We start from the raw sequence: 206,215 nt of genomic DNA on the forward strand, positions 1-206,215 counted from the left end.
GAAAACATTTGGGAAAAAAAAAAAAAAACAGCAAAATAAGCCACGAAGCAGGGCTGGACAATTAACATCCCGTAGCCTCTAGTAATATTGATTGTTGTTCTGCCCTCGAGTCCTGCTGTGCTTACATGGAAGTATTAACCCTTTGGTAAAATACAAAGGGAGAAAATGAGTGACACAGATGAAGTGTTTGCATTAGTCCATGAAAAGAGACAACAAAAACATTAACAGAAAGTATGGGTTAGAGACCGAGACACTCACAATGTCTAGAGTAATGTTATTCTGGATCAGCAGTCTCCCAGACCAGTAGCCGTCACCTGTGCTCCACAGTCTGTTTCACTTGCACTCAAGAACTAGTGACGAATTATGATAATTTACTCTGCATAACTTGACCAACCTGTAGAAGAGGGATGTAGCACATCTTACCATTTTGTTTGGCAATTAGTGTTGAGCGATGGCACTTAGGTGGTTGGATCTGGAAAAAACATGACTGCAAGCTGAGCAGAAAGCAATTATTTAGAAATTTGGGTGCCAATAGTCCCACTCTGCCCAATGTCCCCTCATACATGAGCCCCAAAGCATTCTGCAGAAGAACATATGCAGAGTGAGCCCCAAGACTGTCCAAAAACTGGGATGGATGTGTAGCTAAAACCTGGCACTGTTCTTGATCATTGTGCAAGAATATGCTGACCTTCACAAGTCCTTGGTTACCTCATTTGGGAAAGCAGGAATGATACTGGGCTGTTCAGCCTGGGAAGAGTCTGTGGTCTCTCTGGCTATAACGAGAGACATCGATAGCACAGAATTGTTAAAAGCAGTAAGTAATTGATGCCATCCTCGTGCATGCTCTTTCAAGCTAAAAGCTATTTCGATGGAGGAAGCATAAACAATCAAGTGGGCTAGTTGGTGAAAGCTATCAGCTATAGTCTGAGCAGAGAGCGAAATGAAGAGCCAAGCAGAACAAGCCCTGCTGCTCACGTGCCTTTTTGGATGATTTTTACAAGAGGACTGAACGCACTTTTCTAACCTTGAGGGTATTCCAAGTCGCCACTCAGAATCCAGTAAATGAAGAACATGGGGGATGCAGGCATTAAAGAAAGGAGCTCAGCAGAATGTAGAGCAGCAACACAACTAATAAATCATTTTGGCAGTATATAGCATACAACAGGATGCAATTCAATAAAAGAAATCCAAACACTCCACATTTGTCTGGAGTAATCAGCTGTGGAAATACATGATTGGAAAAGGCAAATTTGACAGCACTTCTACCAACAAGGACCAAGGGGATCTGGATCACAGACTGAACGTGAGTTAGAAACACACTGTGGTGAAAAAAATCTACATCACATTGGGATGTATAAAGAGAAATGTAATTTATATGAGCCACGAGGTAACTTTACTGTGCTAGATTCTGTTGGTAAGGCCTCTGTTAAGGAATGTTAGACTCCAGGTGAGACTGGACCAATGTGGCAGAAAATGGAGAAACGCATCTGGAACGATATCTAAAACATATGTCCTTTCTTTAATAACCTACAGGGAAAAACTAACAGAACTAGAAATAAGTAGTTTAAAAAATGCAGAAGTGTCGATAAAGATGAGGGAAATACTGTGCTCTCGATCTCATGGGGTGAGCACAGGGAATAATGAGTTTAAACTGAAGCAAAGGAGATTTTGATTATACATGATGAACAATTTTCCAACAGCAATGATAGAGAAATGACAAAATACGCTGCCTAGGGAGGCTGTAGAATCCACATTTTCAGAGCTTTTCTCAGGAAGGAAAAGGCAAGTATTTGTTTTTTCTTTATTTATCTACAGGGAGAGTTTATCCAGCCCAGCAGCAGGGAGATGAACCAGGAGCCTTTCAGGCTACTCCTATCCTCACAAGCTCCGCAGGGCCAGGAGCAGGCTTGAGTGCTGGTACCCAGCCACTCCCCAGGCTGCCAGTGGTGTCCTCAACAGCTCAGCCACATCCTGGGCACTGTCCCAGGGACCAAAGCTCCAAAGTTTGTCCCCAGCAGCCCCTATGGACAAGGCCATCATGTTCAGGGGAAAAACTATTCAACTGCACCGTCACACTGGCCCTCAGGGCCAAAGCACAGGCCGAGGCCCTGTTGCTTGTATAGACATAGCCTAAAAGTGCCCACCGGTCCTAATTTCTGTGGGTATTTCTGTACCAAGCTATTTTTAACAAGGAGAATCCACAAGCTCTCTCAAAACATGTGCAATTTAAATGAATAAGCTTTTGTGTGTACAACAACCATCCAGCTCTGGGCCATTCATGCAATTTTGCTGCACTTAGCAGCTCTGTATAAATAACATATGAAAAGAAATATTCCACATGTAAGCAGAAGATGTTCATAACTACAAAATAGTTATAATAATTCATTGCAGTATTACCAAGATGAAAGTCCCATTATCCTAAGTATTTTTTACAAATCAGCAGCAAGAGGCAGTCCCTGTCCCAAACATTGCACAGTGAGATCTGAGACAACTGAGCGGAGGGTGGAAAGACACGATCATGTAAGCCATTTGGTTCCAAAAAAGATTTTTCTTAAATAGTAAAAATGAGATTGTCTGTAGCCATTTTCAATATGAGGCACAATTTAGCATTTCCTCCCCCACGTACTTTTAAGTCAATTTTCAGGAGGTTTGGCTCAGTAAGGTTTAAAAAATGGCATGACTGCTTCAGAATTGGATCTTCTTGTACAAATACACATATTGGTTAATCTCTTAAATGCTTGTCTAGGTTGTTTCCATTCATGAAGCCTCAAAGAACTGGGTAATATGGAGATGATTTAGGAGCTTTTACCTACAGATAATGACTATATTTTCATTTCTCATTGTAATGGGAGGAGAGTGAAACACTGTCTGGTTCAACAAACACAAATTATCCTTTGTCAAGCTGTAGTCAAGTTCAAGTTCTGGCCTTCTGGCCTTGCACTTTTCTAAGCACCACTGCGACTTTGCGTATCAGCACTTCATAAAACTGTTTCCTAAAGCGAGAAGTGTTCAATTCAGAGAAGCGTTGCAAAATGGTCCCACATTTCCTGCAATAGTGACAATACCATCTACACCAGTGTTAGTTTCTTTTACCTTCCAATCATCATAAGAAGAGCACCACAGGCATGAGCTAGTTAGTAACCTCTTAGTGCACTGACCTGTTTGCTGTTCACAGGAGGGGTAATCAATATATTAGCTTTAGATAGGGTACCATTAGTAAGCTATACATGAATTTTGTTGCATAGCTAATCTCCATCTGTCCCACAAACTGCAAATGCCCCTCCATCACACACTACTACATAAAAAGGTGAGTTATGGAAAAATAAAGACAACAATTCTATTTATATATCCCATGCAGTGTGAAAGGCGTGGTATTGAGGTATGTTTATAATATTGTACAATTAAAAACTAGCGGTACTGTGTTACTAGTTTCAAATATGGCATTCTAGCTAATGTCAAATTAACTGTTCTGTTTGTTTTTTTAGGGCATTTCTAATGATTCCTACCATATGATCCTAAACCCCTCTGTACAGAGTCTCAAAACTCAGTAAATTGACTTCAGAAAGAAGTCTTGGCATTTGAAGAAATCAAATCTAGATATATGCTAGCTTCTGTGTGTAAGTACTTTAGTAATTCATCTTTAAAGAACAGACAATGAAATGTCCCTGCTATGTTGTAAATGAGAAAAGATTGCAATCTGCCATGGATCATCCTGAGAACAGGAGAAGGAGCTTAATGAATCAACGAAAAACTGCAGAAATTGAATTTGATACGGTTTTCCTGCTAAATTATGTGCTTTCTGATGATGAGGCCGAATCTAAACCAGCTGGTCTAGAAAATGTAAGGTGACTGAAAACAATAGAGAGAGGTGCCATGGAAAAGATTGAACCAAAGCTCGGTGCTACGTGAAATGGTCCTTCAAATCAGGCATACTACCTGTCTATCCCTATTTTTTGTTATATAAATGCACTTTGCACTCTCATTTTTCCTAGCAACAGTATGTTTATATTCATCCTCTTATATTGTTATTCCTGAAATGATACATAATGCAGCTGTATAGCACTAGGAAATGAGGCAATTATAGGTAGAGTTAATAAATCTCATTTGACTGCCTTCTCCTTTCAGAGCCGCATCCCAAGCCCATAGTTAGGAAGCTGCATTTTCTACAAAGTGCTGTAGGCACCTCAGAAGAGCAATCCAAAAAAACTCAGTTGCAGAAAGTGGCGGAAATGAGTGGGACGTGGTGAGCCTTTGCAGCATAACCCACTGCTCGAGCAGTGGTTTGGGTGGACCAGATGGCCTCCAGAGGTGCATCCCTACCTCAACCATTCTGCAATTCTGTGATAATGCAGTGCCGCATTGTTGCCTGGGCTGAGCCTGAGCAAGTGCTAGAAGCAGCGTAGCAGCATTATTGCAGCACTCAGTTTGGGTTTATTTATTCTGCTTCTCACAGCAGGACTTCAGCAGGGGCTGTGGAGGCTGGATTAGCAAACACTCTCCTGGGAGGAGCCATTTTTTAGGGTGATTCTGAAATGATCCTAGAACCAACCTCTCCTGTTTTCTAAGTGAATCTTCCAACTATGAGGTGCTATTTACATGGCATAAACAAAAATTGTCTCATTATATCTCTTCAGCAGTTAGTCTCTCAGGAATCTGCCAACAATTGTCTTGAAAAATGTTAACATACAGCCTTCCTACAGACTTTTAAGTGAATAAAAGTATAGCATTCTTTTGTGGTTGGAGATAGTGTCTCCAACCATATGGTCTGGTGGTGAAACAAATAACACTTCCTTGAAAAGATGCATGCGTGACTTCATCCCCAGTCTGATGCACCTGGTAGCAAAAGCACATCCCTGCATCATTCAAAAGAAGGCAGGAAAGTCCCTTCAAAAAAGGGCACCAAAAAAAAAAATCTTGAAAGGAGGTAGAGAAATTCATTCTGAATTTATTCTGAACTGATAGTACTCTATATTGCACCACATCTGCATTAATAGAATGCAGATATTAGATGCAGATAATAGAATGCAAATATTAGAATGTACAATATTATTATTATAACAGGATATTAATGGCAATAACTGTTTTACCTTAAAGTAACTCAGCAATAACCAACTGTTTAATAGTGCTTTTACCCAGCTGATCTCCATCTTTCCTGTATTACTATGGAATTTGTGAAACCTCTAGATTCACAGATAAACATGATATGAGATAATGATAGTTTCTTCTTATGTGAAAGCATTTATAGTATTTTGATCAAAATTAACAGAAGGTATTAAATAAGCCCCTCTGCTCACAGCATGGTGAGATTGTTTGTTTCTAATTTTCCTAGGAGTACTGTCATTAAATCCTGTTCCTCGTAACTGGGGTCCACTATATTATCAGTAAAGTCAACTGAAGTGCTTTCTCCATTAGCCTTCCTATTAGCCGTGACAAATCTTTCTCTTGCTGCCCGTGCATGCTCTGACGGCCATTTCATCACTGACTCATGACTGAGAAGAGATTAAGACTTTGACTTGACAGGTTATAATCCTCTGCCTGCAATGGCAATGCCTGCTGCCTACAGAGCGAAGCAGCACTCCGATATCTCACAACTGCCAGTCCGTGCCTAAGGAGGCATGATGGCCCCATCTGATGTAATTCAGCTTGTCCTGATTAGATATGGGAAAATATACACATATCTAACTGAAGCATGGGAATTACTTTATTGGATTACTAATGCACTTAGAAAATCCATGGCAGTATTTATTAAATAAGTGTTTGGTCACATGTGTAACTGGGCTCACTTCATTACACAGGATGAAGGTTGGAAACTGAATCCCATGAAGTGGCTGGAGCTTTTCTTGGTTGCTGAACTTGCAGCATTTTCCATGCTCTTTCCAGATCATCCTTATGATTCACAACTATCTTCGCTCTCTTTCTGAAGCTGGCTTTCTGTCATTACACAAATGCTGAGAATGACACCTGTTCTACTAAGCTTTGCCAGCACTTTAGTATGTGTTACAGTATATTGTATTCATTTAAAAAAAAAAAAAACTTACCTTAAATAAAATGTAGCAATAGTTACACCAAACATGCCTCTTTTGTATTTTTTTGTGCTTAGCTTCCTACCATCTGCTTTGCACGCAGTACTCATGCTTGTGGGGTAGCTTCCAGGATTTTGGCATTTCTATTGCAGATGCTATGCTTCTTCTCTGATGCAATGCCAGTCTTTTCTTTAATTTGAAAAACAAGATGCACAGGTTACACGCTGGCTGACAAAGTTGACATGGTATAAATGAAAAATAATGATTTCTACAGGAATCTGCCTAAAATATCTGCTAGATCTACATCATATCAAGTTGGCAGGTATTAATTCTCAATTTATACTTGACTGTCATTAATTGCCACACTGAGGTGATGTACCCATCCAATACAGAAAAATGCCAGATGAAGTTCACCTGGTGTCTAGAGCCACACAGTGGGACTCCTCTTTCTGAAAGCAGTGTCCCAGCCCTAACGCCTGTGCAAAAAAGACTACGCAAATACACAGCATTTTGAGCAGTCAACCAGAAGGTGAATGAGAAAAACATCTTTCTTTTTGATGTGATTTATCATAGGGGGAACCAGACCTGGATGGTGATATCTTGGCAGTACCTAAGGTCCACTTTCACAATGGGTCGAAGCTAATCCAAGTCTGTGCTGTCCAAAAAGGGCAATCACCCCCTACACCTCCCAGCCCTTGGCTGCATATTCCTGATGATGAAGATGGCAATGTGAGCACTCCTGCAGCTGCACAGCCATCCAAACCAGGGAGCTGACCCACCATAAAACATCCCTTCTTTGGGTCAGGTAGGGAGGGAGAGAAGGATGTGACCCCAGTACTGGCTGCATGAATATCCAGCAGGCGGCAAAGTAAAAATATTTGGGGAGGAGGCAGGAGAAGGTGGGATAGCCCATTTTGGAAGAATCCAGTACTTAAGTCAGCTTAAATCAATGGTTAAGTCATATACTCAGATAGCTAAGTGTCCGTTTTCAGAGCATAGTGCTGAACCTCACCAAAATGCGGTTACAGATCAGACTGTGATGTATCATTAGCCAGCACAGTATCAGTTCCAGCATTACATACAAGATGCACTACGTAATTCATAAGGGTGATGAGGCACTCAAAGAGATTGCCCCAAGGAAGTGGGACATCTCCCTTTAAGGCTACATAAGACTGGGACAAACATGGACCGGGTGCCTCCTCCCTGCAGCCTTCCCTTATCCCCTTTTCTGTGATTCCACAACAGGAAAAACACTGTCAAGGTAGTCAATTCCAAAAACAAAAGCATCTAAATATATCAACATGTGTCTCAGCCAAAGAAAGCATCAAAACCATCCACATGCTCAGTCAGCCACTCGCACCACAATCTCTAACAACCAATGGAAACAGAAGTTTGGATTTTCATAACACTTTTCCACTTCTCAGGTCCACCTCATCTGATCTCTTTAATAAAAAAAAACAAAAACAAAAACAAAAAAAAAGATTAAATTAGGAGCAAATTTGGCCTTTATAGCCAGCTAGGTCCTCCCCTTCTGCCAGTAGGATGTATCGGGTCTTTATCTATTGTCCATTTCAGATTTTTTTCCCATTTATTCAGTTGGGAACCACGCACATGTGAGGGCTTTTCTTACATTTACAGGGCACCAGAAAACGATCAGAGCACGGGAAACAAAAATCTTGATGGTTCATCAATATTTCAGGCCTCACAAACAATGCATTCAAGTTTTTTCAGAAAGGGAGTGGAAACTTTGCTCCTTTTGTGGGTTTGGAGTGGAACCAGTCCTGCCCTAAGACTTACCTTCTCTGCAAATTTTAATTTCCCAAAATTAAGCTCTCCAGTTTCACTCTGAATTTGCTGTGACTGTTTCCTTTGAGACTCAACAGTCTTCTGCCAGTGCAAAGTGCGCCGGATTGACTCACGGAATCAGCATCGTGACTCTGGGGCAGTATTTCCAAAGCGTGTATGTGCTTGCTCGGCTCGGCGCACAGCGCTCCTTGCAGAGGGAGAGTTACCATGCTTAGACAAACATGGTATGTACCAGCTAGGCAGGTACCCTGGTGATTACATGTAGCTTTTTAAAGGAACACCATGCCTTTTTGTGCAGTTTTGACTTGCTTGTATGTACTTTTTTGGCAGCTTTCCCCTTCTACTTTTTTTTTTTTTTCCAAACTGTGCTGTTGTTTTCCAGAGTCTTAGAAAATTAGATATGGATGTTTTGATTTTGTTCTTCCTGTTCAATAATTATGCACTTCCCTCCCTATTTTCGCTTTCCTCCCATTCCTCTGTGATTCATGTTCGGCATCACAAAAACAAATCTTGCAATTACTGAAAACGCAGTTCAGGGCTACAGTTTCCTGAGATTTAAAACAAACAAACAAACAAACAAAAAAAAACAGGAGTAACCCGCAGAGACATAGAGGTCTGATATTCACATTCTGGCAGGCAAGGCAACATGCAGAGTCAAACATATAGTTAGGAGACCGCGAAGATGGTAAGCCACAGCCTTCAGTGGGCTCAGACTGCCCAGCACAGCCCAGGCAGGGATGGTTCCTGAGATGGCCGCAGGGATGCTGCTGTGCTGCCGAGGGGAGGACACGCCACGTCCTTCCCCACTGGATCTGCTTTACAGGGGTGGCCTCTGTCCTCCCATTTTCTGCATACCTGTTGTGGTTTCCTCCCTCTGCAGCTATCTGGGGACCCCTCTGCCAGTTGCAGGAGGTGCCCACCATCCCCTCGCTCAGGCACAGCCTGGCCTCTGATGCCTGGGCAGCCGCGGATGTTAGAAAAGCCTTCTGCGCTTCTCTGCCCTCCTTGGGATAAACAGGGATCCTGAGCTGCGGGCAGGCTGCCCAGAAAGGGAGGCAGGCTTGGAAAGGCAGGCTAAAGCTTTGTTTTTAACACTTCCCAAGGAAAAAAAAAAAAGATGTTTTCTTTTCTTTGGAGCAAATAATAGACGTGATAAATTTGCAGGAAAGATTGGGCTAGGCAGTTTTACTGCAAGAAAAACTCAGTGAGGTAAAGCACTAAACTCTGCCTCTTCCTCTTCTCTCCAAACATCCTTTCAGGCTAAACTCATTTATTTTATCCTGAAGCCCACGTATTGTGGTTTTTTTCATTTGTTTGTTTGTTTACATCAGGAGACTTTATTGCTGGGAAGTAACTCGGGGTGTAAAAGACAGCAGTTTTAAGCAAAAAAAGACAAGTCCCGTGTTGGACTGGATGTTATTCATTCTGAACTCTTTTATCACAGATTACTCTTGTTTTCTATGAGCCCAGACTGCCAAAAAGCAATCCTTTGGAGTAAGTGGTATACAGCTGCTGTGGATATAAGTCAGGATAGGGGAAGAGAGAGCATTTAGCCAGGAACATCCCAGGACAAGAGTAGCAGGAAGATGCTGAAGGAGAGCTGGGGATCCCTGCTGGTCACAGCTTCTCAATGCCAGGGAAAAGCCTGGGGATGTGGGGAGAGCCTAAACTTCTCCATTTGCGATAGCATGGGGGAGAGCACTAGTGAATCAAGGCAATTAAAGGAGTGGACAAAGATAAAGCCTTACCAGGGAATGCTGCATGTATTTTTACATGGCATATGCTACGTGACATATGCTGCTACTTACACAGACTTTTGAGGGTTAACTCCACACCCTGAAATTCCCTAATAATAACATTAAGTATCATACGCAGATAAAATCTGTTATGCTACATCATTCTTTCCATCTGCCTGGGAGGAGAGCAGGGAAGCTGTCAGGGCTGGCATCCACGCAGTCCGAAGGCTGACTCCCCCTTCTGCATCCCCAGGCTCACCATGCACACACCTTCCTAATGGACTACAATTGGCTTAATTTGATTTTTACAGAAGAAAATTAAGTAAGCGCAAAAACCACTGAAGGTATTGTAGAGAACATCTCTCTGAATCACATTTAGCTTCGTGTCATGCCAGGAGATAATGTGTAGTTAAATCCAGCTTCAGCTGGAAGGAAAAATGGAGCTAATCAGCTCAGTATATTTTAGATATCTGTGGCACAATTGCTACAACTACCAGTTGACTCAATACTTTTTAGGCTCCTCCTTTTCCAGGCCATTTTAGGAAGCTACTCTGGATGATGACCCTCAAAACTTCACCTTCCATGTGCAGTTGACTCATTAAATTAAAAAAAAAAAAAAAGTTTTTTCAGAGGTCTCTCACCTACCACAGGTTTAGACTGTCTAAACATGGTTATCTTGGGTCCAGTTTTATGATTGTTGCACAACAGCTGTATATAGGGACATTCAACTGACAGCAGTTGTGATTACATTGTGATTAAAATAAATTCACATAGTTGTGATTAAGCTGAGATTAAAATAAATTCATACTCAGATGTCAGATCAAATCCTGTGTAAGTGTAAAATCATTTTAACCTTGTTGAATTCATTGAATTCCTGCCCATTTTCATCAGCTGAGGCTCTGACTGGAGCTGGACTCTCCTGAGTAATCTTCTATAACTAACAAGTGAGCTTGCCCAAGCACCTTGCAGTGTTTCTGTCCATTCATTTACGTAGAGGTCCTCTTCGATGTTTTTCATGGCTTGAACATGAAGCAGGGATCCTGCAACAATTCTTGCTGAATCAGGGCTCACTGCATATACTACCAATCACTTTTCTCACAAGGGTGCTTAAAATAGCAGCTTCAGCTCATCCTAGCGCACTGGGGAATCTGTCAGCGAATTTCATGTTTCTATTATTACAAGACCAATTTTAGAACCAGAAAAAAAAATAATCCTAGTAGCAATAAAGCTCCAGAGCGTCTTAAAAGAATCCAGGTGGAGATGGGTCAGCACTGCAAATACTTTCACAACACAGTGCCAGAGTTTCAGGATGACTTCGCTCTAACATGTTCATATCATCTTGAATTGGCTTTCCACAAACATTTGAGCAATTAAAATGTTGATTGACAGCAGTGTTTACACTTCATTTCTTATGCAGCTGCATATGGAGGTAATTCGTGGTAAATGAGTTTTCCATTAGCAATAGCAGTCACTCTTGTCAGAAATACTTGCACATTTCTGAGTTTAGGAGAGCAGGAAGGTGTCCAACAAGACGCATCCCTATTCTGGACAGTGTTGTAATGTGTGCTTATCTCCCAAAGGCTTCCTTCAGGCCTGGTTCTAAATTCATCTATTGACATGAGGGCGCCAGAACTGAAGCTGCAAGGAGACTGGGGGAGGTGGGGACTGGGTACCGTATGACTTACCAACTAGTAACCTTAAATAGCTGACACCCTGCTGGTTACCCAGAAGCTTTAAAATAAGCACGAGTGGTTGAAAATTTTCTAATAATACATCTTGATAGAAATCACAAATGCTTGTAGTTGTCCTGTAATTAAGGAGCATCAATTAGTCATTTCTGATGAACATCACCTTAAAATCAGACCAGTCTAGCACTTCTGTTTTTGTGTCGTTCTTTTTTCATGTGATCAAGCCCTTATACACCAGACTGCAGGAACCCTGGTTAATACCAGAAGATAAAGGAGTTCCAACATGTTCCTGAAAGAGAAAAGTGGAGAAAATTCCTCAACATCCGTGAGCCCTATGTAATAGTATAAAGCTGGGTAATTCCTAATGCCTTGGTTAGTTACTGAAAGGAAAATCTGATTTAAATGCATATCCTTGCCTCCTGGAATACGCTTCTGGGCTCTACAGTCCTATTTCAGCCATGTTCTGGAGGGTGTCTGAGTCCCTCCCAGCGCAGCACAATGCTGAGCAGGGCACAGTGCTGTTGCTGAGCAGGAAACCAGCCAGAGTCTGAAGAAATGTAAAATAATGTGGAGAAGTGGCTGATTTCACTTGGGAACTGAAGCAAAAATAGAATTAAACTCCAATAACTTGTCATCTCTGTGAACTTTGAAGGCTGAGCCGTGCCTCTCAGATATGCCGTATGAAATATGATTCATGGTTCTTCGTGGATGTGTCCCTCGGGGTGCAAACACAGCTCTACATGGATTGTTTTACATTTGGTTGACTTTGAGCAAACCTATAAAATCTATCACTGATGCCATAGTCAGTGTAAGCAACACAGATCATGAAGGATGTATAAAAATCCTTATTATCACCCTCTTTTTTGGGAGGCTATCAAGGAGGAAGATGATAAAGAGCAGGGTGATTTACATTTACAGGCACATGTTTGGTGCAATTTTGAGTTCCTATCCTAAAGACAGGCATCAGGACACAGATTTATACATCTTAATTTTGGAGCACTGCTAATAAAGTATGCATAAATTATTTTTAAAACGCAACAGTAATTAGAAACCTGAACACTGCATGATTTTAGAAAACAAACAGCCTGTCCTCGGCCATAAAAAAGTTCTCTTACCCATATGCTTGTTCAAAAAAAATGGAATTTATAGTCCCTGGGCATTGCTTTGAAAAATTGATGTCAGTAGAGGAGTAAGACCTGAAGATAGGAAGGATTCAGAAGAACAGAAAAAAACCAGAACAACAAACAACCTAAGGATTTTGGCTGGAATCTGAATGTTCTGCGAGTAATCAAAAGCACTGCGAGCTGGTGCTGCTGACTTGTGCTGTTCCTGCTGCATCTGCCACCATATTATTACGATTTTGCCTCAAGCATTGCTGTGGAGCTCACTTTAGCTAATGATCATGCAACTAACAGTCTGTCAGCCTTAGTATCTGTGGGAAACAAAATGGAATTTGTCCTTACACTATTAGCCATGCTTTCTAAACACACCTCCTTTGGCCATACGTATCGAACATTACATTTAATGGCTGCTGTGCTACATGCCTACTGGATATGCGCAGTAAAGAATAATATTATAGGGCAGTAAATAGAAGCCTACACACTTTCCTTTGGCATAAACTTAAAACACAATATCACTTAGATCACTGTTCAGTTTGGGGAGTGCGTGCAAGAGATTAGAAGCGGCGAGTCAGTAGCCCAGTGGCCAGTAACTGTGCCAATTCAGGGAAAGACTCCACTTGTGCCTGAGGCCATCTATTTACACGTGTGGTAACCACAATGAGATATAACACGAGGACAATTAACGCTTCCAGCCTGAGGAGGTGAAAAGGTCTAGTCACTCAAATGTGACTCAAAGGGGAGTACAGCCGGGTTGGGGAGGGGGAAATCAGACAGGATTCTTGATCTGTGAGACATTTAAACACAGGGAGGGATTAATCTCTTCAGCAACAGCCACCCTAACCGTCTCCATCCCCAAAGCAATGGGTACCAAGCCGTGTCAGATGAAAAGCCAGATGCTTGTTGGATGCAGCCGGAGAGGGCTGTGGAGACTCATATGCCCGAGTCCTCTCTGATCTGGTATATATGCTACTGTGCTGCTGGGCTGACCCACTTCTCATGGCAGTGAGCTGATCTGTGAACTGTCAGGAAAGTGTGAGTGATGGGCATGGGTGAAAGCAAGCAGTAGATTCCTTTCAGTCAAGCTATTGCTGCGGCAGAGTTGATCCCTGTAGACTGTGCTTCCCAGTCCCACAGATAGGTTTGCTTTAAGGAAATCAGGGAAAGCAAAATGAGTACATCTTGCTTTTAACGCTATTTTTCCCTCTGAGTGCACTCATCACTCTCCTTCTCTGGTCATTTTTTTCATTCTTCAAATTTTACTTCCTTGACTAAGAAAAGTGCTTGTGATTTACTAGTTCCTTCCAAGTGTTCAGGGACAGAAACGGGAATCTGCCCTCCTGACTTGGACTCAGGAAACCTTGAGTTTTCAACCTCTCAGCATACATCCAAATGAAGTGCAAGGAAGCATTTCATCCTCTTTTTCTAAATCAAGGAGGCAAGGAGTACATACTTGCTGCAAGGCAATGTAAGACTTATTCTCTACACTTGAACTTGGTTATTTTCCGGAAACCAAGGTGGTGGTCCTGTGTCTTTATTCCTGCTTTTGAGAAGGGACTGAAAACACAATCAATGCACTAACATCTGCTTTAGTTTTGTTTAGAATTAGAGTAAAGGATTTATTTCTTCATGCTATAGAGTGTAATCACCAGAAGTGCTCTGAAAGGGTACAGCACTAAATAGGTAGGTATACTAATTCTCCAAGTCCTTTAATTATTTTCCTTTCAGCTTCTACATCAAATTCTAGTTCCTAAATGCTTTTTAACTTTCCCACGCACTGCCACATTTTGCTCAGAATCAGCTCTCTATCAAAGCCAGTTTGTAGCTCTCACCTTTTCTGTACATCTCATCCGTTCCCATACAACTCCTCAGTTCCTGACATTTTTGTTTAGTTGAGAGATCTCAGTTGTGTATCTACACTCTCTTAAAAAAATCACCTAAAAAAAAAAAAAAGGTTACTTTGCTGTCTGCATATTTTTATTTTATATTCTATATTATGCCATGTAGTTATGTATTTTAATGATGATTTAGCTTCAGAGCTGAGCATCTCAGGAATAAAGACAGTCTTAAAGAGGCAGGGGTAGTGTATATAAGCACTCAAGCTGAGTACTGTATACAGCTGTGGATATCACACACTTTAGGAAAGATGGAGTGAGTCTAGGGGAAGAGGTGGAGTTATGAGAAAAATGAGAAAACGGAGTCGGGTAGACTAGAAAGGAGGATGTGAGAAGCCTTTCAATATGTAAAAAAGTTATTGCAAAATTATCTGAATGAATTCATTTCCATGTGACTGAGGATGGGGAGCAGGAGTGGGAATAATAGGTTTGTGCCGCAGCAGGACAGATTTAAGATGCCCTTTAGGAAAACCTTTCTAATGGTTAATGGTAGTTAAACACTGCAGTATCCACTGGGGAAGGAGTGCAGTACTTAACTGAAGTAATAGGGGATAGATCCATTGCTTTTGCAGTGGTCCTGACATCAGATTATTGCAGGTTTAAATGTGTTTCTCCAAAACATCCATCTCTTGCCACTCAAAAAGGCAACTGTTTGCAGATAGCAACTTCCAAGGGAGAAGCAGGAGAATATCTTCAGCACGGCAAAATGTTGCTGCTGCAGCCTGCTTTGCTGCAACACACGGGGCTTTCTTGTCATTTACTGGTTGCTGATAAATTCTGTGCAACAAAACCACGGACCCCTTGCACTTTCCCTTAAGTGGAAAAACAGTCATTGCAGTATTGAGGTGGCAAGTAACTTGTTCAGCTGGTTAGTAAACACTGCTAATTATGGTGTGGTTTTGAAGTCTTGAAACCATAAAATTGCACTGCTATGCTTGAGACACCACAACAGAGACTTGAGGAAATTAAAACAAAAATGAAAAGCAAGATTTTGCTTTATAAATCACACACAAAAATCATCAGAGCCTTCAGAAGTTCTTTAGGCTTTTCATAGAAGTTATCTCAAGCTAGATCTTCATCTTCAAGTGTTTCATAAAAATTGACATGAGAAAAAAGTTTAATGTAATGAGGGATCTGGCAGAGCACCATGATGTACCTACTGAAGAGCTACGCTACCTGTACTCTCTCCTTGGTCCCAAACCACCTGCATCAACTTGACAGGTGCATGAAGTCTGATACACCATGGCCTTGTATTCTTTGAGAAGGCCCTTTAGTTTAAGCAACACCTTAGGTTACAAGCGTTGCCTGGAGGTAAAAACATCCAGCTTCTCCATGTGAGAAATCTCAGAATAGCAAATGGCATAGGCCCCAGCCCTGCCACAGTGGGAACCAGGGGGAACATTTTGAGTCAAGGTCCTGGAGAAAGCCTAATTGTGTACAAGCTTTATGTAGCATGGAAGATACTCATTTTAAAGAGTAAATGGCAAACTACAACCAAAATTAAATATAAGACCTCATAAATAACTACATTTGCAACATTTTATTTAAAACACGGTATAAACAACATTATCGCTAAATTATGTCCATTTTTGTTACTCTGCAGATTTCAGTGAGGAATTTAATATCCTCATGGGTGGTTTGGCTCCTACACACACACCTTAATTCTAGCAAGAATTGTTGGTTTTGTTCGCAGCAATTGATAGGATTATAAATGTCCACGCTTATTGCATTCTTTTCTCCACAAAATTAGCTGGAAGTGGCAGACATACTCATTCTGACACTGAATAAAATCTGCTTAAGCTTAGCAAGGCATCTCCATTGTACAGGAAACAATAATTATTTATGTAGGACTAATGTGAAAAATTCTATTTGCATTTTATAACAACTGCGTGTTTTGTTTAGGAAAAAGGGGAATTCTGAGTCTGCCCAATATTTTTGTTTTTATGGTAACTGCGCTGTATGATTAGTTCTTCCAAACACAAAACAAATTGTGTTGGAACAGGGCCCTTAGATCATGGAAGAGCATTAGAATCTTGTCCTCTATTTCAGATTTTAAAAATGAGGTATAAAGCAAAGAGTTCCTAGATGAAGTTTCAAATTTAAGGCAAAATGCACTTAAGAGTTAACTGTGGGTTACCTCTTAACCCTTGTGTTTGTATAAGAACATGGACTAATATTGCAAATGAAAGAGTTAAATCTTTTCCTGCTCAGACATAAGTAGGTGTATTCTCTCTGACATCCTCTAGCCATCTCACTGGTCTCTGCTATGCTCTGACTTATAATCAGTGTAGTTTATGAAGCAATCAATATTGCCATTTTTATGACAAAATGACATCTCGTGTCCAAATGAGAGATCTTGAAGCATCTGCATTAGCATGGCAGTAATCAAATTGCTTGGTTGCTCTGTATCACACAGCAGAGGACACACTGCAGAATAAAAGAGGGACGGTAGCTCACACAGGCATAGTCTACTAGCCAGGGAACAGCCATAGTAACAAGCCTGTACGAAATACACACTGTTCAATTTTCAGCTTCCAGGGACCCAGCTAGTTTAGTATACTTAGATACTCGGCATCTCCACTTGTCAGTCAAGCTACCATCTGCTCTCACTCCCTGTAACCCCTTCCAGGTTGCCTATGTACTACAACGTACCTTCAAATCCCTTCTACTTCAAAGAATTTGAGACAACCTCTGATCCTTTCCCTCCCGCTTTCAGCATGCCCCAGCTCCATGTCACGCAGGCTGAGAAGTGCTGGCCTATTACATGGCTAAGCCTACATAATATTTGGAAGGCAGATGCAAGTTTGCTTCACGCTGGTAGGAAGCGAGCCAGTTGGGATGCAGGAGACACGTGACTGCATTATCAGCACAACGCTGAGCTTGATGCAATAAGCCTGACAGAGAAACAGAATACATTAACTGAGCTTCACTCAGCGCAGAGCATGGGCAAAGCGGGCTTACATCTGTCTGCAATCTGTCAGGCAGCTCCATATTGTGCCTGAATAGCACAATTCCCCCTTGAGTCTTATTAGCCCACACACAGACTGAAACAGGGACAGAAAGCGATTCTGTTTGCTTCCTACACACAAATTTGCTATACTGGACTTCCGTCAGGGGCAGCACACCTGTGTGGATGCAGTTTAGCTCTGCTCTGCTGTACTGCCATTTCTAGCAAAGGTACCAGGTCTACATTTCCTAGAAACCCTTTATATTCCATTTCCATATTTACATTTGTTCAGTTTACCAAGAAGAGAGCATTTTCTGCACTGCTACCTGCTTCTACCCACTGAGAACCAGCTTGCATATCCCTGACACTTTTATTAAAAAAAAAAAAAATCATGCAATTCTCTTTTCATTTTTGGTCCATCCAAAAGAACAAGAGTGCTGATAATGCAAGACTTGCAAAAGAGCTCCTTGCTTTCTCTGGCATTCATGGTCTAGCATCACTTAGGATGAAACCCACGGTTAGTCATTTTGAAGCATGTAAACATTATTAGGCAATAAACAGGCTTGATTAATTCTTGGGACCATACACCCCTGGGAGTTTTTACATGCAAACTTTCTTTCCAAGGCCCATTTTCAATGCTACATCTACTGAACATAAGGGTAGCATATCCCATATATACTACTTTTATGAGGCCAGTTGCCAGATGCCCTAGCCATTAAGGGCCTTTCTTTCATAAAACTTTGAGGACCCTTGGCTTGGAGTTCTCTGTCCACAGGAATTCTCCCCCTCCCAGTGATCCCTGACACACAAACGTGTTTTTCTCAAGGAGACACAGACTAAAGCACTGCGGATCAGCTCCCTGAAGCAGCCGCCTAATGCTTAGGCTGCAACACTGAGCACAACACAGCCTAGACCTGTTTTTGCATGCGGTTCTCCAACAAAATTCGTCTCTCAAATCCCACAGTTCATGCTAGAGAGATACCACCCATGCTGCTTTCTTCTCCAGGAAGAGAAGGTGTTATTCAAGGCGCCCTAGCAGCTGCTTCACAAAACCCTGCCCAGCCCCATAGGACTGCCCGTGGGTCCATCAGGGCAGGGCCCAGCAGCTCATCCTGTCCCACCGTCCCCCCAGGGGCACTGGGGCAGCCCCAGCACCCTAATCCCTGAGGACGGGCTGAGGCCAGGGACACGGGCCCACAGTGGGTCAGGGCTGTGGGCATCTGGAGCTTGGCCCTGCTGCGGCCTCGCTGGGGCTGGGGCTGGTGGCCCTGGGCTGACGTGGGGTTCTGGGGGCAGGCAGCGACAGGCAGGGCTGGCGGTGACCCCAGGGGCCCTGATGACAATTTTCTCTTTTCAAATTGCTCTCCTCAGATATGTTTGTCTTGTCTGAGTGTGTTGTTGGTCTTTTGCTGCATCTCCGTCAGGCAGGCACCGATCACACTGGTCTCTGTGGATCACGCTTGATCGCTGGTATTACTAAAGCAGACACCTCTCAGAGATTTGCATGTTTTGTTCCCTTATTTCCAAGTTACCCAGTCCTGTCTCGGGAGGTGCCAGTGTAGCAGTGAGAGGGTGCGCTGAGTCACGCCTACCTTCAGTTAGTCACAGGGATTCCCTGCCCCTCCCCACCTGGATTTCCAGGCTTCCTCTGACTAAATCCCCCGTCACCACAGCCTCCCTGAACCGAAAATCCCCTTTCCCTGGGCTCAGCAGGAGTCGTGTCTCTGTCTCCTCAAGCTGAATCCACGGGGACATTTCCGCGTTCACCTCCACAATCTCAGCTCTGGTTGCTCCCGTGCTGGCCCCAGCACTGGCAGTGTCCCCGCTCGAGGCTGCACCCTCCAGCAGCCCAGCTTTACGCACAGCTTTCTCCTAGAGGTGGCAAGGGCTCTTTGCCAGATGCCCACCATTAGCAAGCAATGGGTTAGTCTCCCCTGCCATGCTCACTGTTAACCCTCACTGATTCACACCCCAGGTCAGAGAGTTCAGTCCTGTTGTGCTCCAGTGACATTTCATTTTAATCATGTCGATATTTTGAGCAACCCTGGAACGAGTGGCCTACCTTAAGACAGGTGAAAGAGGGGTGGAACTGAGGTTCTTGGCTGCAAAAAGGCAAGCTTTAGCAAACCAAGGTAATGGGGAGGTGAAGTCAGTGGAACCGGGCACCTCAAATGACTGAATGCTCACAACACTGTACAGCTTTTCAAATAGAAGATGAAAACTTATCTAGAAGTGTTTTGTTTTTTGATTTTTTTTTCAAGAAAAGGAAAAAAAGCAGCAGGAAAGGGATAGAAACTTTACCAAATGAACAGCTGTATCCAAAAGGATATAGTGAACAGGCAGGGAGACACCGGGGTCAGAAAGGAGCGATCACTAGAGAAAGCCATTTCGCAACATCAGTAGCAGAGTTGTAAAGACACTTTACAGTGTCCACACTGCCTCTGAGCTCTGATGAAACCGTAGTTCCAGCAATCACTTCTAGCAATGAGTCCTGGGTGACAGTTACACGTTTACCCTTTGGTTTCGCAATTCAGTATTTTAAAATATCTTTTGTTGATATTAGTTTGACCGCCCCAACATTAAATCACTGCTTCTCTGACGTTCAGTGCAGCGCTGCCTTGTGCTTTGTCTCACTCAGTAATTGCCTCCACTGCCCTTCCTTCCCAGGGCAGCTGTTAGTGTTTTTCTCTCAGGTTCGCAAAGCTGCCAGTGGCACGCACAGTTGTCTCCCAGCCTCACATTGAGGTGACCTCCCCTCTACAGGCCACAGTCTTTCTCACTCAACATCAACTCAGATCAATAAATCCAGTCCCCAAAGCACAGCTAATTACACTCCTCCGCTGTCAGGTAGCTCCAGCATGTCCCAGTGACTCCCAAATTAAATGTGGAGTAAACCTAGCTCTTTGCAAACAGTTGCACTTTTCACTGCTGTAGGTGTCTGTGTGCATCTTCAGCTTGAGAATGGACATCCCTGGGGCACGCTTGCACAACGGCAGCTTGTCTCAGGCATCCCGTCATGTTCACTGGGAGAGAAAGCATTTTTTGAATTATAACAAAAGGGATTTAGTTTCTTCGCAAAGTCATGCCCAGGACTACATCTCAAACACAGCAGACGGACTACTAGTGCTTTTTTTTTCAGCAACGATCTCTGTTGGGTCCTATCTCCGTAGCGTTCTGCTCAGTTGCTTGCATATACAGACAGTGACCAAGCCCCTCACAAAGTCCTCAAGCTGTATTTTCAGTGGGCTGAAGCCAAACTGATGCTAAAGAAGCCAAGCTGCAATGGCATAAAAAGAAGATACTCTCATGGAGAAATAAAAGGTTTAAAGATAGGACACAAAGGATAAAAGTCCATTTGCTCACCGGAGGAAGATCACCAATGGAGTCCCACAGGAATACACACTGATTGATCTTGTCCTAAGTGACCTGGAAAGTAGGACAAGATGAAGTAACAAAGTTTGCTGACAATATTGTTATTCAAAGAAGTACACTTGAAGCCAACTGCTAAGAGCTGCAGAAGGATGTCATAATACAGAATGACTTGCAAATAAAAAGGCAGCTGAATTCAATATTGATAAATGTAAAGTCATGCACAAGGGAGAAAAAAAAGCCCAATGCACAGCGGAGAAAAAAGCCCAACTATGCTTATGCGGTGATAGCCTCCAAATATCTGCTACCTCTGTGGAAAGCAATCTTGAGGTTATTATAGATAGGTCTATGAAAACGTCAGCATAGTGCTCAGTAGCATTTAAAAAAGCAAACATTAGGAAAGAAATGGAGACCAAAACAGAAAATATCATGATGCCACTGTAAAGATTCATAGCATGACTGCATCTGAATACTGTGTGCTATTCTGTCCCCATGCTCCCAGCTCAAAAATGTGGGCAAAAAAAAAGATGCTGAAAAGTCTGAAACTGTTTCTATGTGAGATATGATTAACCAGAGCAGGAGCCTTTGTCTGTGAGAACAGAATACCAGAGAGAGGACGCAATAAAAGTCTGAACGGTCTTAGGTGGCTAGAAAGATGCAAACAGTGAATAACTACTCACCACCTTCCGATACAGGAATTTAAGATGAAATCAATAGTGAGAGGTTCAAAGAAAGCAAAATGAGGTAATTCTTCAATCAACTACAGTTCAGCTGTGTAACTCATTGCCACAGGAGGCTGAGGGCACAAAAGAAGTCTCTGTGGGCTTAGAAGGTTGATGGAAGTGAACCCATTTGAGGGTTACTGGATAGAAAGACTCAGAGTTTCCCAAAAATGCAGATCTCAGACCTGTGGGAGATGCCCTTGCTCCATTCCTGCATCCTATTCATCCCATTTCCCACTGGGCATCCACTATTGCCCACTGCTGATGAGCTGCAGTGGGACCCACTACAACAATTTTGGTGAAGATCAGAGCCAACCCCAAAGCTTACCCTTTCCTCTCAGAAGTGAGGCAAACTTAGCTCTGATGTCTATTTTATGCTGGAATAAAATATAGTTTGGTCTAAGTCAGAAGGGAGGTGTAAGCTGTGTGACTTGGCTTAATTTGGCATTCAGTGGGTGTGCGAAAGATGACATACCCATCAATGGAACAGATGGTCTGGGCAGCAGAAAAAATAACTAGATAGCTACAAAAGCAAGAAAGCTCTCCCCAGGCAAGTTCTGTTCTTCGCTTCACCGGGATAAACCTGAAGCAATTTCATTGAAGGGACTGAGCTGTTTACCTATTTCACCTGAGGTGTAACGTAGGTCTTTGCCTAATTCGGCTTCTTGCTGGAATGTACTTGCTGGAAATTCATCTCCTTCCTCCAGACTGAATTTGGCTCCTTATGATATTAACTCTGTCTTGTTGAATCTTTCATGCAGTGTCTATGGAGCAACATTTAGACTGATCTACAGGAAGGTGAAATCAATCCCACACACAGCTCTCCTCGGCCCTGCACATCCCTGGGAGGCAGCTGGGGTGAAGAGGTCCTGAGGCTGACAGGTAGCAGAGCAGCACAGCAGGAGTTATACACTCATCCTTGCAGGCTGCTCTCCATTGCTCAGCACCATGGGCACACAAAAACACCCTGAAATCTCCTTCACTTGGGCTAAAAGACAGCTTTGAAAGCTGTATCAATCCTTAAATAAAATCACAACCCCAGACTGCAGTAGACATACATCCCTATCAGACGCATTAACCATCTCTCCTTTTCTTCTCTTGCCCTTTCCACCCATCCCAGGTGGTTTTTTGTGCTGTGGCCACCTTGGTGTCAGGGACCTGACCCTCCTGCAGGACAGTGACACGGATCACACAGGTATCTCCCAGTGCTGCACAAGAAAAGTATCAGACAGGCCCCTAAGCAAAAAGCCTTCTACACGCCCTAAAGTGACATCAGGACAACTGATGACAATGTGCTAAATGAAAGTACTCAGATTTTAAACATAATATTAAATGGAGAGCTCAACGACTGAGCTTTATCCTAGCATAATGTTTTCTACATTGCAGAATGCAGTTTTCTCTATTTTTGTGTAATCTGTTAAACACAGTTTCTGTTATCCTAAGCATGAATGTTTGTCAATACCAACTTCAAATAATAAGAGGCTGATTTGCTTGCAGGAAAAAAAAAAGAATGACTCATCTGGCCGCACATAAAACACTGAATTCTTGTAAATGTATCCTGTGTATTTTGTGTACTTAAACAAGTCTATGATATGAGGATGCAATATTGTTTCCACGTAGAAACAGCATCCAGATCTCTGTGTGGGTGGATAGGCAGTGGGTGGATATAATAAAAACCTCTATGATGTATTGTACATATCCCTCTGTTGTTTTCAAATATAGTTCTGAATTATTAATACCTAAAAATGGAATTGTCCAGTTCTGCTCCTATGCATCATTGTTTACTTCAATAAACCTAAATTTAGCAGGAAATACTGAATATTTAATTGTGCAGCATAAGTAAAGAAGACTCCCAACCATTTTGTAAAAACTCTGTTTCAGAGATGGCTTGAAGTGCTTAATTTTTATTTTTTGTTGCTATATAATCTGCTGCTGAAGTCTGATGATATATGACTCAGTCACTTGACATTCTGTGATAAATTCCTCACTTTCACAAACCAGGGGGAGAAAACTGAGGGGTCTGTGACTTCATCCTGCGCATCCAGGGCATCGCTTACCAAGCAGATGTGAGCTAATACCCATCTACTTCAGGCATCTTAATTTAACTTTGGCTTAACTCTTCCTTTGGGACCCACTAGTGGAAGATGCCGACTCTTCCACTGTTTCCTCTGGTGGTTTTTGCAAACCCCCATCCCAAGTATCCCTCCCCTTTACCCATGTGTAGGCTCTCTCCCAGCTGGGGGGCAGGTGGGGGCTCTCCCCACAGCACTTGGTGCCTCTTGTCACCCTGAGAGCCAGCCACAAAATGCCTGAGGTGGTTTGCACAGCACAATCTGCCCACTTCGTGGTGGCAGATGCAACACAAGGTACGCTGACAGAGATGGGGTTGATCTACTTCAGTTTTTGTCTGGAATTCCTATGCAGGGTTTTTATCAGCTTAGTTTTGGTGCTGCCACATGTAGCAGCACTGCCACCCCCTAACGGCAGGCTTTCTCCTTCTCTTCTGAGCGTGTTGGAGGCTTGAAGCCCATAAGCTCCTTGTGCTCCCCCCACATCCACAGCACACCCCAAGGCAGCCCCTCTTGCTGCAGGTGCAGAGATGGCTGCACAGCCCCTGCCTGTCCCCGCGAGCACCCTCAGAACCATCAGGATCCCTCGCCACCTGCACACAGCCAAACACCCCTCTGCACACGCAGGACCTCTCCCCTTCACAGACACATGGGCGGAGTGACAGTGACACCCAGTCCCACAGTCACACATTTAAATACAACGCAAGAGTTCCCTCTGAGCATCAGGAAGCGCTCCTGTGCAACCACTGATGGAGCACTGGCACAGGCTGCCCAGAGAGGCTGTGGGGCCTCACACCCTGGGGATTTCAGAAGCTGCCTGGACGTGGTGCTGGGCAGCCTCTGGGTGTCCCTGCTTGAGCAGGGGGTTGGACCCTCCAGAGGTCCCTGCCAACCTCAGCCAGCCTGTTGTTCTGTGACACAAGAGGAAGCTGAAATCATCCCAGGACCCCAGCCTATAATATTAAACAAAGTCTGAATGTTGGGGGCCTAAAGAGATTCATCCGTCTGTGTCGAAGCGCTTCAGAGCTCATCTACTCCCTATTCTGTACAAAACCTCACCTGGCTCCTTGGCTTTAGCCCTTCTTTATTCACTACCATACAGCAATGGATAGGTAGAGCCAAAGAAAACTGCACACTGAACGTTTTTCTACAAAATGACTGCGGTGTCATTTTAAGAGTTAGCTGGCAGGCTCTGGCTGCAACCTCCCCTGCCTAGAACTCACCAGAAAGGGATGAGCACACGTTTTGGCAAAACATTCGTGTGGAGCTTGTGAGTACAGCTTGGGGGTTCAGAGAGGTAGTTTCGAGAAAAGGCTTCTACAGAAGGATAAATAATGAGGCAAAGGCACACTGTGTGCTTCTTACACACCAGATTGTATCTTAATTCCTACCAAGGCTGAGTATCTAGGCAATGGTAAAACTTCACCAAGTTAGCAGAGCTTTCTGCATATCATTTCTCTCCAGTACTTCAGAGATGTAGACACTACCATTTAATATTCATTTACTTGTCCAAAACATGATATACACAACAGATTACCTAAAAATATATTTCTAAAATATAATTCTTAAGTATAAAGGAAAACCCCCTACTGGTCATTACTCATTATTCTTGCACCCACTTTATATGTTCCTCCAGCATAATACAAATTAGGAATACTGTAATTTCATGTTTCCATTTGCAGATAATGAGTGAGGTCAGAGGTTGGACTAGATGATCTTGGAGGTCTCTTCCAACCTGGATGATTCTGTGATTCTGTGATAAACAATTTCATTTTTGTGCACGCAATCTGGGTCAGATCTTCAGCCCCATCTCCAGTGAAGACGAAGTGCCAGATGTACATATCTGTATCACAGAATCATATGCACACAGTGTAATTCCCAGAGGGAGTGGATGGAAAGCCGTGCCCACACCAGAAGTTGTGAAAAGGTCTCTGGGTGTGATTGTAAAGCTAGAGCCTGACAGAGAGAAAAATTGGGAATGAATAGGGCACATAAATAATGCTGCAGAAATGGGGCCTACTGTACATTTTGGAAGGTGCTTTCTAGGACCTGTGCAGTCTTCTCATACAAGACAGGAGCAGGGAGCACTTGTTAACCTGGTAACAAGGCAGATTACTGCCGTGAAGAAGTGTGAAGCAACAGTAAATGAAACTGGTCCGAATTATTCTTTTTGAGCCCACTGAGGAATGAGCAGTCACAAAGGCAATAGAGGGCATGGCAAAGACAGTTTAAGGCAGCGCATTACAATTACTGACCTCGCAACCATTGTTTAAAAGGAAGGGCTTTAAAGTCTGTACTTGGAAATGCTGCACCAGGTGCTGCACGGCTGCTTGCAAAATAGATAGGGCCACAAATAGGTTGGATGCTTTCCACTCATAGACACAGTTCTGGCTTCATACAGGTCAATTACAATGTCTGTGGGCAGACAAGAAACGACTCTTTTAACACACTGCAGCAACCTTTTCTTGCTATCAGGTAGCTTACATCTCATATACAAACCTGCTCTATTTTTTTTTTAGGAACTCAACCAATACTGAAGTCAAAAGTCAGACTAGCAATGGAGCTAGCTGATAACATTTTGACCACTGCCAGCACCCAGATGATGATGGTTATCAAGGGCCCAGACTTTTTAACACAAACTTCAATTATTTTGTTGTTCTTCAACAGCAGTGGGGAGGGTTACCATAGTTTCTCATGCATTTGTACATGACACAAAGACTGTGGTTAACAGCACTATTCCTGAGACAAGGTGGCAACTTCCACTGCAAGGGTAAAGCCCGCCAGCTTACATAATTTTCAGGGCAGAGCCTGAGGCTAAAGGATGATGAACTCTCACAGCCACCAAGAATCACCTTTAATAGTATCATCCTCCAAGACATTCATTTTGAGCCTTGCCTTCTCTGAAAAAAATGTAAGTGTATGTTTGTTTTATATAAACATAAAACAAAACCAATACCCTATTAAAGGAAAAACAAAACCTTATTAAAACAAAGCATTACTCCAAACACGTAATATCCCCCAAGAGGGTGACGGGGATGAGCTGCTAATGGCAAACAGCAGATCCATTGCTTCCTATACTTGGCTTGCGTTTGGATATTACTGCAAAGAAAGTAAAATGAAAAGCCACATTGAGCATAATGGAGCATGCTCCGTGTGCCAGAACTGCTGGCTGTGGAAAAGGACACCCTTATACGAAGGAAAAGGTTGGCAAAGCTGTCAGTGAGACTTCCAGGCTGCCTACAGGCAAGAGGCAACCATGCTTTGGAGTAAGTTACGAGGCGCTTAACCCTCTCACAAAACACCGTTCCCCCATCCACCCTCTTCCACCTCCTCCCCCTGAGCAGCACAAAGGAACAGGGAATGTGGGCTGCGGTCAGTCCCTGATGATCTGCTCCATGTGGGACCCATGGGCTGCAGGGGGACAGCCTGCTCCACCAGGGGCCTCTCCACAGGCTGCAGGGGAACTGTTGCTGCGTGCCTGGAGCACCCCCTGCCCTCCTGCTGCACTGACCTTGGGGTCTGCAGGGCTGCTTCTCACTCCTCGCTCTCCCAATGGCTGTTGAGCAGCAGGTTTTTTCCCCTTTCTTAAATCTGCTCTCACAGAGGCACAAACAACATCGCTTATTGGCTTGGCTCTGGTCAACAGCGGGTCTCTTTGGAGCCAGCAGAAACTGGCCCTTATCTAACATGGGGCAGCTGCTGCACTTTTCTCACAGAGGCCACCCCTGCAGCCCCCCCCTACCAAAACCCTGCCACATAAACCCAGTACAGGGTGAACGTCAGGCACTTTTGTAGGGGTTTGTTCAGGCTAAGGGGCAGAGCTGGAGTTGCCTGTGTAGCATAAATGGGTTGGTGCAAAAAAAGTAAATGTGGAGCACAAGGGGGAGATTCAAGACCTGTATGGATGCTTCAGCTTCTTATCCCATTATTTTAATGTAATTAAAGTCCAGAAAGACACAGGAACTTGTCTTAGCTAACAAGAAGTAGTATAAATCTCCTGGAACCTTGGAGGGAAACGAAGCTAAGAACATCCTTTTCATGACTGTGGTGAGTATGAAAAGGCACTCACCTACCTAGCACTGTACTGTGTATAATAAAGGCTTTACATTCAGAAAGTCTCTCTCCTCTCTGCATAACCAGAAGAAATCAGTGAAGTTTTTGTTTTTCTTTTAAATTGGAATAAAACCCAGATGGCGTTTACCTGGGAGAAAGGTATGGGCTTGAAAGCGTGTGCAGAGGCATTCAAGCATGATGGTCTGTTTGGGAGAGATGATGCAAATGTACAGGGGAAGGCAGAGAAAAAGGGAGGCAAGGGCTCTGTCCTGTGTGGGAGAGGTGGGTCGTGCTGTGGGGGAGAGCAGAAAGAAGGGCAGGATGAAAAGGGAATAAAATGGTTGTGTCCTGTTTGGGAGAGGTGAGGTGTGATATTGCCTGGGGCAGGGCAGGAGAGAAGATGCAGAAGGGCTGTGTTCTGTTTAAGAGAGAAAGGGTGTGCAGCTAGGGAGGGGTAGAAGAGCACAAGGATTGTGCAACATGTGGATTTGGGGCATGAGGATTGCAAATTTATTTCTACCACGAATTAAAAGCCACGTTTCAAAGTGCAGGGCCAGATTCGTCCAACTGACCAGGCTCCACAGTGTCCTGATCTGGGACTGGGATGTCCTAGGGGAATATTGCAACAACTGTACCGAGGATTTGCCTCAAGATCTGTGAGGCAGCCAGGAACTCACTTAGAGAAAAAGTCATACCAATGCACTGTTGAACGTGGAACTCAGTTAAGCAGATGTTTCCTTTATGTTTGCTGCCTAATACATGCAAAATCCTGTAACTGCAGAGAAAAATAAATCAGATAGATAAACAACAACAAAAAATACGCTATTTCTCAAATTCTAAATTGAAGGGGTTGTGCAGTTGTGTTCATGGTGTCTTGTGGTTTGGATTAGTGTGGCTGCATGGATGTTGAAAGGCCATGAGCTAGCTGGGGCCCTACAGGGTGATAGTTGGGCAATCGATTGCAAGGATTTGGTGGCTTTGTTACAGGAGAGAATTATACTGGATTTATCATGCAGGCTATTGCTAAGCTGTTCAGAGCAATACACAGATTAATAAATAATTGGAATTAGCTTAAAGGAAAAGTGAAAATAAATTCACTGAAACCAAGAAACAAATGATGCAAAGTATGGCAGGATCCCAAACTCCATTAAGAATAGGTGTGTAACTAAGTGGTAACTTGACCAAATGCAATGCCAGCCTGTGAATAGGTGTGCTATTTTCACTGAGCAGCCTATAGATGCTTAAGCAATACTTAAACTTTTAATACATCTGCCATTCCTTACGTGATGGACCATGGGAGAGACAAAGGGCAAATATCTAGAAGCTCATAGAAGACTGTGGAAGACCCAGACACCATGGAAACAAATACAGGACTTTAAAATCTTTACCTTGAGACAATATTCCATCTCAGGTTGTACTTAATATCAAATAATACCAGTCAAATGATCCTCAGACTTAAAAGTTCAGCAACAGCTCATGAAGAATGAATAAGCAAAGCTGAAATGCCCTATTAATACCACAGCTAACAAAACAACAGCAAAGTCCTTCCCTCTTTGTCATTTCTAAGGTGTAGTCGGGGCGTATGCATGCTGTAACTAACACATGAAATGGTTAGTAGCATGGTTCTTTAAAAAACATGAATATAGATTTTCTTCAGGATGATATCCACTCATTAAGATGGCATTTCCACTAAGGGGAGGATACTTTTGCTACAGGAGCTGAGATAATTTTTTGCAAAGTGTGGAAACTACCTTGAAGCATTATACATATTTTCTTCCTGAAAATCAGAGCTGAGCAACAGTTGTATAAATAAAATCTTGTTATAATATATATATAAAATACTAATTCACATCAGCGTTAAATTACGTGATTCTCCTGCCCCTTTTCCTGGAAAAAGAGAGGAAAAACACATTCTTTCCTCCTCTGGATTAAAAAAGTTGCTGGCAGAAACAAAAAATCTGAGGAATGAGAGGACAGGCTTTCTTAATGTTAAACAAAGCACATCAGCTTTACTGAGAGTTACTCAAAGACACCAGAAAACTCAACAGTACATAGCATTATCACTTTAATCTACCCCTCCACTGCCAATCCCACACACTACCCAAACTTTCCATACCATCTGGCAGGAAGTTTACACAGAAACTGAGAAAATTCCTCTGATTCCAGCCTGGATGGACGTAACAGTACAACTCGTGAGGTTAATCTAACCACGCAATACATTTAGACATTTGTCCTAAGCATAGCTAAATCTCTTGACCCTCAAAGAAGACATTCAGTTTTTATTGAGAGAATGAAGGTGGAAAGAAAAAGAAAAAAAAAGCAAAAAAAAAGCATGCATCCAAGTACTTACTTAAGTATAGAGAACCTAAACTTGTAGACTGCATATCGACAGAGAGCAAGAGGTCGAAGTCTGGCCCTGCTCAAAAAGATCCAGCAAGACCTCTTCTACATGACCTAATTAGATTAGAAGAACAAATTCAGTAGTTTCATCAAAATGAGCTATGAAGTGATCAGCCATACACATTTTACTCAGATTATTGCACCAGTGTTATGGTTTTGGGATTAGTGCTTTGGCTTCTGTGTAGCTGCTGGAGATAACTTTTAGCTCCAGAGTTTCCAAGTGTGTGGGTACTACACTCTACCCTGATCAGGCAGGGAAAGTCTTTTAAAATGGTTTAATGATGCAAATAGAATACACACTCACTGTGAATTGCACTTCTTCTAGTCACAGTTTCCAAATTTCACATATAAATAACTTCTCTGCAATAGTAACAACAAGAAAACCTCCTGAATTGAAAGTATATTGCATAATGCATATAAACTGCATTCATTCACAATCCATATACTGACTGAAGCACAGTCTGGCTAAGTAGGAATATAGTATCTTGATCAAACATACGAAAGGTCAATGTTGCTCAAATCCAAGTATTTCCTTTTTCTCTCTCTCAAGAAACGCAAGAAGGGACAAACTGTTCTACCGAAATACGAACCTGCTGTAATCTTCACCTCTTTTGAGGACCAAGCTTCAGTTTACTCTGAGGATCTGAAATAATGTATTTTTCACTGCTGGATTCCAGATAAGCCCAGGTAAGAAGTGCAGAAACACCAGGAAAATGGTCATTATCACAGTATTTCCAGGCCACATTTGAAGCAAAAAAGCACTAATTCTCTTTTAAAAAGAATTCTTCAAAAATATTACCAGTCATTTCTGAAAATTCAGAATAGGCAAATAGCACAGATATGTATTCAAGCTCTGGGTGCTTACTAAACGGTAACGCAACCCAGAGTGTTGGGAAAAGTTGGAAAATTACACTCTGTGTCTATATCATATTTAGGACCTCTTTTTGGTTAATGCAACCAGTGCGTCTTCATTGCGCAGTTACCCTGGGTAATCTGTATCGGGGTCTAACCAAAATTCAGGTATCTCCCACAGTGTATACACTGTGACAGTATTTAAGTTATAGGTGACTGAGACACAATGGCTGTTTTTATTTTTTCATGCTGATACCCTCCATGGTATTTTTTTTTAGCCAAGTTAGTCACTTGTAATGAAACATATGCATTCCCCCAGGACGCATATGGGAGAACGTTGGGAAGAACACTGGAGGATTATCTGCATTCAAGTCATTTTGCCTCTAGCTTCACTACAAAATGTGTGATTTGCAGCCCAATTTAAAGAAAATCCCACTCTCTCATCCATCGAAGTTAATTTAACAGCCCTCCTGCTTTGAAGTCCAGGAAGACTCTTAATGAGGACAGAAGTGAAATTCTTGGGATAAAACTCATATAAAAGCTGCAATTAAGAGGCCAGTTACAACACAACTAAAATCCATTTCTCCACCATTACGAAAGCAGGAACATTACTCAGTTATGCCACTGACTTCACCTGGAGAGATTCGTGTGTGTGACCTACAACACGAAGTGAATAGTGACAGCACTTCTAACATGACAGTGGTCAGAAATACAGGGGAACTGCTAGAATCATAGTCACAATGCTTGGGGGAAAAAAAAGCCAAACGCAGATACAGTAACAGAGGGTAAACACAGTCAGTTCAATATTCAGAAGAGGAATCGGATTCTACTGAGTAAAAAAAAAACACAAAAGAATATTTTTAATTGTATCCTTTAGTTATTCAATTGCAATGACCTCAAAGCATGTTATTAACATGAATTAGTTTTTCGACTGCAGCTCTCCTTTTGTAGATACTTATTAATATTTCCAGTTTGTAAATAAGAGATGCAGACTATGAATCTGGCCTGGAGCCTACTGAAGTCAGCAGAAGTCTGCTCAGAGCCAGGAGGGCAAGCTATGTGATCTGCCTTGCAACAGAGAGAGAGGATCTCCTGACTTCAGACTAAGAAAAACATGTTGTCCTTCCAGCTTCCCTGAGCTCACTTTTTTTGCCTGTAAAGGAAAAATACAGGCCCTACTTCTTTAACAAAATAATGGCCAGGCAAACAGATGTGGCAAGGCCACAAGCTATCACTTTTATTGTTAAAAATCAGAAGACCTAAAAATAGTCTTTGGCTATTTTTGAACATTAAGGTTCAAAATTAAAACAATCCTTTACCTGAATCTGATTGTCTTACCATCTCATCATGGCTGCACTCCCTTAAGACAGTAGGATAACATGAAAGCAGCAACTCAGGCTGTGGAACCGAACTGTTTACATTTTTACCATGCTAGATAACTTATTAAATCCTAGCTGATGCATTCTCAGCACTGAAGAGAATAAGCTTTTCCAAGAAATTGCTTGAGAAAAATTACTGGGAAAGCTATCAGCTGTAACACAGTGGGTTAAAATTATAAATAATGGTTGCTACACTCATTTCTGTTGTTTAACATCCACAGGGGAAAAAAAAAAAAAAAGCAGAAGTGCTTGAGAAGAAAACTGAAGTAGATTTGAATTTAAAAATAGGGATTGTATTTTGTGATGGGGGTTAAAAGGAAGCCTTAATGGAGCAAAGAACACTGCCCTATTCCACAGCAGATCAAGCTGTCCAGTCAGCTTAGTACTTCCGCTGCTGCTAGTAAGTTAAATACTACTGTAATTATATTTCTGTTTTTCTGTAGTATCAGTAAAGATGTGAAGGGTCTACTGACCTTACAAACAGCTCTGAAGCCCTTTATTTTCTGAAGAGCTTGGAAACGGCCAAAAAGAAGCAAGAAGGGCTAAGAAGTTTAAAACTGTTCATTGCTCTACGCAACATTGCAGAAGCTGCACTCAGAGTACCGTGACCAGTTCTGGGCTTCCCAGTACAAGAGAGACACGGCCATGCTGGGGAGAGTCCAACGGAGGGCTACTAAGATGATTAGGGGACTGGGGCACCTCTCCGAGCACCGGCACAGGTTGCCCAGAGTGAAGATCTCCCTCCTCGGAGATCTTCAAAAGCCACCTGGACATGAAGGTGGGCAACCTGCTCAGGGTGTCCCTGCTTAGACCAGGTGACCGCAAGAGGTCCCTTCCAACCTCAACCACTCTGTGGTTCTATGATTCTCTGAAGACAGCATGCTAAATTCAGAGTATAAATGAAAAACTCTTTATAAATCTGTCAACAAAGACCAACTAATTGGCTTCTTTTTGCCCTTTGTATGAAAAATCACAGGCGGTAACAAACAGAAAAAGGGGTGTTGGTGGTCATGTCCAGTTTATTTGCTATTTCAGCAACATCTGCAGAGCCTGCTATTGTTTTGTAAATGGTTAGAAAATCTTGTCATTATTGATCAACGTCAGAGCTGCCACCAGCTTCCATTGACTCACTATTCATGAGCTTATTACCCAATTGATTTTTATCAACATACCATACTGCACAGGAACGCATGGCTGAAATAGCAATGAGTCAATTTTTCAGCTAGGTATTTTCCTTCTGGGAAGTGATCTTTGTAGTTTCGTGCACAATATCAAAGCTTCATATATTTCAAAAAAATCCGTGCATAAAGGATGTAGGCTGTCAGTTCTGTATGTTCAGCCAGTATATGAAATAGTTTTCCATGTTTTCAGTGTGCAGTGGGAAATTTTGCATTGACTGTTGGACACAGATTATACAAATCTTTGCTTAGCTAACAGCTTGGAGCACGAGTTGTTTTGCTTCAGCACAAATATAGGCAGTCTGTGTCTTCAAAGGTTAAAATACGCTGACTGTAAAAATGCATAGTATTGACCCATCTTCATTCTCTCAGCCATTCCCATATTGATGGTGCTGTTTACAAGCAAAATGACTTCTTCCACTTACAGCTTAACCTGGTCTCTGGATGTTAAATTAGGTTTTTACTGTTTGTAAATCAGTGGTAACTCATCTCTCCAGAAGTGGCTGAAATTCCAGGTACAGACCTACTGCTCACATCTCAGCTTTACCACAGAAATATTTTAAACATTTTTTTTAATAGAATCACAACTGTCCTTCACCTCTCAGACTGCAATTTTAAAGCCTTCTTGCCCAAAGAAACAGTTGTCAGTACCATTGCACTGACCATAAGGTTTCTAAAGGAATATTTGGCAGATTCCAAGTTGGAAAGAAATACTGCACTTTTCCAAGATGCAACCAAGAAATGTGGTAAACGCAGTTCCCAGTTGACTAGAAGCTTGCAAATGTTGTCCCAGTTTCCGAGAAGGGCAAGAAAGAAGACCCTGGTAATTACAGACCTGTCAGTCTCACTTCAGTGCCCGGTGATATTATGGAGAAGATTATTCTGGGAGTTACTGAAAAATACCTGAAAGACAATGCAGTCATAGGTCGCAGCCAACACAGGTTCACAAGGGGAAAGTCCTGTTTAATGAACTTAATTCCCTTTTACGATAAGGTCACCCCCCTAGTTGACCAAGGGAAGCCAGCTAATGTAATCTTTTTGGATTTCAGCAAAGCTTTTGATACTGTTTCTCACAGTATCCTTCTGAACAAAATGTCCAGCATACAGCTAGATAAATACTTAATACTATATGTGAACAATTGGCTGAAGGTTTGGGCACAAAGGATTATAGTAAATGGGTTATATCGGGCTGGTGGGCAGATACTAGTGGGGTCTCCAAAGGCTCCACTTTAGGGCCAGTTCTCTTTAATGTTTTCATAAATGACTTGGATGCAGGACTAGAAGGTACGCTATTAAAGTTTGCAGGTGATACTAAATTAGGAGGAGCTGTCAACTCCCTCAAGGGTAGAGAGGCATTGCCAAATCTTGACAAATTAAAGGGCTGGGCAATGACCAGCAATATGAAGCTTAACAAGAGCAAGTGCTGGATTCTGCACCTGGGACAAGGCAACCCTGGATGTATGTACAGAGTGGGGGACAAGAGATCCCCTGTGGAAAGGGATCTGAGGGTTCTTGTTGATGGCAAGTTGAACATGAGCCAGCAGTGTGCCCTAGCAGCCAAAAGGGTCAACCATGTCCTGGGGTACATCAGACATGGCATTGCTAGCTGGCTGAGGGAAGTGACTGCCCTGCCCTGCTCTGTGCTGGCGTGGCCTCACCTCTGAGCATTGTATGCAGTTTTGGGCACCACAGTACAAGAAGGCCGTGAAACTATTAGAGAGCGTCCAAAGGAGGGCTACAAAGACGGTGAAGGGTCTGGAGGCAAGACCTATAAGGAGCAGCCAAGGTCACTTTGTTCAACCCAGAGAAGAGGAGACTGAGAGGAGGCCTCATGGCGGCCTGCAGCTCCCTCACGAGGGGAGCGGAGGGGCAGGCGCTGAGCTCTGCTCTCTGGGGACAGCGACAGGACCCGAGGGAACGGCATGGAGCTGGGACAGGGGAGGGTCAGGCTGGGGGTTAGGAAAAAGTGCTTCACCCAGAGGGTGGTCGGGCACTGGGACAGGCTCCCCAGTGGTCACTGCACTGAGCCTGACAGAGTTCAAGAAGCGTTTGGACAATGCTCTCAGATATAGTGTCCCATTTTGGGGTGGTCCTGTGTGGAGCCAGGAGTTGGATTTGATGATCCTTGTGTGTCCCTTCCAGCTCAGGATATCCTATGATTCTATGGTGCTATTCTGTCAGCAATATCAGGACTTGCTTGCTGGGCTTTACTCTGCCCCTTTTTTTACTCCTCACCTCCATGCTTGATTTTGTTGAAATAGTCCTTTCACTACAGTAGTGCCCATACCTCAGCAGTGATGAGAACGATCTTTATGTGACCTCTCCTCCCACAGTGAATTTCACCTTAAAACAGGTAATAAATACAGTTAATAAATTCACTTTACAGAAATGGCTTCTCCTTTCTCTAACCCCCCCCTTCTTTACAAGGAAGTGCGTTTTGTTGTTTTTTTTAAAAAAAAAAAAGATCGATTTCAGTACCAGAGCCTTGGTGCTTTTTCGTCAGAGTATGTGTTCCTATACCACGTGGTGCCTGGCTAATGCCGTGCAGTCAATTATGCAGTATCTGGGCAGAGAAGCAAGCACAGCACATAAGAATGTAATGTTAAACAAATCACCTGAAGTCTCTCTCTTAGCCTAATCCTTACCACTGCTGCTACCGGGAAAGGTTCTCTAAAATAAGTCTCAAGCCTTTTTTCTTTCTGTCTCCTTCCCTGTTTTAGCAAAATAGTTGCTTTATGTTAGGCACTATTATAGTCAGGCATAGAGAAAGGAGAGGTTTTTGCTAGTGCTACTCCACTTTATCAACTAGCAGAGCTCTCACTTTTTGTATGTTGATATTTAACATAGCAGTAAAAGGACAAGCAAAATTATACACACTCACACACATGGCCAGGATTGGGGTGGGTACTTTTCGGTTCTTAAAGAAGGTAAGGAAGATTATTTACCATACCCAGACTAAAATCGGCTTAGCTGTATCTGGACTTACCTTTTTAGCTTGCATCACCATGGGATATACATATAGTCAATATGGTATGAAACATTTTCAAGATTACATTAATTTTTCAATTTAGGAGTTTGAAAAATGATTCCTCCTACTGTTTTCATAACACCAATACTCAGCATTACATGATTTTGCTTGTGAGGAATAGGAAAGATTAAAAATGACAAAACACAGAAGATGAGTTATATACCTGTAATTCCACTGCTCCCACTGCTAACATTTACCACCCTACCCTCTGTAATTTCTGCTGAACGCCTCAGCTCTCACTCACACAGTCAGAAACCTGAACCTCCACGCTGCAAAGAAAAGGTTATCACGTCAATTCACTCGTGGGCAAATTGTTCAAATTCAGCTGTCAATCAGCAGTCCACTCCAGCATCCAAGCAGATTTGTATCTATCATGGATGTTTACCTGACAGATTCTCACAAGCAAGCTGAAATAGAGAAAATGTGTTTAATGGCAGCATCATGCCGATGACACATTTTCTGCAGATAACATTTGCATTAAGTGTTTTTTGTTTATGGCGCATCTGGAAGACATCACATAGAAATGAATACATATCTCATATTTTTGAGCACATATTCCAACAAAAGGGAAACCACCAGTCCATACAAAAGCAATTTAAATGGGGAAGCCTGGATGTAATTTTGCCTTTTCTTTTTGCACCCTCTCTACTTTCTCCATTTCTTTCTATCCTACTCCATTACCTTTCTGTCCCTTGACTTTTCTTCCTCCCTGTTCTTCTCTTACTTTGGAAAAAAGTACATCTAAAGGAAGAAAAAAAGAGATGCACTCGTATCTTACTCACATAGTTCCAGTGATTTATGAATTCTGAATATGAATAGAGATTAAAACTAATCAACAGATGGTTGGAAACATGAATATTTATGAATTATGAAATCCTGTATTACTCTATCAGGTATTGTTCAGATGTAAATAATATACGTGCTTATATCACCACTTTTGGAAAAGAAAGCTAGCATTCACTTTAATTATCCCGTGTTCTTATTATGTGCATGGACAATAAACTGTGGTTCAGGTGTGTACCCTTTGAAAAGGGAAAAAGAAATAAAACCTAACAAATATCCTCATAAATCTCTAATGCCCTCTGCTTGAAAACCAAATCACCCCAAAATTTCACTCCTGTGGTAGGCAGGAATAAAATACCTTAAGTACTACTAAATAAACTAAAAATTAATTTAGATTTGCAACCCCACAGCCTAATGAAAATTTAAGGCACTCACAACAATGAACCAGTATAGAAATATGAAATTAAATGTAAGTATTTATTTACACTTAGGCAGACATTAAGGTCTAGAAGCAATCTGGTTTATATAAGTAATAAGCTGCTGCCACCTTCTGAAAAAAGCACAGAGTAACTATGAATGTCATCTTTCTCACACGGCAAAAGTAATATCAGCCACACATTCTGACCCAAGAAAACTAGGCAACAAAATAAGTTCTGTTCTGGCATACCTACAGAAAACCTGATGCAACCTGATTGTTCAAGGTTCTACTCTGAGGTTGGCCTCAACACTTCTAAGTACAAATTTGAACGTGCTATCCTTAGCCCAGCTAGACTCTGTGACTCTAGAAGAGTCATAGAATCACAGAATCATAGAATATCCAGAGTTGGAAGGGACCCACAAGGATCATCGAGTCCAACTCCTGGCTCCACACAGGTCTACCCAAAAATTCAGGCCACGTGACTAAGTGCACAGTCCAAACACTTCTTGAATTCAGACAGGCTTGGTGCCGTGACTGTGTCCCTGGGGAGCCTGTTCCAGTGCGCGACAGCCCTCTCCGTGAAGAACCTCTTCCTGATGTCCAGCCTGAACCTCCCCTGTCGCAGCTTGACTCCATTCCCTCGGGTCCTATCGCTGGTCACTAAAGAGAACAGGTCGGCGCCTGCCCTTCCACTCCCCCTCGTGAGGAAGCTGTAGAGCACGATGAGGTCTCCCCTCAGCCTCCTCTTTTCCAGGCTGAACAGGCCAAGAGTCCACTTGCTCCTTAGGGACACCTTCCAACCATGGCTTCCTCGTTATGAAGTGACAGAAAGCCAACATTTCCCTCAGTGTCTTCTGCAAGAACGGTTGGCACATAAGAGCTCTGACCCCTCTGTAGAAGACAACCTGCCACTCCACAAGTGCTGCCACCATTGCTGACAGCTGGAAAGTACCTTTTTGGTACAACTGGACATGCTAAAGATGGTGGTATGAGCCACCCCCTATGCCCTGTAAACAGGTCCCTGCTAATCAACACAGTTGTGTGCCAACTGAGAACCAGGAGCTTCTGTTCCAACAGAGGAGCCCTTTGGTGACTACGAGAATGGGACAAGCAATGGCAACCTTGCGCATTTGGTTCTTTCTGCCAACTACAGATGTCATTTTGGTTGTACAAGTTTTAATTATGCTTTACATTCTGGCAGCACAAGCAGTATCAGAGAGTATAAGGACAGAGCAGTAGGAAAACAGTGCCACAGCTGGCAAACCAGTGTGTCACAGTCAGTATCTCTGTCATGAACAGATTAATCACCTCTCCAGAATTTTCCCATGCAAAAAATCATGATATTTTAGACTCATTTTCAGATGAAATTATGTTATCATTATGTTATCAGATGCTATGGATTATGTTATCTTGTTGTCTAGCTGCTCCATCCTCCTTCCCCTGTAACCTTTGAATGCATTGACCAGTTTCAACTAAATCTGATAGGAAATTGAAGGTCTCAAAAATGTAATTTTTAGAAACTTGGAGAACCACAGAGCTTATAGCTACAGGAAAGCAATAGTGAAAAGCTGTGGTGTTGTCTGGCCAGCCTACTCCAGATAATCGCTGTTAAAATCTTGTGAATTGGGGGAAGGTGGGGGAAAATCATAATCAAAACCATACACTGCATATGAATTTCCCGGGCAACACCTAAGGGCCCATAATGGAAGAATATTAAAGAAGATTTGTTTTGGAGGTAATTCTGAATGATGCTGGGAACATGGCCTAGAACAACCTAAAAGTATGAAGGAGTAAAAAGATGTCTTAAAGTCATTCCTAATACACCTTTTTTTCCTCACCTCTCTCTCATACACTGCAAAAACGATCATTTGTAGCTGCAGCTATGAAGACTTTCCAAGACTTTTTCAAGAAATGCGTGAATCTATGCTTAAAGACGCTAGCAAGAATGAAAGAAATGAATATGGAAACGCAGAGCTACCACTTGACCTGTTGTTACTACGGACAAACTACATTTGCCACCCCCTTCTATGCGGTGCAAAGCCCATCACCACTGTGCATATGCCGGTGTTTGTACTTTACATGCCAGCAGTGCTCACAAAGTGCCACCTCGCTGCTCTGCGACCCCACCCGCCTGACGAAGGCACGGCGAGGCAGCTGTTTTGGGAGGCCGCCGATTGTCAGGGCGCTCTTACCCGTTACTCGCTTTGGTCACAGACTCGGAGAAGCCGTCATTTGACGATTAAAAAAAAAAAAAAAAAAAAAAAAAAACTCGTTTTTAACTCGAAGCACCTTCTTCCCCACCCAACCCCTTGGCTCGGTTTCAGCCACCCCCCGCCGCACGGGGCTGGGGGCGGGCCGTGCTCCGTGCCGCGCCGTGCCGAGCCGTCCTGCGGGCGGCCCCTCCCGGCGGAGCTGTTCGGGCCGGCGGGTGCTGAGCGCCGCCGCTCCGCGCCTGGCAGCCGGGCGGGGCCGGCGGGGGGAGCCGGGCCCTCCGCCGCTGCCGCCGCCGCCGCCGCCGCCTGGGGCCATGTCGGCGCTGGTGCTGGTGCTGCTGGCGGCGCTGGGCGGGCGGGCCGTGCTGCCGGGCGGGCGGTGCGCGGCGCCGCTGGCCGACCTGCGCTCGCAGATCTCGGGCGTGGAGTCGCTGCTGGAGGAGTTCCGCCGGCAGCTGCAGCAGGAGGAGCCGGGCCCGCCGGCGGCGGCGGCGGCGGCAGGAGGCGGCGGCGAGCGGTGCGGCGGCAGCGGCGGCTTCTCCGCCAGGCCCGACTCCATCATCCGCACCAAGGACTCCATCGCGGCCGGCGCCACCTTCCTGCGGGCCCCCGGCGGGGCGGCGGGCTGGCGGCAGTGCCTGGACGCCTGCTGCGCCGAGCCGCGCTGCACGCTGGCCGTGGTGCAGGCGCCCGGGCGGCCGCGGGCTGCGGCGGCGGCGGATCTGGGCTGCTACCTCTTCAACTGCACCCACCGCGGCCGGCCCGTCTGCCGCTTCGCCCCGCACCGCGGCTACAGCACCTACAGCCGCCGGCCCGCCGCGCCGACGGGTAAGGGGCGGCGGGGAGCCCGCCGGGGAGCCCGTGCCGCCCGGCCAAGATGGCTCCGCGCGGGGGGGAGCGGCCGCCATTTGCTGCCCCGCCGGGGGGGCGCCATTTGCTGCCCCGCCGCTGCGGCCGGGGGAAGCCCCGGAGAGGCCTGGGGGGAGAGGGGCGGCGGGGGGGGTGAGGCGGCCCGGCAGGGACCGGGGGTATGGCGGAGCTGTCCGGCACGGAGCCGCACAGCAGCACAGGAGGCTCACGTCCTTCTGGAGTCGGGCCCGTGAAGAGAAGGGTGGCTCGCAGGTGGTCCTGAGGGTGCGTGGAGGCTCTGTAACCGCATCAAACGCTGCGGTTTGGTCAGCCCCCAGGCGTGTTTAAGTACAGTGTTATCGAGAGCAAACAGCCATAAAGGTCTGTGCTTCAAAATATAGAGTCTGTTTCCTATAGATCCTGTCAGATGTGATCCAACGAGCTTACCTCTCCCACCTCCCGCAGATGCCTTCGGTTGTTAAACAGTTGCATCCTAATTCGGGTCTCAGTTTCATTACTTCTGTTGACCGTATATCCTAGACGCCCGTTTTCTTAAATGGCTTTGTCTTCAGCACTTCATGTTCTCCCCCAGTAAATTAATCTCTCGGCAACACAAGGAAAACCTGGTGGCGGTGAGAATGAGAACAGGGTGTCCAGGCAGTCTTTGCTATTACTTGTTGCCTTGGCAGGGGAGAGAGACCTCAACGCTGATTCCCCTTCCAGTTCTGCCTAGGTTATGACAATGCCTGTGTGAGCTCCTGGACATGAAAGAGAACAGGGGATCACTTTGTAGAAGAGTTTAGGTGCGTAACTATATTTTGCAAAGCGCCTGGATAGATGAACTAGAAAGTTAGAGGGAGGAATCTGTGGAAGTGAAGGTGAGGAAAGCTTAAGATGCCACAGAGACCCAAGGTATGACCTCAGCATTTGCAGCTGGGCGACTATTAGATCTGTGGTATTGTTAATGTAGCAACTTCTGGGTAATTCTGTTTTATAACCCTTAATGTATGCACTTGCAAGATAGAAGACATAAGACCAGCTTTTAAATCAAAGTCACAGAGAATTAGGCAACTTTGAAAACCTTTGAAAATATCTTTGGATGTCGTTCATCATTTTGAACTGCCTCAGCTCCATTAAAATCTGATCCTAGCATAGGGTGCAGTTAGAGACACAATAAAGATCACACTATCATTGAAGTGATAATCCACCTATTGGAAATCTTGAATTCCAAAGCTTTGCCTTTTTGGCAGCTTTCATGACTATCAGCACTGGGTTAGCAAGGCAATTTATGTTTCTGATCTGCAAATTGCTCTGTGTCCTGATGGGTTTATTTAAAAGTCTGCCTCGTGGGTGAGGGTGGTATCAGGAAGAGGAGATTATGACTTCTTAATGCAATTAAACTGGAGATGAAGCAGAGCCACAAAGGAGAATGAACTTTTATTCAAACATCTGTCAGCTGTGACATAAACCAGGAAGGATAAATCAGATTAAATTATTTTGCTGTCTGATGTCATGTTACCTCTGCATTCTTGAATTACATTGAAAAATGAATCTGGACAACAATGGGAAGTGAGGATAGATCCTTTGTCCCTTATGTCACCACATGATCAAATTTGGGAGGTTTAGGAAATAGCTTTGCATTTCAAGATTTTATGTTACGAGGGCATCACATTTTACCTGTTCTTTTTTTTTCCAGAGGACTGTGGTGTTGTGTCTTGTGTTTACTCTTTGATAATCCCAAACCAACATCCATCCATAAAGATGGTGTCCTTATAATTCCAAAATATTTCTGAGCATTAGTATACAGTGATCTCTAGGGCATTTTGTTTGTGTTTATGTTAAGGATCTTCAGCAAGCCAAAACCAATTACATACCTAGTTCTAGAAGCAGGTAATGAGAGAGACGTATTCTTTAGATCATGTTCATCTCTGTGTACTGGAAAAGTCAGTGGTGTGGTGAATTTTTGAAGCTCACCTTTTCATGGTAAATCAGAGCCCTGATTTTTCCTTCTTTTTACACTCCATTTGTGTTTTCTCAACTGTTGATTCACTTAGCACGTTCAGGCAGTTCGTGCAGCTTTAACAGTGGAAACCCACGTGCCAGTACTGAAAGAAGAGGTAAATCCTTTTTGCCTTTGTTCAGCAAATCTAAAATTCCTGACATGGAAAGGCTTTGAATGCCTCACGAGAGATGTGTAACGTCCCATCTGTGATACGCACTACTGGTGAGCAGTGACGATTCAATGTTAAGGTAAACTGATACCAAAGAAGATTAGGCATTGGTAGTGAAATAACCTTTTATAACAAAGCCCTCATTCAGACAACCAGCTGGCAGCTTCATTGCTGGCGGGCCAAGGCTGTAGGAAGGAGGAAGTAGAACAAATGAAGCCTGTCGTGTTCCCCCCACTTAAGAAAACGGGGTTGCTTATAAAGTTGTAGCCCCTTTTGTAGCAAGAAGCCAGCTCCAGCATCTCAGTGCTGCCCTGGTGTATCAGTTTCATATTACTTACATTCAATCTAAATAAAAGCTAGAAACAGAAGTTAAAAGATGCTTTACGAGCTTGATTTTTCTACTAACCTGTGGCTGACCATCCTTTGTTCCTGTGAACTGTGGTTGTAGATTGCTCCCAAGTATGCTTCCTTTCTTTTTTACACTGACTTCTTAGAAGCATGCATTGTCCAGACTTGGGGCTATTTCACCCCGTAAAGATAATACATTCCCTTGCTCAAAACTTTGCTGTGGAAAAAGTCTTCAGCTCGTTAGGCTGACTCTTCCCATGCCAGATGTCTCTCTCAGGCCAGTTTTTTTCTTTACAAGAGTAAAAGACAAGTTGATTTGCCATCAATTTACCTTTCTGAAAACGTTCTGGTAGGTTACAAAGACATCGTGCCTTCATCCCGCATTTTGACAGGAAGGAATCTGTGTGTTGCCCCAGCGCGAACTGGCCCAGCACAGCTCCTGCCAGGATAGCTCAGGCTGCTGCAGCGTAACGTTAGTCCAGGCAGAGAAAGCAGCTTTATCGCTTATGGTCCAGGGGAACTGGGGCTTGCCTCTGCCTTGGAGTTTCTGCAGGGAAGTGATCAAGTCGTTTAAAGCAGATGGGTGACGTGCAACCACTTTGCAAGTTGGGAGGGGAAGAACGGGCTGTGCTGTTTCAGAGCCAGGTCAGTGGAGTTCGTTAGCCTCTTTTTGACAGTGATGGGTAAAGTAAATGATCGCGTAAAGACTGCAGATAATTCATACCTACCCCGTAAGAGTTGTCCTGGCACCACAATGACGGTGTTTATTAACAGTATTTTTTTGCACCTAAATGGTGCTTTTTAAACATCCTGGGTTTTGAGAACTCTGTGTGTACACAGTAGGCCAAGCTTCCTGTGCCAGCTGGATCAGTGGGAACTGTTTCATACTTTCTATTATTAGATGCTGTTTTCAGTTATTTGTACATTTTCCTGCGTTCAGGCATTTGCGTTGGAATTTTCAGTGTTTGGTTTCATCTGTCTTTCTCTGACGGTTTCATAGGAGTGTCTTAGAGAAAAGGAACAAAGAGGAGGTCTGTCCTTCAGTCAGGGGTGAAAATGTGTGCCACTGCTCTGTTGAGTTCTGTGCCTTCAAGCAGGCTCTGGAAATGGGATGGGAGTGCATGAAAGGAAGACTCCCTACGCTGGTAGGAAGCACCTTGTCTTTCCTCATGCAGCTCTACCCAAACCAAGGGAAGTTACAGGCTGGGGCTGAGGAGATGCTTTTCAGAGCTGACAACCAATGCTCTGTGCATCTACCATCTTCATTCAGCCCGCTGCACGCCCCGACCGCTGTGTGTGCTTCCTCCTGGAATAAGGAAGGAAGATGTCTCCTGCAAATACTTAAGCACAAAACCTGTATTTTCAGTACATCTCAGTACAGTCTGGAGAAGAAGTAAGCTGTGCGGCATGTTTGCAGGGGGGCAGAAGGAGAGCAGAGATCAAGGAGCAGAAAGCACACTGCCACTTCAGAGTGCTAGAGATGTACCATGCCCAGAGAGTGAATGATACCTGGGCGGGGAACTACAAAAAGATATGTTCTTGTGGATAAAACTGTCAGATGCTGACTTGCAGAACTGGATTTTATGCACTTCCCGAGTGATGCAGGGCAGATCACTTCTCACAGGTCATTTCACTTCAGCTACCATGCATTTCGTTAGCCTAACCTGAAAAACTTGTGCTCTGATTGGCAACAGTACTTAATACTCACAACGTTATTCAATAGGAATTGTGTTTTGAATAAAAGAAAATGCCACAAATCTTAAACAGTCTGAAAACAAAGTTTTGGATGTCTTAAATTAGGTACTTAAAATGGTACTTAAAAACTTGGTGCTCATTTCTAATCATTTATATCATGACGTTGTTGAGCACCACTTCACCGGGACGTCAGCTTACGTTTAATAATGTTTTCACTCCCGTAAGGATGTATCATAACAAGAGGCTAAGAGTATGAACTTAGGCAGAGTGCTGCAAAAGGTGTGCAGGAACTGCCATGTGAATATATATGTAATTTGTATTTAAATCAGTTTTCCTTAATTCATATTAAAAAAAGAACACAACACTGATGCTAGCAGTCATGTTGCATTAGCGAAACATCCGTGTACATAGAGAGGTTTCCTATGCAATAGGCTTGCAATGTAGGAGTTATTTCCTGGAGACAGCTCTGAATATTGAACAGTTAACTGAGTTAAAACATAGGTAGATATTACTTCATTTAAAACATGCACTATTGAACATGGTGTTTCTGGCATTTTTAAGCCTTCAGACAAACAGAAACATTATATTCTTGTCTCCATTCATGTTGTAGTTAGTAACACAAGTTCTTTTGCCTAGTGGAAGCTTAGCTTTTGAAGAGCTTTTGTTTTTCAGCATGTGGTATGAGTTTGGACAGCAGCAGCAGCATCCCAGCAGCATCTGACAGCACGTTCAGTTAACAGCTACAGACATGCTAAAGTGGTTTAACTGAACGGTCCCTAACTGAGACTTAAGACTATAGCTACTGAGTGCTGAGTAGTGTTTGTTCTCTTTTTCAGGAAGTTGCACAGCTGTGAATCAATAACTTAACCAAGAAAAATGTGTTTTATATAAATAACCACCCAGTTCCCTCTGATAAATAACTGAGCCTCTCTTTTTTTTATTGAAGAAGAAGAATATGATGAGCCTCCCCTGTGCAAGGCAGGACAAGATGTTGTGCTGCAGTCACCTGTCGACTGGGTGCTTTTGGATGGCAGAGAAAGTTCAGATGACCATGGAATTGTGCAGTATGAATGGATGTTGCTCCAAGGTGACTCAGCTGTTGAAATGAAGGTACACATGGAACCCCACATGTAGCCAGTTATTTGCAGATTGTTGTATTCATTGTAGCACGGGTTTAAATGTAGAGCTAATAATATTAAATGTATTCAAGTGGCTAGGCTAGCAAGACCAAAATGAGGATGACTGTACAACCTGAGCTTTTATTTCTTGTGGTTTTTACAGTTCATATTTGTCCAGGATGGCATGTAGCAGCCAGTAGCAAATACATAGATCCTAATATTCTACTGTATTTCAGCTCTGCTCTCTTTCCCCGTTGTTTGTGCTTACTGAACTCCGTTTTCAGCTTCTGTGATCCAGGCTAGAGACGCCTTAGTAATTCAATTTCGGGAAGTAATAATGTATTTTTACCAACAGCCTTCTGTCAATGCTTACAGAGAAACTCCAAAGAAATGCGTGATGTAGACCTTGTAAAACATCTTGAGATACTATTTTATTATACCTGTACAATTTGTGCAGTAGTTGGGTTTCAACTTAACCATCAAGAGATTCTCCATCATACCTTTCTTTGTGGCTGCTATAAGAGCAGCAGAAATGGAAAGGAAAAATGTCTCAAACCCATAGAGTCTACTGACAGTCTGTTCGTAGCCCTGTATTCAGGGCACACTGGGGACTCTAACTGGAGCAGGAGGGACATGTTAAAGGGGGGAGAGTGTATACCATAGATCTTACTGTTGCTCAGGGGCTGCCGATGGTTGGAAAGAGTTTAAACAGGACAGGATAAGCAATAGGAACAGTTCCAAATCCAAAAGCCATGGCATGCCATTGTCACCATGAACAGTGCCAGCGAGTTGCTGCTTATGCCCACTCAGCTCAGTAACATCAAACACAAATTGGACAAACGGCCAATATCAGCAAAGTTATTCAAAATTTGTAATGACGGAACAAACTAGAGTGCTGTGTAACACAGAGAGGTGTGGCTGAACGTGTTGCAACCTGAAATTGTTATCCAGGAGATGGAAGAAACTAGCTGAGCAACTGATTATTCTTTAGCCACCTGCAGGGTATTGTAAGCGATGTTTTCTTACTGAAGATCACCATGTCATAGTTAGGAAACATGCTGCTGGATGAACTCTAAGAAGACAGTTTGGTTTCTCTGGTGTATAGCTACTGAAATATAGGCTCAAGTAGTTTTTTATTAGCATACTCCTTGCAGAAAATACAACTGGGGTATTCAAAAGTAGTATTTTAGCCAAATGCTGCATACTGTTCGTCTTCTCCTGGAAGGTTCATGTCTTTGGAAGGCTTACTGCAGTCAGCCAACTCTGAAGTACTTGAGATTGCATTGCAATTTGACGCTGTTATATCAAAGACCACTGTGAGTTTATTCATTTAGTATTTTATCAACTTGAAAATTAGAAGGCCAAAAGGCTTTCATAAGGAGTGCAAACAGCATAATACATAGAAAAGTCTTGTGTGGTGCTTTAAGAATGGTTGCTAGATATTGTTAAAGTTCATATGTTTACTTTTACTCAGATTCACTCAAAAAGTTTGAGACCAGTTCTTAATTTAAACCTGCAAAATTCACATTCGTGTTGGTGATATCTTTATATTTGATAAATGAAAACAATTTTGACACAGGCTCGTGCTTAAATAGATACTTTTTCATTGTGTTCAAGTGAGCAGGGATTTCTCCCACAAATATGTACACTGATGGTTTTCCATGGTAGTTTAATTTTTAGTAGAGTTAATAATTATGATTATTTGTACAGTCTTCATTTGCTATCCTTAGTGCTTTTGTTGCTATCCTGAAGTTAGTGGATTTCTTGTAATCTATTCTTAATAAACTGTACATGAATCCATAGCTGCAAGGGAAAATGAGATTGTGTTTATTTAAGATAAAAGGCAGCTGTTGCATTGCACGTACGTATCAAAAATAAACAGAAAGCACAGGAGGGGAGAGACTGCTATAAAGATGTCTTATCGTATTGTAGGGGGAAGCCAGTGGAAATTTTTTTTTCTGTTGTGACTGATTAGCTTAAGGATAATTTGCTTCTCGGATTTCTATTCACATGCTGTAGCTGCACAGCTCTGGCAGTTGTAGGCAATTGTTGGTCTGGCTTGTTTATTTATTTTTTAATGCTGATCATATGGAAAGTTACTATCTAGTCTGAGCCAAAGTTTGGAACAAAGGAGGTACACTAAGGGATCCTTAAGGGCAGAAGAGAGATAAAGAGGAAAGCACAGAGGTTGTCAGGAAGAATGCTGTGTTCTGAAGTCAGCGGTGCTTCTCTGGATGTGCACTGAGAAGAGAGTTGGACCCTGTGGTTCATGAGTTTTAAATTACATATTTGCTCTCCCAGTAGCCATGGTGAAGAGCAGCAGTTGTTTCTTAGATCATATTTAGTTCTGTAATACAACAAAGAATAAAATTCTGAAGTGTCATATTCATTATCAGGAGGTAATCAACAGAGTGATTAGATAACACTGCATTTGGATAAATACAAAAGGAAAGAAATTTCAGGTTAGGAAATTAACTTCCTTCCCAGAAGGGAAAAATGAATGTGAATACATAGTGAATACTAAGTGAATACACTTAGTAATAAAGCTAGGTCTAGGACTCTACTAACATATTTATTGAAAATTCCAGTTCTCTTAAGAGAAGTATTTAATCTGTACAAAAAGCATTGTGCAGAAATGATCTACCTAGTCCTAGAAATTAGACAGATCCTTAATACCAGTCTGACTTTTTTCTCTGTTTTTCTTTTATCAGGTACCACAGCCAGGAACGCTGAAGCTGTCTCACCTTCAGGAAGGCACATACATTTTCCAGCTAACCGTGACAGACACTGCTGGTCAGCGGAGCTCGGATAACGTCTCTGTGACCGTTCTTCCTATGGCTCATTCTGCAGTAGGTGAGAAGCTGAGTGCAGGCGTTGGCCATGTCATGCCCAGGGTATGCTGCTCAGAGCAAGAGGCTTGATGGAGACAGAAGTCTTACTCCCATTTCTATCATATTACCTCACTCATCTTCGTTGTATAACAAAATCTCGTTCAGTTTTGATTTGCTGTTTCAAACTGAGGAAGCAAATATCATGTTTGTTAGAGCAATAATACCTAAAGTTTTTAAATGTTCATCCCTATGTCGCTAATAAGCAGGCAAGGTTGGAGAAATTAACTATTGCCGTACGCATCAGACACGTCGTAATTGTTCGTTGTATAGTCAGATGGCTCATGGAACAGGGCAGGGATTATGCTATAGGGAAGACCGAAGTAAAAGCAGTTAATAGTATGATTCACAGACTAATAAAATTATTGCCTGCATCTGTAGTCTGCAAGGTGGGATGGTTTCTTGTTTTCATGCATTTAAGCCTTTCTGTGTAATGTTTGTTAAACAGGGAAGCCTTACGTTACTGTGGCAACCAAAACTGGAACTGACCCATCATTTTTAAACTCTGAGCTTAAGAAACACAGAAAAAGCCCAAAAGGTAGAAAGGAAGGTAGATGTCTGTGGCTGTCGGTTTTGGGCTCTTTAATGCAATAACTTTTAATTACGCTGTAATTAGCAAGCTGCTAATATAGGTCTGCTGTTTTGGCACAAAGTAAAGGGTAAACTGGCATCATTACTGTGTTCAGCAGACCCAGTGAAAACTTGCTCTGCAGCAGTGCAGTATAACTATGTGAAAGGTTTGTCCCAGTGGCAATAAATGGACATTACATAAATCCACTTATGAGTCTGTTACTAATATCTGTATTCTAGTAATAGATGGTAGAATTGTATTCATTAATGTTTAATTCAGCTAAAGCAGCCGGAGAGGTTTGTTTATTTGTTGCTGTGGGCATCTGTGGTATTTCTTCGGTGGACCATGTAGAGGGTTTGCTGCCTTTTTTCTTCTTCTCATTCCCCAAGTACGTTTGCAATTCAAGTGCTACTGCCATAGTTAAATGAGAGCACAGTGCCTTAATTCTTACAGGACCTGTGCTATTATTAGGACTGAAGTTAATGAGATATATTTTCAAACTACAGTTTTGGGGGCTTAAGCATACGCTTGTGTTCCTGCCATACTTTCATTAGCGTTGTTCAGCTTTAAAAATTGTTGTTCTGGTGCTTAGCAGTGTGACAACCAAAGGCTGTGATTTGCTTATGCAAATCGATTTGCTTTTACAACTTTACCCAAACAATGAATTTGATAGCGCTTTACAAGCAATGAAATACACTGCTGGTGGAAGGAGAAAAGCATGTATGTAAACACTTGGTAATTACATGGTCAGAATGGGTTTCAGGAAAGCTTTTAGAATATAACTGCAGTTGTGAAACATCCAGGGATATCCTCCATTTCCAGAGGAATCTCAATACTAAAGCAGGCAGCAGTCAATTCTCTCTGGCGAAGGTCAGTTGTAGGACCTTGTGCTCAGTCCTGCCCTGACAGGTGCTGTATCGGAGTCAATGGATTGTTCATGCAGATAAATGACAAGTACTCTTTTAGTATTTTAATTAGGTTACAGAAGACATGCCATAAGAGATTCCGTATAGTCCATAGGTGTGTGTGTAAGATAACTTACTGTCAGAAACACAGAATGAGTATGTAGAAGGAATTACATGCTGGAGAAAGGCAGTTCCAACTACAGAGATCTCATTGAAACATTTTTCAGGACTGTCCTAGGTCTTCTAACCCTGCAAAGATCTCTTTTCAGCATAGGCTGGTGGAGATTGAAGCACTGCAGGGGTGCTGCATGGACTGTATGGTGCTACAGCCTCCAGGTTGAGTGGTTTTGTAGTAAAGAGATTTCCAGAAGAGTGATAAGGGTGCAAGGAACGACGACTAGCTGTATTAGCTTCTCTGTCAATATAGCGTCATGTAGCTGGGCCTGGCCTTCCTTCAGCTTTGTCCATGGTCCTTCTTGTCATAGCGTGGTTTGGCATTTTCCTGGCTGCTGCAGATTTTAATCATTGACTCAGTATTTACTGCTCCTATTTCTTTTTTGGTAATTTGGGAATTGTTTCTCAATAGCCTGTGTCGGGGTTTGCTCTCGCTACCAGTTTATCTGTGATGATGGCTGCTGCATCGACATCACATTTGCTTGCGATGGAGTGAAACAGTGCCCTGATGGCTCCGACGAAACTTTCTGCCAGAACCGTAAGTGGCCCGTGGGACAACATAGATTGTGACAGTAACTGCAGACTGTACAACCAGGGGGAAATGATGCCCCTTTTGTGGCTTCTCCTCCTGTCAACAAGCAGCTTGCTCCCAGCATAGAACCATTCGTTGGTATGTGGGAATGTTTCATGTCAGCATTGAGGAGATGCTCAGAAATCAATTCCATTTTTTTCAAAGCGTATCAAAACTATCAAAAGTCCCTGAGTAACAGATTTTGAGTTACAGATCTCAACATTTACGAGATCAGTTCTTTACCTGCGTAGTGATTCTGGAGACAAGGACTCCTGTCTTGATCTGAAAGGGCGTCTCAGAGGTACACTTCAAAGTGCAGCTATGCACATTACCAGAATCTGAAACACTGGAAATCTGGGTGTGTAGGGCAACCAGCTGATTCACCATTGCACTCTTAGTTTTCATTATTCACTCTCACCATGTGCCCATGCTCAGCAAAGTGAACAAAAATGATCAGAGGGTGAATTGGCATGGTGGCTAACCACTCTGCCGTTAGCATTTCAGTTGCTGGATTTCATTTTAGGTATACTCTTGCTCAGTAGCTGAACAGTGTGTGATTGGTAACTTGCTATGTATGTGGAACTCACATTTCATCATATGTCTGAACCGGGTAAACTTGGTTAGTCTACTTGAAGGCCCATGTTGCAGGGTTTTCTATCAGAATATTCTCATTCCTTTCAATCCTATATAAAAATTGATTTTTGTTTCTGTTAACATAGTCAGCCAAGGCCGGAAGACAGTGACTCACGCAGCCTTTGGCACTACTCAGCAAAGGACTGTAGGACTGACTGAACATACAGATGAAAACTCTGCAGAAAACACCCTGAAGGCCACTGTCAGAAATCAGCCGCTCCTTCCACTGGATGCAGACATGTCTAACCAATCGCTTTCTCAGGGACCAAAGAAACAAAACAGCGGATTTGTGCCAGGTAAGAGCTGAAAAGCATCAGTTTGAATAAGTCATCCTGTCTTAAGGAAGAAAAGGTCTTTCACCTTAAACTGTCTTTTGGTGTCTGGCTAAGAGTAAACTTTTGTAAATGTAAAAAAAATGCAAAAGAAGCTTGCAATAGGTAAGTTACAATTAGGTAACGCTTTATAATTGTCAAGTCTGGTTCTTAGCAGCTGCAAAGAGAAAGTTAAAATGTAAAAGCACTAGGAAAAAAATGCAGTCTAAGGAACAGAGCATGCAGTGAGCTAAATAGAAACAGGTTCATCTGTGTAAGCTGATACATGGGAATCTTTATGCTTACAGGGTTTTACCTTCAGTAGAACATAATGTACTGTTCAACTTGAGTGAAAGCAATTGCATCTCTTCTGGTGCTAACTGATGACTTTTTTTCTTCCTTGAAGTAGTATCTTGATTGTTACGGGCACTTTTTTCTGAATTGTATGTTCAGAGCAGGAGAAGTCTTTTATTGCTATAGCGTAGGCTCAGTCTTTGGTAACAAACAATCCCAAGTCCCTAAGTCATATTCTCTGTACTGGCTGCAAGCCTGTTGTGAGTCAGTGTGTAGGGATGTTACAGGCAGCAGTCACCAAACATTGCCTTGGTAGAACTCCAGAAGCTGCAGTGAAATTGGTGTGCCTTTTAAGGCAGCCAAAGGTGGTTCCTGCTGGTGAGTTAAAATGACCTGAAATGGCAATTGAATGGCAGCTGAATGAAAGCAAAACTGTGTTCACAGAGCTTAAAATGAGTGCAAGACCTCCCACTTCTATTTCTTCGGAGTTCAGACTGATTCTTGCTCCCCAGGATGCAGCTAATTATAAACACAGTTTTGTTTTCTTCTTACAACAAAGCAGTGCTCAGTGCCCTCGTGCTATTGACTCTCATAAAGAATACTTCCCTAGTTCACACTTCGATGGTTCTTCAGATTCTTGTATGTCATCTGTGGAGACCGCAAAGGGAGTGAAACAATGATCTTCAAGAATTTCACTGCCTCGGTGAATAAGTGGAAACTTATGGTAAAATCTTGTCTCAAATGTTTCCCCCTTTTCTGTCAGTGTAAAAGAACTCAGTGCTCCTTATCGGAATGAGTTAAAACTCTGCAGTCTGCCCCAAATCCACTTGGCTGTCATAGTTCTGAGCAACACCTGATACAGGGCTACCCAAACTAAAGATCAGGTTGCCAAAGGCCATTGCAAACTCCAGTGGTAAGTCAGCTGCTGTGTCTTAAAAGCCATTGGGCAATCCAGAAGTAAAACCAGAATTGAGGTCACCAAGCTTGGCCACCTGTAATCAAAGATTATAATTGGAAGTGTGTGTAAGAGCGGCTCTTCTGTGTAGTGGATTTCAGTGTTTACCCTTTTGCACAGTGACTTGCTTGCACAGTTTTTGCTCTTAAAGTAGGCTTTTACCCAGCAGGTAAACAATGAAAGAAAAAAATATTATGAAACTTTAAAAAAATGATGGGGCTTCAGTGATTAGTGCAGTACCAGAAGCAAAATACCAAAAACTTTAATTTTAAACAAGCAGGATTTCCAGCTGACCATGCCTGTCTTCAATGAGTTTGACAAGGCTCAGCCAGAATTTAATTTCACTTGAATGATACGTAAGGATTTACTTGTAGAATAGAAGAAGCCAGTAGCCCAATAGTTTTAACCAAAAAAGCAGCAAACAGTTCAGCAAGTTTTTAAGTAGTCTACGGATCAGTTCCAAAGAGGTGCATGTGGTGGGACATGAAGAGACACTAGGTACCTGGGCCTGAAGGGCAACTGCCAAAATCTCCATGAGGTTCTGTCTTCTCATGGAGATACTTAAAATCCATGGAGGTCACACGCTGTACATTAACGATTCACAGAGATGCAAAGAAGTTCAAGTCCTGCCCCACTGGCAAGCATCACAGTTGTTAGGGACCTGAGCTGACAGACATCTAACCCATTCCTAAAAATGCACCCAGATGCAGTGGATTAAGTTTCTGTCCATCAGTGTCATCTCAAGGAGATCACAGACCAAATTTAGTAATTAGGCGTTACAAAAATGCAATGACTTTTACTCTGTAAAACCATGTGCACATGGTTTATCTTGGATAACTGGTCCAGACAAAGGGAGAAGTAGATGGGACTTGCCAGCTCCCTGCTAGGATGTTTGACTTGGTTTAGAATAATGAGAGGGGAAAGCAGAGGACAAAACCCTTTCTTAGTGGTGAGAACACTCCCCTGGGCGTCCTGATTGCTGGTCCTTCCTCCAGGCATGTATGTGTGGTTTAGCCAGTGGTTACTGAAAGTAAGACAGGCACTGTGCTCACACACAGTGTTAGGTTACCCTGCCTCACTTGGTAGCCTCGCCAGACCCATTGCTGGAAAGAGGATGACTTTGTTAGGAGAGACAGAAACAAGCAGCTCCGAGCAGCACGCCCGGAAAAGTGTTCAGGAGAGCAGTAACAGCTGCACAAATTCCGAGGGCAGGTAAGCAGCACTGAACAGAAATCATAGCAGCAGCCTCAAAAGTTCAGCCATTCCAGTGGCTGAAATCCTGTCCTGGGATGTATTCTTTCCTGTGACAGTACGCCAGACTTTGCACTGGTGCCAAGGCAGACTCTGTGCCTCCAAGTCACATTGTAAACGTCTTTAGAGCTGACTTTCCAAGCACCTGGGCTCCTGGTATACTGTTGTAACTCAGACTCATGAATGAGCTTTAATGATTTTAATGTCAAAGGTGAAAAGCTGTCCATTTAAGATAACACGTTATGGGAGATGGCTTTACAGGGGCAGCACAGGTTCCAGCACTCCCTCCACTGGGGGGAGCTCATTTCAGGCCTACATCTGTCTTATTCCCTTGGCATTTGCTTCTTTTTTTACATCTGTTTTAATTACAGTGCAGGTTACAATATCAGTAAAGACCCTTCTACCTTTTGTCTCTAAGAACGAAGATATCCAGTAAATGGATCTCTGTGTCAAGGAATACCATATTTATCTTTTCTCATTTTTAAAACGAGCTGGGATAGGCTGTGGCATTTTGGGCTGTTGAATTGCTCTTTGCAGCAGGAGTACGATATGTCTGTGAGGGTAATACCAAGGGAAATCTATCCCAGAACCCCGTATTCTCCTAATAATTATAATCATTATCTGTTCCCAGTTTCCCTTAGCCTGTTTCTTTACTCCAGTAGCGTCTCAAATTCGGCTTTGGTTTGATACAGGCTTTTTAAGGATTTATGCTTAAATATAAAAATGTGAAAATGTGCAAATTCAAGGTGCAGGCTGTTTGAAACTTCTACCTGGCCTAACAGGGAACCTATTAACAGTAAAACAAAACAAAAAGTAACCGTTTGTGGACAATGGGTGAGCCTTGCTCTGCATGCACACCTTGCCAGTGGGGTTTCTCTACAGCAGCGTGACTCCAGGGGGACACCAGGTCCAACTTACAGACTACCTTGGGGGCTCAGTGCACGGAGTCTTTCGTTACAGCCTCATGATTTGCTTTTGTCCAAGCTAGAAGACCAAACGTTTTCTTCCGTGGCTGGGAGTGGATGCAGGAAGAGGAATTCAATGTCAGCAAAGGAGTCCTTTCCCCGTGCAGACATAACGGCAGAGTGAGGTAACCCAGACTGCATCTCCTGCAAAGGCCAGCGCAGCAGTTCTGCGTGGCTGCCTCCAGTGTGCCCTGGCATCATTTCCAGGGGCGTTTGCCAGCCAAAATGCATACTCGGGCACTGCTGCCCTTGTAAATGAATACAACAAAAATACAGTGGCAGCAAAGCACACTGGAGTGAGCGATAGGCTAGTTCCTAAGCATCAGAAGCCATTTTAGCAACCACAGTGCTGTAGACAGGTGGCATTCATAAGCAGTCTGAAGATTTTCACTTCCCAGCGCAGCAAACTCGAATGTATAAATCACCGTAACAGCTTTGCATTCCCCTGGCACAGGGTCTGTGCCTCTTTCCGCACCAGCTGTTCTGCAGCACTGTTCCGGGATGGGATTACAACATTTGACTGAGTGCCCAAGCCTTAGTCATGTTCTCACTGTAGAGCCATCAACAGCAGTAGCTACTACTTAGAGCTGAACTCTAGGGTAACCGGAAAGGGCTATAAATTGCGATTTCCTAGGCACAGAATAGAAAATGAAGAGAGAGTCAAAATAAAACCAAGCCCATATAACATGCTTTAGTCTAATATTGTTAAAATTATTACTAGGCAGGCAAGAAGCCCAAATTTATCAAAGTTACATCTCCTCAGGGAAAAAGACCTCCTTTCTCCAACTTTCTAGAGTTACCTGACAAAATCTCACAGGTGAGCTTAGTACTCCGAGTCAAAGCAGCACCAGTGGGGTGAACTGATTGTTGTGAAGGCATTGGATTAAGCTGTCAGTCTTGCACTGAGTGGCCCCATAGCTATCAGTGCAGGACTCCGGTGTGAGGGTAGGAGGAAGGAGTCCCAGCTGCATTACTCTTTGCTTTTGTGAAGCAAAAGTGCAGTCGTCTGTGCTCACAGGGTGAACACTTCTGGGCAGCAAAGTGTGTGCGCTCTCCTCTTGTGTCATTACGAACAGTGCTCTGTTGCACCTTCTCTACCACATGCAGCTGAAGTGCCTAAGTTACCATTTTTCAGATGTTTTCCCCACATACTTTCATGTCTTCCGAGTACTTAAGTTCTGCTCTTATACCTGTCAGATAACGGGCAAAATTAAGGTAGCTTGGGCAGCCAACCTATGCATCTCCTGCTTTACAAACTATAAGGGTGTGGACAACATAACTTGACATGGCCTCATTTTCAGCTATATATAACCACTTTAGTAATGTTTTAGCTCACACTGGTCTATACCCTGTCATGAAAGCTTTTAAGAGAGAAATTTTATCAATTTTTTTTCAGTGGAAAGTGACCCCACGTGGGTTTGGTTGAGATGCACTGTGGTTTGTGATGCAAAAAATGAATTTACATTTTAGTATTAGTTTCATATTATTTAAAAAAAATAAATTACACAATAAGAGTCAGCAGTTCTTAAACTGTTTTTTTTTTCTAAATTCAAGCGCTTTCATGTTATTTGATTTTAGTGTCCTGTGGATAAGACTTCCTGAGTTGCTGAACTGCAATATTCATTTGTCTTGCTTCATTTTATGCAGATAACAGTTCCTCAGGGAAAAAAACAGATGATAAAAATGGAAGTGGCATAACTGTGCCAAAGAGAGATCAGCTTGGAGGTGGTCACCCAGTCCCAGAAACAGGTAAGACTGACTGCGTGAATTCATTTTGAATTATGTTGGAGTTTTTCAGTCAGGTAATACAGACCCAGATGCTGTCGTCAGGGATTGAACAGTGTGCTTCCATATTCTGACCCGTTCGCAGCACGTAATCACACAGTTTCATTTCTCAGCGTGAGTTTCTCCAAATATTAGCACCTAGCTGATAGACCAGCTGTGTTTTTAAAGAAAATGTTGAGGTTTTCTCTACTGTTTTCCCACTGTATTAAATAAAGCATAACCTGTCTTAACCTCTCTGCAGGTGCTGTACTGCCTTTGGCCTTAGGCTTGGCCATCACTGCTTTACTGCTGCTTATGGTTGCTTGCAGACTGCGTTTAGTGAGACAGAAGCTTAAAAAAGCTCGACCCATTACATCTGAAGAGTCTGATTACCTCATCAACGGGATGTATCTCTGAAAATCAGATTTAGGTCTGTCGTTTTCTCCCCTGTCTCCTGTGTCCATGTACCTCTGCCTCTTAAAAAGGACCAAAGTCTTTAGTTAAGTTTCAAATGTAGAAGCCTCCAAGGTGAGGAACGCGTTCTCCCCCTTTGATGAAGAAGTGAAGATGTGGGTGGGTGCCCACCTTCAGAAACTCAGAAGCCTTCAGGCTCCGGCGGGCGGCTCCGGCTGACCTTGCAGAAGACGCCGTCGGGTGGAGAACCCCCCGGGGACGTGGGGGTGCCCTCGCCCTCCCCGCAGCAGCCGGGCCCCAGGGCCCTGTGCCGGGGCAGCCAAGGCAGCAGGTCCCCGTGGCGCTGGCCGGGGCGTAGAGGGCAGCTCGTCACTGCCCTGCTGCCACCAGCGCGCTCCACGCTGGGTACGGGGACGCGCCAGACCAGTGTGACTGTGCTGTCTGGCAGAGACCGATCTCTGCGCTTCCCACCCGACACACAGGGAGCATTTTCATGAAATAATTTTGTCTTGCTTTGTTAATTAAAAGCAATCGCCATCTAAGCACCAGCTTTTGTAACGAAATTTGGGATTTAAGGAACAGACCGTATTTTTCATTCCTAGTTTAAACCTCTGTGCAGCTAACAGAGCCATGCTTACGGAAGTGAAAACACAAGTAGAGGATGAGTTTGGACTTAGCAGTGTCCAACGGCTGTTGTGTGAGATCCCAGAGCTGCATCTCTCCCCGGAGCTCATGGCTTGTTGAGCCTTTTCCACCCCCAGCTCCACGCACTCCACCTTGCGAAACAGCAGCGGGCTGCAGCTTTTCTCTGACACCAGCCCCAGCTTTGCTAGCGGTGGCCAGATCTGTGGTGTTGGGAGTTCTGTCGGGGTGAAAACCAAAGTTAGTCGTAGCCAAACAGGCACGGTCAGCGTGACTGCTGCCTCTAGCGAGCGGTTGAACCCTGCCCCTGCTTCCCCGGAGCCTGGGAGCCGTGCTGGTTAAAACTCTTAGCTCCCTGCAAAGCTTGAAAGCTTCAGCGACGTGTCCCCACCCCAGCAAAATTCTCCTAGAATTAGAGCAAGTAATTGATATGTGTGAGTGAACTTCAGATGTGTTAACAGTAAACTGCGTACAGTACATGTTATATATACATATATATAGACACCGTGCTGTCTATCTTGTTTGACTGTCCGAGGATGTCGCATTCATCATGGGTCCCAATGAAAGCAGAGGCAGGTGAGGCATGCATCTTTTTGTATGTCGTCTTTTGTACTTCAGTAACTCCAAGTCAACAAGAATCTTGCCATGGTACACAGATAGCTCTTTGAGTTGCTTGGTCTTGTTTAATTTATGTAAAATAGCTCTAATAAACCTATTTTGTTCTTACATCTCCTGCATTGCGTTTATTTTCAGCTACCAGCTAAATGCTGTGTAACATTCCTCTCAACAGGTAGGAAAGCCCGTGGCAGCGTATAAAATAGGCACCACAAAAGGGCCTTAGAAAAAGGTGGGATGTGTACGGTGGGGGGGGGAGTTGTAGAGACATTTTGTTGCAGGAAGACTGAGAAGAAGAGGGCCAGAGCTCCCGTCTTCACCCATCACCTGTCTCAAGAGCAGGACTCGAGCTGAGCACCAAGCAGGAGCGGAGGTGGCTGTGGCCCGGCTCCAGGTTGGCCGTGCTGCTTGCCAGGGCCCTCCTGCCGCGTTAGGCAAAGCCTGGCTGGTTGTCCTGCAGCGTTTCCTGGGGCCCAGGAGCCTTTCTGCAGGTACTCTCCGTTCCCAACTTGAGAGCACAGCCCCTCGTCCGTCACAGCCTGCAGCAGGCATGGCGCATAGCACAAGCCCCGAAAGACTACTTCATAAAGCTGCAGCTTCTACAGCCTTCTAGGGAGGGTGCGCTGCCCATCTGCTAGGGATATATCCCCCATTAGTGAAAAATCATTGCTTTTGCTTTATTTGGGGTTTAAACAGCTACTCCTTCACCATCTCCCCGTAGCAGCAAGACAAGTAGTTTTTTCTCGCCGTGCATGTACTGCTCCCATTACCAAAATCCCTGACAGCAAGCATAGCGCAGGACAAAGCTATCAGTATGCTGCAGGTGTCAGTCTTCCCAGAGACTTTTCTTTCCACACGGTGACATTTGCTGCCATGCAGACCACCACACTAAAGTAACTGGAAACTCCACAGCTAGACTGAAATTTAAAAAAGGGTTGCACCTCGCCAGGGAGCGTGGGCATCCTCAGCTAGATTAAGAGCAAGACGAAGTTGGCAAAGTATGAGATCGCCTCAGCAGCTGCTGGAATTCATACGCACCTCAATAGCGATCACTTTCTACAAGCTGTGAGACTTCAAATGAGTGATGCTGAACGCCTGGGCTGGAGCATGCCCGAGCACCAGCAGACAAAGCCCTGCCAAGGCACCGCTGCCAAAGCACTGCAGGTGCTGCCCCTCTCCTGGGGCTCTTCCCAGCCCTCGTCTGCTGCCAGCACTGCTCCCGTAGCCCTTCCCCAGCAGCTCCCAGGGCTGAGTCTGTCTGGTAACGTGCTCCGTCCAGCTGTTTTAAATTACCAATGTCCTTTAGCCAGAGGAGAAGATTGCTTTGATAGCATACACCTGTGGGCATTACTCTGTGTATTAGGAGAGGCCATTACAAGCTGTTTTGTCAGCGTGTTTTCACGTTGCTCAAGGTAGGTACTTCAGTTAGAATGCTTTCTTATACTTTAAATAGTTTCGCCTTTCAGACCAGCTTATATGCACTTAAGTGTACGAATTACTTCCAAGTCACAAGCAATACTTACCCGAGCTTTATTCATAATTAGGAACCCACTTTTTTTCACGCTGCTAGTTGCACGCTGCCCGGTTTTGCAGGGGTCTTAGCGTGAACACCCCCGAAGCTTTTCCATAGCCCCGCAGGATCATGGCAGTTCCAGAAGCACATTTGCAGAACAAAAAAGGCTGCAATAGGTCAGCATGATGCTCCATTTGCTGTTTTAAATCCTAAATAAAGCATAAAAGCTTCAGTCCCAAGCTGCAGAGCGAGTCAGAGGCGGTGACCAGCAGCAGCACAAACACGCTGCCCGAACAAAGCGGAGCCTTTCCAGTAGCCTCAGCGGGCTGACAGCCACGCAGCACAAAGGTCCACAGTGGTTGCTGCTGTCACGAGCATCAGGAACCCCATTTTTCAGTCTCTGTTGGCAAAAGCTAAAAGAGTAAAAGTGCAGGGGAAAAAAAAAAAAAGATTCAAAGAGCTGATGGATGTATGGGCCAAACGCAGGCAATAAATGCGTAGTGATTACTATGGGGAAAAAAAAGCTCACAAAGCAATTAGCTTGACCAGGGTGGGGAAATGTGTAGAAGTACCTTTGCTAAATATTTTTCAACTAGTAGTTACTTAAATCAGGAAGCAAGAATGCAAGGCTATGAGTGTGCGTGCAGTACAACAGAACCACTTGCAGAGCACTGACTGCTACACCGGACCTCTGAAACGCAAACCCTGGGAGCACTGAACTGAATCAGCACAAAAAGCCAGCGCAGAAAGGAGCTTTTTTATGTTTTAAAACACACAATCCTATCTTAAAGATACAGAACAAGAACTTTTATCATAGTTCTTCACAACTACTATCCCCTAACGCACAAGAGATACATTTACAGTATTTAAATTCAAAACAAATGACTGAACGATACAGATATAGGGGGAGCAGGAGACCTGACTCTGCGTAGGACCGGAAAGAACGGGGAAGTAGGCAGTACAGTGGGAAAAAGGGACCATGCGGAAAACATCCCCCAAATGCCAACTTCATGCCCAAGAAACTGCTGTCCTTGGGGTGATGAGCTTCTCCTGAGCTCTATCAGAGTATTGCAGTCATGAAGCAGATGCTCTGAAGCACCCATTTCACTAAACAGAGGCCTGTGAGACCGCCCTTGTGGTCCATGAGGCACCTGAAACAAAAGTTACCAATTAACCTCAAGTGCCCTTTCTTCACTATAGAGAAAAAAAAGGATTTGGCAGAACACGCTAAACAAGCTACCTAATCTGTTCATAATAAAGAAGTAAGATGCAAATATATGCCTAAACATGGCTGAAAATGGGACTTCTGCTTCTCGGAAACTTCAGGGAATGCTTTCAAGAATACGGAGCAGGTCAGTTCCTCAGAAACGCGGGGTGAAAGTGGTTGGACTACAAAGACACATTAAAAGATGAAAGTGAGATCTCAGAGAAACAGTCAACGATCTTTATGAAACTAACCTGTTGTTGCTAACACAGAGGGCTGTTTAAAAGGCAGGGGATTAAGTCATTCACGTTTCCACGCTTGGTGCAATGAGACAAGCGAGCTCCCTCCATTGCCCCCAGCAGAAGCTTCCAGGCAATTTTCAATGGGCACCTGGAGCTCCTCCACACACGTTTCAGCAGTAACCATGTCCTTTAATTTCGTAACTGAAAGAAATGGGGTTTGTAACTCCTGAGCACATTCTGAGGGGTGTCTCAGTAGCACCCTGCCAAGAGTGCGGGAGCACAACAAGAGCACTGCACAGGAAGACTCGGAGCGCAGGAGCTGCAGCGTTGGGCAGCGGTGCTGCACCGACAGCTTCCACCTGGCAGGGGCGAAATGCTGGAGGCAAACAAGACAGGGAGGAAAGTTTATAGTGTTTCTACCTATGTAGGGCCAAGTTTTAGCCCAAGCTGATTTCCTCACAGCTGGCTGAGGCATGGAAACCCAGAACCTGCTGGAGGCACTCAAGGCACAGAAGTGCGTGTCGGTAACAGAAAAGGCAGAGGGCTGTGACAGGGCCTTACACCTGTCTGTGCACTTCTCACAGCTGTAAGGAAATGGGTGAAGACTCAAACAGAGGTCACAAGGCAAATCATTGGAACCCACAAAACCACCTTAAATCCCACATTTGAATCCATCCATTGCACATCATAGTGTTTAAACTGGAATTGACGTTTTCTGTTGTGTAAAGCCTGCGTGCTCTGAGGTCAGAACAGGTTAGCACCCCTCTTTCTGGAGTGAGGGTATTAGTCCAGAAATTTCCTCTGGGCATTTTCATTTACCTCTTTGTGCTGATGTTTAATTCCACACTCGAAATCCCTGGAGCTTGTCACCCTGTCACAGGAACTGCTGCCAGCTTGCTCCGGAGCCTACCACACAGAGCCCGCTGCTGTCAGCCATCACGTCATTGTCTGCTTGAAACTCGCTGACCACAAAACATTTCAGGAACCATCCAGGTGGCCTCAGTCAGCAGGGCCGGCTTGCACCCTATGTGCATTAGCTTCCCTCCAAAAAATCACATGTAGTGGTTTCTGTTCCCTAGTTAGCCAGCTGGTTTGAATGGAAATCATACAGGCAGGTAATTCCCCATACTTAAATAGAAAACATCCCTAAGCCATACTGCTCTTCTCCACCGAGCTCCCACAGCTGTTTGTGGGTTTTCAAGACAGGTGCGTGTGCTCTTGGTTCCCCTGCTTGGCCTCTGGAGGCTTTCTGCGGGTAAGTCCTGGATCTGGGACTGCCACCACCTCAGCCAAACTGTTCTCTCCCCAGTCCTTACACTCACCTGTAACCAAAAACAATCTAGTGAGGCATCCCTGCATCTCTGGAAGGGGAAAAAAGGAAAAAACAAAAAGGCCTTTAACCCTACAACAGGCAGGCCCAGCTAGCTGTCCTCAGCCCCCCATGGCAGGCAGAATTAACACCACACACACGCACAGAACTCACTCAGGCTGCTCCCCAAAACACGCCGACATCCACCAGAGGAAACTCCAAAGAGCACAGTGAAACTCCACTTACATCCCAAACGGTATTACCAGGCTTGGTAATGGCTGTGATATGCTGATGTACGTTAATTAACAGAAAATGGACACACATTTCTGATCATTCAGAATTTTTTTATACATGCTTGCTTGTTAATACCTGTAAAGGCAAAAAATAATAATAAATATCCAGACACCTAAATACAGCTTCCTCTCAATTCATTTTATTTGGCAAGGTAGCAATTCAGACAGTTCACACAGCATTTATTCAAGCTCTTCAAATCTTCCGCATGTCAACTTGTCCTCTTCTCCAAGAAGCTTTTACTTCAGAACCATTGCTCCATAACAGAGGGGTCTTCGTTTCCCGATTCCTAAATGCTACTCCTGGATACTCCTCTCTGCCCGAGTACCTCGACCACCTCAACCCCTTCCGTGGAACGGGCGCCCCACTCCTGGCCACCTTGGTCCCTGAAGCCTTGCACCTCCTGAAGTGGTTCTCCCCCAAAAAGTTGTTGCCAGGTCTCAGCTTTGTCACCTCTTCCAAGCTAGGCTAGCTTGTCACACTGTGCCCAGAGACGAGAATTTGGATACAGTTGAGCTCTTAATCTCTCGTTTGACTGATCAAATTAGTGAGAAGATGTAAATAAAGCTGAACTCAAATTGAATGAAACAGTGACCAAAAGGCTGAACATTAGCATGCATCATTTAAGATATTTCACTTCAACACCAAGAACTAGATTCACAGTTGATTGTGGATTAGTACAAATTTGTCAGACGCAAGTGGGTTTTTTTCTGAATTGTATTTCCTAGAATACACGCTATATTAATTCCTTTGTAAGATCAATCCTTGTGTGTGTGTGCTTCCAGGCTGCAGTCAGACCAGGAGGTGGTACGGTAACTTCCAAACATCTAAATGAATCGATACGTAGCGTTCCCAGAGGAATGGGATTGAGCTGACCTTCGAAAGGAACTTATTTAAGATGTTTTATTTAAGATGTTACCTCTTTCATATTCAGAGGCCTTTGAATTTTAACCTTTCAGTGATTAAACCCGTCACAAAAATATTGCTGTTCCACCATAAACAGCCAAATGCGTTTTGCAGTGATCACTATAGGTTGCTTTTATACAGTTACTTTATTTTCTAATCCTTTTTGTCACTAAAAAAAATATATCAACATGCTGTTTACCTTATTTTCTGGTTGTGCAGATCTGAGCAAGGCGGCTCAGACAGGCTTCCCCACTTTCCCAAAGCAGCTCAATTTACTGTACTGCTTTGCATTTGCCTGCTGTCATTTTACCATACCCAAACAGAAAACTTGGGGCAAAAAAAAAAATTGTATAGCCTTCCGACTATTCTTCTATATGAAAAAGGAACAATTGCATCTCTAGCTGTACTTTATAGTCCAGGATTCATTACTCCTCCTGCATGTATCACATTTGCATTGTATAACAGTAAAGAGTTCACTTTCTAAGAACCCAGATTTCTTCCTGGGTGCCCACAGAAAAAGGAGAACGTAAATACAGCAGGTGGCTTTGTCAAAAGCAACTTTCACTTAGGACCAACTAAACATTCATTTTTTTTTATTTCCTATCTTTAAAGAACCTAAAGATCTGTATGTCTACCACATGCTGACCCTAATCCTCCACACAAGCACAACCTCCTTTCTGCTTTTACGTTAATTACCCCAGTGATTGGGATGGAGCTTGCATCATATTTATGGACTTGAATTTAGGTGTATTGTATCAGCAGCCAGCTACAAACCAAACCAGAGTTTCAAGACTCCATTAGTTAATGGAGAAGGGAAGGGAAAACAATGTCTTACGCCCAACAGCAATATTTAGTAAGAGTGGCCACCTCTGATGTCTTGAAGTTTAATATTTACAAATGCCTGGTTTTAAGGTAGTAAAGCAGCTGATTGTATCTACTACATGCTAGTCTATGACACCATGTCAAAAGCTTAAAAAGGAAGTTCATCTCCTTTTAGTAGCATCTAGCAGACATTGGAACACAGAAAACCTGATATTACCTATGTAGTGTCGTAAGGTGCACAGAAGCAGTTTTACCAAGGGACACAGGAGCCAAGAGAAGTGAGTGTTCAAGTACCCCCATCAAAATTAGAGTTCACAAGCTATAGGTCTTCATCTGCAGCTCTGCAGAAATCCGCTTTCGACAGATGAAAGTAAAATAAAGGCATGTTAAATAAAACAGTGCCCACATAAAACTTTCCACCATGTCTTTATCAGATTTGCCTTGAGCATCTAAGAAAATAAAACAAACACCACGCTTTTCCATGCTGATAACAACAGTATAACGAAGTCCAAAACAAGCTGCAATGCTGTTGGTTTTCAAAAAGCTTTTAGAACTGGAGATGAGCAGTCCACTGTAACACTATGTTTGGGTCAAGATGATGTAGCTTTTACAATTCATCCCTGCAGAAAGAAAACACATGCAGTTATGATTCTTCTCCCTCTGGAAAGCATATTTGATAAGTTTTGATACTGTATCAGAATACATTTAAGTGTTCAAACACATCAGCAAAACTTCAGAAATCTCGTCAAGCGTTTAATTAAAAAGGAAAAGCAACAGCAATCCCATATTGTCTCATACTATTATGTGATGCGTTGTGAAATATGGGTCCCTCCTCTTTCACATTTAATGGGTCATTTACCTAAATGAACATCCCCAACACCACCAAAACCAGTAACTTTGTAAAGTTACACAGCTATTTGTCATCCAGACTCTGCTGGCAAGAAGCTGAGCCAGCTCACTAGACAGAGTATTGGCAAAAACACATGCCCAGTAGCTGTCAAAAAAGCAAGCTTAACCTCAGCTGCCGTCTCTCAAGAAAGCTAGGAACGCCTCACACCAACGCCATGAAGTCTGCACCAACTATCTCATTTATTTTGCAGAGGAACTCTATTAGCTCCTGAAGGACCTGTATGCTAAATCAGGGCTATGTTTTGGAAAGGGGGAGTGAGGGGCTGTTAGAGCCAAAGGAGGAGAAAGGACGCATCAACAAGTCTCTCTAAATCACTGTGAGGACTCTAGAAAATGTAGGCTTTTTTTCCCCTACACATCATCTAAAACATGTTGAAACAGGAAATCTACAGAACCCATATTCCAACAGTGAAATCATCTTGTATTAGAGATTTGTTTAAATATTTCTAAAGCATTAACTTTAACACCAAATGTCCATCAAATCTGAAAGCTGTGACACTATGAATGTTGGAAAACTCAAACAGAAGTGTTTGCTTTTTTTTTTTCCCCCTTCCCCTCCTCCCACAAGGCACAAGTGACCTATAAACCGACAAAGAGTTTGCTCCAATTTTTCTTTCGGTAGGTGCATCACCCTCATTAGCCAAAGCAAACACTGTCTGAATTAAGAAAAACTTCCTTAATGTGATTGCTGGCTGAATCCCCGCTAGTATTTCCAGCTGGTATATCATGCAAACTAACCACAAAGATACAGTGCCACATGCACACAAGCAAAAGCTTTAACTTTCCGAAGGCGTTATCCTTCCGGTTTCACGCAGCATGGAATGGCAGCATGCGCAGGGTTTTAAAAGCAACCAAAACGGTTGTTGCAAGTAGTGCTTGAATGACTAACTCTAGCTGCTACAGCTGGAACACAAACCTTAGGATTTGTTAGCCACAAATATTTGCATTCTTTGCACTTTGCACTGCCTTTTAGTAGAGAGGTACTAATAATAGAAATTCACTGTTGCAGAAGTTAGAGAAAAAAGCAAAAGGGAAAAAAAATCTTGGCGAGGGTAAAGAAAAATCTGTTTGTAGCCAAACGTTTGGAAGTTCTCCTTATTTGCCTGGTTCAGGGAAGAGGTATTTGTTTACTTTAAACTGATGAAAATAAATGAACATCTGATACTCAGTTTAAAATGTAGTGCAGGTGAATTTGGCTACTTACTTCATTCTTCCTTAATGCTTCCAGGAGCTGCGTCACCCGTTAGTGTACGTAAATAACGACTACTGTTATTGCTGGATTAGCCTCATATGCCTAATTGCTGATGTGGTTTGCATCCTGAATCCTACACCATATACTCTCTCAGCTTTGTAAAAGCCTGGTCTTTTACTGTGACAAACAATTCTTAATCCTTTACACCCACGCTAGACCCTTAATAAATTAAAAGCATAAGAAAAAAAATCTATATTTACTCTGAAACTATTAAACATGGCAACTCTACCCATCAACAAATTTTGGCAACGTTTTTACACGTTGCTAGCTCACTTAATGCATTTGAAGTTTTTTTTCTTTTACAAAATGGTATTTGTACTTAGAACCCAAGTGAGCATACTAACACACCAGTGTTTTAACTGTTTGTATTTTGCACTGCTTAAGCTATTGCTGACAAAATAGTTAAGTATATCTCAGTTGTCACTTTCAAAATAGAGATTTTTTTCACGTTGTTTATTCAAACATCACTGCATTAGAGGGATCAGCTTCCCTAAAGAGACTTTTCACTCAGTCTTCACTGCTTCTGAATCTAACAGCATGTCAGCCCGAAACAATCCACTATGTTCGTGTTAAAATTATGTAGTGTTTATTTTCTACTGCTGTGAGAAACTGCTCATATGTGTACTACTGGATTATATACATATATTTTTAAAAATCTAAAGTTTTAGATCTTCAGGCAGGTAACACTTCTCAGCTTTCCACCTAATGTGAACAGCTAGCAGACTTGAATACACATTGTATCGATTGATCTTAACATCACCTGTATGAATCAGAAGCTACCAAGGTACGAAATGTATCAGGCTTCAAGAGCATTCTCACTGCTACAAGTCAAAATACTTCCTAGCCGACCCTCCCAGTGGCAAAAGACCTATGCTGCTATAAAACTTAGAGACTTAAAAGATAACTGCTATTTCCTTGGTGGAAATAACCTGTTGTCTTCTAGAGCCATAGGAAAGATCTAATGATTAGTTTGTGGTTTTTCCTCCCCTCCCAATAGGCCAGGACTATTGGCTATGATTCTTACACCGCTCATGTAATTTCCCTCCACCTTCATTTATGCGCTCCCTCCAATCTGCTTACCAGCTCTTGCTTCGTAAGCTGTATGTATATTTAGGTTTTAAGTCATCACAGTAGTCCTTCTTAGCCCCCTGGAATTCTAGCAAGAGAATCTCTCGCTTAGTACTGTAAATTCAGGCAAAGCTGTTTTCTAAACTCGATGCAAAATTTCAGAAGTCACCAGCTCAAAAATACTATTCTAAAAATAAATTTTAAAAAGCTTTAAAAAGTGACCTGCAGGTAGGGGGAAAATATACACAAGAGTATTTCAGATTTCCCATTGGGAGTATCCAGTAGGAATCTAAGAAAGAGGCTCAGAAAAATCTAATATGTAGATATCAGGTAAATGCCAGAGTTCATTATGGAAAAAAAAAGATCAAAAATATCAACAATAAGTAGTAACAGAAGTTTGGGAAACCTGTAAATAATTACATTTTGTGATACATCTCCAACCTCTGTGTTAGAAGGCATTCAAGTGTAGTATTTGAACAAATACATAAATTTACCTGAAGTCTGTAACTCATTCTCTTTGATCCACTTCATTTTTTCAATTGAACACCACCTGTTTTTTTCCCTTTTTGACATATTTTTCATCTATTAAATATATGCTGTCATTAATGATACTATATTTCTAGTATCTAGTTTCTAGTATCTGTATTTGGCTACACTCTGAACCTCAGTGGAGCACCAATGTTTCAGCAGCCAATTATTTTTCCATATTTAAATAGACCAGTATTTACACCTGTAGCATTTTCATCTGGAAATATGCTGTTACAAAGTATTTATTATATGCTATGATCAATCTCAAACAGAGGAGGTTGAAATGACAACTAAAAGTAATTTTCTCTGCAGCCTTTTATACCAGTGTCAACATACACTTTCTTTTTTTTTTGCATAATGAATCAATTTTAAATTTATCCTGTATTTATTTCAGGTTTCTCTTACAGAGATAAAATAAAAACTTTAGCCATAACCATTAGTCTACATAGTCTAAGGAACTATAGTCAATCAACTGCTTCTAATTTCAATTGAATTTAGACAACTAGTTCATCAGGTTGAAACACTTAATAAGGGTTTCTAAGCAAAAACCTTTAAAAATATTTCCTATCAAATAACTTTTTCCAAAAAGGTGCTTAACGACGTATGTGAAGAATGCGGCATTCAGTACCAGTCCCAGTTTAGTCACTGTAGTTTTTGCTCAGAAAAGTTATCCTGTTATTTTGTATGTGATTAAATATGAATTTAGCTTGACATTTCTAAATCATTTCTATTAATGAATATTTTAAGTTTAAAAAAAGTGAATAAAATTGCAATAGGTACTTCTTACTAAGCCTTTCCTACACTGTTATTCTCTATAAAGTGTCTTTACATATAGGCAATAAGTTAACTCTCACAGAGAAGTAACACCAGAGAGATCCTAATTTAGGCAAGAACTGCCAATAAGGTAGCCAATAAGCTGTGTTCTGAACTGTGAAGCCTGAGAGGTCTTCTCCATTTTATTTTTTTTTTTTAACTGATAACTAAGAATTGGGAAGTTCTACGTGAAAAGATAAACATCCTTACCTGCATAATCACATAAGCAGGCCCCTACTACCGTACCAGCAGTACAAGAATGCATTTTCTGTTGTACCACACTCTAGAGATTGGGCTCCTGTGTACAGTCCACTTCCACACGTCCTGTGGAGTCACATTTGAAAAGACTCCCACTTATATTTGGAGCTTAAAAATACTACTACAGCTGAATCAAAACCGGAGAACTATGGACTAAATCTAAAGAAACCCAACAATATTCACATAAAATTATATATTAACACATGATTTATTCAAAATCCAATGAGTCTTTTCCTTCCATCTAGTCCACATTTTCTTTTGCTATTAGCTCCATCTTTACATAATGAAGAACGATGCAAAGCATCTGAAGGTAGGTTTGACTTCAAATACCACTTAGAGATAAACACAGTATTATGGATATAGCAGGACTGAACAATTTGTTTATAGCTTCCTCAGAGTTAGAATTCTGTATTTTATTCCACTTACTAAACCAGATTCTGTTTCCGTATCATCTATGTATAATTAACTTGAGTATAGTCCATTTGACCCAATTAATTGTTTTCAAAGGCTTTCAGAGAAAAAAAATGTAGAGTCTGAGAAATCATATTTAAGTTACCCTAAGCAGGAGAAAAAACAAGAGTAATGATTTCTTATATCCCTGGTACTGGCTGGCAACAGTCTCAGATGCTGCCGTGCTGCTCTGTAAACAGCACCTGCAGACGTCTCTCCAAATTACTCCAATATGTGCACGGCCAGAGTTGCTTGCTTTCTTTAAGTGTTTTTTTTCTTGCCAAATGGAAGGTCTTCTAGCCTAGGAAAATGCTGGCCATTTTAGTGGCCAATTTTAGGCTATTTTGTGAAGGAACACCAAACACGATGTTCTGAACACGATGAAAGAGCTCCCCGTGTTAGGAGTGAACTCGCTTAATGTGATGTTAACTAAGAGAACGAAGGTAAGCACAGTGACCATTCAAATCCAATTAATTTTGTATTTACAGCCACTGAGCCTCTTGTATACTAACAACTCTTTATTACAAAGAAACCTAAATAGGCTCTTTCAGACGAGTCTCTCACTGAATTCCACTCACAGGTCTCCAACAGTTTAGGAAAGATAAAGTTAAATCTAAGAAGCCCAGAAAAGAATACCTGTACTACCTTTGATGGCAGCACAGATAGCAAATGCTGAATGATAAATAGTTTCCTTAGCAGCAGTTGGCTGGCCGTACACTTTGGACACACCAATACGGAAAAATAACAAAAAAGAGACAGAGGTAACCACCTCCTGTAACGACCACAATACAGTGGCAGTTACCCTTAGGAAAGGAATGAGAGTTTTCTTCAGACAAAAGGACAATTTAACAACAAAATGACATTACAAGAAGTGGACTTCAGAGATGGCCTTTAACAGAGATTTCCAAGTCTGAAGCAAATTAAACGTACGTAGGAAGAAATGGTCTCTATGCCACCATAGTGATCAAGGTCATACTTCAGGCTAAGCTTATCCTTTCTGATAACACCAATATATATTCTTAATACTTAAATAAAGAAAATAAAACTATGAAGTATTTCAGAACAGATCAGAAACTTGTAAGAAAATCTGTGGGGAAGGAAAATGAAAGCCAACAACAAAAACAACACTCATGACTGAAGAAAGCCCGAAGAATATATTACCTCTTCCTCCACTGGTAGAGAAGAGAGTACAAAACTGCACAGGTGAAATGCAAAGACCTTAGAATTCTGCTCCTAAATACACTACACCACCATCACTAGCAGTATGGGATAATCACTCATTCCACTTCAATCAACACTATTTGTAAAAACACATATTGCTGCTATCGAAAACAACTGCTACTATAATTAGGTCAGACAGAAAGGCAGAAAAATGTTTTACAACTCTAGAAAAAGAGAAGGCTCAAAAAAAAATACTATTTTTTAAAGCATGGATTCTAGATCTGAATAAAGTCTACCACATTTGCCAGAGAACAAAAATGACCACAAAGCAAGACATTCAGAGCCTTACGCTGTGGCAGGAAGTCCCCGAGTACCACGCTGAGAGAATACTGACAATATTCAAGGACAAAGTATTAATTTACATAACCTACAAAACATCTGAATAGCAAGCATGCTTCACAAGCTCTGAACTAAGCAGTAACTCGGTAAAGGTGTTCTAGAAGGAAATTGTACATGGTCACTATGCAGGAAGCCAACAACACTGAAGTGAGGTTTCAACAGGCAGCAGTAACATCAACTGCTTTATTTGTTCTTTTTACGGACTTTTTGATAACTTTAAACGTTCACAGAACCAAATCACAAGCTACCCTCCAGAATATCCAGAAGAAGACAAGAAAAAAATTTAAGGGATATAAAGCTCAAAAGCTGTTTTCAGAGCTCACCGCAGATCTATGCACGCCATTAAAACAGCCAGCATGTTCACAAGCATTTTCTGGCAGGAAGCAAAACAGGACTGCTGCTTTGTTCATTTCCATACCAATGCCTAGTATGGTTTAAGCTGACAGCTGTGCTACCTCTGTGTTAGTGGCCATTCAAGTCAGCAAATTGGAACGTTTACTACCTCTAGAAAGGCCTTCAGCGTGTGCTGTGTTGTAGAACACAAATATGTCCCCAAAGGCAGGCGACAGACTTATTAACATGTTTGAGGAAATTTTCTAAACACTACTCAACCGCATTTGTACTTTACGGAAGAAGGGATTAACTTCTCCACTTTCTGCTACTTCGAAGCTGAAGGAAAAGTGCTAGGAAGATTATCTATATTGCCCCTTCAGGATTTTACACACATTTTTCTTCATTTGTGACATCTCAGAAAAATAAGAAACGAACAGAAAATTAACACTAACTTACAGGACATGACAATACTTACTCTGAAGTAGTATTTTACACTTTAACCTAATTATTTGGCAAGCTACTTATACAAAGCTCACTAAAAGGGAAGTTTAAATTTAGAAAATACTGTGTTTAAAAAGAAAAAAACACTTCAACACGCCAAGACTAAAGAAAACACGAGTCCAAAAGAGACAAAGTGCAACCCATGCAATATTTTTCTTCTGCTTTTAATTTAACTCAAACTTAGCATAACCTCCTCTTGGTGATGTAGTAATGCAGACTGAGTCACTTGTCATGGCATGGAGGAGCAGAAAGCAATGACAGCAGCAAAGGCAGGCCTTGCAGTCTATCTGCTTAAAATTCACACCCTTTCACCTTGCGTGTGTGTGGAAGAAGTAAGTGGAACAGAAAATCACTTCCACCTGGACCACTGCTTCTCTTTATCTGTTAAAGGCACATATATCACTCCCATCAGAGGCTTCATTTTGACACTGCCATCTTCTAGTTTGTCATACTGCTCAAGCATCTGGTTTCCCCCTGCAGGACCAACCGGTAATATCAATCTTCCGCCAGGTTTTAACTGATCTATAAGCTAGAACACAACACAGAAGTTAGAGTGTAACCATCCGCTTCAGAGAGACTGGATCCAAAGTTTGTTACATTACATGAACAGCTTCGCGGTGCTTTATCTATGTATTACTATGCACTAGGTAATTACTTCAATTAAGAAAAATAAAATACACGCTGAAAATGAGAGTACCACAACAAGATAGTATAACAATTAGTATTACAGAAAAATTCACAATAATTTCATGTACTTCCAAAAGAAGGTAAAATAGCAGTTGGATTAACTGGGTGGGTTGCACCTTTAATTTCTACACCTCGAACCTCTAGTCCTTCACTATCCTCATTAAAATTAAGATTTTTTAAAAATAGCTGGTACTTAGCATGCCAAGATCATGCCATATCAGATAGCATTTAAATATATTTCTTTTCCCGTTCACTCGGTGAAAAAAAGAGAAAAAAGCTTATCTGCAAGAATGGTAATTTACTTCACGCGTACATACTCCAGAGTTCCTAGTTTCTCTTCAGTCTCTCTAGCAACAACTGCATTGCATTCACTCTGAAAGCTACAAAAATACAGCATTCTCTGCTTTTCCAGATGAGCACTTTTTTTTTGTAATTCAATGTTCAGTAAAAGCAAATGGATTTACTCAGGAAAATACTCCAGCTCACAGTGGTAATACAAGTTGTACACAAGTCATTTTAAAGTACGTTTTCAGAAAAGTCATTAGAACATGCAACTTTTGCAAGCCAACAGGAAGTCCAATACAGCAGAAACAAAAAGCCACACCCTACACTAACACCACCCTGCCCACTGACACTCCTAGCAGTGCAAGTCTGCAAAGTACCTTACATGTACATGTATATAAAATTTCTTTACAGCTAACAGATTACTGAATCACACACACAAAACATAAATGGCTTACTGCTTGGGGCACAACTGGTGCTGCAGCTCCTACATGAATCGCATCATAGGGAGCTTCTTCTGCATATCCCATTCTTCCATCTCCCACTGGGAAAAAAACAAAAAACTTTTTAAACCTTTTCTAAGTGGAGAAAAAAAGATAACCTATCATAAATGAAAGGCTATGCTCAGATTTCAACTAAAATGTTGCTGAGCCTTAGTAACATGATAAAGTCAGTTCAAAAATATGAATGCAATTATAAAATAGATGCAACAGAAATATTTATACACACACACTTATAAAATACATAAAATAAATCAGAAATACTACCAAAGCACCTGAAATCAGAAAGCATGGATTTATAATGAAAGTTGAGACACGTCGTCCACCCAGAAGAGATAACTAAGCATTTATGTGCCCTATCATTCCAATGCAGGTGAATTCCACCCACTCACCCTCCTAAGAAACTATGCTCTGCCTTGCGTTCACTCACACCCTTCCCAAATATAATGCAGATCATAGGTCTATGGCATTAAATCTCAAAAGTACGTATCAGAACACTCCAAAGGAGTGAGGAGGAGAGGACACAGCAAGCATTCACACAGACTATACACTTAAAACTGCACTACAAGCTGGAATGAAGCCCACACTTCATTACCCTGATTTAGTATCAGTTGGTGTTTGAAGATGACAGAAGCTTGCAGCAACAAGAAGCAGAGAAAGGTGCACAGCTGCACTCTGCCTTAATATTAAAACCCCATTCTCTACCCAGAAGTCTCATGTAAATGGAAGAGGTAAAGTTATTGTGAGAGCTACTCATCATCTATGTTTTGAAATAGAACAAGGTAAGACTGGGGTGAGTCTGAAAGATGGCAGAGACCTTGGACTTCTCACTGGATGGTTTTAAAGGTAAAGCCATTGAGATTATGCTATCAAGGATTTATGTGGGTCAAGACACCAGGGTCAGTAGAAAGGCAACAACACTGGCCGTTCTGACAAATGGAATTAAAAACAGAACAAAACAACTACAAAAACATAACCTTTTGATTGATGGCAAAAAGTGAGCAAGACAAAAATAATTTATTTCAGCAGGTACTGAGCGCCACAAAACCACTTCCAAAAAAGCAACCCAAGTTTTCTAGTCACAATCTGGGAAGGGCAAGACAACAACGTAGCCATCAACACGGAGGGTGAATGGGACACGCACCACAGATTAAGTTGTTTTCAGTGCTAAAACCTTAAATATGTAGGACTACTTTCAACAAGGGCCAAAGGAGTCAATCTCTTTATTAGTCTGTAAACCAAAAATGGAAGCAGGGAAGGTTTTTCACCCTATTTCAACTGCTTCAGCTTCCAACCTGATCAATCAAATGCAAAGATCTTCTGTATATGAAAACGGCAATTCTGAAAGTTGAGACATACAAACTTTTAGATTGTCTAGGTTAGAGTTGCACCTGAACTCAAACTGAAAAACTAAATGTTCAAAGTCCAGCATCCTCTTTTGGTCACATAAGTACCTGCCATAAAAATATAAAGCAGAAAACCATACAAATCTGCTCATGTGCTGCATGTCCTAATTCTCTCAGTGAGCCTATTGCTTTTATTAGCATGTCCTCAGAAAAGGCTGACACGAGGAAAGAGATTGAGAGGCCTATTATGGGGTAGATGAAAAATTAAACTCAATGGAACAAAACTAATCGTGCCATTCAAAACTCAAATTAAGTATCAGTACTGAGAGTTACTCATGCATGAGAAAAATATTAGGACCTACATAAAGTAGCCAGTCTCACGCTCAGAATTCCCAAAAAAGCAGAATGGAGATTACACAAGGGAAAAAAATCCAGAACCCTGAGGTGTCCAAAACAATTGCAACCTCTGGGTACTCTTATGGAAATCTACTTGTCAAATTCAAGCCTTGGATAGATAGAATCAGGCAAAAGAAGTCACCTTGATTCTGCATCTGCAAACTTTTGACTGCAGAAACGGTAGGTTCCTTTGAAAGACAGACAATAAAATTTCCAAAGGTCTTAGTTTTGGTAGCTTGGAATAAAACTGTGTACGGGGTTTATGTGGCAAGGTTTTGGTAGCAGATGTTGGGAGGGGAAAGGTGTTATAGTTTTTGTTTTTCACTGTCCTACCTTATTTTTAATTAGCAATAAATTAATTTTCCCCAAATAGTTTGCCTTGCCTGTGACAGTAACTGATAAGTGATCTCCGTCTTTGTCTTACCCCATGAGCTTTCATCTTTTCTTTCCCCGTCCCGTTGAGGATGGGGAACAAAAGAGAGGCTGGGTGGGCATCTGCCAGACAGCAGCTGTGAACCCACCACAATCTGACACCCCAAGCTATCAAACTATCACGGAATGCAAAGGAAAATAAAGTTTAATATTAAAGTCCTCAACCACTGAAGTATGTTACAAGAGAGACTAGACCCTGAGTTAAGTTTTGAAAGATGGTGATTGTGAATATGATATCCACAGGATTTATACCAAACCAACAGGAAGCTCAGGACAACTTAGGTTTTACACAAAGCTCTACCTAGAGTTCTTTAGGAACAAGAGATGTGCATGATATTAAGACATCTATAAATTCATATTCAGTGAGTGCAGAAATCCCAATTGCCAGCCAGGAAGAAAGAGCAAAGAGGGTAATCTGCTCAACACACACAGTTGTTTGGGGTTTCCTGTCTTTGGACTGAGCTTTGACTTCTAAAGGGCAGCTGCTATTATTACAGATTAACTAAAAGGCTGAACAAGTCAAAAGAAATTCCGCACTCCTGCCAGAAGCGGAAACTTTATCAACTTTTTGCTTTGTGAGTTGATAGAAAGCAGAGAAAATACATGGTGTCCATGGCAGATTTAACTTTGACCTCAATGACAGGGAGGGCCACATTGACAGTAACAAGATACTTAAGTATCCGAGAGCGTACAGAAAGATCTGGACAGATTTTTGAAATGCTTTAAATCAGGGAGTTTGTTATCTTTCACAATAGGCCCTGAAACAAGACTCCGCAAGGACCTTCTTACAGTCCTTAAGCTGGATGTGGAAGAGAACACACTTCCCCAGTAGGTGAGGAACCCCTTAAAGCACCTTCTTTCCTCACATTGCAAATTCTGACCAGCACAAGCTCCTCTTCCACAGCTTGGAGGCTGCCAAGCAAAAACCATCAATGATTCAAAAGAACCCATGGCTATGGGTCACCAACTCCACTAAGTCAATTTTTATTACTGTTGCCAGTAATGAAGATGGAGGTTCCAGTAATTCCGGGACCTAATCTCTCTGCCCCTGCCAAAGTGGGTTCCACTGGAACATCCACCTCAGTGCAGTCAAGTGTATCATTTATAGTCACTTACGTCCTAGTTGTGCTGTATGCCTCCTCTTTAGAGTGAGTAGTGAGCGATGTGTTACCTTATTCCCTCTGGCTATGTCAGCATCAGAAAAGTGCAGCACAATAGGAGCAGATCTGTACAACGGATGCACTGTTGTACAGACAAGTACAACATACATCTGTGCAACATATGCATTTTAGAATGATTTATGATCTAGCCCTAGTCTTACTGGCTTAATACCCATCAACATTTCAAACTTATTCGGTGGCTTCTCAGAGCACGTAACCCAGTCTAGTTTCATCCAGAAGGAATCAAAGTCTGTACTCTCTAGAAATACTCTTATGGGAACCCAAGTGTGGCAAGTGGAAACATTTGAGACATTTACCTCACAACCCTCTCAATCCAAAACAAAAACCAACCCACACTCCACAAACTAACATGGCCTAAGGATACCTATTGCCCAGTTCTGGGTGCAGCTGTGTTGCTTAGAAATTGGAAAAAAAAACAACAAAATAAAAGCTGATGTTTCTGAAATGCAGTTATGGCATATCCAAAGTCTAACAAAACAAAGAAGAATGCTTCAAGCATACTTGTCAAAAGCCAGCAACTAACTGACTTAGTCTTAATTTATACATTTCCCACCACCAAACCACCCTGGGTTTTCAAGGGTTTTGTTTGTTTGTTTGAAACAGCTGTCTGAATTCTAATTCCAATCCAAAGAGCTCCCAGGAATCCAGCACAGTTGAAATATTATTCTACTCCATCTAGTTCACAGAACTGCTACTCCTCCCTCCATATTTTTTTCAAATGTACCTCACAACAAAACTATTCAGAAGTCTTAGTCATCCTGCTACGCAGTCAAACATAATATAGATGATGACATCTGCTTAGAATACTAGACTACCAAGAGCAACAGAGTTTGTTTCAGGTGTAACCAGAAGTCCAAACTGCTCTTGTACAGTACCAACAGAATTCATTCCCTTATTTCTTCTCTCAATCCCCAACGGTCTCAGTTACGGACTTCTTTTCCTAGAAATTTAAGGCACAAGTGTTCTTGATGACGGTCACTATACTTTATACATTTCTATAAGTACACGTGTTGATCTGCTTATTTCAAAAGATTTAGAAAGTCCCTCCTTTAGGGGAAAAAAAAGACCAAGAACCAAAAAGGGAGTAACTGAAGTAAGAGCTGACTATCACAAACCATAATAGTATTTCCAAGTACATTTGTAAGAACAGCCCCAAAATAACCCAGACCTTAAACTTCTTTTTAAACTTAACCAAAAGAATGATAATGAAAGGAATGCTTTCCTCCTGCCAGCTCTGCATCTTCTGAAAAAAAGCCATCTTTTTTCCTTTAGTCATAGAAGTAATATTTACAATTCACTGTCCTTGTATAATTTTAGCATTATTTCCTCCCAGTAATGCTGATTTAAACTAGTTTGATATCAATTAATCAATTGCCTAAAATACAAAGCGTTAATTTTAAAAACAATTGAGAAACTTCAGAAATGCATATTGCCAATTAGTATTTTTTCCCACTTGACTCTTTGAGTGATGCTTTCTCAGTTACTATATCAGAAGTATGAAGGCATTGTTAAAGTGTTCAAATTTAGATGACAATACATTTACTCAAGAAACATTGTGCACTGAAGCCTAATTTTAAAAAGCAAACTTAACACGACAGAGCTTCAGCATGAGAAGTATTTTCACTAGAAAACACTTCCATGTTGAGCTTCCATAATAGGAATGAGCACATATTCTTTAAGATTATCAGAAGCCATATTCTCAAAAGCGTGCAACAATAAAATTTTTCAAATGTTGAAGGAAGATTTGAATTTTTAGATTTTCAATTGGCTCTTCCTTCCTCAGTTAATTTACTCTTCTTTCTTTGGTTTAACTTCTTATATCAGAATTTTTACTCACATCCAAATTCCAGTCATTTTCAAACAGCTGCTAGAAAGAATATCAGTGTAATGAATAAGTATATCAGAGTCTGATGCTCACCAATCAGTTTCACTCTTCCTGAAGACAGCAATGTGGGATCATCTTTTTTGACATTATTTATTGAGTCATCTACTAGTTCTTTGATATGATCAATTCCTACAACTTGTCCTTTGGGACCAACCTGGAATAAAAATATACAGTTGAATAATTTCTGCTAGCTTTGCTTTATTTATAGAATCAGTATTTCCATCTCCTGAGCCCGTTTCTCTAAAATAAAACAAAAGCAGAGAACTGGTAGTGTATCTTCCCAATGTAAATAAAACTAGTGCTTAGAATTACACATTCTGACTGCTAGAAGCAACCAGCAATTAAAGTTTGGCAGTACAGATTTATAAATGTTTGTTATATTCATCTTTTTTAAAAAGTGATTCAGTTAAGTTATACTATTAGTAGAGACTTCTTGCTCTGAATTTTTAAAAATTAAATTCTATCATGAGTATTTGTATTACCTCCAACAGGAAGCAAAATCTTCAAGGACAAACACTAGAACTAATCACTTTTCATTCTGAATAAACTTAAAGATTAAACTTTTGTTTTTCTTTTTAAGAGAAGACCTTACTTCAAAGAAAATAGTTAAGTCATGCATTTTGTTCTAAGATATGTCAAGATATTCTTTCAGAAGCATGTACAATAGTTAACAGTCAGCAACAAAATACCTTCCACCTCTCTCTCATATCAACGAATCTTTCAAATTCACAGCTCTCTTCCACAGGAAGAAGAGAACTTTTGAAAAACCCATAACTCAAAAAAGGTCACAAAAGATTTGTGTATCTTGAGGGGAAAAAGGCCTGCAAAACTGAATATACTTTTACAGACTATCACACTAACAGAAACTTCTCAGTAATACATATTTCTTCTGGATTTGTCTCTTTTTTCCAGAAAAAAATAAAATCCGGTTTTTGAATGAGAAGAAAAAAGAACCTAGATGTTAAAATCTGACCATCTTTAGCAGGATTCACTTCAAAGAAGAAAACAGTAAATAATATCCTCCTGGCAGTCCATGCTATCATATAACTCTGTCCTTTAATGGCCACATTTGAACGCATCAGTTATATTTCTGTATCTTACATTTTAATCTTGCTAAGACATGAAAAGTTAATAACTGGTTATTGGTATGATGGGGATTTTGTTCCGTTTGATTATGGACAAGTCCTATGTTAAAAACATAGGAAAACCAGTACTACACCCTCCCCCTCTCTCCCCAGTGGAACAAGACTGGCCTAGCTTTTGAAACAGAGCAAGACATGGGGCAAATCTTCACTACAACCACAGATTTGCAGGAATGTCTGCCAGTCAGCTGTACCAAAAGCTGGCAAAAGATCCAGTGCACTCCCTTCAGCAAAGGACAATATCACAGAAATCAAAATTTAGCAAAATGATCAACAGCTTGAAGTAGCTTGATTTAAAATAACAGCACGTCCAGCAGCATGTCACAGTTTGTTATGCTCTTTCTGAATCCTCATCGATCTAGATTACCCCTGTATATTGCCCTAGAACTTCAAAGTGTATGTCATCAAGGCAATAGCAAAGTAGCACAACTGTCGGGGTCTCCATGGTGTGCTTGGAATAGAAATATACCCCAATCTCCTTACAGTTCCAGTACTTAATTTGTTTAGTTTGCCATCAACCTTTTAAAGCTAATAAAGTTATCTACGAAGCATATAAACTTAAGTTTGTGACAGCAGCTTACCACAAAGAACAACCATGCTAGTGTAAGCAAATAAGGCCTTCCCAGAAGTACCACAAATGAGATTATCATCAGAGGAGTAAAGCTGCCACGACATCAGTGTGCAATCAAATACTTGTGCCACAAATGCCTGATGATCATTCTAGATCTCAAGTAGACTGAGAAGCATGTCCAGTAAGCACAGCCCCAACTGGATTTTGGTAGCAAAGGACTAACAAAAGCTTGAGAAAGGACATTATCTGGAATGATGGTACTGTTAGAAAGATCTTTACAGAGGAAGACAGTGTATATACTGCGCTGACTCAGCTGTCTTATCCTCATTCAAGTGGATGCAGCAAGATCTGCATTATACAGTAATCATACTACCAAAGAGAACAAAAGCATTTATCCACCATGTTCCAGTAAACATGTGTCTGTAAGGCGTTTGGTGGCATACCACTAAGGAGAAAAATTAGGCAGGATTCAGAAGAGAAACTGGACATTCATACGGTGATAAAAGGATAGCGTGGTTAACCCTAGCAACAATAGAAAGAGGTTTCCTTTTTGTGATAATTCTGACTTCTCTGCACATTTCTTTCAACTTTTCTTATAGAATTTTAAAAGAAAAAAGCACACAACCACATCACACACCTTATCTAACATAGAAATTCTTCTACGCATTCGTAACTTCAATGACATAACATGCAACTTTGACAAACATCTTATCACTTGTTTATCACTCCATAGATGGAGTTCCTGCGCATGCCACTAGCACTTGATCACTGACTACAAAGTTAGATCAAAAATATCAGGTGGAAAGTTCAAAAAATAACTTTTCAGATTTACTCTGGACTGCAGTTTGGCGTACTTACTTCAACATTTTTTTTTTAATATGGCAGTATTTTAAAATCCTTACAAGTGCATTGTCCTGTCAAAAACATTCTTATTTAAGTCTTAATACAGGAAATGCAGTCTCAATAGATCAATGCTTGAAAACAGTAAAATTTGAATAGCAAAAGAGAACATATGATAATTTATCATATGCACCACCATATTCCAAATTAACTTCTCAGAAAGAAAAAAAACAATATCAAGTTGGCAGTTTAATGAAGGCCTCTGCTAGTTATAAAGCAATGGTAAACACCTGGAACAGAGAAGGAAGAACTGATTATATTCCACTACAAAAAAAGGAAGGAGAACACTGTAGTTACAGCCATCACAGAACAATTTTAACCATCTTTATTTCCTTGATGTAAGATGGGGTAGAACCACAGAGAATTCCTTATGCACAAGCTGAACAACCCAAGGTGAAGTTACTTGGAAAAGATGTAAAAGGAATATAAATTAATACTAACTTAGAAAAGATTAAACGGGTACTTGCATTGATACTGCCACAACATAGTAACAGGAAAAAACACAATTTCAAAGACTATATACATACAACTAACCATAACTAACCTATGGAAATGGGATTCTTTTAGGTTTCATTAAGCACTCATCATAGAAGAAAAACAAGACAATTATCACAATGCGAACACACACAGCCACATAAGATAAGGTAAAAATTGTGCTGGGAAGACAAACACATCCTTCCTTCAGGTTATACAGCAACCATTAAAATGTAATCAAGAAAGTACTTCCATCAAGTTTCATCCCTACCAGTTGATTTACTGGACCCAAGCATCTAGTATCAACTATAATTAAAAATAGGTACTGGTCACACTCAGTAGAGTAGTTTATATTCTGTGTAATCTACTTCATCCCACTGTAAGAAGCCTGCATTCCTCTCCCCCCTCCTTAAAGCATTTATGTTCTAATTTAAGCAGTTCTGATGGTTAAGTGATTAAACTAAATTTCTCACCATTCGTGAAAAGCATGCTGTAAGGATTCCACTTCCAGAACCTACATCAAGTGCTTTGGCTCCTTCACGTAACTGATCAGACAGAAGTTCAAGAGCATATGCATGCTAAGGAAAGGAAAGAAATTGTCAAAATATTTTAAATGTAACTTTACCCTACACATGTTCATTTCTTCAGTGGTTTTGGACAATGCACAGAAAAACGTAGAGTCTAAGAAACCTCAGAATTACTTTTTATTACCAAAAAAAGGCAGGGGAGAGTTAGCTATATAATTGCTGTTATTCCATTTACTTCAAGAAAGCATCTTTTTGTTTGTTATATATAGATACATGATCATCCGACCATTCAGGCTTCTAGCTCACACTCAGTTTAGATACAATTACTGGGAGAGACACCATATACCAATTCAATTCTCTTCAAGTCTGGGGGTTCTCACTGTTTTGGTGGATATGGGCCATAGAGAATTCAGCTTATCATTGTGCCATATACATTGGAATATGGTAGCTAGAAAGAAGACAGGAAGGAAAAAGGCTGTTGTAGTTAAACTACCTCTTGTACCACCTGCACACTTGTTGGATCAAAGAGTAAGAAAAAAGTTGTATCAGAAAGGCAGAAAGACAAAAAGATTTGTATATGAAAATGTAGTAGCCTACAGAGACATCCTGAGCTGTTTTGTTTTCTTACGTGGCAGACCAGTATACAAACTAAGCTTACTTCGCATGCTAAAAAAACAATTTGTTATTGAGACTTGCCAGTTTAACCTCAGTCCCTGGAGAAGTTATGGAGAAGATTACCCTGAGGGATATTCAATGGCAGTTAAAGAACAAAGCACTTATCAGGCACAGTCAACATGGGTTTGGGAAGGGAAGATCCTGCCGCAGTAATTTAATTTCCTCCTATGATAAGGTCACCCTCACGTGTTGGATGAAGGCGAGACAGAGGACAATCTTTCTGGATTTCAGTAAGGCCTTTGATACCGTCCCTCACAGCATCCTTCTGGACGAATCATCCAACTGTGAGATAAACAGGATCACACTGTGCTGGGTGCTGAACTGGCTCAATGGTGGAGCTCAAAGGGTCATAGTAAATGGGGCTACAACTGGCAGGCCAGTCACCAGCGGTGTTCCCCAGGGCTCAGTTCTAGGGCCAGTCCTGTTCAACATTTCTATCAGTGATCTGGATGCAGGAGTGGAGTGCATCCTCAGCAAGTCTGCTAAACAAGGAAGTGCTGTTGACCCCCTGGAGGGGTGAGAGGCCTTGCAACTTGTTTTCCTCACTTTGCCACAGTATTTCTCTCTTTATAGCCTTGAACACAATTGTTAACATTTCTACAAGAAACACTGAGTTTTTAATATTGATGAGTAGGAACACTCTAGTCGACCTTGGTAGTTTTTAGTCAAGAGGAGCAAGCTTTTACTAACACTTTAAACCATTCTTTACTCCATATGTTTTGATACTCGCCAAACATTGCATGAACAAAATATACGCTTCTATTCATTCTTCTCAAACTGAAAAATTACATCTGTGCTGTATTTATGTACTGAAGTCCCCTCTTAATATTCAGCCATGATTGCTCTGGTCTCCAATTACTTGGCCAAAAAAATGACATCTCAGTCAATTGTATATTTTCTCCTGTCCAAAGGATTAAAGGCATTACAGCAACACTGCACCATAGAAATCACTGTTATCCACTCCTGAACTCTTATTGTTCTTTAAGTTACGGAGTCAGAGTAATTTAGGTTGCAAAAGATCTCTGGCAATCCTGTGGTCCAACACTCAACTCAATGTTGAGTTAAATTAGGCTGCCCTGGGCCCTGTCCAATCATCTTGTTTGTATATCAAAGAACAATTTCCACAATCTGGGAAACCTGTTCCAACACTTGATTACCCACAATGTGATTTTTCCCCCTAAAATCTAATCAGAACTTCCCATGTCGCATTTTTCATCCACTACCCCTCATATCACAGTGCACCTCCAAGGAAAGAGAAGTCCGGCTCTATCTTCTCTACACCCTCCCATCAGGTGGTTCACAACCACATCATTGCAATCAACTGCTGGTTAAATTTGTTAGGATAAATATTTTACTTCAGGAGCATTTGGATCTTTATAAAATCATCTAACACCACTCACGTAAGTTTAAGACTTACCATATGTGGAGCACTGATTGTTGCTTGGAAACCTGTAAAACAAGAAAATGGAAGAATTGATAATTGTTCAGACAGCAATCTCACTATCTTTATTGATCTTGACTGTGAAATGGCTGCGTAAGTACTTAACTCACTTCTGAAGTAGAGAACATCATCCATAAGCTATGCCTTGTTAATTCTGGACAGGAAAATAAAAAAGGTTCTATGCTTGATCTCAGTTACAATCTCCACTTTGCCACTATAACTCTGATTTCATCAAGTAAGTTGAATTCAGAAGAGTTATGTTTCCCAGAACGAATTTTTTTTCTCCCACTCTCTCTCGGACCCTACATAAAACCCAGGATTTGTTAGTGTGCGTTTGATGTGGTGGGGACCATAAAACCCCTGGAGACAATATTTCATCTGTTTTTCAAACAGCATATATACACCTAAGAAAAAACATGGAGGAACACTCACCTGTATTTATTTCTGTGCAGATATATAAGTTTTGAGTGTGTATCTTAAAAGATTTTTTAAAAGTTTCCTACAAAAATAATAAAATCCCATTACAATTCATAATGCTCACTGCCCACTACTAAAGGGGAATTGGGGAAAAAAGGAAATCGGTATATTCATTTCTTTCATTCTTCTGCCTTGGAATGATAAAACCATGAACTGAATGGAAAATAAGTGTCCTAAACAACTGTCCTTTCAGATCTTCCCATTTAATGCCTATTTTTCATATAAGAATATCTCATGTAGAAGTCTGAGAAACCCTGCAATAATCTCAGCTGAGCCATTTCTGTAAAGACAGACTGTTTCTGAAGTACATTGGATATGTGGTTTGTTTTTGTTTTTGTTTTTTTTCAATATTTAAACATCGGCTGCACCTTCACAAATTGCTGTGGTTTAAAAAATACATTCATACCTACACATTACTATTGAAGAGCAATCTACTTGATGTATCCAAGTATGCCAATTGCATTCCGGAACAAGATGAAAACTTTGCAGTTAAAAGCTATTGAATGAACTGATAAAGAACTAAATTGCTTCCAAATATAAAAAAATCCACATATATATCTGACAAAGGCAGTCACCGTTATACAAATTAAAACGATCATTTTTACAAAATGCTCTTACCTATAGACTGAGGAGAATCCATATACGGGTTGTATTTTGCATAATGGCAACGGTCTGTAGCCAGCATTACTTCAAATACCTTGTCTGATTTAATTATTCCATTTTCTATAAACAAAACAAATAAAATTCAAGGCATTGTTTCTCTTCTGCAGTCAAGACAATGTGAAATACACGAACATATTCCTAACACTGCGAAAGATCACGCTACCTCTAATAGGTCTCATCATACTAGAAGTTAAACCATGATCAAATGCTGCTTAAGACAGTGAACGTGAAGCAAGACTCTCCCAGCAGTTGGATGCTTTTCTGAAGCAACAGAGATCCTCTGCGAAGATCTATCCCCTAGAAAAGCTCAACTTCATGCATACCTTTGATAACCCTGAAAACATACTTAGTAAGAAAACGATAGTACACTCTATAAAACAAACACGATATACTTCACATTTTTAGTTTAAGTAATTATGGAAAAATCTACCAAAGCAGGTTAGAAGCATGAAGCCGCAGCTTCCTTGCTTGATATTTTCAAGCTCCATTTCTCTTTTGTGACAGCAAAAGGAAAAAAGTCCCTTTGTGAAGGAACTCCTACAGAATCAGAATTCTTATGCAGGGGCAGACCAAAGCCGAGGAGTTTTCACACCAAAACACTCTGAATCTTTGTTCATTCTTCAAAATAAAAGGGAAACGCAAAATGTCAGAAGCACTGTGCAGTATTTTTTCTTTTAATTTTAGATTCTTTTTTAAGATTTCTAGTTTTTGAAGCTCTGAAGAGGCATTTCTGAGTAAAAGAAACTGTTAGAAAACAAATGGAAGAAACTAATCACTTGCATTGAAAAACTCAGTATAAACTCAAAATAATAGAAAATGCAAAAATGTAATGCTTTACTAACTAGCTAGTAACTTTAACCAAGGGGGATTTATTTGGAAAGTTAAAAGAAAAAAAGATAACTTTAACACTTTCTAAAATCTAACCCCAAATGGAGTAGTATAAAAATCAGATTAGGGAGTTCTGAAATTGTCCTAACTGAAGTTGCATCAGTTTTTTAAAGCCCCACCACCTGGAAAACCCCTGTGACCAGGCCTCAGCTAACTTCTGCAGTGGCGTCCTGACTGATTACAGTGTGCTCCCACAAACTACTCTTAGCAATCACAGTTGTGTTGGATTTTTTCAATGTTCTCTCCCCCCCCCCAGCCCAATCCACTGCCTGTATCCAGGGTTTTGTGACCCTGTATAATAGAGGTTTTGATTCAGAGAGCAAATTACCACCGCCACCCAAAAAATAATAATTTTGCTTTTTGTTCTGAATGCAAAGTACCAACTAGAACTGCAATAGCAATATACGACCAAATTATTAAGGAAAACAGCGATGCTTTATATATATTTTTTTTTAAAAAAGAATGATTTCTATATCTGGTAAGCCTCAGAAAAAGCACATGCTCCCCCTCACAGATTACATACGTTACACATATCTCATGCTTTGACTTCATTCATAACTGTATAGTACAGTTTCAGTTAGAGAGAACTCCTTATTTCAGTTCATATTTTTCATGTGAGACACAGCAAGCATTTGCAGCAGTTCCTAAGTTAGTATACTGAGCAAAACAGTACCCCAAAACAAAATAAAAATCAAAAAAAATCAACCCATTAACACAATGGCATTGATAATGTAAAATAGTATAATAAAGAAAATAAATAATTCAAAGAGGTTAGGGGAAAATAAGTTATGGATCACTTCAGGGAACTAAGCATAAGAAAAAAAATCCCCATTTTACTGTTAGCATCTCATTAGGTATCACCAAAATTAATTTCTCTAAAATAATTGTACCTAAAAAAGAAAAAAGAGGGACAGGAGAATGTGCTAAGCTGATTATGGGAAGAGCGATGAGAAAAAGTTTCTGGGAGTTGAGAGGGATAAAAACAAGCAGCTGAGAAGCAGTCAGGAAAAATCCAAACTCTCTGTTCATTTCTTTAGGCTCTATTGTTACCTATGCATCTATCTACACCATCTGCTCCTTCCTTTTGTGCCTTGGGGAAACAAACATGCAGAGAATAAACAGATCAAGCTTCCAGCTTGAAAGAGCAACCACTGAATGGCCAGAGCAAGGCTCTATGGTCAGGCAGACTCCTCTAGTTTTCAGGGGACCGTCTCTATACTGCTGTGCCTGCAGGCTTTTTCCACTCTACCCAATGGTCTGTACCTTTAAAAAAACAACAACCACCACCAACACACACACAGCCTCCATGTCTGCCACTTCTCTCATCTACTCCTGTCATCTTTCTACTTGGAGTATCACTAAGTAAATTCTCAGCATTTACAAGTCGTCTTCTGACTCCATTACATTACTTTATTTACATATTTTACCCATTTTTCCCCTCTAATTTAATTTGATTACAAGAGCTCTACAGCAGAGCTCTGTGGATGCCTGTGCAAGACAAAACTTAAAATTTTGTTGAATTTTATTTCAGCCAAAGCAAGCATAATTTCACCAACTGTGATGCTTACACCAACAGGAAAATGACCCAAAAAATTGGAAGTGGTAGTTACTTAAATTCTACAAATCCCCAGCGTTCAGGATGCTGTCATTCAGCAAATATTCCTGAGATTTGCTGACTGTAAAACTGTCTTTGATTAGTGCCATCTTTTTCATCAGTGAAGCAAATTAACCAAACTTAGAGTCCCCAGCAGAACTGGGGAAGAACCTAGATCTCATGGCTCAGCCACTTACTTCGATTGTTAAATAATGCCCCTCTTCATAAAAAATAAACCCTCTTAGGCACGAATGTGGAATTACACAGCATATTATCCCCCATAGATAAATTCTGCTTTTCGGTTTTGTTTGGAGAACACCAGAATGCAAACAAACAAAACACAACCACCCTCTTAGAACACAAGTGCTATTTGGTCCTAGGCAGACAAAAAAAACAAAACAGTAAAATTTAGAAGGGAATTAAGAAAAGCAATCGAGACCTAAACAGTTTTTGTCCATGCTGACGACAAATAGACTTTTTCTTAGTCTCACGATTAAATATAGAGCAACACAGCAACTGGAAGGTACTGAACTCCAACGAATGTCTTCTTGCTGCAGAAGTCAATCCCTAGACAACCAACTGTGAGTATCTTACTTCCATCTGGAATGAACCTCTTCCAGATTCTGAATTGCCAAGAAAACACATATACCCCCTAGAAAAGCCAATAATAGAAGTTTATATTGCAAAGGCAACATTTTAATTTCGTGCTCTCTCTAAATGCCAAGAAAGACAATCAGCAGTAAATTATTTATTAATAAAATGTCAATGCAAAATGTTTTCTATATCTTAAAAGGAAGTTATATCTCAGAGGAAAATCATTCCCAATTGAGCATATATAGGCTGGTTTTGTTTCCAGCGATAACACGCACAGGAGACCTCTTCCTGCAAGTCGAGCAGACTGCTGGGTTCCAAGATTCTCATAACCAGTACTGCAAACAAATCAGCTATTAAATTATACAGTGTTTATAAGCAAAAGCTAATATGCAAACAAACTAGGTTAGAGCCTGAAATCAAATGTAAGCTCTGTTAGTTACATCGGCACAACCCCTAAGAGCGAAAGGGCTGGAGCCAAAAAGTAACCACTTAGTAGTGAAGCACGGCCTGCAGAGTTCAAGAGTTATTCTGTGCGGAGGCTGCAGCACTGACAGCTTGACATAATTGGAGCATGTTTTGAGAACTCTGGTCTGCTGCTTTTCCACGAATAACACCGGGAAAACAGGAAAAGAGCTCACAGAAGAGCTCCCTGTGTTTGAAGGTGGAAATATACCACAGCTGAATGTAACCTGGGAAACCGGGCGGCTGACTGTCAGAGAGCAAGGAAAGAGCTAAGCCTGACAAGACAGGATGGACTTGCACCAAGGAAACCACTTATCTCTTTATTGAGCAACAGATAAGTTGCAGAAGCGCCTATCTTTCAAAGAAACGCCTACTTCGCTGATGAGTCCTGACTGTTGATCAAGCAAGCTTCCAACCTACCCAGAAAATACCAGCAGTCAACACTTACGCTGATACTAGCTCCCAGATGACAAGAAGGATGTATACTGCTGCACAAGCTCACTACACGAGGCAGAGATGGTGCTGCTGCAATGGCCTGTCACAGCAGAGGAACACCTCAAACACCTCCTGTTGCTGGCTGTACATTAACAACATGCTCACGTAGATCCCCAAACCCTCTGCCACCGGGCTATTTCAGCACGCACCTAGTTCAGTTTCTCCCCAGAGGACTTTCTCCATAACCACTGCAAAGTACTGCACTTACAGAGACAACCTGTCAATGAAGCAGCGACACTTCCCAAACGTTCAGAGGTCTTAAAGCGTGACGCAAAGCACATACAGTGCAGTGTGGCAACAGATGAAATGAAGTAGATTACAATTACTTCAGTGACAGCTAACAGTTTTCAGAGGGCTCCGTCTGAACCATCCAAACCAGCCAGCAGCTTTCAAACAGAAAACAGGCTGGGCTAGAACCACAGCTTGATTCTCAAGCAAGGTAAAGCTTGTTGGTTCTAAGCAGCTGTTCAACTGAGAGCTGCTTTTTAGGTTGAGGTCTTTTTGCTGGGGAGAAGAAAGAAAAAGATGAGAAAGAAACCACTTCAATTAACAGTTTTATTTAAGTATCAAGCATCATAAGGTTTCACTGTAAACCACGAACACAAAGAAAGCACTTTGAACAAGAAGTGATGGATCAGCACCCTGAGATCCAATAAAGGACACTGGTCCAAAAACATGCAAAGATCTTTGTGCTGAAGAAACAAAGTAGGTGTTTGCAAAAGAGCGTTTTTTAAACTACTCATACATACAAGTCTCTTGTGCTTTGCTTACACCTTACAGAGTAACTGCCTCAAAGGTTCAGCTGCAGGTCTGTTATCACCAGGACAAGGCTCAGAAATCACACAATATTCAAACAGAACGCTGCTTAGGGCTAATGGGACGGGATCGGTTGAGACCGCGTAGCTCAGAAACAGAACGATGACAGAAAGGCTGAGGAAAGAAAGTAAGGGACCATCACAGCTCACCTTGGAGTCCAGAGATTAAACTCAAAGATGGAATCTCAAGAAAATCCCAAAAAGGAAGTAATTAAATAAATAAAGCTAAGCGAAACAGAGGTAAAACCACATGGGAACCAACAGCTACAACATGCTAGTATAGATCCTCAAGATCTAGTTAAAACTATACAAACTTACCCTCAAAAATTTCCCTTCTATTTTATGTGGATATTCGTTTTCTATTTAATATTGATCATCTTTGAAACCAACCTACCCATTTTGTTATCACAGACAACAGGTCTCTACCCAGGGATCTGAAACTCCGCAAATGACTAACTTAGGCACATTTAACTACAGCTCTATCTTCCCCTCATACTTGAGGAAAATGTTGCAAAGTAGGTATTAAAAAGTTTCTCCTGTGTGGATGGGGTGGAGGAAGGCAGGCTAGTTCTTGGCAGGCTAGTTCTTGGCTTACACCTCTACAGTGTATACCTCTACCACAAACAGCATCCATAATGCCATCGTGTTTATTGAAGTGCTATGTCAGTCAATCTATATTGTCATCTGAGCGAAGAAGCTTTTGAGAGCACATGAAAGAATGAAGTGCCTTTAAGTTTGGGTTCAGCCTGCAAGAACAGAACTGCATTTTCCAATAAACTGTAACAGACTGGGTGCAGATGAGGGAAACTTGACTTCTAGGCACATCTTGATCCCTCTGCATTTAAGAGGGCTGCTCTCCACTTACAAGTCACACGGGTTGTCAAAACTAAGTTCAACACAAAGTGGCAACAGCCATCAGTAGTAAAAAAAAAAAAATGTAAAAAACTGTTGCAGCAGTTAAGATAAACGTAGCTGGGTAGGACAAGCAGATAAGGAGCTCTCCTCACAGTAAGGCTGGAGGCAAGACTACTTCAGGAGCTTTAGTAGGTCTTTAAAGAGCAGAGATGCTGCGCATCTCACACCTTCTGGAGCAGATTCCATGCAACAGATTTGCCTGCCTGTTTTCAGAAAAGGCAATGCTGTCAAAACCAGCAGCCAGACCACATCGGCTGTTGGTTACTTTGAAGGCGGTTTCATTAAAAACAGCACTAGTGCTATGCAATAGCTGAGGGAAGATCAAAAAAAGTAAAAACCATCAGCAAAACACGACCTGAACTCTCAAGGCATCCAAGCATGATTCCCTATGCTGAACCAACTAGCTTCCCAGCAATGAAATCTGTCATAAATTTCTTGTGAAGGAACAGCAAAATGCAGTTCTGACTGCAGCCTGTTGCTCCACAGCCACTCCATTAAAAAGGAGGACCACCAAGCTGAAGCGCCTAAAAACCACGAGAAAGACATGTCCCATAAATGTCCCACGCTAAATACAAAACTACATATACCAATATAACATTTACAAACTATAAAGGAAAGTACTACGATACTAAATGACACAGAGCTGTCATACTAGCAGAAACGAGGGAGAACTTCTGCAGTCCCATTTGTACACTCCTCTCTTCTAGTATTTGACAGTGCAAGCATTTAAACCTATTCAGTGCCCAAGTCCAACGTTGGAGTATTCAGGCTCTGAAGTCTCTAAACATAAGTCAACCAGTGCAGGAAAGATGTCATTAAAAAACAACACTGGTCTCAGTCTCTGAAAGTTTCCTCTGCTTTTGACAAAATTTGGTCCTTCAAATCAAAAGCATAAGATGAGCCTCAGAAAAAAAAATTCACCTGAAGTGTTATTGTAACAAACATGACTTTGAGGTATTTTATTGACAGAAACAATCAGTCAGAAGAATAGCAACATTATACAGTTTCTTCCCAAGCTTACTAAGAACTCTTGGTGAGCTCTCTATACTACCTGGAGGTGAAATAAACAGTAGCGTTGAAAGAAAAGCTTGGAGTTATATTGAAATTAAAACATACCAGATTCCCACTTTTAACATGCCCACAAGCAACAGTAATCACCTGTAAAGGACAGATTTGCAAGACTGATTTCCATTCTACTATGGGTTATTTGGAAGCTTCAGGCTACCAGAAAAATAGTATTATGCCATTAAACCCAACCAGAGGCAAAAATATACCTTCAATCAAGTAAAAGAACTAAATATTTTTAAATTAAAATGACTGATTCTAAAACGTTATGATATAAAAAAAGTAGCCAGAAACATACTTTTTTTTTTCCTTTTATGACTGAGGATTCAGACTTTGTTGCACTGAATTTTGGGGTTGTTGTGGAAAAGAATGAGGCATGTTTATAACTTTATATCAACACTTCATCTAACGTTCAGGGAGAAAAAAAAAGGTATGCCAACACAGAACCAGTTAGGGACACAGTCCTATTTCACACTAATAAAACATAATGAATGTTTTGTCAGTTATTTTCCCTTTCTGTTACCATTTCCTATCTTCTGTTTTTGTTTTGTTTTTCACTTGAAGGCCTCTCTCTCAGAGCCACAGATTTCACACCTGAAACCTTACCCCATTTGAAGATTTTTTTTGCATCTTTGAAGTAGCATATCAATGGATGCACTGAATTTTAATAAAAAAAATAATTTCCAACTGTTTCACTATCTTGCCATGAGTTACAATGCTTAGTCACTCAAGCCTCAACACTGCACGCATGTTGCAAGGAAGCCTGTTCACTGAATGCATACAACAGGCAACATAATTGCCCGTACAGGATAGGTGTTAAATCTGGGGTACGTGCTTTTTACTGGTTTTTATCTTCAATTGCTATTTCTCTTCTCCATGTTCACCCAAGTTACTTTACTCTTCCACGACCAAAATTAGTCTGTTGTGGAAGAGCTTTGGCTGAACCAAGAGGAATGACACAGCAGGAAAGTAAAACCTTAAGAAGAACCATGGTCAGTTCTTGCAGAACCGAGCTTAGGCTTGGCAAGGCCACACGCAACGCCTTCGTGTTCATGGCAGTTCACCCCCCTCCGCAAAGGAGGCTTGTTCTGAGCGGGCAGAAACCAAAATTCTGCAGCAAAGGCGTGGATTCTCTGTTGATAAGCCTTTACCATGATAAAACTTGCTTTGAAAGATATGACTTTTAATTATTTAACATATAAGAAAACACTCAGAAATATCTTCCACATGTCTAAGAATAGAAGTTTCAAAGCCCAACAATATCTGAATAACTGCTGCTTTGAAACATCATTCACGCTGCAAAATTAGGAATCTGTGCCTGAAGCAAGCCATCAAACTCTATGGAATCTGCAGTAGCTCATAAATTACAGTTGCTAACTTTTGTGATCCAAGGCTATTAGACGAGAAAGAGAACAGAGCATAGCAGGGAAGAAGCACAAAGACGATTAACAACATCACACAGCACTTCAGTCACATTCAAGTTAATTCACCTTCACTTTCAAACCTGAAAATACGGATTCAAAAGTACGTTTAACTGGTTGTAACACCAGTGGCACAACACGATCAGAGAAGCAAGAAAACAGATTGTCATATTGCAGCACACCGTGTTCATTGGAGGAGAGAAAGAAAGGTGTGATGAAGGAACCTAATTAACTCTGATGGACTGCGAGTTGGACAGGAACCAAATTTTTGGTTCTGCAGGTGGAAAAGACAAGCTGATTTCTAAGACAGTGCTGTGTAGAGCAACAGGACTTGGCAAGAGCCCAAATATGAGAAACAGAAGGAGATTAAAATGACCCAACAGTGACATGAGAGAGAACAGTGGCTATCTGAAGATAAAGGGGGTGGGGGAAGGGGGAGATACAGATTTAGGATCCAAAGATTCTCAGCCAGACCATGTAATAGCAAGTAAGTCACCTGTTACTGAGTCTTTTCCTATTTTCTCAGCATCCACATATGCTAGGTTCACAACAGAAAGGAACCCCAGTCACAGCTACGTATTTAACCACAGCCAACTATTTCTGCGTTTAGTACGATCTGTAACTCTCCAGCAATCTTCATTTACATAGCTTCCTAGAAGTGCTGCTTCTTAAACGATTTTTGTTTCAATCTTTTTAGGAGTAAAGTCTGATCAATTTTGAAGATGTAGTCTTCAAAATGTAGCTATTCCCAGTTGGGAAAAAGCAAAGGCTTAAATAATTATCCCATAAAGGTGAAAAATATTTTTAACAATAACTCTCATGCTTGAAGCATCAAAACGTTAGGAATTATTTTTTTTCCCCATGAGAAGTAGTTTGCAAACCACTTGAAAACAAAGTAGCTGAACACCTCGATGAAACAGCATACACAGGGACAGCACTCTGGTTGTGAAGAGCGCGTTTTAAGCAAGCTCATTTTGTATGTTGCGCAAATTGTTCACCATGATGCCTCAAACTAATGGTGCAAGAAGACGCAATAAGCAGCTAAAAAAATCAAACAAAACCAAAAGCCACACAAGATTCTTCAGTCACTTGTCTCCAAGTATGCACTGAAAAACATGCAGAGTTCCAGGGCCTTCTTCACTAGCTTACCCCTTTTTAAGGCACGAAAAGGAAGACGAGGCTCGTAAAGAACGGTTACCTAAATTTGCATGCAATATACACAGGCACTTAGCACTGCTCTCACACAACCCTTGTTACCATCAGAGAACAATCCAATGCTATAATTAAGGCAACAGTGAAAGGAGGGTATGTTAATATAACTTCATGAAACTAGAGCTCTATTGCCACAAAATAGACACACGAGGAGCTGTCAATAGCCCCCTGTAATAAAGCATAGTCTATATGGCTGCTTTAAAGGAGAAGAATGTGTAGCCTCCGGGAGTCTTCCATTGATGCCTTTGTATAGAAGCAGAACCAGTTTAAGAAGTTCCCATTCTCCCCAGCCCACTTACACCCACGGCCAAGTTCACTGCCTCTCCAAACCTAACGGCACAGCAGCTTATGAATACCGAGGGGCTTAAACCTCTGCTTTTTGCCAAGGGGACTGATAAGAAAGTGCCCCAGTCTCGCAACATAGTCTCCCTCACGAGCACTTCTATAAGCACACTGAAGAGAAAACAGGGCATAAAAGCAGGAGCAAGCACGACTCAACCAGCCTTTGCTGCAGAAGAAAACACACTATGTCACTACAATGGGAGACACTGCCTTTATTTGAATTTATGCAAATTACACGCTCAGTTACTAAGTTACACACACACAAGATACCTCACGCTCGGAGAACATCAAACTAACCCCATCTGACTTGCATTATTTCTAGTATAAAGATCCTAGAGATGCTATGCTGCTTAGCTGCTTTTAGAAGAAAAAGTTAAACACGTTGAGGGATCTACTGTTCCGACGGAATCCTCCAGAACATTTCAGTCTTTCTGTAGCCAATGATTTTTTAAGTTTGTTGAAAAACACGTCTAACAGAATTATACGCCACATGAAACAGCATTTTCTGCTAAGCTCTTTCCAGCTTCAGCAACAAGTTATCACCTTACCTGGAGAACTCCTATTTAAAATTTCTGGTCTTCACCCCGCAACTGCTCTGCCCTGGCAAAGCCCTGCCCCGTCACTGCAGTCCCACTCAAGTCAACAAAACAGCAGTCAGCAACACAACCTTGCTGCAAGATCAAAAGCATTTGTGCCTCTGCAATGTTTTACTCCCAATCCAATTTGGCATCGCTCAAAATATTTTGGGATATGTATGCAAAACAAGAGGGGGAAAAGTTACAGAATACGATTTTCCATGTAATTACATTCAATTAACGTTTTGAGATTATAATGTGAGAATTCCAGCTTACTTTCCTATTCCTTTAGGAATTGCTGTTGTGTTCTGACTATAGTGGGTCTCAACTTTTTTTTTTTAATTATTATTATTTGCAAAGCCCTAAACAGCTTCCATGTGTTGAAAGACACTGTCATTGTTTTCTCCAGCAGCCAAATCAGTTTAGCCTTCAGGTTGTCGGAGCTGTAAACAATCCTGGCAACAGCGCCTTCGGGATGCATTTTGGAGCCTGCCACCCCTTTTTACATGGGGAAGCTTTCCCCTGCTGCGCGAGGGCACCCCTGCCAGAATTTCACCAAAGCAGCGTTTCCAGCCCTTGGAGCTGGGGCAGAAAGCAGGGAATTCACTATTTATTTTTAAGCAGACGCTCTTTACTACGAAAGCGAAAGTCGCTCCAGCTTTACGTTGCCGTGTGGAACAGTTCTCAGCGGTGGCGAAAGAAAATGCTGGAAGAGCCCTGAGGACCGGAGGCAGCCTGGAGAGGACAGCGAGGCAGCTCCCCCTTTGTCTCCCCAGTGCCGAGGCGGGCAGCCAGGTGAAGCCGGCACCCTTTTATGACAGGGACTTCGGGGTGTGAGGAGAGGGGCAGGCCGCGAGCAGGGACAAGGGGCCCCCTCACGCCCCCCGGGGCCGGCTCCGCTCCCCCGGCGGCCTCCCCGGGGCTGGGCAGCGGCTGGGGCACGGACAACCACCGCCGCCGCCGCCGCCGCCGCCGCCTCCTCCCGCCCTCCCGCCCCCCCGCCGCCAGCCGTTAACGGCCGCCAACGGCCGCCCGCCGACTCACTGCGGAGGTTGTGGATGAGCTCGGCGTGGCTGGCGCCGCCCGACTTCCAGGCCATGGCGAGGCACACCCTGCGGAGCAGGTAGAGGGCCGCCTTCAGCGCCGCGACTGCGCACAGCAGCTTGCCCAGGAAGGACACAACCTCCAGCGCCGACACTGGCGCCGCCTCCTCGCCTCCCCCTCCCCCGCCCCCTCCCGCCGCCGCCGCGCGCCCGCCGGGGGAGGGGCCACGCGCCCGCCGCCCCGCGCGCCCGCCATGCTCCGCACGCCGCCGCCGCCGCGCGCGGGGGGGAACCGCGCATGCGCCGCCGGGGGTGCTTCGGGGGCGTACGGGGAGCGGGGGGAGGGGGGAGGAGGGAGGGGGGGGAGGACGTGCTCCGGGACGCGGCCCCCGATCGCTACCGGCGGCGGCCCGCGCGCCCCGCCGCCCGTGCGGCGCAGCCAATCGGGGAGGCGGAGCGGCGCCGCGCTGTGCACGGGGAGCGCCTATTGGTCGCGGGGAGAGCGGGAGGGACAGGCCTACGTGTTGGCGGCTGCCATTGGTCGGGTGGGGAGGGCGGGCGGCGCGGTCCCTGAGGGCGTCTGCTGACGGGGCAGAGCCGCGCACGTTAAACCCCTCGAAAAGACGCCGGGATCGCGACGCCCCGAGCTCAGAGCTTAATAAATTAATTCCACACCGGTTGCTTGTACGTGATATTATGGCTCTTCAGGGAGTGCAAATGGCCCTGCCGCAGGCTGGCCCCGAGCACCCCGCCCGTGACAGGACTTTGCCTTCCCGCCCCTCCGGTCCCTGCGAGCGGGTGCGGTGCCGCCGGGGCTGCGGCTGGGCAGCGCTGTCTCCCCTAAACGGGTGCGCCGCCACGGCTGGGTCATCTGCCTGAGGCCAGGCGCCCTGCTTCCCCGTTATCTGCCTTTGGAACGCGAGAATAGCGGCGAGTAACTGTGAAGAGATAGGCCCTGTCGGTAGTGTGTAGTATAGAGAAAATACAGCGTCATCCACAGACATAAATTCAAATATCATACTGTTCTTTAAAAGCATTCCCGGTAGAAGGATGCACACAGCCTGTCATACACCGTGCGAGACGCAGATAACGTTGTCTTCTGTGTGAGAACCCATCCTGGGAGGGACGAGACTGTTCCATCTCCGCACCACGCACACTGTCCATCCCACAATTGTTAATTCAGGTAATGAGGAGAATGTGGGAATTTGCTTTTCTGCCTAGCACTCCATACAGAGCAAAGCTGGCAGTTGCCCAGTGTGAATACCAAGTCTCCAGACCCTTCCCATCTGGTTCTTTCAATCCTGGAGAGGGATTTGCTGCTTCATTCTGTATTCAGCATCTGTCTTCTCCCAGGCATGATCTGGGAGCTGCCCTACTGTCTCTCCCAGAATATAAAGGGTCTCCTTGTTATACCCAGTGGGCCACAAGAGAAGGAAAGAAGCCTTGGAGTTAGAAGAATTCCCAAAGGGCAGCAAGTACAGAGAACAAACAGACATTATAAAAATACACACACAAAAATACTTCATTGTTTTAAATGCAAAAGACATTTTCTGTTGTGGGACATAAGCAAACTGCATTGCTCTCACACAGAGAGGCTGTTGGCAAGCAATTAGCTGGCCCATGCTTAAAAGCATTCCAGGGATATTTACCCCCTCGGGAGACTAGAAATACAAGAGAAACCATTTACACACAGTCTGACTGTTCCTACCAGGACCAGCTCGATTTAGGCTTAAGCTTGTCACAGAGCACAGAGAAAGAGACCACCTTTATCTCCTAGGAGCACACAGACCTGCCCAGAAGCTTTCAGGCTGAAGGTACCTACTGGCCACTTGCTGGCGATGTTCTTGGCGTGACTCTTCAGACAGCAGCAGAACAAAGTAATATCTGGGGTGTCTTGGGTGGTTACCAGGCATGTGCGAAGGAAACCGAGTTAGGCTCTGCAGGTTTCCAGGAATTTTAAGACAAGCCAATTTGCCTCAAACATCCCTGAGAAACTAAAATGCACCAATGGCAGCAGGATGCACCCATTTGTGCAGTAAACATGAGGGTCATTGGCTCTTTCTGCTCTCTAACTCCAGGCCATGAGTCTGTTTTTTAAACTTCTTAAGTGCATGCCCATCAAGATAAGACTGTAAAAAAACCACAGAGATTCTATGCTAGAATAAAAGACAAGTCTTTTTTTTAAAAAAAAAAAAAAGAAAAAAAAAGTGTGTTTTCTGGCCATCAGTACTCCTGTGAAACATCTCCATCTGCTCTGCCACTCAGTGTTCCTTCATCCTCTTCCCCCTCGCTTGTCCAAGCCAGCACAAGCACCTTGGGCCCCAGATGCCCACAGTCAGTCCCAGGCTCCTCGGTCTTCCAGAGGGGCAGCCACCTCCCCAGCTCCTCCTGGGAGCTGCTGCGTGGACGGCCCTGCCAGGGAAGAGGCAGGGGAATGCCAGCAGCCAGAGGAGTCCATCATGTGAGTGCTCTGAAATGGAGATCCCACTAATTTTAAGCACACAGCCCATCTTGGATCTCTCTCCTTTTCCACACATTCACCCACATCTCAGTCCCTTATACATTTATATATAAACCCCTCCGTGCTACTATTTCTGTTTCATCCCTTCCCTCCCACCTCATGAACCCGTTAGAATTTTGAAATTCTTTGAATTTAAAAAGCATATAAAAAGTTGGTCATCACTGTCTGATCCCATCTGCTTCTGCATATACATACCAGAAGCAGAAGTTTCCTTATGAAATGTTCCTGCTGAACATTTCCGCAGCTATGTCCCACACCACACAGTAATTGGCTCCTACACCTACACTTGCTCCTCTCCCTGCCTCTGTTCTCTTTTTAACTTAATCACTCTCCTTCATCTCATGTCTCTTCCTGTAGTCTCAAGCCAGCCTCGGCATGTGCCTTCATTTTGTATTTCCATTTCCAAAGTTTATATCTAGAGTTATTTTGCACTTTGCATCCCTTGGTTAGGGCAAGCAAGGGCTGGGGATGTGCTCAGGGCCCTGGCGCTCTGCTCTTAATTTGCTCTGCAGTGCCCTGCGTCGTCAACTGCACTTGTTCAGGAGACTGAGCTGGGCACAGCTCCAGGAGCTATGACCAGCAGTACAGACAGCATCTCCAAATAACTCTCTTAAAATATTGCTGCATGATAATTGGAGGAAAGCAGACTATTGGCAAGTAGAAGTCAGCATTGGCTTCCCCCTGCCCCTTGCACGCCCACTGGCCGGGGGGTGCTTGCCTTCCCAGGCTCCAGCACCTCTGGCAGAGGGAGGCACACCTTTGGCTGTCATCGCCCTCGCTCACACCCCTAACTTTAGCCACAGCTGAGGACAACCCATACAACCCCCATTCTGTCTCCACTAGTGTGTCTGGACCTGATGCCCAGAGCCAGCTTTGTCCGGTCTTAAAGTCCTCGTTGGCAACCTCAGAAACACTCGATGAGGCATTTTTTTCTTGTGGTCTTGTGTTCAGCTATGTACTGTGTTCTGCTTTGGGCCCCTCAGTACAAGAAGGACATCGAGGCCCTGGAACATGTCCAGAGCAGGGCTATGAAGCTGGTGAAGGGCCTGGAGCACAAGTCCTGTGAGGAGCAGCTGAGGGGTTGTTTGGACTGGAGAAGAGGAAGCTCAGGGGAGACCTTATTGCTCTCTACAGCTACCTGAAAGGAAGATGTTGGGAGCGGGGGGTCGGCCTCTTCTCGCAGATAACCAGTGATAGGACCAGAGGGAATGGCCTCAAGTTGTGCCAGGGGAGGTTCAGGTTGGAAATGAGGAGACATTTCTTCTCAGAAAGAGCAGTCAGGCATTGGGACGGGTTGCCCAGGGAAGTGGTGGAGTCACCGTCCCTGGGGGTGTTCAAGGAAAGGTTGGACGTGGTGCTTGGGGACGTGGTTTAGTGGGTGGCATTGGTGGTAGGGGGATGGTTGGACCAGATGATCTTGGAGGTCTCTTCCAACCTTAATGATTCTATGATTCTATGATTCATTTTATTTAAATGTGCTATTACAGCGAAAACGTGTACTAATACAGTACACACAATGATCAAACGCAGACGACATAAGATACGCAAAGGTTCACAGAGCAGCCCTCAACCCATCACAGGACCACACCCTCCGGCTACGGCACAACGCCGCGGCGGCCATTTTGGGATCACGGAGGCGGGCTCCACCTCAGTGCCCGCCCCCCCCCCCCAACCGCCCCCCTCCCAACCGCCCCCGCTCCGCCCTCCCGGTCCTCCCGCGTGTCCCTCCGCGCTCGCCGTCCCCGGCAGCCAATCGGGGGCGGCGCGGCCGGCGGCGGGAGCGGGCGTGCGGCGGGGCGGCCATGGAGGAGGTGAGCGCCCGCTTCGTGGCGCAGAAGATCAGCAAGGCCCGATGGCGGCCCCTGCCCGCCGCCGCGCTGCAGCCGCCCGACGTCTTCGCCACCGGCTCCTGGGACAACGAGGTGAGCGGCCCCGGGCCCCCGGTGTCCCCCCCCCGGCGGTGTCCCCCGGGCGCGGGGGGCGCCTCGGGGCTGCCGCTGTGAGCGGGGCGGGCTCGTGGCTCGGCGGCTTTCGGGAGAGTGAGCCCGTGTGGTCTCCGTGCAGGATAACCGGCTGTCCGTGTGGGCCGTGGGGGAGCTCGGCAGCGGGGAATATCTAGGAGAGCCTCAGCTGCTGTGCGACATCGGGCACGATGGGGACGTGATGGACATGCAGGTAACTCGGCTGTTTGTTGCCTCTTGTCACTGAACTGGTAATTATCATAACACCAAGATTCCCCCAAAAAACCCCAAACCCCAACTTATCCTTATGAAGAAGGGCAAAGCTGACCAGTATCAGTCTTTTTTTTTTTTTTTTTTTTTTTTACCAATAAGTTAAGATACTTTGAAATCAAAGTGATCATCCTTTTATTGACATCAGCTCCTCAGATGTTCTTATTTCTCTTCAGTTTTTGGATCAAGAGAGAATTGTTGTTGCCTCTTCAACAGGAAGTGTAACTGTATTCTGTCATCATCAGAATAACCAGGTGGGTAACTCGCGCTGGCTCAGTGCTGCCGTTCTGCATAATACAGGTCACTTTGATCTTGCTATAAGATTTCTCAAATCAGCCACAGCAAGAAACGTCTGGCAACAAAAATGATTTTTTTTGAAGGCTGTCAGATAAAAAGCTTTAGTCTTATGCATACAAGGAAAGAAGAACATTTAGCACTCGTAACACCTAAATTAGGTTCCAGTGCCAGACAGACTGGGTTATACGCTAACGTATCGGTAGCCACATAGTCTGTTCACTGAAAGCATACTTGAAGATTGTTATCAATGGTTATATTCGAGAATGAATAATTTCAGGCAGTGGGAATTAATGAATTTGAGTTTTTGCATTATTTTTAAACTATTTGACTCAATAAAGATAATGTCTAAAATGTAGTCACAGAATCAGTCTTTTGCTTTGATTATAAGTCACTGAGAATAAATTATTTATTTGCGGTGACACAACAGAGACTAATATTTGTTAGTAGTTTGACACAGTACCTAAAATAAACTAAATTCCTTGGAATCAGGATGTAAATCTGACCTTACATTTTGTAAAGGCCTCAGCAATTTTTCCTTGGCCTAGGGAGAGATTGGAGGGATAAGTCTAGTGAGAGACATTTCACATTCATAAATAGATTCTGTTAATTCTGATTTCTAGCTCTTGTTAAAAAGGTGGTTCAGAGAAGACAGTCTCATTGACAAGTTATGCGCTCAAGAGTTGAGGGAAATTCAGATCTCTGATTCTTACTTATGTAGAAGATTCTCATTCCTATGAGGTGGAATGGCTTTCCTGGAGCTTCTTTCTGGTTTTGTGAGTATGTGTGAGTATTCTGAAAACTTTGCTCTATCAGGATCATTACTTATCAGCAGAATTTTGTGTCTGGTTGCTACTTAGACTTTATCGGTCAACCAGCGGTGGGAAAAAGCCCATTACCATGTGGATCAAGACACGTCTTGTGGTGGAGCAGCGTGTACTGGAGTCATCTGCAACAACCCAGAAATTGTCACTGTTGGAGAAGATGGTAGAATAAATCTCTTCAGAGCTGACCAAAAGGATGCAGTAAGGACTATAGGTATACCAAGTAAATACTCAGGTTGTTTTGGCTTGGAACAGCTTGGCTGGTGTATATAATAGAATAGTTTAGTTGGAAAGGATCTTCAAAGATATCTGGTCCAGCTGCAAAATATTTTTAGCCAAAACACTGGTGTGTTTTTAGCACTGTTCTAGTCACAAATCCAAAACACATGTAGTTCATCAAATGATAACAATAAAAAGGAAGGCAGTTGAAAATTTAATTATGACAAGGTGAATGTGCTTCCTCCAGATTATCTCTGTATTCCCCTAGACTTCATATATTTGAAGTGTATTTCAGATATATTTCTATATTCATTCAGATCTCAGATATTTGTGAGTCAATGATTAAACTGATGGAGACATTTTAAGCTTAACATTCATTCCCTGTAGGCTCCTGTTTCATCAGAATTGCTAAATACTCTAATTGAATGCATGAAATATGGTTAAATTTCAAGAACCAAATCATTCATAACTGAGTTACATAACTGAGTATATAAAGTGCATACATAACTGTTACATTACATAACTGAGTAAACGACTATGGTCGTTTCAAATCATTATTTGTAGTAAGATTAACCTTCCTGTACAAGAACGTTTACTTCTGTGTGTCTAAAGGAACCCCAAGAGCCAGAAACCACAATTTGTACCCTGTTCTTTTATCAGATAACATGGCTTACAGTGATCATCTCCCACCTAGTGGAAAAGGTTCATATTTCTTGGAGTAAGAGATGATGTGATAGAGTAACAGATGTTTTTTGTAGGGTGTCAAAACTGAATCTCAATTCTTCTATTGTGCTAGTCTCATGGAAATAGTACATAGCGACTGTTAGAAATCAGACAAAGCAAAAATGATTTAAAGCACGCTAGCACTGTGCTTGATAACGTAACTTTCTCCCTGAAACCTCAGTTTGACACATCACCCGTGTTTCTTCTAAAGTGAAATCTTGCCTCAGATTGAGCAGATGAAGGAATTTACACAGTGGTAAGCCAATTAAGGAATGAAGCGCTCTAGGATTTCTAGAGAGGGGTACTTGTGTGTGCATGGCTGTATGCATGCACACAGAAGGTAAATCCTATTAATTGCATACGGTCCTTTACTGAAGCTCCCTGAGTACTCCTGTAGGAAATCTTTTTTTTCAAGTATAGGAAGAAATGTAGTGGGGCAGAAGGCAGAGTTTTAGCACTAACCCACAAAACAGAATATTTCCTTCTCCTTTGAAGGGGAAAAATAATTAGTTTAAAAGAATTATTTTATTTCTTACATTATAATTTATAAGTAAACTTGTATTTATAAACATATTTTTATTTATGGTAGAGAGTGTCCTGATACAAGTTTAATAGAGTAGAATGTTTTGCTGACTCACAGGAAAGAGACGATCACCAAAAAAATACTGGTTTTTCTCCTGGCAATTGCTCAGATGGATGTAAGTCGTTAGTTTTCTTGGTGCTCACTTGATAGCACCATGTAAAAATGTTTGCTTTGTAACGCTAGATCTAGAGCCAATTAAAACAGATTTGTTTCAGTAATGTTTGTTACAGGAAGCAAGGGCTTCTTTTTTATCGGGTATCCTTGCAACACTTAAAATTTTACGCGACACTGGACCGTCTCTGCCCCTGAAGAGGTGGTCTGCTTTTAGAAGAGTTGTTTTGTTGCAGTTAAATAGAGATGAGCATTCGGTAGGTTTACCTGAATTTCTAGTTCAATGCTTTCTTGATCTCTCTTGCAGACAATGCAGACAGCAGTACGCTCCATGCAGTGACTTTCCTTCGCACAACCGAGATCTTGACAGTAAATTCAATTGGACAGTTGAAAATATGGGACTTCAGACAGCAAAGAAATGAGCCATCTCAAATATTTTCTTTGTAAGATCTTAATTTTTGACATATTTACTGAGAAGTATATGCTACTTTATATCTGATTTAAGTCTTTCCTGATACCACACCGTTCTTGACAATGGGATGATAAATGACTTTTTTTTTCCAAAGGTTTTTAACTGCGTTGGAATCTTAAATACCAAAAGCAGGCTCTGCTTAATGGCTGAATTACTCTTGAGACTGAGCATTGTAATTAGATGGTCTGTTTTGTGATTTAACTCTTGAAGGACTATTGCATTTCTACATTTGTTCTTTAAGAAAAAAGCAAAGCACCTCCTTTCTCTTTCCCTGATTAAAAATATTTTTTCCCCACAGGCCTAGTACAAAGTTCTTGGCATTTGAAATGTTTGTGTGTGATAACATTGTGCCTTATAAGGTCCTGTGTGAAAACAGAGCTAGATTCAAATCCTATTTTTTGTCTGTGGAATAATTCCCATTGCTGTTAATAGACTGTGGGTTAGGAACCTGCTTTTGTTAGTGCTCAGTCTTCCTTTTTAACTATTACTATATGTTGTAACTGTAATTATAATGTGAATTTCAGAGTAACCCTCTTTTTGTAGGTATACTTAAAGTACGCAAGGCTTTCTCTTGTAAAGCTGTCAGATACGCTTCAGGTGCCAGCATACTGCAGGGCACAGAACCTGCTGCTTGTCCAATTGTAGCTGCGTGTTACTGCTGTGCCTGTGAATTGCAGTAGGTGTCATGTGGCTTCAGCCTCTTGTGACTAGCTGCTGCAGGAACTGAAGCTGCAGTCGATACAGTTACTGTGTTGGTCAACACTGCTAAGGAGAAGAAAAACGTAAATTGAATGAAGAATTCATATATATTTTTTTCTCCTTCTCCTTTGCAGGACAGGTGAAAGAGTTCCACTGCACTGTGTGGACAGGCACCCCAATCAGCAGCACATTGTGGCCACAGGGGGCCAGGATGGGATGCTGAGTATATGGGACATCAGGCAGGGTACTATGCCAGTGTCCCTCCTAAGTGCTCATGAAGCAGAAAGTAAGTATCTGGATTGGAGCAGGGAGAAGAAGGCGTGTTTGGAAAAGCTTCTCTAAATCCTGGATAAAAACTTGGATGCATTGTAGCTGCGACAGAAAACAATCGTGTGCTATTTAATGTGTCTTTATCCAGTTCAGGTTGTTCCTTTTCTGTATGTGAGACTGTTCTCATCTAAAAGCCAACTCTATTTATATTAAAACTGGAACTCATCATAAGTTCTTTATTAGTCATTAGAGATACATAATCAGAGAGTCTGTTTCCATAAAGTATATATTAATAGTTTCTGCTCGCAGAAACCGATGCCGTGGTATGCAGCTGTAGTAAAGTGGGAATGCAGTATCTAACAATCTTGAAGATGTGAAGGAGGAGGAGATGATAGTACAGAGCTAACTCTTCTGTTCATTTATGTGACTAAGATACCAATTCATTTTGAGCCGAACATTTCTTGACTCAATGCCACAATTATGTTTAAGGAGTAAAAAAAAAAACAAAAAACATTTGAGATAAGTTTTACCCACAAATATTTTTTCCCAGTTGTGGTATTTAGACACAAAATAATAACACATGTGCTGGGAAGGAATGCATGTTGTGTGCAAATTTTAACTTAATAGTAGGGAAGATGGCATGAGAAAGTATTCGGAATACGTGAATTCAGATAAGATTGTAACCTCTAAGAACATTCTCAGTATTGAAAATGCAACAAAATAGTCTTTTCTCCCCCCATCCTCTCTCTGGGGAGGGAATGCTGCAGTAGAGAGCTAAGGGTGGGGCTTGGGGCCTTTCTCCCCACCTGCCCCACTTAAGAATGGAAGGTTTTGGTGGGGACCTGAGTTCCTGTAAGTGCACGTCCATATACTAACCAGATTGCACTGAGCTATGCGCTCGATATTTGTTCTAGTTTTGTTCCTCTTCAGGCCCTGAAGGTCTAGTGAAGGGCAATCTAACCTTCGCTAGTCCAAAAAGTAAAGAGAAAAGATGTTAACTTCTCAGAAAGCAGTAGTACTCTTCTGTTTCATCGAAGCTCTGTTTCTTTCTCCGAAGCTGGTCGGTCTTTCTCCCCACCCATCTCCCAAGCGAAACAGTAGGAGGTGCTGTCTGGGTGATTCCATTCTGCATATGGCCGAGCTATATACATCAGTGGTGGCAGCGTTATTTTACTGCTACGTACACTCCTTTTGATTTGTGCATGAGTTGTAGTTACAGATTATGTACCCTCCACTTCTTTGGCAACACCAAGACCACGCTGCCAACACTAACCACACTGCCACTGAGGCACATACTGTACTTGCAGTCTGGATAGATGTGTGAAATACTTATATCTGAAATACCTGGAGGTGGCGGTGGCTTTGTTATCCATAATGCTGTCCACACTGAAAGAAGCCATCCTGGTTTATGGTTGCAAAATTATCTTCCTATTGTCATAAATAACACTACAATTATTTTAAGGCAGAAGTGAGCTCTTAGAGTTTTATACACGTTATTTGGATATATGAAATGGAAGAACCAAACTGCTTTTAACATCATTGCAATGTAGAAATCTTCACGAGCATGTTTTACGCTCTTTAAGTATGCTTTCTTCTTTGTTTGTTTGTTTTGATACTTACAGTGTGGGAAGTTCACTTCCATCCCTCCAACCCAGATCACTTATTTACATGTTCTGAAGATGGATCTCTTTGGCATTGGGATACTTCCACAGACGTATCTGAAAAACCATCTTTTCTTCATCAAGGTAAGGATGATTAAAGTTGATTTGCATTGAATTTGTCAGTTGGCAACATAATTAAAGCCCATGTGTTCACATGATCAAATTATGAATACAGTCATAACATAGAACGTTTAAAGCTGATTTCTTTTCTTAGAAAGAAGGCACTGATAGGCACTTCAGGAAACCTACTTACAAGGCAAACAGTTGTGTGTGGGTTTTTTGTGTTTTGATCTGTCCTTTCTGTACTTTATCTGGTGTGTGAAATCTGGTATTTCAGAGATAGAGTTCAATTAAAAATCATCTGTGTATAGAAGAGACACGAAGGCAGCCTAAATGACCGTACTACCTGAGTCTCTGAGGGAGATGGACAAAATTTTGTAATAAAATAAGTAATAATTATAAATTTATTCCTTATGCAGTTTTTTTTTGTGGTCATAATTGGAAGACTGTCAATTAATGAAACTGGATCCCTTTGTAATGTGCAGGATTTTAATTAAAAATATGATAATGGTTTAATATAAACATTTCACATGATAGTCATAAAGACTACTTAATTGTTTGCAATTTCAGATTGTAAACAGAGGGGAAACTTTCAGATGTCATCTGCTGCCTTTGATTTCAAAGTTGCTGTTCAAAATCCAGTTCTGTATAGGGAAATAATAGGATAACTGATGATCAAGTTGTACTCTACATGTTTTGGGGGTATATTAAATATAAACCCTTCATAAACCATGTGTTAATTTTATGCTGAATGCCAAAACTGCAAGACTTCAGTTTGAATTTAAAATTTAATGTGGAAAAATTCCAAGTCAAATCCAGCTATATTGTTTGCTGCAGAATTAGTAGGAAGAAGATACAGTAGGGAAAAAGTGTTGTTAAAGCAAAGCTGATGTAGCAAGACAGTGCGTAAGCAGACTTTTTTTTTTTTCTTAAATCTTTCCTTGCTTTAGTCTCTGGCTAGAAAAGCTTGTAGATACTTAAAGAGTTTGCTCAGCAAGATGAGGTCTTAACTGTACTGACCTGTTAGTCTTGACTGAGGACAGAGCTGGTAGCAGGCTTCTGTAATAGCTTCAAGAACTTAATTTTTTAAGCTATTTTTCCTCAGTTTACCACAGACAACTTCTGTTAACTAATCTGAAAACTGACTTGTCAGTTTAAAGTGGCGTTCTAATTATGCCTGTCCCACACAGTATGTTTCTCTAAATTCTGACAATACTAAATGGAAACTTATTTCCCCATTTTCCCTCTTTTCTTCCCTTTCTTTTAGGAGGAAGAAGTACTACCTACCTTTCCCACAATACCATTAACCAGTCTGTTGTATGTGCCTGGCTAAACAATGATCCTACCAAAGACCGCATGGAAATTACCAACTTAATTCCAAATCAGACTTTGTCTGTGAATAGTTTAGATGTTTTGGGACCGTGTCTGGTATATGGTACTGACGCAGAGGCTATTTACGTGAACAGACAACTTTTTGCATGAGACTACTCCAGTATTCCTTTGAAGTGCTGATGACCTTGAACTACTGGGCAATGTTGGTTTCATTTAGGGTAACTGTGCTCAGTCTGTTATCAGCACCTGGGGGAGAGGCCTGCAGCTTGGTCCTGGTATTGGAGCAGGAATGTGAGTTACCCCAGATTCTGAAAGCTCTCACTTGTTACCAGTGCTCCAGCATGGGTAACTAGGCAAGTTTACATGTATGCTTGCTCTCATTTCTTCCCTAATGCCTATTTGATTTTGATAAGCAGACAGGTAGTTGGTAGGGCGAGATATATGTTGTAAGGTTATTTCTGTAATACGCACAAGGCGAAGAAAAGATAACCTTTTTTTTTAATGTAAATACTTTTTTCCAAGTATTAATTCAAGGGCAAACTATGGGGTTCTTTGACATTCTTTTTATGTCACATGAAAGAGATTGGGGTTTTTAATATGAGATTTTGGTATATATTTTGGGAAGATAACTTTATCCAAGCACATGAGAATTGGAGAGGTAAACTGTTAAAGATGTGAAACGTGAAAGGTCCTATAAGAATTTTAACATTTTAGTGGTATTGTTTTGGATTATTTACAGCTTCATCACAGATGTCCCATGTTAAATGTTGACCATGATAACGTACCGGTTACTCTCTTGGCAGACGACTGTTTTTATAGTTAAGTGGTCATAAATGAGAGACTTGTTGGCTGTTTTCAAGTATGAGATTGAGACTTCCTAAATTCGAGACAGTCTTTGTCAATCAAAGTTTCACATCTAGTCTGCAGTCCTTGAAAGGTTGATTTTATGATTAAAGTTGTGCTTACCTTTTGTTGCAGAGAACCCTGTCTCTTTTTAATAAATATTTTGCACAAGAATAGTGGTCTGATTTATTAAATTAGTTTGAATAGGTGTGCTTGTAGTTCTCTGTGCAGGAAGGTAAATAACTAGAGCTTATTTGGACTGTGTGGGAGTGAGATCAGAGGGATGGAGGGAGATGTCAGGATTTTGGGCAGCAGCAGAGAAAGATACAGGGCTTTAAAAGGAATTTTCCAGCAAATGAGCTTTAGAATGCATTTTACTTTAAAGCTGGTGAGAAAAGCGTTCTTGATCTGCTGCCATGAAGATAAACTGAGGTGGATTTCTTACGTATCCGGCTGAAGAGCATGGCTTGTGTGGTGGTTACAGGGCTGTCCTCTCATGAAAGGATGCACTGAGTTGCCAGGAGGCTTGTTAAAGACTTGAATTTCGCTTCCCCAGTTAGTTGGAAGTGCAACGTTTTGCCAGAAAAGAGAATTGGCCGAGCTGCATCTCCTGGGGGTTCCCTCAGTGATTCCTTCCTTCATCCCCGAGGACCGACCAAACCCACCACTTCTCGCCTTCCTCCCGCCCCCGAAGCTCGGCAGCTAACCCTATGCTACTCCCCGCCCTTTTAACCTCGGCAGCCCCTCGGCAGGGCTCGGTTTCCCCGGCACCGAGGCAGAAGCCCTGCCCGACGCCCCCGCTGCCCCCGGCCCCGCGAGGCGAGGCGAGGCGAGGCGGCGCCGTGCGCGGGGAGCGGCCGTGGCGCAGGGGCGGCCGGGAGGTGCCCATATCCGGGAAGCCCGCCGCGGCGGAGCCACCGACAAAATGGCGGCGCCGAACTGAGAGGCCCCTGGCGGCGGCGGGCGGAGGGAGGGCAGGAGGGCGGCAGAGCGGAGCCGCTGCCGGCAGCGCCGACGGCTCGGGGCCGAGCTCCGGGCCCCGGGGCGCTGCCGCCGCCGCCGCCTTCTGGCCGCAGGTAGGTGCGGGGGCGGCGGGAGGCCGAGGCCCGGCTCCGTCCGGCCGCGGGGGCTGCGGCTGCGGGGAGAGGGCCCGGGGGTGCGGGCTGGGCGCGGGGGCAGCGCCGCGAGGCAGCCGGCGCCGTGCTCGGGCAGCCTCGGGCCGCCTCAGCGTGTGCCCGGCTTCCTGACGCCCCCTGGAAGCTTTCAGCGCTGGGAAGGCAGCCCCTGGGCAGCGGCTTCACGGCCCGGCGGCTGCGGGTGAGCCAAAGGATCGCCTCCTGGGGGTGGCTTGAGCCGAGCCCCTACGGACTTAACGTGTCCCGAGTCCTTGTCTGCTCTTTTGCTCTCTTGTTTCCTTTTTTTTTTTTTCCCTTAGCAGTAAAGGCTTCGTTGAGATTACGTATAAAATAAGTTATTAGAATAGGGACGGGAGAGAGGGAACCAAACGTGGATTACAGTGTGATGCTCATAACTCGGCTGGACATAGGAATATTTAAATGGGTTCAAAATTCTCGTAGATATGAAATGTTCCAAATCTGCCAGAAAGCTGTGTAGTTTTCATTTTTTCCCGAGAAGAGATTGAAAGGCATTGACAGTTGCATGCAACCAGTCTGTGTTTTCATTCAAGTCTAGTCTTCTGTGATTATAGTGTAAAAAGGCGTCTTTTTTTTTCCCCTAATAGTTTGACCTATAGAAGAAAATACCCTCGATTCTTGAAAGGAAAACCGATTCTTTAATTAGTTTAGTGAAGTAGAGAACTTCATTAGTGGAAATAGCAGCATTAACAAACACGTATCATTTACATTTAGTGGCACACAACTACAGGGAGAATACCTCGGCTGGAGTTAGTGCTTGCTAGTTAGAGGTACGCAACTGAGAAAGGTTTCTTAGTGATCATTTAGGATTTTCTCATTTTAAAATGAATGCAAATGTCTGTAAGAGTAGATGACCCGAATTTTGAGGTTCATATGTAAAGCAAGGTAAACTAGTCGGTGGTAGTAAATACCTGCTTTCTCTTTCTTCGTTAAACTGGAGGCCAGATTAATTGGTTTTCTGAGCCATTAAGGCTGTAGTTTCACGTACACGTCTAACTGTTGTTACCCAATACTGCTGCCAAAGAAACAACCCATCGGAAAAAAAAGTTACCGTTTATCTGGGTGAGTTCCCCAGCCTGGCTGACACTGCGTGGCCTTACAGACAATTATGCTGGCTCAGGTAAGTGGTGGCAGATAAGCAGACTGGCCGCTTTACACTGGTGAACCTTTGCTTCTGCTACGTGAAAGTGCAGCTTTATTTTCCAGGGCTGCTTAGCGCATATCCTGTTATGCTGCAGTTGCCAGCAAAATAATAGTTGTCAAACACAGAATCTCTTGTCTTAAAGTTCTCAAAGCGCTGTAAAAAAGAAATTCACTTATCTCATTTTTGTACATAAAGTCATCAAAGCACAAGATGATCTACACACTCTACCTTGGTGGTAGAGTCTTGGTCTTTGGATTTATGGGTTAAGTGCCCTCTTAATTTAACCTTGAGATTTTTTATGGGTGTTGCATTCGTTTATCTCAGCTACCGTTGGGGTAACCATAAAGTACGTGATGAAATACCAAATGAAATTATGGTAAAATACATGGGTGCTAAACAAGTGTTTCCTCTGGAATTCCAGGCCTTTGGAGCTTGTTAAAAAGAATAACTTGTGCATGGACATTTCTTTCTTCTCTCATTTGGAATTTGTTTGCCACAAGGTGGATACCAACTGTTTTATCTAGATAACCCTGCCAATGCTGAACTAATGATTATTCTTAATTTTGACTGAATTTGAACAAGGAATCTAAATGACTAAGCCTCTGAGCTGTTTTAGCTCTGTTGTATGTTGTGGGATGAGCTTATTCTAGAGGCTTCACTTTTCTGGAGGTGGTGATTCTTTTAAGCAATAGTAGCGTGTATCCCCACACTTGTGTATCCAACACGTTTCTTTTTGAAGCAGGCCTATTGAAAAGAAAAGAGCATCCCAAGCAAAAAAATGTTTTTAGCCAAGTACTTTTCAATGTGGTCTTAAATATTGCATGTTTTGAAAACAGTCTTGAAAGTGGCCAAAATTAAATTATGTTTCAGTTGCTCTCATGACATGCTTTCATCTGAATCTAGGTTTCTTAGAGCTTTGAGCAAAAGTTTGCTGTTTATTACTAAAACTCACTTAGATGTCTGATAATTTCTTCCTTATTCAGTGAGCGCTGAAGAATTGCATGCTAGCAGACTGCAGGAAAAAGCTTTAGTATCAATACCAAATTCCATTTAAAGTTTTAAACCTACCACAGGACAAACAAAGTTTGTGGATGCAGCTGGCTCCTCGAAAAGAATCATCAGAAAACCGGGAAAACAAAATTTTAACACATTAAGAAGTGGAAACAAGAAAATTAGAACACTTTTGTATTGCTTCTCTTGGACATTACGTTATAGTAACGGAGCAGTGTGAGTTAAGCTTTACCGTTCTTCTAGTGGCCTGTGGAAAAAAGACAGTGCTAGACGATGTAATTTTTGTATCTTGTGCTGTCTTTAGTACATGATCTGCCTCTCCGGAGCGGTAGAGGCTGTGAAAGGTTTATTCCATGATACCCTAAAGAAGCAAAGGCGCTGTAATTTCTTCAGAGTTTCACCTTGGTTGCCATACCCAGTTACAGTACAGGCGAAAGCACGGCACAAATGCAGAGATTGTAGTTCACTACAGAGCACAGGGTTCTTTCCCTGATGAGTCAGTTCCTTCAAAATGCAAAAGTTATTTGGTTTTGGCAGAATTTTCTGTTTCCCTTACCAAATGTCACAGTTATGCTCTCAGTGAATTTAATGCTTGAGTTGTTAAACAATTACAGTAAGAAAGTTTGATGAACGTTTTTTAGTTTGCTTTTATCCGCCTGCTGCCATCTCCCTCCACATAAAAAAAACATTACATAACTACTAACAAAGTGAGTAAGACTGGATCGAGATGGCTCAAGCTAAGAGTCTGTGGCTGCCTTAAAAAACGGAGACCTTAAGCGGAGTACAATGGAAGAGGGTACAAGAAATCATAATGTTGCCTGCAGGGAAACTGGCAACTTTTTACATTTGTGACTGACTGGTGAAGAATGGATACAATCACGGCCATTATACTCTCACTGGTACTTTGTGCTTCTCGCTTCCATCTATTTGTGGAGCTCGGTGTCAGGATGGTCGAGCAGCTAGCGTGCTTGCTCCACTCTTGATGTTCCAGGCTCCTTCAGCTCCCAAGAGTGCTGATGGAGAGAACGTGGGTGATGATGGCCGCGCTGCGTGTGAACGTTTCACTGCCACCGGTGTTACACCGTGAACTTTCACCAGTGGGTGTGTAACACGAATTTGTTTTGTTTCCTTGACAGGATAGCTGTTCTGGGTTGTGACACACTTCAGCACTAGGAGGATCCCGGTTTCAACAGTGAACGGTCGCTGCCTTCGCAAGTTCTGAGACTGCCATCCGGCCGTTCTGGAAGCTGTGTGCGCGCGAGTCCTTGGTGAAGGTTGCATATATACATGTTTTCATGAAGAGAAGTGAGAAACCAGAAGGTTATAGACAAATGAGGCCTAAGACTTTTCCTGCCAGTAACTATACTGGCAGCAGCCAGCAGATGCTACAGGAAATACGAGAGAGCCTCAGGAATTTACCTAAACCCTCAGATGCTGCTAAAGCTGATCACAGCATGGGGAAAATGTCATCCGAAGATCCTAGACAAGGCCGAAATCCCCCCAAATTTGTAACGTATCATAAAGTTTTGCAGGAGATAAGAAACTCTCTTCTGCCTTTTGCAAACGAAACAACCTCAGCTGTCAAAGGAACATCAGAAGTTAATCGTCAAATGCTGCAAGACTTACAAGCTGCTGGCTTTGACGAGGTGAAATATTTTATTTTCAAGATGTAGTGTTCTGCTAACTATAAACTACCAGTGCATATTGGGGGGTTGTTGATCATGGAATGTTTAAACAGCATAGGAGGAGCAAAATAGCTTTTAGAAAATCAGGTAGGTTTCTAATTAGGATTTGGTAAAACTGTTAATGTGAAGTGAATTAGGAGTAGGTGAATTGGTAATCAGGACTTAATGAAAAGGGGATGAAGAAGAGGAACAGAAGGATTTAGAGAAGTTTGGCTTTTTTTAACACCTTGTGCAATGTGTTCTTACGTGGTAGGGATAGATTGTTTTAGTTATTCATATCATTTTAAGCAGAGAGAGCTGGACACCTTAGAACATGGATTTTGCCTCTGATACTCCACAGAGTTTTTAAATTGTGTGCAGTAAAAACTGATTAAATATGAACAAATATTTCAGAAATTAATTTTAATGAGCCTTTCACATCTGTAGTTAACTGAAGCTCCAATTTTATAAAGAAAAAATGGCTATTGTCACTATATGCTTTGTCAGATACAGCTAAAATAACAAAATAGGTAACAAATACAGTTGCAGGGTGTCTTCTCTGCAGTATATTCTTGAAAATTCTGCTTTTACTGTTATAAAAATTCTGCTATTACTGTTATAAAAAAACAGGGAAGAAGGTAATTATTTAGTTTTTATTGACTAAATATTAGTAATATTTGTAATGTTAGTAATTATTGACTAAACTTATTTCCATTCATTCTAATAAGTGAAAGGAGTCTGCAGTGTGGTTTCCAGTAATATAAAATGAATGTACTTATTGCTCCTGTGTTTTTACTGAGATTTACACATCAACATAAATTATGCCCGTTTTCATTCCTTCTCTCTAGACCTGAGTACAAAAGTGGGTGGTTTGCCTTTTTTTTTTTTTTTTTTTAAACCTGTGTTCCAAAAGAAAAAAGCCCAATACCACAACAGGGATTGCCTCTTCAGGAGTGCAGTGACTGCAGTAGGTTAGTTCTCGAACCCGTTTTTACAGAGTGATCCTGTAGTCACTGGCAAACTGCAGAATGGTATGTGGCTGGATGAAAAGCACCTCAAGTTGGTATTTCTGTTGGATCCTTTGCTCCTGCTGAAACCTTTTGCTCCTACTCTTTGTTCTTGGATATAACTGAGAATTCACAGGACACTTGCAATTGTACGGACCTTTTTTCAGACACTGTGAGCAGTTCCTGCCATGACTTGACCCACAGTTATGTTGCCCCAGTAGTCCATGTGGCCTTTGGACACCACCAGGGAACAGATAGAGCTGAAAGCATTTTTTGGGGGTGTGGTGGGGGTGAGACAGAAAGTAGGAATGGAATGAGGGTGTATTTTGAGCTGGGATAGTTTGCTGGAATGGATTGTAGCTGGGGTGTGTTAGCTGCTTACAGTTGGCTGATCTGGGCTGTTTCCGACTTAAATTAGGTATGTTTGTGATTTAGCTGATTACATGTACACCTCTTACTTTAAGGATCTCTGGTGGGTTACCAGAGGCTTTCTGTAGAGACTAATCTATCTACTATGTTTATAGCAGAGGCTAACTATAACTAGTAGGTACCAAGTTCATTTTCTGTTTTAATTTTCTCTGATCTATGCCTATCTATATAAACTGTGTTTTCTCATCACAGTTTTTAATGGGATTTTATTAGGATGTTGAAAATGGATTTGAGGTAACAATGCAAACTTGTTTCAAATGAGTGGAAGGTCTTTGTTGTATTGTAGGCTCAGTCACCACTTGAGGTTTGGAAACATAATGATTTTGTTCCCTCCCCCCTTTTTTCTTCATATATTGAATATCGTAGAAGTTTTGGTCATTCTCCCCCAGCCCTTCTATCTAATAGTAAGTAGCATTCGGGATTAAAGCTGAAATGATATATATAGTAATAAAGTTATGGGAAAATACAACTCATTGTGCATGTTTTTAACAAAACAGGACAAACCTTAAATTGCTTACGGGAAATCTTTCTGACATAGTGAGATTCAAGTTCAGTCCTCATGTTTTACGCGCTCTTCAAGACATGAAATACTCCATGTCGCATAGGTGACCAGGGTTGGGTTTGTTCTTCGGCCAGAGCAGGGAGAGATCCCTTGGCTGGCTCTTCCTCTGGTTCTCTGGTTAGTGGAGGAGGGAACTTAAATTTCATCTTCTAAAATATTGCTGGTTGTGTACTTTTATTCAACAACATCAGCTGGTCTGTAAACATTGAGGCAACCTTATTCTCTCTATGTATTTGTTTTAAAATCCTTTTATGGGTTTTTATTTGTTTCTGAAGGCTGTGTGTATGTTTGCATTGTCAAAAATGTGCACAGGTGTGGTGAAAGTATAAACGTGGGTTTGGATTTGAAATCGATACTGACCACTTCCCTTCTGAGCCCTCCTGGATTTCCCATTGATGTTGTTAGTAAGCAAATCCTGTTGGGTGCTGGTGACCTGTTCAAATATAACATGAACTGATGGCTTTCATATGACAAAGTAAGACCATAGCAAGTCACTAACAGCAGTGTGTCTAAGTCTAGGGCATTATGCTGTAGATTTGTTTCAAATTCTGAGTCAGCTGCACAAATGGTGTTCCACGAAGTGGGATTCAAGTGTCTCACTCTTAACCACCTCTGAAGATCTGTATCTTTAGCTTGACCTTGATGTCAGTCAAGTCAGTGGAAAAACTGCTGGTCCGTGATAGGTTTTCCATTGGCAAAGCTGGGATTGGCTGGCTGTCCAAAACTTCTGTTTGGATCTCTAAGAACACAGAGCCTAAATCCACCGCAACAATAACAGAATTTCTGCCAGTATTGTTGTCTTCACTAGTAAGAATTCTTGAGGAGATATGGATATTTGCTGACAAAATTAATTCGAAGTTGAAGGAAAATGAGCAAAAACTGAAGTTCTGAATTTCTCAGTAGGGTATCTCTCATAATATAACTCAAGTCAGAAGGGACCTCTGGTCATCATGTAAACTAGATCTTACCTAGATAGAGCCTATCAGTAAAAATAGTGACAAACTGTTTGCAAGAATAGCAAGGTGACACAATTTACATCAGAATACGGTACTTCAACAAGGTAACTTTTTCTTCCTGAAGATCCAGGCTATTGATTTTTTTGGAGGATCTGTTGTGAAGAAAGCATTTTTAGTTTATTTTTAAATTGAGAGAAATCAGTAATGTACCTTGTTAAAATTACTGGAGGATATATGGTTAAATCCTCGTGATTTTTGGTCTTCTTGCCATTTTTAGTAACTTATTTTTTATATTTAATTCTCCTTTTAGGATATGGTTATACAAGCTCTTAGACAAACTAACAACCGTAGTATAGAAGCAGCCATCGAGTTTATTAGTAAAATGAGCTATCAGGATCCTCGTCGGGAACAGATGGTTGCAGCAGCAGCAAGACCTGTAAACGCAGGTATGAAACCACCAGGTAGGTATATCCATTCGGTAATTCACTATGTGTATTATTACAGGTGAAAAAAGTACAAAATAGCAAATGCCTCCATGTGCCCTCAGTGGAAGAGAAGAGGTGCTGAGATACAGGTTTTCACTTATTATCGAATTTACATACTATTTTTAAATTTCTGGAATATAGGTGTCTTTAGTGTGAATGTGTTAGCCTTTCTTTTTGTAACTGCATGCTTTCAGTGTTTTATCTAAGTATTTTATCCAAGGAATGACATTCAGATATCATTTTAGTCATTTTTGCCGCTAGTTTGTATGATGCTCGCATTTTTTTCTCAGTCATATCCCTTTTAGAAATCCGCGGTAAGCACTGAACTCTTACCTTAATGCGCTTTCTCACGCAGCAGCACTATATGTATGTATATATAATTGTGTATTTATATATCACGTGGTCCAATATTTGTATTTTACTATGTCCCATTTCAAGATCCCCTTCTCTGCTTAATTTTCTGTGTGGTTCCAGATTTTGCCTGTATGCTTTTTTTAAGGCAGACTTTATGTTTGAATAGATGCTAGGGAACAGACTGGAGCTTTAGTAGCAACAGAGTCAGAATCTTGCCACTTGCTATTACCGCTTTCTTAATGTGCGAACACATTTTAATACACCTTGATGCCTTCCTTTTTTTTTACAAGATTTTGGAAGAGTAAACCTAAACAAGCTGTGCTTTCCAGATGCAGTAGAAACACTGAACTTGTATTTGACTTAAAAGTTGAATGATGAACAGCTGGCTCTGTAAAGTTACTCTTTAAATCGACGGTATAGGTGTGAGGAAAAATTGGTCGTCAAGAGTAGCAAAGTACAGCATTTACTTTCATTTAGCCTGTGAAGTAGGTTGGTGCTTGTATGAAGCAGCTAGCTAAATGCTATCATTTCTCTAGAATTTTCATTATTATTCACAAAGTTATCGTAATTAACATGTTCTTTTACTGAAAATCCAGAGACTTTCAATGATTATATTGTTTACAAATGTCTAGATAATCACATGCTAAAAAGCACAGTACGACTGCATGAGCTATCAGTTTCATATGTAGTATTTTGCATGACAAGTAAAATAACACCTGCAAAGTAAATATTTTGTAGCGCTTTATAAGTTTTGCTCTCAGTTTAAATTCTTGCCTCCACACAAAACTTTTACCAATATAGACATTAACTTTAAAATTCAATTACCTGAATATATTCCTTGCATGCAAAATTTGGTTAAGTTTGGATGAGCTGTATTGCAGACAAGGGTTTAAGTGGGCTGTTTGCTTCTTCAGAATTCAGTTAATTTTTAGTTGAGGAACACTTAATCTGTTATAGGCGTCACTCTGGAATGACTAGCAACATGACTAGAAGTGTTTTTCCATGCTGTTGTTGTTTCACGTTTGTACTGAAGAGCTCTTCTGGGTGTTGTTTGTGTTTGTGATTAAAAATACATCATGTGCCTAATAGTATTACATATTGCCATTTTTTCCTCAACGAGAAATTATGAATGCATCAGCATTTGCAGCAAAATGCATCTTCAGAAAAGTGATTCCTAATGTCTACAAAAATTTCACTGAATTTGTTTGCTCTTATACTCTATATTGGTCGTATTACCATAGCATGCTATGTATTATTAGATAGAAGTACATTTTTCATCAAATATGTTGGGTTATGCAATGTCTGAGAATTCCAATCACGTTTCTGTAGCAATTAGTGCGGAAGAATAAAATATTCAAACAGTAAATAGAAATAATTTCTAATAATACAAACGCTGTGTTCTCTTTTTGTGGAAGCAGGGACCGTGCAGCAATCGGTTAACCGCAAGCAGAGCTGGAAGGGTTCTAAGGAGTCCCTGGTCCCTCAGAGGCACGGCCCGTCCCTGGGAGACGGTGTGGTTTATCGCTCAGAAAGTCCCAGCTCTCAGCCTGATGTAGGAAGGCCGTTGTCTGGATCTGGCATCGCGGCATTTGCTCAGGCTCATCCTGGCAATGGACAGAGAGTGAACCCCCCGCCTCTACCCCAGATAAGGAGTGTCACTCCTCCTCCTCCGCCTCCCCGAGGTCAGACGCCCCCTCCAAGGGGGACTACTCCTCCGCCTCCCTCCTGGGAACCCAACTCTCAAACCAAGCGTTACTCTGGAAACATGGAGTATGTGATCACCCGCATCTCTCCGGTGCCACCCGGAGCGTGGCAGGATAGTTACCCACCTCCACCAATGAATCCTCCAGCCATGAATTCTTCCGGGCAGGGTCAGAGAGGCATGAGTGCTGTCCCCATTGGCAGGCAACCGATAATCATGCAGAGTTCAGCCAACAGCAAATTTAGCTTCCCCTCGGGAAGGGCTGGACTGCAAAACGGTAATTGTCAGGCAGAATTCATGGTTCACCAGAACGTTGTGTCTGGGAACTCAGTGAGTCGCCAGCCACCCCCCTACCCTATAAACCCAACTAACAGGCAAAGTCCTACAGCACTACAGATGCAGGCAGGAGGATCTGCTCCTCCTTCAGCATACACTAACGGAAATATTCCTCAGACGATGATGGTGCCAAATAGAAACAGTCACAACATGGAACTTTATAACACAAATGTAGCTGGAATACCTGCGTCCTGGCCGCAGCCTCCTCCCGTGCAACCCCAGTCGTCACCTGGCAATGGGCACGAAATCCCCACGTGGCAGCCCAATGTTCCCGTGCGCTCAAATTCTTTCAACAACCATCACGGAAATAGGCAGAGCCACTCCAGCAGCTCTCAGCCTTCGGCTACAACGGTAACAGCTATAACACCAGCTCCCATTCAGCAGCCAGTGAAGAGCATGCGTGTGTTAAAGCCGGAGCTGCAGACTGCCTTAGCGCCGACTCACCCTTCCTGGATGCCGCAACCCGTGCAGACCGTTCAGACCATCCCGTTCTCCGAGAGTCCCTCTGCAAACATGGCAGTTATGGCGCCTGTTGCAGAGGCTCCAAATTACCAGGGTCCCCCACCACCTTACCCAAAACACTTGCTACACCAGAGTCCATCTGTCCATCCGTACGAGGCAGGACCCAAGCTCAACAAGGAGGAGGCACCTATTTTGTCTAAGGAGGAAGAGAATGAAAAGAGTTACGAATGTGTCGATTCAACAGACAAAGAAAAGAAACAAATTACAACATCACCTGTTCCCGTTAGGAAAAACAAGAAAGATGAAGAACGACGAGAGTCTCGCATTCAAAGTTATTCCCCTCAGGCCTTTAAATTCTTCATGGAGCAGCACGTGGAGAATATACTCAAGTCACACCAGCAGCGTTTACATCGGAAAAAACAACTAGAGAATGAAATGATGCGGGTAAACTCTTTCTCCTAAGTCTTTTCACTAGAATTGCTCCCGTATCAATTTTAAGAAATGTCTTAATGGTAGGATATTTAAATAGTACAGATAAGTAGAACATTCTGGCATAAGCATGGTGTTGAAGTCTCTTTTTAGTTTCTGTGTTTCAGATGTGGCAAATTCTTCATTGCTTTATTTACATGCTTCATTGTCTTCTTATAAATTAATTTTTTAAAGTAGAATTTTTTTGTGTCTAAACATAGCTCGTATGGCTCGTGTATAGTAAGGCAGAAGAAGCAAAATCATTTTTATATGAATGAGATAACTATATGACTCACAGCTTTTTGTTATGGATTCTGTGTGATCCTAATTTTTGAGCGAGCAGTGTTTTAGTGATACGTATTTAAATAAACACTGCAAGTACAAGTAGCACAGCAGGGACGAGTGGTGGGGGAGGTTAACGCCTTTATGCAGTCACCCAAACAATCATACCTCCTGCAGTTCTGCAGTTTGTTCCCTCCAGTGAGAAGCTCTTTTAACTTCACATCCAACAAAACAGTAATCAGAAGTTACATTTTTAGAATGAGAGAGTTGTGGTACATTTTGCCTGAGTGTTTTGTAATCCAGGCTGTAAGGGTGTCTGTTTGAACAAGGTGTAATTGAACGGGGTAATAAAAACCAGGCATCAACATGTAAAATCAATTTCTTTGTGCCCACATGAAGTCAGTGGTCCATTTCCTGAGATTTCATGTTCTATGAAAACAAATCAAAAAGGTAAAAACTGGAGCTGATATATACCTGTGTAATTTCAGAAGTGAAAACAGTGAGAAGTAGTGCAATTAAGACCTGCAGAAATGGAGATTTGAGATGTATTATTTTATATATTCATGACAATTGTAGCTGAAAATTTGACATAACTATGATGTACCTTTGAATTTATTTTATGAAAGAATGTATTTGCCTTATGCCACTTTCTTGAAATCCTGCTTTTTATCTGTTTTCTTACTCTGAAAATTCGTACTGTAAGCTGTAGTGTTTTGTAAGTGTTTGGTTAATAATGAGATATGTAAATGTTAGCAAGATTTCTTCCTGGAACTCTTTTTCTAGATCTTTACTCTTAGTTTTTTCTCTTTCCTTTTCACTTCCACTAACAGCTGATTTAAACTGGTAAGGTGTGGGAAGCTTTCCTGAACTCTGTAGCCTCCATCCCTGTGTAGGCAAGTAAGATTTTGGAGCAACAGTATTTATTGTTAAGAATAGCATGATCCCTTTTTAGAGGTCTTTGCATGCAATCCTGCATCAAAATTAAGCATGAATTTTATTTTGACTATTTTTGAGTACTTAAAAGTAAGATCATAATTAATGTTGACTTGCAGACTTCACTTTCCCTTCTTACTGTGTTGTTCCATAATATCGGAAGCATAAGTCTTACTTAAATGAAGGCACTGGTTATAGATTTTCTTGTACATTTAAAGCACCATAATGAATGTTTTTCATATAAGAAAAGACATTTTATAATATTTACACTAGATTTAGAGCTGGGATGTTTAATTGCAGAGGAGAGGAAATGAGGTATTATGCTGCAGCAGGCCCCTCCTATTCAGGATATAGGTGAAAATTCCTAAAATAATGAAGTATATTTCAGGTCTTCATGAGAAGGAGAAAGGGAAACTAGCCCATTACATATTTTCAAGAAGTTTAAGAGGATTAAACAAGTATCAAATTCTTTCTTCCTACCAAAAGGGGAGAAAATTTTGAAAGGGAAAAACAAATCAAAACCAAACAGAGTGCATCCCAACAGAGGCACCTACTTTCACAGGATGCTGTATTTCTAGAATAAGTGATATATTTCTATGCTGTCAGGTTTCCTGGGGAATAGAGTGGATGTCTTTCAAAAATACTTGATTTAAATGTGTGAATTGATTTCCCTTACGCTCGTGCCCAAATATTATGCTAGATACCTCTGTTGCAAAGTGAAACTAAGTCAGTTATGATCCAAGGCATGGCAAGACGAGAAGGAAGTAAAATAATTGTGTGGCGTTATATAGCAATTCAGGAAGCTCTTGTGTCTGGCATCGATTAGAAATGTATGTGTATGTGCATAAGCACTTACTCAGCTGACAAAACCGGTTAATTTTTGGTAAATGCTGTAGATGTGAAGAGTTCTAGGAAAATACTGCAGTGCAGGGAGTGATCAGCTTGAGATGAACATTTGTTTTAATGAATGGCATAGGAAAATGTGAAGACCGGGGTTAGGGGAACAGATGACAAATTGGAGTACTTAGGCTGGTTTTCACAACAAAATTGGTTGGATGGAACAGCTAGAGAGCAGATATTAGACTGTAAATCTGCAGGGTTTTTGGAGACTGTATTCGTATGTCTTGCAGTGACTAATTCCTGTGTTGGATCTCCCTCCTTCTAGCGTTTTGTTGCCTCCTAGATCATGTTCTTTGCTAGTTTTCTAGCTGCTCAGTGGCATTCAGTCCGTGTGTGAGTAGGGCTGCCCTGAAGCAGACTTAATGGTTTACGTGGGACTTGAGAAGCTGACCCACCGTTGTCTGAACTTTAACAAGTCTCCAAATGTCATCTTGACATTTTGAACTGTTCAGGAATCCATTCTTCTGCATTGAAGTGTGCTTTAAGCGTGTTTATCCGCAGAAAACTTGAGTTGTCTTTGACTGCATCTCTGCCCTGGGTATTCCTGCCGTAGTGGGTTGCAGAGGACAGTTTCACAGACCTGCTGTACTTGATTGGGAGTAGGGAGCTGAACCTATTTCTCATGTCTGGTCTGAAACTACTGCTACCCTATCCCAACTACTGCTTGTCTGATTTTGATGACAAGTCTTGTCTCAGGTTTGAGACAACCTTCCCCATTTAAATCTTTTTTTAGGAGATGAGCATTTCATCTGCATTTTCGTAATTGCACCTCTTTGGGATCTGTTTTTTTTTTTTTTTTTTGATGTCTGTTAGAAATTTTCTGTGATCTAACAGTATGTTTGTGTTCTGAATGAACATTATATGGTATCCTGGAAGGATTTGTAAGATAAAAGACTAATTAGATATCATTCATTATCACTCCTTTTTTTCCTCAGTCATATAGAATCATTAAGGTTGGAAAAGACCTCCCAGATCATCTGGTCCAGCCATCCCCCTACTACCAATGTCACCCACTAAACCATGTCCCTAAGCACCCCGTCCAACCTTTCCTTAAACACCCTATATATAATATTTATAATATAAAATATATTTTGTCTCAAGTTAGGCTTTAAGTTAGGTAAAGTAGGAATCATCTGTTAACATACAGTTTATACAGGTCTAGGCAAGTAGTTACCTAACTTAGTGCTTAGTGATTACCTGCTTACTGCTCCTATGGACGTCTTGGCTTCCTTTTGCTCTGCATGAAGGATCGGGGAGGCAGTTATAACATTGCAGTTATTGCACTGTTATTCAGACTAAAAAACAAAAACAAAAAACACTGCAAGTAATACTACTTGCAGTATTTTGCTACTAAAAACTTGCAGTAGTTTGTAAGACACCTCACAAAGGAAATATTCTACTTTTATAGGAAGAGGAACTGAGGCCCAACGAGATGAGTAAGGTAAAAAAGGATCTTCTTAGTCTCAGGTGTTATCTTGTCCTCTCAGCTACATGTTCATAGTGATTATGAGATTAGTAAAGTTCGTAAAAAGCTGAAATGTTTAGCCAAGTATGATCAAAGGGATTTATTTAAAGGCTGTATCATCATTCTACAAAGACAGGCTTGGAAAGCTAGTTGTTACTTTTTTTATGGGTACTATGAAAAGCCTAGTTTCTTGAGACTTCTGGATGGCTTGTAAAGTTTGATCGTATATCTAAGAGAAGAGTTTATCTTCTTAAATCAGAAATATTTGTGACTTTTCTGTTGAACAAGCGTTGAACAGTTACAAGAATACAAATTGTTCAACTTGTACTACCTGAGGGTTTTTAATGTCCCTTTACTAGAGATGCAGGTTCAGTGTTGTCTTCCAAGATGGCTAAGATCTGAATTTTGACATAAAAGTAGTCAGAAAACTCTTTAGACTTTCTTTTACCCAAGAGGAAATAAAAGGCAGAAATCCTGGCAGGTCTTCTTCGGTGAAGAAAACCAGTGGAAATAATTTCTTAAAAAAAAAAAAAATAAAAAAAATTGCAGGGGAGCAGTTCTCAAATATGGCTGTAAAATCTTTAGACTAATACATTGAAACAATTATGTAAAGAATTAGCTCAGTAATGACACAGTTAATCCAAAGAATCCATGAAAAATGGAGCGTGCAGAGCACTTTACGGACTGATGTAGTGATTCCCAAACCAGTACTTGTAGACCATTGGCTATCTGAGGCCATGGCAACTAGTGCTCCATGGTGTGGAAATGAAAAATTTACGAACTCCTAAGCTGTGTAGTTGTGCTGGTGATCTGCCAGATGATCTGATGGGTGGCTTTGTTCAGAAGTTTGAAACCTTTTGGTTTATAAGTTTAGAGTTTAATACGAAAATGTACGGAGAAGGAAGGGAATACTATCAGTCTTCTTCCTGTACCATGGTCTTGTTGGCTAAAGTGAGGGCAGTTTTATATTTTCTTATCCTTTCTCTCCTCAAGAACGTATTCCCTTCTCAAGAACCTGCTGGTGCATGGCACCTCATGCATTTTGCTGTCGAAAGTGTCCCATAGATCACGTTTTGTTTTTATCACTCCTTTGTGTTTTGATAGAATTCTAATCTGTAAACTTAAACAAAAAAAACCTTGTAGTATTACTTCCCATGCTGTATGTAAGTATTTCGTTTGCTTTGCTTAAGCCTTGTAATTATATGAAGATCACCAAGAACTAAGAGTACTGTTCATCTTCAGATTTAATTCTGTTTGCTGTACAGGTTGGATTGTCGCCGGAAGCCCGGGATCAAATGAGGAAAATGTTGTGCCAGAAAGAGTCTAATTACATTCGGCTAAGAAGAGCTAAAATGGACAAGTCAATGTTTGTAAAAATTAAAACCCTGGGAGTTGGTGCGTTTGGAGAAGTTTGCCTAGCAAGAAAAGTGGATACTAAAGCTTTATATGCAACAAAAACTCTGAGAAAAAAAGATGTGCTGCTTAGAAATCAAGTTGCTCATGTTAAAGCTGAGCGGGATATCCTTGCAGAAGCTGATAATGAGTGGGTGGTTCGCCTGTACTATTCATTCCAAGATAAGGACAATTTGTACTTTGTAATGGACTACATTCCTGGAGGTGATATGATGAGTCTCTTAATAAGAATGGGTGTCTTCCCAGAAAATCTGGCACGGTTCTACACAGCAGAACTGACCTGCGCAGTTGAGAGCGTTCATAAAATGGGCTTCATCCACAGAGATATTAAACCTGATAACATTTTGATAGACCGTGATGGTCATATTAAATTGACTGACTTCGGGCTCTGTACAGGCTTTCGATGGACCCATGACTCAAAATACTACCAGAGTGGTAAGAGAAATACAAAAGTGTTTTGTTTGTTTGTTTTTAATGTTGTTGACGTTGTTCTCTGCAAGGAATTAAATAACTAGTAGAAAAATTACTGTGATATTTCCTTTGTGGATAGTAAAGCATTAGCAATGCTTCTACATGCCATTCAAATTACAAAAAGCAACCTTTAGTTAGGGAGAGTTTGTGAGCATAGGTAGGCACTGATTCCTCCACGGAGAAGGAATAAGCTATGCTGCTCTAAGTTTGCCCCATGAGTAGTTTCTGAAATTTGGAGAGAGAAGATCACAGGTGTAGCAACATAGTTAGGGTTGTTACCTAAGTAATTCTGTTTTGAAGGTAGGACTGATGTTCTAAATTCATTGTTCGTGAAAATCTCGCCCCAAGTTCCAAGTGTCTAATGTACTTCTTTTAATGTAAACTATAGATTTCTGAGAACGGTTTAAGTAGACTTTAAAAAAAACCCTGCTTGATGACTTAAAACAATGGTTTACAAAGAAGAGCAAAAAAAAAAGTCTCAGTCCTGTGAGTTTATCGATTGTCATAACCTAAATTTAACTTTTCAATTTCTGAAGGTATGTTTTTATTTTTAAAAACAATTCTTAAATTGCTTTTAACTTTTATTAAATCATCATGCCTCTTAGGCCAGACTATTGCAGTCTTTGGAGAGGAAGCAAAAGTGATTATATTATTCAAGATATGGGATTGAAACGGAATAATAGGAAAATGTTGAAGATTTAAAATACAATTGGTTTTATCTTTTGGTAATTAGCCTCAGTTGATGTTTTAAGTGTTGCATTTTCTCTTCATATAAGAGCAAGAATATTAGATGCCTTGTACAGTCAGAGTAGTTCTGTAAAGAAGAAAACTTAGAACAGATCAAATATGATACTTTCTCATCGTTATGCTAAAATTAACTTAAAAAAAGTGTCCTGAGAAATTGTGAGTGTGCGTATCATAAGCAAAAAACCAAAATCCTGATGTTCTAAGACCTTTTCAAATCTTTTTCTCGAGTGTTGAAATTGAAGTAGATTCTGGTTTTATAATAAGAATGTTAATACAAGTATGAAATTTTCTTCATTTAAGTACTAAAATAATCTTCCTCAATTTTGTCATCTTTCTCATACGATTATAGGTGATCACGCGCGTCAGGACAGCATGGATTTCAGCAATGAGTGGGGTGACCCAGCAAACTGCAGATGTGGAGATCGGCTGAAGCCACTAGAACGCAGGGCTGCGCGTCAGCATCAGCGCTGTCTGGCCCATTCCCTTGTTGGCACACCTAATTATATTGCACCAGAAGTATTGCTACGAACCGGTAATGCATTTATTGGTATTTTTTTTTTACTGTAATCTCGCTGCAGAGTAACTGGTGTGCAAGTAGTAGCTTTACCTTTCTTACAAGACCACTTCCCCCAAGTACATATTTTGACAATAAATAGTTATTAATATGGAAATCTTAAGTATTGAATAGAATTTTCCTGCAAACCTTTTCTAAGTACAAGATTAAATTTAGACTAAGGCTCTGACTACCATTCTTTAAATGTATCTTTATTTTTTAACTTCATTTCAGGTTACACACAGTTGTGTGACTGGTGGAGTGTTGGAGTAATTCTCTTTGAAATGTTAGTGGGGCAGCCTCCTTTTCTGGCACAAACACCTCTGGAAACACAAATGAAGGTAATTTTTAAAATCTCATGTTAACAGGCTGAAAAACAGGGTTGAAATTTAAATGATTTTTCTAATTTATAATGGAATCAAAGGTGAACTTTTTGAGTACTGCTCTATCCAAGCATGTTGTAAACTAAGTGGACTGTAAATGTTACGTTACTGTGGTGGTGCACTTACTTCACCAGGGGACTACAAGAATCACGTTCATATCTTTTGTCTGGGCATGCAGTAAATGTGCCAACTAAAAATCCCATTTCAGATCTCAGGTGTCCCCTTTTGCTTCCTGCACCTGCTTCCAGTTATTACTTTCATTTCTCATTTTCCAGCCTTTTCTCATTTTTCCACGTGGCCTCCATGCCCTCTTACCTACAGCAGATTTCTTTTGGTGAAGCATCTGTAGGTGCTCAGCCTGCAAAGGTGGAGGAACAGCAGGTGACCGTGGCTGCTTAGGGTTCTGGCAGCTTGGAGCTATTGATCCCTCCCTTCCTGAGCCTCAGCTGTTACAGAGAAACCACCTGCAGTCTTCCGCAGTGCCATTTATACAGAACGGTGTTCAGCTTGCAAGATATTAGCTGGTCCAAACATAGTTTGGCCAACTGATTTTTTTCTTCAGATTTTTGAAGTAACTTTAAAATGTTTAACTTTAAATGTGTTGATCTTTCCAATACATCAAATAATTAAAAATTATTTTCCCGCACCTTCTTTTAAGACTGTAAGCCGTGTGCCTAATTTTAGGTTCCAGGCACTGTTTTTTGTGATATCCTTGTTGGCTTATGGCAGGCGTATTCCATGCCAGACTCTATTTAGATCTGGAACGTGAGTAAGTTTTGCCTGGATTTTGCCAAATTTCCACACAAAATATTGTTTGTGTTTCTGAAAAAGCAGCTTTACATTTGCCCTCTCTTATTTGAAAATACTTCCTCGTGCTGAATGATTCTATTCTTTTAATTTTCACTGTGGTTTTTCTTTTTAATGAGATTGTAAATAGAAAATCACATCTTTGCTTTAAAGGTTATCAACTGGCAAACTTCGCTTCATATTCCACCTCAAGCTAAGTTGACTCCAGAGGCCTCCGACCTTATTATTAAACTCTGCCGAGGGCCAGAAGATCGTTTAGGCAAAAATGGTGCAGATGAAATAAAAGCTCATCCATTTTTTAAGACTATTGATTTTTCAAGTGATCTACGGCGGCAGTCTGCTTTCTACATTCCCAAAATTGCTCATCCTACGGACACATCAAACTTTGATCCAGTTGATCCAGATAAATTGTGGAGCGATGATGATAAGGAAGGGAATGTAAATGATACCCTGAACGGATGGTACAAAAATGGAAAACATCCTGAGCATGCTTTTTATGAGTTCACGTTCCGAAGGTTTTTTGATGACAATGGCTACCCGTACAACAATCCAAAGCCCATTGAGTATGAGTACGGTAGTTCCCAAAACTCAGAACAGCAGTCTGACGATGATGATGATGATGAAGAACAAGCAGGTAGAGGGGTTCAAAATCGTGACCTGGTTTATGTTTAGTAGAGGAATAAACACTAAACAGTTTATTTTGCAGCTGGATTTTTTGAGAAGTCTCCTCTCTTAACAGGATTGAGAGAAGATTGCTAGGGTGAATATATGCACGCTCTTTATTTTGTTTTGAAACACTAAGAAAGTTATGTCTTCTCTTTCCCTCTCTGTACATTTTGTTTCCCCAAAATACAGGGAAATCTTTTTCAAATATTAATTTATTCCATCATTGTTAATTGTTTAATTTAGAAGAGATTCAATGTTAGGTGAAAAAATTATCACTTGAATTTTATTACCAGTTCTCTGTACTCTAAGTACTTAAAATAGGAAATAGTGATTTATTTTTTTCCACCCGAAGATGATGCCTGGTATCTATTTGTACATATACTAAATAATTTTAAAAAACAAATCTTTGTTCCAGAATTCTTTTTATGACAGTTCTTCCTTTGCATTGACCAAATATAAAATTTACTTTACACTAATAAAGCTTTCTGATACATTTGGGGGGGGAAGGAGTGGAACAAGGGTGGGGAAGAGGCTGCTGTACCCTCACTTCTCGCTGTATTTAGCCTAATTATTCACAGTGTGGGGAAAAACTGAGCCATCTATCTGGTGACATGTTTCCAGCTGCTGCGGTAATGGTGTAGTTCTCAGCTTTGGGACGAGAAGGTGTCTTGGCTGTAGTATGATCATAAAGTGATTAACACATTAGAACTGGTCTTTCATTAAATACATAATCAAATTTGACGTTAGTAATGCTGTAGTGTGTGAGTGGTACTCTCAAAGCAGGAGGACTGCTCACTCAGAAAGAACGTGATTGTTTCCTGTCATCAGTTCTCTTACAGTTATAAGAGAAAACAAGCTTTAGGAAACATACTTTCTGCAATTGAGTTTAATTTTCTGAATACAACCAAACTAGAAAGTCTGAAGAAAAAAATACTGCTTTAGTTAGAATTTTTAGTTTGAAAACTAAACTTTAGAATAGTTTATTGTATGATTGAGAAAGTAATGAGAAAGAAGTATAAATTACAGCTTTTGAGACTGTTGTTGCGGAGACCGGTTTCCCTTAGTTTTAACAGGTTTCCTCCTAGTGACGCAGGCAGCAAGGAGAAATGTCGTGCACCCGTCTACCTGAGCTGCTTGTTTTCCTCAGCACAGTTTCAGTGGTCCGTCTTTCACAGCCCAGTTCAGAACAGAAGTAGGAGCTTAGGGCTGCCCGCTGCGTTCTGCATTACTCTGTCGGTAACTTTCCACGGCAGGTGAGCAGCCTTCCCCTTGGTCTCATTTTGGGAGGGTAATGAGCCTGCTGAGGTTACTGGGTGCAGGGAGCGGGGCAGCCTTGTCAATGAATTCCCTGAGACAAAACGGGGAGTTGCAGGTGAGAGGCAGAAAGAATTACACTTTTATTTCTCTTCGTCTCTCTCTCCCTCCCCTGAAGCTAACACATTAATAAATAAAATGCACTACCTTTTTAAACACTTCATCCTTGGAATTGAATTCCAGTGGATAGATGTAATAATGTACATGTAAAGCGTTAGTGCTTTCTTAAATCATTACTTTGTGCTATTGCATTGTCCTGATGACCATCATAGCTATTCTGGCAGCAGACACTAGCTTGCTAATTCAGGTTCCTTACCGAGCTGGTCTAAAGCATTCTTGTGCGCTTCCAGCCATTCATCCGCTTTCTGTGCTCCAGTTCAGTGTCTCTCTCTGTGCCAGTGCAGCCGGCTATGGTACTACACTGTTACTGGATCAGTGAAAAAACTGCTTGGTGTTCAGCATCTGGACGTTGTTTGTTGTTGCTGTGGGGCGTGCTCATTGAAATGATCCAGTTTCCAGTGTTGTCCAAAAAATGGTTTATGTTGACATAACCGAGGGAGGAGTGAATTGCAGTTAAGACATCTCCATGCTGCCAGCCCTCTTTATCAGACTTCATCGCAGGACAAAGCATTTTTTTTTTTTTTTTTTTAAGTTCACCCCTCTACTGTGAAGTGCTTAGGATTATGAGATGGTTACAAAACAAAACAAAATTTTAGCAGGTAGTTGCTTGCTACAGTGAAAATTGGCTTAATAAAACAATGTATGTTCTGTCTAGCTGTTCTACAGCTGTTGAAACAGAATAGCTTTTCAGATTAATTTCATTTAGCTTAAATATTATAAAATGGCTGCAGTGTATAGCTACTCCATTTTATATATTATGTAAAAAAGATTGTTTTCAATGTAAATAAACGTTTAAAGATTATCCTCCTTCATAGTAAGTATCCCAGTAAAACTGGTCTACTTTGCTTGGAGTAAAGTGTAATATATTACTGGTTAAAGGTAATTTAATGAAACCTACCTTGCCATTTGTGAAGTTTGCAGAGAAAATAATGTCAGTTCTTCATTAAATTGACTGTTAAAATTGCATTTTTATCTGAGTATACTTCTCCTTTGCCTGCTTTATATAATGTTGTATTCCAATTTAACATTATGACTGATCTCTAGCTAGCTTTAAAAAAAACAAAACACAAAAGCAACCACTACCACAAAAAAAAAACAACAACACAGAAGGGTCCTGCAAAGGCACCACAGTTCTGTTTAAGCAAAGCCAATTGCTTTTATTGAAAAGGAATTATCGAGTGTTTCATGGACATGTGCAAGTACTGAAATATTAAATAGTATTTTACCATTGTGAAACAAAGGAAGAGCTCCTTCCCATTTTTAGACTTGGGCTGATGCTTCTAGCATTTCCTGTTACCTTGTGTTAGAAGTTGTAATATTGCGGGTCTGAATTTTGCCATCTATATGCTAAAGCATTATATATTTCTTTGCAAAAATGCAGCGTGTTACGGTCCAAGTTCTTCTCTGAGAAGAGGAAGTTACTTATATAAATGTTGGCACAACTCGCCAACACACTATGCCTTACCCATGTTTTGAAACTTCATGTTTCACACTCTCGAGTCTGTTGAGATTCTTCAGAGCTGCTGCTTAAAACATGGGTATTTCTCTTGTGATTCATCATGGGGATTGCTTTGTACTGGCAGTTGAGAAGAGAGGCTCCTAACCAGTAGCTGTGGAATTCTGCAGTAAGTTTTAGTTCGGATTACTTTGTAAAGCATGAAAATGAATCTCTCCTATGTGCCCTTGTATACATATAAATTGTATTTATAAAATGTTCTATAATCATGTTACTGTACTGTAAATACTATTTGATATTCAGTGGCATTCTATCCTAGGGCAGGCCCTCTTGCTGTATCTTTTCTATCCTCGATTTGTAATAGAATCTATAGAATATATGGCTAGAAAGTCACTTTGAGACTGACATCTTCTGCTGTTGCAAAGCTCCAAGCTGTGAGTGGGAGTGATTTATTTAGACTCCTTTTAATATTATTTAGCTAATAGTGCGGTGGGTGGGTTCTTAGATGCTGCTGCTGTCACCCGAGATACCTTTAGGCATTGGTCTTTGGCGTTTCAGATCAGACCTTTTAATCAGTTTGCTTTAACTCAGCCAAAGCAAAAAATACTGAGTTGGATCAATGTCACAGTAAGATGTTTGAATGCCTTAAGATGCTCTTGATAAAGACACTATTCAAGTTTACTGATTTATCTATATAAGCATATAGATATATTCTGTGTGTGTATATGTATATATAACGCCTTTTTTGTATCATAAACTTTCTTTTTGGATCCTCCAATTAAATACATAGACCACTGCACAATTCTGCTTAAGGAAATTGTTCATTTATTACGTGCCTTGTTAGTAAACTTAAAAGTCGTGCATTATCTCCTGGCCATAGCAAGTTACTCACTGGCCTTTGAGTTTTCTCTACTTGTCTCTGTCATAACATGGGCATCCCCTTTTGCCAGGTCTGTGGTACGTGATGTCCAAACGCTTTCTGGTGTGTTTGGGTTTTATAGGAGTGTGTGATGGTGGCTTGGACCATAATCCCTGAGTCCTTTGATGTTCACATGGAATGAAAGTGCATCTTTTACGCTGTCTTTTCCAGTTGGTCCTTCCAGGACTGTCCTTCCCCTTTGTGCAAGATGCCAGCTTTACTGTTCCTTCGTCTATACCAGCTAGCTGAGAAACTGAGACTTGCTTGCCCCCGCTGACTCCACTGTTAGTGCAGCAAGCATATTTCACCTGGGGGCTGTGAGTGGATGGTTGCACTGACAGAACACTACACTTACAAAAAAGTTACTTCAGAATAAGAGAGAATTCTAGAACTTGTGAACAGGATAACTGAATCATCTTTACATATTTTTGAGTTATCAGCTACTGGTAATCAGTGACGCTTCTTCAGAGTTTTAGAAACTATTTCTGTTCTCAGCAGTTTCTGTAGTGTAACACCTGTTGGGGTAATGAAAAATACAAGAATCTTTACAGTAAGTGAAAATCAAATTCTTGTTTTGGCTAATGAAATGTGAAATTTAAACAGTAGTTGCTTAGATTTATTTTTTTGTTTTGTTTTCCTTCACACCCCTCTCTCCAGAGTTTCCTTTATACTGCAACAGCTCTACTGGTTAACAAAATAGTTGTGTATGCTTAAAAGCAGAAATGTTATTGTAGTTAGCTATTGTCTCACGTTTGTAATGTATTCTCAAAAGTATACGTTTTGATATTCAAGATTTGAATTTATTGGTGCTCTTTCCCTGTCTGCTGCCTTTTTCATCAAAATAATTAAAACTTTGCTTATTTATTATGCATACATTATGTAGCATAAAGCTATTCCTTCTCTTAAAAGAGATGCAACATATCCCAGCTTTCATGTTTATTAGGAGGAGGGAAAATTGTCTTTAAGAAAGTCCACTTCTTTAAATGCACATCTAAAACTACCCATACAGAAAACGCAGTGTCTTAATGCGGAGACTATATATTATTATTTTTCTTCCTTTGGTTTGTGGGGAGAAATATATATATAAAAATATATGTATGTAAGCTATTTTTCATTCATCATCAGCTTATGATCTGGAAAATTTTTCCCTTCTTCAGTTTATATCAATCAAGTGGTATAATACAGTAACAATTTTAAAAACTCATCAACAGCTTTATCTTGCAAGTAAACTAATATAGAAAGGGCTATTTTAAGATCAGACATTTGTTAAACACAAACTAAATCAGTGACAGCTTAACAGTGTCAAACAGGTAAATATCCCAAGAGTAAAAGGGAAAGAATGGATGAGATAAACATAATAAGACTACGTAGTACTGCAGGTCTTTCGAGTTCACCCTAGTGGCCTATCATAAACCCGCTCTATTGTGCCCAACCTTTAGATCCTGTTTGTTCCTGAGCAACTGAGTCTATTTAGACAGGTGATAAGTTCCTGCTCCATCTGGGACACGGTACCCAAGGACATTGTTCTGTGGCCCCTGCCACGCTGACCTTGGTATCTGGATTTCTTTGCCCTGTCGTACATGATGCTTTTTTTTTTTTTCCCCAGAACTTCACCCTTTATGGCAGTTTCAAGAGATTGTCACAAAGCAATAAATACGCGTGCTCTGTGGAAGGAATGCATACATACTCTTCACTAGGCAAAACCCGTCTTAAATTACAGGAAGTAAATAGGTAAATAAAGCACCTCTTTGCAGGTTGCTCTTGCCTCTGAAACTGAATTGCAGCAGGCCCTGCTCGTGTTGGTGGCACTGGGTTCCTCGCTGTGTGAAATCCTTTCTCCTCAAGAGAACAAACTTGTTTTATGGCCATGGGGCCTTTCTCCTTCCTTCTCGTTACCTGTAGCCAGGGGAAGTTCACGTGCTTTAACACCTTGTCTTGGGAAGAGAAAGGTATTAAAGAGTAAGGAGTGAAAAATTACCTGGGAGGCTGTTGGTGAGGGTCCCCTGCCCTCAGAGCCGTGCTAACTGGAGCTCGTAAGATGGCTGAGGTATCTTTGTGTTACTGTAATTTGTTTAATGCCACCATATCTCTGGGGAGGAATTCACTCAGCTTTAAGAGTAAATAAGTAGAAAATAACTGAAACGAGGAAGCTGCGCAGCATTATGTGAGCTCAGTCCCTACCAACTACTGGGATCTGTTTGACTTCTGAGTGAATTTATAACAGGAAAGTCAAACAAATAAGAAAAAGGGGATTTGTCCACCCTTAGCTAAAACACTGTGTGTGCATACAATAGGTCCATACGCTGTTAAACGAAGTGTACAAGAAAAAAAAAAAAAAAAAACACGTTGATAAAAACCACGTCCCCAGCCGTTGCCCTCAACGGCCGCCGCCAGGTTTCAAACGGCCGCGGTGGGGCGGGCCCGCCCCATTTGAAAGCTGGCGGCGGCGCAGGCAGAGCCCGGCCGCGCGGCGTTTAACTGAGGTATCCCGAGACGTGCTTCTGTAGCAGCATTGGTGGTTCAGTGGTAGAATTCTCGCCTGCCACGCGGGAGGCCCGGGTTCGATTCCCGGCCAATGCAGTTACACTTTTCAACCCTTCTTTTTTTTTTTTTAAAGTAATAATTATTGTTAAAGAAAACAGCCACAACATCAATACCTGCGCCGAAACAGGAGCCTTAATCGGGCGGCGACGTGACACCAGCGCGCACGGCCGCCGGGCTGGAAGTGACGCAGCCGGATTTGCCTTCAAACCGGCGGCGGCAGGAGGCGGGCGAGGCGGGGCCATCCCTCTCCCGTCCCGTCCCGTCCCATCCCGCCGCCGAGGCAGGAGCGGCGGCCCCGGGGCTCCCGGCAGCCGCCACCGCGGTACCGAGCGCTCCCCGTGCCCCCGTACCCCGGTCGCGGCACGGCAGCGGCGCTGCCGCCCTGAGGTGAGGGGAGGTGGCGGTGGGGACCCCCCGGGGCTCCTCAGGGGGCGCGGGGTGCCGGGGTGCCGGTGCTCGGGGCGGGGAGCGGGGTCGGCGCTGCCGAGGGGGGGCTCACCGGGGCTGGGGGCGCGGCCCCGGCCTCCCCGCCGCGGCCGGGGGATGCGGCGCCTCATGGGGCCCGCCGCCGGGCAGGCGCTGGCTCCGGCTTTGCGCTCCTCCCTGCTCTCCGCTTCTCTCTGTTCTCCGTCTTTTCCGACTCTTCTTAGTTCTTCCTCACACGTTTGCGTTAGGTTTTTGCTGCAGGCCCTGCTAAACCCACCGAGCAGCTCGGTGGCTGAACCGTGGCTGTCTCAGGGGGGACCAGCCCCTGTGGAACAGGGTGTGAGCTCTGTGCTGTGGTGGTCTGTTGTTTGTCCGTGTATTTTAAGGTTTTTGACAAGCTCAGTCTCAAAACCATAAAACTGGCTGCCAACAGCTCCACTATATACAACAGTGTGATGATTCTCTGCATAAACAGCAGGCTAAGTGTGCTTATACTCGTGGGTGCTGGTGTTTCACCACCGTTGCTGTTAAATGCACTGAGCAGATGAGAAACAGGTGGTTTAGTACCCCATAAGCCCAGCAACTGTAAGATTTCTTGGGTAATTGGCACAATCACACTCCTGGCAACATTTGGCATCAACAAGTATATTTCAGAGTAGGATGCTAAAGCTGGAAGGGAACTCAGAGGTGATGTGGTCCCGCCACACAATGTTGTGAGCAAAAATTGACTCCTGAAAGCTCTTACTTTGGGTTTTTCTCTCCTCTGGTTTGCTGAGAGAGCTTTCTGAATTTCACGTGCTTGCTTTTATGTCGAAGCCTGCATAGCAGACTGAAATAATGGGAACTTGAACACCTTGCCAAGGCTCAGCTCTGGCGTAGTCCAAGCACTGAGGTCTGACTGAGGGACTCTGCAGAAATATTTTCCTTGTAGGGCTTGTTCTGCTCTCTGAGTCACACGAGGAGCTGATGGGTCCTACATAAAAACTGATAGACCCTGACTTTATTCTTCCCTCCCAACATCTCAACAGTATTATTTTTTTTCTTTATGTGTGTTTGGGGGATTTCTTAGTGTTCAGCGTCCCAAATTTAATGTGATCAACTTCAGATATTTCTTGATAATTCCTTAAAGTCGTTGTTGAAAACTCGACTCATCCCCAGTGTTTTCATGATGATGGTCAGGCTGTTATCTTTAAAGTGAAGAAAAAAAAAAAAAAAAAAAGTTCCCAAACCTCATTCTCCAAAGCTGCAGGTACCTTGAACCTTGGTTAGTTCCAACCCATGCTGCTCCTGGCTGTTTCAAACTCTGGAAATATTATGAGTGCTTGGGGCAAATGGTAAAATGTATTCTGTTACTGGAGATGGGTTAATTTGATGGGTTTCTTTTGTGTTGCTCTGTGGGAACCCGAAATACTGACAGCTAGTGTAAAGAGAGAGTATTGTGAAGTGTGTGTGTACACGTAGAATTAAACCACAAGACAAAGTACTGAGGTTATTTGTCTTCTGTCCTGCTTGTTGTCAACTTTACAAGCTTGTTGCTGTTGGGACGTAGATAATTTCACTGGGTATGATTCACGGGAAGGTCATAGCTGATAAGTGCAGCCTTGCTGCTTGGACATCCTGTTACGTGACAGTATGAGGTATTTGAAAATACTTTAAAAATTAAGCGGTTTGGAATTAGATCCTTTTAAAAATTGTTTTCTAAATCTGTTCAGGTGTGGTTTAGCTCTGGATTTGTGTGTACTCGCACCTCTCCCACAGGTGTTTTCCACACCGCCCTGAGCTGCCACAGTGTGCTACGGCCTTGTGCTGCAAGCCGTGAGCTGGCTTCAGGTCAAAGCTCTCACCCCGCTGTCCTGGTGTGGGTTCTGCCCGCACGAACACAGCCAGCACGCTGCTGGAAGCCCCTGGGAGCTCTCCTGGCCTTACGAGGCAATGCGGACCAACAAATGAATATATATGTATATATATAACAGTTTATATATAGTCTCTTGTGTTTTTAGTACCACCAATGAAACATAGATTCTTGCGATTTTGTTGTATGTTTGAATTACCACCTTTGGTTACGTTACAAATTTAACCGAGCGCCTTTCTCATTTTTTTCCTCGTTAGATGTTAGCTCATCTTTCTTCTGTGTCTGGTCCTTCTTTCTGTCCATCCTCCTTCTCTCACCTAAAAATCACATTTGCTTGTTTGTTATGTACAATACTGTCATCAGGGTTCCGAGCTTTCATATCTTCCTAACCTAGCCTCATTACCTTCTTTTTTTTGATTCCTGCTATTAGTTCCTTTCCACTTGTAAAAGTTGGTCCCCTCCACTCCAATACTTAAGCAGAATTGCTGTTCTGCTTGGATTTCTCTAATAATACTGTGTGTTCCTTCAATGTTTCATTTTACTTTTCTTCTTTTTTCCTTTTTTTTTTTCCCTATATGACTTCTCACGGTGTTTGAAAGTCTGGCTTGGCTTTAGTAACTTGCTATTACTTGATTTTTAAAGCCTTCATTAGCATCTTGCTCAACGTGTGATTTCAGAAGCGTTAGTCATCAGTTTGGATTCACAGGACAGGCAAACAGGTGTATCTGGTAGGATGAGCATGAGTGGAAAAGCCTGCTCCTAAATATAGCAGTAAAAACTTCAGTAATATCTGCGTGATGATCCATACGGCAGCTGGCAAACACCTTCAGGCTCTTTCTCCTGAGGTAAAAAACAAAACTCCCAAGTCAAGCTCTGTCTCCACAGCTTAATTAGCGCGGGATATGGCGGTGTGTGGAGTTGCTGGCCGCGCTCGCTGTATCAGTTTGTACACATCCCCGTGGCTAGCTCGGCGAGCCTCTGGCCAGGGTGAGATTAGGGAGGGTACAGGTCCTGCACGTGGGTGGGTGTGAGCTGTCGGGGGCCACCTTCAGCTGTCCTGTTGGCAAAGTTTTGCCATCTGGGCTGAAACTTTTCTCTGCAGCTTTGAGGGAAGCTGAGGAAGGAAGAGAAAGGAAGGAAAAAGCTATGCTGGCTCAAGAGCGGGTCAGCTGTGTATTCATGCATAAAGCTACTGGGGAAGGGAAGAGAAAAAGGAGGAGTGGAAGCCTTAGACTGTTTGATATGTACATAGCAGCTCATCTTCACGGTGGGGACTTAATATTTTAGCAGTGTGACTTCTGAAACCTCTGCTAATGTGTCCAGATTTGACCATGACCTGGTCTTGAAATATGTTCAGTCTTAAGTCTGTTTATTGCGTGCGTGAATTCAGTGCCTCTTACATTCTTTAAATAGTTGATCTGTATCAAGTATGCTTCATCCCAGGGCTTAGCAGTAATTGCTTGCTTGCAATTGCTTCTTACTGGCGCTGGGTAAAGGTGCTGAAACGCGAGCAAGAAGACTCTCCTGCAGGCTTGTTTATTTGCTTATTTTGATGTTGTCTGTGCTTGGGTCTAGGAAACTTGGGAGGAGAGCAGGGCAATTCTCAGTGTGAAAGAAACAGGAAAAGTAGAGGTGGTGCAGGCATCTTGGAGAGGAAGGGGGTAGGATGTGTAAATAATGAGTAAAACCTGAGGAGGACTGCTATGTGGATGAAGGCAGGACTGTAAAGAATAAATCTACTTGCTAGCTATTCTATGCTAGTCTAGCTATTGCAGTACTTGTGCAAATAATAATTCTGTGCTATTCTAATCTAAAAGTACAGATTCTGCTAATGCTACAAAGTAGAAGAGGTCACATTCCATAGCGTTTGCTCCCAAAAAGCACTTGCGGGAAAAACAGCATGGTTTGAACAATATGTTAAATAAAGTGGGCAGCCACACACCGAGTGTTTAATTCTGGCTTTTCTTTACATTTCACTGATATCTTACCTGCCTCAAAGCGGAGGCTCTGATGTTTAAAAATGAGGGTGATGGGAAGGGGCAAGGTGGGCATGGAAGGTGGATATTTGTTTCAAGGAAATATTAAATAAAACTGAAGATCTATTTACAAAAAAAAAAAAAAAAAGGGAAAAATGTTTTCCACAATGCAGAATCAGGCTGTTAGGCTTATATATGGGGAATACTAAGGCAAAAAAAAAAACAAAAAACAGAACCTAATGTATCTGGAGGAAAAACTTTGTTTTTAACTGCAGATCATTGTAGTATGGGGGATGTTGTAGCACTAACGATAAAATACCAAATGAAGAGGGAAGGAGATTATGCAGTTGCGGTTTGTAAAGGTGTGTTAAATCTGCATGTCTTGTATATAATCTTAAACAGAATCCTCATCGCATGAAGTGAAAAGTTCCACTTCTACCAATAGAGAAGCAATTTGCTTTTTGTATAGGTGACGTTCATTCTGGAACCTTTTTCTAACCAATGTATTCTGCTGTTTCTATGCTTTGATATGTCTAGTGGGGTAACAATCATGTGAAAATAGTTGCAAAAATTTGCTCTGTTCCTGGCTTGTGGGATTTTTTTCCTTAATGTGTTTACTATCTTTTTCAGCTTCATGTTGAACATGAGCCTTGTTATGATCAGTGAGAATGTAAAGCTGGCTCGTGAGTATGCCTTACTGGGAAACTATGACTCTGCAATGGTTTACTACCAGGGAGTTCTTGACCAGATGAATAAGTACCTCTACTCTGTCAGAGATACCTATCTGCAGCAGAAATGGCAACAGGTAAGTAATCCTTTTCTGGGACACTGAGGATAAAGCATTAAACTAGCAAAAATTGCCTTGTTTGGTGAACAGAAATCCGAAAATATTTGCACTGCTCTCTGATAAACTTTAGTGTTATCGTACAGACATATGTAAGGCTTCATTAAGAATTCTGGCTCTGACACTGACAAATAGGCAGTGAAACTCAGCAGTGGGAGCCAGTGCAATGTCTGGCTTGTCAGCTTCTTTTTGATGAGTGCCCCTGTTATGCTGAAGCTTTTTTTCCAGCTAGTATTACTTTGAATAGTCATATTTCTCTATGTTTCAGTAGTGTGACTTACAGATACTTAACAGAAACTGAGTTGTGGCTGCCATGTTAACTTATCCTTAACATGAGCCATCGTTTCTGCATTGACATTCAGTCGATAAGGTAAAAAGTCGATAACTCTTTTCTGTCATACTCTTTTTGTGTGTATTGTTTAACACAGAAAATTTGTCAGAAGTCTTTTCAGTGTTAAATTCAAAATCTTTGTTTATTCTTTGTGTGCTGGGAAAGGCAGAAGAACATTTTTAATATCTGATGTGCATTATTCTTGTCTCTTTAAGTAGGATCAGGTAACTTATGAAACCTTGTGGAATCCATCCAGGCATTACATAGGCTTAAACAGAAGATTAGGGCAAACTTGCTTGCACTGTGTGTAATCTACCTTTTTTTCTATTTATCAGGTTTGGCAGGAGATAAGTGTGGAAGCTAAGCATGTGAAAGATATAATGAAAACACTAGAGAGTTTTAAACTAGACAGTACTCCTTTGAAAGCTTCACAACAAGAATTACCAGCGCATGATGCAGAAGTCTGGTCTTTGCCAGTACCTGCTGAACGGAGGTAAGAGGAAACCTGGAGACGTTAACATTTATCAGTGTAAAACATGCTTTGACTCCAGCCTGCTCCTGTGCAATTTTTGTTCCAGAGCTTGTATGACTTATAATACGTCAGCCACATGCCGCCGTTTCTGGTGGTGGAGATGCCGCTTTGAGGCATCCTCCTTCAGAACACTCTGAGGCTTTCGTCCTTTATGGGCTGACCAATGTCAAGGTTCTTTGTGCATGCATTTGTTCGGTTTTTCTGAGTTGAGTTAAACTTGTCATTCCGTGGAAGCTCAACTCTATTCCTGAATTGCTTTTCATCAACTTTAAAATGATTCTGCATGTATCTGACACGACAAGGATGAAATGTTACCAGAGTAATGGGAAAACCTTGAAGTGTCCAAGTTCAGTTCATTTTGTGTAGCAAGTTGGTACCCTGATCTCCACGAACTGGTTAGTTATGCTACAATATGCTGCTGTGGTTTTTTTTTTGTTTGTTTGAAAGTTCGAAACTTGGAGCAGTCTCATTTCAAATAACTGTAAGCCTCACACCTACCAGGGCCTGATATCTACTAGAAAGACAACACAGCAGGGCTCAAGCGATCTAGGAGATTTCTTGAGTGCACTGATGGTAACTTCCTAGCACAGGTAATTAAGGAGCCAACAAGGAAGGATGCTTTGCACGTGATACTGAAAGGAAGAACTGAGGACAAGGGCAACGTTGGCTGCACTGACTAATATTACAGAGTGTGAGATCTAAAGAAGAGGTAGGAGAAACATGACCACAACCTTGGATTTCAAGAGAGCCGACTTCAACCCCTTCAGAGAGATGCTTGGAAAAATGCCGTGTTATACAGCCCTGGAGAGGAGAAGGGTCTAGGAGATCTGGCTGGTACTCAAGGATCACTTCCTCCAAGCTCAAGAAAGGTCCAGTTTGACAAGCAAGAAATGAAGTAAAGGTGACAGGAGGCCTGCATGGGTGAGCTGAAGTGAACTTGGACCAAAAGTGTGAAGAGGTGACCCAGGAGAAGTACAGAATTGCTGTCGGGTCTTGTAGGGACAGGATTAGAAAAGCGGCGGCCAGTCTGGAGTTGAATCTGATGAAGGGTTACAAGAAACAGTTCTATAAGTACATAAATGAACATGGGCCCGCTGATGAATGGGGCAGGGAAACTGGTGATGGGTGATGTGGAGAAGATCAAGGTACTTAATGCCTTCTTTGTCTCAGCTTTTACCAATAAAACTGGTGTTCAGGAATACCCAGGCCCCTGAGACCAAAGGGAAAGTCTGGAGCAAAGACACCTCTCCCTCATTGGGGGAGAACTAGGTTAGAGAGCACTTGAACAAACTGAAGGTCCACGTGTCAGATGGCTGTGCAGAGGGAGCAGGTTGATGTCACTGTGATGCCACTCTCAGTTATCTTTGAACGGCCATGGTGACTGGGAGAGGTGTCTGAAGACTGGGAAAGATCAAGTATCACTCCTGCCTCCAAGAAGGGTAAGAAGAAACGTGGAGAACTACACATAAGCAATACTTGGGAAGATGGTAGAGAAAATCTTTCTGGAAAACATTTCCAACCACGTGAAGGACAAGCAGGTGCTCAGGAGTTGTCAACATGGATTCACAAAGGGGAAATGATGCTTGACCAGCTTCATTGCCCTCTACAATGAGGTGACTGACTTGGTGGATGATCAGCGGATGTTATTTACCTCAACTTTAGTAGATACTGTCTCTCACAATGCTGTTGTAGGCAGGCTGACAAAGTACAGGTTAGGTAAGTGGACAAGCTAGGTGGATTTAAAAACTTGCTGAATGACTGGGCTCAGAGGATTGTTATCGGTGATATGAAGTCTATTTGGAGGCAAGTCATTATACCTGGAGTGCTCTGTCTATTTTGGGTTTCCCAGTATTGAGAGAGATCATCTTACTGGAGTGAGTCCAGCACAGGGCACCAAAGGTGGTTACTTGAGGAAGAGAAAGCTCAGGAGAATCTTATCCATCTGCATAAATACCTGATGAGAGGGAATGAAGATGTGCGAGCCAGACTCCTCTCACTAGTAGCCACTGACAGGCCAGAAGGCAACAGGGTCAAATTAAAATGCATAAAATTCCACCAGAACATAAGAAAATGCTCTTTTACTGTGGGAATGGTCAGACACTGATGCAGACCTCCCAGAGAGGTTGTGGAGTCTCCATCGTTAGAGATACTCAATATCTGACTGGACGCAACCCTAGGCAGCTTACTCTAACCCTGATGGAGCAGGGGGGCTGGACTAGATGATGTTAAGAGGTCCCTTCCAACCTAACCTAAATAATTATGTGATTATGTAAGTTATAACACGTGTGTCCAAAACATAATATTTTAAGTGACTCCGTTTTTGCAAGCTGGAGGTTCTGAGAGGAGAGCTTTGAGGGGCAGGGGAAAAAATAGCATGTGTTTTCCCTTTGAAAATCTTGGTAAGACATCTTGATTGGTGTTCAGAAATGCTTTTTATAAGTTATTTTGTGTGTGCGTGTTTCTCTGCATTTCCCTTTAAAACAAAAATGATACCTCTCTGAAGTTAAAGTCTGATAGAAGCCAACTCAAAATGTAACACGAAGCTGTTTTAGTTAGTCCTAGGTTATGCCAGCAACAGAATGATAGTCAGTGATGGGAGAGATCAGACTTTTGTTTTCTTTTTCCCATTGAGATGTAAAAATAATATGTTACCAAGAAACACTTGTGCTTATTTGAGTTGGAAGTGAGAACAATTGTGATAAGAATGAAATGTATATATATATATTTTTTCTTTTTCTAAGCTTCAAAATACTAGAATTACTTTTATTTGTGAAATATGCAAAGCAAGAAGCTTGCTTTAAGCAAATAATGAGCCCCGAGCTTGTGGCAAAGGGAAAGTGAACGTCTAGTGCCTATCTAAAAACGTCTGTCTTGTTTCTGACCTACATGTTCTGTATGGTGACTTGTAATGTTGTTGGTGCCTTTAATTTCACTGAGTGCAACATCAATATATGCAGATAGATTTTTATCTTGAGCAAAATGGTTTCTATAGCTTGTAACCACTTGATGTGGTTATTTAGTGCTCACCAGTGACTTTGCACTGAGGCTTTTTGCATATATTACAACTAATTAGACCTTCGCCAGGACCCAGAAAACGTCAGTCTGCTCAGTGCAGCGATTGCAGAGGTCACAATAATCGCATAAGTGCAGCTGTCAGAGGCCCTCACCGCCCATCCTCTCGAAATCCCAATGATAAAGGGAAGGCAGTCCGTGGCCGGGAAAAAAAGGATCAGCAAAATAAAGGAAAAGAGGAAAAGGTAAGTTTGCAGACAGCTTCAGGATGTTTAGAAATTCAGTCTTGTTTTCTTGAATATTTTATAAAATTAGATGCCTATAAACTATTTCTTCTTTTCAAGTCAGTGTGCCAATTTTAATCTAACTTCATGAGGTATCTTTGCTTTACGGACAGTCTTGCTTACCGAAGGGTGCAAAATGGATTAATTTAAGCAAACAGAAACCTAGTAATAAAGCCATCCAGAGGAAGTAATCTGCCAAATGTGGGATTGTTCACTGCAATTTGGAGATAGTTGTTTAAGATTATACCATTTAATTACTGACAACAAGCTTGATGGAGCTCATTTAGATGTGATGTCCCTGTGGGGTTTTTATTGCTTTTCTATAGTTTAGACTGAGGTTGACTTGCCTATTCCAAAGCATTTCAAGATTTATTTAATTTTAAAGAGACACTTTTGCGTACTTTTTGTTCTTGTTGATGAGATGTGCTATTAGCTCCAGATTCTAGAGCAAACAAAAACCTGACATACTTCATGAAAGAGAATGATGTGGGATCTATTCTTTTCAGCTGAAGTGCTTGAAATTTTGTTCCAGTCTCCATAAATTTAGCTAATGATCATAGTAAGGGATCATACTGAGGACACTGTATTCATGTCCGTGTACTAAAGTTTCTCTTAGTTCCAGCAACCTCACGGTGTGGGCAAGGTGTTATGGCCTGTGCAAATAGTGTAAACTACACGGGTAGAAATGTTTACCCATGAAGTTTGATACTTTTAGTTAGTAGGAATTAAATCACATTCTCTTTGAGTAATGGTCCTCGTTCAAAGGACATACATATGCTGAGGCAGGATAGTGTGGATTTCTTCTTCTCGTTTGTGGTTTTTTTTTTTTCAGTTCTATCATACATAGTGCTTACTAAGTGTATAAAAGAAGAGATATGTTTAGTGCTTTTATTTGCTCTCAGTTGCGTGATCTCTGCTGTTCGAGTCTACTCAACTGTGTAGCTTCTTTTCTTCTGACTAGTGCAAAGGTGCTTCTATGTTCTTGTATGCTTATAAGTTATTTAGCTTTCCTATTACTTTTATGGTCCTCATGCCGATCAGCTTTGCTCAAGCTACATATGGAAGTCCTGCTTCACTTTTTTTTTGTCTACTTGACATATTTATGATACCTACGAGATGTGAGTTATAAGGTGTCACGCTAGGCTAGGCTACTCCAGTTTCACAGAGAACTCCCCTGCCCAGCTAAGTACTGCAGATAGTTTTCAACTCCTCTGTAAGAAGAGGCAAACGCTGTTATACTGGGATAGGTGTGTGCAGTTTTGATTATCTACTGAAGCAAGAAACCGCATCGTTGCAATATGCTGGCTTTGGGGAGAAGGAAATGGGACCAGAGCAGTACAGAAGTGTGAGTGAACCAAATAAATACTGCAGTGCAGCAGTAATACAGATGCCTCATAACTTTTGTGCTGTTTTATATTGCCTTCTAGAAACTTGTGGTCTTGTTATGAAAACCCATTAGTAGCATAACCATTATAAAGTATTTACGCTGCCATTTGCCTTCTACGTAGAACAAATCCACATCGGAGATTTCAGAGTCTGAACCAAAGAAGTTTGATAGTACTGGATATGATAAAGACTTAGTAGAAGCTTTGGAAAGAGATATAATTTCTCAAAATCCCAACATTCGATGGTAAGTTTGAATACTGTTGCCAGATCTGAATTGTTGTTTGCTTTTTTCTCTTGTACATTATGATAAGAATTAAATATTTTAGCTTATGCTTACATATAAAAAGTACATAAAGGCTTTCCTTAAATAGTCAGCTAAGCCTCTTGTGTAGTTGAATATTTTTAGAACTTGTTTACTCACCCGTACAAAACTCAGTCTCTTCTAAGAGTCCTGATACCAATTTTTGAGATGCTATTTTGTAATGTGTAAGATTGTATTGTCTGACAGAGTCTCTTCATTTAAAACCTGTTTTGTTACCCAGGGGTGTATCAAGATAGAATACCAATTAACAAGGAAGTTGTGTCAATATAGGAACCCTTTGAGTTCTTGCTGGACATGATATGACTGCCAGTATAAAATATAACCACGTGTCAGGGCCTTTACATAAATGTGTTAAATATTAAACCGTATACAAAGGAGGTTTTGTATTCTGAATGTTTCCAAGCTTATGTGATTTTTGTGGGGATTAAATGAGCAAAAATCTGGCAAATGAAGTAGGCTTAAAAAAAAAATGAACAAACCCTAACAACTTTGTATGCATAGGACATCTATCATGTATCTCAGTTTAATATGTGAATATATGAATCAATTTTTATACTGAATCTTAAATTACAACTTCAGATTTGAAACTAATTTTTCCACCTCATATGTTTTGTAACTGAAACGTCACTTGGGCGCACACTGTAAGTGGAATGCCCTGTGAGTTACCCTCAAGAAAATAAGGCAAGCCCATAAAATTTTTAAGAATTAATACACTTGTAGCTTTGAAAAAGAATTCTAAAAAATTATTCCAATTCATCTCCATTTACTGGTCTTCAGTAAATTGTTCTCGTAATGATGAAAGATGGTATTCAAATTTAAGAGGCAGCCAACTTCTTAGCAAAAGAGGAAACCATCATCTGTGACTAGCATAAGTTTACCCAGCTTGCCTTATTCTGCTTATTCTTGCTGTGAATAAGAACAGCAGTGCTTTAGTGAAATAGGTAATGCCTCTTTGCTTTAGCATGCAGCAGGAGTCTACAGGCTGGTTGGCAACTCTGGTTGTAGGCCTTTGCCACTAGAACTTAATTAAATCCAACCCATTTGTCTGAATTATTGAAGAGCCAGTACATAACATTGAGTTCTGTTGCATATTGATTTCAGCTGTGGACTGATTCTTTTGCAGCCTGTCTGAGTCTGTCAAACAACTTTCTCTTTCTTGTCAGGGATGATATTGCTGATTTAGTAGAAGCTAAAAAGCTGCTCAAGGAAGCTGTAGTTTTACCGATGTGGATGCCGGAGTTTTTTAAGGGAATTAGAAGACCATGGAAGGTATGAAAAAATCTGATCCTGTGATCATAAGTAGGATTCTGAGGTTGGATCTTGGAGCAACAAGAAATTACAGGTGTCTTACAGCTTATATAAATTTTTTCCACTTTTTAATAACAATACTTATGGCAAATAGTACTAACAAAATAAAGGTATCAGACAGATAAATGCTGTCTTCAGCTGTATTTAAATGTTTTTTTTTATTATTTTATTTTATTTTAATAGGGTGTGCTGATGGTTGGTCCTCCTGGTACTGGAAAGACCCTCCTGGCAAAAGCTGTAGCAACTGAATGCAAGACTACTTTTTTCAATGTTTCTTCTTCCACACTTACCTCAAAATACAGAGGAGAGTCTGAGAAGCTTGTTCGTCTGCTATTTGAAATGGTGATTGAAGTTTCTTGACATAAACAATGAAGTAGAATTACTTCTGGAATAGTGAAACCTTGCCAAGTTTTAGAATTTAGAGCATATGTAAGAGCTAGCTTTCCAAGCTTCAAACACGTCAGGACCTTCTGATTTGGCTATGTACACTGAAGATGTGGTTATTAGTGAACAGCTTCTAAACTAAAAAATGGGGTCATCTTTATTTTCAGGGTTAACTTGTTAGAGATAGCTAGCTATAGGCTGATGAGTGCTGTAGGACAAGCTTGTAGGTAAATCTGGAAGGAGAATAATTGCTTTCTGGATGGAAACCCTATTTAGGCTGTGTGTGTGTTTTGTTGTTGCGGATGGGCGCTTTTTTTGTTGTGGTTGACTTGTATTTAAGATAAGTGGACTTCCAAACAGTACCAAGTATGTAGTTGGCTTCATAGCATGCAATGCTTGAAAATGCCTCAGAACATTGTAGTATTATTTTTTTGTCACCAGGCTTGCGTGCAGTGTTAGCCAGGGTGCCAAGTGCTGAAGGGGGCAGCAGAGTTGCAATTACAGTAGTCAGGAAATAGAAGATTTTTGCAATATAGTGTGATGATATTTAACAAGTTAATATCATTACCATCAATTAAAAGAATGCATATACACAAAGGAGCACATCATAAATGCTCTAGGGCAATCACTTTTATTATTGTAGACCCTTTTCGTTTGACTTCTTCCGTTGTCAGAAGGGTTAGGGTTATCTTGCAGTTGACCTGTCTCTTGGACGGTCCTTATCACGGTGTCCTAGCCTGCTGTTAGTCCTAACTTCACCTGAGTTCTTATTCAAGTGTTCTGCGATGACTTTGACAAAGTTAAAAATGATGTTCGTAATGTTTTTTTAATATTTAATAAGGTAATAGCCCTAGCAATTATGACTGCCATAAAATGTTCTGCTCAAATGTCGTTAATGGGTGCGCAGCTGCTCTATAGCTCTGTGTGGTGGTCCAAGAGGCAGAAGGTTAGGTACTGTTTGATACTTATGGGCTGATTCTTTGGGATAAGTGTGTCGTTACTCAACTCTGAACATGCTACCATTTCTTAAATGTGAGTAGACCTGCCATTTCAGCTTCTGCTTTATCTTTTGCTTTCTTCAGGCTCGATTTTATGCCCCAACAACTATATTTATTGATGAGATAGACTCTATCTGTAGTCGCCGTGGAACCTCAGAGGAGCATGAAGCTAGCCGACGTGTGAAAGCAGAACTGCTAGTTCAAATGGATGGTAAATAACCTGATCACTCGGAGCTTCTGGGCTGGAGGAAACTTGGGGGGGGGGGGGGGGGCGGGGAATCCAAACTTCATTCTTCAGATGTAATTTCCCTCAAAGACTTGTATAAAATTGGGGCAAAAAACACACACACACACACTATTCCAACTGCCAGTGTGGAAGAAAAAAAGAAACCAATTATTTAACTGTCTTTCAGTTTCTGAGCACTGACCTTGTATTACTAACCCACAATAATGAAGATTCAGTAGAGAATGCAAGACTTCAGAACTGCAGAAGGAGAAAAGTATAAATGTAGCAGCCAGCATGGCATTTAAGTTGTTACCTGGAGTACCATCTGCTTTTTACTTGTAGAGAAGTGGTTCAAAATAACTGTCACCTGTTCCAATTTAAACTTCAAAGGCAATTCATATACTTAATGTCTTTGGGATTTTTTTTCCTCCTAAAGTTATAAATTAAAAATGAAGAAAATAGTTTTGTAGAAGTGGTTGGGAGACTTCTCTTCTTAAAACACTGAGTTCGTTACAGCTATTTGCTTAATATTCAGCAAATCAACGAAGCTTAAAAGTAGGTAACTAAAATATTGTTAGAAGCACCCTTTTTACCACCTTTTTGGCAAGAAGGGAGCAGAAAGGAGCAACCAAAAAGTGCTAATCTCTGCAGTAATTTGTGATAGAATTCTATGAGTCAGGAGACTTGTATATTCTATTTCTCTGATGTTGATACCCTTTTACGTCTGAGTTTAAAGAGCAGCAGAGCTGTAATGCTATTCTCATAACTCAAGTATGTATAGAAGCTAATTTTATTAGTAACAACTATTTGAAGTCCTTTCACTTGAGAGTTCATAAATGGTGCTTTATATGCAAATTTTCAGGCAGACTAGGTACAATGGCTATTCCCCAGCCCGGTTCTATGATTATATGCCAAAACAGTAAGTGCAGATCCTAGCAAGTTTAATGAAATACAACTTCTTCATTTAGCTGCAGTTTCACAGTGCTTTGGAGACTGAGGTGGTTTCCCTGTCTAAAAATTATGTTTTAGCCACCGAATTTGAACGTTCACTTCAGCAGTTCATAAGAATCCACTTAAGTATGTGAAACATTTGGCTTGAATTCAGAAGTGAACAAACTTTTGTTAGGGAATAATGCTGCTTTGGCAAGGCTGTTGGTGCGTACTGCCCAGCCCCTGCGTGCTGTTACATGACATTGGTGTGAAAATTCAAAACGCTGTAGTGGCAGAAATGGAAATAGCTCTGCTGTAGAAGTGTTCCAGCCATGATGGGAGGAACTTCCTGATCTTGTACAGCCTAAGCCATTGCTCCCAACTGAACTGAGTCTGCATTTCTGCTTGCAGTCTGCCAGATAGTTAAAAACCTGAACTTTATTGCACTTTATTTTTATTATTGCACTTGGACAGCTGCTTTAATATTATAGAATTGTGGATATTGTTCTCTCTGTATGTCAAACTTAATAAAACATATGTACATTTTACTCTTTTCTCCAATGCAGGTGTCGGAGGGGCCACTGAAAATGATGATCCATCTAAGATGGTCATGGTACTTGCTGCTACTAATTTTCCTTGGGATATTGATGAAGCCCTAAGACGAAGACTAGAAAAGAGAATTTACATTCCTTTACCATCAGGTATAAAGACCTGGGGAGAGGAGGGGCTGAAAAGACTGAAATCAAAACTATATCAGAACTCATTTAGTTTTGATTGGCTGATCTTAAAAAACTTCTTGATACATATATGCAAATTTATTTACAAATTTAGGATCAGGTTAAATCAAAACATTGAACACTTCCGTAGCAAGTGCAGTGTCCTTTTCCTTGTCCTTCCTCTTTGTCCCTCTTCAATTCGTTATTTATCTTCAGAAAGCAGATTGTAAAGGTCAATTTTCTATTCTTTAATTAGCAAAAGGTAGAGAGGAACTCCTAAGAATAAATCTGCGGGAGCTGGAACTGGCAGATGACGTTGACCTTGCAAATATAGCTGAGAAAATGGAGGGATATTCAGGTGCAGACATTACCAACGTATGCAGGTATGTTAAGTTTGCATTGGTTGTGTTATTACTGCTACAAACTCTGAGAAAGTTGTTTTTAAATCTAATTTATGTGATTAAAATTGTCGGATAAGAATACGCTGTAACTTGTCCTTTATGTATGGCTAAAAGGTAAAATACGGCATTCATGTTTACCTATATTTCTATTTGATATTGTCATATGACAATGATGAAGAGCAGTTGCAACATACTAATGTAAATGAGCTGTGATTTAGGTAACATTCCACGTTCCTTCATGTACACCAAATTCCTTGTGTGAGGAATATCCACAGGATGGTAGACTTCAACCAGTAGAGTTGCCGTTATTCCACTGAGCTCATACAAATGGATGTTCTGTTGAGGGAGTAACAGGTGATAGTGACAGAGGCCAGAATAACTACAGTAAAAATACGGAGTGTTCTTTGTGATAAAGAAAAGGCGTACCATATTGTGACAGTACAACAGCCGTGTACCTAGCACGTTGGCTTTAGTGATAAAGCTGACTTGAGGAATTTTCTCCTACCTCTTCCATCTCCACCTCTGCGCAGTATAGAACCACAGACTGGCTGCTCAATCAGGACGCCCAGAGCAGGCTGCCCAGCACTGTGTCCAGGCGGTTTTTGAAGATCTCCAAGGAGGAGACCCCACAGTCTCTCTGGGCAACCTGTGCCAGTGGTCAGTTACCCACCCAGCACAGAAGTGCTTCCTGATGTTCAGAGGAAACCTTCTGTGCTCCAGTTTGTGCCCATTGCCTCTTGTCCTGGCCCTGAGCACCACTGAAAAGCGCCTGGCTCCATCTTCATCGCGTCTTCCCTTCGGGTATCATTGAGATCCCCCTCCTGAGCCTCCTCTTCTCCAGGCTGAGCAGTCCCAGTTCTCTCTCAGCCTCTCTTCACAGGAGAGGTGCTGCAGTCCCTTCTTCGTCTTTGTGGCCCTCCATTGGATTCTCCCCAGTATGTCCGTTTCTCCCTTGTACTGGGGGGCCCAGAGCTGGACACAGAGCTCCAGGTGTGGCCTCACCAACACTGAGATAAGGATCACCTATCAATCTGCTGGCAATACTTTGCCTAATGCAGCCAAGAATACCGTTAGTGTTCTTAGTACTGTTTGCATACAATCACTTAAATACCTTCTAAGCCTTCCCCCAGTTTTTTTTCCTTTCATTCCCTTTCCAATTGTTGATCGCTCTCTTAAGAGTCTAATATTAGATTTTACATCTAAAATTTGCATTGGCACAGTTGCAGAGGTGGTAAACTACGGAACCAGCAGCAAGTGACAACTGAAACTTCTCAAGATGCTGCTGTCCTCTAACAAGCACCTGTGTAATCATGCTTTCAGGCTCTGGAGGTAGCATTAAAGAGTGGCAGTGCTAGGCTGGACCTCCAAGTTGTGCCAACACAACCGTTGTGGGGCTGTGCTTTGAGCAGGCTGAGAACTGCTCCAGTTCACGGCTTTCCTCAAAAGCAGATCTGTTTCTTGCCTGATTTCTAGTACAGCTCTGCAAACGTTTGTCAGCACAGCTGAGAGGACATCCCATGCTGCAGGGATGACTGAGTGGCCTGTAGGCAGAGCTGCCACCAAAGCACAAAGGGTCACCTAAGGCTGAAGAGGGACTTTGGAGGCTTGGTATCATTTAGGAACGAACTTTACACAGTGTCTGGGAAAAGAATGTTCGATGCTCGCAGTCAGTGCTGTACGGATTTGTTTTGTTTGTGAAACGAATTTGTGGTGGCGTTCTGCTCAGTTTTGGTGTGGGTCGTGCTTTGAAAGGAGTTTGTGCTGATAAGTTCATGTTATAAAAAAAGTTTATTAGTTCTGCTAGTTTGTGCATTTTAGCTGCAGTTGGCCTTTTCCAGTCTGCTTTTCCAGATACAGTGTTTGGTATTTGTAATGAATACTGCACTGGATACTAAAACACTTGTTTAAAAGTCAGAATAATTGTAATGTTTTTGAGGGAATTTCACTTGTATACTGTTGCTTTTTATTTTTTAATCCAAGTGCATTTGGACAAATAGTATAGGAAAGCAAACAAACACCTGAGTCTTTCATTTGGGGCAGTCATCTTAGAACGACTGGGGTGGCAGCAACCAGAAATGCGGACAAGCTGGGATCTGGATGTGCATGATTACTAGTAAGAAAGTACTTACATTAGCCTGTGTGTTTACAGTTTGTTAATGACGTGAGGGAAGACAGATTTTAGACACGATTGTTTCATTTACTTTGAGACAAAAAGACTTACGGCTGATCTTAAAGTGCTTTTGTGTTTCAGACTTGGTATACAAACACAGGCCAAGTTCAGATTTGCTGAATTTAACAGTCCTTGCTAGGGATAAGTAAAACTTAAGTGGGCCAAGAACTCTGCTTTGCTCAAATTTTCTCCTACTTTAAAGAACTCGAGGTAAAATCCAAACTTTGCTGAGCCAAAGTGAAAAGCAGTCAGAGATACCAGTGCAGCTCCTAACAGTAAGCATAAAACCATGAAAAATGAAGGTGAAACTTTATTTTAAAAAAGCATATTCAGGAAATGTAAAATCGCATCTAAGTTGCATATTAGATGTCAGTAGGAACGGACTTTGAATCATTGAGCAGAGCTTGAAGCTTGAAAGGTGTTTGGAACAGAGAGACTCCAGCGTGTGGTTTCTTTTTATTTGAACATAGCTTGCCAGGGTCCCAGTGTGCGTTCGAGAAAGCAGTCAGAGTTGGTGGTTGGTGTTGGAATATCGGCAAAATGACCTTACCTAAGAAAGTGGTGGCAGCTGCACTTGATGATTTATGTATTTATTTATCTATTCCATGTAAGCTGCTGACGAGAGGCAAATCAGATGCATGGCATACTTCTCTTTCTTTCCCCCTTTGCAGGCTGGGTTAAACTGGCTTTTAGATAACAAATGATGACATAACAGCAAAGCATGGTGACATTTGGCTAAGATGGAATTTAACAAAGCAACTCTTTCTTCATTGTTGCTGTTCTGAAGTTCTAGTTGTTATTCATGAACTTGCTAAATAATTTGTTAGCAACTAGAACTCAGAAGTCTGTCAGTTATGGTTTCCTTTGGGGGAAAATCTGTAACAGAATGTGCTGAAACGATCTTTCTAAATCCTCCTAGAAGACTATGTATAAGATTTTTCCCCTCTGGATCCTCACCTACTATTATGATATGATATGTACTTTTGTGATGTTGCCTGGATTACCTTTCCATTTTTACTGCTAGACAAAATAGCATTTTCTTTTTAAAGCAGACTTTATAACAGTGAAATAGCAGGAACTTCAGTCTCCGTGTTTTCCATCTATGAAAGTATTCAGCTCATCAGCTGCTACTTGTATTAATGTTGGAAATCCAAATGCAGTCAAACAATGCAGCAAGAAAATGTCTTCATAAGCGCAACAGTTGATGCTTAATGAGACCAGAAGTCTGAGGAGCCAAAGGTTGAACAAGTTTTGTAGTTTACTGTTTAGTTTTGAATGTACAGACTGGAGGTAGATAACGTAGACCGCTCTTTCTTTGAAGCAGACTTATTTGGACCAGGAAACATTCAAAACACTCCAGCTCCTTCTTCTATACATGGGAGTAGTGAACCATTACTTCACCTTGTTCCTGATTAAAAATGCTAAATACAGCAGCTGCATCATAGGCATGCATTAGCCTTAGATAAACTGGTTAATCTTTACCTCATTTGTTCAGCTTGTGTGTTTAACAGCTATTCAAAGATCCAGTGAGGATAAATCAATGTTTCAAAAATATGGGTGGCATGGTATTGCCAGCTCTCCAAGCACTTAAAAATCTTCCTATAAAAGTTAAAAATTACTTTTTGTGGCTTTTTTGAATGTAACAGCTTAACTGGAATGTTCAAACAGTGGAACTTGCCATCCTCTATTGGGTAACTTCTTTTTTCTTCCGTCCCCATCCTTCCCACCCCATACCTAACAGGGATGCATCGTTGATGGCTATGAGAAGGCGTATTGAAGGCTTGACACCCGAAGAAATAAGAAATCTTTCCCGAGATGAAATGCACATGCCAACAACTATGGAAGACTTTGAAATAGCTTTAAAGAAAGTTTCTAAATCTGTATCTGCTGCGGACATTGAGAAATACGAGAAATGGATAGTTGAATTTGGATCATGCTGAGTTGTCTTATCTTGAAGTCACCTTACGTCTTAAAAGAGCTTCAGAAGTAGTTAGTGTGTCAGTGCACTGCGTGCTCTTTTTAACTTTTGTAATTTAAGAGCAACAGATATCTAAATAAATATTTTTTAAAATGCAAATTCTCTCTAGCTGTCTTTGAACTAGCTCAGTAGTTGCCTGTTTTTTCTCAAAGGTGAAAGCTATTAGTGGGATCTGCTTTAATTTCAAGGTTTTAAAATATGAGTTAAAATTAATACTGGAACATATGCATCCAAGGGTCTGCTCTTGAAAAAAACAATTATACAAAAAAAAAAACAACACAGAAAACCCTGTTACACAAGTAAGGGATGCTGAAAGCTGGAAAACAGGATGAGCACACAGTTAAATGGATGGTTTTGCTCACTGACCTTAGAGAATTTACCCTTAACCTTTGTACAGGTTCTGTATTAATGGCTTAGAAATGGCTTGAGATTTAGGACAGAATGAGAATGGTTCTAAAGTGACCATTTAGGTTATAATTTTAGATTCTGCTTAACAGTTGTCATAGTAACCGAAATATCTACAATTTCTGTCCATCTCATTTAGGATACCTGTTATTTTGGAAACACTTCTTCCAGCCAGCTCCTCTCAGCTGCTGACTGCAGTTCTTGCAGCTAAGCATCGTGCTATCCCACGAGTCAAATACGCCGAGACTTGTTTCAGCTGGCAGGTGCATGCTGAATCAAAGTGCTTATGTGCCTCTTCAGATGCTGCAAGGCAGGTGGAAAGGGCAAATGGTAATGAAAACTAGGGGTCAGAGTGGAAGGCAAAGGAGCCCCAAGCACACAGTTCTGTAAACGCCATTATCATGAACATCTTGTTAATGTACTTAAAATTCACCACTAGGTCATGAGTGACAGCTCGCCACAATGAAAAAGGGGCTTCAAGCTGGCCCAGTGATAAGACACGGTAGTAAAACACAGAGATGCAGATAGTGCTGAGAGTTCCTGAGTCCCATGGTGGACCTGGTGTGATGAACCCAGAAATGCCTTTCAAACAAACCGGCCAACCAACCAGAAAAAAGAAAACAACTACCTTCCTACAGTGACTTTTTGTTTTTAAATCCCTTTCAACTCCTGTGCCTGGAAAATGTGATCTACCACAACTGGTGCGCAGGATGCTTGCCCTTTCCTAACTTGTTGGCTGTGGTAAGGAGTCTTTTAACTGCTTTACAAAATGGTTCAGACTTGTCCCAGCTCAAACTAGCACTCCTCGAGAAGGCAGGAAATGTTTTGACTCGGGAAAACCACGGACATACTAAAGCAGAACACTAGCACTAAAACTTAAGACTTGGTAGCTCCGGCTCCGTAGCACAGCAGTGTTGTGTGGTAACTGCTGTGCTTCTGTTCAAGTTTTACACTATTTTTTCACTTAATTTCTTGCAACTGATGGTGGTATTTCTTTCCTTGTGCTTTTTAACTTTGTAGATCACAAATCATAAAAAAAGAGGACTATTTAGTCTGGAAATTGGCTAATTTGTGAAGCAGTACCAACACTTTATCAGGCTTATCCACTCATTTACATCGCAGCTGTTTAGAACAGCATTAAATCATGTTGCTGTGCACGTGCTTGGTTTATAGTTTCACAAGTAAGGATGCAACAAGCACATGCTAACAGCTGCTCAATTTCCATCTGCATTGCAATTCATACCGTGCTTGTGCAATAAGGAAAAATTCTTCTATGCTGTCTGGCCACTCCCTCATTTTTTTCCTTAATTTTCAGCCTTATACATCACCTGTTTGAACTGTGGTAATGAAGTGGCTAGGTCTAGGCTTGCCAAGTGGCAGGAACACTTCCACATATGTGGAAGAGGACTGTCTGTTGAAGGCTTGCTTTGACAATTCTTCCCTGTGCAGTCACCATCCCTGTGCTGGAGTCCTAACAGTTTCCTTATATTTCACCTGTCCTGTTTTCTTTCACCGAATCTCCTTCTTAGTCTATATGCCTCTAGCTCTAGCACCAGTTACGTTTTACACAGTCACGTTACCGTCGTGGTGGCTTTTGCGGTAGAGCCCTGGGAAAGCACTGCGTGTGACTCCAGGGCTGTCAGTCACTGCTGCCCATTCCAGGCGAGCAGAGCATCTTCCCTGCTTGGGCCTTTCATGCTCCGCACCTGCCTGAAGCACCCAGCCGGCTGTGACACCACCTGCATCCTCAGCGGGGCAGCTGGCAATGGTCAGGATCCTACTCTGAGGGCACTGAGCCTGAGTGTCTCCAGTAAATTAGAACGATGAAAAACTTTAAAAAAAAAAAAAAAAAAACAAACCAACCAACCAACCAAAAAAAAAACCAGCAACAAATACTTCCATGTATTTAATACATTCTGCAAACTGCTGTTTTATGTAGCAAAATAGGCATACACATAAACACAGTCTAATAAACAATTTAAATGTTTATTTGAAAAATGTTAACAGTACAAATCAGTATGGGAAGACTGAGCCTACTTAGTAAGCCAGTACTTTTGTACATTTTTGGGGGGGGTGTTGAGCTGTCACGTAGTACTGCTGTCACTAATACAAAAAGCACGTTGTGAACAAGCCACGTTACAAGTTTACAAGTGCTAACGATTTTCATGAGCATAAGGGGCCATAAAAGTATAAAGTGCTTGAAATACAAATCTGCCTTTTTAAGCTTTGTTTTTGCATATATGTCAAAGTACTTGAGCAACACAAACGCTTGGTGGTGATACTTCCCTTGCAAGGCACACTCAACCCTATGAGATACGAACCCAGGTTGGGCAGCTTTGTTTCAGCTTGCAGGCACGTGTCATGTTTGTGATACTCCTCTGTCCTTTTCTGAAAAATGCTATCCGGAGACTTCAGGACACCCTGAATTTCATCATCTCACTACTTAGGACAGCTGAACTGGTTGATCTAGGGGTGTGAAGGCAGCCAGCATCCTGACCTGAGCTGCGAGAAGTGACTTCACAGAAGTTAAAACCAATGGTAACCCTCAGGGTAGAAAGCTGTTTTATTTTGAAGCTTCTGAAAAAGGCTGTACGTTTATGGAGAGGCACAGGGAAATCAGCTTTGGGCCTCAGCCTGTGTCCCTTTACCAAATAATCAACTGTCTTAAGTTTTCTTTGTAGGAAAGAAGGGATTAAGATCAAGTGCCAAATTTCAAGTCAACTAAAAATTCATTAATTAAAACAAAACAAAACAAACTTCAAAGTCAACGCAGCATTAAGTACATGCTTTCTCATCTAAATTGCTTTTCCTGTCTGGAACATCCGAAGGCGAGCTGATGGTTATCACAGGTACAAAGCTGACTTGATCCAGCAGAAGGATGCCTCTGAAAGGTAAGATTACCTGGCATTAGAAAATAGTATACAAAATAATTCTGCGTTCTAAAAATTAGAACTAGCTCTTGTTTCAGAGGGGTCCCGTGACCCAGTCTGTGCATCTGAACTATCAGCAGGGTAGGCTGTCAGATCAGTTTCAAAGTAGCCTAAAACTGCCCAGCTTTTCAGCTTCTTGGACTGCTCTGACAAGCCACGCACAAGCTGCACGTGCTCCAACTGAACAAGAAAGTACTGCGCGCTGCTTCCTCTCTTCTGTACTTCCTCTGCCATGGCTAGACCGCCAGGCATTGGGCTGAACAGATTATGTTGGTTAGAACTTTATTTTCTAGTTCTGCTTAGTTCAAAGCTTCACACGTTGCAGTATTAAGCTATTTACTGCTGTGGTACAAACTTTCTTCACTTTTTTTATCTCTAACAAGTTAGCTACAGGAAGTACTCTAACCTGGTGGCATGCTTTGTGAAGTGTCACGGGGAAGCAGGATATCTTTCGTCACTGCAGTTTCCCGCTTCCCCAATTTGCCAACCCTCTGTTTTCCTAGCTCTGTCAGAAGTACTGAGACCATTTTTATCTCTTGGTGGATATATAAATTAACCAGGCTCAGGGCCTTTCAGAAGCACAGCTGGTCAGTATTATTTGAGAATATCAGCTGTGCTTGCTCGGAGTGAGGAAGCATGCTTTGCTGTCAGTCATTTCTCCTGAAAGAACATATGGTTCCAAGGATTAGGGCTCGCTGAATTGATTTGGGTTGCTTAAAAATGTTCGTGCTTGCCCATTCCAGCACTAAACCTATACTGATTCTCAGCTACAGTTACCATTTTATCTTTCCATGCCTTGTTTGGGAAACTTGCTTCTCTGAAAAATACTTGTGTAGCTGGTAACATCCCAGCCGAGTGAATAAAGCCATTCACAGACAACCAACCTGACTCATAACCTTTTGCCATGAATGGTAACGCCACTTCCGAGGGTTTGTAAGCTGCCTGTACAGACAGATACTACTTGGAGAAATTTGCAAAGCCAAATTTGAGGCCTTTCATAGCTACAATAATGACTGTAACACTAGACAGTATGTCAGATTTAGGACTGTTGGAATGGTTTAGCTCTAGCTTCTACCTTCCTCTCTTGAAGCTATGTTAATGGTGTCTCAAAATGTAGTCCTTAGAAAACTTGATAAAAAATTGGCATTATGACAACCAAGCCTAAGACATTTCCAATGAGAGATTTGCCCATGTTCCTCTGAAATGTGTATGCATCAAAATGCCGCTTGGAATGGAAAGTTACTGGCAGCCTTCTTAGTCGATTGTTGCCACAGTATTCCTAAAGAAAAAGGCTGTTTCTAACTTAAAAGATTTTTAGTAGTGCTTTGTCTTCATCAGAGAAAAAAAATTGCAGAAGTTACTTACTTGTTTTCACAGGAAGGGAAAATCACCTTTAAGACTTTCAGAATGAGAGCTGCTCCCACGACTCCAACCACAACGACTTCCATCAAATTAAAGAAGATGGGTAAAGATCGAAACCAGAATCTGCAGAGCCATTTCCTCAAGTCCTCCACCCACTGGCACATCACCTACAACCAAACGGGTAGATATAAAAAGACGGGTTGCAACACATAGCAGGTGCAGTTTTTGTGGCTACTCCTGAATCACATTACATGGTGATAACTTTACTTAAATAAACAGATAGATAAATAAATAAATATGCTTCAGTATATGTAAAAGCAGGATGGAGTTGATTGGTGACTCAAACCTGTTTCTTTTACAAAGTTTGGAACCTTCCAACTGAATTATTCTGTTTGGAGGTTTTATTTTTGAGGAAGTGACTCATCCTGGAAGAGTCCCCTGAAAGGAAGGGGAAAATAAAGGGACACTTGAACAGAGGAGGTGAAGGATGGGTTATTTTGGCCTAGGCTTAGGGTAGCTATGATTACATAACTATATGCAGCAGGCAAAGAGTTACTGAAGCCCACGAGAGGGGTGGCAGGTAACTTTCAGCATACTATTTTTGCCATCCTCTTTAATCAGCATGCTGTAATGTGTTTCTTTCAGCCACAAAGGAGGGTGTGGAGCCCACCTCTACCTAATCTGGAACTGAAATTTCTCAAGCTGCTACTGTGTTTCTTAGGGGTGAGACCCATGGCTCATCTCCCAGAGTGGCCAGCACTTGCCTCTAAGCAATGCCAGAAGAAAAATATTTTTTTAAAAAAGGTCATTTACAGCTCAACAAGAGTCAAAGTCATTATAAATAGTCTCATATAATGTAGATATCGCAATCTACTTTCATGACATATCTGTGAGGTCACAGCATTTCAGGATTTAGACACTTACTTGATTTCAAGTGCAGTAAAAAACCACATTTTCTCACTGCTAAGGGGTAATTTAGAAACGGTTTTGTTTTGTTTTTCTTCTTGGTTTTTAAAGTTTCCTAGAATATGTCTGTAACAGTCTATTGTTCTTAGTGTTTGGCTGCGGGGATTTCTTAGACTTCTGTGGAAATCAGTTAGTGTTAGACACCTCACACAACCGAAAATCCTGTTCTTCAACAACTACAAAGCAGCAAAACAGTCGTCTGAGAAGTCACCTACTAGGCTAAGTAGGAATGGCAATTCTTTACTTGATAAATCTGTTATTATATGCCATGTTGCTTTTTTTCACATGAAAAATAGAGGACCAAAGACAAAGGTCTAGGAATGTTACACACCTTCTTAATATCTTTAAACGGATGTTTTGGTTGGCCTTTACGCAAAGGAAAACCCCCCTATCTGAATCCTTACAATGCTGTTATTTGGTTTGTTCTGTAAATATCCAAGGAGGAGGAAAACCTAGCATTTGTACGTTTCTGAAGACAATACTAAAAACAGTGAAGTAAGACTGTTCCCTAAAACTGTAATACTGATTAAGTCTGCTTTATCCATGCTATGTTGCTAGAATTAACAACAACACCACACCACCACCACCAAAAGAAACCTACCTTGTAAGAAGATGGAGGTTCTATCCTAAGAGGGGTCTCTGGTAACTTGCCAGGTAACGTCTCTTCATCCACTGTAGTTTCTGCTTGCCGGATGAGGTACTGACTGGTGGTTTGCAGTGGATCTTGAATATCTAAAGAAGAAAAGACAGATTTAGTGGGAGGATTATTTTTTAATTTGACTCTAATCAAGAAAGCAAAGACATGCTGCATTTCTATCTTTATGGTACAACTATCCTAAGTTTACAGGAAGATCACAGAAAGAACTTTTTTTTTTTTTTTTAATTAAAAATCTGTTTTTTTTTTTTAACTTTAGCAGTGAACTTGGTAAGAAGCAGCAGTGTTACAATGCAGCCTTTAGATGTGCCCTTGGCTGCAAAATTTCAGCTGTCACCAGGTTTAAAAAGTAATGAACTAGACAAAAATATTCATCTCCTATGAAATCCTTGAGTTTTTGACTAAACTAAGCCAAAATAAGATTAAGGTATCCAGTAACTTCTCTTGCTTTAAAGTTATTCAAATTTAATAACTTAACTATTCTCTGGTTTGGAAGTGACCCAGACAGATATTTCCTTTGCAGTTTTCTCTTTCAGTCTCAGGAAAAAGGGGGAGCTTTACAGAAATTTCCATAACAGCACAGAGATAAATTTATTCATGTGAATGTCTGGGTTGCAGGTTTACAAGCACCAAGTAATTCAGAGGAGAACAGATTTAAAAACAAAACAAAAGAAATAACCAGAATGTAGAAGAGTGGAATTTAGGTGTAAAAAACACTTCCCTGTTAATCCAGAAACTATTTTACTATGCAAAACACAGGAATAATGTTGTTCTTTTGCCCCTGTAAAGCAGTATGTTAACTATGGTTAAAAATATTACGTAACAGCTTGGAGAGATACCTTTTCCTGAGAGGTTGGGAAGTGTAAATAGCATGTCGTTGTCCCTTGGGATGGAATACAGCATGCTCTCTTTCAACGGGACAGTGTAGTTTGAATGTCTAAGTACTTTCAGGTCCTTCACTAAAATATCTATTTCTGTTACTTCTTCCTGCTGCACCTGCAAGAGAGGCAAACGTACCGAGTTTAAATTTACTGAGTTTAAAGTAAGGATGAAGTAGGCTGGCAAAGAAAACCAATATGTGACAGAAAACTCCAAGTCATTACGATTTAGATATACAGATGTTGTAACATGAATCAGTATTCTTTGTTTTTACTTAACACGTTTCTACAGCCTATGCCACATTAAAACGTAGGCTAAACAGACTGGGTCTCCCTCTCCCTGCAGAAACATGTGGCAGTCAAGCCATGGGCTTTCAACCAAGTCTTACATAGCTCTTCTTGTCAGGGAGGCATTTGAAAGCACAGAAAACTGATATATGTAGTAAAAGGACACACGCAAACATTTAGTGTGCTGCTGAGACAAGACTGACACTTCTGCTTTTGCAGTCATGTTACTTTTTTCATACAAGTGAAAAAATCGCACTGAGATCACTCATTGCTGCTTTTATTCTTTTACCTTAAACTTACATTCCTTTTCCTTGAACTTGTATTATTCAGGGCAGGCAACAATGCAGTGTAGAGTAACTGTTTATTCACATATCCAGTTCTACTACACATTGATGTAGAACAGAATAGTTTTCCTCCTCCTCCAGCACTGCACTGGACCTACTTCATTTAACAATCACTGCGGGCCTCATTTATATAGAAGACACTCAGCATAAGTACTACTAGCACCGGTAACTGCAGTGTAAGGCCAGGAACTGACAGAAATCCAGAGTGTCTGTGACTACAACAATAACTGCAGCAGAGATACATTTCTGCAAGAAAGGAATGGGGGTTACGATACAGTTTCACTTGTGTTTTCAGAGCCATAGGGGCCAACTGTCTCCTTTTGCTTCTAACGTGCGGAACAATGCGATGAAAAAGATGATTGTCACTGTCAGCTCATAACTAATGAGACAGATGGAAAGCTTCTGACTTAAAGGAAGAAAACAGCATGAGCTTTCTGGTCATTCTCACCAGGTGCCTGTGCAAACCTGATACGCATTTTGATATCCAGTTTGAGATCTGAAATACAGCACCGCTACTGTGTAACAGCTGAACCAAAACAAAACATATTAGCCAACTCACAGTGGGGTAAGAACCTCACTAAAAAAACGAACAAAGCCTTCAAACTTCTCAGTGGGATCATCATTTTCATTAACAGAGTAAAATTTTGGCATGATGCAGATCTGTGAAAAGTACTACGCGCTGGGCATGCAATTAATTAAAGATCACTGTTATTATCATCCTCCTCCTATAAAAAAATGCAGCGGAATATAAAACAGCAGCTTTTCTTCTATCCAGAACCTTCCTAGTTAGAAAAATAAGTACAGCTTATAGGTGATTTTGAGAACTTGGCTCTGTACATTTCAAGCTCAGCTGCAATTGTAGCCCCTCACATTCACCAGTATTTGTGCAAATCAGTTAGATATATATGTTTTTTTTTCTGTTCATCTCAAAACCCATGTTCAACATCAAGTTTTTTATTCAAATCAATTAATTAGCTCACATACACAGTAGCCTAAGGCTAAGCCCTCCGATGGCCCTTCACAACAAGCCCACCTGCTTAATTTGTTGCTGCTGCAAGCCACATGATTGAAATGCTTTGTTAGCTTGGGATAAATAATGGGGAAAAACTCAGAACTCAGAATGAACATATTCCCCTTTTATTAATTTTGTACATTACTTTGAAAATGAATTATTGCTTGTGAGTTTGACTTTCCTTGCATAAATGCACATTTTGAAAAAGCATGTGACAGTTAATGATATTCTGACAACCTTAATGGAAAATCATCCAAGTTTTAGCTACTAAAATAAGAATAGAAGCATTAAAACCTGAGTTCTCCGCAAGAAAAACCTCTGCTACTACACAGGTTGGTATCATCTTCCTCAGTACTGTGCTAGCTACACGTAAACCTTTTAACTCTTGGTTAATATTTGCCTCTCCTAAATTCAAAACAAGCAAAGTGTTGTTGTTTTTTTGTATTATTTTTATTTACCTGTCTTCCATCAATTTCTGTCACTTCTTCCTGAATGACAATCAGCTGCAAATCAGAACTGGATGCCAAAGGCCACTCGTGAACCATGATGCGAACACTGACAGTTGCCAGGCGCTGCTGATCTGGTAGGTTATCCAAGCTTCCATTCTCCACTGTTACGACAGAATGTCACAGTTTTCAAAGAGAAACCATCCCAACCAGAAAGCACAACTCTCCACGGGGCAAACAGATGCAACTCTAACATAGAGTACATGTGCCTTTGCACACGTAGCATCTCAATGGGAAAGTCATTACAACTACAGAGGACCACTAGAGCTGGGTTTTAATGAAGAAATAGCTAGCAAGGGAATATGTTCCCTTTCATTTCAGTTTTTTAGAGCTGGGCCTGGGAATTCACCATTTTATTTTGCAAGTGCTTCAAATGTTTTAAATGAATCAGATGCAGTTGGATTTGATGATCTTTGTATGTCCCTTCCAACTGAACTATTCTATTCTATGCTAAACCAGAGATGTCTTAGCGACTGTATCAAAGCCTATACTAGGCTGATGTCCTTTACAATTCCAGTAACTGCTACTATAAGCGGTTGTAATCTGGAAAACAGATGCCAAGGTTTTTAGCAGTAGATCACCAAATCAAACTCAGAGCAGTCTCATGATACACAGAGCAGACAACAGCAGCAGTGTACGATCCCCGAAGTGAAGGGAGCTTGCAAACAATGTGGCCTTTGAGGTTTGCATCTAAGCACCCTAAGCTGCACCCTTTGGCTCCACTATTACTGCATTCTTATTTCAGTTGTCCGAAGGAGTTAGTAAGAGTAATGCCACAGTCCAGACAGCCCCCTGCATAAACATCTCGATTCATATAACGTTCTTCCTCTCAACGCTGAAATAAATATGCTCTCCAAAATCATCCTTCTTGAGATATTTGTGTGACTTGCATCACCCTTTCCTTCAAGTGGCTGCCAGAGACCTGTTGTTCCTGGGTTCCAGCACTTCAGCTCTTTTCCACACACACAGCTTATGCTAGACAAGTGTTGGCTCCCTCATGCGTATTTTTCTGCACTTCCCTCACTCCCCACCATTTTCATGTGGGACTGTGACACCTCAAACTCTCTTCCTACTGAAAAGCTTTCTGCTGTTCAACAACCTAACACTCCACACGTACGCAGAGAACTGCCTTCCTACCCTCCGTGTTTCTCCATGAGCTTAATATCCTTCTCCCAGGTACCATGCCTCTCCTTCAGGTGAGGCCATGCCCTCCACAGCAGTGGAGGGCAGGAGATCTATCCCCGACACAGACCACAACTGAGACTCAGATGGCCCCTGTGTCTAAGCCACAAGTGCTACGTGTCACCTGCACTGCTAGCTAGGCAGCCGGGGGGAATGCTCAGCTAGTGTCCTTCGTTACGCAGGAACAACTAACTCCATGTGCTCATTTGTTTTATGCTGCGACCCCTTTCCTCATGAAGCTATTTAGATTTTATAACTGTAGAAAAAGGCATTTTGGCACCATTTAGGAATATCTTACATTGTGAAAATAAGTGGCAGAAGGAAAGAAAGAGGGGCTATTCCCAACAGGTGTAAACTGGAGTACTAACCTGTTTGCTGAGTGTTTTCTGATTTGTAGCAGCAAGCAGGCATTAAAGGAGCAAAGCCATAAATATCCCAAGCAGCTGAGGCTCCCTGTGTTCAACCTTTCCTGTCTGTGTAGTGGCTCAATCCCCACTACATGCAATAGGAGCTGAAGATGCTCACCCATCTAAACTTGACTCTGTGGGAACTTGAGGTGGGGACATTGGTGCCAGGCACAACATAACAAAAACACCAAAAGAATACTATTCAGGAGACTTGGTCTCTACTGTTCAAGGGCATGAATGTTTGGCTCAATTTTGATATTACATACAGATAATCAGGAGCATTTTTTCTACTCTGTTAATAGGTAATGAGTATCTCAAAATTCCTTCAACCTTTTACAAACATTACCTGAATCTGTCATTGATAATTTAGTTAGTAAATAGTATAACTGGCATTTTACAGGTAACAGACAGGAGGAGCACTGTGTTGAGGACCAGAGCCAAACATGGAGGTGAACAATTCCAGGGTCCTAGCTCCCAGGTCAAATCAGCAATTTTCTCATTGTTTCAGATTCACATTCGTAATTGTAGCCACTGCAAGCTATACAACTATGGTTTGAGAAATTAACAGGAGCTACTACAGTAGGGTATTCAGAGTCTCTCAGAATTAGTCCATAAAATCCTAACTGGTTTTTTGGGGTCAGTTGTCTTGCAGGTAAACGACATGTTGCCGTGTTTTTCTGTCCTAGGACAGAAAACACAGAAGCAATAGGAATATATCTATCCCCCAAACAGACAAGTGAATTACTGCTCTCCCACTTCAGAAAAGAAATAGTGTCAAATTAATAATTGATGATATTTGGGAAGGAAGGGTTCAAGAGACAAGGTCATGGCTCAGAGAAGCAATTTAGAAAAGCATTAGTACCCTCTAAGTAAACATCTGAATGTGAAAGGAGGATGACCTTAGAAACCAAGCTAGAGACTGCTGCACCTGATCCATCAAGAGATCATTCTGAATACAACAGAAGCTTAAATCAAGCAGTTTAATTGTTCTTGCTTAATTAATTATATAGTATGCTCTGTGTATCTCAAAAATCACAGTGCTTTCTGATCTTCTACAAAAAGTATAGAATTGAATCAGTGTTAAAAATAGCAGTTTCAAGATAATCTGAAGTCCTTAACCACTACAGGACACTAGCAAAACTGAAGTAATTTGTGCTATAATATACTATCCAGGAGAAAATTCTTTGTCCACTAAAGTCAGACATGAGATAATTAAAAGATCTTCCCAACACTAATTCATATTTTTGCTATTAAATCCCTTTTTGGATATATGCCAACCAGCCTGGGGACACAGCCATTAGCAGGGTGGAGTTGCATCCTTCTGTTTACATTGTCTAGCTTGTAGTGCAAAACACTCTTCTGAAAAGAGAGGCAGTCTCAATTTCAAATGAAACCATTTACATTTAAGCAAAGGAATGTGACTTGAGAACAAGGTAGTGAGATTATTTTTCCACCCACGTCAGGAGCAAAATTCTCCTAATTTGGGAAATGGTTTGCTTCTACGATGCCGAAGTTAGCAGAGTATGAGAACACGCAGACTTTGTATGGTTTGGTTACTAGATAACAGGGAATCAAAATACAGCAGGAAAAAAAATTGAGAATACTCACGTATTACTGTTTGACATGTTATGTGGGCAACCCCGCTTTTCATAGGAAAATCATTTAGATATACCTGTCCATTACCATAGGTGATATTAAAAACAACCTGAAAGACAGACAGACAGAATGAGAGTGCGGTCCTGCCCCTATACTACAATCCTGTTCTCAGAGGAACACAATTAATGCTGACTGAAGTCAGACAAAACAATATATTTGCATCCACATGTGGACTATGTTTCACTGCATATTAATTCATTGATTAATTCATCATTCTATTTATATAGCGAATAAATGAAAAAAACTGACGCACCTGTCCTTTGTGAAATTCTCCATTGCTTTTCAACATCCTAACATTGACTCTGATGGTTTCCTGGAAAACAATGGTGAAAAGAGATGTAAGTTTCTATGAGAAAACACATAAGCAGCTATAGGTCACAGGCAACTTTCACATGCTATCCTGACAGAATGGCAATGTACTAGTCCCAGAGCATGTTGCCAGGCTTTCTACCTGGCAAACAGAAGAAAGACGAATATGTTTACTTGTTACATGTTAAGGCTTTTTTTCCTCTTTTAAAACAAAAAGTACTGATGAGAAAAAATGACTGCTTCCCCTTTAAGTATAATTTTTAAAATAGAGATAATAATAATCAAACAAAATTCTCAGAAGAACTTGTTATGCATGGATACAATGGAAAAGAAGTCTCTCATATTAACTGAAACAGAATTGATTAAGCAAGATAAAATCCGATTCTCGGTCTCTGTAAAGATCACTAAACACTCCACTTACTCTTCAAGATGAAGTATAATTTGATACATGTTAGCCTGTACTAAAGAACACTCATTTTTGTCAACATCAACAGCAATCCGGTTTTTTTTCTTTGGTTACCATTCCCAAATAATGCCACACAGGACTCCTCCAAACCCACAGCTAACAGGGATTTATTTCCTTCTTTCAAACCTCAATTGCTGTAATTTATTGTTTCCCTCATTCGGTCCTCTCATTTCATCCTTGTCATTTCAGGGGCTCTATTGCAGATGGGACCTCAAATCTCTCAAATCTGCCCCCTGACAAAGTCTATATCTGGAAACAAACCTCTCTTGAACACAGACAAATGTAATGAGTGCCACAGTGCTCTCCTGAGTCATCTACACAGAAATAATGTTAAATTCTCTATTTGCCCTTTGGGAACCTTAATTGATTCTATCCGTGTTTAATTTTCCTCTGGAAAACTCTCCTCTGTACCTTCAGCACCTTTTTTTAGCACTGTGTTTAATTAAATTTCACACTAAACAACTAAAATTGAGCTGTGTCTCAAAAGCAAGTAGAACTCTTGAAAATTTAAAATGAGAGAATGAATCAATGGCTTTCAGTTTGGGATTTTTAGGCAGGAAATACTCGGAGTATACAGCGCAGAACAGAGTGAACAGAGAGCTTCTGAAGTACAACTCCAATATAAAAATTTCCTTAAAACAATGGGGGTTAATCAATACACTGAGGTGGCCAGAACTACCACAAACTGAAAAACATCTAAACCCGAACCAGCAGAAATCTGGCTTCCTATGACAAGCATGGTTTTAAATCCAATACAGATTTAAATTAAAAAAATAATAATAAGTACAGATTTTTAAAAATAGTTTCCTTTGGTTCGAAATGACTTGCCGTTGATGTTTCAGATACATTTGTCAAGTCAATAGGAAAATTCTCTGGCCACTGAGACCAAAAAGAAAAGTTCTTTCTCCATGCCCCTCCTAGGAAATGGGTGTTTATACTGACTTTTCTCCAAAACTCAAATCCGAGTTATTCATATTAAATGAAACTTATCCATTTACTTAGAAAACCGGCAGTCTATTAACGAATATGTAAACCAGGTTAATGACATAACAGTAGGATGTAATCTATTCTGTCATCCTGCAACTTCCTCAAACCACTTTTTCCTCGCGTTTTAAGAATGCTGTATATTTAAAACAAAAATCCCCTAAACTTTTAGCACTTTATTGAGCATCTGGAGCTGTGCTTCTTTTAGACTTCCTAGTATTTTCTGCCTTGTAGGAATTCAAAGGGCCCAGAGGAGGGACCTTCCCAGCAGTCTTAATAGTCCTTCAGTTTTTGAGCTTTAAATCTGAGCTGCTTTACCCAGAAAGTATTTTGCAATCTTCTTTCACCGCCACCGATGTGACTCACGGAGATTACTAGAAAAAGAAAATGGCTGGTAGATAGCTACTACTGAAAACAAGGAAAATCCCCCTGCTCTTTGTTTTAGTCAAATGCTGCATTTGATAATGAAGGGCATAGGGCAAAGTAGATAGGCTCAGCAACTGAGCACCATATGCGCCAGGTGAAATATGTGTGAGGACTAATCTTCTTCAAGGCAGTTGTCAGTTCTGCTGATTTAGTATCCAAAAGCACGGTCACAGGTGACGGTATATACTTAAAGCTTGCACTCAAAAAGCATATTGCATGTTTAAGAAATCAAAATATTTAGGCGGTGCACATCCATGCTGTCAAATTTACAAAAAGTAGATCGTAGCATGCAGACACGACAGCTGAACTGACCTAGAGGCCTCTGCCATAGAAAGGCTGCAAATCTCTCCTCTCCAGCGCATCATCCTTCCCTCTCCTTTACCCCAAGCCGGCAAGCCGTTTCAGCTCATTAAATGGGCAGGAGACCTTCCACATTTTTGCCTATTTCTTCTGAAAAGAAGAACATTTCTTCTGACAAGAAAAAATGGACAAGAAGAGGCACGGGACTGCTGACCCCGCAGGCCTGAGCTGCCGGACAGGCTCTGTGTTGGGGCTGCCTCTGCCCCTCAGCGGCATGGGTTTGTAAAGCCACCCCAAAACTTTGGGCTACGATCAGTCGTCTGCCAAAGCTGTTACACCATGACCCTTCACAAGCGATGGAGAACTTACATTCTTGCCTTTTTGCCCACCAGTCGGTTCCCATCTGGAGCCAACAATTTCTTCTCCTGATGACTGCCTGTATTCTGTATACACATAGTGGCATATCTGATTTTTTCAGGCTAGAAGCACTTGTTCCTGAGCTGTCATTGTATTCTTGTTTTGCCCAAGCAGTCTGACAAGACTTGGTATGAAACATTTCAAGCAGATGTCCAAGTTTCGGTGCTAACAAATAACTAGTTTTCGACTGTTCCTGCCCCAAACGTTCGCAAACTGATACAGAAACATCTCAAGGACCAGAGGAAGATCACCTTTTCCAGAGTAAGAGCCAACTAAATGTCATTCCTGACAGATGCTAATTCAACTTATTCTTAAAGCTCTCCAGTGATGTCCAAAATTTTCACACTCTCCTCAACTACTTTAATGCTCAGCTATCTTTAACATTAAACGTTTTCCTGGCGCCTAACCTGAAGCTTCCTTGCTTTATGAACAGCTTGTTCACCACTCTTCACAATATCTTCCCACAGAAAATAACAGTTTTCCTGATTTTATGTTATTTCTCCCAGCTCACTTAATTCTTCCTTAGAGACTGGTTCCTCACCGCTGGCTTCCTACTGGTCTTTCCTGACTGTCTGCACCCAAAACGCAGCAGGGCCCACCTCCCCGACCCTACACACCCCATAACAGAGTCTACATGAGGACAAGAGCCACAAGGCACGCCAAACATAGTGAAACGTGGGCCAGGGGGCTCACCCACTGCAGGGTCTGTGTGGTGCACAGCCTTCCTTCCCCCTGTTAACACAATCCCGGTGGGTGGCCCCTTGGTATCTGCCTGAGGGTCCGTGCTCAAGAGCCCTACGTAATTAATGGCTGCTGAGGTGAGAGGAAGGCAGGCGAGGCCGCCAACAGCCCTTGTATCCTGCTTTCATGGTGAACTGCCCAACCAGACAACCCCCACCCGTTACTCAGTGCTCCCAGATGGGGCCATCTCACCGTCTTTCCAGTTCCAGGCGTGAAGACTCACTGACTTATGAAACATCCTTTAATTTCAACAGAGTTTGATTATGTTAGCATAATACAATTCTCTACTTGGAAAACAAAAAAAGGCACTTTACAGCTTTACAGATAGGCCTTAGAGCTACACACCTCACTACTAAGAAAAGTAAGTAACTCCACATCATTTATTTTGTGTATCAAAAACAATGAAGCCAATCCTGCAATAACAAAGCTGCTGAGTGCAGGACATGGGCCCTATGCAGTAATCCACAATATTGCTCTTTTGAGTTCTGGAGAAGCCTGAACTATAAGTATAAACCTTGTTTGTATCACCTGCAACACATTTTTGAGTATTAACAATATCACGAACGTTCATACAAGTCTCAGATAGTCTTGTAATTTAAAACATTCATTGGAATATTTGAGATAGCTGCTCTTTGAGAGTCAGAATCGAAGGACAGCCCGACAAAGCAATTCGGGTCCCCAAGAATCAGGCTGTGCTTTCAACTTACCACTGACAGCCATCCCATCACTCACAGCACCTTAGCCCTCGCTGTGCTGGCGAATACCTTCACACAAAACTCTCCAATTTACACTAGAAATTGCCCCGTTGTTCTTAACGCAGGATGTAGAAGTGTCTCCTGAGTTTTCCTAAGACTTCTCATTGCTGTTTTAGTGCTCCAGCAGTGATGTTTACAGTGGTAACGGCCACAGGACCTGTAAAGAAGACAGCACTTCCACGACAAATGCATGTCATTCTTTTCTTGGAAAGCTAGGCTATGGCAGTAATAATGTGGCAATGTACACTACAGGATTTTTGTGAACTAGTGAATTCTTGTAAACCTGAATCAATAGCGATGAGCAGGTAGTGGTCATTTTCTAATCCTTTCTCTTTAGCCAAGTGCTGCAACAGAACCCAGGAGAGTTAAGTGGGGCAACACAGCAGTAGCAGAAGAGCAAGATGACAGAAAGAATACATAAAGCATCTGACATAATTTAAAAGGGAATATTCATTAGTTCTTAAAGACTCCCCACACCAATGCCACACAAATCTACAGAGAACGCTTCACCCAACCCCAGCCTTTCATGAAAAATGCTGCACAAGACAAAGCTGTTTGGTCTAATCACGCAGGAACTTCAAACAGATCTGACTACAGAATCATGAAAAAACCTCTGGCAGGCAGTAGGTACCTGCTGCAGCGCACTGTACAGTCTCCCCCAGCACAGGGTAACTGCTAAGTCCCGCACAAGCGCATCACTCCCACAAAGCCCATCTCCAGACCGAGCCAGGAGCAGCCAGCCCACTTCAGGCACAGCTGTGCTCTCTTGAGGCTCCGTCTGTGCTGGCAGGCAGGGAAGCGGAGCGGGCAGCACTAGGAGCAGATGGCACAGCGCCTGGCAAGATGGCCAGCTGCACGGCGAGCGGCGGACAGACCATCCCCTCGCGGCAGCTGCGCAGGCACAGCTGGGATATCCCGCCTGCAATACGAACAAGGGAAATCGAAGGAAGGTTGCCAAACAGGTAAGAAATGGACAAAACTAAAATCTGAGCAGGCGATCAGGCATAGCTGAGTTAAGAAACAGGCATGGTGCAGTCCTTGACAAGTCTGCAGGACGCTAATTAGCCCCTCACGTTTTACCAAATTTTGGTACAAAATCTTCTCAAAGGAGGTTTGGCGTTATTAAACTGCATGACAATATTTAGGATATGACAATGAAACTCAGTATTTAAGTAACCAAAGCTGAACTATCCTTGTTAGTAAACAAATCTAACACAATGATGCTTTTGCTTTTCTTTACTTTTCTGAACAAGCAGAAAAATAAGCTTCCTCGCTTTGCGATGATTCATAGTATAATATTGCTTATCCCTTCCTCAGCCCCGCATATGTTCCTAGAACTAATTGCCTTTGCTTTCTCCCTATTATATCAACTAACACTATGAATATTTTAACAGGAGTTTTAAAGGCAAATGCTTAGTCTCACATCATCAGGACACAGTTGCATCATACTGCTTCAATTTAATCAAATATACATGGAAAGATGATGTGGTGCCTTTTAAGTATAAAGCTCAAAACATGTGCCAGGCTGGTAATAGAGAACCTGGGATAAAGCTATGAAAGAAATACTTCAGAGTGTCACAATTAAAAAGTTTCTTTGATTAAAATACGTTATACCCACCGAATCCATACTCACATGGCTGATGGAGTAAAGATTACTTTTTTGTGTTGTGAAACAATATATCCACACAGAGGTTTCCTGCAGTCAACAAGAGCCTGAAAAAATGTTTTTCAAGCAACTGCACTAAAAAATTCTGGTAGGCAAATAAGCCTTTTCAAAAGTAAACAGTTAAATCTAAATTATCTAGAGACAAATGGAGTAAACAAACATCACAGCATTCAGCCCACTGTGCTTTTAGCCAGTTTTTATCAGCACGTTAAAAATAATCTAAAACACAAAATCTAATTCTCGACCTAGCATCAGAAAAGCACAGTCCTTTAATGCAAAGATCAGTTATCTTGTTGCATTATTCCATGCCTTTTTTATATAAACTTATGTCTAATATCAATCACTCTGTAATCCAGATTTGCTTGTCCAAATTTCAGGAGGAGAAAGCAAAACTAAAGCACACATGCTAACATTTTTTAAAAAAGCCCAGATTTCAAAACAGCTTATTTAAGAAACGACAAGTATTGCACAACAATGGGGGCGTTCACATTCCGGAGCTCAACAAAAGTGTTTCAGACTTACAAAACGCAATTGCACACACGTTATTCCAAAATTCCAACGTCTTTCCTCAATCCTTCCATTACAGGTTTTGTAACATCATGGCCATCAACTTGGAGGTAAACTTTCACACAATGCACAAGAACTACAAAATGTGAAGCTATCAGAAGTATTCTGCCAAAGTACTCCCAGGATTATGGAGTGCACAGCCATGGTAGCCGAAGAAAAGCTTAAAAGACCACCTGCAGACCCAAACCTTCCTGAGGAAAGATCCTTCTGCCCCCATGCCATGAGCTGTTAAGCTCGTGGCTTCTGAAGCCAGCCCATGAGTGCTGAATTCCCGCTCTGCCTGTTCCCTTCTTCTCCTACCACGCTACTGAATATAAATCAGCTCCTGCTCAGACAAGAGCAACTCTTCTACTCAAAACTCTTTCAAGACGTGTTCTTCCTTTTACATCAAACATGATCCTGTATGTACAAAAAGAAGCAGTGCAGAAGGAAACATGAGTTCTTATTTACATATATATTTTAAAATCTTAAACTGAAAAAAAGTAATAGAAGTGCATGTTCCCTTTTTGACTCTTGAAAGAGCTTTCTGCACATACTTACACCACCACACCACTATAAAGCTGAAACAGTGCAGATGTTTCTAAACTGGCAAAAACTTTGATGGCAAACCACCTGAGTAGTACAGCATGAAAGGACAAACCTGTCCCCACAAGCAAACAGCACGGCTGTGCTCACCAGGCGTTACACCCCAGTTACTCCATCAGGCTTTACTCTGAAACGTACCTACCCTGTTTCTGACCCCAAGCTGGCTTCCACGTAACCAGCTCAGGCGTCCCTGCGCCACGCTCACTCGCCTTCAGATCCTAAGACAGCATGAGCAGATGTGCCTCCGTGTCTCGTATAATTGCCCGCTGTGGGAAATAGCTTTAACACTACGAAGCTGAAGTTTTGGTGTGAAAGTGTGACAGTTTCTGGATGGAAGACGGTCAGCAAGAGCGCAGGTTTATATCCTTCTGCTACTTCTGCTTGCCAAATCCCACTTAGCTCTCCTTTTCTCAGAGGGGGATACGCGAAGTACCTGAGCTTTCTCTGCCCTCTCGTACTTCCATGCACCTGACTTCAAGCACAGGCACACTTTTATAGATCTCTGAAGATCTAGATCCCCATTTTGAAGAGCTAAGCCCATCTCTCTTCAGAGGTTCACCAGGAGAAGCAGAGACCAGGAAGTGAGCCCAGGAATCCTGCTTTGCAGCACAGGATGTGCCAGCGCAGGGCCTGTGCCAGGCTGCCTTGGAATGGCTTTATTCAAACGAAGGAACTCTGGAGGAAAAGAAGCCATAATAAACTCACTCGCATGACAGCAATTTTGCTCTGGCTAGACAAGTGACTATGAACCTGACAGAGCTCTTCCCTCTTTGGGATCTCACACCTGGCAGGTCACGATTACTAGGGTTTGAGGAATATATTTAGTCACGACTTAACCAAGGACACAAAAGCAGCTGGCTCTCTTCCGTAATTCTCGAGGCCACAGCTCACCCCTGTCACAGCGCATCACTTCATTCCCACTGAGGACGTCTCTGCACAGTACCAAAAGCCTTCTGTTCCTCGAAAAGCCACCAAATTTAACTTGAAACGGATCTTACCAAGACACAGCACGGCTTCTGGAAGGGGAAAGCAGATGGCACGACGCCCCGCGATATGCCGATACCCTTTTGCTGGTTCAATTCACGGGCACAGACGTGACGAGGAGGAGCAGTGGACCCAATGCACCGCGTCCCCCGGTAGCACCGAGCCGTCACGGCGCGGCCGGGCACACAGCACGCCGCACCGTACGGCACACAAATAACCACCCCACCCCCCGACCTGCCGGCTATTTTTTGGGCACATTAAATCGCATTTAACCCCCGCAGGGCGCACTGCGGGCACGGTCAGCGAGCCTTGCCCTTCCCTTCCGCCCCGGGAGGCTCCCCCGGCGGCTGGGCGCTGCCTGCGGGCAGGGGTCGCGGCGCACAGCCCCCCTCCACCCAGCCGAGCCCCCCCGCAGCCCCGCCGGTCCCCGGAGGGCCCCGCGGAGCCGCCCGGCCCGGCTCGGCCCGGCCCGGCCCGGTACCTGGCCCAGCTGCGGAACGGCGGCCGGGCCCAGCAGCGCGGCGGCCAGCGGCGGCAGCAGCAGCAGCAGCGGCGGCAGCAGCAGCCCGGGCCGGCCCCGCGCCGCCTCCATCTTGCGACCCGGGAACGAAAACAAAGTGAAACACCGCCGGCGGGGCGGGGACGGGGGGACGGGCGGGGAGACGGGGCGGTGTGGGGCGAGGGGAGGCGGCTGGAGCCGGGTATGGGGTGAGGGGAGGTGGCAGGAGCCGGGCATGAGGCGAGGGGAGGTGGCTGGAGCCGGCCCTCCGGTCAGGTCTCCCCTCAGAAGGGGCCTCCCGCGGCTCGGAAGTGATTGTTGTTGTTGTTATTTTTGATCCAAGAGTTCTTCAGACTAGGAGAGAGGGAAACTTGACGAGCGCTCAAACCCACGGGCAAAGAGGAACGCACCGGGTCTCCGGGTCCTTGGTGGGTATATGAAGGCATACAGCGGCTTATTTGCAACGAGAAAGAGGGAGGGCATCTCACTGGCAACCAAAAAGCTTTCTGATAATAACGTTATAACAGCAAGGGTGGCAAACAGCAGGTAACCCAGTAATGTTTTAATACAGCCGGGATACAGCAATAACGTCCCGTTGAAGGAATCTGTAGCCCCACTTCATCTCGCACTGTGACTCACACAGTTGATAGTGAACATAAAGCATAAAAACCAGAAGCTTGTTATTTCATACGCACTTCGCAGTCGTGACACACCGGTATAAACATCCGGCATGAGATACAAGGAATTGGAAAGGGAAATTTTCATATTATGAAATGTATATTACATGAAAACCTCAAATATTTCATCACTAAGTACATTTATTATCAGTAGTTAGTACGATTTTTGATGTTAGAAAAAATAAAATTAACTGATTTCCCTGTAATCACACAAGTCACTAATGGATGAGGAATAAAAGCACAGATGTCTTAATTTCCAGTGTCTCTCTTTAACATCACACAGGTTCTCCTAAATCTGTCCTAAAGTTGCCTTTTTTGTGTGTGTGTAAAGCTATTGTGTGCAGTAAATTAAAAAAAAATAGATAAATGATCTGTTCACTGTGCAATCTAATGAGGCAAAAATCTACATGTCAGCTCCCCAACATGACATTTTGCCAAGTCTCTTAAGGGGCACATAAGAGTCTCTGGGGACAGGATGGCACCTACAAGAATGCGACTCTTGTTAGTACTTGCAGTCATTTGCATGTGCTGGTGGGAGGAAGTTTACGTTATGTACATTCCTAACTACGCGTTGCACTTCATGCGTAAATCAGATTGGAGGTTACGTCCCCACAAGGCTGGTGAATCCTAGATGCACAAAAGCAAGCTACAATACTCCAGTGTTTCGTGTGTTAGGTTGATGATTAAAATGTTTACTGAATGTACCAAAGGCATAAAAATTAATGGTGTCAGAGCATATAAAAGTACAAGGAAACAAGGCTCGCTGACCTGTCGAATTTATAGATTCAGCAAAGTTCAAGCTGGGTTATCAGCTCACCTCAAGGAATTCAGCATCTCACTGAAATGGAATACAGGAATACCTGTTCCTTCCTGAATGTCTCTGAATGTCTCCTTCTGCAACTTTCTTGGTAAATTATCTATTAAGTAGTACTTTGCTTCTGTGTTTTTGTTTCCTTCATTCTTTCCTTTTTCTCCCAGTCTTTTGCACATCCTTTTCTTCAGTCCTCTCACTCTTTCTTCCCTTCTTTTTATTCTCCTGGAACTTAGTTAAAAATTAAAAAAAATGCATTAAAAATACTTTCAACGTTACTTCTCACTTTCTTTCCCCAAATTTTCCAAGCTTTCATTAGTCTCAGAGCACAGGGGATGTATAAATATATAATGTAAATGGTAAAATTCCTACCAATAGCTAAATAACTTTTGCAGTTATTTATTTTATCCCATCTTTTCTCTTCAGTATTTCACGAGTTCAGCTGGAAGAGACCTTCAGACAACATTGAGTCCGACTGCCTGACCACTTCAGGGGTAACCAAAAGTTAAAGCGTATTATTGAGGGCTTTATCTGAACATCTCTTGAACACTGACAGGCGTGAATCATCAGCCACCTCTCTGTGACACCTCTGCTGTATTTCGGGGGCTTTATATTTAAGCTGGAATTGATATTTCTGACTTTTTAAAGTTGTCTTGAAAATCTTTTTTTTTTTAATCCTCATTGTAGCCATGAGATATCAGAAAGCAGAAGTCAGTATAAAGAATTATACTTATAAAATTATATATACTTATATTATATATACTTATAAAATAAATTATGACTTAATTTATTTTATGACTAAAAAGAGATATAACAGTCTGGCCTAAGCAAGTGGTATGCTTTCTTGCTGAAGGCCAAAGTATGAGCTCTCAAAATAGCAAGTAAATAGTTAAACTTCAGTCAGCGCAGGCTTGCATAAACCTGATGTGCTGTTTAAGTCCCTCTTAAAGTTTCAGAGTAAATAAATGTAACATGTGCTATAGTGCTTTCTTCTGTCAATAACTGCCACACAGGATGGCTTAAAAACAGTCTTAAATCAATTCAGGATTGATGTGCAGACCGGGAATAAACTCACAAAAACATTGCAACACTACAAAATGCTAGATAGCACTAACAGCTTTGAAAACTAGCACACTAAGGATGCAAATACAACATCCTACAGTGCAGATTTGGTCCCAGGACCATCCCACTTTTTTTCTAGGACCATTATGCAGCAGGATAATGATGAACAGAAAACCATGTAAATTCCCTGCTTGGCTATTTATTAAGGTGTTCTTTTATAATATGGTGATCTGATGCTATTTTTTGCTGGTACTTATCTTGCTCTTACCAACCTACACACATCTCTTTGTACTCCTAACTGCACATTTCTGCTCCCCTACCTTCACTGCTTCCCTTTTACTGTACTCAGGTCACTGTCAACTCAGGTCACTAATCTGGCAGATTCAGCAATAGGAAATAAATTGTTTTGCAACAGATCCGTGACTCAAATCGACTCATTGTGCAGTGAGTACCAGGGCTTGACCCAGAAAGAGATGAAAATTGTGCGGCCTGAAGTCATAGAACCACAGAATCGTTAAGGTTGGAAAAGACCTCCAAGATCGTCTGGTCCAACCATCCTCCTACCACCAGTGTCACCCACTAAACCATGTCCCTGAGCACCACGTCTAACCTTAAACACCCCCAGGGACTGTGACTCTACCACCTCCCTGGGCAACCCATTCCAATGCCTGACTATTTCTGAGAAGAAGTGTATCAATATTATGAAAATATGAAGCCATCGGTTCATACACTTCCTTATGATAATATTGCATATTGATTATAGCAGTATCATGCTATTAATAAATATGAAATGTACTTCTATTATTGCATTAAACTTCTATTTTCAACATAGCATATCACAGTTTGATATCGTTATGAGAAATAAGGAAGGTTAAGGTCAAGTCGAAGTTCTTTGCGATCCCGTACTTTGAAGGCAATGAAATTATTTCAGCTGTATCATGTAAGACCGAGCACATGCTATAGCATCAGTTAAAAGGGAGTAAATTCTGGTTGCCTGTCTGCTGTTTTGGTGTTGGCCATGGCACTACAAGCCGTGCCTAGCAGTGTGCTCCAGGCAAACACTGGACCTGATAACCCACTAATAACCTAACTGTGAGGTGACAGTGCTTGTGTCCAGAGCAGGGCTACGAAGCTGGTGAAGGGCCTGGAGCACAAGTCCTGTGAGGAGCGGCTGAGGGAACTGGGGTTGTTTGGTCTGGAGAAGAGGAGGCTCAGGGGTGGCCTTATTGCTCTCTGCAGCTACCTGAAAGGAAGGTGTGAGGAGCTGGGGGTCGGCCTCTTCTCGCAGATAACCAGTGATAGGACTAGAGGGAATGGCCTCAAGTTGTGCCAGGGGAGGTTGAGGTTGGAAATGAGGAGACATTTCTTCTCAGAAAGAGCAGTCAGGCATTGGGACGGGTTGCCCAGGGAGGTGGTGGCGTCACCGTGGGTGACAGTGGTGGTAGGGGGATGGTGGGACCAGATGATCTTGGAGGTCTTTTCCAGCCTTATCGGTTCTGTGATCCTGTAACCTCACCCCTCAGTGCCTCACAAACACGCCTTCCCAGAGCAGGGCGAGCTGTGGCGGCGCTGCTCGGCGCCGGCTTCTCCTCCTCCGCCCCGCCAGAGGGCGGCCCTGCGGCGGCGGGCAGGGCCGTGCCGGGCCGGGCCGGGCCGTGAGGGAGCGGGCGGCGGCCATGGCCGTGCTGCTGGAGACCACGGTGGGCGACCTGGTCATCGACCTCTACACGGAGGAGCGGCCCCGCGGTACGAGCGCGGCCGGGGGCGGCTTTGCGCCGGCGAACGGGCCCGGGCGGCGCCGGCTCCGTGGGCACGGCCCGGCACGGCCGCCTCAGGCCTCCGCGGGCGGCTCGCCGGTGTGCGCCTCCGGGGCCGCGGGAGGGAGGTCTTCCTGGTAGCGGCATGTTCGTTACCCGCGGGGGGCATAAAAACGGGGCCGTCCCGGGGTGTTGGAAATGGGGCAGCCGGGGTCTGCCTTCCCCGGGGGGGTGGGGGAAAGGTTGTCTGCCGAGAGCATCTCTGACAGCTGGTAGGTCCTAACAAGTCTGCCCCAAAACCAGCTTCGTACGCGCTGAATCCGTTACATCTGTACTTACTATATCCGCGATCCTCTTCGGTAAACGTCAGTATGGTTTCTTACAGCTTGTCTGAATTTTCTGAAGCTCTGCAAAATCAAGTACTACAACTATTGTCTTATTTACAATGTACAGGTGAGTATTCTCAGTTCTCTCTATATATTTTATCTTGGCTTAAGTTCACAAATACAACAACAACATCTTATGTGTTCTGCTTTGTGACAGAGGGACTTTATTATACAAACTGGTGACCCCATGGGAACCGGCCGTGGAGGCGAGTCTGTATTTTGGTAAGTAAAACACGTTTGTGCTGCTTCACCAACAGAGAAGTCATACGGGAGCAAAGGGTCCCGCTTAGGTTGTCTTCAGCTCTTTCGAGGCATAATCACTGATGGGAAGAAAAAATGTTGGTGCATAGGCTTCTTCAGCTATTATAGCCAAATACTTTTTTAATTCTTACACTGTCCTCAACCATTGAGATGTTTGTTCTGGACAGTATTCTATCTCTGACCTTAGAAATAAAGCTATAATAAGTTGTATGTAAATTTCTGCTTATTTAAAAGTAAGCAAACAACTAGGTTTGGTTTTGTGGGATGAGTATCATAACTAACTGCTTCATAGAAGGCACAATCATTAGCAGTTTGTTACTACTTTTATTTTTATAACAAAATATATTTAATTGAGCAAGAGGGGAACACAGAGGCTATGCTTGATTTCCTGCGTGCAAGAAAGCAATAGTGTTGCCCTAAAAATTGACTTCTTGAAAATGTTAGCAGTCATAAACATAGAAGTTGAAGAAGTTCAAACAGTAAGGTGGAACTTAGCAAAGTGCGTATGTTCTGTACGTTTCCTTTAAAATTAATGTTAAAAATAGAATTAAAATTGCATAGTAGAACTAAAAACCCGGGGTGCTGAGGAACATGGTATACAGAGATAAATAGCTCAGTTTGAACAGAACCAGTGTTGCTAGACCAATGTTGATGTTTGTAAGTCTGGTCTGTCAGAGCCTTTAAAATAGAAAACCTTGATGTGGAACTGTTGTGATCCTGGAAGCAGTTTAATTGTGCTAAGCAAATGCTAATCTTATGTGCTTGCCAGACCTGACCTGTCTCTGCACGTGAGTAGATCAAGTTCATTTTCACATTCTTTTCTATTATAGGGATTGTTTTGGTCTTCTTCTGAGGCCCGGTAGTATGGCAGATACAGAAGGAGAGTGGGATAAGAGATTGGCAGATACTGTTCTGCTGCTAGCATGGGGAATGGCAATATGTCATTTCCACCTGTTCATTACTGCTGAAATCCACAGAACTGGGCTTCCTGTTCTTGCTACCTATGAAACTGATGCAGGCAAACTTTGACTTGAGTCTTCTCTTCATAAAGACCTACAACAGTTTATCAAAATAAGTTCAAACACAACATTGTTCCTTATATGTGGGCAAAACTGTGTATTGACCATGTCCCTGTCAATTATGGAGTAAGGTAAAAATCAGGGATAGACTTCAAAAATTAAAAATGTTTTGATGATTTGCCGTATTCTGTATATCTTAAATTACTGCGTACAGTCCTGTATATATGATGAACTTAGTTTACACGCAGATAGAGTGGCTTTCTGTTTGTCTTGAAAGAGAAACTGAAAGCATAAATTGCTACACTTTTAAAGTGTTGGCTTAATATTTCTGATGGAACCTTATTATCAAAATACATACTCCCTTCAGGCCCTAGAAAAATACTGTGTGCTGCACTAAAAAGCACAAACAAGCCCTCACAAAAAAAACCCTCTGTGAAATGCTTCAGAGAAAAATCTGTTATCTGTAATATAAAGTGAACTGTGTAACTGTACTGCTACATAAAAATGTGCACATTGTGCCAATGTAAAAAAAAAAAGTTTCATTTACTGTTTTACGGTATTTTTTAATCTCACTTTTAATATCTGTTTGCTTTATAACATATTTTCCATGTATTTTCAGTCAACTGTATGGTGATCAAGCCAGATTTTTTGAAGCAGAAAAAGTGCCGAGAATTAAGCACAAGAAAAAAGGAACCGTGTCAATGGTGAACAATGGCAGTGATCAGCATGGATCACAGGTCAGTATGCAGAGTTGGGAAGTCTTGGTGCACGTCTCAGTAAGAAAAATCAAAATTCCTTGAATTTGCAAAAACGGCACAACAACAATGATGTCATCTCAAGAGCATCATCTTGTAATACGGTCAAAAGGCATGTACAAAAAGGGCCATAGATAAGTGCTTTTCTTAGTGTTCCAGGTGCCAATAGGCATTTGATTACGGAGAAGAAAGAGGTTGAGATGCTCTGATTCAAATCCTGTCCTAGCTCAAATTTATAAATTTTGTTAGAATTCAGTCCCCTTTATTTTTTTTTCTTTGTTTATTCGTTTTTGCCGATACTTTTATGTAATTTTGCGTATCTTACAGAGTAAGATTAAGCAAGAACAAATCCTGTAGTTAAATGGACTTGTAAAACGGAGAACTTGGTTTTTAGAATAATCTTAAAACTTTCCAATTATAACTTCATCTTAGTTTGGAAACTGAAATCACAGCTTTCTCTGTATGATTACATTAAAGTGTGCATTAAGACAATGTAAATGTATAGTTTTATCTTAGTGCAAGTTTTATTTCTTCCCACACCAAAAAAATTATTATAAAACAGTTTCTGAAATTGATGTTGTTCCCTGTTCAAGTGCACAAAGCTTTTTCTATAGGTATATTTAAAGCTCTAATCTCATAGAACGATACTATTTCTGAATAATTATTTTAGATGCATTGTCACTTTTATATATTAAAATGCCTTACATGAAATATCCATACATTTGACTTAATATTTTTTTCATGAAGAAAGAGCAACTTAAAAAAAAAAAACTATGGTTTTATTACAGCTAGAACTTGTTGTAATATATGGAGTTAATTTTCCTGCTTTCTAAGTATAAAATTGTTGGTAGGGTTTTTTTTAGGAAGAAGCAATGGCATTTGTATTTACATTTAAGAATGAAGTCATGAAGAGGCTTTTTTTTTTTTTCCACCTGGATTCCAGTGAGAGTTTTATCTCTCCTAAGGTAAAACTGAAGCCCTCATTTTTTTCCATTTACTGTTACTGATTTTGTATCTTCTTTTGTAGTTTCTTATTACAACAGGGGAAAACCTGGATTACCTCGATGGTGTGCATACAGTATTTGGAGAAGTGACTGAAGGCATGGATGTATTGAAGACAATTAATGAAACCTTTGTGGATAAGGATTTTATCCCATATCAAGATATCAGGTGTGACTGCATTTAACTTCCCGTTTTGGAGGATTATACTATAATTTAACACATCTATCTTTTTGGAAACTAAACTGATATGGCAATGTTAGGTGACTTGTACATGGTATCTAAAATACTCTTTTATTGCAGTATTATTGGTAAAATGCTGTATGATTCTGCCTTTACAGGAATTTGAATTTCTTCTCAAAGTAACTTAGTATTTATTATGGAAGTCTGTCGTGAGTTGATACGAGTTGTAAGCCATAAATCTGAGCGTTTGTGTAGGCATGTGTTTTCAGATGGACTCCATATCTTCATGGAGTCTTTAAGAGCTATGTGAACTTGCAGGAACGGGGATGGAATTGTTGTCCTGCCTGAACTGTAAGACAATTTGAGCAAAATAATTGATGTAGTTGCTCTAAGGAGTTTTGTTCCATTTGTATGATTCTTTTAATTGTGATTTCTAGATTTATGTAGTACAAGGAATTAGATGGCAGCAAAAAAGTGCAATGTTACTTGATATTAGACTTTACTAGGCTATGTATTAGTCTTGAAAGAGAAAATGAGAAAATAAGCAGCTACTACAATAAGAAAAATTATAAGAAAATGTGCACCTACCTTGCCTTTATAAAAGCATTGATTCTAGTATTTACAGGTATACAGGATGTTTGGCTTTTTATGGTATAACTGAGAGTCAGCAGGGCTGCTTTCCTATTACTGGGGTAAAGAGAGTTTTATTTGCTTGTGGCTGATTCTGGTCTTGATGTTGTTTTCTGTTAGGATTAATCATACAGTAATTTTAGATGATCCCTTTGATGATCCACCTGGCTTGTCTATTCCTGATCGCTCACCAGAACCTACTAAGGAACAGCTAGATGTGAGTATTTGTGATAGCTTCTTGGGGAAAGTTGGAAGAAAGAATTTAGTAAATAGATCCCTGTTAATCGCAGAGTTAGCAGAGACTGGTCAAAATAAGGACCTGTTCTTAATACTTCGTGAAAGTATTGGGGGGTGGCCAAGTGGAAGGCAGAAGGCATCCAAGTAAGATTTGGAAAATGAGAGAATTTTTTGGCCATGGATTGCTATTAACTAGTTTTTCCCTTCAATTTTTTTCAGAGTGGCAGAATAGGAGCAGATGAAGAAATTGATGACTTGAAAGGACGGTCTGCAGATGAAATAGAAGAAGTTCAGGCAGAAAAAGAAGCGAAAACTCGTGCCATTCTTCTGGAGATGGTGAACATCTTTTTGTATTTACCTTTACCTGAAGAGATGAAAAATTTAGTGTACTAACATCCCTGACAGCACGCCGTGTGCTTAAGATCTTTTCTGGAATCTGTTTCTTACTTGTGTTACTTTGCTTCTTCCTGTTACCACACTAATGTACATTTACCTTTTTATTAGCATATTAAGTAAAAGGTGGAGATAAATTGTTTGTGTATCTATCACTAGTCTTTTATTCAGGTTTCGTAAAGAAGTGCTGCAATTCAACAGGAGGTGTTGTGTGTATTTGTGTTTTCCTCTGGAACTTAGGTTGCTGGTTCTAATGAGGGAATTTTGATCAGAGATTGCAAACATCAAAGTTGTGCGTACTGCAAGCTAGTGTTCTCTCTTAGTAAGCATGAATGCTGCCTCCCTTCCATCTATCTGAACAAAGTTGTGTAATTGTTACTTCTCGTCCTTATCAAGTAGGGTGAACTGAAATTTAGGATAGTTGTTGCCAGACTTCAAGAGAGTTTGAGTTTATCTTAGGTGCAGATAGAGACTGAAGAATGGGTCCAGTCCATTCTACTTTTGGAACAGAGTGGCTCTAAAAGTACACTTTTACCTTTTATTCTAAAAAAGAAAGAACAGTTAGGCTTTACATCAATTAGAACTGAGTATTGTTAAGTTATGAACAGGGAAAGCAAGGTGGGAAAGTATTTGTGACTTTCCTGAAATCACTGTGGTGGAATTGCAAATACATTAATTGTTTCTAGGTTCTTTAGAAAATAGTCTTATTGTGACATTGAGTGAGAAAAATATTGTGTTTGTTTTTAATTTTGTGATAGGAATGTGTCTGAAATCATCCACAAGATGTGTTGCCAGTGTGCTTGTGGCAGTAAAATATAGAGAACTTCAGGCAGAAGTGATGAAGGTCTGTTTCTGTATCCCACAGGTGGGAGACTTACCAGATGCAGAAGTCAAGCCACCAGAAAACGTGCTGTTTGTTTGTAAACTGAATCCCGTGACCACGGATGAAGACCTAGAGATAATATTCTCACGATTTGGTCCGATTAAAAGGTAATTATTATAACGTGAAGAAGAGAACCTTCTTTGTTGAAACTGAACTTTATACCCATCAGTCTATTTAGGTTTGATTGTTAAGTAGTATTCTGGTGTCTCTGGAGATCAAAAGACAGTGAAGTGAAACCTACTTTCCTACAGCTCTCTATCGTATACCCTCAAATCATCTTTTTTCTGGCTAAGAGTACAAGCCAGCATAGTTTGTAGAGGAATTTGCCTTACCTCGTTTCTCTTTTCTTAGCTTTTTGCTGTTCTTTTGTTTTCACCTCAAGATGAGAGGAACAGAACTGCGTACAGTATTAAAGAAGTTACAGAGTTAGAGTGGCACAGTGGTATTCTCCACTTTGCTCTCAACACCTTTTCTAATTATTCCTAGAGCTGTAAATGCTTTATAACCTGTACTTTTATCAAATCGGTCATTTCACAAAAAAAATCTTACAGATTTTAGAATCTTACTCTTAAGTGCTAATTGCCAGCTCAGAGCCTTTTTCACAATGCACAGTTAGGATCCCCCCACCCACGCTCATCCTATTGCATTTATTTACACTGAGTATCATTTGCTATTTTGTTATTGAGTTGAACTCCTAGGAACTTTGCAATTTTTTTTCAGTCTTTATTGGAGTTTGCTAAGGATACTAAATTGTTAAAGGTGATAAAAATAATTGTCTCTTACTGGTGAAAGGCAAAAACTCAGTCACAAGCAGTACTGTTGGAAAATAATTTTGTTTCATTAATCCAGTAGTTCTACAGTTCTGTCCCGAGTTCTACAATACAATCCCTAGTTCTACAGTTCATCCCTAGCTTACAATTCAAGTTAAGGACTTGTGAACTAAGTGTAATAATTACTTACTTCAGTAATATAACATGCACTTTTCCTGTGCAGCGACACCCATGTCAGTAAGGGTCTCAGAATCAAGTGTCGAAATACCTTTGAGGTCTGTTTTTCTGTTTCTTTTATTTTTTTTTAAACTGTTACTCTCCCTTTTAAGCAATACCTACTTGTCCTATGGGTCTTGCTCTGAGAGCACTGACATGTTAATTTCATGTCAATTTTTCAGCTGTGAAGTGATTCGAGACTGGAAGACTGGTGAATCTCTTTGTTACGCTTTCATTGAATTTGAGAAGGTATGTTTTTGAGTTGTGTTGGATGTAGATTCTGCTTACCAAAGTGTATTTTCAGTATACTACCACTAAAGGAGAACAGTGAAATCTTCAAGTGTGGGGTAGCTAACATTTTCTATTACTGACTTAGTTGCAGAAGTTTTAGGTCCTAAATCAGTCAAAAATCTTTATTCAGCCAAACGATACGAATATGTCCTTAGCTGGTCTTGAAACCAGTGGGTTTAGAGCAGGACCATGTTTTTCTGAGTACATTAGGACTTTCAAACAGTTAGGAAGAGTAAAAGAAGGGAATGCCAGCAGAAAATGGAGGAGTGCTGTATAAAGAGAGGAGGGAGTATGAAAGAAGGTGGATAGGTGTCTACACTACTGTGCTACAGTAATTACTGGGGTTGTAAATGGTGTTACCTTTGTCAACATGCTGCTCTTAACAGTGTGATTGCTGGTAAAAGTTCTCTTGATGGCGCATAGCTTCTTGCTAGAGACTTTCTGATAGCCTTGCTAATCTGTGAGGAAAACTGGAAAAGACTGGAAAAGCAAGAACGCGTTCCTTTAGCCGATTGTGTACTTAAAATGGAACTTCTGTGAGTTGCTGTTGTCCCTGGCAAATTTTTAAAGAGGTGAAATGAACTGAAAAAAATGTAATTTAAAATGTTTACACTGGGACAAAGCATAACTATTGCTTTTGAAATAACACAATGCACAAACTGTTGTGGTTTACGCAGTTCTAAAAAAAAATACCATGTGTGGCGTGTTCATTGGGAAATGTACGCCACTGAGCAGTTGAGTTTGTGTTTGAGCTCTTCGGTGAATACTCCTTTGATATAATCATGACTCAAAAATTTCTGGAAACATTAATATCAGGAAGAAGACTGTGAGAAAGCTTATTTCAAAATGGACAACGTGCTAATAGATGACAGACGGATACATGTGGATTTTAGCCAATCTGTTGCAAAGATTAAGTGGAAGGGAAAAGGTAAGTACACGTGATTTTTGACCCTCACAATTGAATAAGCCATGACTTCTAAAGTATAAGTATTTATGTAAAGAGAAGCAATTGTTAAGAGCTTAAATCATCTCATCTTCCAGGAGGTAGATTTTCCTGGCAATATAGTACGGTAGAGCAACAAGGTTTCTAGCTCTTCTCTTCACTACTGCTACATGTACTGGCTAGATCAGAAACAAAAAAAAATGCATTACCATGGATTGCCTTTTAACAGATACATTTTTGCAGGTAAATCATATGTTCCTATGTCAACTTCAAAAGTGGTGCCTTTGAAGATGCTTATCAGCAGCATTAATATGGCAGTACCTTGTTGCTTTCTAGTTCCATTATTCACTGTATGACAGTTGGGTGTATGCAAGAAAAAGTGAACATTCAGGCCAGGGCTTTCCTCTCTTCATCTCCTCTATATCAAGCAGACTGTATAGCTTGTATGTTTAAAAAACAAAACAGTTTCAGATGTTTGAGGATATTTGGGGCTATTTCTGACCCAGCCAGTTAATCTTGCAGTTTCAAGCATGACCGGGCGATGGCAGCATGTTGCCATAGCATAGCGTATCGGTCTGTGAGCTGCTGTTGCCAACTGAATGGGTGGAAAATGAGATTGGTGATGCCCCTCTTAAGACATGATGATTTTTTGATAGCTTAAGAATTCAGATGGAGAGCTGTAGCTGTCTCAGAGGTTTCCCTTTGTGCATCCCAGAGCAAAAGGTCATTTAATAGTGAGAATAGTCACAGGCTTTTACAGTAACAGTAGTGTATCGTAAGACCTGTAATCAAAGAGGGACTAAACCAGTTACTAAATCCTGCTTTGTGATCCTGTTTGTGCTTTGTCTCTACTGGATGTGATTGAGGAGAAAGCCATAATTTGTTTAATGAGATCTGCAAGCAAGAGAAGCACAGAATCATGACTTGCCCTACCCTTTTCTACTCTGTTATCCAGATGTTAATGTTGTTCTTGGAACTGTATGAATCCCTGTAGGGTTAGGAAGATCCCTTGATTGCTTTTTTAGTTGCAGTGAGTTGAATATATTTTTCTGTGGACAGGTGGGCAGTATACCAAGGATGATTTCAAAGAATATGAAAAGGAACGTGACAGGCCTTCAAAATTTGCTCTGAAAGAGAAGGTAAAACCAAAGCAGGAGTATCCTTTTCCGGTCGAATGTATTTTTTGCACCAAGTAGAGTTTACGAAAACAGTCTGGAAAAGACTTCTTGTTCTTAAAGCTTGCCAAATATATATTTTTGCTGCAGCTTCACATAACCATCTGGTGTTTGAGATGGAATTAAACATTTTGCCTTTTTCATTTAATGACGAAGGTGAATTTAATCAAATCAGAATACGCTGTGTGCAGGTAAATAATGTTCCCAGTGTAAAGCCGTGGAGTGACATAGGGCATAAAAGAGTTTTTAAGTAGTTTCACTTGGGACCTGCTGCATCTGGAATGAGAAAATAGTAGTAAGTAAATCATGTTCTGCAATCCTACCTTGCTTGTGGTGAGCATGAGAGAACAGAAAGCTGTAACTTTTTCAGAGATCTGTAGGTAGGAGGAAAAAAAAGAGAGAGAACTGGGACCTGGCTCTACTGTTTGAATAGGGCAGAATTCAGTCATTTTAACACAGCTGATTATTTCAATACCTGTGTGCCTTCATAAACCACTGTCTGATAAACTGGGGTTTGTTTGCTTCATGAACTTCTGTGTTCTGATATTTATTGATATTAAGTAATAAATGTGCCCTTAACGAACTTCTGTGTTCTGATATTTATTGATGTTAAGTAATAAATGTGCCCTTAACCAATACTATCAGTGCCAAGTACGACCTTGTGTTAGAGGAGGAAGAAGAAGAGTCTCAAACAAGTCAGTCGCACCTGGCTAAAAAACAAAAGAAGAAAAAGCATCACCACTCTGAAGATGAAGAGGATGACAAGTGGACCAAAAAACACAAGGTGCTCACCTCTTCTTGCATGAATGATTTAACTTGATACCAGTTTATTTTCCTAGTAAGGGTAAGCCAGGAAAAAGAAGTCTGATTTTGAACTGAAGACCTGGTGTGCAAAGTCCCATAAAATACAGCAGTTGTAAATGTACAGAAGGCTGATGTCAGTGCCTGATTGTGAAAGAGGTTTCCCAAATCTTTCTGGACTTTCGAAGCTTGGCACGTCTGAATGGCTTTTTGCCAGAATGTCCTGAAGAGGCAGTGTAGCCTCTCATAAAGTAGGAGATCTTCAGCACTTTGAACCTGTTGTTCACATGTTCCCAGTCATAAACCAGAAGTTAATGATATTTCATGAATGCAATCTATTTTTTATTTTCTTGCCAGAAGTGCGTGTTGGCTTTCTCCCATGTGGAATCAGAAACACTGTCTCTTTGAATTGTCTGTTTATTTTTTTCTTAATTGTTTTGGAAATATTTGTGCGACATCTCTATGCGGGTTTACTTGCATCTGCACAGCGCTGTAGGACTCAGGCTGTGGAGGAGATTGCCAGAAGACAGCAGTTCTGTCATTCGTTCATTCCACTGCAGCCTGTTCAGTCAGCACTTTCACGTTTCTGTGAACCTGAGGTAGTCAAGATGTTGATGTTCCATGGAAACTGAATGCCTGTAATATCAAGTGCAGAGGTAACTGCTGTTGAAATTTGAGCATTAAGGAGAAATGAGCTAAGTAGGAAAAAAACAACATTCAATATTTACTGAGTAGAATAGAATAGAATAGTTCAGTTGGAATGGACCTTCAAAGATCATCTAGTCCAAATGAGTATGTATTCAGTCCAATTTAGAAAATCAGTAAAGCGACTTGAGCACGGCCCTTTCCAGATGAAATCTGCAGGCCGCTTAGCTGACAAATCCTGCTTAGAATATACAAACTGCCTTTTGTTGTTGTTGTTTTCTTCAATGTATAATTTGGTCATAATCTGGGCAGCTCATAAAAGAACCAGGGAGGGAGGCATGTTCCTGAGGCAGAGACTGTTCAGTGTGAATACTGAGGCCAGCACAAAGCGTAACAGGACGGAAACTTTTCTGTTGAATGGTAGCATTTTTAGTACAGGCAAGCGAGGTGTTTTCCCTTAACCCCATTTTGGAAATAGGTGAAGCCTTTGAGGTAAAAACTTTAAAACAAAACAGCAGTTAACTTTCCACACTCAATTGCCAAAGACCACAGTGACTGTTTCATAGATAAGCTTCCATCCTGAGCCCTTAGTAAGTCAGAGATTTTAATTGAGAGAGAGCAGAGTCTTATAATAGGAAGTTCTGGCAACCGAAACTGCAGTTGGTGCTACCAGCTTCAGCTATGACTGAAGGGAAGGGGGTTTTATTTTCTGAATAGTTTCCATGATGTTGAGTTGTTTTTCTGTTCTCTTGCTTTTTCTTTTTCCTTTTTTTTTTTTTTTTAGTGTAGTTTGACTCATCCCTTTTCTTAGTCTGACATCAATTTCCTGAATCTTCAGTCTCTGTGTTGAAGTTTTAAGAATATATTTTTGAACCGTGTGCTGTTGACTTGATTCCAGAGGGCTGAGGAGGTAGGGTGCTGTGGCTTGCTTTCAGTAGGTAACAGGATGTGGGTCTGGAGCAAGAGGCTGCACCACTGTGTGGGTTTGTGGATAGGATTTGGCACAGCATTTTGATTGCTTCTGCTTGAGATCTGTATTATGACTTGTTATGACTGTGTTCCCTTCCCAGTTTTCTCTGTGTCTTTTCTGGTTGCTTGGATTGTTTATTTTTTAAAATAACTGGTTCTGTGGAGGAGCATAGCCTAACCAGTGGGTTTTTGTTAGACATAGGGTCTTCCAGACTTTCAGATTTCTGCAGTTCACGATTGTAGCAAAAATATATTGATCTTTCCATTTTTAATCTTCTGCTCTTACTACTTATTGGACATTGATTAGGTTTGATCAAAATCTCCCTGCTGAAATGGCTGTCTCTATTTGTTTGCTCCTTTTAACCTGTAATTAGTGTGCTTAATGTCTGTAGAGATGGTGTATCTTTATTCTGCTTTTGTGATCCTGGTATTTCAAGCTGATTTATGTTCAAGTGCTGCTTGGCAAGTTACTACTTTTGGCAAAGTCAGCAGTGAACTTCCAGAGCAGTTTCCTCCCCGTTTTTAATAATTCTTTCCTCGTGTGTTCACCAGCACAGTGCTGGATTAAGAAATGGGGTAATCGTCACTCATTTGTTGACTGGTAAGAGGCAGCAGTGATCCTGGATTGAGAAATCTGGGCTTCAGCAGTAAGAAAGAGTCTGTTTTTAAATAGTAATGTTCTTCTGCTTCCAATGGGAAAACAGCATTTTTCTGACTTGGACAGAGCATAAAAGATTCGATTTCAAATACCATTAGTATTTTTAGTAACTTAGCATTTTAAAAATGTGACCCTTCCCTGTGCCAAAGACTTCAAAAAGGTAGAATCTTGCATAAGGGGAAATATAACTAAAATTTTTTGAGAACAAAGATGCAGTTTATCTTGTTAATTACTATAAATGACTTAAATGACTGTATTGTTTGTCTAGACTGTGATCATATTAGCTACTATGACAACCTTTTTATGGCACTCACAGCTTCAGACATGCCCCGTATACCTTTACATTAAATGCTTCTGCAAAGATCATTGTGCTTATCTGGCTCCATTCCCCTGTGGCTTTTTTTAATCCTTTCAGCAAGTCACTCTTTTCTGTGACGTTCAGTGCAGGCAATCTGTCATTACTTTCAAGTCTTCACTAGCCTTTTCCCTGCCCTGACTTGCAAGTGAGGATTTCTGCTTCTGGCTGGCCAATAGCCCATCTCTGGTGTTGGCTTTGTAGATGTTCTGCTGAGCGTTGTTCTGGGTTTCTCCTGTTCCTCCTCGTGCTCTCTGTCAGCAGCAAACCCCCTGAAGGCAGCAGCGCACCAAGCCCACCATCTGTTTTACTGGGCAATGTTTTTGTATCGTTGTTCCTTTCTACTCCACTACTGGAGTGTCCACACTCTGGCGTGTACCCAGTTCCTGCCACAGGGAGACCTGGAACCTGGCTTCTTCTCCAAACATGGAGACCAAGGCTTTCAGGTTCACTAGTAATATATTTGGTAAGAGTTGCTCTTTAAAATAGGGAAGTCTGCCCCTCATTCTGAAGATGAATGGACAAAGCTCTTATAAACAGCTTATAAATATTAAAAGCAACACTCCTTTTTGGTTGATTCAGATTTTAAAATATGTACTGAAATAGAGTTCAACAGTAAAGATGTGGAATAATGTTGGCCATCAGTGAGATTACTGTACTCAGCAACAGCAGAAATTTTTGGTTACGTAGATAAAGATCAAATCTGCGATTATTTATGTACATGTCACTTTCTGTAACTGGTGTTTTTCAGTGTTATCTATGTAATTCTAAAGGCAGTGTTTGCTCTTGGGAGTTTGCTCTGGGAATCATCCTGGTCACTGCCTTTCTGGATAAAAGCTCTGCTTAGAGTAGGGTTTTCACTACTTTGAAAAATAAATAAAATTTGTGTGATCATAAATGTGGTTTGGGTTTTAGCCACACACTGGTGAACGTTACTGCCGTGAGCATTTAGAAAAGTTTAGAGTTTAGCAAAATGAAAATTGTATCTGAAACTAAGAAAGAAATACTATATGCAGACCTTTTCCATAGTTCATAAAGATCTGTGTTTACTAGTGTTATTAAAGCCCCACTAAAAGTGGCGTCAACCTACTAGAGCATACGTTGATACTAAACTTGTGATCATGCTTTCAAATCAAGTGTCCACCACTTTCTCAATAGCAAGTTGTATTTATATATTCCTGCAGGATTCTGAGGCCCCCTCTTGTATTTTGCGTCTCCCTGTATATCTTCGTCGAATAGTGAGAACAAAATAGTTCCTAGCAGTGCTTAAAAACGCCAGCAGTTCACATGTTAAAATTCAGTGCTGTTTATTAAGAAAACCTTTTTGAGTGGACTGAGTGACTTTACAGGGGAAATGGCATCTTTCTAAAGGATCTCGGTTTTTTTGAAACTGCTCTGGCCTGACTGGGTGTTGGTGTCACCACCTAGTTGTTCTAGCGTGTACTGTGTCATCACCTACTAGTGTCACATTTCACAGTGTGAGTAGTTCAGCCACCTTTCCTTCATTCACTAATACGCTGTCTCAGTGGTTTCGTGCCATCCACCTATCCTGCAGCAAGCAAAGCAGGCGTCCTGCTGACAGCCACGCTCCTTTGGTACATAACATTTATCTCCAGAGCAAATCCCTCCTGTGCTCTGAACCTGCTAGGCAGGGTCCTCTGTGACGCTATGCAGAAAGCCAGGGAAATCCAGTATTTCCTCATTTCTGCCCACCTGGATTTGCAGCAGTTTTTCAGAGAGTATTTGGTGTCTGTGCTCAGACACCACTACCACATGCAATACATACTTGGTCTTTCCTTTTTTAGGCCATTTAAAATTAAATAGACTCGTACCCCATAGAGTTTCCTCTGTGTGTGTGTGTGTGTGTGTAGTTTGGGTCTTCGAAGCAGTGGTGTTCATTGTTCTGAAGCACATAACTTAGGCCATTCAGGATTATTTCAGGCAGGTCTTAGAAAGTGGTTTGCATCTTCACGGCACTGGAATGCCTGCGGGGCTTGAACCAAAACTGATGATCCAAACACTTCCATTGCTTATGTAAGAAGTCAAATCCAAAACTGCCGCAGAAGCTGCTGTGATGCCTATGAACAGATTGAGAATATCCGTCTGAGTTGGATCCTTAGTATCACCAGCTTTTGCTCGAGACCGGTAGGAAATACAAGAAGTAACAGTCTGGTGGGCAGGCTTTTTTCCCTACTGACAAAAGCTGTGGATGTGTCTTGATACAGTTACAGTTTTATTTATGGTGTGTTACCCTTTGCAAATAATCACAGATGTGAATGTTTCGGGTAGTGCCAGCCTTAGACAGCTGAGGAACCGTGCTTGACTCTGCCTAGTTCTCCTCATGCCTTCGCAGTTTTCCTCTTTTGTCTGTAACTGTATATGCATCCGATTCCTTTAACAGGATTCTGATCGGAAACATGAAGGAGAGCGCTACAGAGAGAAGACAAAGAGTGAGAAGAAAGACAGGCATCGGAGCCGCAGCCGATCTCAGGAAAGAGGCTCCAGTTACAGCAAGCATAAAGACAAACACAGAGAAGATGTCCGAGTAAGAGACTGGGATAAAAAGGCAGACAGAAGCAGAAGTCCAAAGAAATCAAAAGACAAAGAGAGGTCCAAGTACAGATGATGGAGGAGAAAAAGAGAAGGGAACTAAAACTGTTTTCTTCCTGCATTTCCAGCATTGCTGCCATATGACTGTGCAGGTACTAGTTGAAAGCAGCTATGTTCTGTTGGTGGTTTGGCCTTATGATTCTGTGAATTCCCGGTGTATGACTTGGAGTAAGGCTGGATTCCCAAAAGCTTGTTTCAATAAAGTATTTCACATTAGTGGAATGATTTGAGTCTCCGATAAGGAATGTTGTCTAAAGCTTTTTGGAAATGTAAGCGTGTGCTATCAAGTGAATTGCCCACTGCGAAGAGATTTGCAGCACTTGCCTCCTTTCTGCAAGGAGGTTGTATTGCTCTTTCAGCACTTGCAGATCTTATAGGAAGGAGTGTGATAGAAGACCCGTGAGACAGAAATGTTCTGTGCACACTCCCTCCAAAAAGTGCTCCGATACCATTAGTACATGAAGCTCCAAAGCTCTGTTTCCCTCCTTTAAAATGAAATGGTGCAGGTTGCCTTCGTCCTGTCAGCTCTTATTCACTGAATCCTGTGCAACGGTGATTAAAGGCACTGAAGTACTGCTCTGCTGCTTGCACGGGAGGTGGAAGTGCTGCACGACACTACATCGACTGCACTCACTGCTCAGCTGTTTACGCAGCTCACGTGGCTGTGTGGCGTTGTTGGAGGATGCCTCTCAGAACTAAGATTCACTTGATATTTGGCATAGCTGCGATCGCTGTTAAACATCTGACCTCTGTAGTGTCGGGGTATCCAGCCGCTGTGATGTCAGGCAAGTTTTGCTGGGTGGATAAGGCAGAAGAAAGGAGGCATCAGCAGGAAGGCAGACTTTGTAACTTGCGTTGTATTTGCCCAAGTGTACACGGGAATAATTTTCAGGTTTGGTGGCAGAAGTGGGTCAGTTAACAACTCTTCGTCTACAAAGGAGTGCAGGTGATGTTATCAGAGCCTGGTCTTACTGAAAGTCAGCAGGTTCTGAAATGTCCAGCTTGCCCTGATAAACAAGATTTGGACATTTAAACAGTGTTACTCAGTTTGCATATGTTTTAAGAACATCTATGTCCTCTTTCTTTCCAGAGGAGGAAAGATCTTCCATTGATAGGAGGGAAAGAGAAGCTAAGGCAAGGTTTGTCTTTTCTTCTCTGTGGAATGTGTGGTGACTCGAAGGCAGTCTGGTCCGGTGAATTAACTTAACTTTTGTCATTGTGGTTTTGCTGTAATACCTGTTGTAGTGTCTGGTTCTGTTGTAGCAGTATAACAAGTTTTTACAGATTGATACCTCTCAGCGGGACTTGATCTGAAGTACAAAACCAAAATAAAATACATGGCAGCCATGAAGTCTCACAACAAATCACCCTGCCCTGGAGGGCCAGTAGCAGTTCTGCTCTGCCTGGCTGGTGCATTTGAATGGACCCTATGTGGAAAGCGAACTCCTGATTAACATACTCCTAGGGGAGGGCTGGTGCTGAAGGAACAAAGAAGCTGCTTACCCCATGGCAGAAAATTCTGACTTAGCAGGCCAGGCCAGATGCCTACAATATTCAGACCCAAACTGAGCGAGGATGCTGAAGGATACTGTGTACAGGAATGTGCTTTCCAGAGCCATCTAACCTCTCTTTGGTTCATTAAACAGTAAGTCTACTTGGCTAAGAAATCACTTTTGCTACATCTTTGCTTTCTATCTTTCGTGTGCTCCAAAACGTGGAACCAGAAGTCTAATTTTCCATAACCGTTCCTAAGCCACTGGGGGCTTACAGGGACTTGTGCAGTCCCTACAGAGCCTGAGCTCGGGGCCCCTGTCCCACAAGAGAAACAAACAAGAAGCCTGCTCTTGGGAGAATGTCGGGGGCCTGGCGCTGAGGACTCTCAGCACGCTCTTCCTGCTTTTAGCCTGCTTTGTTACAGAAATAAGGTTTGAACTGGTGCATTGTCCTCGGTTCTTTTCAGTGGCACATTTTTAACACCAAAAACCACTGACAAAGTTTGACAAAGATGTGGAGGTGCTGAAGCAGTTAAGTTCTAGCTGGTTTTAGGAACAGGCAGTCATAGAAAGAGAAGAAAGTTTCCACTCTGAGGAAAAAGCTGGATTCTTGTAAGAACCCTTTTGTGGAAAGGAAGATAAAAATGACTCAACAGCATGAAACAGCATGAAAGTTGCCCTTCCTAGGCTTCAGCTAGACCCCAAGCGCCTGTGGGAACATGAAACATCTTGGTGTATGACAACAAGCACACTATTCCTGGAAAACGCACTCACTTCTCAGAAGCAGAAATAATGGCTTCTTCTCTCAAAACAGGTAAATTCTTTAAAACTAAATGTTGATATGAATAGTGTGTGGAAGCGAACGGTTACTTTTGTGTTGATGGCCAAAGAGTCTTCAGAATAAGAAGATAAATAAGCACATTCAAAAGAACTCAAGTGTCTGGTTTTGAATATGCCTTAGTGCTTCTAAAAATGTAATGTCATTAGGTTGCTGAATCTCGTAACTTCAGACTGCTGGCCTTAACTGTTTATATTTTTAAGCAGAAATTGTCAAACATTAATGTTAAAAAAATAAGTGATAGCAAGAAGGTTCGGTATCTGGAGGCAAGTACTTAATTTTAAGCACTGCTTAAGGAGACTGAATTTCTGGGCTGCTCTCCTAACACTGTGGATGTTCACCTGGTATACGCGTGAAGTGCTGAGCGCTCCGCATTAGATGGGATTTACTGCTGCAGCCATCGGAAGGGATGGCTGTGTACACGTGGTACTTCTGGAAATGGCACGCACGAGCTGTACCAGCAGCCGAAACCACGGACACAACCTGCTATTCCTGTCCTAGCAGAGCAGTTAGAACCGACAGGACTTGTTATCCAGTAGCTGGGGAGCTGACTTCTTGTATTCTAATGAGAGTTCACACTCCCCTACCCTCATTTCCTTTTCGTCAATGCTATCTCCAACCTCAGTTTCAGGGTTGACCTTTGGTGCTTGTGGTAACTAAAAGACAAAACAAAACAAAACCGCCTTCCTCTATGATATTGAGAATAATGCCAAAAATGGTACAGCAGAAATACCACTTCTTCACTTAAACTTAGCTGAAGCCTGTTCAAAGGGGAATTGTGCATGCTTTGGGCTTCCTGTTCAGAGGTTAGAGGCATAAATCAGCTCCCTAAAACAACCACATTATCGATGGCGTTTGATCTTAAAGCACTAAAAGCAAATGAAGAGGCTAGAGTTTTGCAAGAGAGGTCTCTTTTAACTCCCATGGGTGTCACAGAAGCCAGCAGAAATAACATAGAAATTATATACACCAGTGGTTGGTGTTCCCAGTAGGGGTGACAATAAGCAGTTGCCCAAAATCATTCATGATAACCCTGCGTTTGTTCATTTTTTCTGGAGTGCTCTGCCTGATGGCTCTTGGCATTCTTGCTGATGAATTCTTCCCCCCCCCCCCCCCCCCCCCCCCCCCTCCAAGTTCTTTAGTGTGTTTATAAAACTCCTTGAGCATGAGTTTGGTTTGTGCTTTGTGTGGGTGAGGGAGCTGACAATGTGAGCTTTCTTGCAGATTCCCATTTTGGCATGATGACAGTGTGGGATCTTCCTTCGGGACATGTGCCAGCAGAGTTATTCTGCACAGCCCCGTTCAGGGTTGGAGAAGCATGCCGTGCGTCCTCAGTTCTGGGCTGCCAAGAATCTTTACTATGCAGGTACACCTTGCCTGCTTTGCTCTTGTCCAAAAAAAGACCCCAACAAAACCCAAAGAACTGTTAGTTGTTTGGACAAGCATTTTTAATTGCACCGTGAGGAAGTTATATTCAAAATTTTCAAGGATCTGTTGCTCTTCTCCTTATCTTTATTCATCTCATTCTCCTATAGCCTGATTTTGGATGGGATTTTTAACTCATGGGTTACTGACTAGAGCGTTACATTTTTTGCTTGTAAGCTTCCTAGATAGACAGCTTCCTAGATGGATAATGTCTCTTCTGTTCTGTCCATCACTTGTTGCATACATACGGATACGAGAAGCAATTTGAAAAATGTTAAATGCTTGCTAGAGGTTAGTATTTTTGTGTAGCTTTGGGTCTGTTTGCTGTCAGAATATGCTTTTTCTCAGTGAACAAGCCAGTATAATCTCGATTAAATGTGGTATGAGTGTTAAAAGGCATCGATAAGCCATATTAAGGTTTGGGTCTACCGAGCATGTGATAAATCACTGAAACCGAAAGACGGTTCCAAGAGCTTTCCGAAATCTGAAATCTTAAGCTGAACAGTGGTAAACTTTTGAACTCGAAACTTGTTTGGGGCTTTCTGGTTGTAAAAGGTACTTTTTATATAAGCTTAGTGGAAAACACTTGACTAATAGCAGTATCTTTTTGTAAGAAGGCAGAAGGAAAAATAGGTGTTTTAGACTGGCAAAAACAAGCTGGGTTCCTGCTGTGTCAGATCTGAAGATGGGATTGTAATTTTCCAAGAAGCAACAGAACTTACCCACTGGCCGTGCTGTTCAAATAAATGTGTCTCCTCTTCGCCTCTTCTGTGGTCAGATGCAGAGCTCACGACCGCCGCATATTTATGGGTGAGGGGAAGGTGGTCTTCTTGGCAAGCATGTAGAAACATCTCTTGTAAAGATACTGCCTCTTTACCAACCCGAATACCGGGTTGCCTGTCAACAACTGGTCCAGCACTCGGACAGGCCCCGCTGAGCTAGAGGTGTGAATTCAGGGGGCACACACCTGTCCCCAGCAAGTCAACGTTTCCAGTGCCTCCAGCAGCGAGAATTTCACTGGCAGAAAACGTCTAGACTTTCCCTGATAGTGCATAAAGAAATATATTTAAAATTGGGAGCGTAGCTTGGACTGTATGATGAGGACTGCTTAGTGAGGGTTAACCAAGATGTGGGTTATAGCGTGGCGTGAGGGTCTGCCCCCATCTTTTCTGGAGGGACCAGGGAGATTCTTCTGCCTGAGGCAGGATGGTTGATGTGCTGGTTCCAGGAGCTATTTAAAACACTCCTGGCAATAGGACTGCGTTTAATTAAGCTCTTGCTTTATCCTGACTGGTCGGGGACTAAAGAATTCTCACTGTGATGCTACAGCCACATCGATTTGTTTTGTTTTCCCAGAAAGTGAACGAAGGTGACGAAGACAGGAATGCCGTGCCGCTCATGCAATGAGTGCATGTTCCCTTTTACAGAGCTAATAACTCACTGGGGCGTGCAGACCAAACCAGCTGTGACGTTGCCCGCTACCAGGTTCAAGAGGACATTTTTCCATGCTCGGGATGACACCACGTCTGACACCAGCGGGAGAGTGGTATTGCACAGGCAGCCTGCTTAGATGGCGTGCTCGGTCCTCCCTTGGCCTCCAGGAGCCGCCCCAGCCAGGCTGTTTTGCCTGGAGGCTGGTAATAATTCTTGCTGGTGAGAGTCCAGTTGTTTCACAAGGCAGTAAATCCTCAGATGTCAGCTCGGCATAGGAGCATCCATGAATGGATCCTCCCCGCAGAAAGCCTCTCCCACTGTATCCGTTTCCCTATTGAACATAACAATACCATCAAGAAGCAATAAATCTTTGCACTGGGAGAATTTGGTGTGCTCGTCAGCACAAGGAAACAGCAGGGAGAGGAAATGTCTATGAAACCACAGCCTGGGGCTCTCAAATGTTTATCTGAGCTGGTGAGCAAAAGGGTTTTGAGACCATTTTAGAGTCAAAAACAGTCCTTTATTTTGCATAGTCGGCTGGCTCTTACTAGGGATTGCCTAGGTAAAACGCTCTTACCAGATTTCAGGAAGAGGGTAAAGGTCTTCCTGGCTGACTGCAGTTTGAATAACGTTGAAGTCTCGTGCTCATGGCTTGTTACAATCGCTAAGTTTGGTCATTTTCTTACAAAGGAAAGACGAGTGTAAAATTCTCTTACCAGACTTTCTTCTCATTCCTTTTCTAAGCTCTGGCTTGTTCTTTTTAAAAGAACATTTTGCTGAGCAGCGGGAATTAAAATAGTACTAGGCAACGTCATGTGCTTTACTCCCGTGCCTTCCTTGGTAATAAACACCTGGGCAGCTTCCTCTTACCTTCCAGCAGTGCTTCGTAGCGGTGGTCTTGCCGTGAGGCATCTGGAGCTCTGCAAGGCTTCTTCTCTGGGGAAGCTTCTTCTCTAGGGGCGTGGAGTCAGAGCCTCTGGACATCCTGCTGTTGGAGGTGCTCTGGGCAGCAGAAAGCTGACACGTTTGTGTAGTTTTGGCCTCACTTTCCCACTTCTGTAGCTGGTAGCCTGCCCAGTCAGAGCTTTCCGGACCTGAGGAAAGGAAGGCAGCCCGCGAGTTCCTTACAGCCTGGGCACAATCCGAGGGCGTAACAAGCCATGGGGACGTGGTGGGAAGCAGTGGTGAGGCTTGCTTACCCGCAGCCACCTACTCCTTGGGATTAACCACTGTGCCAGCGCAGAGGTTTCGGCCACCCTGCGTCCTGCCCCAAAGCAAGCCAGCAGGGAGCACTTCCCGGCTGCAGGGCAGGGCTGCTCCGGCCTCTTGGCGTGTGGCCGGGACGGAGGTGCTCTCCTCTCACAAGTGGTACCCCCGGCCTCGGGGGCCCTACAGAGCTGTCTGCGGCCGCTGAGGTGTCCCAGAGTTAACCCCACCTCGCCTCCTGCACCCTCCCTCTGCCTCCCTGCGGGTTTCGGCATGCTTGTTTGCAGTGAGGTGAGGAACCAGCGGAAGAAAAACTCAGGTTTCTATTGGGAAGTGCCTGGCTGACAGTCCTTGCTGCGGACAGACTGCCTGCCACCAGCACAGGCTTTTAATTCAGGCACCAGTGAGCTGGGTTGGGTTGGAGGGGCTGCTTTATTTATTTTTTTTAAAATCTATTTTACTGTAGTGTCACAGAGCAAGCTCTCAGATGTGGATGTGTTTGAATGAGGCTTCGCGGTGCCAGGCGCTACTAAAAACACTGATTTCTTTTCCCTTATGTCCCTGGAGGTCAGGGATTTGCCAGATGTCGGAGGAAGAGGTTGAGATAACTTGGTAAAGCATCCTTGATGGAAAACTGTCCACGTAACCCAGAATTAATTCATGGGCCGTGTTCTGACTGCTGGGGTGCTCTGGATCCCTGCCAGCATGGGCTTGACTAATCTTTGCCTGTGACTCAGACCAGAGGTATGTTGTTGGGAACCTCTTCTTTTTTTTTTTTTCCCCTTTTGAAAAAATGAAGTGAAAGTTTATCAACCTGTACAGTTAAATGAAGGATCAGCTAGCCAAATGAGGAAGTAAACCTTCCTACAGAATGAGCTCCAACCTGCTCGCTGCACTTGTTTGCTTTCAGTTGACATCAGCCTTGTCATAAAGGCTCTAAATACTGGCTGACTTCCTTGTGGGCTCAGTGCTACCCTGAATCCAGCTTCTGGCTCGCCAGTGGTGGGGCGATATCGCTGGGACTCGGACAGGTAACGTGCAGAGCGAGTGGGACCACCCGCGAGTGCAGCTCCCGGGGGTGGCTGCTTCTGTTACTTTTGGCAAATCTGGCAGAGAGGGTGGGGAAGAAAAAGGCAAATATTTTTGTACTCATCTAGTCTTGTTAGGAGTTTATGTGCATCTCCAATTTGTGAAAGTAAAAAAATGTTATTTATCTGAAAGTAGAGCAACACCCTTTGTTCAGAGAAGAAAAAGCTCAGGGGAGGGCCCCAAGGAGCTGGCTGGTGCAGGCGGTTTGCAGGGTGACTCTCGGGGACTGAGGGGGAAGAGGAGGCAGCCCGGCCCGCGTGTGTGTGCCTGTGAGCGGGGCACAACCCCACAGCAAGAGAGGAGCGCCTCTGGGTAAATTTAGCCTGGAAGTGAGAAGAGGTTATTAGCGGAGGGAAAAACACGAACAGCTTCCCAACAGGGTCTGCTGAGGGCTGAGGAAGGTGGCGGGAGGAAATCTAAGCAGTTTGAAAATGAAGGTCAGAAAGTTCATAAATCGGATTTTACAACCTGTTTGTGTGTGATAGGAAAAGCTGGGCTCTGTGGTGCAGGGTTTCTTCTCACCGTATCTTTTTGCACTGGTTGTAGCAGCCAGCTGAC

The 206,215-nt window shown here is 41.8% G+C and overlaps 7 protein-coding genes, 2 long non-coding RNA genes and 1 other non-coding gene across 13 annotated transcripts; 7 read left to right on the forward strand and 3 right to left on the reverse strand.

Moving 5' to 3' along the window:
- Positions 1 to 39,991: 39,991 nt before the first annotated feature.
- On the forward strand, positions 39,992 to 58,924 carry LRP11 (LDL receptor related protein 11). Its single transcript, XM_035538490.1, has 7 exons — positions 39,992 to 40,505; positions 45,687 to 45,850; positions 48,570 to 48,711; positions 50,809 to 50,934; positions 51,687 to 51,896; positions 57,024 to 57,125; positions 57,403 to 58,924. Exons 1-7 carry the CDS (start codon positions 39,992 to 39,994, stop codon positions 57,555 to 57,557), a joined length of 1,413 nt encoding a protein of 470 aa, XP_035394383.1. The 3' UTR covers positions 57,558 to 58,924.
- A 6,583-nt stretch (positions 58,925 to 65,507) lies between these two features.
- Positions 65,508 to 97,935, reverse strand: PCMT1 (protein-L-isoaspartate (D-aspartate) O-methyltransferase). Its single transcript, XM_035538494.2, has 8 exons — positions 97,772 to 97,935; positions 86,305 to 86,409; positions 85,186 to 85,217; positions 83,040 to 83,144; positions 79,513 to 79,633; positions 74,198 to 74,283; positions 73,130 to 73,299; positions 65,508 to 65,718 (listed from the first exon to the last, which is right to left on the reverse strand). Exons 1-8 carry the CDS (start codon positions 97,824 to 97,826, stop codon positions 65,706 to 65,708), a joined length of 687 nt encoding a protein of 228 aa, XP_035394387.1. The 5' UTR covers positions 97,827 to 97,935; the 3' UTR covers positions 65,508 to 65,705.
- Positions 97,936 to 102,036: 4,101 nt separating this feature from the next.
- On the forward strand, positions 102,037 to 110,787 carry NUP43 (nucleoporin 43). The gene is made up of 8 exons (XM_035538750.2): positions 102,037 to 102,213; positions 102,356 to 102,466; positions 102,699 to 102,776; positions 103,677 to 103,854; positions 105,584 to 105,719; positions 106,582 to 106,733; positions 108,340 to 108,462; positions 109,706 to 110,787. Exons 1-8 carry the CDS (start codon positions 102,094 to 102,096, stop codon positions 109,918 to 109,920), a joined length of 1,113 nt encoding a protein of 370 aa, XP_035394643.1. The 5' UTR covers positions 102,037 to 102,093; the 3' UTR covers positions 109,921 to 110,787.
- Positions 110,788 to 111,512: 725 nt separating this feature from the next.
- Positions 111,513 to 134,677, forward strand: LATS1 (large tumor suppressor kinase 1). 3 transcript variants are annotated; one of them, XM_035538752.2, is made up of 8 exons: positions 111,513 to 111,689; positions 115,059 to 115,568; positions 118,851 to 119,001; positions 120,795 to 122,323; positions 127,193 to 127,775; positions 128,908 to 129,090; positions 129,346 to 129,452; positions 130,455 to 134,677. In XM_035538752.2, the coding sequence occupies exons 2-8, from the start codon at positions 115,218 to 115,220 to the stop codon at positions 130,971 to 130,973; spliced, it is 3,423 nt and encodes a 1,140-aa protein (XP_035394645.1). In that variant the 5' UTR covers positions 111,513 to 111,689; positions 115,059 to 115,217; the 3' UTR covers positions 130,974 to 134,677. The 3 variants fall into 3 exon arrangements, with proteins under 3 accessions (XP_035394645.1, XP_035394646.1, XP_035394647.1); XM_035538753.2 differs by having other exon boundaries at positions 120,798 to 122,323; XM_035538754.2 differs by having other exon boundaries at positions 118,851 to 118,986; positions 120,798 to 122,323.
- KATNA1 (katanin catalytic subunit A1) lies at positions 130,917 to 157,489 on the forward strand. Of its 2 annotated transcripts, none has more exons than XM_035538756.2 (11): positions 130,917 to 130,935; positions 142,205 to 142,379; positions 143,085 to 143,242; positions 146,355 to 146,538; positions 148,086 to 148,207; positions 149,449 to 149,554; positions 149,777 to 149,935; positions 151,060 to 151,186; positions 152,698 to 152,832; positions 153,104 to 153,230; positions 157,160 to 157,489. In XM_035538756.2, exons 2-11 carry the CDS (start codon positions 142,209 to 142,211, stop codon positions 157,356 to 157,358), a joined length of 1,488 nt encoding a protein of 495 aa, XP_035394649.1. In that variant the 5' UTR covers positions 130,917 to 130,935; positions 142,205 to 142,208; the 3' UTR covers positions 157,359 to 157,489. The 2 variants fall into 2 exon arrangements, with proteins under 2 accessions (XP_035394649.1, XP_035394648.1); XM_035538755.2 differs by lacking the exon at positions 130,917 to 130,935 and adding an exon at positions 137,539 to 137,707.
- On the reverse strand, positions 131,916 to 136,730 carry LOC118244063 (uncharacterized). Its single transcript, XR_004777439.2, has 2 exons — positions 136,521 to 136,730; positions 131,916 to 135,291 (listed from the first exon to the last, which is right to left on the reverse strand). It is a non-coding gene; the product is annotated as an uncharacterized LOC118244063 (long non-coding RNA).
- On the forward strand, positions 137,286 to 137,356 carry TRNAG-GCC (transfer RNA glycine (anticodon GCC)). The gene has a single exon. It is a non-coding gene; the product is annotated as a tRNA-Gly (tRNA).
- Positions 157,490 to 159,768: 2,279 nt separating the features above from the next.
- On the reverse strand, positions 159,769 to 178,981 carry GINM1 (glycosylated integral membrane protein 1). Its single transcript, XM_035538757.2, has 8 exons — positions 178,669 to 178,981; positions 170,241 to 170,300; positions 169,940 to 170,036; positions 166,695 to 166,846; positions 164,554 to 164,710; positions 163,661 to 163,791; positions 162,097 to 162,260; positions 159,769 to 160,685 (listed from the first exon to the last, which is right to left on the reverse strand). Exons 1-8 carry the CDS (start codon positions 178,921 to 178,923, stop codon positions 160,577 to 160,579), a joined length of 1,125 nt encoding a protein of 374 aa, XP_035394650.1. The 5' UTR covers positions 178,924 to 178,981; the 3' UTR covers positions 159,769 to 160,576.
- LOC118244065 (uncharacterized) lies at positions 178,721 to 182,018 on the forward strand. Its single transcript, XR_004777440.2, has 4 exons — positions 178,721 to 178,804; positions 179,030 to 179,114; positions 180,601 to 180,668; positions 181,652 to 182,018. It is a non-coding gene; the product is annotated as an uncharacterized LOC118244065 (long non-coding RNA).
- Positions 182,019 to 182,787: 769 nt separating this feature from the next.
- On the forward strand, positions 182,788 to 198,397 carry PPIL4 (peptidylprolyl isomerase like 4). Its single transcript, XM_035538759.2, has 13 exons — positions 182,788 to 182,982; positions 183,379 to 183,446; positions 183,537 to 183,601; positions 185,279 to 185,396; positions 186,442 to 186,584; positions 187,347 to 187,443; positions 187,683 to 187,799; positions 188,722 to 188,846; positions 189,908 to 189,974; positions 190,833 to 190,944; positions 192,019 to 192,115; positions 192,780 to 192,918; positions 197,964 to 198,397. The coding sequence occupies exons 1-13, from the start codon at positions 182,913 to 182,915 to the stop codon at positions 198,186 to 198,188; spliced, it is 1,443 nt and encodes a 480-aa protein (XP_035394652.1). The 5' UTR covers positions 182,788 to 182,912; the 3' UTR covers positions 198,189 to 198,397.
- Positions 198,398 to 206,215: the final 7,818 nt, after the last annotated feature.

Source organism: Cygnus atratus, chromosome 3 (genome assembly GCF_013377495.2).
Source record: "Cygnus atratus isolate AKBS03 ecotype Queensland, Australia chromosome 3, CAtr_DNAZoo_HiC_assembly, whole genome shotgun sequence".
In the NCBI taxonomy this organism is placed as follows: Eukaryota; Metazoa; Chordata; class Aves; order Anseriformes; family Anatidae; genus Cygnus; species Cygnus atratus.

What these genes read in the sequence shown, in the direction of transcription:
- LATS1 (XM_035538752.2), top strand. Translation starts at nt 115,218, where the DNA reads ATGAAGAGAAGTGAGAAACCAGAAGGTTATAGACAAATGAGGCCTAAG. An exon ending in TAGAGAATGAAATGATGCGG is followed by an intron (nt 122,324 to 127,192) that starts GTAAACTCTTTC and finishes TTTGCTGTACAG; the next exon opens with GTTGGATTGTCGCCGGAAGC. An exon ending in CTCTGGAAACACAAATGAAG is followed by an intron (nt 129,453 to 130,454) that starts GTAATTTTTAAA and finishes TTTGCTTTAAAG; the next exon opens with GTTATCAACTGGCAAACTTC.
- KATNA1 (XM_035538756.2), top strand. Translation starts at nt 142,209, where the DNA reads ATGTTGAACATGAGCCTTGTTATGATCAGTGAGAATGTAAAGCTGGCT. An exon ending in GAATTAGAAGACCATGGAAG is followed by an intron (nt 149,555 to 149,776) that starts GTATGAAAAAAT and finishes TTATTTTAATAG; the next exon opens with GGTGTGCTGATGGTTGGTCC. An exon ending in TTACATTCCTTTACCATCAG is followed by an intron (nt 152,833 to 153,103) that starts GTATAAAGACCT and finishes TTCTTTAATTAG; the next exon opens with CAAAAGGTAGAGAGGAACTC.
- LRP11 (XM_035538490.1), top strand. Translation starts at nt 39,992, where the DNA reads ATGTCGGCGCTGGTGCTGGTGCTGCTGGCGGCGCTGGGCGGGCGGGCC. An exon ending in CGAAACTTTCTGCCAGAACC is followed by an intron (nt 50,935 to 51,686) that starts GTAAGTGGCCCG and finishes CTGTTAACATAG; the next exon opens with TCAGCCAAGGCCGGAAGACA. An exon ending in TCACCCAGTCCCAGAAACAG is followed by an intron (nt 57,126 to 57,402) that starts GTAAGACTGACT and finishes ACCTCTCTGCAG; the next exon opens with GTGCTGTACTGCCTTTGGCC.
- NUP43 (XM_035538750.2), top strand. Translation starts at nt 102,094, where the DNA reads ATGGAGGAGGTGAGCGCCCGCTTCGTGGCGCAGAAGATCAGCAAGGCC. An exon ending in CCATCTCAAATATTTTCTTT is followed by an intron (nt 105,720 to 106,581) that starts GTAAGATCTTAA and finishes TCTCCTTTGCAG; the next exon opens with GACAGGTGAAAGAGTTCCAC. An exon ending in ACCATCTTTTCTTCATCAAG is followed by an intron (nt 108,463 to 109,705) that starts GTAAGGATGATT and finishes CCTTTCTTTTAG; the next exon opens with GAGGAAGAAGTACTACCTAC.
- PPIL4 (XM_035538759.2), top strand. Translation starts at nt 182,913, where the DNA reads ATGGCCGTGCTGCTGGAGACCACGGTGGGCGACCTGGTCATCGACCTC. An exon ending in ATCCCATATCAAGATATCAG is followed by an intron (nt 186,585 to 187,346) that starts GTGTGACTGCAT and finishes GTTTTCTGTTAG; the next exon opens with GATTAATCATACAGTAATTT. An exon ending in AGTGGACCAAAAAACACAAG is followed by an intron (nt 192,919 to 197,963) that starts GTGCTCACCTCT and finishes TTCCTTTAACAG; the next exon opens with GATTCTGATCGGAAACATGA.
- GINM1 (XM_035538757.2), bottom strand. Translation starts at nt 178,923, where the DNA reads ATGCCCGGCTCCTGCCACCTCCCCTCACCCCATACCCGGCTCCAGCCG. An exon ending in AACCTCCATCTTCTTACAAG is followed by an intron (nt 162,261 to 163,660) that starts GTAGGTTTCTTT and finishes GTTTGGTTGTAG; the next exon opens with GTGATGTGCCAGTGGGTGGA. An exon ending in TTCCCTTCCTGTGAAAACAA is followed by an intron (nt 160,686 to 162,096) that starts GTAAGTAACTTC and finishes CTTACCTTTCAG; the next exon opens with AGGCATCCTTCTGCTGGATC.
- PCMT1 (XM_035538494.2), bottom strand. Translation starts at nt 97,826, where the DNA reads ATGGCCTGGAAGTCGGGCGGCGCCAGCCACGCCGAGCTCATCCACAAC. An exon ending in CAGCATGCTTTTCACGAATG is followed by an intron (nt 79,634 to 83,039) that starts GTGAGAAATTTA and finishes TTTTTATTCCAG; the next exon opens with GTTGGTCCCAAAGGACAAGT. An exon ending in CACCAGTTGTGCCCCAAGCA is followed by an intron (nt 73,300 to 74,197) that starts GTAAGCCATTTA and finishes GTTGTGTTCTAG; the next exon opens with CTTATAGATCAGTTAAAACC.